The 287,648-nt window shown below is 47.1% G+C and overlaps 4 protein-coding genes across 10 annotated transcripts; 3 read left to right on the top strand and 1 right to left on the bottom strand.

The window, feature by feature from the left end:
- The first annotated feature begins 7,234 nt into the window (after nt 1-7,234).
- On the top strand, nt 7,235-26,857 carry PDIA4 (protein disulfide isomerase family A member 4). The gene is made up of 10 exons (XM_037035545.1): nt 7,235-7,322; nt 13,462-13,633; nt 15,724-15,929; nt 18,549-18,687; nt 18,972-19,177; nt 19,295-19,453; nt 21,858-22,009; nt 24,436-24,592; nt 24,838-25,071; nt 25,721-26,857. The coding sequence occupies exons 1-10, from the start codon at nt 7,235-7,237 to the stop codon at nt 26,134-26,136; spliced, it is 1,929 nt and encodes a 642-aa protein (XP_036891440.1). The 3' UTR covers nt 26,137-26,857.
- A 65,617-nt stretch (nt 26,858-92,474) lies between these two features.
- Nucleotides 92,475-97,428, top strand: LOC118979504 (transketolase-like protein 1). Its single transcript, XM_037035586.1, is given in 6 exon segments — nt 92,475-92,502; nt 94,384-94,470; nt 94,473-94,745; nt 95,202-95,244; nt 95,246-95,560; nt 96,345-97,428. Coding segments are annotated over 6 exon segments (1,830 nt in total).
- Nucleotides 97,429-139,075: 41,647 nt separating this feature from the next.
- On the top strand, nt 139,076-185,098 carry EZH2 (enhancer of zeste 2 polycomb repressive complex 2 subunit). Of its 7 annotated transcripts, none has more exons than XM_037035551.1 (20): nt 139,076-139,111; nt 143,357-143,480; nt 144,055-144,156; nt 155,967-156,083; nt 159,185-159,305; nt 160,128-160,268; nt 161,146-161,248; nt 161,737-161,900; nt 175,535-175,626; nt 176,985-177,225; nt 177,772-177,941; nt 178,336-178,430; nt 179,378-179,418; nt 179,775-179,900; nt 180,328-180,506; nt 182,484-182,579; nt 183,023-183,104; nt 183,802-183,882; nt 183,989-184,073; nt 184,774-185,098. In XM_037035551.1, exons 2-20 carry the CDS (start codon nt 143,364-143,366, stop codon nt 184,832-184,834), a joined length of 2,214 nt encoding a protein of 737 aa, XP_036891446.1. In that variant the 5' UTR covers nt 139,076-139,111; nt 143,357-143,363; the 3' UTR covers nt 184,835-185,098. The 7 variants fall into 7 exon arrangements, with proteins under 7 accessions (XP_036891446.1, XP_036891443.1, XP_036891444.1 ...); XM_037035548.1 differs by having other exon boundaries at nt 144,055-144,183; XM_037035549.1 differs by lacking the exon at nt 139,076-139,111 and adding an exon at nt 141,574-141,594 and having other exon boundaries at nt 144,055-144,183.
- Nucleotides 185,099-189,233: 4,135 nt separating this feature from the next.
- Nucleotides 189,234-272,514, bottom strand: CUL1 (cullin 1). The gene is made up of 22 exons (XM_037035525.1): nt 272,349-272,514; nt 240,005-240,305; nt 224,441-224,615; nt 222,286-222,453; nt 218,269-218,319; nt 217,967-218,057; nt 216,918-217,081; nt 212,582-212,744; nt 211,635-211,765; nt 202,906-203,013; nt 202,695-202,801; nt 201,447-201,495; nt 201,011-201,142; nt 199,426-199,543; nt 198,376-198,452; nt 198,116-198,247; nt 195,997-196,089; nt 191,604-191,651; nt 191,444-191,526; nt 190,943-191,048; nt 190,399-190,512; nt 189,234-189,726 (listed from the first exon to the last, which is right to left on the bottom strand). The coding sequence occupies exons 2-22, from the start codon at nt 240,142-240,144 to the stop codon at nt 189,646-189,648; spliced, it is 2,331 nt and encodes a 776-aa protein (XP_036891420.1). The 5' UTR covers nt 240,145-240,305; nt 272,349-272,514; the 3' UTR covers nt 189,234-189,645.
- Nucleotides 272,515-287,648: the final 15,134 nt, after the last annotated feature.

Here is a 287,648-nt window from a genome sequence, read left to right as displayed (position 1 = left end):
ATACAGTACTATGTAACATGTTTACATGCCTATGTCCCATGAGACTATACAGTGCTTACATGACTGTGTCCTGTGCTATATGCTCAGATGTTCATTTAATGAAACTATTGCCTGGCTGGTGTGGCTCAGTGGATTGAATGCTGGCCTGCAAACCAAAGGGTCGGTGGTTTGATTCCCAGTCAGGGCACATGCCTGGGTTGCTGGCCAGGTCCCAGCAGGGGACACACGAGAGGCAACCACACACTGATGTTTCTCTCCCTCTCTTTCTCCTTCCCTTCTCCTCTCTCTAAAGATAAATAAATAAAATCTTTTAAAAACCAAAAAAGAATAAATGTTTTTAAAAAGAAATGATTTATTTTAGGTCCTGTTTCTCCAGTTAGAAATGAGTATTTGCCAAGGTTCCAGTGGCTGATTTCCTTATGCATTCTCCCCACTATGCCTATAGAGCAAGGGCATGTTTATTCAGTGTCCCGCCTCTTCCTGGGTATGGCTCTACTTTGTTTGCAGCTTGTGTTAACTTTTGGAAAGAGGACCGGCAAAATGACCACAAACTCTTCCTGGTATTCTGTCACCAAAGCCTTGCTTGTTTTACATATTACAGAAAAGTGTGGCTTCTCAAGATCCGTTTCAGAACTCCTGATCTGATGTGGACAACGGTAGAAGGCTTTTAACCATTATTGGCGAGGACAGGTGCGAAGCCGTCCTGAGATGAAAGGAAACGTGTTCACGGGTCCAGGGGGTGCGCCCTTCGATTCTGTGGCCGTCATCTATTTCTGAGCACAGGAGTAGGAGAACTGATGAAGATTAGAAAGAACTTTTCAATAGCCCTGGCCTGTGAGCTCAGTGGGTTGGAGCATCATCCCGATACCCCAAGGCTCTGGGTTGAATCCCCAGTCAGGGCACGAACTGGAATCAACCAATGAATGCATGAGTGAGTGGAACAACGAGTCAATGTTTCTCTCTCCCTCTGTAAAATCAATCATTAAAAAAAGGAACATTCCGCCCTGGCTGGTGTAGCTCAGTGGATTGAGCTCCGGCCTGCGAACCAGAGGATCGCCGTTGGATTCCCAGTCAGGGCACATGCCTGGGTTGCAGGCCAGTTCCCTGCAGGCCAACTCCCAGCAGGGGACGCACGAAAGGCAACCATACATTGATGTTTCTCTCCCTCTCTCCTTCCCCTCTAAAGATAAATAAATAAATAAATAATTTTTTTTTTTTTAAAAAAAAGGAACATTCCACATGTGATGAAGAATATCTATGAGACTGGTCTGTCTAGTCATGCCATTTAAATTTGAGAGTAGTTCCTGAAATCAAAGACCACACAGATTCCCTCAGGTCTTCTTTCTGTTCGATGCTTGGCTGGCTTTTCTGAGGCAGCCATTTTCTTCACCAGCAGCATCCCCTGCCCTACCCATTCAGTGACTTTTAAAGTCATGGATATTTATTTATTATTTAATTTTTTTTCTTTAATTGGTTTTAGAGAGGGGATAGAAGGGAGAAAGAGGGACAGAAACACTGATGTGAGAGAGGAATATCAATTGATTGCTTCTTGCCCCAACCTGCAACCCAGGTGTGCTCTGACCGGGAATCAAACCAGTGACCTTCCGGTTGGTGGAACAATGCCCAGCCAACCGAGTCGCACCAGCCAGGACCACATACATCTACTGTGAAGTCTCTTTTGCAGATGAAGATGCAGCCATGATTCAGTGAGTCATTCACAAGGTGGTAACAACATGTTAAACATAGACTATAACTGTCCAGAAAATTATCTTCTTCCCCATTCTCTTGGAGTTTTTTCATGCAGGGAGAAGAGAAAACGACCTGTACTTTTACTACTTGAAAGGCCTGCCATCACTTCTTTATTCTATTTGACCTACACTGGGGGGAAACACCCTCTTCCCTGCCGCATATGAATGAAAAAAAAGGAAACGGAACCGAGAGCTAGGGGAACCTTGTCCTGTTACCGTTACTGGAGCTGCCGGAACTTGACTGACCCCTGGACTCTACCGGTGGGTGAACCAGTAAATTGCCTTATTGTTTGGGACGTGTCAGAGTTGAGTTTACTCTTGCAAAATAGAGAGTCCTAAAAGACATGGAAATTGTTAACAGGATGAGGGTTTGCACATAAATGGATCCCAAAATGGACTTGGCGGCATAGAGGAAGCAGGATGGAAGGAAGTAAGGACTGTCCTGCTCTTAGAAGTTGACAGTCTTTGTGATGTAGTGACTGTCACCTGTTGTGTCTTGGGACCCACACCATGAAGTGGTAATACTTAACACTGGGGGCTTGGTAGGTAGGAAAAAACGTTCAGGTGTTGCCGCATGCTGGCTCCAGCCCTCAGTCAGTTTCTAGAAAACAAGAGACAGCCTTGGGCCGTGAGGACCTTGATGGTTTTCAGGAATACAGGGCAGTTATTCTGGAGACTGTCCCCCAGCTGGCATGTGTTGGACGGATTCATGGTTCAGTTTAGGTTCCTGGTCTTCACGGGGACGGCCAAGAAGCGATGCTGTGCTCTCACTGCGCCCTGCTGGGTGGCACATGGCTTCAGTTTGTTCCGTTACTGACGAGGTTCACATTGATCATTTAATTAAGGTCATGTCTGCCAGACTTCCCGACTCTGAAGTTACTTTTGTCCCTCTTTGCCATTAATAAGTGTTCTGTGATTTGGTGCAGAGGTACTGTGAAGTCATGTCAAATATCTGTGAAGTCATGTCAAATATCCCTCATCAGATTTTCTATCTTTGTCTGTCAGTGTTTGTTCGGATGCCCTGAGTGTCCCAAATTTGGACAGCCGGAGCCCCTCAGATAGCATTCCGTGTTGTTCTGGCATGTTGCCCTCATCCTTGGGCAACTTCTGGGCTTTCTCTGGCCCATGTTCTTCCAGGCTTTTCTTCTGTTTTTCCTGTCCCAGTGCTGAAGTCGGTTGCTTCTCCAAGGAGCCCTGGTTCCTTTGAACAGAAAGTGGGTTAGAAGGCTGAGTGGGTCTGGGACTAGGCATGCTCACCGATATTTGGGAGTTGCTACTCCCAGGCCCTCTCCATGGGCAGAGTGAGGGCATCTCTACATATCACACACACACACACACACACACACACACGTTTACATTTCCAGTGTCTTCCACTTTAATAACTTGGGGGAAAGGGTAGATGAAACCTAACAGAAGCAGAAAAAAAGGAAATAAAGATTAGTGCAGAAATCAATTTACCTGAAAACAGATAATCAATGAAACTAAAAGCTCATGAGAAAAGGCAAAAATCATTAATATCAGCAATATGACAGGGGACCTCACTACAAATTCCAGTTATTTGAAGTACAGTGAGAGAATATTATGAACTTAATGCCAACAAATTTGACAACCTATGTGAAAGAGGCAAACTCCTACCAAAGCTCACTCAAGAAGAAATAGATAACCTGTATAGCCCTATATCTATCATAGAAATTTAATTTATTGTTCTTTCCCATAAATAAAATTTCAGTAGAGAATTCTAAACATGTAAGAAAGAAAAAAATCAGCCCTGGCTGGTGTGGCTCAGTTGGTTGGAATAGTGTCCTGTACACGGAAAGTTTGCTGATTCAACTCCTGGTTAGGGCACATACCTAGGTTGTGGGGTTCGGGTCCCAGTAGGGGTGTGTACAGCAGGCAGCTGAGGAATGTTTCTCTCTCTCTCTGTCCCTCTTCCTCCATTCTAAAAAAGTCTGTAAATATATCCTCTGGCCAGAATTTAAAAATAGGAAGAAAGAAAAAATCAACTCTACACAAACTCTTCTAGAAAATTAAAAAAGAGAGAATAGTCTTCAACTCATTCTATGAGGCCAGCATTATAGTGCTATCAAAGCCACAGAAAATATAACAAAAGAACAAAATTAAAGACCAGTATTCCTTATGCATAGATATATCAACTCTTACGAAATTCTGATCCAACAATGTATAAAAATGATTAACACATCACGACCAAGTACAGTTTGTCTCAGGAATGCAAGGTTGGTTTAATTTTGAAAATCAGTCAACATAATGGTTTGTATGAACAGACTGAAAAAGAAAACCCATATGATTCATTCTTGATTTAATAAAAAACAGCTCTCAGAAAAATAGGAATTAGAAGGGACCTTCCCCAACCTCATAAAGAGCATCTACCATAAACCTATAGCTGACATATATAATGGGAAAAATGGAATGATTTCCATCAGATTATTTCCACAGCAAGAAAATCCACTCTACTTCTCTTTAAACTTGTACTGGAGGTTTTTGCCATGAAATCAGGAAAACAAAAGAAATGACTGGCATCCATAACAAAAAAGAAGTTGCTCTGACTGGTGTGGCTCAGTGGGTTGGGCATTATCCTGCAAATTGAGGGGTCACCAGTTCAGTTCCTGGTCAGGAACTGACCAGGGTTCAATGCCTGGGTTGCAAGCCAAGTCCCCAGTTTGGGGCATGCAAGAGGCAACCAATGGATGCTTCTCTCGCACATGGATGTTTCAATCCTCTTCCTCCCTCCCTGTCTCTAAAAATAATTTTAAAAAAAAGAAGAAGTAAACTAAGCCCTGGCTGATGTAGCTCAGTGGATTGAGCACGGGCCTGCGAACCACACGATCACGGTTCGATTCCCAGTCAGGGCACATGCCTGGGTTGCAGGCCAGTTCCCAGCAGGGGATGCATGGGAGGCAACCGTACATTGATATTTCGTTCCCTTTCTCCTTCCCATTCCCCTCTAAAGATAAATAAATAAAATCTTTAAAAAAATAAGTAAACTATTTTTATTTGCAGGTGACATAATTTATGTAGATGATCTGATGGAATCTACTACAAAACTACCAGAACTCTTGTGAGCTTAGCAAGGTTTCAGGATACAGTCAATAAACAAAAACCAATCGTACTTCCATATATTTGCAATGGACAATAGGGTTTTTTAAATGTTTAAATTCACTTTAAAATAGCATAAAATAGCCCTGGCTTGTGTGGCTCCGTGGATTGGGTGCGGTGTGGCAGAAGAAGGAAGCACGTTTTCAAAGTGACCTACAAACGTAAACTAATCGGAACGGGGTATTCCCTACTCTGCCCTTCAGTAGGGTGTCAACCGTCCCGAGCTTGGATTTCCTGACCTGTAACAATACAGCAGTACCTACTATGTATTTGTCCCCCACTGGTGCCAGACATCATACTCATAAGGATAATTACAGCCCTGGCTGGGTAGTTCAGTTGGTGGAGTGTCATACCGATATGCCAATGTTTCCAGTTTCATCCCTGGTCTGGGCACATACAAGTATCAGCCAGTGAATGCATGGGTGGGTGGAACAGCAATCAGGTTTTTTTTCTCTCTCTCTCTCTAAAATCAATCAGTAAAAAATAAGAATAATTATGACTTTAAAAAAACCCTAATCATGTTAAACGGCAGCCCTGGGGACAAGCCTGGGGCTGGTTCTATGACTTAATAATCTCTCTATACTCATAACCAGTTGGAAATCTTGGAGACAGTCACAAAAATATTCTTGCTCTCCCTTCTTACCCTCAGTACCCTGGCCTCCCAGCTTGCTTGTACCCATAACCAAGCCAGATGAGATTTAGGGATAAAGAAGGAACAAAGAGCTTTACAACTAGAAAAAAAATAATGTTTTGCTATTGAATGAACTTCTATTGCTATACGTGAAATGCTTCTGAAAAGTGCATATTACTTTATTTCACAAGTAGTACTTACTGATTTCATAGAGAGGTTTCCTCCTACACCTTGCTTCAGCAAAGTGTCTTAGTGAAATTGGTTGCGCTTGTCCCACATCTGGGTAAATGGTGCTCTCGTTCCTCTCAGTTTAGCAAGGATTGATAGGAAACTACCATAAATGACAAAAAAATTCTGGTTGGACGCCATCTTTTACTGAAGTATTCTTCAAAATGATATTGAACAGTTCCATATTCTACATTCATAGCATTCTAAGAAATCACTTAATGTATACTGTGGCATTAAGTTATGCCCTGGCTTAAATGTCTTTCTGCCCTACAGAAATGAGGGGGAACCATCAGGTTCATGCAGCTCAATAAGAACATATTAAATTAAAAATTTCTAATTGCTAAAGCCTGTGAGAGCCCAGCTTTCTTTCTTCCTCACTTAGTAGTCTGCATACATAGAAAGATGCTCCTGCACTCTTAAGGGTCGTGTCCCCCGCCCCCCCCCCGCCCCATTCTTCTATAGCTCTGCAGGCATACTAATCCTAGGCATTAAAGAAATATCAAACCCTAATACATATCACAGCCTTGACATTCAAAAATCATTACCTTAAGCTAGTTTTCTAAGTTGTCAAGAGGGAAAACCTCAAAGTTATTTTTAGGCTTTTGTAAACCCCTAGGCTTGCCTATCTGGTATTTCAGTTTTGCAGAAAATAACAAGAGAAATAAATAACATGAGGCAAAGTTTAGACACGCCTCTGATGGCATATTCATAGATCAAACCAGGGAGAGAAGCTTCCCTGAATCCCAGTTCTGGATTCCCTTAACTGCATGCTCATCCCCTCTCCAAGCCCAGTTGTAACCCAGGTAAGAAATGTTTTTATTTGCTTAAGGAGAAAAAAAGAAAACTAGAAGCCCACGAGAAGAGAGGCTCGTTCTCTTCTTATCAACAGACTGGTTCGGATCCCTCTGCCAAAGCGATCCCAGCCTCTGGGAACCCCAGTGGGCCAAGCTGACAGCCCCTTTCCACCTCTCTTCTGAGGACACGTGTTCTTCCTGCCAAGCTCAGCGGCCTTCCCTGAGCCCCGCCCTGAGCCCGTTTCTAGGCCCCGCCCACCTCACCGCCGCCCAATCGCATCAAGGACCCCGCCTCTCCGGCTCTAGCCTGCCGCCTTTGTTCTCCCTCTCTCCCTCTTTCAGCCTGTGCGCTCCCGGCAAACCGAGTGGCAGCTGCTGATTGGTGGTCGCCGCACAGCGAATCAGAAGGGGGCACCTCACGTTTAGGACTCGGAGCTTTAAACGCTCCAGCCCCGCGCCGCGGGGCGCGCGGAGGAGGCTGGGGAGGAGGGCGGTGCGACTGTACTGGGACGCGTAGCGAGGAGCACGAGGTTCGGGTCCCTGATCGGGCTGGGATTGGCCGGCCCTCGCCTTCCCTCGCCCCCAGCCAATCACCTGCGAGGACTTACTGGGGGGGTTGCTTTTGGTGTCTTGCGTTTCGACCGCCAGAGCAGACCCCCCCCAGGTCCCGGTTGGCTCAGCGGTGGCTGGCGACTGGAGGCAGCACTCCTACCGCCGTGATGAGGCCCGGGAAAGCTTGCCTGCTGGTCCTGCTCCTGGCGCTGACGCAGCTGCTGGTCGTGGTGAAGGCCGGGGAGGAGGACGGAGGTGAGCGGCTGGGCGGTGGGCCAGGCCTGCGGGTTGGAGCGCGCAGCGCGGCACCTGGGGTGGGTGCGACCTGGGACCCGTGGGTTCCGCGCGGAGCTTTTCCAGAACCGATGCTGGCGCTAACTTGCTGGAGTTTAAGGGGCGGTGGCAGGTGGCCGGCATCGTATAGATTCCGGGAGAGCAGCGCGGTGAAGGGGCCGGGGCTGCGGGGCCTCTTTGCAAGCCCCCTGCCACGGAGGCTTGGACCGGACAGGGTGCAAAGTGGCTTCTGTGCAGTTGGCTCCTTCGTTCTGATTCTGCTCCGACTTTCCTGAGGTCCAGGGTACCGAGGAGAAGAGTTGGGGAATTGTTTCAAATTTCCAGGAGAACGCGCCCAGGGAGTGTGAAGGAGACGGAGCCACTGATTTTCAAACAGGATTCATAGGAGGCTGGGGACCCGCGGGCAGCAAGCATTTTACTTTTTAAAAAAAGTAGATTTGGAAATAAGTATCCCAAGGGTTCTGATTTGAGGGATAAAGGGATGGCTTGATCTGCATCTTTTAAAATTCGGAGGCACCAGTCCCTCAGGGAGCATTTATTGAGCACCTAGTATGTGCCAGTCTCTGCTCCTGGGTTCCGGGAAGCAAGAATGGGGCGTGTAGTCCCTGCTGGAGAAGCGCCCGCCCTCGCAGGAACGTAGGACTGCTACTAGTCATTGGTCCTGCTCTTTGCTTTGAAATCAGCTAGCTCAGAACAAGTGGATAAGAGGACTTTGAAAATTGGAACATACAAGGCATGAAAAGAAAGCTACTCCTAGAGAACAGGGCATCCTGCTACTGGTTTCAGCTTTCCTCCTTGCTGGTCTTTCTCCTGATAACTAGTTTTTCCTCTCTTTTTTTCCCTAGTGAGTTTGTTTCAATGTAATAACACCCCTTTTCGAATATTAGTGTGTAGGAAAGTGTGAACTTTATACTCTTTCAAACAGATTGAGTAACTTCTCTGGGGTCACTGAATCAAGAAGCTTTACCGAAATAGAAAATGAAGTAAAAGCTAGCACCTAGTGGAAAAAACGCCTGCCGAAAGGGACTAAAGTGTGGCTTTACGAATGTGACTTGGGACCTTTACCCAAATCATCTGGTGCTTATTTAAACACAGAGTCCCAAAATATACCGAAGCAGAAGTAATGGGGGGCCGGGGCGGCTAGGGGCACTTTAAACAAGTTCTTCATGGTTCAGAGATGGAATCAACTTTGGGAGGCACATTTAATTTTGAGGACCAGTGGAGATAGAGGATACTTTCTGGAATGTAGATAAAAAGTAAAAATCACTTGGACATCAAGGGCTACTGATAACCAGCACATTTATCATTTGGGTCCCAGGTCACTAAAGCAGTGGGGGCCTTGGGAGGCAGTTGCCTCTGGGCTGAGCCTGGGAACTTCAGAATTGTCCTCACCAAGGCAGGTCTCCCACAGTCCTCTGGGGTGGGCTGGCGCTTCTAGCCTTTGTCTGGACTCCCTCCCGTCCTTCCGGCCTCCCTGGCCCTTTCCTTTCAGTGCCTGCCACAGATAAGACTTACCCTGTGGATGAAGTTTGGACCGCACTTTCCTCTGCCCCGGTGTTCCAAGTTGGCAAGGCTTTTGGTTGTGCTTGTCTCTTTCCTACGTTGTAGATTCAAACGGCACAGTAGTGCCTGGGCTCTAAATGTGTGTGTGTGTGTGTGTGTGTCCCCGGGAATAGCCTCAGTTTGCAGGGCTTTCCTGTCTCAGATTAGAAGTCACCGATACTCTTTGTGCCTTTCCAGCCAACAGAGTGAAGGAAAATATTTTGATGTGGCTTTTGGGATTGATTTAGGTTCTTTAAAAGTAAGTGGAATGAAAATAGTTACCAGATTCTCTAATATATGTCCCCATCCCCCTTACCTGAGCTACTTTGGCCTCGTGCTGAGGAAGATGGCACCCTTCCAGTAGGCACTGGGAAACTATGGGTGTGTTTCTATCCAAGAACATCCAACTTTACTATGTTTTTTGTTCCCACCTTTTAAAATATATATATATTTTATTGATTATGCTGTTACAGTTATCCGGGTTTTTCCCTTTGCCCTCCTCTACCCAGCACCCCTGTTCCCTCCAGCAGTCCCCCACCTAGTTCATGTCCATGGATCTCACATGTGAGTTCTTTGGCTTTTCCATTTCCTATACTGTTCTCAACGTCACCCTGCCTATTCTGTACCTACCAATTTGTACTTAACCCCTGCACCTTCTCCCCCATTCTCTCCCTTTCCTCTCCCAACTGGTAACCATTCAAATGATCTCCAGATCTGTGATTATATTCCTGTTCTGGTTGTTTGCTTAGTTTGTTTTTTAGATTCAGTTGTTGATAGCTGTGAATTTATTGCCACTTTAATGTTTATAGTTTTCATCTTTTTCTTAAATAAGTCCCTTTAACATTTCATATAATAATGGCTTGGAGGTGATGAACTGCTTTAGCTTTACCTCATCTGGGAGCTTTATCTGCCCTTCATTCTGATTGATATCTTTGCTGGGCCGAGTAATTTAGGTTGTAAGCCTTGCTTTTCATCACTTTGAGTGCTTCTTGCCAGTCCCTTCTGGCCTGCAAAGTTTCTTTTGAGAAATCAGCTGACAGTCTTATGGGAACTCCTCTGTAGATAACTCTGCTTCTCTTGCTGCTTTTAAGATTCTCTTTATCGTTAACCTTTGGCATCTTGATTGTGATGTGTCTTGATGTGGTCCTCTTTGTGTGCATCTTGTTTGGGACTGTGGTTACTGGAGTTGCATGTCTACTCCCTTCACCAAGTTAGGGAAGTTTTCTTTTATTATTTTTTCAAATAAGTTTTCGATTTCTTACCCTATCTCTTTTTCTTCTGAGACTCCTGTGATTCGAATGTTGGAGCACTTGAAGTTGTCCCAGAGGCTCCTTACACTGTCCTCGTATGTTTGGATTCTTTCTTCTTCTTGCTGTTCCTGAAGGAAGGTTTTTTCTTCCAAATCATTGATTCAGACCTCAGTTTCCTCCCCTCCACTGCTGATTCCCTGTGAGTTTTTCTTTATTGCACTTAGTGTAACCTGCATTTCTGCCTGGGATGTTTTTATGCTCTTAAACTACCTAATGAGTTTCTTGAGCATCCTTATAACCATTGTTTTGAACTCTGCATGTTATAGATCGCTTATCTCCATTTTGTTTAGGTTTTTTTTCTGGAATTTGGACCTCTTCTTTCATTTGGGCCATATGTCTTTGTCTCCTCATTTTGGCAGCCTCCTTGTGCTGGTTACTATGTATTAGGTAGAAGTGCCTTGACCCCCTTTCTTAGCAGCGTGGTCGAATGTAAAAAAACACACCTTAAGTTGGATGGGGCAGAGCCTTCAGTAATTTCAGGGCGAGGCAGCCTGTGTGAACCAGGTCGATGCGGTCTCAGGTATGGTACTGCCGCTCTGTGGCTGTTTGGTGGGGGAGGGCTCTGAAAAGGCAGTCGCTGCTCCCTGGCCTCTAGAGTATTGTTTGGGAGGATCCCGTCAGCCTCGTGCCAGACACTTCGGTTCTTCCCCACATGCCACTGGTGCCCTTCCAGCTGCTGCCCTGATGCTGGAGCCCACAGGCTGTGAGTCGGAGTAAGTCCTAAGTCTGTACAGGCCCTTTAAGAGCAGACGCCTGAGAATCCCACAGTTTCTTCTGCAGCCTCCCCAGCCCCCACCGGTTTTTACAGTCAGAGGTTATGGGGACTTATCTCCCTGGCACTGGAACCCTGGGCTGGGTGGTCTGGTGTGGGGGTGGGATCCCTCATTCGCAAGATATCACTCCCGATTTTTATGTGAGACCAGCCCGTTCCAAGTCTGCCTCCCCTACCTGTCTAAATGAATGTGGCTTCTTAATTCTTTGGTTGTCAGGCTTCCTATAAAACTCCATTTTCTGACGATTCTGGGTAATAGTGGTTTAGTTGTAATTTTTGCTGTGGTTGTGGGAGGGGACAAGCTGTGTTTACCTATGCCTCCATCTTGACCGGGAGGCTAAGAACGTCCGACTTTAAAAGTAAAGCCCCATGAAGAGTGGTCTCCCCACGAAAATGGGGGGGCTTTCTCTGCAGGGGAGCATGGGTTTCTAGTAGGAAGGAGTATAGAGCCAGCACCTTCTCCAACGGCAGAGGAATCGGTCCTTATGAAGAAACAAGTCACTCTCACTCTGGCCCATGGTAATTCACAGACGCCCATTTCATCACGACAGCCCCCCCTTCCCCCCCACCACCACCACGAGTGCTCACGGACCACGTCAGGCCGAGCCTGTGTAAAGGAGCTTTGCTCTTCCTTTTTGTAAAATTCTCCTTATCCCAGTGTGTTGGGTGGGTTACAAAGTCCCTCTCCCTCCCCTGGCTGTGTTTTTCAGCTTATAGAGCAGACTGAGTCCCCCAGTGCTTTCTGTCCGCTCTTTCTCCATCTGCCTGCAAGTAAATTTGATTGTGCAAGTAAATCTGACTGGGCAGAGCAGCCAGGGGGAGAGTAGACATGTGTGCACTGCCCGTGAGTCCTGCCTAACTGGCCACAGCGGCCATCCAGCCCAAGTGAGTGTCCAGACCAGACCAGGGTGGACGGTGCTTCCTAGGTGCCCCAGCTGGAGCAGAGACCTCCTTATCCCCACTCCCCACTCCCCACCCCCCACCGCCTCTCACTGTCCAGCCCTCAGCTTTGCAGCCCTCAGGCAGGTCATTTGGGTAGAACTTGAGAACGAGGTTGTCTTCCCCAGCATCCTCCCTCCTTCCCATCCGGGAAGCCTTGTTCTTGGTGCTGCCTGGTGACAGTGCTGGGGCCCTGGGGCCTCTGCAGGCCTGTCCACCCAACAGGGTTCCTGCGTGGAGGAGGGGAGTGGTAGGGGCCAGGGGAAGGGATGTTGGAGAGCTGCGGCCCGAGTACAGGGTCTGGGCCAGGAGGAAAGCAGAGCGCAGGGGCGGGATCTTGTCCCAGGAAACATGGGCACCTGCTTGGTTTGCTCCTCTCACATGGGTGGGTTTCCTTTGGGGGTGTAGAGCTGTTTCTCCCTCCCCCCACAAAGGGATGTGAGCATCAGAGAAAAACAGTGAGGGGTTCAAAGGGACGTCGTTGAGGAAAGTGGCTGGAGGGGTGGGGGTTTGATTTGTTTTGGGTGACTTCTCTGCAGATTGTTCGGTTTTAATGATAATGAACAAGGCTACCCCCCACCCCCAGACCAGTTCCCTGGCCCCTCTGAGCAGCTGCAGGGCCAGCCTTGAAGTAGGTGGGGGAAGATTAGTTAGGGGTGGGGTGGGGCTGGGACTGGGCCAGTGCCAGGGGTTCCAGGGTCCCAGGAGCAGGTTTTCACCACCAACAACAACCCCCCCAGCCCCAGACTTGGTAACTGTCAGCCTCGCTTCATCTCCTGGGAAGCATCTCCAAACACAAATAATTGGCCCCTGGAAATGTTCTGGCTTCAAAGTTAATGAAATCCTCGCACAAGCTGCCCTGGCTTCAGGTGCCCTTGCTGTTGTGAGCAAAGCTGAAGGACCTAGGGAATGAGAACCACAGTCCCATGACACCTAGTGTCCATAGTTCCAAAAAATTTTTTACCTGGACATTGATCGTGGGGTGCACTTGGATTCTCTGTTCTGAGAAGAGAGGTTTGTTTGCCCCAGGCAGGAAGCACGTCAGTGAAAGCGAACCTTACCCTCGAGCTCGACCTGGTGGGAACCATGTGTGAGGTGTTCTCTGAAGTTCAGGTCAGGTCTGAGCTGAGCCTGGCTGCAGGGCGCAGCCTGGGAAGACTGCAGGGCGGCGCTGAGGGTCCCTGGGTCAGATCTCAGTGCAGAGCAGACGGGGCTAATGCTGGCTTCTCTGTGTTTGGGCAGGAGGCTTGCAGAGCAACCTAGGGTGCAACCTCTGTGGAGGGGGCGCTCCTGTGGGGCATTTAGACTTTAAATTCTAAGTCTGGTTTTCAGACATCTTTTAACCACGGCACAGCCACCCAGGACGCAGACTTAGAGCAGAAGTTCTGGGCACAAGTCTGGATGTCACCACCGTGTCTGGTGGTGGCCCCCAGGGGCCACTCAGGACTCGTGACACATTTTGAAGGGTTGAGGTTACAGGAACATTTTTGAGGAGAGTCAGCCAGTTTCCTAACCAGTCTGGGTGTTTTGCACTCAGATTCTGATAAAGAAGACGCCATTGAGGAGGAGGAAGAGGAAGAGGAAGATGAGGAGGAGGAGGATGACTTGGAAGTTAAGGAAGAAAACGGTGTCTTGGTCCTAAACGACGCGAACTTCGATAACTTTGTGGCCGACAAAGACACGGTGCTGCTGGAATTCTACGCCCCGTGGTAAGGCCCCTGCTCCCCTGCCTGAGCCCAGCAGGGCGGGCGTGGCTGGGCGCAGGGCCGTAATTAGCCCCAGGTGCAGGGCCACCAGGAGCTCAGCGCCCCGCCAGTTTGCATGGAACATCCCGTGAGCCAGCCCTTACAGAATGCGGTCCCCAGTGATTTAAAATAGGAACTTGTCCTCTGACGGTGACAGCTGGGGAAGCCGGTGGCGTTTCACAAGCTGTGGTGACACGGAAACCTGCGTTGGTGACAGGCATCCGACCCATCTCCAGGCCACCCACCTCCCTCCTGCAGCATTAGGGTGGCTGCCCTGACTCGGCCTCAGAGGCAGGCGCCCCGCCCCTTCCCTGTCTCACCCTCACTCCACAGTGCACACGTGGGTGGCCACCCGTTGCTCCTCCCACCAGCTCTCTGGTCTCACAACCCCTTCTTTCCCCTTCCCCCACCCCCCTGCTTCACTTTGGAGACATAATAGTCAAAATGTACATATGTGTCTAGTGCTTGATGTTCAAATATAGTATACAGTGTTTTAAAAGAATATTTATTATTATTTTTAGAGAGAGGGGAAGGGAGGGAGAAAGGTTGGGGGAGAAACATCTATGTGAGAGAGAATCATGGATCAGTTGCCTCTCCCACACAGCCTGACCAGGAACTGAACCCACAACCTAGGCACATGCCCTGACCGGGGATCGAACCACGACCTTTCAGTTTATGTGCAAGGGTGTTCAGCCCACGGGCCACATGCAGCCCAGGCTGGCGATCAATGCGGCCCAACACAAAATCCTAAATTTACTTAAACCCTTTTTTTTCTCTCTCTCTACCATTTTCATTACTGTTTGTGTGTTTAACGTGTGGCCCAAGACAACTCTTCTTCCAGTGTGGCCCAGAGATGCCAAAAGGTTGGATGCCCCTGGTACGAGAAAATGCCCAACATACTGTGCCACAACGGCCAGGGCAAACTTAATTTTTTTTTAAATTTATTGAGGGGGTGGGGAGAGAGAGAGGAAAGGAGACACTGATTTGTCATTCCACTTAACATAGGCGTTCATTGGTTGATTCTTGCATGTGCCCTGACTGGGGATCCAACCCACTGATGCACCTGGCCAGGACAGTTTTCAAACTTTTTAGCCTCGGGATCCCTTAACACTTAAAATTTGAGGACCCTAAATAGCTTTCATGTGGATCATGTTTATCAGTACTTAGCACACTAGAAATTAAAACTGAGGGGTTTTTCTAAAGATTTTATTTATTTTTAGACAGAGGGAGAGGGAGGGAGGAAGAGAGGGAGAGAAACACCAATGCGTGGCTGCCTCTCATGGGCCCTACCAGGGACCTGGCCCGCAACCCAGGCATGTGCCCCGACTGGGAATTGAACCGGAAACCCTTTGGTTCACAGGCTGGTGCCCAATCTACTGAGCCACCCCAACCAGGGCTAAAACTGAGAAGTTTAAAAAGTACTTGTTTTTGTGTAACAGTGACCCATTACAGGTCAAGATCAGAATGCTGACGTCGCTGTGAGTCGTGCCTCTGGAAAACTTCACTGTTCCCTTGTAGGAGAATGAGTGAAAAAGACGAAAAATGTTGTTTGGAGTTTTTAAAGGATTTTATTTATTTTTAGAGAGCAGGAAAGGGAGGGAGAGAAACATCAGTGTGTGGTTGCCTCTTGCACGCCCCCTACTGGGGACCTGGCCACAACCCAGGCATGTGCCCTGACTGGGAATCGAACCAGAGAAGACCCTTGGGTTCGCAGGCTGGCATGCAATCCATTGAGCCACACCAGCCAGGGCACAAAAGAAATGTTTCAGTAGAGTTTCACCTCAAAGGCCCTTCACATGGGGTCTCTGGACCGAACTTTGGGAAACGTATGGATGAAAAAACAAGACTCAGAGACACTGAAAGAATGTGCCCAAAGCGGAGCAGGAAGTGGGTCCCAAGCCTGTTTGACTTGCAGCCACCTGGGCCTTCCCGTCACGTCTGCCCTTAACTGCAGACAGCGCCCGTCCCGATGCCCCGTTTTTGTTCGCATGGGTGCAGTTAAGCCACCACAGGTACCGTTAACTTGCTTTTCTTTCCCCAAACCAAACTCTTAGGTGCGGACACTGCAAGCAGTTTGCTCCAGAATATGAAAAAATCGCCAGTACCTTGAAGGAGAACGACCCTCCCATTCCCGTCGCTAAGATTGATGCGACCTCGGAGTCGACGCTGGCCAGCAGGTTTGATGTGAGCGGCTACCCTACCATCAAGATCCTCAAGAAAGGGCAGGCTGTTGACTACGAGGGCTCTAGGACCCAGGAAGGTGAGTGGTGCCCAGCTGCTGGGAGGAGCCAGGGCCAGGCCTCGCTCCCCCGGGGAGGGAGTTGGGGTACTAGAAAGCACTGGGAGTGACCTCTGGGGTCAGCGGCTTCTGGGGATGCTCCTTGCTGGGGTGTTCAAGGTGACCGAGATAAAAATAACCTTGTCTTTACGTGGGAAGGATATCTTACAAGAGGTGGAGCTTCTCGTTGGTGTTCTGGAGCTGCAATTTTTATTTTATTTTATTTTTAGAGGGGAAGGGAGGGAGAAAGAGAGGGAGAGAAACATCAGTTGATTGCTTGTAACACGCCCCCAAGTGGTGACCTGGACTACAGCCCAGGCATGTGCCCCGACCGGGAATCGAACTGGCGACCTGGTAGTTCGTAGGCTGGCGTTCAACTCACTGAGCCACACCAGCCATGGCTAGAGCTGCAGTTTTTAACCAGTTTGCTGTAGCACAGTGGTGTTCCACAAGATTTTTTAAAGCATGCAATACCTGACTGTTTAGTCAGGGGCACTGACCTCTTTTCCCTTGGATTGTCAAATTAAAAAATGACAACAGCCAATACAACAATAGCTATCCAGTGAGAATGAATCAAAAGTATGCCTTTTTTTTTGATCAGGTGGGCAAAATGGGGATATTTTTTGGTGTGCTGCAGAATTTTAGTAGTTTATGTGCCATGGGACAAAAAAGGGTGAAAATTCCTTCTTCCAGAGCCACGGCTCTCAACATTCAGCCTGCGTCAGGGCCAGCAGAGCAGAGTCAGGGTGTCATGGGGACATCGCAGAGCCCTGTGTCCAGAGTCCCCCCTTCGGTAGTGTCAGGTCAGGCTCAGTAACACACATTTCTTACGAGCACCCCTGAGTGTGAGGCTTCAGACCCAAGCCCCACACTGAGACCTGTGGTGTGGGCAGCCAGCCTGGTGGCTCTCTGAAACCAGGCCTGGGGGTCCCTGCCTGCTCTGGTTAAGCATTAAGTAACTTTATTATATGAACGAAGAAATAAAATTGTGGTGCATCCTTTAGGAAGAGTGCATCTCTTCGAGTCACTTCTGAAAGGTTGCATTCCATCTCCCATTCCCGGTGTGGCGTGGCGGTAGCAGCACTGGGTAGGGCTCACTCTCACAGCCGTGCGCTAGCCCTGTGTCCTGGACAAGTGCCTTCCTCTTTTCGGGCCTGGAGTCGCATCAGGGATGAGAAGTCACTTGGACTGGGTCTCAGAGTTCCTTCAAGTGGTGCGAGTCTGTCCTGCGACCCTTCGACACTGGAGCCTGCCACTGTGGGGTGCGCAGACAGATGGCGCTGACGCCCGTTCGTTTGTACTTAGCTGTACTCTGCATTGTCTGCCTATCAGAGCGCATGTTTCGTGGGCTACTGTCCACTCTGACTGGTTATCCCGCTGCCGGGCAGGAAGGTGGCTACTGCAGCAGGTTCGTCCTTTGTCCTTCAGAGGCACTTTGTACACGTGCACACTGGTGTGTGTGTGTGTGTGTTTAAAGGATTTTATTTATTTTAGAGGGGAAAAGAGGGAGAGAAACACCAATGTGTGGTTGCCTCTCACGCACCCCCTACTGGAGACCTGGCCCACAATCCAGGCATGTGCTAAGTGGGAATTGAACCAGCGACCCTTCGGTTCACAGCCTGTGCTCAATCCACTGAGCTATGCCAGCCAGGGCTGTTAGCATATCTTAAATACCATCTGTACCCTCCTGTTTTTACTTAACCAACGTGTCTTAGTCATGTTGTTTTGCAGGGAACTGAATCTAAAAGTGGACTGACAATAGTGTGCTGTGTTGCCGGAAAGTAAACAGGCTGTGTATTTGGAGTTCTGTGCTCAGTGTTTGACTAGAGGGATGGCGCAGCTGGGAATCTTGAGAGCAGTGTTTGCCGAGGGGGCTTCCTGGGCCTGTGGCCCTGTGAGTGCGATTTAATGAGCAGGTCTCCCCGTGGTGACAGACGCAGGCTCTGAGCATGGACAGGGCAGGCGGTTCTTGCCATGGGCGCACATTCCGGTCTGAGAGCTCGTGCTGTGTGGAAGTGGTTCTCACTGGTTCCTTCGTGGGCTTCACAGCCCCCCAAAAAAACAGAAAAGGACGTATGGACAGTTTGCTGCCGCTGCTCCTGAGAACCACTGGGAAGATGCTTTGTGAGAATACGTCTGTGTCCCACTTCCATCCTTGAATTCATCTGTGGGGACCCAGGCCACATATGGGCCCTTTTTTGTTTCCAGTCCTCACCCAAGGATATGTCTAGTGACTTCTAGAGAGGAGAAGGGAGACAGCGGGGGTGGGGGAGGAGGCAGACAGACACATCGGTGGTTGCCTTCTGTATGCGCCCTGACTGGGAATCGAACCTGCAGCCTTTCAGTGTGTGGGAAGACATTCCAACTGCAAACGGGCCTCTTGGTAACGTGGCACCGATGCAGCCTCAGTGGTGTGGGAGCTGCCACTCTCTTCGTTTTCCTCGACTTGTGCATGTTTTATGATGCTATAATGCGCTAGTGCTGGATATGTACGTGTTAGGGGGCGCTGTGGTCTGGGGAGAACGGAGCCTCGTGCATCGGGCTGGTCTCGGGCTGCAGAGAGAGGTCTGCCTGTGCTCAGTCTCACTGCGTTTCTTTCAGAAATTATCGCCAAGGTCAAAGAGGTCTCCCAGCCCAACTGGACGCCTCCCCCCGAAGTCACGCTTGTGCTGACCAAAGACAACTTCGATGAGGTGGTGAACAACGCAGACATCATCCTGGTGGAGTTTTACGCCCCATGGTAAGATGGTGTGGGTCTCAGGTCGCTCAGATGTGCGTCGGTACCTGTGCTGGGCACCCTGCTGGCAGCGGGTGGGGCGGCAAAGATGGCGGAGAGCAAGGCGGGGGCTGCTGAGTGCAGGGAGACCATGTCGTGCTGGCCCTCCTGGGGGGCTCGCTCAGCGCCCTCAGCAGCAGGCATGTGGGGGTTGGCGGGGCCTCGCCGGGTTGTTCAGAAACCCTGTGTCACCGGAAGGCTGCATCTGGGTCGGGACAGGCCCCTGACAGAGTGGCTTCCCCGGGCAGGTGCGGGCACTGCAAGAAGCTGGCCCCTGAGTACGAGAAGGCCGCCAAGGAGCTGAGCAAGCGCTCTCCCCCAATCCCCCTGGCCAAGGTCGATGCCACCGCGGAAACGGACCTGGCCAAGAGGTTCGATGTCTCCGGCTACCCCACGCTGAAGATCTTCCGCAAGGGAAAGCCCTTTGAATACAACGGCCCAAGGGAGAAATACGGTAGGGCTGCTGCCTTCTAGCTGGGTGAGGCGGGCCAGCTCCTTGGCCTGGGCAGGTGGGCGGCGCGCAGAGTGCCCGCAGCCCCAGCCCCTCCTCAGGCCAGTGCTCTGCCTGCAGGGATCGTGGACTACATGATCGAGCAGTCCGGGCCGCCCTCCAAGGAGGTTCTGGCCCTGAAGCAGGTCCAGGAGTTCCTCAAAGATGGAGATGACGTCATCATCGTTGGGGTCTTCCAGGCGGAGAGTGACCCGGCCTACCAGCTGTACCAGGATGCCGGTGAGCCTGGCCTTCTGCACGGGTGGCACACCACCTGGGGTCCTGCTGCTTTTGCACTGTGGCCCCGGGCGTCAACTTCAGGGTGGCTTGATGAATTACTGCAGCGCCTGTGGGGATAGGCCTTGTGTTCGCACAGATCAGTGGCTGGAGGCTAGTTCCCTGTGGCCCTGATGGAGGACAGAGAACTAGGAGGGCACAGTTCCGTTCACCCAAGTTCATTGTTGTGCTCCCTCGCCTTCCAGGGTCCCCTTCCCAAAGCCAGCCCCTTCGCAAGGGGAGGCTCTTCACCAGTAGGTGGGGGTTGGTATCAGGCCTGAGCAGGAGTCCCGGCCCTGCCAGTTCTCAGCCCTGTGGCCGACCACAGGCAGGGCCTGATCGGCCCGCTGTTCTCCTGCCCACCAAGGTGGTCTCGTCCACCTTGAAGGTCGTCACGTTCACTGAGGAGGCACCTGGCCCAGTGTGGTAGTCCTAACAGGCACCCGTGGGGCTAGACTAGCTAGTCTGAGAGGCGACACTCCTGGGACCGGCTGTCGGTGCTGTGGGGGCCGGGCACTTGTCTGGGTGGGGCAGGCATGCTTGCCATCCTGGATGGCCCCTGGGTCATGAAAGGAAACGGTTCCTTCAGGGACAGCAGGGATCCCCTCCACCCTCACCACTTCCCTCGGATACCCCCACCCTCCCACTGCGCCCGCACCAGAAAGACCCGGTAGAGCTCTAACCACAACCTTCTACGTGCCCTGCTGGCCGCTTGGTGCAGATAGTGGGGCGCGGGCCCCTTCGTGCTTCCTTGGTCTTTCTCGATCGAGCCACCCCGTCTCCCACTCCCAACTCCTGGGGGAGCAGCTTGCAGAGGGCACCCCAGACCCACTTCCCATGTGGGTGCGAGCCCCTCCCGAGGGTGTGAGGGGTGGTCTGTGACGACCCGGGCCTGGGGCAGCGGGCTGCCAGTCTGGGCACTATGCTTCAGGTCAGGCCCGGGGCTCGGCCGGGCTGGGCTTCGGGCAGAGGTGGGAGGCACCGGGCCTGGCGCGCCGGCCTGTGTACTGCGGGCTGCATGGAAGGAGGGAGCAGCCTTGGGGACGCAGGGCGGTCTGCGGAAATGGGAGAAGTGAGTTCGTGAACATGGAGGGGCGGCTGGCAGAGGTCAGGAGGCAATTCTGTCTCCTTGTCCGTGTCTGGCTGCTAACGCCGGAGGCACCCAGAGGCTTAAACAGGGTGGGGACTTAGCCTGCGAGTGCCTTCCAGGTGGGCAGCCTCTCTTGACCCTCACAGCGGCCTATGTGGTAGATTCTCCTGTTCCTACCGAGGACGACTGAGGCTCGGGCCAGTGAATACCCAACAGTCAGCAGGTTGCAGAATTACGAATTGAACCCAGGTCTGTCTGAGTCCAAAAGCTGTGGCTTCTCCTGGCCGCCTCCCCCAATCACGTGGTGTGCTGCCCGGCTCAGGGGGCTCCAGGTGCTGTGGTGAGGACAGAGTGGAGGGCCTGAGCGGAGGGTGACCACGCAGTCACCCCAGGTGGAGGGCAGGGGCGACACATGGGCCCTGTCTGGTCTGGTGGCTTTATCGGAGCACAGCTTTATTTATTGGTGCACTCTCTCATGCACACGTGGTCCAGCTGTTTCCACATGGGAGCACACTGTCCAGTGCTTGGGGCCGTGTGGCCACAAAGCCCAGGACGTTCACTGGTCCTTTCTGGAAAAAGTTCGCCAGTCGGGGTTTATCTCAGGAGGTTGACAGGATTTAAATGCAGTGTGTACAGTAAAGGAACCACACTCGGGGCCCTCCCACCCGGGGGAGGAGAGCCCCAAGCCCTGGGAGGGTGCTGCATGGGGGAACTCGCCCTGTGCACACAGCAGGGGACACGCTCACTGTCACCTGGTGGCAGGTCGCCCGGGATCGAGCGCTTTCCAGCATTGGGGATGGCAGGTGGCCAGACACCTGACGGATGAGCTCCAAGTGCACATTCAGTTTGATAAAACATTTTTTACAGATTCTGAGATAAGAGTTTTAAGATATTAGGCTGTACGAAGTTTTTTGGTTTTGTTTTTTGAATAATTGACTTGAGAGAGCAAGGAAGGAAGAGAGAGGAGAGAGAACCCTTGATTTGTTCTACCTGTTCATTCATTGGTTGATTCTTGTATGTACCCTGACCTGGGATCGAACCTGCGACCTTGGTGTGTCAGGATGGCACTCTAACCAACTGAGGCGCTCGGCGAGGGCAGGCCTGTACCAAGTTTTAAAATCCAACATTTAAGCTCGAGGCGTTGTCCGCACAGACCTCACAGTGGTCGTCACACTGTTTTTCGGGCATTCGCTGTAGTTGACGTGGGCCAGGAGTTAAATCTGGATCATTAAGCAATTTAATAAATTGTACATTTATCATTCTGTTTGTTTTTTTCAGCTAACAACCTGAGAGAAGATTACAAATTCTACCATACTTTCAGCACTGAAATAGCAAAGTTCTTGAAAGTCTCCCCTGGCAAGTTGGTCATGATGCAGCCTGAGAAATTCCAGTCCAAATACGAGCCCAAGAGCACCGTGATGGACATCCAGGTGGGTAAGGGCGCTCGGGCCTCAATGGGCCCTCTGAAGAGCCAGACCCTGGGCGTCCGACGGGCAGGAGGACTGTGGTGGTGCCACCAAGGGGGTTTGCAGCGTGGAGGTTTCCCTCCCCAAGGCTCCAGCCCTGGGCCCAGCCCACAGGGAGGCCCCCAGTCTGGTTTCATGGGGCAGCGCTCACACACTCTCAGGCGAGGGGCCCTAGCCCCAGGAGGGCTCCACCTCTCATGCCGCTCTCAGCCTCCTGGCGCCAGCCTCCCTCAGGTGCCCCCTCTCTCCCCCCACTTTGTGGGGTTGGCCTGGGTCTGCATTGTTCCTGCCAGGCTGTGCTGCCCGTGTGAGCTGAGCCTTGTTCGCCAGCAGGCGGCCCGGCGCTGAGCGCTGCAGGGCAATGGCAGGCCTCTCTGTTTGCTGCTGAGGCTGTGCAGCGTGGCTGCTGCGTTTGGCCTTTCTTTCCCCTCCCACCCCTCTCTGGACTGAAGAGGGAGCGCCCAGCTCAGTGTTCCGAGCACTTTGGCGAGCAGATCCTCGGTGCGGAAGAGGCTGGGGTGCAGGGCAGTGACTGCCTCCCCCAGGGCCCCACAGCCAGTTGGGAGCAGCTGAGGAGCGAGGGTACGTGTGCCCCTCTCTGGGCCAGGCCGTGGCCCAAAGGGCTCCCTGGGGACCTGGAAGAAGTGGCCGGAGTCCCCTGGTATGTAGCATGTACTGCAAGGAGCCACCATGCCCCTCTAGTCTGTTGTCAGGACAGGGAGTGGGCTGACCTTGGAGGCAGCCCCAACCTACCCGACTCCCGGGCACTTCAGTGCCCTTGCTCCACTTCCAAGACTCCGTCCAGAGAGGGCTCCGTCCAGATGAGCTTGGCGTGCAGGGGGGTGGGGGGACTAGCGTGTTCCCAGGGAGGGCCTGTAGCTTCTAACAGGTTCTTGAAGACATCCTTGACCTCAGAAATGTTGGACCGTGCAGCCCACTCCGTTGTGGCCTTTTCCCTTCAGCCTGCGTTTTTAGACTTTAAATGGACTGGTGGTGTTTATATGTGACCCCAGTCCCAGACACTATAGGAGGCCACTTCGTAAAAACCCACACAGTGCAGTCACAAGCAGTGTTTGGAGAACGTGGGCGTAGACATCAGGGCGAAGGGAAGACAAGGGCAGGACAGGTAATGTGAAGCGAGGTGAGAGGTACGCCCCAGGAGCTGCGCAGGGAGCACCCGCCACCGTCCATCGGCTCGTAGACCCTGAGGCGTCTGGGTTGAGGCCCACTGCAGTTACTCTTGAGGTCACCTTCAGGTGACACCCCAAGGGCCCCAGCTGCCCCCCCTCACAGCTTTTCCCGCACTCCCCTCCCATCCTCCTGGTGCCCTGGGATTAGACCCCAGCTGCCTGGTCCCCTGCTCCATCCTCAGTGCCCTGCGGCCACCTGCCTGACTCTCTCGTTCAGGTGGGGCCCAGAGTCTGTGCAGAGTGTGGTGTGCACCTGCCACGTCAGCTGTGTGGCCTCAGGCATCCCACTAAACCGTGCTGCACCTCTGTCTTCATCTGGAACAGGAGGTGGCGGCCCCCCACACCTTGGGGTGGCTGTGAGCCTGGGGTCCGGAGGGCCTGGCTCAAGTTTTTCCTTAATGTGAGCCCTCAGGAGCCCCCCGCACTAGGGCCTTCTGCACGCCCCTCAGGGCTGTCAGCTCTCCCGACAGCCTGGGCTCAGGGTCCCCACGCGCCCAGTTGGTCCCAGGTGCTGCATGAAGATTGGAGCCGGGCTTGCCTCCCGCTGATCACCTTACCTGGCAGCCACCTGGGCGCCAGTCTGAGCCAATCCCCACACAGCTCCATCTCAGGGGATGGTGACAAATCAGGCTACTGCCCCAGCCTGGCCCCACGCTTTGCTTGAGACCACACCATGCTCTGTTCTGCAGGCTGTCAACTCAGGGGTGTGGTTTCTCCGGGCAGGAGGCCAAGCCCAGCATGACCGCTCACCAACTGCCCATTTGGGCCTCCCCACACCTCTCTGAGCTGCATTCCTGGCATCTCTGAAGCATCCTGGTGGGACTGGGGAGGGTGGAGGGTGTGAGGAGGGCGGGGTGGACCCTCCCACTTAGTTCACTGTGGTAGCAGTGGTCTTCTGGCGGCCAGGTCTTTCTCCTGCAGCTCCTGACCAACGTCACAGTGAGCCCAGGTTCCGAGGACAGGGCTTGGGGCTCCTGCAGTGGCCCGACAGTCTCCCCTGAGGTTCAGTGGAGGACGGGGGGGCCCAGAGACAGCAGGGAGTTGCTGGAGGTGCTTGAGCGGGGCTCAGGGCTTCTCACTTCCAGTGGCCCCCTGTGCCCAGTCCCGTCTTTACCGGGTGACAGCGACAGCAGCAGGTGAGCATGTTTGATGAGCCCCGTGGTTGGCAGCTGCTGCTCACCTGTCCCCGCTGTTTCGCAGGGCTCCACGGAGGGCTCGGCCATCAAGGACTTTGTGCTGAAGCACACCTTGCCCCTGGTGGGTCACCGCAAGCCCTCCAACGAGGCCAAGCGCTACTCGCGGCGCCCTCTGGTGGTCGTGTACTACAGCGTGGACTTCAGCTTCGACTACAGAGCTGGTGAGGGCCCTTACTGGTTGGTGGCCAGCTGTGTTTTCTTTATGGCTTCAGGGTCATTTTCCTTCTGTGCTCCAGGCAGGCAGGGGCTTATGCCCCTCAGCACAGGCCTCTGGGGTGGGTTGAGCTTTTGACCAAGGTCCCCTGCTTGCACAGGTGGCTTTTTCAGCCCGAACCTTGTCAGAGAGTCTTTGGGGCAGATTCTTACCCTCCACCCCGGGGACTCACGGCCCTTCGTCCCATTGCAGCCACTCAGTTCTGGCGGAGCAAAGTGCTGGAGGTGGCCAAGGACTTCCCCGAGTACGCCTTTGCCGTCGCGGATGAGGACGACTTCGCCTCGGAGGTGAAGGACCTGGGGCTCAGCGAGAGCGGCGAGGACGTCAACGCTGCCATCCTGGATGAGGGCGGACGCAAGTTCGCCATGGAGCCCGAGGAGTTCGACGCTGACGCCCTCCGCGAGTTCGTCAGGGCCTTCAAAAGAGGTGGGCCGCGAGGGGGGCTGCTGGGGGCGCCCCTCGGGTCCTGGCCGTGGCACTCTGCGCCTCTTCCTTCAGATCGCTGGTGCCAAGCCTGATTCTGGAACTTTCCCAGGGACCTCAGGGACACTGGAGATGAAATATCCCTGTCCTTCTGCTTGCCTTCTCTTTTCTTTCTTCTTTTCTTTTTCCTTGTAGTAGAAAAAAGGGCAGATGTGTCTTGGAAATGTCAAGAAGCCTTATTTTTAAAAAATTTAAAACAGGCTTCTGGTGTCTGTGGGAAGTTGTGTGTGTGTGGAGACCTGCTTTACAGCATCACATGCCTGTCTCTGTTGGCCTGGGTGAGCCCCTGGCCCGGCACCCACCATCACAGACAGACCCCCAGTTCCCTGCCTGCCGGACCGCGCTGCTGGGCGCCTCTCCCTACACGGCCCTGCTGCCTGGGCACCAGCTGTCCCTGGAGCCCCTGCACGTCCTAGTGCAGCCTCACTGCACAGGACCTGGCAGCCAGATTGGCCTGGGACCACCTGCGCCCTCTCTGGCCTTTGCAGGGGCTGGGAAAGGACGGTTGAGGAGACCGGGGAGCTGAGGGTGGGCTGTGGGGGCCAGACCGCCAGGGTCACTCACATCCCTCCCCCGCTCACTTCCCCGGCAGGAAAACTGAAGCCAGTCATCAAATCCCAGCCGGTGCCCAAGAACAACAAGGGGCCGGTCAAGGTCGTGGTGGGGAAGACCTTCGACTCCATCGTGATGGACCCCAAGAAGGACGTCCTCATCGAGTTCTACGCGCCCTGGTGCGGGCACTGCAAGCAGCTGGAGCCCGTGTACACCGCCCTGGGCAAGAAGTACAAGGGCCACAAGAGCCTGGTCATTGCCAAGATGGATGCCACCGCCAATGACATCACCAGCGATCGTTACAAAGTCGAGGGGTTCCCCACCATCTACTTCGCGCCCAGTGGGGACAAAAAGAACCCAATTAAGTTTGAGGACGGAAACAGAGACCTGGAGCACTTGAGCAAGTTCGTGGAGGAGCATGCTACAGCGCCGAGCAGGACCAGGGAAGAGCTATAGGCTCCGAGGCCCGCGGACAGCAGGAGGGACCAGACACGCGCCGTGGCCTCCAGCGGCTGCAGCCCGGTGAGCCGCCCGGCCCTGGGCAGCACAAGGGCTGTGTCTCCAGCTTCGTTTTTGTTTCAATTTTTTATACGCTGATATTTCACCTCACACTCTGATACTGAGTAGAAATGAATGATTCAATAGATGAGCCCAGATTTTTACAGAGGACACTTCTATTTTTATCATTATTTGGGGTTTGATTTTTTTTTTTTTACCTTCCACTTTCTTTAATATATTTCTTCAGAGCAGATAAGTTGAATCTGTTCCATGTGAATGCTTTTCCTTAATTTAAACTCTGAAAACCTTTTCGCTGAATCATGTCATGGCTGCCCTTTGCTGTGTCACTGTCGAGGAGTGGCAGGTTGGGGCGATGTGGTGACTTCATCGTAGCCCCGCACCCGCCCAGGCCGTCGCTGCCGCCTGCCTGACCGCCGGGCCTGGGAGCCGTCCACAGGGACGCAGCACCGGTGGGACCAGGCATCGCTGTGCCTTCTCCACGGCCCACGGGACGAGGGGCCTTCCCCTGGTCACCAGGACCCAGACCCGAGGTGCAGCCCCACCTGTTCAGCTCGACGTGGATGTGGGCGGAGGGGAGAGGACTGGGCGCAGGCGGACACTCTCGGGGTGGAGGATGAGGTAGCTGTCGTGATGGAATAAAGCAAATGTTGAAAGTTAACCTCCATGATGGTGTCTGAGGACTAGCACCCCAGTCCCTGGCCCGTGGCCTTGGTTGTGTGAAGATGGAGAGCCCCAACCTGGGTGGCCTGAGGGGGTGGAGCCAGGAGAGGCGGCTGTGGGCTTCCCAGGTGGGGGTGTAGCAGGTGCAAAGGGGCAGGCGTCAGACAGCGAGGTGAAGGAGAAACCCCAAATGGAGGGAAGAAGGGCAGTGAGGGTGGCAGCAGAGGCAGGAAGAGGTTGGGCCAGAGGTGGGGGTCCTTTTGCTGCCGGGAGTCTGGCCTGGTCCTGGACCTTTGTGGGGAAGTGACATCGGATTGAGATCTTACTTGTGAGAGTGACGGTTAACATTTTGGGGCACTTAGCAGAAGGCAGCCCTGTGTGAGGGGTTGTCTGGGGAGGGGTGTTCTTGTGTGTGTGTGTGTGTGTGTGTGTGTGAGAGAGAGACAGCCGAAGGTGGGGGCGTGTCCTAGTGCTGTGTCCGCAAGTGCAGGGCTGGGTCTCCTCCCTCACTTTAAAAAAGCCAAAAGTAGAAAACCTGGCCTGGTAGCAAGGATGGCGCCCGGCGGCCGCAAGGAGATGGCTGCGTTTTCATTAGAGGGTGGGTGGGCCCCAGTGGGTCAGGAGCGGGGTCTCTAGGACTCGAGCTGATCAAAGCTGTGGGTGGGCAGGACTCCCCGAGGGGTTTCTGACTTAATTATGCAACTTCTCCTCCATACACAGAAACGAAGGGGCTAGTACAACCAGCACCCTTGACTCATCACCCACCTCAGTTACCAAAAACTTGCTACATTATTTTTTACCTGTTCATCTCCCTTTTCTCTTCAATGACACATCTAAGATGCCTTGTCAACTTTAACTTATTGTGGAAACAACAGGGGTTCATTGGATCAGTGGAGTTGTGTTTTGTTCAAGTTGGAGAAGTGTTCCAACGTAGCTCTCCCTGGTGAGGCCTGGAGGTACCATGCATAGACACCTGGAGAGATGTGAGCGTAAGAAATGGCCCAGAACTCCCGAGACTGACGCTGGGGGGGGGGCGGGGGGGGGGCTACCAGGGTGCGGGGACTTGACGTTGATGGTTCATCACAACCTCAGTCAGAGCCAACTGCTGTGTGACTGAGCAAATCNAGGGGGGGGGGGGGGGGGGCTACGCTCGGCCGCGGGGCTCGATCAGCAGAAAGGCTGGCGGAGCACTTACTCCTGAGCCCAGGGCGGGCTTGTTGGTACCGAAAGGGTTTCGGCGCCATCGGCGTTGTTTGGGTTTCTAGCTCCAGGAGGGCGGGAGGCGGGCGCGAAGGGGGGATTTTAATATCGTCGCCTGAAATGAAAGCGCTCTTTGCAAAGAGATAGCCAGGGTTGCCGGCGCGGAGAGGTNAGGGTGCGGGGACTTGACGTTGATGGTTCATCACAACCTCAGTCAGAGCCAACTGCTGTGTGACTGAGCAAATCGCTTCTCTCCCCCGGGGGCTTATTCTCCCACCTGTACGGTAAAGACACAGCCCACTTCACTCAGGGCGTTTGGAAGGATTCTGCGTGATGATGCGGGCACGGGACTTAGCTTTGTTCCTGGCTTGTGGTCATCCCAGTGGGGAGGAGGCAGCTGAGTCCCAGGCTTGGAGTTCCCGCTAAAGAAGGTACAGCTGTCTGTCTCCTGAGTGGCTGGTCCTAATGAGTTAATGCGCGATCCCTGGTGCACGACAGAAAATCAGTGCACAGATCTGAGGCACCAACTCAAAGCTCTCCAGAAACGCCTGAAGTGCTCAGGCGTTGGAGGCCTCTCTTCTTGATGTGGGGACCTTGTCTCTGTCTCCCTGCCTGTGCTGATGGGCCAGGATGGGGCCGCCGACCTGGCCTCGCGCAGACACAGGGTGGGCTTTGAATGGAGGCTGAGGGTCTGCATAAATTCCGATTCCCGAACCCCGATTCTGGTCTCCTGAGTCAGATGCAGCAGGGGCAGAGCCTACTGTCTGTGTTCAGAAGCTCCCCAGTCTGGCCCCATCTCACCACTGGAATGGCGGCGGGAAGGCTGTGCCGGCCTCCATGACATAGCACAGCAATGGAAGGGGGAGCAGTAACAAGGGGCCGGAACAAAGGGCCAGTGAAGCAAGAAGCAGGGTTCCCATAGCGCCCGCATTTCTCAAAACCCTGTTGGCAGAACTTTTCTGAAGGGGGTTGATAAATGCTCCACTAAAATTGAGTTCTGTTTGTAATTTGCCTTGGAACTACTGAATCCCAGAGAGTGCGTACCCTGGCTGGGTGGCTCAGCTGATTGGAGCGTCACCCCATTCGCCAAAGGGTTGCAGGTTCGAATCCCGTAAGGGCACATAGCCAGGTTGCAGGTTCAATCCCTGGTTGGGGCATGTGGGAGGCAACAGATTGATGTTTCTCACTTTGATGTCTCTCTCTCCTTCCTCTAAAATCAGTTTTAAAATGTCCTCAGGTGGGGATTTAAAAAGGCAAAATCTTTTTAAGGTGCTGAAATAGGGTTCTTTTTGAAAAAGCTCTCAGATCCTATAAGGCTTCGGCATGCCAGGGACCCTGGGAAGATGGGGCTTTACTTGGTTTCCTGGCTTCTTTAACCCCCAAACCACACAGACCCACAGGGCTCCTTGGTGACCCACCCCCCCAACGCCAAGCCCTGTTAGCTCAGTGTGTTTTCTGAGGGCACCCCTGCCCTTGGCCCCTTCCCCTGACCCCAAGGAAGCACCAGTGCCTCCCCATCCCCCAAACTCCAGGCTTCTGTGTCTCCCTGTCAAGGTGGACCAGCGGGAGGGGAGGGGGGCAGGTTGTGGGCCTGGAAGTGCTCCAGAGCCCAAGGACACACCTGGCCCTGGGGCCCATCCCACGGCACCATGTCGAAAGCAGTTGCGTGGATATCTTACCCCGGTGTCTGATGCTGTTGGGTGGGTCGGAGGGATTACCCCAGAAGAGGGTATGATTGCAGCGATTCCTTGGCTTCTATTACGACGAAGCAGAGGCATTGAAAATGCCTTCTTGGGGCTTGTCTGTGGGATAAAGAACCCTCCCCTTGGAGTCTGCCTTGTGACCCACAGGACAGTGGGCGTGCGGAGCAGGGGGCTGGGGAGAGCGAAGCCACGTGGGAGCCCCCCACCCCAGGCCCAAGACCATAGCAACACAACCCATGTGGATGAGCCGGTGGAGGGCTGGAGACCTTGGGTTGACCGGCTTGAGGGCCTCCCTGACGCAGGCCCCCTTGGAGCCCACCTCACCCTGCATGGAGCACAGCTCTTGAATTCAACACGTTCCCACCTTCGATTGTGGAGATACAGTGGCGGAGAGAAGAGGACAAAGGACCACTTGTTAGAAAGACCTAGAAGGGGGCCTTTTAGAAGGTGGTGGCAGTGGCTTGGCGCGGGAATGGTGTGCGAACAGAACCCTCCCGTCGTGCTGGAGTTTCTCATGAAAAGAAAGTGGGCTCAGCTCCAGCTGGGTTGAAAGCTGATGACTCAACCTGGGGTGAGAGGGGAATCGAATCCTCCCTCTCCCCACCTGCTGCCAAAGGGTCCTCAGAAACCATAGATAATTGGGGGTTTGGAGGCTGGAGAAAGCTTCAGGGTCCAGGTTGAAAACTCCAGGGGTCAAGGAGTCAGCAGGTAAGTTAACCACATGGGGCCTGATGTAGGCAATAGGGAGGGGTGGGGAGCAGGGCACACCTGAGATTCTGCATTCCATCTGAGAGGTGACTTCTTGTCCAGGGGAATCTGGTTCTGCTGTTGCTGTTCAGATTTTTCAAGAAAATCTTTTTTTTTTTAAAGATTTTATTTATTTATTTATCTTTAAGGGTAAGGAGAGAGGGAGAGAAACATCAATGTATGGTTGCCTTTTGTGCATCCCCTGCTGGGAGTTGGCCTGCAGGGAACTGGACTACAACCCAGGCATGTGCCCTGACTGGGAATCGAACCGTGATCCTCTGGTTCGCAGGCCCGTGCTCAATCCACTGAGCTACACCAGCCAGGGCAAGAAAATCTTGATATTGTTTGATATCCCCCAACTTCTCTTAAAAAAGGTTTTATTTACTTTTAAAGAGGGAAAGAGGCAGAGGAAAAAAGGGAGAGAAACATTGATCAGCTGCCTTTCACAAATCCCAACCGGGACCCAGGCATGTGCCCTGACCAGGAATGAAACCGATGACCTTTTGGTTCATGGGACAGCGCCCAACTACTGAGCCACATCAGCCAGGGCACCCCCGATTTCTTTTAAAATCTTATTTATTGATCTTTGTATTATGTAATGATAGTTGTCCCAATTTCCCCCTTGTTGCTCTCCTCTGCCTCACCCACACCCCCTCAATCAATCCCCACCCTGTTGTCCTTGTCCATGAGTCTTTTTTACATGTTCCTTGACTTGACCCTTCCCCTTCTTTCCCCTGTTATTCCTTCCTTCCTCCCCTCTGGTCGCTGTCGGTTTGTTCCTTATTTCCATGTCTTTGGTTCTATTTTGCTCACTTGTTTTTTTTGTTCATTAGGTTTCACTTACAGGTGAGACATACGATATTTGTCTTTCACTGCCTGGCTTATTTCACTTAGCATAATGTTCTCCAGTTCCTTCCATGCTGTCGCAAGGGGTAGGAGCTCCTTCCTTCTTTCTGCTGCATAGTATTTCATCATGTAAATGTACCACAGTTTTCTGATCCACCCATTTATTGATGGGCACTTAGGTTGCTTCCAGCACTTGGCTATTGTAAATTGCACTGCTATGAACACTGGGGTGCATAGGTTCTTTTGAATTGGTGACTCAGGATTCTTAAGGTATTATCCCAGCAGTGGAATCATTGGATCAAAAGTCAGCTCCATCTTTAGTTTTTTGAGGAAATTCCATACTTTTTTCCACAGTGGCTGCACCAGTCTGCATTCCCACCAACAGTGCACTAGGGTTCCCTCTTCACAACCTTGCCAGCACTTGTTTGTTGATTTACTAATGATGTTCATTCTGACCGATGTGAAGTGGTATCACTGTGGTTTTAATTTGCATCTCTCTGATGGCTAGTGATGCTGAGCATCTTTTCATGTGTCTCTGGGCCCTCTGTGTGTTCTCCTTGGAAGAGTGTCTGTTCAGGTCCTGTGCCCATTTTTTAATTGGGTTGTTTGTCTTGATTTTTAAGAGAAAGGAAGGGAGAGAGAGAAAAAAACAAACAAAATAACAAATTGACCCCCATCAATTTGTTATTCCACTTATTTATGCATTCATCAATTGATTCCTGCTTGTGCGCTGACTGGGGGTCGTGTGCACAGTCTTTGTGTATTGGGATGGCGCTCTAACCAACTGAGCCACACAGGTCAGGGTGGAAATTGCCCAGTTTCCAAATGCCAGGTCGAGTTCAAATTGTTTTACCTATTACATGGGTCACAGGAGAGACACCTGAGGGCAGATTCAGTTAGGAACTACAGACCTGCCTGTGTGACCCAGAGGAACCAGCCAGCCAGAGGCTGCCCCAGGTGCAACAAAGGCTTAAAAACCGAGTTCCTTAGGGAATTCGGGAGATTTCAGTCTGGCCTGAGAACCTGGGCGGAGTCAGGTGGTGTGGACAGAGAGCTGGGCGCCTGACAGGGCCCATACCTTGACCACATCTGAGTACAGGGATGGCCACGTGGCCTGCAGAAGTGCCCTGTTCCAGGGGTCACCTTGACACAGTGGCCAGTGGCACTGGCTTGTCAAAATCCTCCCTGTGATTTCTCCGACGTCCTGGGCACCGACCCAGGCAGACCTGTTCCCTGGGGTCACCGTAGGGCTAATCTGGGTCATGGAAACAGCAGCAGTCCCTGGGGAGGAGGTGAGCTGGGCTTCAGCGCCCCTGAGCCTGCTGTCCCTACGGGAGCCTGGACACTTCTAATTCCCTCCTTTCCTAGGAAACCGGACCCGAGACGGAACCGGCTTGCCCCCAGTCCCAGAGCCAGCCCAGGGCACTTGCACCTACTCAGCACTCACAGGGCTGGAAGCTGCTGTCAGTTTGCTCTGTGGCAATTTCCAGGCTCTCTGTCACTGCTGAGCCAGCGCAGGGCGCAGCCTCTGCTGTCCCCTTCCCTGTCACCAGCCTGGGCTCCTGGAGCTCTGGCCTCATGGCTGCCAGGCTCTTAGCTGCCTCTTGTGGCCCCGCATGGTCACTCTGACCACAAGCTGAAGTGTCCCTACTGAAAGGTTTCCTTAGGCTCTGCCGAGGAACAAATGCCAATCAGCCACAAAGTTAGGCAGCATAGAGCTTTATTGGAGTTTGCGCACCAGGGCGAGGCAACCCAGTCCGCAGAGTGGGGCTGGGGAAGTTGTACCCAAGCAGGGAATGTGGCGGGAGGGGGGGGGGTTATTTTGGTTAGCTCTCTTCGTGGGAGCTGGGGATTGGTCCCCTCTGAACACAGCGGCAATAGATCGGTGGTGGCTTTCCTCGGGCTCAGGTTGCTATGCGGATATCCATTTTGGCAAAGCCCCCCCTTTCGGCTCTCTGGTTTGACATCAGCCATCTCTTCCGGGTTGTAGTCCGGCCGCCATTTTGTCCTGTCCCACCCATCCTGACACCTGCCGCTGGCCCTCCTTCTGGAGCCCCTGCTCTGGGTTTGAAAACCAAAGCCGTGGAGAGAGGGGGAGCCCATGGTGCTTTAAAAGGGGGCTGTTTACAGTACTCAGTGGTGGGCCTGGCTCTTCTGAACGAGAAGGAGAAAGCTTTCTCCAGTTCGGCCGAGCCGGGCCCTGGCTGGAGATGAGGGCTGCGTCCGTAAAATTCTCAAGGGGTCCCAGCCATCCAGCCTGGCCCCTTGGTCCTCCCCCCCCCGGCCCTGTGCGGCTCTGGTTTTACGGAAGACGCATATGGGGACAAAGAAGAGGCTTTCTTTCGAAAAGACGGACAAAGCTTAAGAGGGAGAGAAAACTCAGGAGCAGAGGTCACAGGAAATGGTAAGGCCATTCCGATTCCAGAAAGGTCCAAGGCGGGAAGGCTTTATAGGTTTTTCATTCTCCTGGGAAGTATTGCCTTGGATGAAACAGGTGTACAGGATCCAGAGGCACACAAGGAAGTCACCCCAAGTCACTGAAGATTCCCACCACCACACACACTGAAGTCTCCAGACAGGCAGGAAGCAGCTCGGGGCAGAGGACCCAAGGGAGGAGGTGGGGGAGGCGCATGGGCAGGCACTTTGTGTTTTGAGGGCTTGCGAAAAAAGCTGCCAAGCCACAGGCACAGATCCCCCGGGAGGGAGGGGCTCCAGGCTCTGCACCCATGATGCCACGACCAGGGAGGACCCCGTGCTCTGAGGCTGGATGGCGCCAGGGGTGACCCTTCTGTGCACCCTGAGGGTGGAGCAGGAGGCCCATTCCCACTTAAGAACCACTCCTGCCTACGCTGGGAGCTGGACAGACAGCCTGTCCAAGTGCGGGCCCGTGTTAGGGACTGAATGGGTCCCCCCATCCCACCAAATCCATGTGTTGAAGTCCTAACCCTCAATGTGATGTTTAGGTGTGGTCATGGGGGCGGGGCCCCTGCCCTGGGTTCGCGCCCTTGCATGATGAGGAAGAGACATCAGAGCTTCTCTCCGCCCACCTGCACTCACCAGGGGAAGGAACATGTGGCCCCAGGGAAGGTGGCTGACTGCAAGCCTGTCTGTGGGCCCTCACTGAGCACTGAGTCAGCCAGCACCTTGATCTTGGACTTCCAGCCTCCAGAACCATGAGAAATGAACATTGTTTAGACACCCAGCCTGTGGTACTTTGTTAAAGCAGCCACGCTGATTCAGACCACCGGTGTCACAGATCTGACTGCATCCCCTCACACCCCAAGAAGCCCCAGTGGCAGTGGGCCACTCAGACCCCCAGGGTGCTGAAGTGAGTGTGATCCCTCCCTTGGGAGTATGGAAGCCCTGGGGCATCCTTTATTTCATTTTGGGATTTTTTTGTTGTTGCTTCGTTTCATTTTCACAAGTCAAAGGCAGGAGGAAGGCTCTGGAAGGGAGTTGACTGGTTTCTGGCTAACTCCCCGGGTGGATGTTGGTGAGTCCTACGAAAAAGACTGGGCCCTAGTTTTTGGTGTTCACACAATTCCTCAGGGGTGTCATTTCCTCAGGGGTTTTTCATTTCCTTGCTTCAGTCCCCCTATTTCCCTATATTCCAGGGCAGTGCCCTGAGGAGGCTGACAGCGGCTGACACACAGGAGGGTCTGTCCCCGTTCTTTAAGGCCCAGGGAGCTAGTCAGCACCACAGGCACCCATTTACCTTGGCTCCGGCCCCGGCCCCAGCAACGCCCAGGTCTGGGCTCTGAGAAGCTAGCTCTATGCAGGAGGAAAACGGGGAGCGTGCAGTGGTGACACCAGGCTCCCTACTCTGCACACCAGGAGACAAAAATCTTGTCACACTGGCCAAAATGGGCCCCTCCACAGGTGGAGTTTCAGTGAAGGGAAGAAAAGGTGGAGAGAATGGCCTTTGGCCTGGAATGGCACACAGACGGTGGGGGGAGGGGCAGAATCCTGCCCTCACTTTGGAGGTGTTTTGGAGGAATTTGTAATGATACATCAGGGAAAACTCCCTCGTTTAAATTAATCGGTTAGAACTTTAAGGCAGAGCCAGAGGTGGGGCTGTTAAAAAACAAGGAAGCTACTTGGAGCTGGACTGATGTGTCCCTTTTTCTTGTTAATTTCAAATTGCCCCCCACCCCCACCCCAGGCACAGCCACCTCCTGAATAACCTGTTCTAGAATGTTGCCAGAGAGCGACAGACATCAAAGGTACAGAGATGGTCTGTCATTGATGAAGCTCTTACTCTCGTTTTTCCCCCTCCTGAAAATGAGAAAATGAGTTTATTCTCCTCCACCTCATTCATTCATCCAACACATTTATTGAGCACCTGCTGTGTGCCCACACCCAGAGACACCAGACAGCGATGCTGCTTTCACAGCCACGGTGTGAAAGGTCCAGAGGCAGCCCTTGTCTGGGCTGGAGAGCTGAACCCACCGAGGGGCAGCGGCCCTCCCTGTTCTGCCCCTGCTCCCCTGGTGGCCCCCCCTTACAGTAGGGGGCGCTGCACCTTCTGGCCCTGGGGACTCGCCTGCCCCGGACAGCGCCCCCGCACCCCCACGCTGTCCATTGCTATTCTTGGCAATGGGGGCGAACTTCAGGTCTTTCTGGGCTTTGCTGCTCCGACGCATTCACAGAGATCCGTGCCACTGTCTTCACTCAGTCATCTCTGCTTCTGTCTTTTGTCCCTGTGAATTCTGACGTCCTTGCGGTCCCACAGTGGTGTCTGGTTTTCATCACCGGGTTTTTAAGGAGGAGGGTGGGGTCACGGGAGGCACCTCTGCTCTACTGAAGGGGACTGACCCCGCCGGGGTGGGGGTGGGGAGCCTTGCAAGGGGTCACAGACGAAGGGGAAGCAGAAGACTTGACCGGCTCCAGCTCAGTTCTCCCGACTTCACAGAGATGTCCCCAGGGCCACCAGCGTAAACAGACAAAGGAGGGCAGCACTGATTGGGCAGCGCCCCGGGACCTGATTCTGCCGAGCCACTGCTGGAGGAGAGACTCCCTGGTGACGAGATGCTAATTGTGCAAGACCCTTCCCAGGATGCCCCGCAGCGCTGCTGATTCTTGTTGCTAAAGTAATTTAACACCAGGTATTGACAAGTAGGTGCTCCGGGGGAGATTCTTAGAGGATGCACGTAATTGATACTGTGGATGGAATCATTTATAAACTATAACTAAAAATATCACTGTAAAGGAAAAATGAACAAATTATAAGCTGTTAAATAGTTCAAGCAGCAGGGCCTTTTGTTGGCTGGTCCGAAGGTAGTGGGGTATCTCAATTGATTGTCACAATCAGTTACAGATTCAATTCCTGCTCCTGCACATTCCCCCCTTCTCGCTGCTGCACTCGACTAGTCTTTTGCAGAGCTGGGGGGGTTTTCACACTCACACACCCCTGTAGGTGTGGACTGGCAAACAGTACTGTGTTTGAATCACTGGAGTGAGAGATGGGAATATAAAACATAAAAATACAGCCCTTTACCCCCCAGGAGCTAGCTAACAGCGAGTTTGAGGAAACCTGTTACAGACCCCGCAAAAGAAATGTATATATAGACAAGGGAGAGAGACCAAGGAAAGGACATGATGTGAGGGTGAATTGGCTTACTGTAATTTTTCACCTTTTAATAGAGTGGCCTTTTCTTTAATTTCTCCTTTTTTAAAAAAGATTTTATTTATTTTTCAAAGAGAGGGAGAGAAACTTCCATGTGTGGTAGCCTCTCACACGGTCCCCACTGGGGACCCGGCAGGCATGTGCCCTGAGGGGGAATAGGGCCACCCACTTTTTTGTCCACGCCCTTTGAGCCCGCACTCAATCCACTGAGCTACACCCGCCAGGGCTAATTCCTACTTTTTAAAAGTAATTCACAAAAAAAGAAAAGTCTTTGAAGGTATGTAAGGATTTCGAATATGTTTAATATCAGTAGGATGAAAGACTAATATTTGATGCTACAACACTTAATAGACAAAATTAGGAGACATTTCAAGTTGACGGTCCTGTTAGGGTGTGAAGATAGAGGTGTGAACATTCTCAAAGAGGAAACATTTTACAGGAAGAAAAACTGGGTCCAAGAGTCTGAAACCAGAGGAGAGGGCGGAGAAGGGCAGAGTGTACAGGGGTGCCCAGGTGGGGGCCCCCAAGCTACCTGGTTCTGCCCGGTCACTTGGAACTGCGGTCAGAACACTCTCATTTGCTGGGCAGAAGGGAAACCCCCTAACGCATCAGAACCCAGGTGTGGCGCCCTGGGGCGGAAACCACAAATATGAGTCTAATGAAGGTTTGGTTTGACCTTACAGCTGCTGCAGGCAGCCCAAGGCGTGCTGGGAGCACTGCATCTCCGTAGCCCTTCCCCGAGGATCTTTGTGTGTAGTTTGTCAGCAAGGCTCCAGAAAGGCAAGGCCGTGTTAGGAGCATCACCCTCTAGGGCTTAGAGAAACCAAGGGCTCCCTATGGGTGTTTTCGGTCTGGACCTCGCCCCCCTTTCCTGTACCCTCACTGCTTCCTCGGCAATGGAGGTACACAGAGAAGGCGAACCCCCTGCGCTATAGAGGATTGTTCAAGCCAGTTGATGCTGTTATAGTCACACACCAGCAGTGGGACTCAGCAGCAGGACTCTGCAGCGTGGCAAAAGGCGATGCTGTGAGAGAGGAACAATAGCCCATGCGCATGGCCAGCGTTGTTCTTGCCTTAAGTTTGTGTGATGTTTTACAGGGAGCAAAGTATTCTCATGTCATGTGCTGGGTTGGCCAAAAAGGTCCTCCTCCACCCTGTGAGATGGCCTTAGTAGCACGTAGTTGATCTTAACTTCATTTGAGACAATTTCGTTAGATTGTATGGTGACAGCTGTCCTATTAGCATGCATTAAAAAAAACTTATCAAAATTAGTGAGTTTTTGTGTAGCCATTTTAATATTGAAGATGAAAGAAAATAGGCCACATTTTCAGCATATTATGCTTTTTTATTTCAAGAAAGGTAAAAACACAACTCAAACACAGAAAAAGATTTGTGCAGCGTATGGACATGGTGCTGTGACTGACTGAATGTTTCAGAACTGGTTCGTGAAGCTTTGTGTTAGAGATTTCATGCTGGACGATGCTCCATGGTCGGGTGGACCTGTTGAGTTGGATCAAATTAAGACACGGAGAACAATCAACATTCTGCCACGCAGGAGATAGCCGACATGCTCAATATATTCAAATCAGTAAAGTTATTGGTGAAAATGAAAAACATGTCTTTTATTTTACAGAACAAACCACACAGACTATTTGGCCAACCCAGTAGTTCACTTAATATTTTTTACCACCCAGTTAGGCTGATACAGCAGACATTGCCATTTTACACAGAAGAAACCAGGCTTCTGAGAGATCGCATGTGCAGCTCAAGGCCAGGCAGAGGTCATTCCTTGCAGGTGAGGTAGGAGCTAGAGTAGGAAATCCTGAGACGCTGTAGCTGTCACCTGTCAGTATCCTGATAGCAATTGGCAGTGTGGTTTCCTCTCCAGTGGGCAAGCAAGGAGGGTTGTGGGGAATCCCATGTGTAGAAGCTTAAGTAAAACTCTAGCAGGGCTAGCCAACATTTTGGCATCTCTGGGCCACATATCAAATACACAAACACTAACGAAAACTGATGAGCAAAACAAAAAAGGTGTTAAGTAAATTTATGATTTTGTGTTGGGCTGCATTCATAGCCATCCTGCGCCACAGGTGGACTGCAGGTGGTGGATTGGACACCCCTGCAGGGGCTGAAACCGTTTGATAGAAGAGAGCCATTCCCTGGCCAGAGATGACTCGCTCCTGTATCTTGGGATGATGAGGCCGAGAGAACCAAGGCTGAACCTACTATTCCTTTGGTTCCTGGAAGAAATGAGGATTTTCTGAGTCAGGGTGATTTTGACTTTGGAATCTGAAAGACATGTGTTCACTTTGGAATTAAATATTTTAGTGTAATTTTTCTGCACATAATTCTTAATTGGTAAAATGTAATTCTTGACACTTTCTGTATGATTAGAGTCCCTATTCATTTTTTTCTCTTCTCTCCTGATGATTAGGCCAAGGGCTGGGGGTAGGGAAGGAATTAGCTACTAGGAGCAAAGAAAGAACTGACTTGGGCCTTTTGAGATGATCCCTAATACACTGTAATGCTGTGCTTTCTCCTCTTTAAGTGGATCGGGTTTTTCCTGTCTTTTTGCCTGACCACTTTAGCTACAGGAAGCCACAGGGCCATTTCACAGTTTGGTCTCTCCCTAATTAAGTAGACTCTGTTTGTCAGGTTTTCCACTTATTTTCCTGGGTATGCTGATGGTTGGTATTGGCTCTGGTGGGTGTTCCTAGTTTTAGGCTTTCTCCTGTTTCTCAGAGGATTTAGCAGTTATGATGCCAGAAACTTTCTTTCCTTCGCTTATCTTTGTTTGTGTGGTCCATTCAATTCTTTGTTTGTAACCACCAAGAGCCTGGACCCAGTCTCCACCTGCAACACAGGGCCAGGGTGACCCTTGTTTAAGAGCTCTCTCTGCTACCCCACAATGAAAACGCCTTTTCCAAAGGAAACAATGGCAACAAAATGACAGCAATGCCTGTTGTGTCTCAGGCAGTAGAAGCATTACAAAAAAAAGATAGATAGATAGATAGATAGATAGATAGGTAGGTAGGTAGGTAGATAGATAGATAGATAATAGAGTATATGTGTGGGAGGTGATTATTTCTTTACTAAGACTTGTGTGCCTAAGATAAGGTTGCCAAATAAAATACATGATGCTTAGTCAGATCTGTCTGAATTTCAGATAGATCTTTTTTTAGTGTGAGTATATCCCAAAACATTGCATACGCCATAATTTGAAGCCAAAGAATCTTGCTTTGCAAGACCTCTGCATTTGAGAACAGAACAGGGATTTTTTTTAAACCCAAAATCTTTGTGTTTTACTAGAAAAACAAAGCTTGGTGGAACCCGGGCGTAAGCCAATAATACCATGAACCTACTGCTCAGGCTGGTGCGCGAGACATGGTCCATTCTCTAGGTCACCTAAATGGCTTCTCAAGAAACACTCCAGGGACAAGGGGACCTCCCTTTACAGCATGATCCATGCAGACTCACGAACGATGAGCCTGCTGCTCTCCACTAGGCTGCCCTGGCAGGGCGTCCTGTGCCATGCATTTTCTAGTATAAAAAACCCATCAGCAAGACCTAGAAAAATTTTTTTCTCTGTTTCCCCGAAGCAGCAAAAGGCTAGTCAAGTGAAGCAGTGGGAGTGGAGAAGGAACAAAGAAATCTGTAACTGGCTGTGATCAATTAATTGTAGGCACCACTGCACTCGGACCAGCCAGAGAAACTAGCTACACCGCTTCTTAAATAAACCTCAAAAATCTAATTCCTATTAGAATTATGGTGATTTTTCACTGCTGGAATGTTTTGAGTATGAACCTATACATCATGTACAAACCACATATTTTAAAAAATAAACCAGTAAACACAGGAACTTTGTCAAGAAAAGAGTCTTTTCCTCCTGATGCAATTAAAGGATCACCAGGCTGCTGTCCTAGAGCATTGTGGGGGATTTGCATGCAAAACAAGCTCCGGCCACATCCACCAGGATCCGAAAGGTGGGTCTTGGCGGTTCTCGAAAAGAGACGGAGTCCCACGACGTAAATCTCACAGGGGCGAGGCGTTTTCCTGGGAAGGGTGCCCGCGGAGCTGGGCCGGAGCCACCCCGGGAGGGGAGTGGGCATTCCCCCGTGCAAACACAAAGGGAAGTAAGTGGATTTTGTCCACGGAGGCCGACATAGGAACGACGGGGTTGGCAGGAAGTTTTTGAGACGAGCCGGTGGAGAAACGGCGTACAGCACCCGCGGGCGGAAGTGCCCATCGTGCCGGCGTCTCCCGAGAGCGGGCGCACGTGCCGCCCGTCCCCCGGGAGCCCAGAAAGGCGAACCGAGACCGGTGGCCCCTCGGCGTGTCTTTCGGGCCTTTTCACTCATTTTCAGGGTTGATGGCCGATACCAACTAACTTGCTCTCTGGAGCAGGTCATTTTGGACACTCCTCCGAAGGACCAAGTTATTTTCAGCAATATTCATGTAATGACCACCTTTCCTTCATTCGTCCTTTAGTTTTAAAACAAGCATCTAACAAGGTAAAAAGGAAGACATTTCCATTTGAAAAGATTTTTTTCATGTATGAAGTAAAGGTTGTACTTTCCAGACACAAATATTGCACCTTTCAGTTCTTTCCCTCTGTTCCCCTGTTTTAAATAGTGTGTGTTTTAAATTTTTAACTAAATTTAAGTTTAATTTAAAAAACAGTGTAGCCCTGGCCTGGTAGTTCAGTGGGTTAGAGCAGGTTCCTATACACAAGTTGTGGGTTCAATCCCCAGTCAAGACACCTACGAAAAGTAACCAATGAATGCATTAAATGAGTAGAACAACAAATTGTTTCTCTGTCTCGTTCTCTCCCCCTGCCTCCCAACCTTCCTCTTTCTCTAAAATCAATCCATACATTTAAAAATTTATTTAAAATATTTGTATCAACTTATTTTAAAATTAAACTTTAACTTTCATTTAAATAAATTTATTCAAAAATTCCAAGTGGTGACATACAATGGTAAAAATGAAGTAACTCAAGTTCTAATGCTTGTCTGAATAGTCACTGTCCTATGGTGATCTTTTTCTTAATAGACTTTATTTTTAGGTCAGTTATTTTTTTTAAATTTGTTGATTTTAGAGTGAGAGAGGGAGGGAGAGAAACATCTTTCTGTTGTTCCACTTAGTTATGCGTTCATTGGCTGCTTCTGGTATGTACCCTGATCAGGGATCTAACTGCAACCTTCACGTGTGGGGATGCTCTAAGTCAACCGAGTACCCAGCCAGGGCTTTAGGACAATTGTACGCTCACAGTAAAACTGAGCAGAATATGGAGATTTCCATCATGCCTACCCACTGGCTGACACATATGTATAGCCTCTCACACTATCAACATCCTGGACCAGAGTGGTACATTTGTTAACAATCCACAAATCGATACATCGTTATCACCCAAGTCCACACTTTTATATTAGGGTTCACTCTTGGTGTGGCACAGTCTGTGGGTTTGGGCAGATGTGTCATGACAAGTGTCCACTATTAGTGTATTGTACAGAATAGTTTCACCACCCTAAAAATCCTCTGTGCTCCACCTGTTTGTCCCTCCTTCTCACCTAACACAGCCCCCACTGACACTTTTACTGGCTCCATAATATTGCCTTTTCCATATACTGGGTGTCATATACTGTGGTTGGAATCATACAAAACATAGGCTTTTCTATTGTTTTTTTTCCACTTAGCGATATGCCTTTAAGTTTCTTCCATGTCTTTTTGTGGCTTGATACTCATTTCCTTTGAGCACTGAGTAATGTTCCATCGTCTGAAGGTACCACAGTTTATCCATTCACCCGCTGAGGAACGTTTGCCAAGTGTTGCCAAGCTTGGCGGTTATGAAAAGAGCTGCTATGAATAGCCATATGCAGGTTTTTCTGTGGATATGAGTTGACTCCTTTGGGTAAATACCAAGGCAGGTGATGAGGTTGGATCAAATAGTAAGAGTATGTTGAGTTTCGTAAGAAACCTCGAAACTGCCCAAAGTGGCTGCTTGAATTCCCATCACTATCAGTAATGAATGAGAGTCCCTGTTGCTCCACATCCTCCTCATTTTGCCTTGTCTGTGTTTTGGATTTAGGCCATCCTTATAGGTGTGTAGTGGCGCGTAGTGGCATCTTAATTTTTTTGGTTCACAGCCTGCGCTCAATCTACTGAGCTACACCAGCTAGGCACATCTCATTTATTTTAATTTGCAGTTCCCTAATCACGATATTGAGTATCTTTTTTTAAAAAGATTTTTAGAGAGAAGGGAGGGAGAAAGAGAGGGAGAGAAACATCAGTGTGTGGTTGCCTCTCATGTGACCCCACTGGGGACTTGGCCTGCAACCCAGGCATGTGCCCTGACTGGGAATCAAACTGGTGACCCTTTGGTTCACAGCCTGCGCTCAAGCCATTGGGCTACTAGCATTTTTTCAATATGCTTATTTGCCATATATGTATCTTCTTTGATGAAGTGTCTGTTCCTGTCTTTTGCCCTTTTTTAAATTGGATTGTATTCTTACTGAATATTAAGCATTATTTGGATAGCAGTCCTTTATCAGATGTGCTTTTTGCAAATATTTTCTCCTAGTCTGTGGCTAGTCTTCTCATTCTGTTCACAGTATTTTTTCCAGAGCGGAAGTTTTTAATGTTAATGGAGTTCATCCTGTCAGTGATTTCTTTCACAGGTCCTGCCTTTGACGTTGTATCTAAAAAGTCATCACCATCCCCAAGGTTACCTAGATTTTTCCCATGTTATCTTCTAAGAGCTTTATATTTTTAAAATTATTTTTAAGGATTTTATTTATTTATAGAGAGAGGTAGGGAGGGAGAAAGAGGAGAGAAACATCAATGTGTAGTTGCCTCTTGCATGCCTCCTTCTGAGGACCTGGCCTGCACCCCAGGCCTGTGCCCTGACTGGGAATCCAGTTGGCAACCCTTTGGTTTGCAGACTGGTGCTCAATCCACTGAGCCATATCCGCCAGGGCTAAGAGTGTTATAGTTTTGCATTTTACATTTAAGTCTAGGATCCATTTTGGGCTAATTCCCATGAAGGTCATAAAGTCTCTGTCTAGATTTATTTATTTATTTTTTGCATATGGCTGTCCAGTTGTCTCAGTGTCATTTGTTGAAAAGGCTGTTTCTCTGTTATAATGCTCCTTTGTCAAAAGTCAGCTGACTGTGTTTATGTGAGTCTGTCTCTGGGCTCTCTGTTCTGTTTTACTGATCTATTTGTCCATTTTTCATCAATCCCACACTGTCTTGATTATTGTAGCCTTACAGTAAGTCTTGAAGTCAGGAATGGTCAGTCCTGTATTGTTTATTAAGATTTTTTATTCATCTTCAGAGAGGGGAAGGGAGGGAGAAAGAGAGGGAGAGAAACATCAATGTGTGGTTGCCTTTCGCATGACCCCCCAAGTGGAAGGATCTGGTCTGCAACCCAGGCATGTGCCCTGACTGGGCATCGAATCAGCAACTCTTTGGATAACAGGCCAAGTTCAGTCCACTGAACCACACCAGTCAGGCCCTCTTCATATAAATTTTAGAGTTAGTTTGTTTCCATACACAAAATAATGTACTACAGTTTTGATTGGGATTGTGCTGAATCTATAGATCTAGTTATAAAGAACTGATATCTTGTCAATATTGAGTCTAATAACTTTCCATTTCTTTAGTTTTTTTATTTCTTTTATCAGACGTTTATAGTTTTATAGATCTTATACATATTTTGTTATATTTATACCTAGGTATTTCATTTTGGGGAGTGCTAATATAAATGATACTATGTTTTTAATTTCAAATTCCACTTATTCATGGCCGGCATATAGGAAAGTGATTGACTGTGGTATGAACTTTGTATCCTGCAACCTTGCTATCATTGTACACTAGCTCCAGAATTTTTTTTGTCGATTGTTTAAGATTTTCTACATAGATGAGCATATCATTGGTGAACAAAGACAGTTTTATTTCTTCCTTCCCAATCTGTATGCTTTATTTCCTTTTCTTGTCTTACTGCATTAGCAAGGACTTCTAGTGTGATGGTGAAAAGGAGTGATAAGAGTGGGACATCCTTCGATTCCTGATCTGAGCAGAAAAGTTTTCAGTTTCTCACGATTAGGAAACTCTAGGTTTCTTGTAGATGTTCTTTATCAAATTGACGATGTGCCCCTATATTTTTCATTTGCTCAGAGTTTTTATCATGCATAGGTGTTGGATTTTGTTAGATACTTTTTCTGTTTCTATTGATACGATCATATGATTTCTCTTCTTCAGCCTGTTGATGCGGGTGAATTACGTTAATTCATTGTGAAATGTTGAATCAGCCTCATGTACCCAGGATAAATCCTATTTGGTCATGGTGTAGGATTCTATTGATAAATTGTTTGGCTCAGTTTGTTACTATTTTGTTGAGAAATTCTGTATCTATGTTCATGAGAGAGATTGGTCTGTGGTCTCCTTCTCCTGTGATGCCTTTGTCTGGTTTTGGTATTAGGGTAACACTGCCCTCGTAGAATGAATGACTTAAGAAGTATTCCCTTTGCTTCTATCTTCTGGAAGAAATCGTGGAGAATTTGTATGACTTCTTCCTTAAACGTTTGGTAAACTTCACCAGTGAACCCATCTGTGCCAGGTGTTTTCTGTTTGGGGAGGTTATTAATTATTGATTAAATTTCTTTAATGCATATAGGCCTGTTCAGATTGTGTATTTCTTCTTGTATGAGTTTTGGCCCTTCCCAGGTTCCCTGTACTGTGGCATGGCTCAGGATCACATGCCTCCTTAGGGCGGGATAAGATTCAACTGTATGGATACACCACGTTCCATTTAGGTGTTCGGCAATTGGTGAACATTGGAGTTTGACTATTATGACTAACGCTGTTATAAACACCCATGTGCAAGTTTCCAATACAAATGTAAGTGGTTCTCCAGTGAGGCAGGTCTTGATACGCTTTTTATAACTGTGGGTAAGTGGATTGCAGGAGATAAAAGATTCTCCATGCCTGTGCTTCAGAATAAGAGAAGGATAGCCCACTGGGAGGGGTAGGTGGAAACCTCGTGTGTATCCATTGTGATTTAAAGCAAAGTGAAGGGGCAAAAGAATTGAACGGTGGTAAGTGGCCAGATTGCCCTCCCCAGGTGTTGGCAGTAGAGCCAAGTGGATTAGATACAGGATATGTAATGCATTAAATATTGATATCCTGTGAGCTCTTTGTGTACAAAAGAAAGGGAGAGAGAAATGAGAAGAGCGTTTAGAAAAGCCCTGTCACCTCCAAAGCTCAGGGGAGACCCAGAGCCACGCAGTCCCGCCCCTGGAGCCTCTGTGCCGCAGACTCAGGAGGGCGCTCTGAGCTGCTGCTGAGTGGTGTGGGGTCCGCAGGGGGCCTTCCGAATGCACATCTGGTCACTGTGGCCCCAGCCAGGGGAGGGAGAGCTGTCTCCAGCCCTAGCACCTTGTTCTGTCCTCCATCCATCCCCTGAATCCCACCATTCACCGCCATCCTGCAGCTCCCAGAGGGGCCCCTGGCTTAGCCCATGATGAGAAACAACCTGACTCTAGACCAAGGCCTGGAAAGTTTTGTGTATTATAGTCAGTAAACTTTTTGAAATGTTTATTCACTCAGTTGTTCATTTATCCCCACAGCACTCACCGAGTTATCAGTGGAGTGGGGGTTTGGGTGCAAGGCTTGGGGATGCGTGGATGACAGAACTTGGGGGACATTTGCTCTCTAGTGAGCCAGAAAAGTGGGTGGGTGATGAGACTGTGACGCATTAGCCCTGGCGGGTGTGGCTCAGTGGACTGAGCACCAGACCGAGAACCGAAGGGTTGTGGGCTTGATCCCCAGGCAGGGTTGCAAGCCAGGTCCCCAGTGGCGGCCTCAGAGAGGCAGCCAATCAATGTTTCTCTTCATTTTCTCCCTCCCTTCCCTCTCTAAAATAAATAATATGAAATCTTAAAAAAGAATATGACATCTGTGGTGGCTCAGTGGATTGAGCACCATGCTGGACTGCAAACCGCAAATCAAAGGGTCACCAGTTCAATTCCCAGTCAGGGCATGTGCCTGGGTTGCAGGCCAGGTCCCCAGCTGGGTGCACACAGAGGCAACTCCCTCCCTTCCTATTTCTCTAAGTAAATAGATGCATGCTTTTGCTGTGCTGGTCTCTGGAACACTTGTCCTACACACGCACACACTCGTGCCTTGGGGAGCAGAGGTCGTGATCTCAGGCAACTGAGAAAACGATATTCAGATATAAGAGGCAAAGGGGTTTGAAGAGCAATGGGCAATCGGCCTTAATTATGAAGGCATGTGCTTTGATTCTTGATTTCCTATAACAGTTGAAATCGTGATGCAATTTGGAGTAGGGATCATCTACAGTGCTATTTCTGGGACTCGGACTGTTTCCAATGTGGGGTCAGGGGAAGGAAACGTATATATATTATGTATTATTTACTCCCTAATCAGGAGTTTTTGAGAATGATCTCATCCTTGTACAATTTGCTTTGCTTTGCTATTTGCTTTGCTTTGCTCTGATGGCCAGTCTCATTCTCAAGGAAAGAAAGGCTGTTCTCGCTGTATTATTATTTTAAAGAGATATTTTACTTATTTATTTTCAGAGAGGAGAAGGAAGGGAGAGAAACATCAATGTGTGGTTTCCTCTGGCGCACCCCACACTGGGGACCTAGCCAGAAACCCAGGCGTGTGCCCTGACTAGGCATCAAACCAGCGACACCTTGGTTCACAGGCTGGCGCTCAGTCCATTGAGCCACAGCAGCCAGGGCGAGCTTTATTATTATTTTTATTATCATTACTATTTTAAATGAAAGCAACTAAAGTAGAACAGGGTCGAGGAAAGGCTGGTGGACTTTGCCTGGTAGCTCTGCACCTTAGCCCTCATCCCTGAACTGCTCTAAAAAAGCGCTTTGTTAGACCTGAGAGGCTGAGAGATGCTTATGAAGAGAGAAATGACAAATATTTGCAGCTTAATATTAGATAACCATGTCCGCAAGGAGACCTTTGATGCCTGGAGAGACTGTACCAGATCCCCTGAAACCTGCTCCTCCCCTCTTGAGTAAACAGTCTGCCGGGACAGCCCCATCTCAGCCAGTTACTACCCTGAGGGCGTGCCCGGATCCTGCAAGCCATGGGAAACTGGCATTCGGGCTCAGCACAGATGAAATAATCAAATCTACCACAGCCCATTTCTGGTAAAACAAAGAAAACAAATACTGTGTAGTTGTTATTAAATTAGAAAAAGGATGGTACTATTCCTAGTTGTTGTAAGTGCATTCACTAAAAATTTCTTCTCCCACAAAAATAACTATTTTGCGAATTTACCTTTGTAATTGGATACGAAGGTCAATAGTGAAAAAAGCCAGTCAAATTGAGTAGTGGGGGGTTGTTTTCCAACTTTAGTGACACTAACTTTAGTTGAGTTCTGATAACCCACTACCATCGGACCAGCCAGAAAAGTGGCCTTCTCTTTCACTATATAAATTCCTCAAATTGCTACTCTAAGTAACTTAGGATGAGTTATTTCAGTAATTAAAAATTTTTCATTTAATGTTATATAAACCACATTGTATAATGCTGTAAAAAGCAACACATTTTCTGATACTTTTCCTTGGATTTTTAGAGAGTCAACACAAACTGATATTCAAAATAAGTGTAGATGCATGATGGGAAATAGAAACAAATTAGCAGATGGAAGTCTCTTGTCATCCACAAATACAGTGAGACGTTCAGGGATCACAGAAAAACAAAACAACGAACGTCCTTGGGCCAAATGTTTAGCAATAAAAATATGAGACATTTAATGTCAACAAAATGAGCTTTGATTTTTTCTTTTAAATCGTCTTCCTGTCTGTGATTTCCAAAATGCCTTCCTGATTCAAAGCAGCAGGTGGCAGCAACGCGCAGAAGATTCGGGTTCCACCTACTTTGGTCAGAGAGCTTTGGCCAGAGAGCTTCTTAGCCAAGGATACATTAAATGTTCATTCACATTTCTTATTATCTATGTTTTCCTCTTTTCCTAACAATTCCTAATAGTTATAATCAGTCAAATAGTTATGAAAAATTTAACATGACCATATCCTTTACCTTTCAGATTGCTGCTTTGTGGAAGTTCCCATAAAATGTTAAAAGCAGTCTTTTATGAACGGTTTTGTTGTGAGAGGTGGAAACCCATTCAGTGATCAGCTGTAAGCACCCTCACCAGGTTCCAGGTGAAACCTCACATTAGCCAGAAGAAAAGGGATGAGGAGAATTCAAAAATGACCAATAAATAGTTCTGATCTTTGCCCATCAAATCTTAATGTTTCCATTTTAAAACATCCATGTTTTAAAATACAAAACATTAAACTGAACTGAAGTTTTCAGGGACAGATGGAAAGGTGTGTTCCATTCATTTATTTAAAGAAAATGCTGTGTAAATAACCATTGAAGTGAGACTTGGGTTTCATAAAACCCACGTGGTGAGTTTCAGATAGCTGACAGGGAGAATACACGGGACTTCAGGTAGGAGCTTCCCAGGTGCCCGCATCCAGGAGACCACAGAGGAGCGGTGCTGAGCCCTGGAAGGTCCGCAAGCAGGTGGGAGAGCCGAGGTCACAGCTGGCCTGCTTCGTAGTTGGGAAGCTGGGCCATTGGGCCATAGGGGTGGAAACATTTCATGTGCCAACCTGTGCTGTTCTTCAGAATGGGCTGGAAACCCATCCATAGCCCCATTGCCTTCAGGGACGATTAAATTCCCTGATTTCTCTGGTCCTGTCTTCCACAGGCACCTGTCTGCCTGCTGTCCCCACCCTTGCCCAGGATCTGTGCTCTCCAGTGAGACTTAAGTGTAGTGATGGCTTTCTGCTGTTTTCTCTCCGGTCCCCTCTGATGGCAGCCTGCCCACGGGCAGGGCAGGGAAGGAAACACTCATTTTGGAGGAATCGAACAAAAAAATCCATCTGAGCATTTATCCGACATGATCTCTCCCATTACGTCTCTGAGCCTGGAGTATTGACACCTGCCTCTTCTAAAAGGCCCGGGAGAACATTGCCCTGGAAATCACGGCAGCAGCACAGCGTCACCTTTGGGCGAAGGGCACAAAGGAATGTGGAAACACGGTGATGGTGGAGCTGTGAGGTGAGCGTGCCAGGCAGGGCTCTTCCTTCTAAAAAGATACCCATGTGAGGCCTTTCGGGGAGGTGAAAACGAGGCCCTGAAACTATTAGGTTGTGGCAATGGCTGCGAAACTCCGACAGGTAACTACGGTTACCGAATTCGGTGGCACAGGAGTTGCACCTCCACAGCGTTCTTTATAAAGTTTTACTTGTGTTCTTACACGATTTTAGCAATGAGTGAAAAGCTAGACATTTAAAAAAGAAACTGGACAGCAATGAGGCACTTTATTGTTTTAGTCATTGTCCCAGTATGTGTTGCAGCCCTGCCAGGTTCTGTCAGGAGGATCAGGAATGCCCAGTGTTACTGTAGGAGTTTAACTGGATGTCACAGTCATGGAATTGGGGAGCTGTGTTCATGGCCAGACGGGCCAAGGCTCCTGGCTTGGATCCCGAGCAGGCTGGTTCAGGTGAGTAATTGCTCAGATCTGTGTCAGCGAGAAAGGAAGCACGGGGTGGGGTGGGGTAGGGAGTGACGGGGGAGCACCAGTCTCAGGACAGGGAGGAGGTGCCACGTGCCTGGCTGCTGGGAAGGGCGCAAAGCTGCATCTGGGATTGGGGACAAAAGGCAGGTCACCTGAGCCATCGGGGCTTTGGCTGGACCAGGGAAACAGGAAGAGGCATCTTGTTTGGCCACCCGAGTCACCCCGGAGGTAACAATGACACACAGCTGATAGATACGCCAGGGTTTTGTTTTGAAGTGATACATCTTAAACCCCCAGCCCGACGCCCCCCTCCCTCTTCATTCCACATCCCACTGGCATGCGGCCAACCCTCCAGCCTCCCCAGGTGAACCACAGCTGACCGGATTCCTGACAAGCCTCTCTTCTCGTTCCTCTCTCCCAGCAAGCCTGCCTCCCTTATTTCCCTCTTCCCCTCAGTGGGGCAGGGAGTTTTCCTCCTCTGAACTCCTTACAGTGTCTTCGGTGTGTCATCATTAAGGAGGGGTATAAGTTCACACCCCCTGGCCCTCCTTCTGGTGCCTCTTTGCCTGGGTTGGGAGTTGGCGTAGAAGCTTCGTGACCACAGGGGCTTGGCTCTGTGTCACTTTCCTCTCCGACGAGGGCTTCTCAAAATCTTTTAAGGATTGTTACAACGTTCGGGACTCTGGTGAGAGTGGCACATGTATGTCTACAGAACTGTACACATTCTCAGATGTGCAGACATTCTGAGCAAAATGTGGGCGTGTTCATAAACCCTGCCCCTGAGGGCTACAGATGGCTCCCGGCACAAACAGGACAAGGGTGTCGCTTCCTCCACCCTTTCTCCACTCTGTTCTCTGTCTCCCAGTCCCACCTGGCGGAGACCCCTTCCACCAGATGCACTCAACAATCAGAAACGTTTTGGGTATATTTTTTACACATCCACTTAGCAGAGGATGCACGCAGATTTAAGACAGAGACTCTTGAAGACTGGGTGGTACAAGGAGAAACTCTTACATGTCAAGGTCATTGGGAAAACAGCAAAAATGCTGTGCTCACACCTGTGGGTGAACTCGGTGGGAATAAGGGCAAAGGAAACGGAGAGTCACAGTCACGGTCACGGGTGTGACACTTTGGGCCAGGACCTAGGCTGTCTGCCTGGCTGCGAGGTTGATAAGAAGTCTCATTCCCTGGCTGCCACGACTCAGGTGCATGGCATCACAGCAGCCGAACATACAAGTCCCCACGGGGTGTGAATGACCCCAGATACACACCGAAATGAACCAGAGAAGGGACCTGAAGCAAGAGCGCATCGCGGGCCTTCTGCGAGGCTGAACTGCGCTTTGTCGGAGCCTTGCTTTCCAGCTTGAAGAGGCAAGAAGTCGGCATGGACCCCTTGCCCGGCGGTCCTGCCAAGCCAGTTGGCCGCCTCCTGGGGCTCCCTGGGCTCGGAGGGCGCCCCTGTGGGTCCCAGGCGAGGATCCCGAAGGATCCCCGCGGCCCGCGCCCCTCCGGCCCCCGCAAGATCGAGGTCTCGGCGTCGCCAAGTTTCTCAACAGGCTCCACCTGGAACCTGCCTCGCAGCCGTGGCGCCGGGCGGGCCGAGCAGGGGCGGCGGAGCCCGGAGCCACAAACCGCGGGGAACAGCCGGCCTCTGTGCCGGGCTCGTGGTCGACTCCGCAGAGCCGTCCCGCGACAGGTGAGCCAGCCGCGCGGCCCGCGTCCGGGCTAGGCGCGCTCTCCGGGTGCCAGTTCGGACAGGTTGGCCCCAGCAGGAACCTTCCCATCTTCCCCAACCGCGTTCCCTCCTCCTCCTCCTCCTCTGGACGAGTCCCTCAGTTTCCGTCCAAACCTGTTGCCGGGTCCCGGCGACACAGCCCTGGGTGGCGCGTCCCCTCGGCCAGGCGCCCGGTGTGTGCACGCCCCCCGCCCCTGCCACTCCTGGCCGCGCGCAAGCATTTTGCCTCCTGGGGTCTCACTCTCCTCTTTCGGACGATGGGAACGAGAGTAATTGCAGGTCCCCAGCGGTTGGAAGCGGGACCGTGGGAGGGACCCGCCGGGGGCCTCCTTGGCCCCCGTGACCACCCCGCCTTCTCAGCTTCCTCCTCGAAGCATCGACGCCGGCTCAGAAATGGCCTTGCTCGCGGCTGTCAGTGGGTCCCTGTCACGAAGCGCCTCCGTGGAAGTTTTCCTGCCCATGTCCCCGTAGCATCTAAGTAGGAACCGCGTCCCCAGTGGGCTCCCCAAGGCGGCCACCAGGCGGAGTCCCAGGCCCAGAGCGCGCGGAGGGAAACGCGGTTGGCGGCTGAGATGCTGCACAGGTCGGGGTCGGGGACGGAGGGGCAGGTGAGGCGGCCGCGCCCGGTGCCTGCGGCCTGGGCCCTCAAGTTCCTCCCCGGCTCCGGGAATCGGCGGAGTCCAATGATCCTGCTTCTGCCGAAACAGTGCTCACCTGTGCAGAGCAGCGCACGCCTCGTCTCTGAAATAAAGAGCAGGTGACGATCATCATCGTTATTGTAGTTAAATGGCGTTAATTGCGCTCTTGCTGGGTTGGACTGTGCTAAGTATAATTGGTTTCTTCTCCTTTAAAGGAGTACTATTGTTATACCCACTTTTTTCTTTCTTTCTTTTTTAAATTGAGATACAATTGACGTAACGTTATGTGAGTTTCAGGTGTGCAGCACATAATGATTTGATATGTGTAGCAGCATGATAACCGCAAGTCTAGTTAACATCTGCCACCTCATTTAGTTGCATTTTTTTTCTTATGATGGGAACTTTTACGATCTATTCATAGCAGCTTTTGGGGACACCTGAAGTGTGTCCGCCAGGAGGAAGGCACCATGCTGTACATGACACCCCCACAACTAACTTCTTTTGTAACTGAAAGCCTGTTCCTTTCCGCGGCCTTCACCTGTTCTGACCACCCTCCCACCCCCAATCTGTTCTCTACATCTAACGTGCTCCCGTTTTGTCTTACATTCCACATGTAAGTGAGGTCGTCTAGCATTTGTCATTCTCTGTCTGACTTATTTCACTCAGCATTAGCATAATGCCGTCAAGGCCTATCCGTGTTGTTGCAATGACAAGATTTCCTTGTTTTTTTTTTAATGGCTAAATAATATTCTAATATGTATATATCTCACACTTCATCCATCCATCCATCAGTGAACATTTAGATGGGGTCTTGGCCACGAATCTCTTTCTGAGTTCATGCTTTCATTTTCTTTCGGTAAATACCCAGAAATGGAATTGCTGGATTAGATAGTAGTTCTATTTTTAAAACGTTTTCCACTGTGGCTGTACCAGTTTACATGCTCACCAACACTTGTTATTTCTTGTGTTTTTGATAATAGCTCTTCTAACAGGTGTGAGGAGATATCTCACTGGGGTTTTGATTTGCATTTTCCTGACGATGAGTGACATTGAGCATCTTTTCACGTTGGCCTGTGGGCCATCTGTGTGTCTTCTCTGGAAAAGCATCTATTCAGATTCTCTGCCCATTGTATTAATTGATTTTTTTTTTGCTACTAAGTTGTATGAGTTCTTTATACATTTCGGATACTGACCCCTCCTTGGATACATGTTTGAAAGTGTTTTCCCCTATGCAGTAGGCTGCCTTTTCATTTCGCAGATGGTTTCCTTGGCTGTGCGGAAGCTTTTTAGTTTGATGCGGTCCCATGTGTTTAGTTTTGCTTTTGTTGCCTTTGCTTTGGTGTCAAATTAAAAAAAAATAATCGCCAAGGCCAATTTCAAGGAGCTTACCACCTATGCTTTGTTATACCCATTCTAATAACGAGAGAACTGAGCCTCAAAATACCGATGTGTGCGTGATCGCGCAGCCAGCAAGTGGCAGAAGTGGAATTTGAGGAGGCGTGTCTCGGCTCAGGTTGCACACTGCCGTAGTCTGGGTGGCTCTGGCAACGAACAGCGATTTCTTACGGTTCTAAAGGCTGGAAGTCCAAGATCAGGGTGCTGGCAAGTGTGGTTCCTGGTAAGGCCTCCCTCCGTGGTTTGCAGGCTGTCTCTTTTTGCTGCACCCTTACATGCAAGGTTGGGGGTGGGAGGAGGGAGAGAGAGAGAGAGAGAGATCACCTCTCTTGTCTCTTCTTAGAAGGGAACTGACCCCATCATGAGGGCTCTGCTCTCATGACATAATTACCCACAAAGGCCCCACCTCCAAAACCATCCTGTTGAGGATTCAGGCTTCGGTGCATAAATTTTGGAGGACGTTAACATTCAATCCAAAGCAAGGGGGCAACAGCCTTCTGGTTTTAGCATATCAGCCGTCCCCAGGCACTCAGGACTTTCCTCCATAGGTAGGTGACTTTGAGACCAAGACACCTGCAGTGAAGTCGCTGGATCCTGACAGCACCCGTGGGGTGGAAAGCAGTCTTCATTCAGTCTGGACTGTCCACGGAGACTCCACCGTGCGCAGGAAGCTACTGGCCTGAGACTTGTAGCTTCCTGCTGGGTCCTCCTGCTTTGTCACCCCCCAGAGGAGGCAAAGGGAAATGACAGGTTATTTCAAGGAAGGGGCCACTGAAGCTGAGACACTGCTAGATTTCCAGTCCTCTCTTCCCTGTGGTACAGCAACTCTGTGTGGCCTTGGAGACCACTGTCCCCTGCTGTAGGGGTCCCTCTACCAACCTCCCTGCTGTGAGCACATCCCGCTGAGTCTGAGGCCAGCACCGAACAGTGGCCTGCATTTGCCATCTGTGGTCGTCAGCCAAACCCTGCAGATGTTCTTTACTTAGAAATGTATTTTTTCACCATTAAGACATAAGATATATTGGCCCTGGTTGGGTAGCTGGATTGGTTAGAGCATCCTCTTCACATGCCAAGGTTATGGGTTCAATTCCCCCATCAGGACACAAACAAGAGTCAACCAATGAAGGCATCAATAAGTGGAACAACAAATTGAAGTCTCTCTCTCTCTCCTCCTTCCTCCCTCTCTCTAAAATCAATAAATAAAATTTTTTAAAAATATACATACTACTATAATTTTATGTAAGTTTTTTTTTCCTGTCGTCATTTTTACAAACTGAATAACCTACCCTGGAAATCAGATTGTGCTTGTAATTTTCTTTAAAATGCAGTAGACGCTCTTTATTTAAGCCGCGAATAGTCTCTTTCCTTCCTTGGAAATTCTGCAGACTGAATGTGTGTTTCTACACATCCTCCAACATTCTGGGAAGATGGGCACTGGGCTCGGCATCAGACAACCAGAGCTGGGTCCTGGTTGGGTCCTTTCTCCCCGCTGTGCATCTTCCGGTGAGCCGCCCAACCTGTGCAGTCTGGGGTTCCTCACTTGTGAGCTGCATTACGGGGACTTTACCTCGTACTTCAGAGTTACTTTGTGCTTTAGAGAGACACAGTGGCAGGTGAGTCTCATTATTTAGTCAGCAACAGAGGTCGTTTCTCTGGTGTGCCTTGTATTTCTTGCTACAGTGCTGATCAACAGCAGAGGCAAGGAAATATTTGTTGACAGTCTACTTGTTCAAACAAGAGTGTTTATATCTCCATGTAAAGGGTGGAAAAAGGAGAACTCAAGGGTTAGCTCATGGACACATGGAATCCTTTTTGAATTCAAGTTCTTCAGGATTGAAAGCTGTGCACTTGAATCAAAAAAGTCCCTGTGTGCAGTTATGCATGTTGCTAAATAATACAGAAGTGTATGTAAATCAAGTCACCATTTTTAAATAATAGGGTCCCATAATTACTCATCTGGGAGCTCAGCAAAGGGGTCAAGTTCATGACCGATCCTCAGTCATGCCGAGTTCCGTGGATGTTCCTAGCCGTTTGGAATCTTTGAAACATTGGCATTTCAAGCTGCTTTTGGCAGTTTGAAGATTGCCCATTGAGCATCTTCTGGCACTTGAATGACTTCTGAAGCCAACCTAGATCCTGCCGCAGCTGGTTCTGTGGATCCCTGGGCATGGAAACAGTTCACTGATGAAAAAGTTTTCTTAAAATTAAGCGATGCCTACGGACAAGGCATGGTTAGGCTCATGAAATGGACCCAGTTGCATTCTTGCCACTAAGGAGGGGACACTAACTACCTGGGGACACTAACCACGTTTGTAAATTATTATGAGACAACAATATGCTAAATGGCAACATACAGGGAAGGTGAAAACAAGGGTCTGAGGACTGGCAGGAGGACTGACCTTTCCTTTGGTTACAGCCAGACCAGATGCACTCTCTGCTAGGCAACAGCAGAAGACAAAAGGGAAGAGTTATTGGTGAAGGAAACTTCTGCTGTAGCTCCATACTTCTTTTTTACTTCTTTTTTTCTTAAGGTTTTATTTTCTTTATTTTTAGGGAGGAGAAGGGAGGGGGAAAGAGAGGGAGAAAAACATCATATGTGGTTGCCTCTCACATGCCCCCTACAGGGAACCTGGCCTGCAACCCAGGCATGTGCCCTGACTGGGAATCGAACTGGTGACCTTTGGTTCACAGGCTGGCCTTCAACTCATTGAGCCACACCAGCCAGGGCTCCATGCTTCTTTTGAGGTCTGAGATGGGAGGACACCATAAAGCTATCTTCTCAGAAGCCAGGCTCCAACCCTGGCATGAGCTTTGCTAGTACTGGAGTTAGACCTATGAGCCCTGGGTTAGCCAAATGCATGGACAGTTCTGCTCAAAGTCTGATATGTTACTAAGTTTTTTAAAAAGTCATTCACGGAGTTCTACACGAAGACCAAACTCTTTCCTTGCTTGTTTGGGCTTGTACCTTCCTAAATTCGACCATCAGCTGCTTTGATGTCTTTCCCCTTCTGTTACAGAAGAACGTAGGCAGGAACATCAATTCAATATGTCATCTATTTTGTAAACCCATCAGATTGAAATATTCTTTAAGTAGAGGTGAAAGTGCATTACAATGAACAAGAAACTACCTGTGCTTTGTTGTGGTCTTGAGCCTGTCACTGTGTGAGATACCATTGAAAACAAAGTGAACACACAAGGAGCAAGAGAGCGTGTAGCAAAGAGCAAAGCCCAGGCCTGCCAGGGTTAGATCCTGGCCCTGCCACTTCCTCTGAATTTCCCTGCAAGTGTTTTCTGCCTTGGTTGCCTCATCCATGGAACAGAGATGCTGGCACCACACAGAAGGGTCATGTGTTAGTCAGATACGAAATGAACCCAGCACAGCTCCTTCATGGAGCGACCCATGCGTCAAACAGCCAATGTGAGGACTCTCTCCCTTTCCAAACCATCACCTTGGGAGAATTATCCCAATGGCAGCAGCATTGCCGTTGGCCAAAGTAGATCCGAAACCAAGTGAAATCTGTCTTCAGAAGCCATGGCGTGTTCTTTTGCAGAATTTCTAGTTGCAGCGAATCTTCCTTTTGGGAAAGCCGGTTTGCTTCTAAAATAGCCCTAGATCCGTAAAAGTCAAGGATGGTGAATGGGATAAGATCAAGCTGGGAAGTACATTCTCGGCAAAAATGCAGTGTGGTTAAAGTAATTTGGTCCTTCTCCTTTTGTGGCTCCTGCTCTGACTCTGAAGAAGACTTTCAAAACAGAAGGAGGGTTCCAAATACGCATCAGCAGTGATGGCCCTTTTCGGTAAAGTGCATGTATTAGGTATCTATTGCTGCATAATAAATTAACCTAAGACAGAGCAATGTAAGACAATGAGCATTTTCTCTCAGCATCTTTCATGGGTCAGGAATTGGGTCATAGTTAGTTGGGTATTCAGGGTCTCTCACAGGGCTGCAATGAAGGTGTTGGCCAGGGCTGCGGTCACCCCTAGGTTCCTCTGGGGAAAGACCCACTTCCAAGTTCACTCATATGGCTGTTGGCTCATTCACATGGTCTCAGGCCTGACTGGTCACAGATTCTTGTCTCTGTATTATAGGGCTGTTCTCTACAGCAGCTGGTTTCCCCAAAGGAAAAGAGAGAGAGAGAGAGAAACCCTGGTAGATCTACATCCTTTTTCCAACCTAATCTTGAAAGTGACACCCCATTACTTTTTGTTGTTGTTGTTGTTTGTTTTTAATAGTTGTCTATCTATCTGTATATACAGGGTCCTAACACTTGTCTGAGGGTAGTTGGTAAGGTAATAATATGAGTGTGATAATTTAGAGTTTTAATGTGAACATTTCACCTAAAATGTCATATGGTGTGGTTGACTGTGATACTCATATGCTACAGAATTACACGCTTATGATTTTGTAATAAAATATTTTTGTAATAAAAACAAGGTGTTATTTGTGCAAGACCCTGTATGATTATAAGCAAAAAACACCAATTCTCTTCTATATAGAATATATACGAGGTCATTGATGTTGTTTGTTCAATTTCCAAAACCAAAGTAACATAGTTACATAACAGCCAATCGTGGAAGGAGAAAAAAACATAAACAGAAAGAGATAAAATGCACAATAGACGCTTCCTTACTTTTGCCTTATTCCTTTCCTTACAATGAATCAGTAAGTTCAGGCCTCAGTCAAGGACACAGATACCAGAATGCAGGATCATTGCATAATTCCTTGCATAACTTTTGTAGAAAAATTACGACAATAAGAACATGATCTTAATCATTGTCATCTTGGGCCTGGGTCATGGGTTGAAATTACAGAAGCAAAAGCTTAGTTTGAGTCCCTTTCCTTCCCGGTGTGCCTGACTTCTGATAGATTTTACTTCTTTATTTATTTATCATTATTTTTTAATTCTCACCTAAGGACATGCTTGTTGATTAGAGAGAAGGGAAGGAAGAGAGAGAGAAGGAGAGAGACATCGATTGGTTGCCTCTCTCACATGCCCTACTGGGACTGAACCCGCATCCCAGGCATGTGCCCGGACCAGGAATCCAATGCATGACCCTGGGTTTACAGAAGGATGTTTCAACCATCTGAACCACACCAGCCAGGGTGTGATAGATTTTATAGTCACCTGAAATGAATTATTGAAATGCCTATCAAGTTTATAATGTTGAACAAGCTTCTGGTATTCTAGATCTTCTAGAATTCCTAGTGCCTAGAATTGGGGGGCTTTGTATATTAATGCTTTTACATCCTAGATTTAAGTATTACGTTCAACAAACCAATGGGTACAAAGCACTCATTTTCAACGAGCCTGTGATAGGACCTCTCCAGTTAAGCTTGCTCATTACCATCAAATGATGCCCTTTTCATCTACCAAAATTTAGTAAACAGAGCCTTTCCTCCAAGTATTTTTTATTTTATTTTTTGAGCACTTTCACAATAGAGGACACACATTTCTCAACAAAGCAGTCAAGTTTGTTTGCTAATGAAGAAGCCAATGTGTTGGAACCCATCGATTGGCTCTTAGTTGATTGACTCTAAACCATCGCAGCAATTGAACTATAGAGGTGACAGCTGCTGGCTGACCCCTGCAGGTAGGAAATACGGACGAGCGTGGGGTCAGGAAGTTTTGCCACAGAGCAGGAGACTGAGACACACTTCCTTCACTACCTGGTTTTACATTGGATACTGATCCTGGTCTGTGAACCTGTGCACTTTGTATATGTGAAACAAATAAACAAGCTAATGCAAAAAAAAAAAAAAGGCATTATCTGCTCATTCACAGACAACTAAAAAAATAATTGTTAAATTTATAGCAATGAATTTTGTATATCTTCTGAAATTTTCTTTACATGTCCTCCTCTGGAATCCCACTCCCTAGAGTTATGTAAACAATTAATTATTTGGTGTATATCCTCCAGATTTTTTTCTATCTGCAAACACATACATGCATTTATATACACACGCACAGGTATATAAGAGCATAATATATGTATCTATAAAAGGAGCTTCTTCTGTTGGTTTTCCCCTCCTTCCTTCTGCCTTATAGTGAAAAAGTACATATTGTTTAATTATGAAATAGCAATCTTATAAGATTTCTAAAAACGAAATACATTCTTTAATTGGTTTGAGTCTAATAATTCTTTCTGTATGAGTTTTCTCTCCAGGCACTTTGATGATTTTTACCAGGAAAAAAATAATCAACTAGGGTATTCTGAGTGTCTTTTCCTTTCAGATTATAAGCTAAAGAGGTACTTTCGTATGCATTTAGGAAAAGTTAACCGACTGGGAAGGCTGCCTCTGATTAGGGCAAAAACACGCAGTCAGTCAAGTGTGGTGGTGGGGGGAGACAATGTTAATCAGCTTAACAATAACCCACAACCTTCGGACCAACTGAGGGAAAGGTCTAGTCTCTACGTATTTATAGTTCAAGCTAAACTTCTCTTTACAGTTAGGGTGGTTTACCTCACCTGACTGAAATGTCACAACCATTCAAAATATCATGTATACACCTTCCTGATTGAACACAACATAAAAACCTCTCTCATTAAAGCAATATTTGTAAGGATCATGTTAATCGCTAACTGTTTTGCATATCATTTTGACAAATGCATTGTGGGTAGCACCTAGCTAAGTATGAAAGTAAACTGGCCGCGGGACTGGCAGCCACGAGGGCTCCGAGAGTGGCGGGGTCGACGGGGTGAAGTGCCGGGGGCCCACACCAAGCTGGACCGGGGGCTAAAGGACCAAGGAAACCAAGTCACGGTGCTTGACTCCCGCCCCAAAGAGGGCGCTCGGGGCCACGGGTTCTGGTCTGTTTCGGGTCAGTTTCGGGAGCACGTGGCGGAGCCCGCGGCGGCCAGGCCTGGGAGGGCAAGGCCGCCCTCCCGCCGGTCCCCCTCCGGCCGTGGGCAGGTACCACGCTTGGGCTTTGTTTCATCCGAGGGAGCCCTTTCCTCAGAAATCCCCACCGTCCACACCCACGGCTCTGCTGCTTAGGGTTGAGACCGAGCCAGCGGGGAGTCAAACAGGTGGCTCCAGCAAGACTTCCTCTTTCCCTCGGTGGCTGCAGGAAAACCCTCGGGTGCTCAGAAGGAAGGCTGCAGACGTTTAACTCGCCCGCAGGGTACTCGTGTTCTTTGAACCCACGGCAGGCGGCCGGGTATTTCTGTGCAAGAACTCCAACATGCAGACCATTGGTGACCTTTAGAAACTGTAAATATTTATTATGAAAGTTTAAGGACAAACCGAGAGTTTATGCGTACTTCGGTATTTTCACATGAAAAACCATTGCCAGGAAAACATGAAGTTATTTCTCTTAAGGGACAGGCTTTATTGGCTGAGAGCGTGGGGCTGAACCTCGGGTTTTATGTGTCAGGTCGGAATGACGGCCCCAAAACTAAAATATGAATTAGATATAATAAATAAACCTTTCGGAATATTGGAATGAGCTACGTTTTTTCTAAGGATAGTTTTGCTTTTTGTTGTTGCTGTTATTTTAATTAAAAATTTCCTCTTGGGGAAACTGATAAATTTCCTACACCTGCTCAAACAAAAGCTCCTATTCAATATATTTTTATGGTTTTCCTAGTAACTTACTGTTCTTTCTTCCTGTAAGGACAAAACCAGGAAAAATGCCCAAGCTGACTTCCTACTTAGCTATTGTGATCAGTGAGAAAAAGTTGAGAAATTGGGAACATTGAGGCTGGCTTGAGAATTTCAGAAAAATGGAAAAAACCCTCAAATTTAATAAAAGATACTTAATAATTGTCCTAGAGAAAATGGTGTGTACAAAAAACTTAGAGATTTCTAAAGTCCAAGCTAGTCGACTCAGATTTAACAAACCTATAATCTAAGAAGGGCAATATAGTAAGAAAGATATTAGGAAAAGTAGATAATTGCCCTAGTGACAGCCTTGTAAATTTTGGAATTTTTGTCTTTGACTAAAGTGGGAATATTTATAATAGCAATCATTGTAGTTTGTACAATAATTTACACTTTTCTTTATATTATCTCATTTATATCACATTGCTCATATCTTTATCTTTAGAAGTTAGAATACATCAGCTTTTCCCCCCACTTGTAATGTTTATTGGACTTGAAAGAAACCAGGATATACCACCCAAAATATTAAAATTATTTTGAGCTGAAGGACCTTAAGCATCACCAGATGAACAACAACAACAAAAAATGTTTTCTAAAGCCCCAAAGATGCTTCTGGGAGTTCCCCTGGTCTGGCCCAAAGCAGCAAGTTCTGGGAAATCAGTCTGCCATATATTCCCTGCTTGGGTGGGTCTACTCATAAATGCCCTCTCTGGGGAAATTTTATGGCTCTGAAGAAGACAGGAAAGGCCGCTCAGACCTGTAGTGACAACATTATCACACGCTTTCCTACCGCTGTTGTTCTGAAGGGCCATTTGTCTTTCCTAAAAAAAACCCATTTGTTCCTCCCACCCTGGCCTTTTCTCTCCCTTCCCTTTCCCTGCCACGTTAGGTGTAGCGGCTTGGTGTTCCGACTGCCCCCTGTGAACACTCCAGCATGAATGAGCTCTACATTCACACCGAAGCTCCGCTGCTTTCCTTACCGCTCGGTCTTTTGTTCGCTTAATTCATAGGCCCCCCAGACACTGAACAGGAGAAGGTAGAGGAAAAGATTTTTTTCCCTCCCCTGCTGACCTAAGGGAAAATGACACGAACTATCAGAACAAGCACTGATGACGGAGGTCACCTGGGCAGGGAGGCGTTTAGCCCTACATCTTTATAGAAATAGTCTCAGTCCTAGGTCTGTGGGGCCCAAGGTAAGTTGCTCCCTGAAGTGTTTATCAGGATTTACTGCCCTGCCCAGGACTGTGCTAAGAGCTTTGCTGGTGTTATCTCATTTCACCCTCAAACCCGCCCCCCATCAGGTAGATACAGATATATAGATATCAGAGAAAGTAAACAACTTCCCCCAGAGCCACATCCTGTAAAAGGTGGAGCCGGTTACCTAAAGGGCTGACTAACTGGGTCATTCTTTTCACCTCTCTGAGCCTCAGAATCTGCAGTGAGAGGAGAGGCTTGGGCTGGATCCGCTTTCCCCCTGAGGATTCCGAGAAGCCAGGTCTGGTGGGCTACGTGAGAAAAGAATCTTGTGGACAGTTTCATTTGGGAAATTCTGAGTTACGTACAGTATAAATGGGGTGGGGGTTGATTTTATATTACCTTGCCTATTATTATTTATTCAGATGGATTTACAGAATGCCTTCTAAACTACACTTCCCGAGAGGCAGAGGCCCCAAGGCAAGACACAGCCTCTGTCCATCAGAGTTCGTTCTGTGTGGAGAGTAGGCATTGAGCAAGGCAAGCCAGTGCCTAGGGAGTCGTGGTGGGGAATAAGGACTATGCAGCAGGGCTCACTCTCAAAGATACCTGAGGGGTGGTGGGTGGTTGGAGCTGCTCAGGCTGTGGGAAGCGTAGCTGAGGCGAGAGCATGGAACTTCACAAAACTGGTCCAAGTCCAGGCTGATGCCAGATGGCAATGGACCTTCCATGTCTTGTTGAGGGGCAGGGTTTGAACTATATTTCAAGGTAGACAAGAAGCTAGTGCAGAGATCTTTCTGGCTCCTCAGTAGAGAACAGGTGGATGGAGGCAGAGCTGTTAGGAGGCCTGTAGTGTTTTTGAAGAGAGATACTGGCAATGCTGAGTGACAGCAGTGAAGATGGGGCAAAAGGGGACAGATTTGAGAAAAAAGTTGGAGAGGTAATTGCAGGAGGTGAGGGAAAGAGAGGAGTCAGTCCAAAAGAAGCCCCAGGTCCCTGGCTTGCACCAGTGGGCGGATGGACAGTGTGGTTCCTGTGTCGGGAATGCAGAGCGAGGGGTACAGCCCTGGAGAAGGTTTACGAGGCGGCGGTGGCAGGGATGTGTTAAAACCGATGAGCTCCATTTGGAGCTGCTGTTGCGAGCCCCTGAAATGAATAGTGTGCAGCCTTTGACCCCTCGCCTGTTTCTTCTTGGCAGAACATGTCTCGGGGCTAGGGTTCCATGGAACCCCCGCTGGTCATTGCTGCTCTCAGAGGTCCCTTCCAGCTCAGATGTCTATGCCGTACGGTAACTAGGAAGTAGACAGCATTGCGTGATGTTTAAGTGGACTTTTAAATTCAAGGGGAAGAAAGACATGTAGAAAGTGCACTGTTGATGCACACCCAGTGTCCGCTGCCTGGAACAACAGGGCGTATTAGCACAGAGGCCTCCCCTCTGGTCTTGTTGTTAAGTGTGTAAGTCTGACCCTGGGCGGTCACAGGGAGGACGGAGTGGTGGGCCGCGGGGCTGAGACACCACTTCCACCTGGTCTCTGGGATGGCCTCCTCCCCAGAGCTCAGAGTGGTAGACCTCAGCTCACCCATCGCTCTGCACACCCTGGGCCTTTTTTCTTAGAGAAAGTAGTGATCAATAAATCTAGGGAAGGACCTTCATCCAGAGTTGGCCTCGCCTGTCAAGTGCCTTCCGGTGAGGATCTCAGGGGCGGTGAATAGTTCCAGGGTGAATGAGCACTCAAACACCCACCTCTGCTTCCTGCGGGGGTGGAGGAGGCGAGGGGGGGAGAGGTGGGGGGGATGCCAGGTTAGCACCTCCCAGCAAGCAGCCTTCCCTGGCGGTTTGGTGTCATACCCTGAATGAACAAGTGAATGGATGGATGGATGGATTTATTTCCCAGACTGAAGCGTTCTTCTCTGTCTCTTTCCGTGGTTGGCTCTCCCGTGTGCTAACCTGAATTTCACGTTCTTGCCCTTGGAGAAGCTATTCCCTACCCCCAGAGGAGACCGGGCCTGCTCTCTTCCTCTTCCTAACGCTGCTGGGAGCAGCCACCAGGGGTCCCCAGGCCTGTGAGAGAACCCAGTGAGACAGCCTGACAACGTGGCCACGTGGGAGCTGGACTTCCTGGGTGCGAGTCTGTTTCACGTACTCCTTACCCGCTCTGTGACTGTGGGGAAGTGACTGAACTTCTCTGTGCCCCCATTCCTTAATCAGCTGAGCGACGATCGTCGATGGTTATCGCGGTACCCACATCACAGTCACGCTGTGGAGATGAGAGGAGAGCACAGCATGTAAAGTGCTTAGGGCAGGAGGACCTCAAAAACCACAGGCTGGGTGAATGAACGCTGAGCGCATCTGTGTGGCTGTTCTAATTGAGGGGTGGTGGAAGGTTCTATGGGGCTGAATGGCTGGGGAGAGAGGGGAAAAGCAAACATGGCCAGGATTGGGGGGTTGGTAGCCATGAAGGTGATGCTGGGACTTCTAGTGTTCATACATTTCATTTCTGTGTGGGGCCTGACCTGCCTTGACCATGTTTTTGTTTTTGTTTTTGTTTTAAAAAAGCTTTGCATTTGCCCAAGGTGAAATTAGCCTGGCCTTGGTGATAAAAAGACATTGTTTTAATATAAAGGTCACAAATCGTCTCTTCTTTCTGCTGGCTTCTATCATGGTTATGTGAGTGGGGTCAACTGAGTTGACTGCATTTGGCTTCGGTGGCTTCTCAGGGGACCTGGTGACAAAGTGAGGGGCCCAGGGGATCCCCACGAGATTCCTACAGAGGTGCACAGTCAGGTGAGTCATCATGGACCCCGGCCCTGGAAAGTTCTTTCCCAATTCCCTTTTTGAATTTAAATGTTTGTGGACTTGTTCCCCTTCTACATGAAAATATTTTTACGACTTGGGGAGGTGGAAGCGGAAAGGAATTTTGGAACAAATACATTTGGTCATTTATTTTCTGGCGTGGTTCAGATGTGGTTTTGAGGACAGTGGAGATCTGTCAGATCTGGGCTCTGCCAGCTCTCAAGATCACTTCCAGCCCTGTCATTCTATGATCTAATAGAATTTATAACGTTATGTATTCCAGTAGTGACTTGCAAAGATTGCTTTGAAGGGATTACAGACGGTTGTGTAAGTATATACTTTTAGAAGAACATAATGCAATTTGCTTTCTAGCCCAAAGCCCTAAAAATAATTAGGTAGGAGTTCAGACAAGTGTTAAAAGGCAGTTGCTTCTGGTGAATCCAAACGGTTTTGAAAAATCAATTTCATTTATCATCAGAGGAGGGCTTGCATTTTAGATTTCTTATGGTCTGTTGAATAGTAAAAGCACAGCGATCGTGCCAGTGTTAAAAAAAGCAAGCAGCGAGGGAAATCAGTGCAACATTTCCAACTCAAATTGCGAAGAACAGAGTGCGGGGAAGGCATTCCAGGGTTCAGGAATGAGGAAGGTGGCCGAGACCGGGAGTGCTTGCCTTTGGGAGTTCTTGCTCGGTCAGACGTGCGACTGCAATGTGTGTGCTCCATCTGACCACGTCCGCAAGCCCCTTGTGCCTTGGAACTGCCTGGCGCATCTGGTTTCCTTTAATGGGGTCTAAGGGAGACTTTCTCACTGAAGCGAGGTCGGCTGCAGTTCAGCTTGGCCTGCAAGGAGAGAGGGTGGGCCTGTCAGAGGGGAGGAGAGGAGTACTCAGGACCTCAAATGGAGGGGGGCCCTGCACTGTGGTTGGAGAGCTGTCCCATGGGCAAGAGGGGGCCATGGAGGGGGGCGCTTAGCTTCAATAGCTTATTCTAATAAGAAGAGTGTGCCTTTAACGCAGAAGAATTAGGACAACAGAAAAGCATGAAGAGGAAGATAGAGGTCCCCCCAATCTCTTCTTTCAGAGCCATTGCGGGCTTTCCCCACTTTTCTTTTTTTCTGTTGTTGTTGAGGAGATAGCGAAGCGTATTTTTTTTTTAAAGATTTTATTTATCTATTTATTTAGATTTAGAGGGGAAGGAGAGAGGGAGAGAAACATCAATGTATGGTTGCCTTTTTGTGCATCCCCTGCTGGGAGTTGGCCTGCAGGGAACCAGCCTGCAACCCAGGCATGTGCCCTGACTGGGAATCAAACCGCGATCCTCTGGTTTGCAGGCCCACGCTCAATCAACTGAGCTACACCAGCCAGGGCTAGCGAAGCGCTATTTTTCAGGGACGTGACCATGATAGTGGCAGTTTAGGGTTTAGGCTATACCGAGGGGAGAAGACCCAAGGCATTATTTAGACTCTGTAGGAAGAGAACTCATGAGTCACTGGGCAAAAGGGTGGCGGTAGCAGTGACAGAAAGGAGAAGGGGAGAGGTTTGAGTCCATCTGAAATGAAGAACCAGCAAGTTTGGATGAACTGAACTGTGGGGGGTGAGGCCTGAGATGGAAGGGCTGAAGGTGACATAGAGTTCCACTGGATAAATGTCACCAAGTCATTCATTCATTCATTCATTCCACTAAGGGGTGGGGGCACACGGACAAAAAGGTAAAATAAGCAACTGTGAGACATAACACATGAGCGGGTAGTGTGTCGTTGGGGGGAAAATTAAGCAAGGAGGCAGCAAGAGAGTGTGGCAGGTGCAGTTTGAAACAGGGTGGTCAGTGAACATCTCACAGAAGGGATTTCACTTTTTGGATTTTATTTATTGTTAGTGTTATTTTTAGAGGGGAAAGGAGGGAGAAAGAAAGGGAGAAAACATCGACGGGAGAGAGAAACATTAATCAGTTTGATCACTTGCTTCTCGTCTGCACCCCAACCGGGGACCAAACCTACAGCTCAGGCACGTGCCCCGGGAATTGAACTGATGACTTTCTGTTTCCTAGGATGTCGCCCAGCAAACTGAGCCACACTGGTCAGGGCACAGGTGAGATTTTAAAAAATAATAATTTGAGAGAGAGAGACAAGAAGGGTAGGGAGAGAGAGAGAATCAATTTGTTTTCTTACTTATTGATATATTCATTGGTTGATCTTTGTATGTGCTCCGATCAGGGGTCGGACCGTCAACATTGACTGTCAGACCAGTTTAGCTCTGACTTCAGGCCAGCTCTGAAATTCAGAAGAGATTCTAACACTTAAAGTCAGAGGTTCTTATGCCTCTTTTGTGGCATCAAGGATGCCCTTGAGACCGTGGGAGACCATCGAGGATTTCCTTTCCCGTAAAACTGGAGTCCAGATTCTCCTCGTATACAGGACCAGGGGCTCACTGATGGAGGCCCATGGGGAGCTGGCCCATTTTGGAAGGCACGGCCACATTTTTTTTTTTTCATGAGAGCTGCATGGTGCCTCAAGACTTCACCTTGGGAAACTGCCCGGCCCACCTCAGGTCACGTGGCACGACAAACAGGATCTGGGCCTGGTTGTCAGCCAGGGCACCAGGTTGCCAGAGAGCTTGGAGCAGGGAAGGCCCAGCCAGGAGTTGGCAGGTGCCATGCAGAGGAAAGGCCGCGGAGCTCCCTTGCGGGCTATGGGGAAGGAAAAGAAGGTCAAAGCCATCACACATCCAGGAAGGGCACTGGCGTTGGGCTGTGTGCAGAGAGCAAAGGAAAGAGGGGTTTGCAGACAGGCAAGAGGCCCGTGGCGACCAAAAGTGAGGAGGGAACTGTTTTAGTGACTCATTCAGTTGGTAGCTTAGCATCCTCCCGAAGTTCATGTTCACTCTGGAAACTTTGACCTCTAATTGCTGAATGTGTAAACATGAGAGCAGTGATACATGAACAGCATTCGTGAGCATTTTGGACTTTCGTGGCAAATGTGGGCTTGAATTTGCTGTTGGTTTGGGGGGTACCGCTTATCTTTTTCTCTACAATTTCCATTTTTTTTTGTCACAGGGCCTGTATTACATTTCCTGTAATTGGGTAATGGAAGTGACCTAAACTTAAATACAAGCTACTCTAAAATGGTACTTACAAATCGCTCCTGTTGAACCCGCAACCTGAACCCTACAAGTGCAGACTTTGAGCACTATGTGAAGATTTTGCATTGTGAAAGTTTTCACGTTGTGTGTGCAGGCCGTGGGTAAGAGGAAAAGGAAGGCCTGTGGAAATTTGGGGTTAGGAAGGGAGTGACCTTTATTTTTTTAAAATACTTTCCGAGTGCTTACATGGCAATATTACACATGTGGAAATATTATCAGTGATTACCTCTGAGCAGGAGGGTGGAGAGGGGTGAGTGCAGGGGGTGTTCACGTGTTTTCCTAAGTACCTAGGAAAGTATTGTTTGACTTTTTAAAAAGGTTTTATTTATTTTTAAGGAGGGGGAAGGAAAGGAGAGAAATGTCAATGTGTGGTTGCCTCTAGACCACCCCCTACTGGAGACCTGGCCCACAACCAGGCATGTGCCATGACTGGGAATTGAACTGGCGACCCTTTGGTTCACAGGCCGGCACTCAACCCATTCAGCCACACCAGGCAGGGCTGTTCAGTCTTTTAAATGTAGAATATATTCACAAATTCCTTGTGGGATTTAAAAGAATTAAAGAAAGGCAAGACACGAAGGCCAACGTAGCTGGCTGATCTAGAGGACCCCTAGGTCTTCTAGAAAATGGAAAGGTCAGTTCTGAGGAACGCGGCAGATATCTTAAAGTGGTCTGGGGTTATCTTAAACGAAACATATCCTCCTCTGGTCTTCTGGTTGAGGAGTAAGGTAAGGGCTGCTTTCATAGTTTCTTCCTGAACTTGTAACTCAGGCTGCCGGCATGCGGCCCATTTATTGATGATCTGAGAATGCACAGGAGTTTGTCCTGAGCAGAAACACGGAAGGCCAAGTGACACAGTGAATCCCCACCTCCCTCCCCCAAACTTGTTTCATAACAGAACTAACAGACACAAAACATAACCGGAGCTTTATGGGCTTTTTTCCTTCCAAGTCACCCCATCAGTGCTCTTCACAGTCCTGTGATACCGGCCTCACAGCTCATTTTATTCAGTGACAAAGTCTCAGCAAGACAAAGGGACAAGTCCAGTGTCTCCCGGCTTCCACATGTGGGTCAGTCTCCAGGGGCTTCTGTACCAGCGCACTGTGACCTGGGGGCTTCCGACAACACAGTGTGAGCACCTTAAAGATCCAGAGGCTGGAAGTCCCCAGTCAAGGAGTCGTCAGGGTCCCGTTCTTGCTACGACTCTGGGGGGGAGCCTGCCTGGCCGCTCCCAGTGTCTGGCGTTGCTCGAACCCTTGGCCCGTTGGCCCATGGGCCTGACATCAAAAGTAGAGTGTGGGTGAATTATACAGATGATCTCTATAATGAATTTCTGGGAGGAGAGGGGAGAGGGCATAAAAGTGGTTGTGGGAAAAGGTAAGAACTAGTAGGAAAGGTCCAGTTTACGTGCTACGGTTAATACTTGTTTTGAAACTTGCTCCAAAGGTGTGTCATGGCAGGTTCAGCACTTCCGATGGTTCGAGACCTATTTGTGCACCTATGACTGTCTTTTCTAGTAGACGGTGCGTCCCCATGGTGTCTCTGGTCGCCTGGCGATAACAGGGAAAGTTCTGGAGGTCTTTGAGCTGCCGCCGCAGTGAGAGGCAAAGTGCTGTTTGCTGGGTCCAATTCGCCAGATTAGTCACCGGACGACAGCTCATACTGAGGCCTGAGCATGGGATTCTGCAGGCTTAGGGAACTAATCCACTCTCTATGTACTTACTTACCTCTTTACCTAATAAATTGGTGCGGTGCAAGTAAATTCTAGAAGTGGAAGGAAAGCCAAACCTATAGAAAACTGCTTCATAGGTACCAGCTAACTATGCGGGTGCCGGGGGGGGGTGGTGGTGGTTTGAGGGCGCAGCGGAACTTAACCAAACCCGAAAGCTCTAGAAACAGCATCCTCTCGAGTGGTACAGGGAGGGGAGGCCGTGAGAGGCGGCTGCTGTCGGCGTTTCTGCAGGAGCTTCCGTTCGGCTCCCTTTACAGTGTGGTTGTGTGGGCATTTCTGGGGTCAGACTTAGTGGGTGGGTAGGCCTTTGGTGCACAAGAGGGAATGGAGAAAACATGGCCCCTATTATTATTATCGTGACTATGTTAATTCAACAGTGAAAATGTATCAGGCACTTGCCAAATGTTGGGCACTCTGAAGCACGCCTTTTCACCCTATGTGATTTGTGATGCTTGCTCTTTTAATTATGATTTTCTTACATTCAGAGGCAGTGCTTTTTTTGGTTTCCTGTTTCGTTTTCGATTTTGCAGAAGGCCTGATTTTTTGAACGGAAAGATTCATTTAGCAGAAATTTGCTCTAAGAAAACGGAAAGAAATTCTGGGTCAGGCGAGTGATGTCTACACAGAGCAGGAGATGTTAATATGAACTTAGGCAGCAACAACGTTGCTTCACATCCAGCACGTGAGCTTAAATCACCAAACAGCAACATGTTTTGAAGTATAGTTTTTCTTAAAGAGACAGACCACCTCCTAAGAAATCTCTGCCAGGGCAGAGACCCCATTTTACCCGTTTCTGTGTCCCCCACGGCACCCAGCCTGGAGCCCAGACTCTAACACAAGCTCAAAAGATTTTCTGTGAAGGAATGTTCGATTTGAGTATCTGAACCCGAAAGTGCCATTTCTTCACCTGTGATGGTCAATCATGTTTTTGGTGTGTTTCTTCGTTTGTTTGTTTTTTAAATGACATTTTCCCTGCTCTCGGTGACGATTAACGCTGAGTTCAGACTTCAGGGTTTGAGGGAAGAAATCCGAACAATAGCTAGATAAGACAAAGCCTGTTACAGAACCCTCTTAGGCAGGCTCCTGTGTCTATCAGTGTGGTTTACAATTACATGTTCGGGGCATTGCATACCCGAAGAATATTGATTGCATTTCACGTAATGCGATTTACAGTTGAGAGGGTTATGTCCGCCCAGGGAAGTATTTGTTTTGTTCAATAACATCAGACAGAAAACATAGATTTTTATAAATACTGCATGAGAACAATGCTTTTGGGTGAGCTTCAAGGAGAGAAAGCCATATGGCTACACATCAGTGGGTGTTTACATTTCTAAAACCTGAAAAGATAGCTACATGTGGAGACATTCTTGGCTTTGCAAACAGATTCCTCTGAATTGTTCTTGTTTTCACATAGAAACCTTTGTCTGGCATTTTGTAGGTAGCCTCGAAGAATAATAGTAACAGCATAGAATAGACAGCACGATCCCACTTGTTTAAAAACACGTATTTGGACACATTTGTAGGTACACACACCCATATGTGAAACTCTGGAGGACTGTGTCTCTTCACAGTGGTTTTGAAGAGGAGCAGGACAGAGCGAGGTATCTTAAAATTTAGTTACATATTTCAGTGATATTTGAATCCTTATAAAACACGTTCAGAGAAAGATTAATCAGAGAAAGATTAACACACAGAGCTGGAGCTGATAACAGAGACAATACAAATAGTGTTGCAAAGAGCTTGAAAGTAATCTAGCTGCCTGTGCTGCGCGTTGAAAAATAAATTAAAACATTAAAAGGCTGCCTTGAGGTCCACAGACTACTACAAGACGGGCCAAGAACTGAGAAGATTGGGGGTATCTGGCTGTATTCTTCCCCCGAACAGGGAGGGCGACTCACACCATAGAGGGTGAAAGGGAAGCTCTGTTTTGGTTTTATTTCCCCACTGCCTTGCAGACTGATACTTTAATAAAATCAATAAAAACGAATTACTGGGAAAATGAAATTAACAGGCAACGAAGACTTCAGGGCCCCATATTGTTATTATGAGATCGAACAGACATCAAATTCCTCTGTCGAATTGCTTTTAAACGGTGTTTCTCAACAGGGGTGGGGAGCTGTGACTTGGCCCCCCAGGGAACACTCGGCCGTATCTGGGAACACTCTTGTCTCTCACAACCAGGAGGGTGGCATTGACTGGCATTTCCTGGGTTCAAGCCAGGGACGCTGCCCCGTGTCCTACGGTGCCCCCCCCCACTCAGGAACTGCCTGGCTTGAGCTATCATTGGTGCTGATGTGGAAAAACCCCGCCTTAAAGTTTTCAAGTGGCCGGTCTCAGTGTCGTATTTATCGCTCGGCAGACGCAGTCTGAGAAGACGGCTCTAACAGACCTACTTGCTTTGAACTCTGACCCAGTGAGGTTGCCAAACAGATCACAACCAGAGCTCTCTAATCCTTGAAATCTGGGAGGCTTCCGAGTATACAGCATGCGAGAAGCAGCACAGGAAAATGGAGCAGAGAGGTGGGATCAAATGACACACGTGAAATTACCCTCTGCAGATGGTGAGACGGGGTCCTCACGCTCACCCTGCCACACCTACCCGTGTGAGCCTGGGAAAGTGAGCTGCTGTTCTCCGGGCCCCGTCTTCCCATCTGTGAGATGAGGAGGCCGCCCTGTTCACAAGGCTACTACCATGGGGACCCAAACAATACTATGCCCGTACACTAGTTCTCTCTCGAACTCCTCCGTTGAAGGACTCTGCCCCAGGTCACTGAGAACGCAGAGTTTTGTCTCAATTCTTTTAACTTCTTCGCTGCAGCTTAACATGACACACCTGGCCTCTTCTCCTCCTCCTCCTCCTTGCGGAAGAGTGGGGCTCACCAGACACTCTCAGCTGCCAGACCCGTGAATGAGTGCAGGGCGGGGCCTGCCTCTCCCCAGAAGATTGAGTGAAACTGCTTTGTAAAATGAAGAGTGCCATGCAAATGTGACAGCCACTCACTGGTTTGGCCAGTATTTATTGGGCCCTTCCCAGATGTGCTCCCTTACTATCAAGCAGTGGGAGAGGAAACTAGGAGGAAAAAGAAGGCGGGGGGGAGTCCTCAGAAAACTTATTCCCAGGGAGCAGTGTGCATTTTGTGAGACCAAAAGCTGTTTGCAAGGCAGAACCTTGCAACTTCCGAGGCAGCCACAGTGCAGGCAGCTCAGCTCTGGCTGGAACTTTGGGAAGGATCTCACCCAAGAAATTCCAGCTGCACCTTAAAAAGTAATTGTCTGGCCCTGGCCAGTGTGGCTCATTTGGTTAGAACATCATCATCTACACCAAAGGGTTGGGGGTCCGACTCCCTGTCAGGGCACATGCCTGGGGTTGCGGGTTCGATTCTGTGTTGGGAAGCATGTGAGAGGCAACCAATCCATTGTTTCTCTCTCCCTTCCTCTCTCTCTCAAATCAGTAAACATATTTGTCTGAAAGAGTAATTGTCCAGTTGGCTCTTGTCTTCCTGCCCTAACCTGGAGCTGGGCCACACACCTGGCCCCTGGCACCGCTGACCTGGCTCAGGGAAGCGGAACACCTACCCCCACCCACCCCTGTTCTGGGAGCCGGGAGGGCAGAAGGGGGGCTGTGGGCCCTGGGTCCTGGGGCTGGAGCCCCATCAGATCTCTGCTTCCAGCCCTCTCTTTCTCGAGAACACCTTCCTGTCTTGCACAACTGCCAGGCGTGAGTCATGCTCTGGGTTTCGCAGAAGCCGTGAGGACCTGTCCCAGGCTGCTCTCACGTCGTGTTCTGAGTCAGCACAGGTGCTGTACAGGACAGTGTCAGCGCTGCTCCTGGCTGCAGCTGGGGAGCCATGGGGCGCAGCCTCACCGCGCCGTCCAGGGGCTGGAAGTGCCCACGCCGGAGACAGGGGTGGATGGGGGAAGGTGCGAATGAGTAAAGAATCGGTTAACTCCCCACAGCTGCCTGGGAGGAAAAATCTGTTCTGTGCCCCATCCACGTTATTTCGCCTGCCTCTTCCCACCCGCACCGCCCTCAGCATCTCCGCTGCTGTCATGGGAGGGGCTGGAGGAAGGTGGGTCACCGACCCCGTTCTGCACCCGAGGCGCCAGCAGACAAGGGGTGCCCTCGGAGAGTTAAGACGTTATTTCTCCTCCATAGACTCACACAGCCTGGATGGGGACACGCACTGGAAACTAACAATGGCTGCATGTGAGCACACTGAAGGGGACTTTGGGAACAGAGAGGGAGAAACCACTGAGCGCCCACCGGCGAAGAAACGGTCCTTTATGCCTCCCTGTGAGCTCCTGGAACAGACTCGCCACGTTCAAAGCCAGCAGAGGTTGATACCACACCCTGACAACTTCGAAACATTTTCTCACGGTAGGATGTTTGGCCAAACACACAGTCTTGAACTGTCTTCTCGTGGCACATTATGAAAGTATCTTTTCACGCAGCACGTGCTTTGTGTTCTGGTCTACTTAGATCTTGTAAGATGTGTCTTTCATGTCCAAAAGCAAGTCATTGACACAAATGCGCCTGCGGATCCCTAAGGCTGTCTACTCTGGTACCAGGAACACTTGGACATGACCTTCAGTCCATGCTAACACATACCCACACTTTTCAGGTTTTTTCCTATTTTCAAAGAAATGATACATGAGTGTGCTCATATACTCACCTTTTTTTCCATGTCGGTCTTGTATAGTTATTTCTTTTCTATTAAATCAGGTACGGGGTACACTTTCTAAGGCTGAGCTCTTTGCACGGGAGCCCCATGACTCAACTTTGTCCTGATGAGGTATTCTAGGGGCTTTTTAAAAGTTGGGAGACATCATTAAGATTAGTAAAAACAGGATCATCAGAGTCATGCAAACCGAAAGTAGAAAAAAGAAACACCGTAGCCTCTGAGGGTACCATGAAACTTTCTATTCACTGGCTTCATAATTCATGAGCATCAAAGTCAAGGAAATTGTGGCGGCCCAGTGCTGCAGCCACGGTGTCGGAGGCTCAGAAATGCAGTCACTCAGCTGAATCAAATGTCGTGGGTTTTTTTAAAATTCAAAATGGGTAAAGTATAGATTTATGGCTTTAGCATCAGAGTCAGTTTAATGACTAGGAAGAGCCTTTGAGAACATTTGTGCCAAATCGTCACTTCACAGATGAATAGTGTCCGCGGGCAGCTACCGAGTGACTGGCGGCTCCTTTCACCGCCCAGGGCTCAGCTTCCTGATGTGTGAGGTGAGAGGCTCGGCTGTATGAGCTCTTGGTCCCCTTCCACCAGCATATTGCAGCATCCTGATAGATGGCGGTTGGATGAATGGCACTAGCGCCCAGAGAGGCTGGTTAACCTGCCTGCAATCACACAGCTGGTCAGAGACAGGCACAAGTCTTCCAGCTCCCACACATTACTCCTCAGATACAATAGGCTTAGAATAAAGACAGTGAATTTTGTACAAAAGTGCCTAGAGAGGAATGAACAAAATACCATAAGAAGAGAAAACAAAACAAAACAACTCTGTACTAAAACCTAGTCAAACTTCTGTTTATTTCAGTTACCTGCATATCCACTTTTTCAATAAAGATTTTATTTATTATTTTTAGAGAGAGGGAAGGAGGAGAAAGAAACATTGATGGGAGAGAGAAACGTTAATCACTTACCTCTTGCACAAGCCCCGACTGGGACCGAACCCGCAACCCAGGCACGTACCCCGTCTGGGAATCGAACCCACGCCCCTTTGCTTGCAGAATGATGTCCAACCAACGGAGCCACACCGGTCAGGGCATGCACATCCACTTGTAAACCACACACTGCCTTCCCTCAGACACCCAGATTATGGGCCAGCTGTGCACCAAGGGGTATTAGCGGTGTTCTGGTTTCTCTTGCTGCAGAACAAACTTCTCCAAAATAAAGGGGCTTATAAGAATTTATTGACACCTCTTATAATGGGTTAAATTGAGTAAACCGCCCCCTCAAAAACACACACACATGTCCTAACCACCAATACCTCTGAATAAAACTGCCCCTCGAAAACAGGGTCTTCACAGATGCTCTCAAGTTAAGATGCGGTCACCAGGCTGGGCCTGAACCCAATACAACTGGCGTCCTTCTAAGAAGAGGGAAGTTCAGACACAGAGACACCCGGAGGGAAGACAGCTGCGTGACGGCATGGAGAAGGAGGCAGAGACTGGAGCGACGCTCCCGTGAAGCCAAGGTGGGCCTGGAGCTACCGTTGCTGGAAGAGATAAGGAAGGACCCTTCCATAGAAGTTCCAGAGGCAGTGCAGCCCTGCGAACACCTTGATTTCAGACTTGTGGGCTCAAGAGCTGTGAGACAACGTCGTTTTGAGCCACACCGTCTAGTCGTGGGGGTCCTGGGGTAAGACAGCCCCAGGAATGAGCACAGTGCTCACGTCTCTGGTTTGACTGGACTCAGTGGGTCCTTCTCTGTCAGGCTCTCTCACATGACAGCTGGGACCAGAGTCACTGGAAGGCTCGACAGATGTCCCAGGTGGCACAGTCACAGGGCCACCATTGACACACTGTCCTTGGCCAGGGGCTGAGCTGGGACTGTGGACCCGAGCGCATACTTGTGGCTTCTCCGTGTGATTGGATTTCTGACAGAATGGCAGTGTCCTGAGAACAGCTACTCTGAAGAGACGAGAGATGGAAACTGCTCAGCCAGCAAGACCTTGGCCAGACATTGGGGCGGCCTCTGTTCATACCCTCCAAGGGGTGTGACGCACTTTAAAGCCCAGTATTAGTGAGTGAGGGGCAGTTCTTTGAGACGTTCTGAGCTGTCGCCCCACACTGGTGATTCTGATGAGCCAGACTGAGCTGCACAAAGTATTTCTCAGGGTAGCAACACCTACCTTGGGACCCAGAAGAGCTAATGAGGCCCCCAAGGGCTCCAAGTGACGAAGGGAGTGTCTCTGACCCGGTGTCCCCCAGAGCCCTTCTCAGCCCTGGGTTACAGCTCAGGAGGCCCGGAGGCATTTCCTCCCTCCTTGCGTTTGAATCACTTACTGTAACTGTTACACTGTGTTCAGTGACTCCCGGGCTGATGAGGACACCTGGTCCCTGAAGGCCTCACAATTCTTTATTCAAAGAGCTTCCTTCAGCGCCTCCTGGGGGCCCGCGTGTGCTGGCTGCTGAGACAAGGAAATAAGTAGGAACTTTTACAAACTCAGCAGGAAGAAAGTGCCTGCAGCCTAGCGGAGAGGGAGTCCAGAAGTCTCCTTCTTGCTCTTCCTTTTCCCTCTTCGCACGTGGGAGGGGTAGGATTCCAGGTCTTGAAGCCATCCTGGCTGTGGGTGTCTCTAAACAACATTTTCTTTTCCTATGGGGTGCCTGGCCCGGGACACTGTCTGGGCCCGAGTACCGCCCTCCTCCCCAGCAGTATCCTGGGACAAATGCTTTCTAGTTATGAGACAGGACAGTAAGAAGCTAGGAAAACTGCTTGGCAGGTGGAGTGGGGAAACTGAGAGAGCTGAACACAGTGGTGGAGCAGTTTGCAGTCAGAGACAGAAGGTCACCTCCCTGCAGACGACATCTGGGCCCCAGCCGGGTGTCAGCTCTAGGCTTGGAAAAGCGGCAAAGCCAGGCTGGGCACTCCAGAACCAACCGCAGTGTCCAGAGACTGCTTGCGTGGCGCCGACCAATCAGTGGACACCTTGATCCTGAAAGCACGCCTGCAGAAGTGATAATGTTCCACTGAAACCCTCCCCTGAGGCCTGTCCTAAGAGTCCCTCCTGCAAGAGAGAAAAAGAAAGACAAAGGACCCAGCGCATGGGCTCTCCCTCTGGGGCGCAGCCCGAGCCGTTTCCCTTCCCTTCCTTTTACCCCACTTCTTTCCCCACAGGCTCCTGTCTTCTGACCTCTAAGGCGGCTGGCCGCTGTCCCAGGCTGACCCCCTGCGCCTGTCCCCAAAGCCCCCTTTCTTTGACTGCTAAGGCAGCCCAGGCGAGGCTCCCCTGTTGCTTATTCTATGCTAAGCCCTTCCTTGTCCCGCTGCCCTCGGCTTTAGCAAACGTATCCTGCCCCGGCTGGTGCGGCGCAGTGGGCGGGGTGCCATCCCGCAGAGCAGAAGGTCTGGTTCTACTTCCATTCAGGGCAGGTTCAGTGCCAGGCTGGCGCGCACAAGAGGCAACCCGTCGCTGTGTCCCTCCCTCCCTCCCTTCCCCTTTCTCTAAAAGTAAATGAATAAAATCTATGGACTATATTTTTCACCTTTTTTTCTGTCTAGAGTTTTTCAGGATTAGAAAGTTACAAACGTTAATTTAACACATACTATTTAGCATTTCAGGGATGGAGAAGGATGAGGCGGCAGTGGTGTGGCTGGAGGTGGGTAGGGAGCAGGGAGACTCAGTAGCGTTACCTGATCCTGTACAAATTGCCTCCACTTCTCCGGTATTTTAAGAAACCATCTTTTTGCCTTTTTAGATGCAAAGGGGTATAACTGCGTCAATTAGAACAGAAAGTGTAAAGATTCTCTCTTTGTTGTTATAGTGATTGTGAAATACGTTTAAATCTCACCCCAGAAGGAATTGATTTGACCAACGCAGATGTAAGGTCAGAAGTAATAGGACTCCAATCCCTGGGCCATCTGTGCTCTCTCTTATCAAATGCTTCTGAGGACACGGGGCACAGCATTGTGGTTAAGATACCTGGAGGGGGCGGCGTGAGTGGGATGGAGGCAAGACACTAGAGGTCGTGTGTTTGCCTTGCTTGCAGAAACCTGATAAAGAAAGCTCGAGTCGCCCACTGTAGGGCTTGGGCTGTGGGACCTGACCCCAGGAGCCCCTTACAGATGCGGGAACGAGCACTGAGGCACGGATGGGGATGGACCATGTGGTCCTGATTGGTATCAGGGAACTGGAGGCTTATGGGTAATCCCCTGCCTGGAAGGAGACAGCATACTTCATTAGTTAAGGTCTTATTAGAGCCCAGCAGAAAGACAGTCAGGGAAGGGCTGTATATTTAGGTATTAAATAAGTGCCTTCTGTAGGTGAGGCCCAATGCCAAGGATGGAAAAGGTCAGAGTGAGTTAAGTAGGGTCTGAGCCACCAGGTGGCTGACGGGCCAAGGACTGCTGACCAAGGAGTTCCCACAGGACTCAGTTTCCACGCCTGTAGAGAAAAACCTCCCTCTCTCATATTCGCGTGGTGAGGATGAAAGGGAATGATGCGCCTAAAGTGAGCATCAGGCTCTGGGTAGCTGCCTGGCCCCCACCCCCTCCTGGCTGATGCAAGAGCCCGAGTCACCAGGGTTACTGTGAATCCTGCCCACTCGGGGCTGTCCCCTGGGCAGCTCCATGGACCCAGCTGGAGTCCTTGTGCTGCTGTCTTGACCCAGGTGTCCTGCGGGCACAGAACTCGCCCTTGCAGTTCACCCCACCCCCACGCGCGGGTTGCTCACTGCAGGGCCAGAGTTTATTTGGTTAGAAAAGCCACCTCCTTTTAAAATGGGAATATATTGGGGCTGCAACAGTGATTTCAATTTGTGGCATTCGCCACAGTCATGCTATCAAGCAGAGTTCAGGTTTGTTAACTTTATGTGCATTGGAGTCTTTGAAATTGTTAGTTCAGATGTACGGAAATAAATTTTCATAAAGTGAACTGCAAGCCCTGTTATATGGGACATCTTGAACAGCAGAGTAAAATAGCTTTTAAATGACTGGTCCAGCAGGTTTCTGCTATAAAATGGTGCAGAAAGAGGGAAGAAGAAAGCATAGATGGAAAAGAAAGGGAGGAGGGAGGGAGGGTGGGTGAGAAGGAAGGAAGGAAGGAAGGAAAGGAGACAGAAGGAGAAAGAAGGAAGGAAGGAAAAAGGAGAGGAAAGGACATAAAAGTGCATCTGACGGTGCTGTACTTGTTGAGGGAGGAATTCCATCCTCCTGTCCCTGGAACCAAGAACCGTAGGACGGCCGCCCTGTAAAGACTGGAGTCATCTCTCTCCAGCTGCTAGGGCTCTGGCCGGCTAACTGGGCACCGGGGAGGTGTGCGCTGCGGCTGGGCTAGAAGGAAGGGTGAGGGGCCCGTGCAAGGCTGCAATCTCCGGCAGCCTGCAGCACGCATCTGCTTTCCATCACCGCCGATGACGGGAGGAAATAGGATCCCAGACGCTCCTTGGATGAACCACGGGTCCACGGGGAAGGGGGTGGGGGCTGAGGGCTCAGCTCAGGGGTTCACTCCACCCTCTGTCCACCGAAAATCAGGTTCAGTGGGCTCTCTGCCTTGATCCCTGCATCTACCTTGGGAGAGGTTTCAGAGCTGCTCGCACACTGATTCCTGAGAGCGCCAACGAGAGACTCCTGTGGAGACCCAGGGCAGGAGCCGGGAGAATGCCTGCTGTTGGAGGGGAAACGTGAGAAGTTGAACCAGACTGAGATTTTTCGACAAGCATCGAGTTGCACAAGTCAGCTGTATTGGCCTGATGAAGAAGGAAAGAAAATCAAAAAGCAAAGTCTTCTAATGTCCTCAGGAAAAAGAAAAAAATTATTTACATTTTCTGTTCTGTTATTCTCTTTATAGCTCCCTGCCTCCCCCCCCCCCCACCTAACAGTGAACTTGGAATCACCATTCTGTTATTACCAGAGGTGACTACACAGTAAGGCTGCTGGTCCCACAAGCCATGCACAGAAGTCGATGTCCCGATTTTAGATTAAAGCAGAGGAAAGCAGGATGCATGTTTCTCAGATTATTGTTGTGTGTACCTGAAACTGCTACAGTACTGTGTGCTAACAGCTCGGTTTAAAAGACCATATTCTGTTTTCGCAGGGTGTCCGATGTGATTTGGGACATCATGGGCAATGTCTGATTGTACTTTTTGAAACATGGAGTCAGGATTCGACTTCAAAATAACTTTTGCTCTTCTACCCTCTGATGGAAGGAAGGAGGCTTCATTTGGGGTGGTGAACGCACAATCCAGTATACAGATGATGTGTTATTGAATCGTATGCCTGAAACTTACATAATTTCATTAACCAATGTCACCCCAATCAATTCAATAAAAATAAATAAAAGTCATCACGTATTATGTAATTACTTAATGACATTATCCACTCCACCTCCCCATGACCCAAATGAGATTATCAGCAGATTGTCTCAGATTGTCTCAGATTGTTATCGGTGGGAGCTGCACCAGTGCAGGTGACTGAGGGCAATATTCTGCAAATAGGAACAACGTTTTCACTTTTAGTCATTTTGTTTTCAACGTAATGAACCACTTTAGACGCTGTCAGGGCGGTGACTGCCAGGTTCAGTTGCCGAGAGGAGCGATGCCACCAAACTCGGAATAGCAGCCATGAGACCTGCAACACGGCCCCACTGGAACCGCAGCGCACTCCCCGCATGCTGCGCACTGTGGGGACCGTGTTGAAAGACTGAGTTGACTTTGGGTGGATTTCTTGACTTAGTCGCCCACGGATTGGTTTCAGGGGCTCTGGGCACTCCGTGACATGCCCTGATTGAAAACTGGAGAGCAGGGCAGAACCTGTTAGTTACTCAGATGCTCAGAGGCGTTCAGCTTGTCCCACAAAAACGAACACAACAACAACGAAGGAAACCAAAGGCAAAACCACAATCCCACGTCTTCTGCGTTCCTGCCTCCCTCAGATGGCGAAGACAGCGAAGCACAGCTACGGCGATGTGCAGACGTGGGTGCCCAGACTCATTTCTTCCCTTCCTTCGGCAGACGGAGCCCTGACTTTGCTTAAGGAGACAGTGGGCCTGGCTTGATGGAGTGACTCGGGATATTTCAAAACTAATCATGACCATCAGATCCTCTTTTATTAGCTTGCAAACGTCCCAGCCTCCCTTTCACTAACTTTTCTTTTATAGTCGTGGGCTATTTCTTGCCAATGAGATGTAAGAGGAAGTCTGCAGGGAAGCTTCTGGAGGGGTTTTGCTTTCTTTCTCTGTTAGAAGGTAGTGGCTGACTCTACCCCTTCCCTTTGCTTTCTGCTTTGAACTTGCATGTGATAGTTGGCACTGCAGTAGCCATCTTGTGACCTTGAGGTGACATGCATTGTGAGTGATAGGCCAATATGCAAAATGGAGAGGCAAAAGGAATCTGGGTCCTTAATGACAGTGGTAACCTGGCAGGCCAATTCTGCTATGGACTGTGTCTGAGTTGCTCATCGAGTAAGCAATAAACATTCCTCTGGCTTAAGTTACAGTTAGGAGAGGGTTTCTGCTACTTGCAGCCAAGTGCACTTCACTAGATACAGTAAATAATCTTTTGCAGCTTAAAGTCAAGTTGGTTGATTCTGTTGGTTCAAATGCACCACTAGTAGCTAGGTGATGTTTTCACTGGGCGACACGAACCCTATTATTATTACAGCCTCCTAAATGTGTATTCAGGAAATGTATGGGAAAAATCAGGAGAAAAAGAGAGATTCTCTGAACTTAAATAATTCTCTTCCTGATATAAGGGATAGTAGATGTTACCTTATTTTTGGTAGTAATCCTGAAATCAATGAACAAAAGTCATTAAAGAAGCAGAGACTGTCCCTCTGCTTCCCACTGAAGTAGAGGTCAAGGTCAAGTTTCCATGCTTCTCTTTCCCAGATGTTTCTGTCTTCATAAATTTGTGTGCTGTTTCATCTTATGGCCTCTGTACTAACATAAAAGACAAATCCACTAATTAAGGATTAAATTTTTTGTTTTATTTCTTTATATTCTGTAAAGCACCATTTTGACCTATAAGTCACTGGGAAAATTTGAGGAAGGAAAAAGCCACTGAATTATTAGCCTGTCTCCGGTAAATTTAGTCACATGTATTTCTGTGCTATTTATACAGATTTATATACTATGTTACAAATCTCTCTCATTCTGTTTGTGTATTATCCACATACACTGAAGGGTTGGGAGTTTATCAGTCAGCTTATGCTATGTAACAAACCCTCCAAAACTCAGTGGTTTAAACAGCACCAATGTCTTCACCAGTGTCTGTGGCTGGTTGGTCTAGCTGACACTTGGCTGGGTTTGGCTCCAAGCTGAATGTTGGATCCAGATCTGTGTCACATTTTTTTGGACCAGCAGGCTGACTGGGACATGTTTTTCTCATGGCAATGACAGAAGGGCAGGATGCAACAGGGCAAGTCCAAGTGCACATGTCAGGCCTTTGCTTACATCATCTCCACTAATGTGCCATTGACCAAACTTGAGTCATAGGGCTAAGCCCAGTATCCATGGAGCAGAAATGGACTTCGCTGCTGGCTGGGAGGCACTGCAAAGCCACAAGGCTAAGGTCATAGGAAAAGGAGGGGGGAAGGGTTGAAAGCAATGATGCTGTGAAAGGGAAGTGAGTTGGTAACAAAGGACCTGCTTCTGACATTGTTCTGACACAGTTCTTAGAACCCGACAGAACTAAGATTTAAGGGAAAGATGCCTGGGGCTCCTGCTGTGAAAGATGAAATTTCTCTTCCCGAACATGTTCAGGCTAGAAGAATCGACTCAACAAAGCTTTTAAGTAGCTCGTCGTCCACCTCTCTCCGACGTATGTGCCATTCTAGAGCACGCCTGGCGTCTCTGGGAATAAGGACAATTATTCCGTCGTTGTCTCTCTGTGCACAGGATTCATCGTGTGCTAATGGCTGGTATCTTTGAACAGCAATAGCGAATATAATAGCCATGCTCTTCACGGGCTTTCTTTGGCTTTAATCTTCCCAGCCACCGCGTGAAGGAGGAATTGTTTATTATTTCTGTTTCACAGATGACGAACTTAAGCCCTGGGAGGCACAGCTAACAGGACCGGGATTTGAACCTAATTAGGTCATCGAGCCCTCTCGTGCTTGCCTCCCACTGCCCCCGTGAAGACACTGCCATCGCGGCCACCAAACTGACGCTGGGTGACATATATACGTGCTGTAAAATAAGACCATGCATGCCTCTGTAAGACGTGTGTGTGTGTTTTGTAATAGAGAAAACTGCTCATCTAAATTGCATTTGAGCACCACTACATCCTGAGGATTTGGGTTGTTAGCAGAAGGATGCATTTTACAAAACAAATGTGAATTTTTGCAATACTCACTGGGCCTCATTGGTCTCTCCAACCAGTGTGGCCCCGGGCCAGCCACGCCCACAGTGGACCAGCAGCTTGAAACCTTGTTCCCGTTCCTCCCTGGCAGGTCCCCTCACTCCCTGTCACAGCTGGCGAGTGTGCAGGGAGCTCTTCACGACCCAGTGCCTCACAAGAACCTTTCCTTTATTTCCCTCCTCACTTCTCTAATGCGCTCTGCATCCTTGACTGGAACTGGCTGTTGACTGGGCCCGTGGAGCCCTATTTGGAGAAGCCTCCCAGAATGCAAACCCCCAAGGACCCTCTTTCTGGATCTGGCTTGAACCCTTCAGCATCCCACCTCCTCGTCTGCATGCACGTTGATCGGAACAAAATGAACCTCTGGACTTTGAAATGCTTTCAATGGCCGTGCTTTGAGAACTTGTCCTTTTCATGGTTTAAGCTATACAAATAATTCCTCTGAAAAGACTATTCTTAGGAAAAAGACTTTGGGCACGAACTGGAGATAGTGCACCTCACCCCTGAAGCCCGAGGACTTCCCTGGGAACCAGGGGTCAACAGTTATTCCGCAACTAACATGTGTGTTTTGCTTCTTCAACAAGAGTGTCCTATTTGGGGTGGCGTGCTTTAGGGATGGCTGATGGAAGTGTGAGGGTGATCAGGCCCCCAGAAGGGGTGTGATTCAAACTATTTTTGTAAGTGAGACGGCCCACACTCTGACCAGAGAGAAAAGACAGTGGTTGTGAACAGCCAGGTGCTGGTGCTGGTGTCCCTCGACCCTGGTCCCTGGCTCCAGCGTTCCGGCTCTGGCTCCTGACTCCTGTTAGGTGCTTTTGTGAATACAGCCTGCTGTCCTAGGGAAAACATTCATCACCCTTTAGGACATTCAGTTTCTTAAGGCAATTTCAAAAGGAGGGTTGCAAACACTAATTCAAATGAACATATGCACCCCTATGTTCATTGCAGCGTTATTTACAGTCACCAAGATTTGGAAGCAGCCCAGGTGCCCATCAATAGATGAGTGGATAAGAAAGCTGTGGTTAGTTTGCACAGTGGAGTACTGTTACGCTAAGGGAAATAAGCCAGTCAGAGAAAGACAAGTACTATGTGATTTCCCTCATACGTGGAATCTAATGAACAAAATGAACTAACAAAATAGGAACAGACTCAAATATACATAGAACAGACTGACAGCTGTCGGAGGGGAGGGGGTTGGAGGGCTGGGTGATAAAGGTGATGGGATGAAGCAAAAGGAAAAAAAAACCTCATAGCCACAGACGACAGCATGGTGCTCACCAGAGGGAAGGGGTGGGGGAGGGAGGAGAGGGTACAGGGGGGTAAACGATGGTGGAGGAGACTTGACTTTGGGTGGCGAACATGCCATACAATATGCAGGTGATGTGTCATAGAGTTACACACCTAAAACCTATATAATTTTATTAATTAATGTAACTCCAATCAATTCAATTTAAACAAGGAAATAAAAAGATTGAGCAATGGCTAGAATATGTCACTCCTTCTTAAAGTCCACTCCTGATTGAGATCATAGAAATTCTGGCTTACACATTCACAGATGAGTATTGTTCTCTTGTCATGCTTCCTGGTAATTGATGTACTTAGCAGTGGCTTCCATGAAGTGACTGTCATTTTGATGAAGTGTCAGTCCGGTGACAGATGCCTGACATTCGGAGAACCTTGCACCTGGAGAGAACGGGAGATCTTTATTAGATTAGAGCAGTAGGTATGGAATTATCGCGTTCTAGAGGAGAAAGAGTTGGATTTGGAAAGAGAAGTCTGTTGTGCCTTTTCGGGGGGCTTCTGCAGACAGCGTGGCCTCTCACAGCTGAGCCCGATAAAGACCCAGGGAATGGGCGGCCGGCTTCGGAGTTTGGGAATTGAGCCGGCGATGCCACCGCAGAGACGCCCCCTCTTTGTGGCAACTCGTTGTAACCGACTTCACATACAAAAGGAAATGTAAAAATGCTGTTCATTCCAAAATGCCCAGCAGCAGAGGACCAGTTGAATAATTGCAGCATATCTGTAATTTAGAACATCAATCAGGCCCTGAAAGCTGTGTTTTTAGGGAAGAAATACTATATATTTCTCCGTCCATACATAGAAAACCCTGCATGGAAACCACAAATGTCCAACTCAAATCGCTGTGCTGCTCCTGGAGACAGGGGGAGGGGGAGGAGGAGGGGAGTGGAGACGTGAGTGTGAAAATGGAGTTTGCTACACGCGTGATGTTTGTTCTTCAGCTGGGTGGTGGGTCCATGTGTGTTCAGTATGTGAGTTTCTATGCTTTTTGTATGTTTGAATTATTTAATAATTTAAAAAAACAAGTTCTCAAATTCTAAGCACATGACGTGTTCTTGATAAAATATTAAATAAAAATCAATCAGGCTATAAAATAGATATACAGTATATCAATTTTGCCTTAAAATAATAGATATACAAATATGTGTGTCTATATGTATAACACACACATATATAAATAGAATAAAGTAAAAGAGGCTATCTCTGGTGACTTTTATTTTCTTAATTATTTTGTTTTATGTTATCTGAATGTTTTATAATAATAAATCTCTTATAATCTAAGAAGTGGTCTTATAAACTATGGTCTCTAACAATTAATGAGAAGTGCGTGGTGCACACTCACTTTTTTAAACTCCCCACTTGAGGACACATTATGGACTTTGGAGAGAGCGGAAGAGGGACAGAGAGAGAGAGAAACACCAATCAGTTGCCCCTTGCACGTGCCCCCCGAGGGGATGGGACCCGCCACCCAGGCAGGTGCCCTGACCTTTTGGTACGGGACGATGCCCCGACCAGCTGAGCCACCTGGCCGGGCCATGATCACTTTTTAAAACGCCACAGGTGCTGCGGCCCCCGAGTTGTCACCACTTTGGGTGCATCCTTCCAGTCCCTTTCTGTGCACTTTTCTTTGCATGCATCTGCATTTGAGCACGTAGCTCACTTATATTTACATAAATGTAAATGTGACCCATTGTGACCCATTCTATTTAATGATGTACTTTTTTCATTTTATACTGCATCATGGGAGATTTGAAAATATCACGATATGTAGATTTACCTCATATATAGATATTTTAAAGATTATACTTAGTAACTTTGGAGAGAGGGGACAGGAGGGAGAAAGAGAGGGAGAGAAAAATTGATGGGAGAAAGAAACCTCGGTCTGTTGCCTCTTGCACATGCCCCAACCAGGGATTGAACCTGCAACCCAGGCATGTGCCCTGACTGCGAATGGAACTGGTGACCTTTCACTTTGTGGGACAAGACCCAACCAACTGAGACACACCAGCCAGGGTGGATTATTCTTTTAATATTATCCTATGATGCCCTGGCCAGTGTGGTTCACTTGGTTGGAGTGTTGCCCCATAAACCAAAAGGTCACAGGTTCAGTTCCTGGTCCGGGCATATGCCTAGGTTGTGGGTTTGGTCCCTGATCTGGGCCTGTTCCACAGGGGTGGGGGCGGCAGCTGGTCAGTGTTCCTTTCACATGAGGATAAAAAAAAATCCTGGCTACTGTGGCTCAGTGGATTCAAATACTTGCCTTCAAACCAAAGGATTGTGGGTTCGATTCCCAGTCAGGGCACATGCCTGGGTTGTGGGCCAGGTCTGCAATAGGAGGCGCACCAGAGGCAACCACACACTGACTGATGTTTCTCTCCCTCTTTTTCTCTCTCCTTTCCCGTCTCTTTAAAAATAAATAAATTTCTAAAAATCTTTAAAAGGATTATCCTAGGATAATCTTTGTATGAAAGTACTATATCCAAAAAGTAGCTTACAAGGTCCATTTTTAGTGCCCTGTTCTAAGCTCAGTGATGTTTTTGGCAAGAGTTTCCCAGGTGAGATGCGTGACAACATTGCAGAATCAATCGTCTCTATCGTTGCTATATTGCCCTCCCTTTAAAGTGGCTGCTTTTGAAAAACATATGGTTCCCAGCTGAAGTTTTACTACTGCTGCTGCTTTTCTTCCCAAAAGATTATACACCAGTTTGATCAGTTTCATCAGTGAGAAAATATTTTCTCCTCAAGTTAGGAATGAATTTCTGCAGTTGGAAACGTTTCTTATATTAGAAATATGGAATCAGCCCTGGCTGGTGTAGCTCAGTGGATTGAGCGCGGGCCTGCGCGAACCAGAGGATCGCGGTTTGATTCCCAGTCAGGGCACATGCCTGGGTTGCAGGCTGGTTCCTTGCAGGCTAACTACCAGCAGGGGACGCACAAAAGGCAACCATACATTGATGTTTCTCTCCCTCTCTCCTTCCCCTCTAAAGATAAATAAATAAAATCTTTAAAAAAAAAGAAATATGGAATCAGAAGATGCTCTTCATTTAATGGTAGGAAGTGGCTTTCATTCACTAAAGCACGAAGAATCACAAAGCAATGTGTCGATAGTGGCAAAAGAAGAGGAATTGCCTTACTTGTCCGTTCAGCCTGGTGTCCTGGGCCAGCCAAGGTCACAGTGTTAGCTCTGAGTGTGCCCTGCCCCTGGCCCACAGGTGTGCAAGGACACAGGTGGATGGAGAACTGTGAAGCTCTAACCCACTGAGGACATACAAGGTCTGTCCGGAAAAATGGTCTGTTCCAGTCATTGTTAATATAGCAAGAACAGTTTGTACNTAAATAAAATCTTTAAAAAAAATATGGAATCAGAAGATGCTCTTCATTTAATGGTAGGAAGTGGCTTTCATTCACTAAAGCACGAAGAATCACAAAGCAACGTGTCGATAGTGGCAAAAGAAGAGGAATTGCCTTACTTGTCCATTCAGCCTGGTGTCCTGGGCCAGCCAAGGTCACAGTGTTAGCTCTGAGTGTGCCCTGCCCCTGGCCCACAGGTGTGCAAGGACACAGGTGGATGGAGAACTGTGAAGCTCTAACCCACTGAGGACATACAAGGTCATCCGGAAAAATGGTCTGTTCCAGTCATTGTTAATATAGCAAGAACAGTTTGTACAACATCAATGTAGCCTGGCAGCCAAGGAGAGCCGACTGGAATGCACATGTGTGAACAATGACAAATTTCACTGTACTGGTCAGTGGGGACAGTAGATGTCTTTGAGCGAGCATGTGCACTGTGTGGCTGTCGCGTTCAAAGACTGAGGGAGCACAGCAACGAATGTGCCTCAGACTTTGTGTTAAGTTTGAACGTTCCTCTGCAGAAACTATTGAGGTGATTCAGAAAGCCGCAGCTACGGGCAACTGCTGACTGGCAGCTTCATGGCAACAACATGCCTGCTCACGCATCACGTCTTGTGCAGAGTGTTTTGCCGAAACATCAAATCACCCAGGGGACTCAGTCTTCCTACAGCCCAGATTTGGTGCCCTGTGACTTCTGGTTTTTCCCAAGACTAAAATCACCTTTGAAGGGGGAGAGATTTCAGACCCTTCAAATCGAGGAGATTCAGGAAAATACAATGGGGCAGCTGATGGCGATTGGGAGAACTGTGTGAGGTCCCAAGGGGCCTACTTTGAAGGGGACTGAGGGGTCATTGTCCTGTGTGCAATGTTTCTTGTATCTTCTTCAATAAATGTCTCTGTTTTTCATATTACATGGCTGGATACTCTTGGACAGACCTCGTAGAAGAGTCTGAGGAGGGGCACCATCCTGGATGAGGAACAGAGGGAAAAAATCCGGCTCAGGAGAAATCTATTCTCCAGAGAGTCCTAACCCCAAAGCTCCCCCACCCCATCCAGTAACTCACGCATTCCTCCCTCAGAGGAATGCACGGAGAGCACCCCATCCAGTAACTCACGCATTCCTCCGCACGGAGCCTGGTCCTGGCTTCAGGGTCCTGCTGACGTGCACTGATTTTGAGGTCCAAGGCAGTGCTGACACGGAGAGGCCCAGCGAAGTGGCCATCCCCTCTGTCCTTCCTTTCCTTGCTTCCTTGCTTGCCTGACAATCTTAGGTCCCTCCCCTTCCTGCCTCATCTATGGTCCTGGTCTTGTCTGAGCAGGGCATGGACCAAAGCCCGCGTTAAGTGAATGTCATTTGAGTGAGTAAATGAATGGCCCTGTATGGCTCAGGCTTTAAGATACTGTGCAAACATTTTAAACTCCTTCAGGTTTCTCTAGTTATACTGTATTTTTAGGTGATGAGTTCTTTAAGCTTGTCACTTACTAAATAAAACAATTTTGTTTTGAAGATGAATAATAGACATTTACTTACTGCATATGTGTGCACATACACACAGGTCAATATATGCCAATATGTGTTTACTCTTTATGTTTAGATTTTATTTCTTTACTTCTTAGAGAGAGGGGAGGGAGGGAGAAAGAGAAGGGGAGAAAGATGATTGTGTGAGAGATATATCAGTTGGTTGCCTCTCACACTCCCTCAGCTGGGGACCTGGCCCCCAACCTAGGCATGTGCCCTGACTGGGAATCGAACCTGCAAGCTTTTGGTTTGCAGGCCCCTGAGCCACACCAGCCGGAGTGAAACAATTCTTAATTATTTTTAATACATATTGTAGAGAATGTAAGCCATGCTTTTAAAACTGAAACATCTTAGGATTCAGTGGGAAAACCTGGATTCACTTGACCCAGATCATACGTGTTTTCAGAGAATCTGAACATTGGACTCACTTCTCAATGTTGGTGCTTTCAGCCTAGAGAGTACTGACTTGTCCGTCTTCAGCAGCATCTCTGTCCGCCCTTTTCCCTCCCTGAGCCCCACCTCTTATCCTTTTAGGAGCAGGGATCCAAAAAAACTTGTAGCATTTCCTTTTGTAGACCCATCAGAGTTTTTTGCTTTAAACATGGTACCAGAACAATAATGCTTTGTGGCCATTTGGGGCCTTTACATTTTATTTTCAAGCAACTGGCTTCCTGGGTGCCTTTCCTTAGGCTTTGACTGGTGGCTCAGGGGTCTTCATTTTTCACGTACAGAGGATTTCTTTTATCCCTGAATGAGTTGTCTCGATCTTTCCTGCAGGTAGGGTCTTTTAGTGGGGGGACTGTCTAAACCAGTTTTGTTATCTTTGTTCCCCTGTGTGAGTTCCCCTTCCTTCTTTTTAAAAATAACTTTGAGATAAAACCTATATGCCGTAAAGTTCACCCTTTTACACTGTACAATTCAGGGGTTTTTAGTATAGTTACAGAGTTGTACAATCATCCCCATAGCCTACTTTTAGAACATTTCCATCACCCCCAAAAGACCTTGAAAATTTATCAGTCACTCCTCCTTCCTCCCAGTCTCTCCTCCCCTCTAGCCAGACAGTGGCTAATCTGCTTTCTGTCTCTACAGGTTCGCACATTCTAGACATTCTTATAAATGGCACCACGCGATAGATAGCCTTTTGTGGCCAGGTTCTTTCCTTACCATAATGTTTTTGAGCTTCATCCATGTTGCAGCAGGTGTCAGCACTGCATTCCTATTTGTTGCCAAATAAGAATCTATTGTGTGGTTATATCGGACTTTGCTTACCCATTCACCAGTGGATGGACATTTGGCTTGCTTTCACTTTTTGGCCCTTATGAATGGTGCTGCTGTCGGGGGAGACCCTTCCCTCTGCCCTCAAGGTTCTTTCAACCCGTCCAATAGTCAAATTGACGTGAGAAAGATTAACAAGAGAAAATAACCAAATGTACGTCCATAACGTATGCGAATCCGGCAGACACGCGAAAGTCAGAGGCCCCACAAACATGATGGATTCGGAGACAGAAAGGGAAGGTGGGTAGCCGTGGCCTTCTCAGCTGGGGCTGGGTCAGGAGCCTCAGGGCGGCGTCTGAGGGTTCTGCAGGGAGAGCCCCCTTAGTGATTAGGAGTCTGCCCTGCCCTGTAGCTAGGTCAAAAGAGGTTATCCCTGATAATCTCGTATTATGGGCAAGACCCCCCAAATTCAAATTCTTCTAGGTAGTTAAAGGAGGGGCAGAAATTTTTCTTGAGCCTTTAGCTCAAAGCAATCCTCATACCTGGGGGCATGTCTCCTGGTGGCTCTTTCTGAATCCCCACATTGTCATGAATGTTCACGTACAGGTGTTTGCCTGGGTATGTATTTTATTGTCATTTCTCTTGGGCGTATTCCTGGGAGTGCAATGGCCGATTCACATGGTAACTCCCCCAGCTTAACCCTCTGCAGAACTGCCGGACTGTTATTGCTCACAGGCTGTGCCGTTTCACCCTTCACCCGCAGTGCGTGCGGTTCCGATCTGCCTGTCTTCTTGAGCACAGCCATCCCAGTGGAGGGGAGTACGATCTCAATGTGGTTCTGATTTGCGTTTCCGTAACAACTAATGATGTTTTGCATCTTTTCGTGTGCTTTTTAGCTATTCATATACCTGCTCTGGAGAATGTCTATTCAAATCCTTCACCCATTTGTAAGGAGAGGTATGCCTTTTTACTGTTGAGCTGTTAGAGTTCTGTATATATCCCAGATACACCTCTCCCTTCTAAATAAACTACTTTTTTTTGTGGCTTTTGAGACATTGCATTCTGGTTTTCCTCCTTCTTCACTGTTTACTCTAAATCTTTGCTGTTTTTTCTCACTTTCCTGATCCTTTCTAAAAATGACTGACTATTAAAGCAAATATACACAGAGAAATTGCTTAAATAAGTGTTTTTTTCCCCCTGGGAAAGGAGAAGGGAGGGAGAAAGGGAGAGACACATGGATCAGCTGCCTCTCACACACCCTCAACTGGTGACCTGGCCTGCAACCCAGGCATGTGCCCTGGTCAGGAATCAAACCCATGTCCTTTCGGTTCACAAGCCGGCACTCAACCCACTGAGCCACACTATCTGGGTCCTCAATAAGTTCCGCACAGTGAATGAACCTGTTCACCCGGAACCCAGAGCTAGGACTACAACATGATCAGCTCCAGCACCTCAGCAAGGGCCCTCCTGCTGGCTCTGGTCACTGCCCTCACCCCGAGAGCCGACTTCTAACATCATCGAAAAGTATGCTTGTTAAGGAACTTTAAATAAACAAAGTAATGTGACACCTATCTCTTTTTCCTTTCACTGAAAGCCGTATGTATCCGATTCTTTCCTGTTGTATCTACTTGTTGATCATTCATTTGCACTGTTGTAAGATATTCTGTTAGATACATTTACCACAATTTATTCATTCTACTGGAGATGGGAATTTGGATTGTTTCCAGTTTGTGGCTATTAAGAATCGTGCTTTTTTAAAAAAAGATTTTGCTTATTTATTTTTAGAGAGAGAGGAAGGGAAGGAGAAAGAGAGGGAAACATCAATGTGTGGTTGCCTCTATCGTGTGCCCCCCACTGGGGACCTGGCCCAAGACCCAGGCATGTGCCCTGACAGGGAATCAAATCGGCTACCCTTTGGTTCACAGGCCAGCGCTTAGTCCACTGAGCCGCATCAGCCAGGGCAGGAATCTTGCTCTTATGGACATTCTTGCACATGTCTTTTGGTAAATTATCACCTACCTACCTATACACATACCTGCTAGATATATAGCTATGAACAGAATTGCTAAGTTATAGAGTATTGTTATTTGTTCAAGTTATCAATCTTCCAAACTGGTTCCACCAGTGTATACTTCTGTTCACAGTGTGTAGCATTGTTGGTTGCGGCCATTTTCCCTTCAGACAGTGGACGGGTTGCAGCTGTGGCTGACCTCGAGGCAAGCGTTGTTGTGGCCGATGAAGCCAAGACTGACGCGGATACTCTGCAGGTGCTAGGGCGCCTGCCCATCACTTGCACATCCACTGCTTCAGGGCCACGTGTGCCTTGAGCCCCAGCCACCCGGTGTCACGCAGCAGCGCTGCCAAGACCACGTCAGTGCTGTTCTTTCACGTCATGAGGTGCAGACAGGAGGATCCAGAGAACCCGCAGAACGACTGGCTCACCCTCTGTGAGCAACTGGCATTTGTTGATACGGCAATCGGGTGGCTTGGACAAGGACTGCGGGCATGTGGGATGCTATACACCAGCAAGGACTTTGACAAGGCCAGCCGAAAGGACAAAGATGGTGTCATTTGCCGAGCAGGCCCATGACCTTGTTGAACATGACTGTCATTTTACTCTTTTGAGTCTATGTCCCTGGACTAGAAATTAGTGGAAAGCAGGAACAGAAGTGATTAACCACTGCACTCCGCCTCCAGCAGCCACGGGCAAAAGATTAACACCAGAGCAAACTGCAACTCGTGGGAAGCCAGTGAAAACCTCCTGTGTTGCAAAAGTTGCAATACCTCTAACAGCCCAGGGGCCACACCACAGCAACCGTCCCACCCTTTTGTGGTTCAGTTACAATCAATAAAAACTCAAAGCCCCCACATTTCACTTGGCGGTGGATCGCACCACACCAAGCCCCTTTCCCCCCTTGGAAAATGAGTAAAAATTTGCTCTCTGCCTTTTCTTCTCTTTGTGAATTCCCTCACAGTCCATGTCACTGACCACCCTAACACCAGCTACCAGGCGTTCTGCCTCTTAAGAGGTGGTGAATCTTGGGGGGCTCCATCTGGGGGCATTGGCCGTCAGTTCCCACTACAGTCTGGATAATCTCATAGCCATCTTTGATGTGAACAACCTGGGCTACAGTGGCGTCTTGCCCACCGAGAACTGCATGGACACCTATCGGAAGCCCTGTGAAGCCTTTGGGTAGAATGCTTACGTGATGGATGGCCACAGCATTGAGATGCTGCAGGAGGTATTCTGGCAAGCCACTCAAGTGAATAACAAGCCCATTATTGTAATTGCCAAGACCTTCAAGGGCCGGGACATTGCAAGCACTGAGGATGCAGACAGTCATCATGGAAAGCTGCTGCAGCCCGCTCTGCCTGGTTCTAGGAATTGTATCTCGACCCCTTGTGGCCAAGGGCGAGGGACGACCTTTGGAATGTGAGCTGCAGGAGACAAAGCCTGTCTCTGGTAGCAAACACTGCCTCAGTCTCCTCTCCCTGTCCCCCAAACTTGGTCGGAAGTCAATGATGGATAAGACCCCTCACAGCGGGGGGCAACCTAGGCCAGACTTGATCCCTTGGGAGGCCTTCATGGAAGGACTCGGGGGACTCTCACCCCCCTGGCTTTGATATAGCCCGAGTCCCCATGTACCCTGGGGGAAGCGCTTCCTGGCTTTAATCCCCTTAAGCCTGAATACCTGTTGGGGAGGGGTGCAGCTCCTGGCCTTGCTAGAGCGTGTCCTGGGGAACAATCTGGCATCACCAAGACTTCCTGGTAAACCTGTGAAATCTGCTCTGCCAAGAGTGCTTTCATTCATATGTTAAGGGTTCGAGCAGGAAACCCTAAAACTCTGTTCCTGACTGACTGACTTATAGTAGTAAGCCCTCAGATTTCTTTGAAATGTTATCTACTGTTTGATCCTTGCCGCCCTGTATTTCTGTGTATTACAACCCAATAAAAGCCCCTGGAGGAGGGAGCTCAACGCCTTTTTCTCCTGAGAAACTGGCCACTGCTCAAGGCCCTTTTCCTCTGGGAAACTGGCCACTTCTCCTCCCCAAGCAGACCACATCATGTCTCAGTCAGGATTACTTTCATCCGTGGCACACGGGGGAACTTGTGAGGAAAGTCGCCCCCACAGAAAGCCAAGGCCAACAGAAAGAGCAGCTGCAATTATCAGACTAACTGAGGGCCAGATGGAGAGCAACAGGCATCTCAAACCAAAACCCCATGTTGGAAACTCGCCTCAAATCAACATCACAGACGTAGAGACGACCTCTCCACCCACTCGCAAAGTCAGTGACAGGGTAAATGCTCGAAAAGCAGGTGGTTTGGCTCTGGCCAAGCTGGGCCATGCAAATCACAGAGGCCTTGTGCTGGACCAAGGACTTGGCGGCACCAAGAACTCCGCCTTCTCTGAGATGTTCAAGAAAAAGCACCCTGAGTGCTTCAGCAAGTGTTTTCTTGCCAAGCAAAGCACAGTGAATGTGGTGCTGGGATGCACCACCAGCGGTTGGACCATTGCTTGTGTTAGCACCTTCGCTGCCTTTCTGACCCGAGCCCTTGATCGGATCCGGATTGGAGCCATCTTTCAGAGCAAACTTATTGGGTCCCACTGCAGGGTTTCTGTTGACGAAGATGGCCCCTCCCAGATGGCCCTGGAGGATGTGGCCATGTTCAGAGCCGTGCCCAGCTGCACCATTCTCTATGCAAGTGACGCAGTCTCCACAGAGCGTGCTGTGTCCCTGGCAGCCCATCCCATGCGGATGCGCTGCATTCGGACCAACCGACCAGAAACCAACGTTATTTACACCCCACAAGAAAGTTGTGAGATGGGACCAGCCAAGGTCCTTCACCACAGCGTCAATGGCAAGGTCACAGTTATTGGAGCTGGAGTTACTCTGCATGAAGTCTTGGCAGCTGCTGATGCTCTTTCCAAACCAGATATTTCTATCCACGTCATCGACCTGCTTACCGCTAAGTCCCTGGATGCGGCCACCATCCTCTCCGATGCAAAATGCACAGGTGGCTGAGTTATCACAGTGGAGGATCACTGCCCAGAAGGTGACATCGGGGGAGCTGTCGGGGCAGCTGTTTCCATGGAGCCCGACGTCCTGGATCATTGGCTGGCAGTGCAGGGAGCGCCTCGGAGTGGGAGGTCGAGCGAAGTGGTGGGTGTGTTTGGAATTAGTTCTAAATACACAGTGGCTATGACGTGTATTTTAACAAACTAAAATACCTGTTGCTTCACACTTAAACAGCCAGCCTCTGCATTTATGCTTGTCAACAAACCGTCATTCAAATCTATACTGCTCTTTGTTCTTCTTAAAGGCAAAGCCTGTTCCTGTTACGCTGTAACTACACTTACAAGTGCAACTCTCATCTTTAAGTAATTAAAGTGGGTTATAAGATTTTTAAGTGAGCTCTGCCTGGTGTGGTTCAGTGGGTTGAGCACTGGCCTGCAAATCAAAGAGTTGCTGGTTTGATTCCTGGTCAGGGCACATGCCTGGGTTGCAGGCCAGGTCCCCCGTTGGAGGCACAAGAGAGAACCAATTGATGTTTCTTCCCTCTCTTCCTCTCTCTCTAAAAAAAAAATTAAAATCTTAAAACAAAGATTTTAAGTGACACAATAGCTAATAAAACAATCACCTAATATCAAGTTTTATGATGAGACGGTATACCTCTGGGCTGGGGTTTAACATAGGGTAGCAGTTTCTACTCGTGTGCATTTTCCCCGCAGGTAAAGGAAATGTGAGCTGGAGACTGCAGCTGCCCGGGGCGTGCAGCACCGTAGCGCCACGCTGCACCTGGCTGTCCCAGGTGGGCAGTTTACATGCTGCCGTCCTACCTGCAGCTTCCTGGGCACTGGGGGACTACAGATGCCCGGGAACTTCAGCCCCCCTCCGGCAGTGCATGAGCAGCAGTGAAAACTCTTAGAATGTCCTCTGCTGCTGGTAGTGACTAGCCAGTGAAGAGAGGACACAACTAGTCTCAGTCCCTACACTCAGTCCCCTCACTCTTTTGTGAGGTCTGGGAATGTCTCATTTGCCCAGCGACCAGACCAACTGTCAGCTTGATTATATTTATCAGTAGATTTGTCAGTAGATTATATTTATCTACTAAGGATACTAGTTAAAGTTAACAAGCATTTAAAAATGTTGCCCTGGCTGGTGTGGCTCAGTGGATTGAGAGCTGGCCTGCAAACCAAAGCATTGCTGGTTTGATTCCCAGTCGGGGCACATGCCTGGGTTGTGGGCCAGGTCTCCAGTAGGGGGCGTGTGAGAGGCAACCACACCTTGATGTTTCTCTCCCTCTCTTTCTCCCTCCCTCCCCCTCTCTCTAAAAATAAATAAATAAAATCTTTAAAAAAATTAAAATGTGTATTACATTATGGTTTTATTTGATAGCTAGTGAAATTGAGCACCTTTTAATGTTTATTGGATATATATATATATTCAATCTTTTGGGGTGCCAGTTTAAGGTTTTTTGTCTTTGTTTTTTTGCCATTTCCTAGTATTTTGCCGTCTTTTAAAATTCCTTTGCAAGAGTTCTTTCTATAATCGAGTGGAAAGTCTTTGGTCAGATATGGGTATTGTAGATTTCTTCTATTCTGGGCCTGTGTCCTGTGTTTTCAGTATCTTAACGGTGTCTTGTGATAAATAAAAGTTCTCAATTTTAATTTATTCTTCTATAGTGAGCACTTGTGTCCTGTTTTGCCCACTTTGAGATCATAAAGCTGTTTCTCTGTGTTGTTTTTTTTTTTCATATTTAAATAAGTGATCCAGCTGGTGTGAGGTTGGAGACCAAGATTTCCTTCCTCCATAAGGTATCCTGAACCAATGAGCGAGAGACAGTCCTCCCTCCACTGTGGGGCCAGGTCCCCTCTGTTGTAACTCAGGTAACTGTGTGGGCGTGGCCTGTTTGTGGTCTCCGCGTATTTGCCCATCTTTGTTTCTCTCTCACTGACTCGTCACAGGTTTAAAGAGCTAGGTTTTCATGTCTGGTAGTGAAGTCTCTCAGCTTCATTCTTCTTCTTCAAGTTTGTCTTGGCCCTTCTTGGCCTTTCGTACTTTACGTACATTTCAGACTTGTCCGTGTAAGAAACGTTTGAACTTGTGGAGAATTTCTGTGAGCGTGTTTGAGCCAAACTGACGACAATTGCCAGGGAGCAAGAATCTGCCCAGACTGAGGAAATGCTCTGGAAACAGCAGTTTTGCACTCTATTTTATGTGTCACAGTCAAAAGAGAGGACATAAGGGGGTTACGTGAAATCCACTGGTGAGACATGGGAGGCAGGAGAAAGCAAAGTGGGGGGAAACTTTGGACTTAAATAAAAAGGTAAGATGGTAGACAGTCTTCTGTGGCACAGGTGGGTACAAGGTGTTTAACAATGGACAGTTAGCATGGTAACAGTAACGATGAGAGGGCTTGTGGAGAAAGGGAAGGTCGCTGGAGATTCCAAAGGTCTGTTCTCATAGGATCAAACAGACAATAGCTGGGCTCAATCAAGGCAAAAGTCGACTTTTGTCGGGGAAGATTCCGGCCTAGGACAAGGACTGCCCCCGGGGAGCTGCTGTTAGTTAGTTAAGATTTCATTTCAGATGTTCTTTTGCAGTGAGTTACTTGAGGTCTCAGAGTTTGTAAGGCTGTCACGCAGGCCTCCTCTGAGCTTGTCAGGTTTCGTAGGTGGCCCCTTTTCACGCAATCACCTTGTCAATTTTCACATACCTGCACACACACACTCGCGTCCGTCAACCCTGCTGGGATTGTGACTGGCATTGTGCTGACTCCATCTTCTAATCTAAATGGTGAAGATATTTCTTCTCTTTACTTAGACCTTTTGTAGTTTCCCTCAATACTGTTTTATAATATTTGGCACATAGGTCTTACACATTTTTCATCGAATTTCTTCCTTATATATATATGATATTTTTCTAAACATAAATGAGCTCACTTTAAAACTCTAATTTTGTCTTTGTTTATTGTTGGTATATATAATTGATTTCTGTAAACTAGCCTTAAATCCAGTGACCTTGCCAGCTTCACTTGTGAATTCTAGTACTTTGGTGGGAGATGGGTTGGTAGGATCTATGAATATAACCATGGGATCAGTTTCATTTTCTTCCTTTTCAATTCTCCCTAAAACCATGTTCTCTAGTTCACAATCTATTTAGTCATTGATCCTCTCTCTTGTCATAATTATGGAAAGTTTCATCAGTCCTCAGCTTCCCCAAATCCTTGGTAGTCCTTTATAGGACAAGGGTCACCTCCATAAAATGATATTCTGCCCAGTAATCATGTATAGCCACATTTTGGCCAAGCATTCCTCAGCTCATGCTTGACTCTCTTTAAAACTCCCAGTTATAGCTCAGTGGATTGAGCTCGGGCCTGCGAACCACACGATCGCGGTTCGATTCCCAGTCAGGGCACATGCCTGGGTTGCAGACCAGTTCCCAGCAGGGGACTCACGAGAGGCAACCATACATTGATATTTCCTTCTCTCCTTCCCTTCTTTTCTAAAGATAAATAAATAAAATTAAAAAAAAAACAACTCCCAGTTAATTTGTAGCCTAATTGTTTAAATCTGTTTTAGTCTATATACTTGACTTTATCAAATTTCTCTTTTAAAAGTCTTAGCGTGAATTGGTAGTAGTGTCTTGATTGATTCCGCTGAATCGTGTTTGGGAAAGTACAGTGTGTCTAGAATTCAGGGTGGCAGAAGGGTGAGACAGAAAACTGATGTGACAGCTTGTTTCATCCAGAATTTCAGAAGTGACATCCCTTTACTCTTGCGGCCACATTCTGCTGGTTAGAAGCAAATCACCTGGTCCAGGGCACACTTGAGGTGTCTGGGAGAGGATTACACAGAGGTGGGAACAGCGAGGGGCGGTGATAATTGGGAACATTGTTTGAGGTTGCCCACCCACATTTCCGTCTGGCTTTCTACAGTGTGACTATTTGAACCTTATTCTAAAAAGAACCAGGCTAATCTGAATCCTGAATGTTTATGTGACGTGACATAGGTAACACACAAATTTGGTCCATGAGCTCAAACTTTTTACCTGGATTTTATAAGCCTAGTGGCTCTTCAAGTTTCCTCTAAAAATCTTTTAGATTTTTCACTTTGGCTCTGTATTCCGTGTGCCTCAAACCAAAACCATCAGCTTTGTATCTCTGCTGGCCCTGAGAAATTCTTGGCCCTGAGAAATTCTTTTCAGAGCGAGAAGGGGGAGTTGATAGCAATATAACGATCTAAGCATTTTTTTTTTTTTTTTTAAGATTTTACTTATTTATCTTTAGAGAGGAAGGGAAGGAGAGAAGGAGAGAAATATCAATGTATGGTTGCCTCTCGTGAGTCCCCTGCTGGGAACTGGCCTGCAACCCAGGCATGTGCCCTGACTGGGAATCGAACCACGATCGTATGGTTCATGGGCCTGCGCTCAATCCACTGAGCTACACCAGCCAGGGCAGTCTAAGCAAGCATTCTTTTCGCCCTAACCAAATGCACACTCATTCGGACACTGCCATTCTCAGGCGGGTGATTTCCGATGGGTGTCTGCGCAATCAGACGTAAACCTCTGTCAGATCTTCCCCTGTGCCCGAATGCCTGTCCAAACACTCTGCCTCTGTCCCAGTCACACTCCCAGCAAGGCCACACCCTGTCTCCTTTCACCTGTTCACCGTGAGTCCCTCCCGTCGAACATACTCAAGGATCTCCCTTTGGCAATATATTCTTCTTCCTGACCCATCAGTTTCCCCATCTCCATCGGATGGGCCTGTCCTCAGTGGACCAAAGGGTGGGTGTGCTATGTCTCTTAAAGCTCTTAAAATCTTTCTCTTGATCCCACTTACCCTTCCAGCTGTATTTTCTCTCCCTTCCTTTTTAGCAAACCGGTGACAGAGTTGTCTGTAACAGTTGCTCTGTCCAATTGTCTCCTCTTTGTCACCCCTACTTCACTATGGAATCCACTCCAGCCGGGCCACCGAAACTGTTTCAGCGAAGTCACGGGTGACGTTCAAATTGCTGAACTGCTCTTTATTAAACTGGTGTGTAAATCTTTACCTCCAGCTGTTTGGGGAGTTACTCTGGGTAATCACTCCTGTAGCTGTAATAAACTTTTATCAATGAATCTGCAGGAGCCAATAATGATAATGAGGGCCTAAATTGGTAGAGGACAAGTTGTGTTTTTTTAAAAAAGATTTTATTTATTTAGTTTTAGAGAGAGGGGAAAAGGAGGGAGAAAGAGAGGGAGAGAAACATCAGTGTGTGATTGCCTCTCACACGTCCCCTATAGGAGACCTTGCCTGCAACCCCGGTCTGTGCCATGACTGGAAATCAAACAAACTAATGACCCTTTGGTTCGCAGGCCAGCGCTCAATCTGCTGAGCCACCTCAGCCAGAGCTAGAAGATAAATTTTTCTTCCAGCAATAGCTTACCACCTTAACATCTCCATTTGATTGAAAACAGGCATCTCAAATTTACTGTGTCCCAAACTCATCTCTGATCCCCAAACTTCCATCCCCACGGCCCCTGCGGCCTCCAGCTCCGTTCTGACTCACTTACTCACCCACCAGCTTGTTTTCAACTTCTTTTTTGCATCTGACGTCCAGTCTTTCCACAAATCTTGTTCCCCATACCTCCACATAGATCCGTATTGTGAAGATTTCCCTCCCCCAGCTCCCTGACTGCCAAGTTTGGTTCCCCACCACCCTCATTTCCTGCCTGGATGGTGGCAATTGTAGCTGTCTTCTGATTAGGCCTCTTCTCCACTTCTGCTGCGCTCAACACAGCAGCGAGAATGATCTTGTCTGAACTATCAGATCCCTTGAAATCCTCTCCCTTAAAGTCCTAACAGTGGCCCCCAAAGGCCCCTCATCTCTTGGCCTCATCTCTCCCCCCTACCCTGGCTGTTTCCAGAACACCCAGGCAGGCTCCCACGCCAGGCCCAGACACTTGCTGTTCCCTGTGCTTAGAACATTCTTGTGGCCTCCTTCAAGTTTTTCTTCAAGTGGCACTATCTCAGGGAGGCCTTCCCTGACAAAGTGATTTTAAAATGACAGCTCTTCCCTCCTTCCATGCTATGGTTTTTTCCCCCATTTTATTTATCACTATCTCATATGCAATATAATTTGTTCATTGTTTGTTTCTCTCTGCTAAAAAACTCAGCTCCACCAACGCAGGGATTTTTCTTTTGCTCACATTGTATTCCTAGCTCCTAGATCGGTCACTTAGTAATTGCTCCATAAATACTGGTTGAATGCGAGAATAAATGAATGAGCAAGTATGGGGGCAATTTTGCCCACAAAGTCCCCCTGACCTCCACGGATGAAAGTGGAACAACCAAGACATGATCTGCTTAGGGAGGAAAGGTAGCCGATCTCTCCAAGGAGAAGGGCCAAGTTCCTCTTTCTCAAGGGGCTTTTCCTGGGTTCATTTGCACAAGAATACAGGTAAGGATTGAAGGATACATAGCATTCAAAGAACTATGAGGGCTTATTCCCAGTCAGCGTCAGATAGCTAAAGAGCCATAAAAGTCTGAGGAACAAACTTCTTCCTTGGACCCTTATCATTTAAATGAGAGCATTCTAAACAAAGCAGGTTTCACAAGATTTTACAAATTCTTTCTTAGGCCTGATCACATGGGAAATCCACCCTTTCTGTATAGGGTGGGTTCCCCATCATAGGTTTTGAAGCTTAAGTGGATTAGAGCCAGGAAAGGATTCTCCCAGATGGAACTAGGGACTCAGGCTATGTCAGTATAGCCAGGGGTGGGGGTGGGGTGAGGGTCCATCACTCCCTCTTTGTTGCAGCCCCCCCAAGTCCTCCCATGATGGCTTCCCAAGTGATATCGGGTCTGGTTTAGGTTGCCCCTCCTCTGAGGGGTGGTACACATCATAGAGTAACTGATCAAGCCTTGGGGGCAGGGGACGAGCTTTGTCTCCTTTGTGGCTCGAATTCCAAAGGTCACTCACTCATCCTTAGCCATGCAGGCAGTTACAACTCCTGAAACCAGGCAGAGCGATTCCCAACATGTGAGAAGTAAGTCCATTTCAGGGGGTTGAAAGAGAAGGTCTGGGGTGCTGATAGCCTGAACTTTGCACTTAAGTTTCTCCTGCTATCCTTGGAAAACCCGGGGGGCATATTTCGGAGTGTGAACAGTGGGAGACCCTGGGCCTAGGGGCCTAAGACTGTGAATAAAGTGGAGCCGCATCCTGACATCTGAGTTGAACTGCGTTTTTGGTTTTGTCCCTTCTCTGTACTAGTGAATCTCTGTCTGCGACAGAGGACAGAATGGCCCACCGTTCTCAGTGTCATCACTCTGACCTGAGCATCTTTACACAGAAATGGAAAAGCCTGGTGACTCTCTTCATGCTCACATGCACCTTTGTGTTCAGCCTGGCTTTCTGCTTCATCTAGGCCCCCTTGGTGACTAGCATGCAGGTGCTGGAGCTCCTCGGGCAGGCGCGCAACCCATGCGTGCGCACACTCACACTCACTGGCTCACACACATTGTCTTGCCCTCCCTGCCTGGAAGTCTTCAAAGGAGTTTTCTTAGTATGGAAAACGAAATAAAATGGACTCTTGAACAACAAATGTTTCAACTATGTGGGGCCATTTATATGTGTGTGTGTGTATTTCTTTCTTTCTTTGTATTTATTTATTTATGTAATCCTCACCCAAGGATATGTCTGTTGAATTTTTAGGGAGTGGAAGAGAGAAAGAGAGAGACAGACAGACAGACAGAGAGAGAGAGAGAGAGAGAGAGAAATATCAGTTGCCTCCATCCAGGGCTCACTCCAACCAGTTAACAACCGAAGCCTAGGTGTGTGCCCTGACTGGAAATCCAACAACCACCTGTTGTTGTCCAGGACGAGTTCCAACCAACTGACCCACCTGGTCAGGGTGTTTTTTTTTCAATAAATATATTGAATACTATTTTGGAGATTTGCAACAATTAGAAAATACTCGAATGAACTTTATGATTCCCTTAGTAACTACTTTCTAGATTATTTTGTTGAAGGAACACAGTATATAATACATATAATATACATGCATCTTCCCATATAACACACATATAACATAACACATATAAAATATGTGTTAATCGACTATGTTATCAGTAAGGCTTCTAGTCAACAGTAGGCTACTAGTGGTTAAGTTTTTGGGGAATCAAAATTTTTATGTTGTTGACATAAGAAATATTCTAACCTGCACCAAACTTTATGAGTTCATTTGAACCAAACTGACGACACTTTCCAGGAAGTGAAATCTCAACAAGTCAGGAACATGCTCTAGNGTGTGTGTTTCTTTCTTTGTATTTATTTATGTAATCCTCACCCAAGGATATGTCTGTTGAATTTTTAGGGAGTGGAAGAGAGAAAGAGAGAGAGAGAGAGAGAGAGAAATATCAGTTGCCTCCATCCAGGGCTCACTCCAACCAGTTAACAACCCAGAGCCTAGGTGTGTGCCCTGACTGGAAATCCAACAACCACCTGTTGTTGTCCAGGACGAGTTCCAACCAACTGAGCCACCTGGTCAGGGTTTTTTTTTTTCAATAAATATATTGAATACTATTTTGGAGATTTGCAACAATTAGAAAATACTCGAATGAACTTTATGATTCCCTTAGTAACTACTTTCTAGATTATTTTGTTGAAGGAACACAGTATATAATACATATAATATACATGCATCTTCCCATATAACACACATATAACATAACACATATAAAATATGTGTTAATCGACTATGTTATCAGTAAGGCTTCTAGTCAACAGTAGGCTACTAGTGGTTAAGTTTTTGGGGAATCAAAATTTTTATGTTGTTGACATAAGAAATATTCTAACCTGCACCAAACTTTATGAGTTCATTTGAACCAAACTGACGACACTTTCCAGGAAGTGAAATCTCAACAAGTCAGGAACATGCTCTAGAAAATGGCAGTTTTACCACACATTTATTCATTTATTTATTTAAATATATTTTATTGATTATGCCATTACAGTTGTCCCATTTCCCCTCCTTCATTCCCCTCTGCCCTGTACACCCCTCCCCCTTCCTCCCCGTTAGTTTATGTCCATGTGTCACAAGTTCTTTAGATTCTATATTCCCCATACTATTCTTGCCCTCCCCCACCCCGTCTGTTTTCTACCTACCGTCTATGCTACTTGTTACCACTTATTTTATATGTCAGAATCAAAGGGTAAGACATAAGGGGGTTCCATGAAATCCACTGATGGTCGATTAGGGAGGCAGGAGAAAGCATAGTGGGGAAATCTCTGAGATGGATACAAAGCAAAAATGGATAGACACATTCTTCTTTTACTCTGGTGGGTACGAGATAGTTAACAGTTACCATTTATAGCCCTCGGAGATGGTATGTGGCAGAGCAAGATAACTGTGAGGGGTTCTGCGGTCTCCTGGTCTAGTGGGAGATTGTGCCCTGGTGGGTCTGGAAAAAGGGATTTACTCTGACATTTCAAGGTGTATTATACTCTGACATTCCAAAGGTACGTTGTCATGGATAAGACAATGGGCTCAGACAAAGTAAAGATTCACCTTTGTCAAGGATGATACCAGCCTAGGGCTACCCGTCATGGCTTGCTTTTTGTTAGCAAGTTTTCATTTCAAACCATGCTACCTCATTACTGTAAGTCTCTGGGTTTGTAAGGCCTGCTATGCAGGCCTTCCCTGAGTTGGTGAGGGTTAGTTAGCCTGTGGCCTCTTTTCCGTCCACAACATGGATTTCAAATGTGTGTGCGTGTGTGTGAGTGTTGGTGCCCCTAACTCCCATAGTGTTGAAGGGTCAACTATATTTCTCCCTCCCAACTTTCCTTTGTCAATATACAAAATAGAGCTCCAAGACACTGTATGTCCTCCATGTACAATAAAGTCCTTTTCCAATTATTTTTACATTGTCCTTTTTTCCTGCCATCACTGCAACCTAAAACAGCTTGCTTAACTATTGCAATGTCACCCCCACATTAGAACAATTTTGTGATCTGGCATCCCCACGTCCTGCTGCAGCTCGGCCTTCATGTTATAGTAAGCATGTACATTATACATATTATATTTAATGTATTATCCTTAGTAGAGCCTTACTTAGCTCTCTACTCTTTTACCCTTTCCCAGCTGGAACTCTCAGCGTTAGTGATATTCAGTGCAAACAACCAGTCTTCGAAGATGTTCGTTCCCATCTCAAGTGCCCCCCCTGCCCACTCAACCTACATCTCACGCTTTCTTTCTTCGAGGTCCAGATAAAATTTCCTTTTCCGAGAATTTTTTTTGGGAACATCTTGATCCTACGTCCTTCCTTGATTCTGAGTGCCTTAGCAATTCATAATGTTTCACACTCTGCTGGATTTATTTAGGTATTGCTTTCTGATAATTCCTGCTAATTTCCTTGATTTTTCTTTTAAAAGATGTCCATGTTGTTTTAATATTTAATATAAAGAATAGATAAGATCAGCAATCTGAGAAGCAATTTACGGATAAGCAGTTGACTTTGGAGGTTTAAATGAAGTGTTAACTACTGGTGTAGGTGGAAACCTTTCACTGTGGCTTATGAAGGTATTGGTAATTGTTGTCACATTATTTTATGGTCATGTCTCAGATGCATAATCTACTTTTGCATTTGTATCATTTATTCATAACTGTGCTTTTATTTGGGCACATGATCGTGTTTTAGTCAATGTTTTGGCTTTCCTCCACATACATTTCCGATGTTGAATTTGTTGTAGTATGTGTGTGGAATGGAATGGCGATTTTGGACAGGTGGGAAAATTATGGGCTACATCAAATGAATTGCAGTTTATTAAAAACTCAGTCATTTAAAATGTAATTAAAATATAAAAAACGGGATTTCTATAGGCTTTTAACGCAACAGTTCGTTAACCAGGTTTTCCCCAGCCTGAACTCTCAATGTGGGATTCTAGGATTCATGGGTGAGTGGTTCTTTTGCCCTATAGCTGCATCCTATTAAATATAAAGCCAGAATAACCGTAACCTCCATGCCAGATGAGATAAAAAGGGAGATTGCATCCTACGAGGAATAGTCTTAATTCTTCTACGTTGAGACAAGTTTACCCCAATGTCAGTTCTAAGTAATTGAAAACTTGCAACATTTTAACACTTTCCATGGGCGTTACCATGAGGCCAGTGAATCACACTTATTCTGGATAAATGATTTTTAACGTGGACACGTGCTTGGAATTACAAACAGTGGAAGGATCTCAACAAGGCGCTTTGAGTGAGGAATTTGAACTCATTGTAACGTCGCCCTTGCCCAGGTTTCTAAGGCGATGGGCACCGCGCGCTCGAACAGCGGGCCAGGAGGATCGCGAACCGGCCAAAGGGGCAGCAGCCGACAAAAGTACCGGGTAGTGCGCACGGCTCGGGTAGGGGGGCATCGAGCCCGCCTGAGCGCGGGATGGTCGCAGCTCCTCGCTAAAGACGCGGGGGGAACCCCAGACAGCCTCCCTCCTGCCGGCCCGGGCCTCTTCTCCGCGCGCGGGGAAAACAGCGCGGCAGTTGAAACCGTTACCACACTAGAGTTTTGAACTGGTTCAAACTTGGCGTTCGGCCCCGCCCCGCCCCCCTCCGGCCCCGGAACTCCGAGGCGGCGGTTCCCGCCAAGCGCGGCGAGTGCGCCGTCCCGCCATCAGACCGGTTCCCGCCACCCGTCCCTGTCTGCCTCCTGCCCACGGACCGCACTTAGGGGTCCACGCGCTCCTTGTGCCCTTCCTGAAAGGCGCCGAGCCTTCACTGAAAGAACAAAGAGCCTGCGCGGCGCTTCCACTCCGCGGCCGATCAGCCCCGTCCCCCGGCTCCGACACTCGCGCACGCGCACGCGCGCCACCGGCCCAGCCCGGCTTAGTCCCGCGGGCGCCTCTGGTGGGGCTGGCTCGGCGCCACGGCGCCCGGCGGGCTCTGTGATTGGACGGGAGCCCGTTCGCGTCCCGCCAATCGGGGCGGCGCTTGGTTGGACGGGGGGGCCAAATAAAAGCGATGGCGATTGGGCTGTCGGGTTTGGCGCTCGGTCCGGGAGCGTCCGACACCCACTGGGACGCAGAAGGCGGTGGAGCCCCGGCGGCGGCGGCGGCGGCGGCGGCGGCAGTGGCAGTAGTGGCAGCGCGCGGGAGCGGTGCGCGGGAGCGGCGCGGTCTGGGGCTCAGGTAACGCGCCGCTGTTGGGGGACCCGCCGGCCGGCATGGCTCTGGAGCCCCGTGCGAGGCGGCGGCGGCGCCGGGACCTTCCCGTCGTTTCTGTGCCCGTCCGGGTGTCGCCCTCAGCGGGCTCTCCCCGTGCGCCGCTTTTGCAGGCGGGGTGAGGGGACGCCCCTCGGAAGGGAGCCGTGAGTCAGGGCTGGCCCGCGCCGCCCCGCGGGCGGGCAGTGTCGGACTCCGTAGACCCGGGGCGGGGGCAGGAGCGGGCGCCGCCGCGGGGGGCGTGCGGAGGGGTCTTCTCGCATGCCCGCCCCTCCGGAGGCGCGGGGCCGAGCCGGGGTGCTGGGGTGTCCGGGGCGGGCTGGCTGCCGGAGCCGAAGTCTCCTTTGTGTGGAGCGCCGGGTGGGACGGGACACACACAAGTTGGTGGGACCTCGCCGCCGAGTGAGCACTCAGACAAAGGACGGACTGTGTCTCAGGGGAGCTCGGCGCGAGGAAGGGGCAGTGACACTGGGGCCTGACAGCGGGCGGGAGAGGGGCGTGCGGGCGCGGGTGGGCGGGCTTGACCCCACGCCCCCTCCCTTCGGGCGCGCGGGTCGGCGGGGCCGCGGTGCCCGGGACGGCCATCGGGGACCCGACTCCCATTGCCGCACCTGTGACATTTCCCCCAGAGCAAATTGAAAACCCCGTGGCGGTGCCGGACTGCCTTCGCTTTCCCGTCTGGCTTTCTGTTAAGTTTGAGGGGAGGGTCGAGCTGTTCTCCCCCTTCTTGGTTTTGTTCGTTTGGTGGGCTTTCCGTCTAGTTCCCGCGTTGTGGTGCACCCCCCTTGTCCAACCACAGACAAGTCTGTGCCACGGGGTCACTTTTCGAAAACGGGAGGAATCGGGAAGCACGATATTTTGGGAAAACTTGGTGAACTCACGGCTAGTGAGTTACCACTTTCTAAGGAATCATGATCTTAAAAAAAATTACTAGCTGTTTTAGCCAAGTTGATATATCTGAGAATCGCGACAGGTGCTAACGAAATCAACTGTCATTTAGCGAGTATTCCTCCCCCAATTCCTCTGGTTGAATGAGGATGAGTTGGTAGTTAATAGTTGATCAAAATGCTTATGGCAAATGTGTGTTTAGATGGTATGGTTTTATTAATTGGTCTTGTTTTCCCATGAACAATAGCATGGGTGAGTCAGAAAAGATTGGATGCAGAAATGTTTGTTGCCTAAGAAATTGAATGTGTGCTGTCCGCAGTTAAGCTAAACTTCCTTTGTTTGTGATACAGGGTCTGTAAAATTTAAATTCGTTTGGACAAAAAAATCTGTCATTGATGCTTAAAAATATTTTATTACAACGTTAACTTTCTAGGTTTTGAAGGTCTCGAGTTTAATTTCATAAAACAATTGAAAAAATCTATAGTAAACACTAAAGCTGATACAGTTAAATGTAACCTGTATTTCGAAGGGTTTTGGAGTTTATTTTCTGATTCTCTTCATGAGCATTAGTAACTGTTTCATATAGTAACTGTTTCAACTGAATAAATTGTGGAACAAATAACTAGATTATTGATAATTTTATTTGCAAGAAAATGAAACTATTTAAGATATATTTTATTTCCTTTTCATAGTCTCTAAAGTTAGGAATAGATGGGTTCTAGTCTAGGATATAAGGAATCCTGTTCTCTTTTTGGAAGTGTATTAGGGAACATAATATTTAAAGTCCCAGAAACACTTAGGAAAATGCATTTTAAATTCTGATTTTTTTTGATAAAAGTGAATATATTCAAAGAAAAGGAATTTAGAACCCATAGGCACTCTTCTGATTTGCATTGTTCTGTCTGATGATTTACTGTACACCTAATACCTTATGGTTTCATAAAAATGGAGACAAAGAAATGCAGTGTGAAAATCTTCATTATGTATATTTTACAGAGTTGGAAGCAATTGAACAGACATTACAGGTGCTACCGTCAATGCTGGGATTGTTCAGTAATGTTTGCATTTAGATTACTTGCCGATAATTATATATTAAAAAGTCCTGCAGATAATTTTGCCCATTGTTATGAAATGAGCTAGATATACAGATTTTGGCAGAAATTTGACTCTTTCAGGCCAAGAAATTAAAATTTTTCCCTTCTTGTGTATTCTGTATTTGATAATTACTGTCTTTTATACTTGCCATGAGCGAAAGTCTTTTTGTGGAATTGGTTTAAAAATTGCTTTAAACATTATTTCTAATTAAATTGAGAATGTTATTTAGGCAGTTAAACTAGCCATGATTTTAAAAAAACACAAGAACTCACTTGTGATTTAGTGTAGTTAGGCAAAAAAAAGTTCTAATGCTGTTATAGCAGCTCTGCTTTGTATGCGTATATAAGGCATTATCTTTGTGTTGATCACTTAAAAATTTTAGGGAACTTTCCCCAGGAATGTGAATTGATTCCTCGATTGGCCTAAATAAACAGTGATTAAGAAAGTTGATTTGCTTCTTAAAACCAAGAAGAAGGAAAACTTCTCCAAGGAGCTAACACAATCTGGGGTCAAATGATTTATGGATTTGCCTTGAAGTCCGTCAGTACAAATGATGAAAATGGTGTCTTTCAATTATGAAGGGTTCTGTATGGTTGGGTAAAATCTCTAGTTTGGATGAGAGCGTGAGTGGAGAGGAACAGCTCATTCAATTTAGAGGAAGGTTCAGGGTCAGATGATACCTTTACCTTGTAGAGGCCTTTCCTGAATTTTCAGGCACTCTTGTATTCCACAGGGCTTTGTTCATACTTGTATTATAGCATGTATCAAATTGGGCTGTGATCACATGTTTATGTGGCCGGCTTCTTCACTACGCTCTTAAGTGCCTTACGGCAGAGGCTCTGTCCTATTTATCTCTATATACCTGGTAGTTTCTAGAGAATAGGAGCTTAATAGTTGAATAAATGAAGAAAATAAGAAATGTAGAGAAATAATTTGACAAAGAAACTCACAAAGAAAAGAGGGTATATTAGTATTTGTGTTGTGAGGAACTTAGAAGGTGTGTTTTCTCCCTTTTGGAGAGGCAGTAATTACAAAGAAAAATGTGTCAAGATGAACAAGTTCCAAGGTTTCTGATAGTTAGTATTGATCTGTGATTGAAAAGTGGATATTTTTAGGTGTGACTGTTGGTATTCACATTTGGTATTTTGGGCAGCTAGAGAAAAGCTTGAGTCATCTGGATACCTAGCATATAGTTTCTGCTTAATTTGACAATTAAGTATAAGGAGGGGAAAATGGTTGAGAATAGTAAATCTTTTAATTGCAAGGTGTCTAGTTGTAATGAATGAGTTCTTTATTGGAGTAATTAATTTGAGATAGGTTTTGAAGCTAAAATGGAAGGAAATAGTGCCAGTCAGTGTAAATATGGATCATTTATTGTAATACTCATCATCATTTCTTTTAAAACGATATGATAAATGTAGAATAGCAAATCCAATAATCTTTCAGAAGGCACAGCTAATAAGTTTCTGACATTGTTGCACTGTTCCATATTTTGCCACTGTTCCATACTTGGTGCAAAAAATACGACAAAAATGAAGTGAAAGGAAGATAATAAAGTGCCTATATTTGCCAGATGCCTTATTCATTTGTTTGATTTTTATTGTGGAAGCACCACATCAGATGCTTTGTTTATTTATTTACCCCCCAATGTTTTATTTATTTATTTTTAGAGAGAGGGGAAGGGAAGGAGAGAAACATCAATGAGTGGTTGCCTCTCATGTGGCTGCCACTGGGGACCTGGCCTGCAACCCAGGCATGTGCCCTGATTGGGAATCGAACTGGCGACCCTTTGGTTCAGAGCACACGCTCAGTCCACTGAGCTACACCAGCCAGGGCCCAGATGCTTTATTTTTAATTCTTGCAAAAAGTACCCTGTATCCATCAACAGATGGAAGGTATACACATACCATGGAATATAATTTAGCCATTAAAGAATGCAATTTTAATACATGCTACAACAAGGATGAACTTTGAAAACATTGTAAGTGAAATAAGCCAGACACAAAAGGAAAAAAAATTGTAGAATAGGCCAATTCATAGAGACAGTGGAACAGAGGTTACCAGGGACTAAGGCAAGGGGGGATGGGAAGTTAGTGTTCATTTGGGGTACAGAGTTTCTGTTTGGGATGATGAAAAAGTTTTGGACAAGTATGATGGTTGGCAACATTTTGAATGTGTTTAATGTTACTGAATTGTAGACTTAGAAATGGTTAAAATGGGAAATGTTATGTCATGTATATTTTACAATTAAAAACGTTTAACAACTCACTCTGAAAACTTGAACAGATAAGAAAATTGCTGTCTTGAGGCTAAGAGTTTACTCAGGATTACCCAGCTAGGAATTAGCACTCAGGATCCATACTTAAATTCTGTTTGTCTTCGTATTATCTACTCCACGTTATCTACTGGTCTCCTGGATGATTAAAGTCATGTGGGTCCCAAGATGATTCAAGGCATGTTGGTTTGTTTGAATCAGTGAGAAAAGTTATATGTAAGAGTACATAACTAGTTTTTGGGGAGGTGCAAGCTGGTGCAAAAGATGATTGTGGATCTCTTCCTTAGCCTGTAGTGGTGTGCACTCTGAGTTGGTGGGGAGGACAGTATTTTTTCTTTATTTTACTCTTCCTTAGCCTGTAGTGGTGTGCACTCTGAGTTGGTGGGGAGGACAGTATTTTTTCTTTATTTTAATATCCTTACCCAAGGACGTGCTTGTTGATTTTTAGAGAAAGAAATGGGAAGGAGAAAGAGAGAGAGGGAGAGAAACATCGATGTGAGAGAGGAACGATAGGTTGCCTCTCATAGCCCCGAATTGTAGGTGCCCTGAACTGGGATCAAACCTGCAACATAGGCATGTACCCTGCCCAGGGATCGAACCCATGACCTTTTGGTTTACAGGATGACGCTCCAACCTGCTGAGCCACACCAACCTGGGTGGGAGGACAGTGTTTTAAGAATGTGGTCTTTGGAGTTGCCTTGCTTGAGTTCCAGTTCCTGAGCTGCCAGGTTGCAGCCTAGGTAAGTTGTCCTTGATGTCTAAGTTTCCCTGTCCATAAATTAATCATAGTGACAGACAGTATTCAATCCAAAAAGGTTGTTGAGAGGATTAAATGAATGACTATGTGTGAAAGCTTTAGCACTACACTTGGGAGAAGGTGTTTGATAAATTGTTTTTAGTTATTGTGCCAGTATTGTTTATGAGTTGGTGTGTATTCTCATTAATGGAACTAAACACTCCTCAAGTTTAAATATGTGCTTAGGGCCAGTAAATCAAGAAAGCGGTGTTACAAATGCTTTATCTATTTGTTTATTAAGAAATGTCTCGGTTAAATACAAGTTTTATGTGTTCAGTTTAGGCATTTATAAAGTGAGAGCCTTTTGATTCCTATAATCCCATTCCCTACCCGTAACAATTTGGTGTATATTTCCCCTCAACTTCCCAGTGTATTCATATGAATATATACTTACACATATATTTTACAAAAATTGGATTAAGTTATTTAGTTCTAAAACAACATTTTTTTAAAGGTCAATAGAGAGAGCTCTATTTCATTATAAATAGCTGATATTTTCTGAGGGCTTGCTATGTGCTTGGCATTATTTTAAGTGCATTCATTATTTTATATAGATACTGTAAATAATAGGAGATTGAGAGATTGGGGAACAGCTAATGGTAGACTAAGGCTTTGACTTTGGGCACTTCGGTTTCAAAGCCCTGATCTTAACTTCCACCACCCCCCTTCCTGGTGGGGGTGCGGTAAGGTCCACTAGCTGCCAGTGATTTTAGCATTTCTTAAGAGTTGTAAAACAACAACAAAACACCCCAAAAATAATATACAAGGAGACTGGATGTGGTCTACCACACCATCCTAAACTATCGTTCATATGGCCCTTTATAGAAAAAATTTGCTGCTTCCTGCTCTAAGCTATCAGGCTGTGTTGTGAGCAGAATATGTAGTATTTCAGTTTTTATGAATGTGTCACCCCCTTTGATGGACGTGGTGTGCTCTCTTCAAAAGAGAAGTGAACACATATCTGAACATTTGTGTGACAACTCTCTACTGGGGATGCACATTTCAAGTTTTAATAGATGTCAGATTGCTTTCTAGAAGGATATTCATTTTTTAATTAAAAAACAGCTTTATTGAAGTGTAATTTTTACTTACAAGTTGGCACAAATAATGCCCCTTTCTATTACAAAGTCATAAGCATGTAATTCTGTAACATAACAATATCATGCTCAAGCACACCATATAACATAGATAAAATGTTCAAATTAAAACTATAAATTATCACACCCATATTATTACTGTACCGACCATATTCAAGTAGGTGTTACTTCTGCCAGACCCTGTACAATAAAATATGCACATTTGCAGGATACAGTTGGAAGTTTTTGACAAACGTATATACCTGTATGATCATCACTTCAGTCAGGATAGACATTGCTATAATCTGAAAGTTCTTTTATGCTCCTTCACAAATCCTTCCCTCTCAAATTCCCGTTAGATTTTTCCTGTTCAAGAATTTCATATAAATGGAATTATACAGCGTATCCTCTTTTATGATTAGCTTCTTTCATCCATTGTGTTTTGAGATTTATGTATGTTGCTTGTGTTAATACGTTTTAAAAAACATTCTGAGTAGTATTCCATTGTATGGGTACACTGTTTTTATTCATTTACCTGTTGATGGACACCTGAGCTGTTTGTAGTTTGGGACTGTTATCACTAAAGCTGCTGTGATCATTTCTATAGGTCTTTTGTGGACCTTCTTTTAATTTCTCTTGAGTAAACCACCTTGTAGTTGGTTGGCTGGATTGTGTGGTAGATAACACTTCGTAAAAACTGCCAAACTTTCCCCAAGTGATTGTACCATTTTGCTTGGCGAGTTACAATTTCAGTTGTAGTTGTAGCAGGACTTGGCAACTCCATGCCCCCATTGGCACTTGGTATTGACGGTCTTTGAAATTTTGGCCATCTAATGAGTGGTAAGTATCCCACTCTGGTTTTGATTTGTATGTACTGGGTGATTAGTGATGTTGAACATCTTATTTATTGATTTTAGAGAGAGACGGATAGACAGACATATACTTGTTGTTCCACTTACTTGCGTGTTCATGGTTGATTCTTGTATGAGTCCTGACTGGAGATTGAGCCCTGCAACCTTGGTGAATGGGGAGGGGATGCAATGCTTGAACCAGCTGAGCTGCCTGGCTAGGAGATGTTGAACATCTTTGAAGGAGCGTATTGCCCATTTGCTTACTCTTTCTGGTCAAGCTTTTTGCCCATTTTAAAATTTGGGTTTGTCTCATTGAGTTGTAAGAGGCCTGTACATATTCTGGGTATACATTACCCATCAGCTTTATTGCAAGTGTTTTCTCTTTAATTTTCTACATTGATTTTGTATATTTTTGATAATATATAGATGAAGTTGAAGAATGTTAATACTGGAAGCATAATTGTTTAAAATCGGTTAAATTATGTGAAAACAAATTTGTTCTTAATCCATAAGTCATCTAGTTGTTAGTATAATGTTGTTTTTGCAGAACCATGGAAATGAAAGTGATATTATTTGTATAGATAATAGGTGTGTGGCATGAGGAATTTCTTAAGTTAAGCTAACTAGTCTTGAAAGTGATAATATTTGCTAATTTTTTTGCATTTTCAATTTTGGATAATTCAGAGCTTTTCATTTATTAGTGAGTAAAGTTTTTCTTTTTTTTTATTCATAGGATAAATGAGAATGTTTGAAGTAAAATAAAAGTAACCTTGACTGTAGAATCTGGTGTGATGATAAAATTGCTAAACTTGGTCTCCCAGTTTTGACAGTTAAGTAAAATTTTTATTATGTAAAACAGGTGACTTTTCAGAATATATATACTTGGTTTCTGCATACTATTTTATTTCGACAAAATATCAGTTCTTTGCTCATTATCTAATTTACCTCTGTAATAATTTTCATTTTTGTTGTTTTCGTTGCACAAGTAACACATGACCCCTCCTTCTCCCTGTTTAATAAAGGGGGTAAAAGTGCAAGCCTTTAGGCATCTGTGTGGTGCCATGCACCACTCCAGGTGATGGATCATGTCATTGCCCAGCTCCGTCCTCCCATGGCTGTGGGTTCAGGTGAACTCTTGAAGCTTTCCTATTGGGCAGTCTAGAGAGCAGTCCAGATGCCCTTCACTAAGCTTATCTCTGCAGTTTTCTTACACCTTTGCCCTGTACTGACTAGTCTCTGAGAAGTTCCACATGGCCTGTCTGTGCCCTGTCCCCTTTCTGAAATATCTTCCCTGCCATTTTAGCATTTCAAGATGCTCTTTAGCCCGTTTGGTTCAAAACACCCCTCACCCTCTCCAGCCAAACCAGAAAGCTTATCTCCTGCTTAGAAAGAAATACAACACATCCCCTTGGTTTTTCTCTCTCTCTCTCCCCCTCCCCTTCATTTTAAGCCCAGTTTTACTCATCTGTATGGTAGAGGTTAGAAAAGGATTTTGCACGTAGTAGACAGAAGAGCATTTTTCTGAGGTTGATTTAGGACCAGAGCCCTAGAAACTGGGGAGAGCTCTTCTTAAGCAGTAACTCAGTAAATGGTTATTGAAATAGCACCACCACCCCTAAAGCAGAACTTCTGAGATTTTATCAAGTGAGTTTTGCAAAGCTCTGCTATGTGTTACCCACAGTGAACTTTGCTACTTGCTGTCAGGTACTATTCCAGAATGTTAATTTATGTCTTTAATATAATGATTAAAGTCAAAGAGCTTGGACTCTGATGTTGGAAAACAAGCAGAAAAGAATGATTCTTCAAACTTATTTAAGGATGATCTTTATCCCTTGGTTGTATTCAAATGAGCTTAATTCATATATAGTATTATCAAGTTGTCTCTAGTAAATTTTTAAGAAGTGTAAGAAAGACAAACACTCATGGCTGTTGATTTTAGTGCCTTGGTTTTTGATACTAAAGACCATCTGAGCGGTGCTTTGTAAGGCAAACACAAACGTTTAAGAAAATTGTTTGATCTTCTTTAAACAGTAGAAAATATCAATAATTTCATATCAATCAATATCATACCAAGCAGCTTCGGTATGTTTTTGATACCATAGCCTATAGTGAAATGTCAATGTATTTGTAGGTACATTACTACCTCCCATATGCCTACAACTAATAGGACTATCCACTATTTATTAAGAATCTGCCTTGTGCCCAGTAAATATGCAGCTTCAGAACCAGACATTTAACTTTTGAAATTTGTTGAAAATCACTCATTCTAATCATTTAAAAGCAAATACCATATATTACTTGATAAATGAGAAAAGTCTTAACTGTCCTTTGAATATTTTATTTTATTATTTTTTTCCTTTGAGTATTTTAAAAGATTCTATTAAGATGAACTTTATAATTTTTTAAAATCCTCATCTAAGGACGTGTTTATTGATTTTAGAGAGGAAGGGAGAGAAAGAGAGAGAGAAACATCAATGTGAGAGAGAAACATCGATCAGTTACCTCCCAAGTGTTCCCTGACTGGGGATTGAACTTGCAACCTAGGTATGTGCCATGATTGGGGGATTAGTCCCGTGACTTTTTTGGTGTAAGGGATGATACTCCAACCAACTAAGCCACCTGGCGAGGCTGAACTTTATAATTTCTTAACAGTATGTATATTGATCTATCATTAGGTGGCAAAAAACTGTAGTGTGAGTATTCCTATAAAATTTTGATTTAAAATGTTTTCTTATTCAAATTATTTAATAGTGAAAGCAGAATTTGCAAAATTAGTTAAACCTTAACGGGTACTAGGAGATATATTGCCAGGCAAATTATTCATGGCTCAGAAAAGTTTGGGAAATACCCTTATCAGGACTTTTAAGTGGCAGAAATATTGCGTCAGCAGGCCCAGAGAAAGGAAACAAGTCGTCCCACTGTCCCCTGGAAGTAGTAGTGCCCTTGGAGAATATTTGTCACACAGAGCTCAAGCTACACTACAAAGACATTTTTAAAGGGTGACTTTCCAGTAGCACCTGGATGCTGTGCAGACAACATAGGCTGTAGGGTAGGCTCTGCCATTAGGCTAGTTCCACATCCTTGGCAAGTAGATTTGTGGATCTCATCTTCATTGTGCTCAAAGAGGATATCTCCATTTTGCAGATAGAGAAGTAGGAGCGTGGTGAGTGTAAGTAACTTGTCCAGGTTCACAGCCTGTAGGATCAAGGTCTTTTAGGGAATAGGCTTTTGCTACCATGGGTCTTTCTTAGCTCAAATACTGGATGGTGAGATGCTTGGTTTGTTACCCATTTAGAACTATTTCCCTGGAGAGTTTGAAAAATATTGGACTTGAGTTCACATTACTATCACAGGTAATTGTGAGTCTCCCTAGCTGATATTTAATTGACCAATAAAAAACATGTAATGCCGATTATAAGCTTATTTTTTCTCTCTTTTGTTTCCGCATTATAGGCATAATAGCCCCTTAAAGGTTTTTAGGACTATGATGAATATGACTAAACTAGCTTTGTAAACAATCAAATTGGGTTACTGTAATTTATAATAAATATATATTTGGGCTTCATCTTGTTTCTGGCACAGAGCTTTTAAAATCCTTGGAATTTACAAAGCAGTAGGAGCCAGCGATAAAGGTGTCTTTCAATATTCATAAGAAACCCTTTTCTACCACACCCGAGTTCTGTTAGAGATGACTTCTGGAACTTAAGGATGGGGCTGGCTTTTAGGAACTGAACAGATTAGAAGGATGGACCTTTCAGACCCCCTTCTCCCGCCTCTGTGGGGGGAAGCAGGAGTGGATGGTGAGCTCAGTCATGGATGGCCAGTGATTTAATCAACCACGCCTATGCAGTGAAACCTCCCAAAGAGATAGGGTTCTGGGATTAGTGTAGTGTGAATCCACTTTTGATTCTGTCATCAGAATAGAGAATTGGGTCTTATTTGGGGTTTTGAATATAAGGTGAGTGTATAAGGCAGCAATAGCATGTCAGCAGAATTACCCATGAAAAGTTCCTAGAAAGATGCTGTATTATAAATACTTTGTTTTACAGTCCCAAACCAGCCCATCTTTCTCTAGTACTGTTAGCAGTGGTGTTGGACCTTGGTTCTTGAGTTCAGCTAAGAAAGTATTCAGAGCCAGCAATTCTTGGCTCAAAGAGCTGCCCTTGAGTTTTGGCAAGTACTCTTTGGCTGGGAGGGGCTAACTACTTCTTTCCTTAGGATGACTTATCGGAGCTCGTCCTGCCAACTCCTGTTGGACTCCTGTCATTGTATCGGAGTCTCTTAGGCTATTCTCTGGCCCCTTGTTCCTCTTCTAAGGGGGCCTAAACTGCATGTCTAATGACACGCTAGAGGAGGAAAGGTCACCCTGGGGGTGAGGTCCTAGCTTATTAAGTTGTTTTCTCTAGTTTTGCCCATTGCCAGGCACCTGGGACTTTCCACCCTGGTGACATTCTGTACCTGGTGATGTTCTGTACCTGGCCTCACTTTCCTGCTCTGCATGTGTCTGCCTACTTCCTACTCTTATCATTTTCTCCTCAAGGATGCTTGACTCTGAATTCTCTTAAGGAAGGGGGCGTTGGATCTCTTCTGTAGCTACTTCCTGCTGAAGAGGGACGAGTTTTCCTTCAGAACCAAGTGAGAGGGATGGTGAGTTCTAAATGGGTAACAAACCAAGCATCTCACCATCCAGTATTTGAGCTAAAAAAGACCCAAGGTAACAAAAGCCTGTTCCCTAAAAGACCTTGATCCTACAGGCTGTGTGAACCTGGACAAGTTACTTACACACTCACCTTGCTCTCTGTCAGAGGGACGTGAGGCCCGGGTGTGGAGGGAGGTTGCAATGGTGTCTGGAGTCGCCAAGGGCGCAGTATTCCCAGAGTTTGAGTAAGGCTTGCAAGCTGCTGATTTGGCAGTCTGTTCAGAGAGGAGTTTGAGGTCTCCCGTTGACTCTCAGGACTAGTCTGGATGTTGAGTGGGTGTTGGGTCTTCTGGTACGGTAGGGTTTGACTCTGGTGTGGTGTATCCAGCTTGCAGTCCCGGGGACCTTGATGGCTGTAGGAGTGGAAAACGGTACAGGGAAGGGCCTTTCCAACCTGGAGTTAGCTGGTCATGAGGGGTCTATCCTCCCAGGTATTTATGAATACTTGAGATCCCAGTGGGAAGGCCGTCCCGTCCCTCCTGGGTCATCGGCCCCAGGGGGTGGGAGTCTTGTTACCACATTCCTGGATGGACCTTTGAACCTGTTTGAGGGAGGTAATCTATTCATTTATGTAAGGGATTCAGAATCTAATAGGAGATCTGAATATTGGAAAGGTTGCCCATATATTGGATTGACTGAAAGTTTGTTTTTTTTCTATAAAATGGTACTGATAGCACTTAGTTGTCTTTAACTTCATTCTAAACAATTTTGTTAGACTGTATTGTGACGTATGCATTTTAAAAAATTATCAAAGTAGGTGAATTTGTGCAGCCATTTTAATACTCAAGATGGAAGAAGATACACACCATTTTTGGTGTATTATACTTTTTTATTTCAAGAAAATCTTTTAGAAAAATAGCCTGTAGGGCTGAGTATTGTTTCTAAGGATTGGGACAAGACACCTATTTTTCTGTAACAAATACGTGGAGGGATGGGACCTTGGTGAGTTCTAGTTTTATTTATCTATGTAAGGCCTCTAGGTCGGTTCCTTCTTTTAGAGCCTGTGGAAGGGGTCTTGCTAATAGTCTGTATTCTTGTGCCCACAACCTGTAATATTCGGTTAGGCCTAAAAAACGCCTGTAGCTGTCATCTGGGACTGGGTGATAACCCTTCAGTTGTCTGTAGCCAGTAACGGGAGAGGCTTTGTTCTCCAGAAGTGAGAATTTTATCCAAGTAAGTAGTCTCCTGGGAGAGTAATTGACTTCGTATCAAGATACTTTGTAGCCCCGGGAGGCTGAAATTTAGGGTTTCTTGGGCATGCCCTTGGGCCTTTTCCTGTGGAGGAGTTGAGTGGATGGTCTGCATCCTGGAGTATGTGGGGTTAGGTTCTGGAGGTTGCCGCTGAGGGTCTGAGTGAGAGGGGACTGTCCCAGAACCCCTGGGGACGAGGAGGCCAGGTCAGTTTTGTGTCTCCTTCCACTCTGGGGTACTGTGTTTCAGAGGCAGAGAGACGTTGGGAATCTGGGTGTAATGGAGTACAGAAGGATGCATCTTCTAGATATAGAACGAGAAACCGGGTACTTTTGGGTGTGATTTGTCAGGATGGTATATAGGTTAGGGATGATTTTTGTGGTGTGGGATTACAGCCTCATTTATTATTTGGAGATCCGGGACTATCCTATAGTCACTATTTGATTTTCTTAGGACCCAAATAGTATTACAGGGGGGATTGCAGGGTCTGAGGAGACCATGTTGGCGGAGCCTGTTCATGATGGCCTTGGGGGCCTTTTCTTTTTTTAAAAGATTTTTATTATTTATTTATCTTTAGAGAGGAAGGGAAGGAGAGAAGGAGAGAAATATCAATGTATGGTTGCCTGCTGGGAATTGGCTTGCAACCCAGGCATGTGCCCTGACTGGGAATCGAACCGCGTTCGTGTGGTTCACAGGCCCGGGCTCAATCCACTGAGCTACACCAGCCAGGGCTTCTGGGCCTTTTCTTAATTCTGGTCTCTTAGGGTATATTGCCTTTTTTCTTGGGTAGTTGTTGGGGTCCTTTAAGTAGACCTGGACCAGGCTCGGAGTCTTAGCTCATCTGGGTATTTTATATGCCCAAACTTAAGGGTTTACCTGAGAATTTAATTTTAACTAGTTTTTTTTTCCTTAGAAATTTGAGGGTCCTGGTGGGAACAGAAGACTATAAAATTTGGTAAAGACTTCTGTTCTCTCTGGAAAGTCAATTGGGCTCCTAGTTTTTCTAAAAGATCTCGGCCAGGTAGAGGGCTGGGGCATTCAGGGGTAACTAACTAAATTGGTAGGAAAATAGGAGGCCCTCCCAGTGGCAGCAGATTGGCAGAATGAGCTGTCTGTTGGTCTGCTTACCATCTGTGCCTACTACCAGGAGAGAGGCCACAAGGAGAGGGATCCAGAGAAGGTTGTTAGAATGAGAATGTGGCTCTGGTATAAACGGTCGTGTCTGCGACTTCCAAGGTTGTCCTGGGCTCCATCCTGTGATGAGGATGTTTCGTCTGCGAGCTGAATGATCAAAGCTCCTTCAGTCTAGGGCCGTAAGTGGGGATGGTCCAACCCAGGATCCCTGTGATTCCTGGGGCAGTCCCTTCTCTAGCGCCCATAGTCAAGGCAGAGTGGACAGGGGCTGGGAGGCTTACCCCACTGGGGATACTCCTTCCAATGCCCATTTTTCTGCAGATTTGGCAGTTTCTGGGGAGGCGGGGAGGTCTCCTTCCAGGACTACCAGGACCTGCTCTACCTGAGTAGCTGGATTGGAGTATGGCTAATAACTGAGCCTGTCTCTGAACTTTACATCTCTCCTTCAAGAGGAGCCTCTTCTCCTTCTCTAGATCCGGTTATAGAAGTGAGATGATGCCCAGCTCAGTTGGTTGGGCATCATCCTGAAAAGTGAAAGGTCTCGGGTTCGATTCCCGGTCAAAGCACATGCCTAGGTTGTGGGCCTGATCCTTAAGTCTGGCTGCGTGTGCGAGAGGCAACCATTGCTGTTTCTCTTACACATCAATATTTCTCTCCCTCTCTACCCCCCTTTGGATGAGGCTGCCTTAATAAGGAGGTCTGGGGTAGGAATATAGGTCCTGTAGAAAGCTTTTTAAATTTTCTCTAGGTATCGGGGGTGGCCTGGTTAAAAATAGGTCTCGTAAGACTACTTGGCCTGCCTCTGGCTCAGGATCTAAGTTGGTATGTTCAGTGATGGCTTCCCTTAATCTCTAGGAAGGTGTTGGGAATCTCCTGTGGACCCTGGCTTATAGTTGCTATCTTTGTATAATTCACTGGTTTTGATCCACTCTGTTTCACCCCCCCCCCCCCCCGCCCACACACACAGAAGGCATACTGAACAATGGTCCTGGTTGGTTCCGGGCTCCTTGTGGGCATTATAGTCCTATTGGGGATCGATGGCTGGTACAACAGTCGTCCCTATAGGGTATTGGGGGTCTGTCATATGTAAGCCATTCCCAACTTGAATGGCAACCTCTGCAATCTTGTCTCTCCCTTAGTTAAAGATTGATTAAGGATTGTAGAGGCAGCCCTCCAGGTTAGGTCAAAGCTTTGGATTAACCTCTGGAATTTTTCAGTGTATCTCTCTTGGTCTTCTGAGAATCTCCCTAGGTTCTGTTGAATCTGTTGTAAATCTTTCATGGAGAAAGAGACGTGTGCTCTAATAGGGATTCCTGTTGGTGTCTACACTTCTTGTAAAGGGCAGGTTAAAGCAGATATGAGAGGTCCCAGGTGTGGGGAAGGGGGAACTGGAGCCTGACTGGTGGTTCCCTCTTCTTCCTCTGGGGCCAAGGGAAGCAAGGAGAAGGAGAAGCCTCTTCCTGGGGAGGTAAGGGCTTTAGGAGCTGTGAGTAAAAGTATGGCGATGACAGAGGGGTCCGGTTTACAAGTAGTACGCAGGCAGTGTAGCATCGTCCCTGAGGATCATGAAGGCTCGGGTACTTGCAACTTCCGTCCAGTTTCTTTGGGAATGACAAAATAGGTCTCCCTGTAAGGTAATATTAAAATTAATGGTGCCGTGAACTGGTCAAATCTTCCTATCACTCAGTTTATACTGGGGCCAGGCCATGTTACAAAAGGATTAGCCTCTTTTTCTTGAGGGACTCAGGGTCAGATTTCTCCCGTTTGGTGAGTATGTACCCCAAAGGGTCCCTCGAGGTGTGATGGACTGGTTTCCCTCTACAGAGACAGATATGTGATAAGCTGAGGGTTAGAGGTGTCCCTGCAAGTTTCTGAGCTGTTTTGGACTATTCTGAAGTATAGTAGGGTGGGTACCCTGCACACTGGCACCCATGAGCTACCCAGGGTGTAGAGAACTTAACCTGTGCTCTGAGGGCAGCCTCACCAGTGGTCACAAGTGGTAGCTATAGGAACTCTGACGTTTGACTGCACTCAAGACAGGTGGCTTCACACTGATAATGAGTGTGGTCCATACCTCAGGTGAGGTGTTCCTCCCTTGATGCTCTCCATCCTGGCTGGCCTACTGTCCCCTTTGTCTTTTTTGTACAAGGAGTGCCTAGTAGCTCTGTCATCTCAAGTGAAAAACTCGTCCTGTAACTCTGGTCTTCAGTAGTCAAGCTAGTGGCTTGTTGCCTTGCCTTTCATGGTGTATTCCCAGCACCTCTGGTCCCGAGAGGGCAGTCACCCCTAGGAGAAGAGATAGGGTCCCTGGCCAGTTCTTCCTGAGGCTCTCATGGAACTCCGTAATGTAAAGATGATTAGAGGAGTGTAGGAGTTGTTGAGGGTAGCCCCTTCCCTGGTCTCAGGGGTCCTAAGGGAGTATGCAGAAAGGGTGTTTTAAAAGACAGGGGAGGGGCCAGCCCTGAGAGGGATCAGGGAAGATCCCTGCTGAGCTATGTATATTAGCCGGGCCGGCCAGTTGGAGGCAGCAGCCTGGCAGTGGGTGTGAGTCCTCTCAGCCTACTCTAGCAAGATCACAAATTGCTGGGTATCCCTGCACACAACAGGGTGTAGGGTAAGTTTGCCCCATGTCAAAGTGGGAACTGGTTATATAGGGAAATTGGTGGAAGACCAGTTGGTCCAAGGAAAGAAACATGTAGGAGATGGATGAAGTGCTGAAGAAGCCAACAAGAGAGGGTGTCCTGAAGGTGCGGTAGACCAGAAGAAGCAGGGCTTGTAAGCGAGAATCATGCTAGTGCTTGCCACGGCATTGAGGGTCAAGCAGGCCATCGGCTAGTGTTGGTCTCAGGAGACCCAGTAGTAAAGACATGGACCTTGGGAGATGCCGTGAGGGCTCGAAGTGCTAAGAGGTGAGGCACATACAGTAGGACCCTGGGAACAGATAGGACAGGGAGGATCCAAGAGCTCCTGTTGTCGGAGGAAACCTGGAGGTGCACGAAGAGAACATGGTGGGTATGTACCTTAGATGAGCCCAGAGGACGAGAGTCTGGGATGTGTGCGAAAGAAGGATCGATAAAGACGTGGGAAGAGGGATGGAGCTAGGGAGCAGGCCTTAGTTTTTGGCCTTGCAGGCAGGGTGTCTCACTTTGAGGTCTGGGGTCTGAACAGATTTCTAGGGATGTTGTAGTGGGTTGAGTGTGCTGCTTGCGGGTTGAGCTCCTTGGGGCTGTCACCTCCTGAGTAGCTTCAGCCCTCTTACATGCCTCAGTTTTTCTCTCTGGCTAGGTAACCAGCCTCTGTGTGTGAGTCCCCAGAGTCAATTATCTGATTACAGTTGTGTTGGAATTCCCAGGAGCTCCTGCTCCTGGTGAGGGATGCCCTCTGACACCTCCACATAGGTTCTCAGTCATGTAAGAATACCTGGAGTTTGAGCTGAAGGGAGGAAGTGCCCCTGACTTTCGGAGCGCAGCGAATTTCAGGTTCTCATATGTCTGGCAAAAGGTTTTGTTCAGACTCAGAAAGCAACTAACGAACAGCTGCTGTTCATGGCTTCCCTGGTTGTAGGTCCCGAGGAAGGAGACAGCTCACAAAGAGGCGGGAGTGAGCCATGCTTGAGGTGTGGACTCAGAAGGAAGTTACAGAAGCAAAGGGAGAGTCCGTACAGACAGGCCGAGGGGCTACCCTGGGATGAGCTGCCACAGCCCTCTGCTGCTCTGTCTGGAACAAGTCTCAGGGGGACCCCTAGAGTCTCGGGAAAAGTCAGGGAGGTTATATGCCTGAAGAAGGAAGAGCAGACATGCTTTAGAAGAAGACTACTCACCCAGGAAGACAACAGAGACAGCCGAGTTACAGCACCAGAAGTTAGCAGTGAGGCAAGAGCAACCCAGGATGTTGGCAAGGACTCCTTGTAGCTGGGAGGGGCTCACTACTGCTTGAAGTTGACCTGTCAGAGTATGTGCTGTCCATGTTGGCCTCCTGTCATTGCCTGGGAGTTGTATGGGGCTATTCTTTGACCCCTTGTTTGACCTCTGTGGAGGTCTAAACCTCATGACTAATGACATGCTAGGGGAGGAAAGGTCATCCTGGGGGCAAGTCCTAGCCTATATAATGTTATTTTCTCTAGTTTTGCCCATTGCCAGGCACCTGGGACTTTCCAGTCTGGTGACATTTTGTACCTGGCCTATCTTTCCTGCTCTGCTCATGTCTGCCTACCTGCCTGCTCTATCAGTACGAGGGCAGACTGTTCAACTGCTGAGTTGAACAGAGTTGTTGGTTTGCGCTGGGGCCAAGGATGTATGAAAAATGCTTATCTTTTAGCATTAGAATTGCTCAGAGTTGCTAAATACAGTGAAAGACACGCAGAGCAGGTTGTATGAACTGTCGCCTAGCTCGTGCCCGCATACACGCATATACTGATTGGCTGGAGTAGTGGGCAGATGCCTTGTTTTTACTTGAACAGAAACTTGCTTAAAAGTTTTTTCAATGTGTGTTGTTAAATTTGTGTTAGATGTTGGCTTACTTGAGGTCTAAGATTCAAAATAGACTTCCTAGGAGGAAGAATGTCTGTCATTAGACGTGCCTACCTTTTCATTACGGCTGCTTGTGTCAAGTGGAGCACTAAGGAAAGGGTATGCATCTCATGGCTCATCCTTGAATTGTAGTGGGTTATAGGACATAGTTTTAGTTTCTTCTGGTTCATAATTGTTCTGTTTCTCTTCCAGCAGTGTCGGTAAACTGAGTACATTTGTAACAAAATGAGAGGGTTTAACTTATTAAATGGATTAGTATAATTTTCAAAGAAGACCTTAACCTCTAGATGTCAGTTTAGTTAACCTGTTTTATACATTTTTTCAAGCAGCTTCTTTAAAACATTTGTGATCAATCACTTCTCCAGTTGGTATAAATTACATGGCATTTATTTTCTTGAACTTGTTTTTGTAAAACTGATATAACTTTGCAATAAACACAGGAGTGCTGGTGGGTGAACTCGAGAGTTTAGTTTACTCTTCTGGAAGGAGGAGAGAGATCTTATTTTTGTGGAAAATACCTTAATGCAATCTACTCACTGTTGCTGTGACAGTCGAATTAATGTCTATCATTCAGCTAAGATTGCCACATTTTTGTAATGTTCCTGTGCCTTTTAACACTATTGGGCTTTTTTAGCACTACTTAAGCCAGGGCTAAAATATGATCTTTTTTTCCCCCTTTTTACTAGTCACAGCCACATCTCTTTCCTAAATACTCCATGAAAACAAATACTGTTCATAATACTTTCTCCTCTGTAGTCACATGTATAAGTGACCCACTAAAGTTTAGTCACTTAAGTCGCCTGTTGTATCTTTCACAGTTGTGTCTCTCAGAGGATTTAGCATTTTTTGAATGCTCCATAAATTCTTACTGACTGGTTGATAATACCTCTATTCCTGGCTTTCCAAGTCCTTCCAACTAAAGTTCCAGAAGTTTCTTCTAGCATTTTGCAAGTCATTTGAGAATGTTTGGGTTCAGCACTTTTGAGCTTGTGCATTTTTTGTCCTTTTCCTTCTTTTTAAATAAAAACAGGCATTCTGTGAAGCAAAGGGTCCCTGGAACAAGACTGCAGTTTAGCTTTCCTTCATGGGGACAGGGTGAATTGTAAGTCTGCGGGGAGCTGGTTGGTAGGATGGGGCGGGTTTGGGCAGCAGAGAGTCAGGAGTGGCTGTGAGTGTTGGGGAGGTCCAACAGTCAGTGGCAAAGGGTGGATGGTTGGGTGGAACAAGCAGGATGCATAAGCCAGGTTTTGTTAGACATTAGTCTCTTAGTTTGGCACACATGTATGGCAGACTATCATTTGGATTCTGTAGCTTGACAGTTATAGCGAAATATCCCTCATTAAATATTCTTCACATAGACTTTTGTTTCCTTTTTAATTTTTTTTAGTTGCAAGATTGGTGTTTTCTAGGCTTTCATTCTTATGTCTTAAAAATATGTAATTTTAAGCCCTGGCTGGTGTAGCTCAGTGGATTGAGCGCGGGCCTGCGAACCACATGATCGCGGTTCGATTCCCAGTCAGGGCACATGCCTGGGTTGCAGGCCAGTTGCCAGTTCCCAGTTCCTGGTTCCCGGCAGGGGACGCATGAAAAGCAACCATACATTGATATTTCTCTCTCTCTCTCTCTCCTTCCCTTCCCCTCTAAGATAAATAAATAAAATCTTTAAAAAAAAAAATGTAATTTTACTATATTGCCTGTTCTAGGCTCTCCGTATTGTTTTGATTTTTGATTCATATGGTTCTGGATAAACTTATGGCAGTTGGACTTAAAGGGTGGTCTGTGGACCTCAGGGGGTCTGTGATATCAGAACTAATTTTGTGATAATACTAAGATGTTATTTGCCTTAATTTTTTTTTACTGTGTTGATATATACACAAATAAGAAAGGAATGGTGTGTAAAACCAGTTGGCACCTTAGCACTTGGAGTAAAAAAAGACATTTTTACTGGAGTTTTTTCTTGATAAAGTGATAAAAATTGTTATTTTTATTAACACAATCCTGAGTGCACACATTTGTAACATTCTGTGCAACAAGCTAGAAATATACATAAGGCACTTCTAGTTCATACTCCAAAGTATGACGGTTCTCTAGCAAAAGCACTTAGGGGATTAAGCGGCAAGTTACACTGCCTGCTTTTTCCTCGGAGAACACCATTTTTACTTAAAAAGGGCGGGCAGACAAACTATGATTATTCAGGCTTGGGTATTTGGAAAACATTTTCCGACAACGTGAACCTGTCACTGCAAGGGAAACAAGTGACCTTTGTCTTGCTGATAACATTTAAGCTTTTAAGCAAAACTTAGAATTTTTGGAAAACTTGTATCTGTCGCTGTGAGCTGGACAGCTTCCCAATAAATACTTAAAGACTTATGAGGAGATCAGTGGGTTTAGTAAATACAGTGTTTTGAAATATATCTGCTTCTGGAAAATCTGTATGATTCAGTGGGCCAGTATTTTTCAAATGAGGAATGGTATAGAATCATGCATGGGTTGAAGATCCATTTAAAGGTCAATGAACTTGAATGTAGCAGAGTAGGAAAAGTGTACTTGATACAGTTTCAGATGCAGCTCATCTTTGAAGAAACTACCATTGTTTATAGAAAAATAGTTGTCTTGGAAAAGCACCAATGAGATTCAGTTGCGAAGTAAACTAGCCACTTTTTCATAGAACAGTTTTGGTGTATATAAGCAATATCAAAGCATGAGGTAAATCCACACTTCCCCCAAAAGGCTGTCAAATATTCTCCCCATTTTTGCTAAATATCTGTTTGAGAATAGGTTTTCTTCATATTCTTTAACCAAAACAACATATTGGAGCAGATTGAATGCTAAAGCAGATAGGAGAATCCAGCTGTCTTCTATTAAGACAGATATTGAAGAAATTGTCAAAAACGTTGAACAATGTCACTCACTGATATTTTTAAGAAGGAAAATAATTTAAAAAATCTTATTTTTTTAACATAATTGGCTCATGTTTTTTGTTGTTTGTTTGTTTTCAGAACTACTTTATTTTTTAATATATTTTATTGATTATACCATTACAGTTGTTCTATTCCCCCCCTTCATTCCCCTCCACCCTGCACACCCCTCCCCCCCTTCCCCCCCTTTAGTTTATGTCCACGTGTCTCAAGTTCTTTAGATTCTATACTTCCTACTATTCTTGCCTTCCCCCCTATCTATTTTTTTACCTACCGTCTATGCTACTTATTTTCTGTACCTTCTCCCCACTTCTCCTCCTCCCACTCCCCTGTTGCTAACCCTTCATGTGCTCTTCATTTCTATGGTTCCACTCCTGATCTAGCTGTCCTCTTGGTTGCTTTTGTTTTAGGTGTGGTTGTTAGTAACTATGAGTTTGCTGTCCTTTCACTGTTCATATCTTTCATCTTCTTTTTCTTAGATAAGTCCTTTAACATTTCATATAATAAGGGCTTGGTGATGATGAACTCCTTGAATTTGATCTTATTGAGGACTTTATCTGCCCTTCCATTCTAAATGAAAACTTTGCTGGATAGAGCAGTCTTGGATGTTGGTCTTTGGATTTCATGACTTGGAATACTTCTTTCCAGCCCCTTCTTGCCTGTAAGGTCTCTTTTGAGAAATCAGCTGACAGTCTGATGGGCACTCCTTTGTAGGTGACTGTCCCCTTATCTCTTGCTGCTTGTAGGATTCTCTCCTTCATTTTAATCTTGGGCAATGTAATTACGATGTGCCTTGGTGTATTCCTTCTTGGGTCCAACTTCTTTGGGACTCTCTGAGCTTCCTGGATTTCCTGGAAGTCTATTGCCTTTGCCAGACTGGGGAAGTTCTCCTTTATTATTTGTTCAAATAAGTTTTCCATTTGTTGCTCTTCCTCTTCTCCTTCTGGTACCCCTATAATTCGGATGTTGGAATGTTTAAAGATGTCCTGGAGGTTCCTAAGCCTCTCCTCATTTTTTAAAATTCTTGTTTCTTCATACTTTTCTGTTTGGTCATTTTTTTCTTCCTCCTGGTCCACTCCCTTGATCTGAGTCCCAGTTTCCTTTCCATCACTATTTGTTTCCCATGCATTTCCCTTCGTTTCAATTAGTTTAGCCTTCATGTATTCCTCTAATTTGTGGCTAAAATCAACCAGTTCTGTGAGCATCCTGATCACAGTGTCTTGAATTGTGCATCTGAGAGGTTCGCTATTTCCTGGTCATTTAGAGTTATCGGTTCTGGGGCTTTGAGTTCTTGAGCCATATTTTGGACTGTTCATGCCTGTTACATATGAGGAGCAGAGCCCTAGGTGTTCACTAGGGCCCGGCCACTCAGTGGCTGGACTGTGACGATGTATGTGGGGGCGGGGCCAAAGGAAAGCAATGGCGGGCCCCCTCTGCAGCCTCCTGCTGCCACCGCGGGTCATGCGGTCTGTCCCACTGCGTGCGAATGTGCGACCGTGGTCAGCCGGCCGCTGGGTTCACCCGCTGGGGCCTGCTCGGTCTGTCTCACTGTTCACTCCTTTGCTGGTTTATCTGTGTGTGAATGTGTGACCACAGCTAGCCCGCCGCCCCGAGCCCTCACTGGGTCAGCCTGTTGTGGAGCTGCCTGGGCGCCTGGGGTGGGAGGATCTTTCTTGCCTGTCCCTGCTCTGCTGCTGGCTCCACCGCTCTTACTGTCCCGGTTGAACGGTTCGTTGTTGTTGGACTTCCATATAGTTCAATTTTCTGTTCTTTGGCTGCGTCTTTGTTCTCCAACCTTTGTTGTATTCAAACTTGGTTGTGGGAGAAGGCAGTGTTTCCACCTACGCCTCCATCTTGGTGGAAGTCTGGCTGGTGTTATTTTTAAATGAGTTAATGTTTTAAGAATTTTTCAGCTTTTAATTTCTAATATGCCAGGTGTCAATAGATGGAGCCCATGTAAACTAAAGGAGTCCTGAGACCAAAATGGTCAAGAATGGTGGATGGTGTTTGAACACCTGTTCCGTTTGTCTATGCTGGTCACTGTAGATGAGTAACATCATTTGTTTCAAACTTCTCGTCATCAAAAAAAGTTTTTTTTGTCTCTTGTATGAGTATATCTGGCTTAATTTTTTTTTTTAATTTTAGAGAGAGGGGAAGGGGTAGGGAAAGAGACAGAGAGAGGAATAGAAACTTCAATCTATCACTCCACCCATTCATGAATTCATTGATTGATTCCAGCATGTGCCCTGACCAGGATCAAACCCACAACCTTGGTGCATCTAGATGAGGCCCCAACCAACTGAGCTATCTGGCCGGGGCCATCTCGCATTTTAATTTTAGGTTATCCTTGCCATCCCTTTTCTCCATTCACACTGCCATCAACCCAGTCAGAACACTTATCACTTTATTCCTGAATTATTTGAGTACTTCAGTTTTTTATAACATGGGTTTTTCAACTTGAGTGTTGAATGGAAGTTCAGGGTTGACTTGACTGTGTTTTTTTAAATATGTTCCCTAAAAATGTACAGGTATAAACTCCTTATGGTAAAACCAAAGCAGTGTTACAAATTATACACAATCAAATCAGCAACATATATTTAATGATGCTATTTTGTGAAAACTGAGTAGTTGATATTAGAGCTTACAGAACTGCATGGCAGCCTCAGGACCAGTTTTGTTATATTTCTTTAATTTGGTTCAACAGTACTAACAGAGAATGGCTATTACCATAAATATATTTTATAAAATCACGTTAACTTTTAGTCTTTATTTGTTCAGGATAATCAGACGTCGTAGTATTGGGTTGGCCAAAAAAGTTCATTTAGTTTTTTCCGCACGATGGCTGTAGTTGTGCTTAGTTGTCTTTAACTTCATTCAAAACAATTTTGTTAGGGTGTATTGTGACAGCTGTCATACCAGCATGCATTAAAAAATATCAAAATTGTTGAATTTTTGTGCAGCCATTTTAATATTGAAAATGGAAGAAAATAAGTGACATTTTTGGTGTATTGTGCTTTGTTATTTCAAAAAGGTAAAAATGCAACTGAAATGCAATAGATTTGTGCAGTGTGTGGAGAAGGTGCTGTGACTGACTGAAAGTGTCAGAAGTGGTTTGCAGAGTTCCTTGGCACTGCTGACGTTTTGGTCAAATAATTCTTTGCTGTGGGGCTGTCTTATGCATTGGAAAATGTTTAGCTGCACCCCTGGCCTCTACCCACTATCAGCCAATAGTGGGAGATAGCCAACATACTCAAAATATCCAAATCAATAAAGTTATTGGTGAAAGTGAAAAATGTGTCTTTTATTTTACAGAAAAAACCATATACTTTTTGGCCAACCCAGTAGTTACCCTGAACAGTTGACACCTAGCAAACCTTGAGTGCGAGGTTTTTTTTTTTTAAGATTTTATTTATTTATCTTTAGAGGGGAAGGGAAGGAGAGTGGGAGAGAAATATCAATGTATGGTTGCCTCTCATGTGTTCCCTGATGGGAACTGGCCTGCAACCCAGGCATGTACCCTGACTGGGAATCGAACTGCGTGCGATCCTTTGATTCGCAGGCCTGCGCTCAATCCACTGAGCTACCCCAGCCAGGGCTGAATGCGAGTTTTAATGGCAGTTGAATATTCTGTAAAGTGCTGAGCACTGGAGCCTTGTGGAGTTATTGAAGTCTGTGTCAGATAGATAATTAATCCAATTATTTTTGCAATCTTTACTAGAAGATTTTTATTGCATACTTCACTTTGGGATTTGCTGTTAATAAATTGTTGCTGGTTGATGGGAATGAAGTGCCTGGTGGCAGGATCTCCGTGCCCATTCTCCCACTGGCTTTGTGGGGCGCACTGGGTGCTGAGTGCCCTGGCACAGCTTCCTGTTTGCCAGCCTTCCCGCACCTGCCTTGCCTTACTTACCTGTCTTTCCCTAGCACTCAGCACCATCCTGCATACAAAACATTTTTTATTTTGATTGTTTTCTTTCAAGCAGATTGTAAGTTCTACGAGGTCACAGATTTTTGGTGGTTATATTTATTGCTAAGTCTTCATTTTCTATCGTAGAGCCTACCATGTATTATATGTTCAGCAAATATTGATTGGATGACTGACTGGAGATTAACACCTCTCTACTCAGATGCCACTTGAGATGCTCTTTCCTGTGCTGAGTGCTTGCCCCTGTTTCCCAGCTGGGGTGTGTCTCACCGCCTGTTTTCCACTCATTCTAATTATCTGCACAGTTTTCCCTTCTATTTAACAGTCTATAAAGCATTTTAACTTTTTCAAATATATTTGTGTTCTGTTCATTGTTATAAAAGGTGGTTGTCATTTAGAAAAGGATGTCTTTATGTAATGGTTGTTGTGTAACTTGATTCTCTTTTAAAAAGTATTTCTGAATGATTGTAGTTTTCTGTAATCATGATACACTTGTCAAAATTAAGAAACCAATGTTAATATGTTACTGTTAACTAAACTTGAGATTTCATTTGGATTTTACTATTTTTTTTTCTGTTCTGTTCTAAGATCCAGTCCAAGACACCACATCACATTTCATTTTTTCCTTAGTCTCTTCCTGTCTGTGACATTTTCTGTCTTTCCTTGTGGCAAACTTGATAGTTTTGAGCAGTACTGGTCAGATGTTTTGTAGAAATGCCCTTCAGTTTGGGCTGGGCTGGTGGTTTTAGTGCGATTAGACTGAGGTTATGGCTTATGAGGTTTGTCGGGGCCACATGACAGTGACAGGCCTTATCACTGACACTTTAACCTTGACTACTTGGCGAGTGGTGTCCGCTGGGTTTCTCCGCTGTGGCACTATGTACTGTTCTCCTCCCGACTCCGCTTTGGGAGCAGCTCACTGAGCCTAGTCCACCCTTTTGGGGAAGGGAGTAGAGTGCTGCCTGTAAGATTCGGGAGTGTCCACACACACTGCTGTTGGGGTTCACGGTGAGGAAGAGTTGTCACTTCTTTATTTACTTAGTTACTTAATCACGTATTACGTCACAGACTCACAGATACTTAATTTTATTAATTCGGTTTTAATATGATACCATTGTGATTTATTTTGCTGTTCAGATTATTCAAGCTTTGGCTGTGGGGAGTTGTTCCCTCAGTATGTGGTCCTTGAGTGTGATACGTTCCTGGCCCTTCCTCTTTTGAGTAGTTCCTTACTTTCTGCTACAGGCTTTTGTTTTTGCTCTGTCCCAGCCCTAGAACCAGCCATTTCTTTACTGCTCTGCTTCCTTGTACTGGAGAATGGTACTGAGAACAAAAGATACGGGTGCTGAGTGTGCTCCTGTAGCGTCCCTGCTTCTAGGCCCTCTGTGAACGGAGCTTGGAAGTAAACATATGTCTGCTAAGCCATGTGTATGTGTGTGTTTATATTTCTGAACCTGTGTTTACATGTCTTAGAGTAAGTGAGTTTGATACAGGTATCTCTGACTCTAGTCCATCTCCATCCCTTGCTTTTTTGTAATTGGAACCCCTGTGAGAAATTTAACAGCTGGAGAACAGTGTTTATGCACAGTTCTTTTTTATCTTTTTAAAAATTTATTTATTTATTTACTTTTAGAGCGAGGGGATGGGAGTGAGAAAGAGGGAGAGAAACATGTGAGATACCTCAGGTGCTTGCCTCTCTCATGTCCCCAACTGTGCAACCCAGGTATGTGCCCTGACGGAATTGAACCAGTGACCTTTCAATTCGCAGGCTGGTGCTCATTCCACTGAGCCACACCAGCCAGGGCTCTTTCTTATTTTTAGCTTTCCTCGATCCAGTCAAAATGCAGATTTTTGAAGTTGCCTGAGGGAGGCTCCTTTCCCACCCTGTTCCAGGTCCATTGACATCCGTCTTTGTATTTGTGTACAGTCTGCAGTTTTAAAAAAATGACTTTTTACACTGAATTGTTTCTAACTTAACTTTTTTATGTGAATGTTGTAATTCCTATCATGTTCTTCTGCTGTTTGTGTAGTTCATAGCCAATATTATGATACTGTCCTGTGCATCTTACATAAATTTGCTTCTTATAACACCTCCGTGAGGTAGATACTCTTGTGTTAATCTCTTTTTCATGAGGGGAGAGGCACAAAGATGTTTAGTAACTTGGCCAAGTTCACGAACAGCTGGTATGTGGGAGACCTGGGGTCTGAACCCAGAAAGGCTGGGTTTGGAGTCTCTCTGTGCTCCTGTCTTTTGTTTAAGACTGGGTATGGTTTAGAATTTAATAGGACTTAGAATTTACTGTTGACTTGCCAGTTTATTGTTGAACTGAGTTTGGAATGGGGCGTGCTGTTTCCCACGTTCTCTGTCCCGTGTTACTAACAGCCGCTACGGACCATGGTGGTTCTCTTCCCTGGCCGAGCGAGAACGTTGCCCGGCCCGGGAATCCTCGTGGCACTCGCAGGCCCCATGAACTGAGGTCTGCGGTCTTCTTGAGTCCTGAGTACAGGGAGCTGCGCAGTGGCTTCTGCATTTGCCTCTCACAGTCCTCACTCACTCACAGTCTTCCTTTTGGGGGGTGTAGGTGTTGTGTGTTTTCTTTTGCACGGAAGATCTACTTCTCCCAAGTAATTAATTTTTATCTCTCGCCAAAAGTTACATCTGTATGTCTGTCTAGGTTCTCTTTATATTGTGCTCTTTATCTTTACCTACAAAATCTATTTACTGTTAATTTACTTTAGAGTTTATTAAAGCAATGGATTTTTACTTAAAAAAATAAATGAAATTGTTAAACGAGACTAACAGATGTTCTCAGACAATTTTAAACATAAAAGCACTATTGAAGACTGGTGACTTTTCAAAATAGGCAATTTTAAGACAGTCTTGTTGTGAAGTAAAAAGACATTTTAGTCAGAAAAGAACAGCAAGCATATTGCAATTGTATACTTAAATTTTGTTGGGTTTGAGTTTGACCTTACTTAATGTGGTATTCAGTTAAGAGTCAGAGTGAATGCTGTTAATTTATTTGGGAAGGATAAGGAGTACATGTAATTTATTGCTTAGTTTTCTTCTGATAAGTAGGAACAGGACTCAGCAAGACTAAAGAGATGGCTAATGCCTTGGTTTGGCAAATCCTTTAGGAATGAAGAACCTTTAAAGGAAGGCATCAAGGGCCCTGAAAAATGCCCAGAAAATTAAAAAAAAACCAACAATGCAAAAACCCCTCAGCTTTGGCAATTTACTAAGGAGGGGCAGGAATGTTGTCTTAGGTGAAGGTCTTCACAAGTGGGCCAGGGGTGGACCTGGCAGAGAAGGTCGCTGATCCTTGGGGCTGTGTGGCCCTGTCACTCGAGAGGTAGCAAGGTGTGTCTTGGCCACATCACCGGGGTTATAGACACTTGGAGGGTGGAGGAAGCTCTTTACCTGTTGGGGAGCAGAGCTGCCCCCTTGTGTAACTGCTGCTTCTCATGATGCCATTGATGACGAGAACCCACTTTCTGTCATTTCAGGCTTTATTGTACATTTAAGCTCAGTACTAAGACTATATCTCAGACCCCTTCAGTATTTCAAGTGGCAGAGCACCTCATCCAAACTGGTTTCAGCAAAAACGGTGGAATTACTTGGCTCACCTGACTGACTAGTTCTGGAGTTGGTTTAGCAAAGCATGCCTGCTTTAGGAATGAGACATGGGATGAGAGTCCATTTCTTGGGTGTTTTCTTTCTCTGTTGTTGACTCTGTCTTTGCTGGCTCTGCCTCTGTGGTTGCAAGGTGGCTTCCAGCCATCCTCAGGGCAACATGTTTCCAGGTTTACATCCAAGTGGAAAAGTGAGCATTCTTGCCTTCATGTTCCAGAGACCCTTCTGAGATTCTCACTGTGTCTGGACCACTTCTGGTCGTGTGTACAGCATGGTACTGGCGACTCTGCAGGGAGCAGTGGGCCTTGGCCAGGCCGGGATCCCAAGCTTCCTCCCATGGCAGTGGTGGTCCTCAGAGGGGGTGGTGGGAAGTCCCCAGAGGGTGTCAGAACTACCCGTGTCTGCTCTCGTGGGGCAGAGCTAGGTTACAGGGGTGTGGGGTTTGGGGTATTTGAGTTGGTTTGATAAATAACAGACTCTAGACTGTATAAGTTTGCTTTTTCTTTCTTTTTCTTCTTATTTTTTTTAAAGAGCCACTGAGCCACACCAGTTAGGGCTTTTTTTTTTTTAACTTAGAGTTTTTTGTTGATTCCAGAGAGAAAAGAAGAGAGAGAGAGAGAGAAACATTGATGTGAGAGAAAGATTGGTTGGTTGCCTCCTACACACGCCCCAACTGGGGATTGAATCTGCAACCTAGGTATGTATGTGCCTTGACTGGGAATTGAATCCACCGCTTTTCAGTGCATGGGGGGATGCTCCAACCAGCTAAGCCACATGGGCTGGGCTATGTAATTTTTCTTAATTTTATTTATTTTGTAATTCCACAAGGCTTTACTTCATTATCTGAAGGTTTTGATGGTCACCTGCTATTTGGTTTGCCTTTTGAAATAAACTGTAACTGTTGTTTTGGTTTCACTGTACGGAATCTTGTTTCAGTGACTCGGGCTGTACCATAATCTGTTTTGAATAAAAGAAGGTGTTTTCATGTCCTAGATAAAAACCATACTAGTGCTATTTATTTTACTTATGAAGCAAAACACATCACGTGATTGAGAAATTTGAAAATTGGGTATATTCACAAATTCCCTTCCACTTAGTGGTTAGTCATTTTACTAAAGGTTTCTTTTTGCTAATACATGCATATTCAGAGCGATATCTCAATACTTGGCTGTGGTGTGATGGAAAATTGAATCAGAAACCCAACTGGAATCTGAGGGGAGCCTACGTCTGAAGGCTGACGACCTAACAGGTGTGCAGCTGGGCAGGTCTGCATGCCACCAGCTTTGAGGGAGGTGGCGTTGTCCCTGTTGTTTGAATGGGGTGGTTGTGAGACACTATGGGCTGTCTTAGAAAGAAATTCAAGAAGCCCCAGATTTGTATTCAGGACTCTTGATTGGCAGGCCAGCGGGACCGTGGGGTTCTGTTGCCCCTGAGACTCATCTCTTCAGAGGCTTGGTAACGGGGCACAGCCGACCGTTTTCCACGCTCAGGCATGGTAGCCACCCTTCCTTATCACACCCTTGACACCGGTGGACTTTATGAGCTCCTTATGACTGGTGCACACTGACAAACCTCTGTGTTTGTTTGCTTTAAAATCTACTCTCTGCCGAGTACACGGCCAGGCCCTGGGATTTCATAAATGAGTAAAAATGGATTTGCTACAGAATAATCACGTGGGGGTGAAGTAGAGTGAAGAACATGAAAATGTGATTTTACTATTATAAAGGCTACCATAGTGGGAGAAAGTTTGTTCTAAGTACAACAGTCTTTTCAGTGGAGCCTCATGTTTTATTCTTCACAAATCTGCCTGGTCCTTCCGTAGTTCCAAAGAACAACAGTCTGGGCACTTCTAGAGTTATTTCTTAGATCGTATTTTTGATCATTTCCCCTAAGTGACTTACTCTGATTTTCTTCATTTCCTCTCAGTTGTGCGCTTACAGGCCCATACTTGAGACTACAGCCTCTGCTCATGCATTTTGTGTGGAAGAGCTTTGAGAAACCTGTGAAGGTGGAAACTTATCCATATTTACCCTCTTTCCAGAGAGGTTCGTTCCAGATTCACTTTTGAAATGTTCTGTTGCTGATCTCACAGCTTGTTTAGTGTAGTTAAACTGGTTGGTCAGAGACTGTTGTTGAGACACACTGCGGCGTGACCGAGGTGGGGACAGAGTGAGTCATCAGACGCTAGATGAGGGGGGCTCGATGAGGGGGGCTCTGGGGCAGAAGCACTGAGTGCTGTGCTTAGTGAGGCCGCTTCTCCAGGATGGGGCTCACGTGCCCATTGGAAAGAACTGTGGCGGCACCCGCGTTGGACATCCGTGAGAACTACATGCGGTGCTGTAGGTTTTATCGGGGGTTGCCTCCAAGGACCAAGAATTTGTCAAGGCAGCAGATCGATGTGAAATAGTTTATGAGCTAATGAAGCAACAGATAATCACTCTTTATTGGATTCCTTTTCTTTCTACTTTCTAGGCCTTTGAAGTGTTAAATGTCTAAAATAATGTGCATAGTATTACTTGAGCTCCTCTGTTAACTAGTATTATTGAATGCAAACAATTGCCACAACATTATTTTTAAAGGAAGCTCCAATTTCTTCTTCTTCTTTTAAAGATTTATTTATTTTTCTGATAGAGGGGAAGGGAGGGAGAAAGGGAGAGAAACATCAATGTGTGGTTGCCTCTCACAACCCCTCTCTGGGGCACAAACCCAGGATTGTGCCCCGACTGGGAACAGAACCAGTGACCTCTTGCCTCACAGGCCAGCACTCTGTTCACTGAGCCACACCAGCTGGGGCAATTTCTTCTTTATATTTTGGTCTCTTTTGCCCTCTTCTCCATCTTTACAGCCTTCTTTCTCCCTCCTGACTTCCTGCTTTCCCTCAGAGACGCTCCTGTAGTTGCCCTCTCAGTTCTAAGGACTGCTGCCTTCGTTCCACTTCAGCAACCCCCAGGCAAGGCCACATTCTTAACGGTTCACGGGAAAACTCCTGTCTCTGTGACCTCATTTAACTGTTTTTATCTCAGATTCTGAAATCTCTTTATTCTTCTCATTTGTTCAGCCCTTGGAGTTTGTGGTCTGCAGGCCGCGCTGCTGCCTGGACAGCCCCAACCCACCTCCAGGTGTGTCGCTTATACCTCAGCGTTAACATTCTTTCTTGGGCTTTGAGCTCCATCTCAGCTGGTATGGCTGCGTTGTCGCCATTCCTGCAGTCTAGTCCGTCCAGTATTGCCCCTCATATAAACCCTGTATTGGAATTTTTTTTTTGGCTTTTTTAGGTAGAATATCAGCTCCAAAAGGGCAAGTTCTATGTTTCATTCATCTTCGAGTATTCATGGCTTGGGCCGTAATCATCGCTTATCACATGCTTTCTTAGCCCCTCTTTTAGCTCTGAATAATCTACCATTTGCATTCTTTGTCACTGTTTGGTAGTTGAGGATTCTTATTGACAGTTACCCTGACCTTTGGGTTCTTTCTCTCAATCTGGTCTTCTTAGGCAGTTTTCTTTGTGCGTGAGGGTTTTGTGTAAGCAGGTAGGCAAGTGAAACCTTACTCAATTATTCAAGCCAGAAAGTCATCTTCTCCCACATTTAAATCATCACCAGGTTTTCTCCTGAGTAATTCTTTAATTCCTTTTCTCTCCGTCACCAGTGTGGTGGTGGTAGAGCTGACGTCCACTCTTGTCTGGAGACTGTATTACAGCCCAGTCTACCCTGGACTCACTTTGTGCTTCTGTTTCTCCACCTCCCCTCCTGCTTTGCAGTCACCTGGCCCTTCCAAGGTGGAAACCTCCCCTCCCGTTATTTAGAACACTCAGTGGCTTTCCACTGTTCTTAGAGGAATTAAAGCAAAACTCCGGAATGTGGCACCTCTGCACTGTCTGCCAGAGAAATGTTCCAATCTTTTGAAGATACAGGTATGGTTTAATAGTTTGAGAAGAAAATGTTCCAGAAGAGAACACTTACTTAGACTCAAAGTGGGGACTCAAATGTGAAGGAGACATCTGGTGGACTGTAGGTTGTCCCCACCACGGAGCAGGCTGGTTCCCAGAGCCTGAGACTGGAGGTGAGGCAGCGGGCCTGACTTTGCGTTTGCCGCATTCCTTTACTTTCTGCTGGCAGAGGGCCCCTCGTGAACAAATGTAGCTCAAGAGGCAAAAATCCACACTTTTATCACAGTGTTTAAGGTGAGAATCATGGTTCAAACTGTTTAGGGGGAATACTTTAATTTTTGCATTTATTATGTATTATACTGTTTCTACTTTTAGTGCTGTATGTAAATTTTACTTTTTTGGATTTGTCATTTTTAAGTATATTACTGAGTTTAGCCAGTGATGTAATGATGAAAACTTAGGGTCATTCTACATTTTTGCGCTCCAGTTTGGATGTCATAGATTAAAAGCTAGCTTGTTTAAATGGTGTACTTAATTCCTGTAATGGGATCATGTTTCTATAAGATGGCTGGTCTCTAGGAGTGGGGGACCTTGGTAAATGTATCTTTTATTTTTTATTTAATTTTTTAAAAGATTTTATTTATTTATCTTAGAGGGAAAGGGAAGGAGAGAGAGAGAGAGAGAAATATCAATGTATGGTTGCCTCTCGTGCGTCCCCTGCCAGGAACCGGGAACTGGCCTGCAACCCAGGCATGTGCCCTGACTGGGATTCGAACCGAGATCGTGTGGTTCGAAGGCCCGAGCTCAATCCACTGAGCTACGCCAGCCAGGGCGGTAAATATATCTTTTAAAAGTTGTGATAAATAAAACTATATAGTACTTCGAATGAAATGTTTTAACCATACAGATCAAATGAGCACCCTTCTGCAAATGCCTACAATACAATTATGAATTATTTCTTTTGTTTCTTGTTAGTTTGGTGGGGATTAAAACACAACTGACCGTGTTCAGCTGGTTAGATTAGTGATTTTGATGTGAAACCATTGCTTTTAGAATAATCATGGGCCAGACTGGGAAGAAGTCCGAAAAGGGGCCAGTTTGTTGGCGGAAGCGTGTGAAATCCGAGTACATGCGGCTGCGGCAGCTCAAGAGGTTCCGGCGAGCTGATGAAGTGAAGGTATCACTTTCCTTGTCTTTTGTGAAAATGCATGTACAATTGAAGATAGCGTTTTTCTCCCTAAAGATAAGTTTTAATTTGAAATGGTACATTTTCAGCCAAGGCTGTGTTTACCTTGTGATCAATGAAGACTGGGAAGCTCAGGTTCTTATCTGTCTTAACATAAAAATTGTACCGTGCGCAGTAGTGATAAGGGAAAGATTTTTCAGCCTCCTTGGGATTCACTGCCGTTTTGTGTATTCCTTTGCATTGCATGTGTGGGCTCTGGGCCCACGTGTACAGGGGTGTGCGTGGTTTTATGTTTCTAGAGTCATTGTAATTTTTAAAAAATATGAAGTCAGCAAAGGATGGAAATAATTCCCTATTCCCCTCCCATTTGCAATAAAATAATAGGTGTGGTGTTTTTGTATTATTTAAATGTGGAAAACCACAGTTTATTTAAAAATCTTTATGCATTAGAGGGAATGTTCCTGATATTAAAAAAAAAATCACGATATTTTTAACCCACAGTGGAGATACTACAAATGTTCTAAAAACAAACACTTTTCCCCCTCCTCCTTCATTTTTTTTAAAGAGTATGTTTAGTTCCAATCGTCAGAAAATTGTGGAAAGAACGGAAATCTTAAACCAAGAATGGAAGCAGCGAAGGATACAGCCCGTGCACATCCTGACTTCTGTGAGCTCATTGCGCGGGACCAGGGAGGTTGGTTAACTCACGTGCTGCGGCCCTTCTCAGTGCTCTCTGCTGTTGCTTGTTGAGAGAAAGCCACCGACTTCTGGATGTCCATCTTTTTACTGCCATTTCTCTCCCTGTGTAACTGTTAATGTCCGCCCTAGGTAACGCCGGTACCTGTAAGGGAGCTCTAGTGTCTGACCTAGTTGCCACTGTTAGTAGGCAGATGGCTAGACTTTTAAGGCCTGTTGGTGAAAAGTATCTTAAATTACTCTTCAATGTCCTCATCAGATCACTATTTAGATCAAGGCTTTCTCACTCACTTGTCTTCCCCCCTCCCATTAATATCAATTAGCCATGATGTAAGAAATCTCTCCTTTGTGTTCAAATTCATAGACAGTTTTCCACATTTTGTTTACATTCTAATGTTCTTTTAATAAGGAATTAAAAAAATTGTTACCCGAGGGCATATGTATTGATCTTAGAGAGAGAGAAACATCTATCAGTTACCTCCCATACATGCCCTGACTGGGGATCGAATCTACAACCTTTCGGTGTATAGGATGATGCTCCAACCAGCTGAGCCATTCAACCAGGGCTTCTATAAGAATTTTTAAATTCAGTATTGAGGATTTGGAATGTCCTTTTCTATGGCATTTCCAAGTGAATGAGATGTTAATTCCTCCCAAAAAAATCTTACAGGAAGGTGATAAGTCTGTGGTAGATTATTTGATTCAATAACACGGGAAAACAGGTGGCAACAAGATGAAAGATACTGTGGACCCGTAAACAGTGTGGGACCATGTTAAAGCATTTCTATTTAAGTGCCTGCTTTATATAGGAAGATGGCATAGGGTATGTTACGCTATCCGAATGGGCTTAAGCAGAAAGAGGAAAAAAGTGATGTGGAATTTAGATTACCTCGTGTAGTAGATAATGGTTGACCTGAGCATCTATGTAAACTAGCAATTTTCAACTGGTGTGCCACAAGAAGTTTTAAAAACATGCAATACCCTCCCTGGCTGGTGGCTTAGTGGGTTGAGCACTGGCCAGTGAACCGAGGGTCACTAGTTCGATTCCCAGTCAGGGCACAGGTCTGGGTTGCAGGCCAGGTCTCTGGTTAGGGGTGTGCGAGAGGCAGCCTATTGATGTTTCTCTCCCTCTTTCTCCTTCCCTACCCCCTCTCTAAACAATAAATAAAATCTTTAAAAAAATGCAGTACCTAACTATTTAGTCAGGGGCATTGACCTCTTTTCCCTTAGATTGTTAAATAAGAAAATGATTACAGCCAACAAAACAGTAGCTGGTCCAGTATGAATGAATCAAAATTATACCTATTATTTTTGTCCAATTCACACAAAATATATTTTTTCGTGTTCTGCAGAATTTTAGTAATTAGTTTATGTGTGTAATGACATGGAAAAGTTGAAAATTGCTGACCTGAACTATGAAATTTGTTCTAAAATACATTTTAATGAGTAGCCATTTTTAATATAACATGGTGATAATCAAGCACTACTTCGCTCCAGTCGGAGACCTGTGACTGACATGCTGGCTTCAGAGACTTGTCAGCACTGTCACAGTAGCCCAGGTGCTACAGACACGGTTGTGGTAATGACATCGTGAGAGTGGGTGGTCTCACTGGTGATGCCTGACTTGGGATGTTCTTAGCCATTCATGCATTTTGTCAGGTGACTACTTTTTAAAGCTCTGACCAGCACTTGTATGAATACATGTGCCATCCCACGAACAGGTCTGTGCCATTTGGGACAGGTCAGGCCTGTGTGTCAGAGGTAAAGACTGTTTATTGATGTACTAGGGGTGAAAGGGTTTTTTCCTGTGCCAGTCAAAATGGTCTTGAAAGGGTTAAGCAAGTGGCTTCTAGTAGTTCTTTTGAAAGTTTTGTCTGGTGACCTTTTGAAAATTTTGAGGTGAAAGACAAAAAATCCTCATTTTCCCTCCCTGTAGGAATAAATCTTAGAAATTTGGGGAAATAAAGTAGAAACACCTGGAATACTTATTTTTGGCATCCATTACAAATCTCAAAATGCTGTCACAAGCCCACCTTACACTGATAGTAAAAGTTAGCAGCTACACCTCTGGCGCTGCAGGCGCCGTGCACATGCTGCAGGTTCACTTGGTCTCCACCTGGGCTGTGCTGCGCCTTCCCCGGAGGAGGAAGCTGAGCCTCAGGAGAGAGTTCAGCCAGTTTTGCTTGCTCTGATGATCTGATGTGGGCCCAGAAGAGTACACTTTGCTCAGATACATTAAAAAAATAATGAAGTTCGTTATTTATGTACAACTTCAGTTGCTCATAATGTAATTTTTGGTATTTAAGAATACAGTAGTCAGGTGAATATTTACCAGTTGAAAGTTTCTTTTGGTTTTGTCAAATGGAGATAAACATCATTGCATGTAAAGCTATCTAACTTTTTATTGTGAATTTATGTGAGAAATTGTGAGAAGAAATTAGCATTTGAATAAAACTGTTTTCTAAACTTAGTACCCCCTGCAGGTTTAGAAACACCATTCTCACAAAATAGGAGGGGGAAGGAGGGAAGTAGCCTCAGGAATTCAGCTTGTGTCCATGGAACTCAGGCCTGGTTGGGCACGCTGGTTCTGAGCTGCTCTCCACAACCAGTCTGCTCCAAGGGGTTCTTCCTTTACCCCCACCCTCACCTCCTTTCAGGCCATTACCCCTGACTTTCGGGAACTGAAGGTTTATACAGTTTGTGACAAGCTTTTTGCTGTTGTCACAATAAATAATAGAATCTTAGGACTGGAAAGGAATTTAATGATCTCTGTCTAATTGCCTTACTTTTCAGATAAGAATACATCCATTTTTTTCCTTCCGTTTGAACCTTTTCAGTCTATATTGACTTCCTTTATAGGCTCTAAAAGTCAGAGTGTGAGGTAGGTTAGAAGCAGGAGGATCAATGAGAGCCTGTTCGGCAGACTTTCCCAGGAGCAGGCTTGGTGGGGTTTGGGACTCCCGTGTGGGCCTGAACGCCTCGCTGGGGGCTGTCAGCACTTGGAAATGCTGCTGTGACACTGCTCATTTCCGTTCGCTGGTCCTTTATGCATCCTGTCTCCAGTTTAAATCCTTGTAGCATGACGATGACTCAGTGACAGTTTTCTGTCTTTCACGCGTCTTCTGCTTTCTTCTCTTCTGTACTTGTACATACACTTCGTTTTCAAGTGGCTGATTTTATCTCGGTTATTTTAGTAAAGAATGTCTGACAAGTTTACTTTCTGGTCTAATGAAGTGACTGCTGTAGATGCTGACTTCAGATTAAGTAGCTCTTGCAGTTGAACCTGGAGACAACATCTGTAATACATTGTTTTCTTAATGTGTTTTTAAGGCACTTTGGTACCTGTTGTTCGGTGAGGTTACAGAACCTTAAGCAGCGTTACCTGCAGAATATGTGTCTGTTTTTGTGCATTTAAAAAATATTCTGACTTACTGGAGTCAGTGACTGTAATATATGTTTTACATTTATTTGTTTATTTTTTGTTCTTCGGTTGATCTTAAGGGGCTTAAAAATGTCATTAAGTGAAACGTACAAGCTGAGGGACATGTGACTTATTGCCATAATATGTGGGCGTTCACAATGTTTGTCTTCACATGGGTAGTAGTCATCGCTTCAGTCAGTGTGTAGTGTGTCTGTTTTTCCAGTTTTAATGAAGAAACTGGTTTAAGAATTACTCTTGTAGTTCTTACTAGTGCATTTCTTTTTGAACATTTATTTATTTCTTGCTTAAAAAACACAAAGCACTTGCCCCTTCATTGATTCTTCATATCAAGCTTTTATTACCTCTCCCTATTACGACTGAAAGAGGCTTGCTCCAACGATGTCTGTCTGCTGGGCAAGTGGTGTGATTGGCTTTGTAATTTAAACATGCCCCGCTAATGTGCATTTGTAGATTCCCAGGAGAACAACATGTAACTGCAGGAATTCTGAGTCTTGTGTGCTACAAGAGTGAGAATTTTTCATGTGTGTTGGAACATGGGGCTTCTTGAGAATGCTTGACAGACAAGCAGCGTCAGGAAGGCCTCCTAGTCCTCCTGTTCAGGAAGAAGTCAATGTCTTGGGCTTCTCAGTAGGTGCACTTGCTCTTCCTAGCGATGTCTGAAACGATTTTAAGTTCATCACCTATCATTTGACATTTGTATATTTTTTTGGAGAGACTTGTATCAAAATAACATAGAATTTGTAAGTTCTTTAATATGCTTGCAGTTTGGACTTATTTTTGTTAAAGAAGAATGACATTGTTTTGTTTACATGTAAACAGTTGACATTATTCACTTGCTAATACATTTTCCTAAATTAGCTGCAAATAAATTTAATTACTGGTTACAAAGAAAAATATGTTAGTATATACAATGTATAATTTTAGTGTTCTTTTACTTAAACATACTCCTGACTTTCAATACACTGACAGGCATTCTTTCCCTTGTAAATTGCAGGATCACAGTACCAATAGGTCTAGAGTCTCCTGAGTCCTTTGAGTAGATCGGGAGGGAGTGAGGTTGCTTTTGTCATGTCTTAAAAATAAACTGATATCTCTCTCTCCCAAGCATCTGTTTTGACTCTCAGTCTGAATGTACCCATTCTTTCTTGGTTCTTGATGCAACTGATTTTTAAGTTCCTCTCTGCTGCTGTTTCCCTCTCTCACCCATCTGTTGGTATTTTCTTGGAGAATTTGGTCTTACATCAACTCTGCTGGTCCTTCCACCTGTGTAGCTTTTCAAATCACTGCAGCCTTCGCTTCCTTTCTGGCTTTCTTTTGGCTGAGATAGATGGAGCATTTCTTAAATGACTGTAAAAGAAGTGTTTCTTCTCGTTTGAAAGGAAACTAATCCAGTAAAAGCATTTAATGCACTTCCAAAGGGTCATTTAACAAAAAAGAAAGGTCACTTTTAATGTTTTGAGTTTATATTTTAAAGATTTTATTTATTTTATTTTTAGATGAGGGAAGGGAGGAGGAGAGGGAGAGAAACTTCAATGTGTGGTTGCCTCTTATGTGCCCCCTACTGAGGACCTGGCCCGCAACCCAGGCATGTGCCCTGACTGGGAATCGAACTGGCGGCCTTTTGGTTTGTAGGGCGACTCCCTATCCACTGAGCCATACCAGTTAGGGCATTTTTTAAATTGCTTTTAGAGGGAGAAGAAGGGGGAGAGAGAAACATCAATGCAAGGAGAAGCATCATTTGGTTGATCTTCGCATTCACCCTGACCAGGGTTTGGGGATCAAACCTACAACCTAGGTATGTGTCCTGACTTGGAATTGAACCGACCATTTTTTGGTTATGGGGTGAAGCTCCAACCAACTGAGCCACACCGGCCAGGACAAGTTGCATTTAATTTATTGTTTTTATTCTGGAATGCCGTGTATATAGTTTGTGTTTAAAAATTATTGTCAAAATTTTGACAGATATTTTAAAAAGACACAGAACAAGCCAAAACCAAAAGAAATGGTTGTCTAGTCTGCAGTGTGAAAAAATGCTTATTGCTATGAATAAGAAAATTTTATTAGACCTACAACTTTGACACAATTTATTTAGCTTGATAATATAGATTGTTTAAATTCACTGCTTAGGATTCTGTTTTTTTCTTATTAGATTTTATAAAAGAATATCATTTGTACCATTTTGGGAGGTTTGGGTAGATTTCACGAGCTGCCTTGGCAACTGATGTGGCATTTTTATACCAGCTAATGTGAGTGTCTGTTGGGTCAGTGAAATTCCTATTTTTCATCGTTCCAATTAAAAGGGCATTGCAAAGGGGTAACTTGATGAATTCAGATAAAGAAACACATAAAACAATCCAATCCCCACGAGTTTTATTCTGTGAGAGTTCTATGTCTGTGACGTGTTGATAATAATGATAATATATATTCTGTTTTGAAAAGCTACTCCCAGGTAAAACAGGCCTGCCATTTGGGGCCGTCACTTCCCAGCCCTGTCCTTAGGCTCCCGACCAGCGCACAGCGCCGGGCACTGTGGGAAAACCGTGACTGGCTGCCCTGCTGTTAACTGTTAGACATTTCGGTTTTTGTGTTTCACTTTAGTAATTAGTGTTGCGGTGAATATTCTTCATATGCATCTTTGCATCTCTCAAGAACTTTCGTAGGAAAAGTTGAGTGTATGATGTTTAAAAACTTGGTAGGGATTACCACTACGTTGCTGCCTGCAGGCTTCACCTTTCCGCTCTGGCCAGCTGTTTACGGGTTGTCTGCTTATATTCCCAGCATCAGATGTTATCATCCTTTTAATCTTTGCCCGTGTGATGGGTAAGAAATTACTACAGTTTGCCTTTATTAAATTATTCAGTGAGATTGAGTATCTGTTGTTCATATTTCTTTTACGAAGCGGCCTATTATGGTCTTGGATCTTTTAAAATTAGTTTGGATTTTTTTCTTAAGATTTTAAAGGACTTCTTGTACATTACATATACTAGTGTTTGATCATGTTTTGCAGATTTCCCCTTCCCATTTTGAGGTTATCTCTGGTATACTTTGGTTATGCAGAAGTTTAAAAGTTTATGTAGTTCAATTAGAATCTCTTCTTTTGATTTCTGTGATTCTTAAAGGCTTAGAAATTCTTTCTGCACTCCAGGGTTGTAAGTTATTTGTCCATCTTTATGGTTAGGACTGTTTTCATTTTTATATTTTACTATCATTTAACAAATCAGAGATTTCCTTTGGCATAGTAAGTGGGTGTTTGACTTTTAAATTTTTCGATTTAGCTTTACAGTTGTGTTAACACTTTTTACTAAATAACCATTGAGTGATGGCATAGCATTTGTAAATCTTTTTTGCAAAGATCAACTGGATTGGTGGTCACCTGAGCAGTTTACCACCTGAGCAAGGACTTGGTGCTTCTCCTCAGGGACTCTGGCTGGGTGCCAGTCTTGCTGCTCTTTAACTGGGGCCTCTGCTGCTCTGTAGCCTAAGCCTAACCCTGATCCTAACTCTGACCCTGACCCTAACCCCATGTCCATGCATAGAAGCAAGACTTCACAGTGATTGTGTTGCCATAGCTTATGGAAACCAAGGACTTGTATAATACTCTTTGCTTGGTTTCTTTTTGTTTGTTTTTCTGTGACAGAAATGGTCTTATTTTCCACTCACAGGACTGTTCTTGAATTAGGTACTTGAGTTTGCATGTAATGGATGAACATGGCTCTGTTACCTGCTAATGTCCTTTGTTGAGTGTTTTTGTACTTTTACCAACTTAGGTTCTGTGTCTGATCCTTCAGTATTTTAGCAAAACTGCAGATTATGAGGAGGTGATTTACCCTAACAGCCCCTTCAGACCCAGACTACGTGGGGTTCTAACAGTTGATGTATCTACTAGGTCTGTGGCTTTGGGAGGTCTTTCATCCAAGAGCAGAGGTCTGAAGCTAGGATGCAGGGAAGAGCTCTAAGTGTCTCAGTGTCTGAGTCTGAGATGTTATGTTGTATGTTCAATGCTGCATATGGGCCCCTGTTGCCCCCAGAAGTATAAGAACTGATGCTTACAGGATGACGTCTTTCTATCATGCTTGTGTAAACTTGGCGGGAAGAGCCTTGTGTTGCAGGGTAAAGGTTGTGTCCCCAGTCCAGATGGCTCTGCAGTGTAAATGTTTAACAACAAAATAGAAATAATGTACAATTAGAGTGAACCACTCCTTCATTCCTTAGCTCCATCACCCTTGATTAGCTGCTTGTAGTAAATGCATCTGTGTCAATCAGGACTTTTTTCTTTGCATTTTTACTTCTGACACTTGCCTGATGCAGCCACTGGTCTCTGTTTGAATCACCTCCTAAGCATCCTACTAACCTGGCAATGAATCACTTACTATTGAGCTTCTCTTAACTTGATCCAGGCTTGATGCAAATAGTTTTTCTTCGGCACTTTCTTCACATAAGAGCAGTCCGAAATCAAGTTCCATACACTCTCATTTCACAGAAGGGCGAGTGAATTTAAAACTTGGCTGTGTTGTCTTTACTCTGATCTCGAAGAGCATGGGTAGTTTCAGAAACGATGGCCAGCTTTTCTCCAGAGTTGGTGGGCGGCTGATGCTTCCTCCGGACCCATTCTTTCCCACACCTTAGACGGGAGGCCGTTCCTTCTTGTTTCACTTGGAAAAGCTAAAGGGTATTAGACGATGCCAGCAGTGCACTGTGTCTCTGGAGTGAATCAAACGGACCAACCAGTACCCAAGAGTACTTTAATTTGGTTAACTGACTCTGTTTTCCCTCCTCCTGCACCAAGTCGGACTTAACCCTTCTGACGTTGAGAGTGTTCAGAGCCTGGAGAGCCATGGCTGCTGTCCTTTGGGATGTGCCACAGTAAGACGGGGAGTTACCTGCCTCGTAGGGTAGTGGTGCGTCGTAAAGAAGTTAACTCGGGTAAAGTCTTAGCACAGTGCCTGGCACATAGTAGGGTGTGTTAATGTCTTTCCCTTCCCTGCAGGCCATTCACCTGCTCTTCCCTCTACGATTTTCCATAACACAGTTTTAACTTGGAACCAGCCTTCTGCCAAGAGTCTCAGTTTGGTTGTGTACTCCTACAACTCCTATTTTTGGCTTGGCTTCCCTCTCCAGCTCCCAGTGGTCCAGCCACACAGTCGCCTATTGTACCAGCTGGTTGATGTAAGTCTATCCATCCTCAGAGGAACCTGGTTACTTATCAGTGAGTTGTGTTTCTCTGAAAATGTAGCATCCTTGATACTTAATGTAGTTTTTTCTTTACCACTGGTAATGAATCCTATACGGTAACTTCCTTGTGATGCTCAAGTTGAAGCTAGAATTAGAGTATTTATTTGTTGATGTAGGTGGTCTCCTAGTGAGCTCCTGAGTGCAGGACACGTGCCTCTGATTAGGTAAAATGCTGTGGAGACCCACAAGGTCAAAATCCTTTTCAGTGTGCTCTGTGTGATAGGAGGCTTAATTATGTAAACTGTCAAGGATGATACATTTTCAAAGAAAAAAAGTTACTGGTAAGTAACTGGGATTTTTAAATAATTTTCCTATAAGTCAATAAATAAGAATTCCCAGATTTGTTTTTACCAACAAATGCCTTTGCATTTGAGTATTATTTCATAAGTGAGAGAAGTATGGTTATTAGTTAAGGTTGATAGCTAAAGAGTGGGATAGGTTTCTGGAGATACTACATGGATAATGAAGTGATGTAGACCTCAGTTTCCTAATTAGATGCTCTCTCAGCTTTAAAGAGAGATTCAAATAATAAGTTCTCCATTAGGGAGAATCAGCAAATGTAGTCTGTGTGTTCCAGAAACATTTTTTGAGTGCTTACTCTTTTTTGAGACACTGTGCTGAGTATCACCGTGAGACAGAGAGGCAAAGCCACACTCTGCCTCTGCCGCTTCTGCCCTCCGAGAGCTCGGTGACTCTTGTCCGACTGTGCTGACGTGATGGCCCGTGGGAGGCGGCAGGTGTGGGTGGAGGTAGGACTGAGTGTTTAGCCTTTGCCGTCCTATTTCTGTGCTTCTGTCAGTTCTTTTGTTCATGAGAAGACGCAGGTGGCTTCATTCAGTAGACCCAGAGCATTTTCTCCGTGGCTGGAGCAACCAGATGAAGCGAAGCCAGCATTCCTCCTGCTTAATAGCTGAGTAGAATATCTGGCTGTCTAACCTTAGCTCTGATCTTGGATTTAATATTAAAGCAGGCAAATCAGCCAACAGTTGGAGAGGCCACCCACTCCCCTGCATACACTGACCCCACCCCAAGCTTAACAGGGGGGCTGATCTTCAGAATTAATGCCAGAGAATGATTACCCCTGCCAAATTTAAAATGAAAGTAAAAAACTAATAGTTTTGGAAGAAATGAAAATTACTCTGTACTTAAAATTGCTGGACAGTGTATAATACTTGCCCCAAAGTTACTGGGTTAAGTATTCCTATTTAGGAAGGAGGGAAGCCTCAGCAGTGCCAGGACTAAGAGGAGGGCTTGGGAGAGGAGGTGCGTGTGGTGCCCACTGCACGTCTGTAACGATCTCCGTTCCGGAGTCAGACTTAGGCCCCCACCCTGGCCTGGTCGTTTACTACCTTTCTGACTAGGCTAGTGATTCCCCTTCTCTGAACCTCCGTCTCCTTCTCATTCGTGAGGTTGTGAAGCTAAAGACTGAGATGAGTGGTTAAGATAATGTCTATAAAGCACTTAGCACAGTGCCTGCAACATAGTACGTGCTCAATAAATGTTAACCCTGTTACTATTGGGTTGTTGGATGGATGGATGAAGAATTGTATCAGAGACTAACGAGGGGACTGGGAAAGATTGCGGGTTCTGGAGTATGGAGCTTTCTAGTATTATTATCTTTATCTTTGCCCCTTTGGAAAGCAAATTAATGGATGAATCACTGTCACAGTTCTTCCTAACTACTCTGTCTTTAACCTTCCCTTCCACTGAGGAAGGGACTGTGTTTGTGCTGCAGTGACTGTGACTGTTGCCAGATGACCCCCTGGCCTGGCGAAATGCCGAGGGCCAGGTGTGGCCTCTGTGCCAACAGTGTCCACTGGGATGTCACCAAATCTAGTCCTGCTATTTTTAAGACCTCTTAAATACAAATTAAGTGATTAATAATTATGTGCATATAGCATTATTATTTCCTTTATTTTACCACTTCATTCTACTCTGTTTTGCTCTATTTTCATTGATTATAGATTATGAATGTATGTCCAGGGTATTCTTGGGAAGGCTCTGGAGGCCTGATAACTGGGTAAAGGTACTTACTGTTTAACAAAAGGTGGATCCCTAGACGGGATGGAGACTGGTGTGGTTATTTGGGCACAGATTTTTACCGTATTTCATAGAATCAAAGATGCAAACTAACATATTAACATCTGAAGCCATCATGCATTTTAGAATCTCTGCGATAAGAAAGCATTATGTTACAGCTTAACTGTAACACAGCAGCCGTGACACAGAAGATAAAGGCATGTCTCGAAATTGGCGCCATCGTGGATTGGATGAAATACGGTCCTCGGCGGGAGTGCAGGCACCACACCCTGTAGGAGTGTGCTGTCACGGCAGTGTGTGCGGGGCTCTGGAGTCAGACTTCCTGGGTGTAAATTCTAGCCCTATCGGTGTGACTTTGAGCCAGTTACTTACCCTTTCTTCACCTTTGTTTTCTCACCTGTAAAATGGGGGCAAAGGGTGGTCCCCATCTTTCAGGGCTGTAATGAGGACTGAATATGATCAGACACGGTGTGTGTAAAACGGTGCTAACATATGCACAGGGCTTGATGACATTAACTTACTATCACTAGTTTAGAGAGAGTGTGCTTTGCCCAGTTGATTCGAGTCCATTCTGCAGTGATTGAGGCTCGGCTCTGTTACCCTTTAATGTTTGTGTATCACCTGATAACTCGGCACACGACACCTGGGCTTTTTAAAAGGGAAGATAAAGATAAAGCTTAACCTAGCAAGTTTCCCTGCTCTTACTAAGTTAGATGTAAGTGGCACATTTGGTATCTACGTTATTAATCCATGTGGTTGAGGTGTGGAAGAAATTTTGAGCAGTTAATCTGAGGCTGATGTAAATATAGTTGTTGATTGGTAAGTATGGGAAGGGGTGGAGGACTTTAAAAATCTGAAGCATTTTTTTCATCTTAAGTAAAAGAGAATGAGAGAATTATTTTTGGATTTTATGAACTCTACTGCCTTAGGTAAAGACAGTAATTTTTAAATTTAAAAATTTCCATTTTAAAATTATGGAAGTAGGCAGCATCTTTTAAATGAATGATGTGATTGCTATAGCTTCAGGTTGTCTGTTCTCACCGGTCATTTTACTTTTTCTGTTCCAGTGTTCGGTAAGCAGTGATCTGGACTTTCCGACACAAGTCATCCCACTGAAGACTCTGAATGCGGTTGCCTCAGTGCCCATAATGTATTCTTGGTCTCCCCTCCAGCAGAATTTCATGGTGTGTAAATGACGGGGCTTCTACTCTTTGATAATCTTTGTTCTAAATAAATGGCAAGATAATGAGAGTAAAAAAAGCTATCGAAATGATCAGAGTAGTGTTTTTAAGCCGATTTTTATATATATCTATTTTAAGTATTTGTAGTGTTGCTCTTTTCCTAGTCCTCTCTAGTTTTAAAATGTTCTTCAAAGGAAAAGCATTAAGCAAAAACCACACCTGGGATTAATAGATGTAAACATATTTAACAGACAAATTAGTTTTTAGCCTTGAAGAGGTCAGTCTGGCTTTGAGGTTTTGTTAATTGAGAACCTATTTAGAACAATTTTAGGCAGCATATTAGTAAGTGATAATGTGCACTATGGAATAGTCTTAGGGCTTATACAACACAAGCATTGCCACAGGTAGCCCTAGCCCGATAGCTTTCGTAATGAGATGCTAGTATATAGTTCTGGATAGAAGCAGGATGGAGGATGGAACAGAAGAGAAATTTGAGTGTGCATTCTTGACTTGTATTGTTCAATAAAAATGTGGTTTTATTACTTGATATATAAAATAGTGTTATTTTCCCCCAAGCTTTCATATGATTGTTTTTTTTTCCCCAGCAGGAGAAAAAAAAATAAAGTTACAAGATTCTTTTAATATTTTCACAGTGTTAAAACTAAAATTGAGCTCTATGCTATGTAAGTAAATCTAAAATGCAAATGGGTTAAATAAGATTTTTCTCATTTAAAGATACAAGAATTGAAGATTTCCTTACATATAACAAACTTCACAGAACAGATACTCTAGGGGAACAAGCATAAAAATATAGTTCTGTTACTTGATATATAACACAGGGTAATAATGTTGATCAACATCCTTGGTGAGCTTGTAGAGAATTACTTATGTTTTATTGTCTTAATAACTTTCTTTTGTGGTTGCATACATTTGTATGTTTAAGGCTTTATTCAGAAACATTTAGCTTTTTAAAAAATATCTATTTTTAGAGAGAGGGTAAGGGAGGGAGAAACAGAGGTGGAGAAACATCAATCACTTGCCTTTCGCCCACACAGCAGGAGACCTGGCCTACAACCCAGGCTAGTGCCCTGACCGGGACTTGAACCTGCAACATGGGATGATGTCCAGCCAACTGAGCCACACCAGTCAGAGCCAAAAACATTTAGTTTGAGACTCATATTGCAAGAGCTTAAGGGAAATTTCATATTTTCGCAGACTGAAATTCTGAAAGAGTGTTGTGTTTAAACTTGCCAGGATATGCTACTTGTGAGCCATCTGTGGGTTTTACTGGACACTGACCGAGCACATTAGGCAGGACTGTCTTCATTGTGCTAGGGTGTGTTTTGGGGACAGGATTATATGGATATGATTGGGAAGACAAAGTAGCCATTATCACTTAACTTTTTCTTGCATCCAGAAAAATTAACTTGCTTAGCCTAGTTTCAACGGGATTAGTACAAGTGAGATGTAATGAAAACTGGACTCCAGTTGTACACAAGCTTGAATCTGAATAGATCAGTCCATTAAAATTTAAATTTTCATTTATACACTATGTAATCCCTGCCTCCCCCCCCCCCCGCCCCAAATTTTCCTTTTCTTTGTCTCCAGTGTGAGCTCTGCAGTTGTCCTCAATTTGTTATCTAGGGGTTATTGGGAAATACTCGCTTTCTTCACGTTTCCTAACCACCATAGTACTCAACGGTCCCTGTTGGTCACCGTCCCAGCCTAAGGCACTTCCCATGAGGATATGTTTTTATTGATTTTAGAGAGACAGGAAGGGAGGAAGAAATACTGACGTGAGAAAGAAGCATTGAAGGGTTTCCCCCCTTATGTCCCTGACCAGGGTTAAACCCGAACCCAAGGAGGTGTGTGCCCTGGCAGAACCGAACATGCGGCCTTTCGGTGTACAGCTCCGTGGTCTAACCAACTGAGCCACCTGGCTGGGCCAAGACACCTCACACTTCAAGTAGGCACCCTGACCTCCTGGTTCAGGAATTAGCTGGTCCTTTTTGTTAATCAGAATTACCATTCTAAAATTCTGTTTTTAACCAGTACAGTACCCTATTCAAAGGCCTAAGACTTAGAGCTGTCCTCACTGTACGTTCGTGTTCTTAAAGGTGGACTTTAGAGCCCTCTGGTCCTGATGTGTCATTACTGCCTTTCTGCCCTCTGTTGAAAGCAGATTGTCAGCTTGCTTTCTGTCCCTTGTATTCTGAAGTACCCCGCTGTCTCTGGGTTTTTCGTTGACTCTTCCCAGCTAAGCTAGCACCTCATTCTTCCCTCTTGTCTTCCAAATCTTGATATGAACTCATCTGTCATTTTCCTTAGCATTATCAATTTTGATATGCATTATATTCATTCATCTCAGTATTGAAATATTTTTTGTTTTTCTAGGATGTTCTTATGTAAATGAGTAAATCCTTTTGCAGTAAACTCCAGTGGACCATCAATACTCTGTTGTATAACCCTAGACTTTTTATTAGATTGAATGCCAGTAACTAGATCAAGTGAAATTTAGAAACTCTTATGTGAGTGTTTTTTATAGTTCATTTGGAGGAACTGTAAAAGACACTATCATTGGGAATAAGAGCGTGTAGATAAAATAATGGAAGGTTTTAATGATTGATAGCATGTTAGATTGGGTAAGCTCTGTAGTTTTCCTTAAATTTGTTTCAGTTATACTTACTGGAGAATGGGGTTTTTTTTTAAAACCCTCACCTGAGGATATGCTTATTGATTTTAGAGAGGGGGGGAAGAGGAAGTGAAAAACGGAGAGAAGTATTGATGCAAAAAACATTGATCTATTGCCTCTCCTACGTGCCCAACCTGGGGACTGAACCTGCAACCTAGGCTTGTGCCCTGACAGGGAATCAAACTCATAACGCTTTGGTTTGAAGGGTAACATTCAACTGAGTCACAACTTGTCACAAGGCAAGAGAGGTGTTTTATTTTTATAAAGTTTCCTGTTTATTATTTTAGGTCTGGAGATCTGAGTAAAGATACCAGATTATGAAAAAAGTTGTCACAATTTTCATTTATCATGTGGTTTATTTAAATTTTGATAGGATAAGGGTGTTTTTTAAACATGAATTTTTAACTTTTAGGTGGAAGATGAAACTGTTTTACACAATATTCCTTATATGGGGGATGAAGTTTTAGACCAGGATGGGACTTTCATTGAAGAACTAATAAAAAATTATGATGGAAAAGTACATGGGGATAGAGGTGAGCCATGAATTTATTCTCTTGGAAAAGGGGGCTGAAGAGTTGCAAGATAATATGATTTTTTTAAAGCATAGATATGGAAAGATTTTTTTTTTAGTGTATAAATTAAGTTTTGAGCTGGGCTGGCCTGGCTCACAAGCCTAAAATTTTCATAGTTTTCCCTATTTATAAATTGAAGGACCGTGTTTGCCATGTGAAATTTATGCATAGTGGGTTATGACATAAATTAATTGTCAGTTCCATAAATTAAATATAATTGTTTGAGTATATCTACATTTTAGGATTCTTTAACAGTAAAAGTAGGAAGAACTAGAGCTCTGCCTGTGGGGCGTGGGATCCTGAAGGCCCCCCACTCTCATGTACCTTCCCCCCCAGACTCCCACAGTACCTGGGTTCCAGGGTCGGAATCCTGGCTCTGGTGTCCTGGGTCCAGGAGAGCCTGCCAAGTAGTGCTGGCAGGAGGGCGGTGTGTGTAATGTCACCAGCCACTGTCATCATTAGTGGAAAGCAAGGTCTGCCAGGAACACTGATTCAAAAAAGGCCAAGGCCACACTTAGTTTCTAGTGAATGAGGTTACAGCAGAGGCACTGGAAATGTTTGGGGGAGAGATGAGAAAGAGAAAATGACAGGTGTGGAAGGCAAATCTGTTCCTGACTTTGCCTTTGGCCAGTCCTGGGAAGGGTCTTTTCCCCTCATTTTAACAGTGACGTTGCAGTGCTGTTTGGTGGGCTCTGGCTATTTCAGATTAGAAAATCATACACACACTTTTGTGGTTACCACTTTCCCTCTTATGTTTATGATATCTGACTTGGTGAATTTCAGAATGTGGGTTTATAAATGATGAAATCTTTGTGGAATTGGTGAATGCTCTTGGTCAGTACAATGATGAGGATGACGACGACGATGGAGATGAGCCTGATGAGAGAGAAGAAAAACAGAAAGATCTGGAGGAGAACCGAGATGGTATGTCTGAGGTTTGTGTGTGGCCATTACAACTGTTTAAGAAAAAACAGTCGAGTACAAGTGGGTCTTAACTTCTTTTTGGGGGAGGGGGTTAAAATCACATCAGTAGCAGTATAATCAAAATTAGAGTGTTATTCGCTACTGTTCACTTTGCACTTGAGCATCTTTATTTCCTTTGCCTAGCAAAAGAGTATACTGTGTTTTAGGTTTTCACAGGGCTGTCGTAGTCATCATTAGATGACACACTGGTCATTTCTGTGTGTGTCATGTGCTCCTCACTTGTGTGTGCCAGCTCAGTCCTCAGAAGGCTCCACAGGGTAGATCTGTGTCATCGCTGAGGAGAAGGTTACACTCTTGTGAAGGGACAGCCCAGCACACTGTGATGGTGACCAGCTCTGATGGCTCCAGGGCCCAGGCTTTTCACTCCCACACCCAAGACCAGGGTCTCCAGGCAGAGCTGAGCGTTAGTTGGTAGAGACTTAGCCAGGCTCATTAAGACAATATAGAAGGGTTTGGGAGGAAACTGCAGTTTCAAAGAAGCATAAATCTTTTATAACAGGCACCTTAGTGATCATGTAGTTCTATGCATTGATTTCCAGATGTGGACATAGATCCAGGTGGGTCAGTGACAAGCCAAGATCACAGAACCAGTTAGCAGCATAGCTGGGGTTCGAGCCCATGTTCTTCTGTCTCCCAGTCTGCTTTAAGCTTTTGTTTGTCTGACCTCCTATTATGCCATAGGTACATGTAAATTATGTCAGAAGTGAAACATAAAGTTGATAATTTTTTAGATGAGCTGTGTTATATACAGTGCTGTGGAGAAAAAGACTGAAAACCTGTTTACTTTCATTCTCTTCTTTTGTATTTCCCTCTGTAGATAAAGAAAGCCGCCCACCTCGGAAATTTCCTTCTGACAAAATTTTTGAAGCCATTTCCTCAATGTTTCCAGATAAGGGCACAGCAGAAGAACTAAAGGAAAAGTAAGATGTGTTCTTTCGAGTCCATCTCAGCTCATCTGGGGTGCCACTCACCATGTGGTTTATTGGAGATGGTACTGATGTCACTGAGGGTCCACTCACTTCATTTGTCACACGTTTGCCAAGGTGCTTGGAGCGATACCCAAGCCGGCGGCCCTCTGGCTTCCAAACCTTTGCTGTCAATAGAGCAAACGCACACACAGCGGGTGACATTTGTCCATGCAGAGGAGAGTTTCTCCGGACACTTGGAGAAATCTTAGTGCAGCTGGTGGTTAACTTTAATATAAGAACATTTCCCACGATACATCTTGTGAGTTTGATTCTTGATGTGTCATGTGTAGTATTTAATTGGCTCTTCAAAAGATGGTTGTGGACTTTTCTTTTACGCTTCAGGCAAGATTAAAAAAAACCACATGGAATCTGTTGAGAAACTGTATTTTTAAAATGTTAACTTTAGTTCTCCATTGACTTGTGCTCTTGGCCCCCGTCAGGTATAAAGAACTCACTGAGCAGCAGCTCCCAGGGGCACTCCCCCCGGAGTGCACCCCAAACATAGACGGACCAAATGCCAAATCTGTTCAGAGGGAGCAGAGTCTGCACTCCTTCCACACGCTCTTCTGCAGGCGGTGTTTCAAGTACGACTGCTTCCTCCATCGTAAGTGCAGTTGTTGTGCGTTTCTGTTTCCTGTCTCATCGTGGACTCATGTCTCAGAGCAGCTTGGAACTTGTAGTCATTCGTCACTCCGAGAACTTACAATTTGTTGCTTCAGTCAAGACTGAAAAACGTTGGCATCAGTGTCTCGTTGTTTTTATTATTGTTTAAATCTTTACCCAAGTATGTATTTATTGACGTCAGAACGGGAGAGGGGAGAGAAGCATCCGAGTGAGAGAAAAGCATCGATCGGTTGCCTCCTGTGCGCGCCCTGACGGGATTCATGCTCCAACCAGCCGAGCCACCTGGCCAGGGCCGTGTCCAGTTATTTTTTGATTTGTTGCTTGAGGGTTGCTCCAGAGTCTTTGGCACACTATGATTGGAGCTGCGGCCTCTCACTGCGGTGGGGCACCGCGGGTCAGTGGTTTCCCGGAAGTGCTGGCCACGCAGGTGTTTCACAGTAAAACTGACTGTGGACCAGCTGATAGGCCAGGGCGGCAGCTCAGTGTTGATGGGCAGGTTTTGTTGGGGAAATTGGCTAACAAGATGGTGACATACACTGTTACCTGTTTAATGCTAAATGCTCTTTTCTTTTTGGTCCTTAAAAGAAAACCCTCATTTGAATACAGGGAAAGTATAAAATGTTCCTAATGAAACTGAAGTCTGGCACATAACAATAGGACTTAATTTTTCTGGCATGCTCAGGAATGAGGTTTCTTGGTATGGAGCTTCTTTAAGAACAGTTTCACAAGTACCAACTCCATTTGAGGAGCATATTTTGGAAGTATGTTTGATACCGCCCAGTTTACTAAGCCTAGTTACCTAATATTGCTTAGCTTTTTCCATGTTACATGTAGTGTGATGTTGGTGGCAGGGTAACAGCTTGGGGCTTGGGACCTGTGTAAAGTTGTCTCCCCTGCACTGAATGGTCTCCTGTTGCTTTGTTGTTTTCAGTTCCCAGTCCCACTTCTCACAGAACTTTTCCCTCATTCTCCTGTCGTGTATCTTAATGTGAGTTAGCCTGCCCAAGCAGCTAGTTCTTGCCTCATGTTGAGTTTTGCTGTCTGCTTAGATCTGCTGGAGCTTGGGATTTATTGTGTGATGTGTAATCTTGGTCTGGAAATAAAAATTTCTGGATGGAGTATTTATTTATTTATTTTGAGAGAGAGGAGCAGGGAGGGAAATACTGATCACACGCCCCTAACCCAGAACCTGGCCTGCACCCCAGGCCTGTGCCCTGACTGGGAATCGAACCAGTGACCATTAGCTTTGCGGACAGTGCCCAGCCCACTGAGCCTTGCCAGTCAGGGCTGTGTGTGTGAAGTATTGGTGGTTAAATTAGAGACACCGAAAATGGGCTTTTAGAATTATTGTGTTTCCTGTCTGGTGAAAATGGGTGACTTGGCAGTGTTGATAATCGTGGTGTCGGGTGTTTGTCCAAGCGTGTCTTACCTGGTCGTGGCAGTGTGGTCTTCACACAGCCCTTGAAATAGTCGTTTTGAATTGCACTTAATTGCCTTTTACACATGGTCATTTTATAAAATTTGTCCAATTCTTATTAAGAATGTTGTATCCCTGGCCAGGCAGTTCAGTTGGTTAGAGTTATATCCTGATACGCCAAGGTGGTGAGTTTGATCTTGGTCAGAGCACATACAAGAATCGGCCAGTGAACGCATCAGTAAGTGGCACAGTGCATCGGTGTTTCTCTCTTTAACATCAGCAACAACAAGCACACACACATTAAACGAGAGAGTATTGTAAACTGTATTCATGTATCAACATAGCGAGTGCAACGGTCCCTTCAGTTTGTTGGTTGTAGATGTAGCATTTCATGTCCCTTTCTGCTGTCCAAGGAAGAAGCATGATGCCACTTTTAAATGTTATGGGTTATTTTATTGGGCTGTTCAGATTTGAGTGATTTGGATGAACCTTGAGCCTGTTGATTATCTCATTGAAGCTGGGGAGAAGAAGAGAGACCTATTTCAGGCTCAGGGTGTTGGCTTCTGTGGGACCCCAGGGCTGCCCACCGGAGGTGCTGAGCAGCAGGGATCCAGCCGTGGCCGTGGTGCCTCCTGTCACAGAGCCAGTGTCCTTTAGCACGCAGCCGCCACATGTTCCGTAGCTGTGCCTGACACAGTACTTCACACTGTGTGTTTTCCTTGGGTAAAACACACCATTAAGTAAATTACTACACTTACAATACGTACAGCATTTTGTGCTTCCATTTTTTTTTGGTCTGCATGATAAAAATATATATTGTCTTGGCCAAAAAAATCCATGTGATTTTTTTTCTGTAAAATAAAAGACATATTTTTCATTTTCACCAATAACTTTATTTGGATCTTTTGAGTATGTCAGCTGTCTCCTACATGATATAACATTGATTGTTCTTAATTAATGTCTCGATTTAATTGCTGTCAACTTGAGCTGGTCTACCTGACTGGAGATCGCCCAGCAAGAAATCGCCTGCACGAAACTTTGCAAACCACTTTTGACACATTCGATCAGTCATAGCACCCTCTCCATACATGGACAAATCTTTTTTTGAGCTTCAGTTGTATTTTTACCTTTCTTTTTTTTTTTTTAAGATTTTTATTTACTTATGTAGAGATGGGGGAAGGGAGCAAGAAAGAGAGGGAGAGAAACATCAATGTGTGGTTGCCTTTCTCATGCCCCCCACTGGGGATCTGGCCTGCAACCCAGGCCTGTGCCCTGACTGGGAATCGAACTGGCGACCCTTTGGTTCATAGCCTGAGCTCAATCCACTGAGCTATAGCAGCCAGGGCTTTTTAAAAAATATATTTTATTCTTTTTTAGACAGAAGGGAAGGGAGGGCGAAAGAGAGGGAGGGAAACATTAATGTGTGGTTGCTTTCTTTTCATGCAGCCTCTATTGGGAGTCTAGCCTGAAACCCAGGCATGTGCCCTGACTGGGAATCGAACTGGTGACCCTTTGGTTCACAGCCCGGTGCTCAATCCACTGAGCCACACCAGCCGGGGTGTATTTTTACCTTTCTTGAAATAATAAAGCATAATGCTGGAAATGTTGCATATTTTCCCATCTTCAATATTAAAATGAATATACAACAATGCATGTTGGTATGACAGCTGTCACCATATAATCTAACAAAATAGTTTCAAATGAAGTTAAAGACAACTAAGCAATACTAGAGCCATTTTATGGAAAAAACTGAACAAACGTTTTGGCCAACCCAGTATATATGCTTTACAAGATGTTATGAGGATTAAGTTTATTACTGTCTGTAAAATACTTAAAATAGTACCTCGCTTGTGTTTAGGTATTGTTATTTTAAAAATAGGTCATCATTCACATTACTTATACTTCAAGATTGTATTAAAAGGTGTCCAGTGGGGTCTCCTTACCTCTCCTGTGTCTTTCAGTGGTTTCTTCTGGCAAATACAAATGTATTTTTTTTCTCGACTGCCCTATTCCAGTGGTGCCATGTTATTCAGGCCTTTTTCTTCCTTTTTAAAAAAGATTTTTATTTATTTTTAGAGGGGAAGGGAAAGAGAGAGGGAGAGAAATATCAATGTGTGGTTGCCTCTCATGCATCCCCTGCAGGGAATTGTCCTGCAACCCAGTCATGTGCCCTGACTGGGAATTGAACCGCCATCCTTTGCTTCCCAGGCCTGCATTTAATCCGCTGAGCTACACCAAAAAGGCCAGGGCAGGGCCTTTTTCTTTTCTGACTAAATGCTGTGGATGTTACTTCTGTCTGGACAGCTGCAAAGTCTTCTGCAGCAGGAGGCGCCAGGACCGCTCACCCTATCCTCTGCAGGCCGGCATTGCTTCCGAGCCTCCTTCTGTGCCTGTGTATGCCTGTGCATCAGTTGAAGAGTAAAGAGTTGTGGGTTTGATTCTCGGTCAGGGTACACACCCAGGTTGTGGGTTCAGTCCCTGGTTGGGGTGTACATGAAGAGGCAACCATTGATGTTTCTCCCTGTCAGTCTCAGTCTCTCTCTCCCTCCCTCTCTCTCTCTCTCTCTCTTTCTCTCTCTCAAAGCAATGAGAAAAATGTCCCTGCGTGAGGATATATAGTAAGTAAATACAAGCAGAGTAAGCATGCTCATTCCCCAGAGACCTGCTAATAGAATGTGTTGAAAAGCTAATTGACTTTTATTGATGGGTGAAAAGGTTTTGTGTGTGTGTGTGTGTGTGTGGTTTAATTTCTATTTTTCTTGCCATATTTTTGAGATTTGTATTTTTTTCTTAGCATGATTTTTATCCTTTAGCTTGTTGGTCTTTTTTGAAACCTGGGAGCTCTTTATATAGTCAGGAAATTAGGTTTTTTGTTTTCTTTTGAGAGGAATTGAAATTTTCTTCCTAGCTGTTTTGTAAAATTCCCATAAGCAGTGTTTATAAAAATTTTAGGGGTAGTTGAATTTATCAGCTTGCTTTCCCTACTCCAAGATTATAAATGGTTTCCTATTTTTTTGGTCAGGCATGTTTTAGGCTTTGTTTTTCCCATCTAATTCTTTGATCCATTTGGAATTCTGATGGAATCCAGTGACCCTCCCACCTTTAAGTGACCTGGTGGCCTCATACTCAGGGACCAGCAGGTTCCTCTCTCACTTGCTGTGAGAGCCTGCCCTCATTGCCCTTGGGTCCTGGGGTCTGCTTTTGGTCTTTGTGTTCTGTTTCTTCAGCCTGTCTGTCCAGAAGGCATTATTCAGAGATCTCCTACTAGTATTGTTTATTGTTTTAATACAAATTTTAGAGTCAGTTTGTCTGACTGAAAAAGTCCAGGTGGTGTGTTTATTGGAATCTCATTAAATTTATGAATTAAGGGGAGATTAACATTTAAAAATAAAGATTAAGTTTGTGTCCTTAACGACCTCAGATTTTCTTCATGTAGCTCGTGTATTGATTGGGTTATCCAAAAAGTTCTGTAGTTATTAAGGGTGTGTCACCTTCTTTCCCAACTTGGTAACTTTAATTTCTTTTTCTTGCCTTACTGTGTAGGCTTGTATCTCCATGACATTGTTAAGTAATAATGGTGCTTAGTAGATAAGTTTTCTATCATTTTGGAAAATTACTTTTTTCCAGGTATTGAAATTTATCAGTATAAAGTTGATTTGCATTTTCTGATTCTTTTATTATTCTTTTATTATGTATTTTCTGTTTTTTGTCTTAAGATTAAGTGGTTTATGAATTTTATTTTCAAAAACCTGTTTTACATATTTCCCCCTCAGATTCAACTACTGTATTAGTCTATTTTTTTAATATATTTTATTATGTTATTACAGTTGTCCCATTTTCCCCGTTCATTCCCCTCCACCCTGCACACCCTCTCCCTCCCACATTCCCCCCCTTTAGCTAAAGTTCTTTAGCTTTTACATTCTCCATACTATTCTTGCCCTCCCCCTATTTTCTGCCTGCCATCTATGCTACTTATTCTCTGTATCTTTCCCCCACCTCCTCCTCCCTCTCCCCTGTTGCTAACCCTCCACATGATCTCCGTTTCTGTGATTCTGTTCCTGTTCTAGTTGTGTGCTTAGTTTGTTTTTGTTTTCACATTCAGTTAATAGCTGTGAGTTTTCATTTTACTGTTTCTTTTTCTTAGATAAGTCCCTTTAACACTTCATAGAAGAAGGGCTTGGTGATGATGAACTCCTTCAACTTGACCTTATCTGAAAAGCACTTTATCTGCCCTTCCATTTTAAATGCAAACTTTGCTGGATAGAGCAGTCTTGGATGTAGGTCTTTGGATTTTGTGACTTGGAATACTTCTTTCCAGCCCCTTCTTGCCTGTAAGGTCTCTTTTGAGAAATCTGCTGACAGTCTGATGGGAACTCCTTTGTAGGTGACTGTCTCCTTATCTCTTGTTGCTTCCAGGATTCTCTCCTTCATTTTCATCTTGGCTAATGTAATTATGATGTGCCTTAGTGTATTCCTCTTTGGGTCTAACTTGTTTGGGACTCTCTGAGCTTCCTGGATTTCCTGGAAGTCTATTGCCTTTGCCAGACTGGGGAAGTTCTCCTTTATTATTTGTTCAAATAAGTTTTCCATTTGTTGCTCTTCCTCTTCTCCTTCTGGTACCCCTATAATTCGGATGTTGGAATGTTTAAAGATGTCCTGGAGGTTCCTAAGCCTCTCCTCATTTTTTAAAATTCTTGTTTCTTCATCCTTTTCAGTTTGGTTGTTTCTTTTTTCTGGTCCACTCCATTGATTTGAGACCCAGTTTCCTTCCCATCTCTATTGGGTTCCTATGCATTTCCCTTCATTTCACTTAGTTTAGCCTTCATTAGCCTTTGTTCCTCTAATTTGTGAGTAAAATCAACCAGTTCTGTGAGCATCCTAATCACCAGTGTTTTGAACTGTTCAGCTAATAGGTTGGCTATCTCTTTGTTGCTTAGATGTCTTGGCTCTGGGGCTTTGAGCTGTTTTCCTGCTTGAGCCATAATGTTTTGGTCTGTTTGTGCCTGTTATGTTTGAGGGGCGGAGCCCTAGGTGTTCACCAGGGCCGGGCAACCCAGTTGCTGGGTTGTGATGCTGTATGTGGAGGCGGGGTCAGAGGGGAAAAATGGCGCTTTGCTCTGCTCTCTGTTGCACCTCAGTCTCTTCCCCCACTTTCTCCCAAGCAAACTGGGCCTTTCTGATGCTGATTCCCGTGTGGGTGGGCTTGTATGCATACTAGGACCCTGTGGGTCTCTCCAGTGAGGGTGGGAGTCTCTCCCTGCGCCTCAACCCCCACAAGTGTTTTCAATTGGTGCTTTGAGACTTTATTTTCTGGTACTAGGACCCTGGGTTGTGCGATCTGTCTCTCTCCCCAGTCATCTGCGGGAATGTGGGACCTCTGCCCGGTCAGCCAGCCACCTTGTGCACCGTGCCTGTTTCTCAGTATCTGCCTCGCTGGGTCTGCCTGTTGCCACCCCATGCCCAGGGTCTGCCAGCTGCTGCCTGGGTGCCCAGGGTCTACCCGGTGTCACTGCTTCCTGTGCTGGGACACCTCTCCCCTCTTTCCTCGGCCGACTGACTGTGCCCCGCCTACCGGTCTGGATGAATGTGTCTGTTTTAACTCCTTGGTTGTCGGACTTCCGTACAGTTCAATTTTCTTTCAGTTTTGGTTGTTACTTTGTTTCTGAGTTTTGTTGTCCTTATTTTGGTTGTTGGAGGAGGCACAGTGTGTCTACCTATGCCTCCATATTGGCCGTAAGTCCTAGTTTTACTATTCTTCATTTTTAAAATATATTTTATTCATTATGCCATTACAGTTTTCCCATTTTTTCTCCCCTTTATTCCCCTATGCCCTGCACCTTCCCGCTCCCATGAGAATTCCCCTACTGTAGTTCATGTCCATGGGTCGTACATGTAAGTTATTCCCTCTACCTTTTCTTCCTTTCTTCCCCTCCCGTGCTGATAACCTTCCGTGTGATCTCTATTTCTGTGATTCAGCTTCTGTTCTGGTTGTTTGCTAATTTTTTGTGTTTTTAGGTTTAGTTGTTGATAGTTGTGAGTTTGTTGTAATTTTACTGTTCATGATTTTGATCTTCCTGATTTTAGATAAGTCCTTTTAACACATCACATAATAATGGCTTGGTGATGATGAACTCCTTTAACTGACCTTATTTGGGAAGCACTTTATCTGCCTTTCCATTCTAAACGATAGCTTTTCTAGATAAAGTAATCTAGGTTGTAAGTCCTTGCGTTTCCTGATTTTGAATACTTTCTTCCAGCCCCTTCTTGCCTGCAAGGTTTCTTTTGAGAAATAAGCTGATAGTCTTATGGGAACGCCTTTGTAGGTAACAGTCTCCTTTTCTCTTGCTGCTTTTAAGATTCTGTCCTTATCTTTATTCTTGGATAATTTAATTCTGATGTGCCTTGGTTTGTGCTTCCTTGGGTCTAACTTGTTTAGGACTCTCTGAGCTTCCTGGACTTCCTGGAAGTTACTTCCTTTGCCACATTGGGGAAGTTCCTCTCATTTTAAAAAAAATTCTTATTTCTTTATTCTGTTCTAGTTGAATGTTTCGTTCTTCCTTCTGGTCCACTCCATTGATTTGAGTCCCAGTTTCCTTCCCTTCACTGTTGGTTCCCTGTATATTTTTCTTTATTTCACTTTGCATAGCCCTCACTTTTCCCTCTATTTTGCGACCACACTTAGCCAATTCTGTGAACATCCTGATTACCAGTGTTTTGAACTGTGCATCTGACAGGTTGGCTATCTCTTCATCGCTTAGTTGTATTTTTTCTGAAACTTTGATCTGTTCTTTCTTTTGGGCCTTTTTTTTTTTTTTTTTTTGTCTTGGCTTGTCTGTTATGTAGTGAGGGGAGGAGCCTTAGGTATTCACCAGGGCGGGGTAACCCATGTCACTGTGTTGTGACTGTGTGTGTTGGGGAGGTGTCCGAGCGGGAACAGTGCCTCTTGCTCTACTCTCTGCTGAATTTTAGTTACTTTCCCCGCTTCCCACAAGCACATTGGGCCCTTCTGGTGCAGATTCCTCGGTGGGTTGACCTGTGTATGTTCAGGACCCTGTGGGTCTCTCCAAGGGACTCTCCTGTGAGGCTAGCTTTCTCCTGCTGCCGCCTCAACCCCCACAGGTGTTTTCAGTCAGAGGTTTTGGGGCTTTATTTCCCCTGCGCTGGAACCCTGGGTTTCGAGGTCTGTCTCACTTCCCAGTTGTTCCTCCCAGTTTATCCGTACGTGAATGCAGGACCACCTGGTCTGCCAGCCACTGCCTTGCCATGAGTCCTCTCCACTCAGCTGCTTGTCTCTGCCCCTCCTACCGGTCTGGGTGAATGTTTCTTCTTTATCTCCTTGGTTGTTCGACTTCTCTACTGCTCGGTTTCCCTGCAATTCTCGTTTTTGTTGTCATCCTCCTTTTGGTTCTGTAAGGAGGAACAGTGTGTCTACCTATTCCTCCATCTTGGCCGGAAGCTCTCTTTTTCTGTTGATGAGTCTGATTATGCTTACATTCTTTTATGAAAACATTTTGTTTTCATTCTGTCCTTTTTTGGATGTATGTTTAACACTGAATTGTCTAGAGCCCTGCTTCAACTTTCCTCTTCGGTTCTAATACTTGGTATTATTACTGTATGTTTTGAGTAGTTATAAGAAATACTTTATATTTTCTCCTTAACTCATTAGGGAGAATTTTTAAAACTTTTGGTTACAGAGAGCTTTTTGGATGTTAGCTGTCTTTCTATTTCTGTGTGGAAGCCTCCCTGATGTCGGGCCTCACTTGTTCCTGAGTCGTTGGGGGCGTCCACCACTTCATCTGGGGAAGGACTTACAGGTTCCGTGTCTCTGGCTGCGTCTTCTCTGTTAGTGGGACTTGTGTACTTTAGTGAAGGGTGAATGGTTTGGTCAGCGAACTAATTCCACTTTATATTCCAGGTAACTTTTAGGCCACAATACATTTTGTAAATTGGAAACGGATAGTTCCGCAAACTTGGAATCATAGTAATTTCTTTACAAAAGCTCCAGCCTAGCTCTGGTGTGACTCAGTTGGAGCACTGTCCAGGTAGCCCGGAGGTGGAGGATTCAATTCCCAGTGAGAGTACACACCTAGGTTGTAGGTTCTACCCCCAGTCTGGGGGCGGATAATCCCAGTGTATATGAGGCCACCAGTCGATGCTTCTCTCTCGCATCAATGTTTATCTCTCTTATCCTCTCTCTCTAAAAGCAATGAAAAAGTGTCCTCAGATGAGGATTAAAAAATGAGTAAAAACGTAAAAACAACAACAAAAACCCCATTGTTCTAGCCTGAAATTTACCATCTCGTAGAGCTTTGGGAACACAGTTCTGATTGGGAAGGGGACTACAAGTGGGTTTGTCTGCATATGTGGGTGTGGGACTGAAGTAGAACTTGGATTATTTGATCAGTGGCTGTCTGACAGCCTACAGAAGAATCCATTTTATGCATAGAACCCCATTGTATCAGTTTTTCCTTTTTGAAATTATGTGAAAGTCTGTTTGAATGTTTTTTTTGAATGTGTATTAATGTTGATTGAAGAGATTTTAACATTTTAAAAGGTTAGGATTTCAAGGAAGCTATTCCAAGTTTTTAGCTAGTGGCTGACTTTGTTTAGTGTTTCAGTGCTGTAATGGTTAAGGAAATTAAGTTCGTATTTGTTGTATAATTATCAGAGTGACTAAACCTCCCTAGACCTCAGTTTTCCTCATCTGTGAAATGGAGACAAGGACATAATAATACCTGGGGACTTGGTGGGGGTTGAAGGAGATGATGCCTGAGGCTGCTCGGTCAGTGTGTGTGCGCTTTGAGCACAGACTCGCTGTCGGCGGCTGCCACTTCTTCCCTTGCTCAGACGTCAGCACTGCTATTTTCTGAGGTGCCTTTCAGTGGAAGTCTGATTATACACAGAAGAATTTACATGACTTCACTGTCAGGCTAGTCAGTAAGAAGTCATTCTTAATACTGAGTCCTACTCCGGAGAGACAAGAGTAGTGCTCTGAGCGGTGGTCCGTGTGTAAAGCCGACCCTTCGTCCTGTGTGAGCATTGGTCACTAGAGCAGGAGCCGACGGAGTGAGTGTGTAAGAGGAGTGAGGCGTGGTCCCAGAGCTGCGGAGCCCTTCTCTTGGTCCCTGAGGCGAGGGGGCCAAGTGAGGGTCTGATCACCCCTGCTGCCAGACATGTGGCCCCAGGAATATTTCTTTGTTCCTGTTCCTACTCTGTAAACCCCTGGAAACGGGTGATCGCTGATGCTTGTTCCAGTCCTGCTCCTCGGATTCACCGGTTGTGTGTGTGAGGCATCGTGGAGTGTGGTGAGACACTGCAGGGTTCCAAGGGGCTACTCAGTCTGTTCAAGTCAGTTTTTAGTGTTGCCAGTTTAGTCTCAAGTACAGGTCTACAGACTAGCTGGAATTGTATATGATCCTTTTTACATCTGCTTGAAAACCTTTAGATAGATTTTTCATCAAGGTTTTATTGGGTGCTTTTGACATTAAAAGAAACAAAACCTTCAATATTCATACTCTGTCCTTATAAAATTTAAAGGTATTTTGGCTTAATTGTTCTGATAATGGAATTTTATATAACCCCTTTTCCTGTATATTTAGCTCAAAATATATATATATGTATTTTTTTTGTAAATATTTTATTTATTTATCTTTAGAGGGGAAGGGAAGGAATGAGGAAGGAAACATCAATGTATGGTTGCTTCTGGTACATCCCCTGCAGGGAACTGTCCCCTGCCAGAAACTGGCCTGCAACCCAAGCATGTGCCCTGACTGGGAATCGAACCGTGATCATCTGGTTCGCAGGCCCGCGTTCAATCCACTGAGCTACACCAGCCAGGGCTTCAAAATATATTTTAATAAAATCCTCACTGGAGGATGTTTTGATTTGAGAGAGAGAAAGTGGCGGGTGGAGGAGAGAATTGAACTCGGCCGTTTTTGGTATATGGAATGATGCTCCAACCGAGTCACCCAGCCAGGGTTTAAAAACTGTTTTTCAGGTATAAAGAGGAGAGTCTCAAAATTCTGAAATGCATTTTTGTTGAATCATACACAATTCAAGGACCTAGTGAGACCCGTTCAGTCAGCATCTTGTTACAGGAAAATACAAGTCAGATAAAGTAGCTTAGAAGTGTTTGGAACTGAAAATTCCCCTTTCAGCCCACTGATCCACTGCCCAGGCACGAGAGCACAGCAGTGAGAGCTTGAGAGCACCGGTGAGTACCAGCGTCCAGTGGGCAAAGGCAAATCAGAACTACACAAGATGGAAACTACTTTAATTTGGATGAAAATAAATGACATACTCATGAAACAAGTCATTTAAAAAATGTTTAGCAAAGGCTGTACTCTGCCGTGGCTGGTGTAGCTCAGCGGATTGAGCTCGGGCCTGTGACCCAAAGGATCGAGGTTCGATTCCCAGTCGGCACATGCCTAGGTTGCAGGCCAGTTCCCAGCGGGGGATGCACAAGAAGCATGAGATGCAACCATACATTGATATTTCTCTCCCTCTCTGCTTCCCTTCCCCTCTAAAGATAGATAAATAAAATCTTAGAAAAGAAAAGAAAGAAAGGCTGAAATCTCCATGGAACTTAAAAGGGACATAAAGGCAGACTGATAAGGGGAGAAAAAAAGACAGCCAAGTTATGTTTTTAAAGTAGAAGTTCAAGGCTCAAATTATTTTCAAGTATATGAGTTTGTCCCCAGAGCACAGCCTGATACCATATGGCTGCCTGAGCCATGGGTCCCATTCTGAACAGGTGAGGACCCTGTAACACCAGACTGAGCATGTGGACGGCTAAGCCACATCAGCAGCAGCCTACAACGCAGGGCCGTCATTAGCCTGAGTTAGTGCCCGTAGTGAGTACCACGTGTTTGGGGGAACCTGTTTCCAGTTTGGTGCCGCCTCTAGCACGTGCTGTGTGTACAGATCACTGTTCTCCCCCTGAGGCTGTGGCAGGTAAAGGCACACAAACGGCTCAGGTGAGGGCAGTGGCTGCTGCTGGTCCTGAGCTCGAACTGGGAAACAGTGTACAGTCTCCAACAGAAGACAAGAACAAGTTCAGGCGAGTAAGGGAAAATTAACATACTCCTGGCTGGTGTAGCTCAGTGGATTGAGCGCGGGCCTGCGAACCTCACGATTGCGGTTCGATTCCCAGTCAGGGCACATGCCTGGGATGCAGCCCAGTTCCCAGTTTCCGGCAGGGGACGCACGAGAGGCAACCAAACATTGATATTTCTCTCCCTCTCTCGTTCCCTTCCCCTCTAAGATAAATAAAATCTTTAAAAAATTATTAAAAAAAGAAAATTAACATACTTATATTCAGAGGTACTTCAATAAATTAAAATACCAGTTTCATGACTAGATTCCCTCAGCAGAATTTCAAACAAGTTTATCCTTCAGAAAACTGATAAAGAATTCCCTCTTCTAGAAATGTGTAGACTATTTTATATTTCTAGAAATCTAACTTTTCAAATTGGCTTCTTAATACTTGAAGTTATTGAAAATATTTCAAGCTTGCCCTGGCCAGGTGGCTCAGCTGTTGGACCATCGTCCCGCATACCAAAACCGTTGTGGGTTCGACTCCGTCAGGGCACATACCTAGGTTTCGGGTTCCATCTCTGGTCAGGGTGCAAATGGGAGGCAACCAGTTGATGTTTCTCTCTCTGTCTTTCCCTTTCTCTCTAAAATCAATAAACATATCTTCGGGTGAGGATTTTGAAAAAATTAGTTTTTAGTAAGTGGTATTGTTTTTCTCCCCACTTGACAGATCGTTGACCTTTAGAAATAAAAAAAATTGTGGATGTCAGAATTCTTTTGGTAAAAGTAGGAAATCTGGTTTCATTGTAGAGGATGTCTCAGTTGTCTCTATGGCGATATTAATGACTCAAATGAATGTTTGCGGTCAGCATTTAGCGCTTACATGTGTCAGTTGTACTTGCGAGGAGAAAAGTAAGAAACCACTCGTCATTCCAGAGCGCAGTGTTTGCGCCCTGGCTCTGCCGGGGGAAGGAGGGCAGGTGCTGGTGGGAGTTGCTGGGGCCGCGCAGTGAGAGTTCACTGGGAGCTGGAAGGGGAGTTCTGGGATGTGGACCACAGAGTAGCAAGACTGGAATGTATTCATTACCTTTTTCCACTGGAACTGAGGAAAATAAAGAAGTAAATACTGTGGGAAAATATCCAAATATTACTATATTTTGCAGCTTTCCATGCCACACCCAACACTTACAAGCGGAAGAACACAGAAACAGCTCTGGACAACAAGCCTTGTGGGCCCCAGTGTTACCAGCACCTGGTAAGCTTGAGTGCCGCGCGGGCTGGAGGGCCCTGGAGGAGGACTCTGAACTTGGTGAGACGCGTGCAGTCAGCCTAAGCACTGTGGCTCCCGCGCGTCTCCTGGCCACACGGGAGGCAGAGGGTCTTACCCGAGTCATATCTCTGATGCACTGCACACGCACACTTGAGTCCTTTGCTGGTCTTGATTAGTCTTCGTGTATCTGTGCTAATCTCTTCAGCAACAGTTCAAGGTTTTTAGGATCAAGGACTCTTACGTTACACCTCCCTCGAAGTTCAGGAGCGTGTGCAGCACAGGTAGCCACTCACCTTCCAGACCCTCGGCCGTTCTGAGCCTTTCTCAGAGCCAGAGCCTTTCTGTCAGCTTCGGGCCCCTGTGGTTTATGCCGTGCTTTAGGGCCCACAGGTAGAGAGACAGTAAAGAAAGGTTTAGGAAAATAAGAGGTAGAAAAGTAGAAAAGTTGTTTTTTTTTTATGGGTACTATCTTATTTTTTACCATTTCCCCTTTTTGAACCAAGCCACCCCTACCTAGGAACTAAGTGGGTATATATTGCCTGTTGGATTTTGGACAGAAGATTCATTGAATGGCACCTACAGAAGGTATCCTATTTTTAAGCAATTTGGTTTTTGTAGAATAAAGTATAAAACTGTTGGCTGCTCTCAGACTTCTCCCTTCACTAAACAGGGACTCTCGAGCCCTGTTGTGTAATTTTATGTGGCTCATCTGAAATGTTCCTCTGGTTCTTTGTGATCCGTGCTCTTACCGGTTTCTCCTGCCCCTGAGACTGGATGCTGCCCTTCGTGGTGCAGAATGTACACCCACAGCCTTGTTCTGCAAGTTCCTGCTGTGTCTTCCTGGGGCTGTGTGTCCCTCACAGGAGCTGCACTGGGTCTTCTCGTAGTAGGGCAGGAAGTGGCCACGTCGGCATGCTTGTGTGCTTTGTGTTCTCGTGCACTTGAACGCGACCGTAGCGGCATGCGCTTAGAAACCCCGGACAGGAAAGTTTGACTCCAGATGCGCATTATATGATTCTCATAAAAATTCACTTTTAAAGAGACTATGTTACATAAAGGTTATTTTGTATTTTGACTAACTAATCAATTAGTGTATTTCACAAATACACTGATCTCACACCACTCTAGCAACATACATGGTACCCAAGCCTGCCTTTCTGAAATTTCCAAACTGTCAGAGGAGAGGTAAAGAAAACAAGTGTGTGTAGATACGCAACCAATTAATTGTAGAAAGTGGGTATCATGTTGAATTTCTTGACTAACTTGCTTATGCAGGTTTTTTTTTCTTCTTTATGAGAACGAGTTCTAGAACTTGACCTTGACGTCTCCATGTTTCACTCTAGGAGGGAGCAAAGGAGTTTGCTGCCGCCCTCACCGCCGAGCGCATCAAGACGCCGCCCAAGCGCCCAGGCGGCCGTAGACGAGGGCGGCTTCCCAACAACAGCAGCAGGCCCAGCACCCCCACCATCAACGTGCTGGAGTCCAAGGACACGGACAGTGACCGGGAAGCGGGGGCCGAGACTGGCGGCGAGAACAACGATAAGGAGGAGGAAGAGAAGAAAGACGAGACCTCCAGCTCCTCTGGTGAGGCCTGCTCACTCGGTGCCGCCATCGGGGAGTCCGCTCTGTGCAGGTGGAGGGGTGGCGTAGGGGCACTTGCCCTGGGTGCCCGGTTCTCAGCAAGGCGGGCAGTGCACACGCTGGGTGTGCCGAGGAGGACCGGGCTGAGTGCTCGCAGCTCTCTCCTGCCCTGCGCCCGCCGTGGTGTTGCCGTCTGGGTGGCTGAGGTTCGGCACTGGTGCTGCCATTTCTGGCCAGTGTGCCATCTTCCCCATTGTTCTTGGTCAGGGCACCATGAGGTGCAGGCCACTCGGGTCAGTGTCCTTCCTGTCCTGACTACAGTTTAAGTGCCTGTCTGCCCTGTGGCTTGACCACGAACACCAGGAGGGCTGCCCGTTTGCCTTCCTTGTGGAAGGAGCCCAGGCTTACCGGTTCCACGTGACAGCTTGGTGACACTTTGTAGCCCCAGCTTGTTGTCACCGCGACTCATTTCCGCCTTTTGCTCGCGCGCACTTGACCTGCTCTCTGGGTGCCCCTTCCTTGCTGATGCCTGCTGACCTGGGCTTGCAGAAGCGAACTCTCGGTGTCAGACTCCAGTGAAGATGAAGCCGAACAGCGAGCCCCCAGAGAATGTGGAGTGGAGCGGGGCCGAGGCCTCCATGTTCCGTGTGCTCATCGGCACCTACTACGACAACTTCTGCGCCATCGCCAGGTTGATCGGGACCAAAACGTGCAGACAGGTGAGCGGGTCTGAAGAGCTTCAGAGATGGGGAACACAGGTAACCCTTGTCCACATGTAAGGACCTCGCTCAGTTGCTGTTACCTTCTCTTTGTCTCCTGGGAAGGAGTTGTGTTTGTTTACTGAGGGTGAACTGATTTCAACCGTTAGCTGTTTCAGGCTAGGTGACAATGGACTGAAAAAACCAGTAAATCTAGATTGAGCCTTGGGACTCTTGACCATATTTACCATAATGTCATCGAAGCTGCTTGAGGGTCGGGACAGTGTCTGCTCTGTTGTCCCCAGCACCCAAGCAGCATCATGGCAGAGACAGGTGTTTCTGGTGGGGACCAGTGTAAGGCTGTAAGTCTGCTCACCTTGCTGGGCCTCACAGCTGTGACTGTGCCTCTCGTCAGGTGTATGAATTTCGGGTCAAAGAGTCCAGTATCATAGCTCCAGTTCCCGCCGAGGATGTTGACACTCCTCCTAGGAAGAAGAAGAGGAAACACCGGTAAGTCCGCCTGCGGCCATTCCGAGATGCCGCCAGGACGCTGTGGGCTGGGCATGACCAAGGGTGGTCGCTAGCCTCCTCCACCTTGTCTGTCAATAAAACAGAGGTGGAGTTTCCACGGGCAGTGCGGTTATGCGTTTCCGTCAGGACGCAGCAGCGTCAGCAGACCTGGTTTAAGAGCCAGAAGAAGTAAGCTCACTCTGCTGTGTTTAGTTGAGAGAGACCTAGTAGGTTCTGTGGGCGAGGCTACACAGATGGTTAATTTGTTCTGAGAGGTCTTCCCGAGTACGAATCTTGGAGTGGTGACACGAGCTCTGAGCTGGTTTTTATTTGAGGAGCCACCATCTTCCGGGCGTGTGGTGTCGCACTGGTCATGTGGCAGACCTCCTCAGGCTGCGGGGTCTGTCCCCTTTCCCGAAACCTGTGGCCGTGCATGGTGAGGCGACCTGAGTGTAGGTGCAGAAGGAACAGACAGTGGCTGGACTGGCAGCTTTAATCCCCACCCCCTGGCTTTTCAGAGAAGCAGGGTCAGGGAGCTTTGTAGCTGTCTTCCCACAGGCGTTGGGCTTTACTAGGGCCTTCCGAGTTTCTGGTTGGAGTAGCTGACCATGGACCCCGTGCGTTGACCGAAGACGAGCCAGTGTCACCCGTCTCAGCATGATCCTAGCAGGCAGACTGGCCTGCACGGGAAGGCCTGGCCACCCCAGTCCTGACGGTGTGCTTGCGAAAGGCTTCTCAGCGCACAGCGGGGCTTGGCGTCGGTCACGCAGCTTCTCAGTCACTGCAACCTGGCACACGCAAGCTGGGGACCGTGTGACCCTTCTCTCAGTCACTCGAGGGAAGGCACTGCCCTGTTGCTGGTGCGGACGGACCATTTCAGGAGCTCCCGTGTGCCGGCCGCGCTCCCTTGCTTCCTGGAGAAGACCGGTTGCTTCTTTGTCTTGCAGGTTGTGGGCTGCTCACTGCAGGAAGATACAGCTGAAGAAAGGTGGGTGCCTTTCCACCGCACCCTAGGAACCTGAGATGTCTGTCGTGTTTCAGAGTAGTGGCTGGGTTAGAGTTGAGGGTACTTGGATGCATGGAGAGTGTTGAGTATATTGCCAGCCAGTCCTCCGGTGGTTAAAGGAGCAGCATTCTGGGGACCTGAGAGATGGGGACAGTGCCCCAGCTTTCCCAGCCCTCGGCAGGGGGTGGGAGGTGCCTCAGGCCATCGTCGTGTGGACAGGAGTGGGCATCGGGCAGGGAAACCTGCTGCACTCTGGGTTGGGGGAGGAGTGTGTCCCCGCTCGTGCGCCCGCTCCCCTCCCACTGCCAACTGACCTGCACGCTGTTGTCTTGATGCAGACGGCTCCTCTAACCACGTTTACAACTACCAACCCTGTGACCATCCACGGCAGCCTTGCGACAGTTCGTGCCCTTGCGTGATAGCACAGAATTTTTGTGAAAAGTTTTGTCAGTGTAGTTCAGAGTGTAAGTATCTGTTGCTGTAATGCAATTGCATGAGAACTGAAATAGAGAGTGAAGTCGACACGGCACCTCCTGGTTTTCCTTGGGGAGGTCCAGAGTGGGGCGCCCGGATCCCCGAGCGTCCGTGCCCTGCTGATGTGTGTCATGCCGACAGGTTAGGCAAAACGGGACCAGAGGAGCTGTTTTTCTTAGGTGGTTTAAGTTAGATCATAGTAACACTGGCCCAGAATGTAAGGGGAATCTAGGACCAGCGACCCAGGTAGTCTGGGCATCGGGAACCGTCCGAGCTGGGGGGTTTGGTGCTCAGCACAGAGGAGCTGGTCATCAGGGTGGTGATTCTTTCTACTGAATGAAACCGCACGTGAAGTTCAGGTACGAGGGACAGGGAGGCTGCTGTCCCATGACAGAACGCCGGGAATGGTCTCTGCAGGTCAGAACCGCTTCCCCGGCTGCCGCTGCAAAGCTCAGTGCAACACCAAGCAGTGCCCCTGCTACCTGGCCGTGCGAGAGTGTGACCCCGACCTGTGTCTCACCTGTGGGGCTGCTGATCACTGGGACAGCAAGAACGTGTCCTGCAAGAACTGCAGCATCCAGCGGGGCTCCAAGAAGGTAGGGCCGGGGGGCGTGGCTGGGCCCGGCCAGTGGGCGCACTCCACTACTTGGGGCCAAAGAGCCACCACCCAGGGAAAGGTGCCACCACCAGGCAGCGGGGCAGCCTGTCCTCTGTAGTGTGGGAGGGGCCAGGACCAGCTTCCCATGTTCGGAGAGGTGCTGTTACTGGGTTCACATTTGGAGTAAGAGGTGCTTTTTTCCCTAGTTGTCTAGTAGATAGATGACTTGAAGATTTTATTTATGCATTTCACACAAAGGGGAGGGGGAGGAAGAAAGAGAAATGTCAGTGTGTGGCTGCCTCCCATGTGCCCCACCACCGGTGATCTGACCTGGCGAGCAGCCCAGGCACGTGCTTTGACTGGGAAGCAAACTTGGTTCACAGGCCAGCACCCAATCCGCTGAGCCACACCAGCCAACACTGAATTTCTTCTCACGTTTAGTTAATGGAACTAGTCATCTCTTTACTCTCCTTAATGCAAGTAAATGGTGTTCCTATCAGATAACAGAGATGCTGTGCTATGGTAGCCAAGTTTCCCACAGTAGCTTTTGCAGGCTTTGTTCCTTCAATAACCTTGGAAACATCAAAGCCGGGAACCACGTAACTGGGGGCTGCAGGCTGGTGATTTTTAATTGTAGCGACCACTGAGCAGAGGACACTGCCCACGTGCACTGGTGTCTTACTTTTTTAGGGTAGATAGTGCATTTCTTCAATTAATCATTTTTATAACAGCAGCTGGTATTTATTACGGTTAATGGGCACTGGGGTCAAGTGCCGTGTGGTAACTCATCAGTCCTCATAGCTCCCAGAGGCAGCATCCCCATCAGCCCCGGGTTCTAGGTAGGGGAACCCAGAGGACCTGCGGTTTCCTCCACCTTGGGGCCCGGCCGCCTGTGACGAGGGGAGAGCACACACTGTGCAGTCAGAAGCCCTGCCCCTTCCACCAGGAGTTCTGGTTCTGGCAGGGGCTTGATGTTTGGCTCTGATGTTTCCAAGTGTTTGGACAGCTTTTCTCGGGGTAGTTAACATCCATCGAGGCCCTTCCATCACAGTGGCACCACAGTTTCGCACGGCATCCCCACGATGAGCCCTAAAATCCCGTCATTCCTCCCCCACCTCCCCACTTACCTTTTTGCCGTCAGCTCTGCCTAGAAAGGGGCAGTGCTCGTCACACTGGCACGCCTTTGCACTCAGAAAACAGCTGTAGACACTGTCTTACCAACTCCGTTTCATTTGCCTTACAGTGTTCTTTAGCTGATGTAGTTTCTGATCAGGGAGTTGAGTCGGGGCTGGATGAGAGTAAGAACAGATTGGGAGCGTGGGTGATCAGGGGAGTTTCTAAAGGACGTAAGGAAGTTTGGGGGGACTGCGCTCACTCCTGGTGCACGCCAGCTGGAACTGGCCGTGTTCGTCATCTTGGCACCTGCTGAGAATGCAATGCTGGGCTGGCGAGATGACACCACCTCCTGGCAGTTCTCCGGGCTGTCTCTGAGGAGCTGCGGTACAGGGATAGCTAAGCTCGGCTTCCACGGGAATAACGCAGCCAGGGGCCCGAATGAGAAGTGGAGGAGGAGGTGTGGAGACAGGCAGATTTGGCGTCCTTGTGTGAAGTTCACACTGGAAGTAAATCATTAAGGGGGTCAAAGGCTGAAGAAAGGGCAGGAAGTGCAAGGGCAGCCCTCGAAGGTGCCCTGTTGGACAGCCATCAGAGGGCCTGGTGCCACCATGGTTAGTTTTGGGGGGAGGTAAAGCTCATATTCCATTCATTCACAAAACCAAAAGTGAGGTCTTGCAGTTTGTCAGCTCCTTGGACAAAAGGGGGGACATTGACCCCTCAGTTCAGGCCCTGATGTCAAGGCACTTGGTGGCTTCCTGTTGGCTGACTTGAAGGGGTCTGAGGATTCACACTGGCCTTGCGGTCTCCCGTGTTGGCAGGCCGCTAGGCTCCGATTCAGCAGCTGTGCTCCCTTCTCTAGCATCTCTTATTGGCGCCATCCGACGTGGCAGGCTGGGGCATTTTCATCAAAGACCCTGTCCAGAAAAACGAATTCATCTCGGAGTACTGTGGGGAGGTAAGGCCAGAGCTGGCAGTGCTCTGGTGTGCAGCCACTCTGTCGTGGGTCACCCTGAGCATGCCCAGAGGGACTGTTTCAGGCCTGGTCACATGTAGCGTTCTCTGGGGACAAGGAGGGAGGGGAAGGTCTGCTAGGGAGGAGTCTGTCCTACTTAACCCACAGCCTCATTCAAAGACCCAGCAGTGACTGTTGTATCTTAGGCTGTTCAGTTGCAGAGTCACAGAAAAGGCACGGTTTGAATTGCCCGTTCCATAGAAAAGGGGTTCGTTAATCACTTTCTCCAAGCCTCTTTCCTTTGGTGGGGAAGTACTTCTGAGTCGCAGTCCTTGAACTGAAGTCTGTTGTCCTCTGACAGACGGCATATAGACTGGGTCCAGGACGGGCCAGCTCTGCTGAGCAGCCCGGTTTGCTCACCTAACGTGGCGTCGTCTTGTCCTCAGATAATTTCTCAAGATGAAGCTGACAGAAGAGGGAAAGTGTATGACAAGTACATGTGCAGCTTTCTCTTCAACCTGAATAACGGTATGTTTGAGGTCAGGCCTGCGTGGCCCTGGGGGCCCGCGTCCACACTCGGGCTGGCCGCTCTCCCTCCCCGGCAGAGGGGGACACGTGGGCTGCTGCTGTCACTTGTGGGGAGGAACCCCCTTGTGGCAGAGCGGGTCTGGAGCCATCTGGGTGCACTTCCTTCAGTGCCTGCCTCTGACCCCGGGGGTGTTTCGGAGTCTCCCCCACACCCCGGGCGCCCCTGGAGGGCTGGGAGCAGGGGCTGAAGGACGCGGTGCTGCTTCCCAAGTAGGTGCAGAATCTGCAATGAAGAGCAGGTGCCTTGTGCCCGAGGTGTTTCAGTGACCCTTGGCTGAAATGAGGATAGTGTTTTCTGTTACCAGGTTCTGTAAACAGAATAAAGATTAATTTTAGTTACAAAAATGCTTATTTTTATGTTGCAAAGAATTTAAGTCAGATTCCATTTTTTACTATATTTGGCTCACTAATACATCTTTACAGTTAGGTAACAGTATTTGAGAGGTAGTTATCATGAATTAGCACAGTTTTACCTGGAACAGCATTTTCTTACAAATAGCATTTCATGCTGAGTGATGTTGGCTGCATGATTTACTTACTTTTGAAGGCCAACTCCAAGCACCTCCAGAATCGTAGGAACCTGTTTATTGATCTAAAACTGCAATTGTTCACTGCACTGTGCTCATCTTTTCTTTAGATTTTGTGGTGGACGCAACCCGCAAGGGTAACAAAATCCGTTTTGCAAATCATTCAGTCAATCCAAATTGCTATGCAAAAGGTAGGTGCTTCTGGACTCAGGATTCCTGTAGTCACACAGTAAATCTGTCCCAGGGTGCTGGTCCCTGAGTCCCCTGCCTTGCTGACCCCAATGTGTCTCCTTGCAGTGATGATGGTGAACGGTGACCACAGGATAGGGATCTTTGCGAAGAGAGCCATCCAGACTGGAGAAGAGCTGTTTTTTGATTACAGGTCAGTAACAGGGCAGCTCTGGTGTAAACCCAAGGGCTTTTCCTCCTGGACTTGGGACAGAGGCTGTCTTTCTGCCCTTCACTGGGCCTTGTGTTGTTGGCGGGACTCATTTTGGGTCATTCTTTGCCTTGGCAGGAGTCGGAGGATATAGTTCCCATTATATAAGCACCAGTTCCTTTAAAAACAGAAAAAGCATGCAGGAAGCCCCATTTTTCACCTCGCTGCAGGGGCTGGGTGTGGCCACACAGCAGGTCGTGAGGGTGTGCTAGGCTTGTCTGTGATGTTTCAGTGCAGGCAGACTTGAGGCACTTACTGGCCGATGTTCTCCCCAGTGGTGACACTCTGGGTCTCCATGGCAGCTCAAGAAAGCTAAGGACACAGGGCCCTTGGTGTGTTACAGCGTTAAGCACCAGAGGGTCAGACTGACAAGCTGCCTACCAGTTACTTAAAGGCAGTCAGATGCCAGTCTGGGTAAATCCCGTGGCTGAGCATACATCCCATTTAGAAGCTCCATGCCATTTATGAACTGGGGCCCGCATGTTATCGCTTTGAAAGCATGATGTAAAGCAGGTGTGTGAGTGCCAGGGACACACTGGGCAGTGGCCCTTCTGCCACCACTGGATGTGTGTGCCTTTCTCTGGAGTGAGTGGCTGGGCTCACCTGGACTGGCTGCGGCCATGCCTGTCTCTTGCCCTTTCAGATACAGCCAGGCCGACGCGCTGAAGTACGTGGGCATCGAACGAGAGATGGAGATCCCTTGACGTCTGCTACCTCCCCTCCCTCCGGAACAGCTGCCTTTAGCTTCAGGACCCTTGAGTACTGTGGGCAATTGTAGAAAAAGAAAATGCAGTTTGAAATTCTGAATTTGCAAAGTACTGTAAGAATAATTTATAGTAATGAGTTTAAAAATCAACTTTTTATTGCCTTCTCACCAGCTGCAAAGTGTTTTTTTTGTACCAGTGAATTTTTGCGATGATGCAGTGTGGTACATTTTTCAACTTTGAATAAAGAATACTTGAAGTTCTACCTGTGCTTGTTGGCGTCTGTCATGGAGCCTCGGCTGATTTTAGAAAAGGTCTGAGGAGAGAGCGAGCTCTCACACTGAACGCCTTGGGTTTTGATTTGCTTAGTCACAACGCTGTATGTTGAACATGGGGGGTGGTGGCAAAAGTAGGTTTATAGTCATGAGTCACCAGTTTCATAAAACAATTTATTCTTGTATTATTTGTACCTAAACTTTAAAACCCACTTTTGCCTACCCCTGTATACATGTAAGTGTGCAACACACACCTGTGATGCTGTGTATTTCATCGAGTTACACTTAATACTGACTGTTACTAAGCAAGTAACTGCGTGCATCCAGAGACCAGGGATGGGGCGTGAGGTCAGCCGAGTGGCCTGGACAGTTACCCAGGAGCCTCCATCTGCAGCCGGACGACAGCCTCGGGGCGCTCCGAGCACCTGCCTGGCTTTGAGTTGTGGACACTCGCCTAAAGAAACACAGCTGTGTGCGGGGGTAGGGGGGTGTCCCTACCCACCCACAGGAGGTGGTGTCCACAAGCAAGCCAGTTTTCTAGCTTCCTGAAGAGGGTTTGGAAAAAAACCTCCCTGAAGTGTCACAGGAGCCCCTCGGCCACCAAGATGGCATCACAGTGCCTCCCAAGACACGCTGACTGGTGCTGTTTAAGGCTTTGGTTCCAGCTGTGCAGGCTGGGGTCAGTGTCATGTGAGTCTTCACAAAAAGCTGCCCCGGAAGCATGGCAGCAGGCACACGTGCATCACACGCTAGCATCACACGTCTACCACACTCAGTTTTACACCACCCACCCGGCTCCTGCCTGGGGACAGTGCTCTGCTGGCTGTTGTTGGCCGAGTTGCATGGCCACGTTCCACCCTGGGTGCCCAGGACCCCCGAGATGAGCCCGGCCCAGGGGCCTCTGTGACACTGGCTCTTTCAGGCCTCTGCCCTCCAGCCATTGCCAGCCGCCCCCAGGTGCGCACAGCTGGAAGGTGGCACCTGGCACCTGTCCAGGAGGTTCTGCTCACTGCACACACGCCTCTTCCTGACACACTCGCTACAGGAGCATGCAAACACCATCTACTCTGTCCTCTGGGAACCTGGGTGTCTTCACAACAGCTGGTCACTTCAGACTTTCCTTTGTGGGGGGGGCTTAGAGTAAGATGTAAAGTATTCAAATACCCAATTAACAAACGTAAAATATCTCAGACCCCAAAAAGCTACGTTTAACAGCAGTGTGCTTCCCCCGCCTTCCCCCCCCCACCACCACCATTACCACCCACCAGGGGTTTTCAACCGTTTTCATCTCATGGCACAAACCCATTATAATTCTGTGGCTTGCCAGAAAATATACTTTAATTTTGATTCACTCTCACCTGACAGCTCTTGCCGTGTTGGCTGTTGTCATATTTCAGGTTGACAGCCCAGGGGAACAGCGGTCAGTGCCCCAACGGAAGACTCAGACACTGCACTTTTCAAAGTCCTGCGGCACCACTGGGAACGCGCTGCCGTGTGCAGTCGGGCCACCTGCCCAGCTGGCCCCTCGGGTCTCCCCTCATACAGCCTCATAGAGCCCTGACCCCAGCACCTCTGCACCATGAAAGGACACGGCTCCACTTGTCCCCATTCTCTTCAATCAGTGTTTTGTAATTTGTATTTTCAAGTATCAATTATAATCATCTACCCAGAAACTGCCACTTATTTTTTCAGGACTGTCAGTGCCTTCAGCCTCCCGTGTGCCCACTCAGTGGCTCGAAGCCCGGCCGCCGCCCCGGCCCCACAGAGTCGGGCCGTAGCACACAGATGTGTAGACAGGAGTGCAAAAGAGGGACCACGGGGAGCACGGGCCTCTGTGGGAAGGAGCTGGCAGGCCCTTGGCCCCTGCCGCAGGCGGCCCCACGGGGCTCCAGTCACCACGGACAGGCAGTCGTGTACGAACACTCCCCATCTGCACAACGAGGCGTGAAAATAAGTCCACTCACCTCTACGATGAAGTCACCACCTGCTTGGCCACGGGGCGACCGGGAAGCGATGTAGGCAGGGGTGTCCCCTCCAGCCAGCGCTCGGCGGAGCGGCTGCGAGACGAGGAGACGGAGTCTTCAGAGTGGCTCAACTCCAGCAGCTCCGCAGTGGGTCTCCACCTGCGTGTGGTGAAACCCCGAGTTCTTTCTGGAAGTCAGATGCCCGAGTTCAGCAGCGGTGCTGGTCATATTGGAGTGACCTGACCCGTCAGTGAAAGCGCTTCCATCTCAGGTGCTGCTTGTTCCCGTGTCAGCTGTCCACCCTCACTGGTTACTGGGCCAGTGTCTCGCTGTCCTCACCATGTCCCCACAGAGGCGAGGGCTGGGCCTGCAGTCCCACATGTGACCAGAAAGGCCTCTGACCCCAGCTGTCGGCCAACATTCATTTGGGAAAGGTCCTTCTCTCCTGGTCTGCCCCCTGGGTGAGGGGAAGTGTGCCCACAGGGCTGGTCACGGGTCCCACCTGGGCCGGCCTTCTGTGGGCACGGTGCTTGGAAGGAGCTCAGAGCAGCCTCCTCAGGAGACTCCGTGGCGGCGTCTCTCCCCACCTCTCAGCAGGCAGGCACGCAGGGCTGTCGACCCTCTGGCTTGCATGTGGAGGCTCCTGACCATCCTTGTTAGGTGAGGACCTAGTTTGGGGAGTAAAGTGAAAGAGCCATGAGTTGTGTGTCCCCCCCCCCCNAAAAGACGTGGGTTGTCGCCCCCCCCCCCCCCCCCCCGGTTACACTGTACAGCTGTTTGAAGGGAGGGGCAGGCACAGGGCCGGAATCTGTGGATGTGGGGGACTGCCTGGTCACCCACCCCGGTCCTTGGTCTCCTGTTCCAAACACCCTTGCTTGGCCAAGGGGCTGGCCTGGTCCTAGAGGGACTCAAGGGCAGGCACAAGATCTCACTGAATGGACTTCCCACTCCCACGCCTGGGCTCAACCCAAGTTCTGGTCCTGGCTCCCAGTTGTACCTGTCCCAGAGGCCAGTACGGGAGCTGCAGAGAGGTGTGCTGGGGCCTTGCTCCCTAGTCAAAGGGCCCTGGGCCCTCAGGATGGTGGGGGGCGGGGAAGTGTCCCTGGGTGGTCACCCTTTCTTCTGGGAATCATTTGAGAAAGGTATTTATAAATAAGTGTGGAAACCATTACCTAAGTGCTTAGCTTTATTACTCTTACTTTTTCTATCCTGTAACTTTTCTTAAACCTTTAAAAAAAAACCCTGTTATGTGCCAGATCGCTACAAGAAACTCCTAAGAACTTGATGTTTGTGTATTCCTTTGGCTGTGCCACCTTCTACATTTGGAACTTCGAGGTTTAGGAGGAAAATGAAGCTACAGGAGCCAAGAGCTGAGCCTGCCTGGGAGGTCTTGCTCTTGGCTCCCTGTGTCCTCTGTCTTCTGGCCAGAGAGCGAGTGACGTGCGGTGTCCACCATGGGGCTGACTGCAGACCAAGAACAGAGGAGGAGTTAGGGGGACAAGCAGGCTGGAACCCAGGCCTGCACGCTGGGAACAGTTATTTTGGGGGGCACCCGGCCCAGAACATGCCAACTCACCAGCAGGTGCCTGAGCGCGAAAGGTGGTCCTGTCGCAGGGGCTCCTCGGTCAGGGATGGGGGGACTTGTGCCGCTGGCTGGGATCCTGGGAGTTCCCCAGGAGCAGCCCAAGTCCATCTGGAACGGTGGCTTCTTGTGGTTCAACTGGTTAGAACTGAAACGGAGGAGCCACGGGCCCAACAGCACCTTCCAGCCTCAGCAGCAGAGGGCAGGCCGCAGCCGGCCACTGCGCCCCTCCCACTCGCTGGGGCCAAATGCCTTCTCCCCAGTTTCCCCACCTGCGAGAAGGGGGCCTGTCTCCCAGGTCAGGTGGTCAGAGGGGTAACAGTTCATGTGGAATCAATGCATCACTGAGTCTCACATGCCACATTCAAGTCACCAGAGGAAGGCACAGAAATGACCACCCTTTTCTGGGGGAAAAAATTACAAAGGGGCTTAAAATTTTAAGATCTTAAAAAGAATTCAATCTAAAGAATGCAGCCTGTTGGGCTACAGAAGACACTGGGAATGTAAATTTGCACAACTGTTCCATCTTATATTTACAGAGAGAAACGAGTAAAACTGAAAACAAAACCAAGTGCAACTTGTACAGAAATCCTTTAATTTTCTTTATTTCCACACATTAAAAAATGAAACACACTATACAAATGGTTTTCCGAGCAGATTACACGCGGGTCCGTCCAGACTCCTCTCCGGGCGCTGCCGCCGCCGAGGCGCTGCGGGCCGGCAGCGGCGCGCACGCGGCCAGGGGGTTGATTGAAATGCAGTAGCATGCAGCCCTCAGCACGGGAGGTGCGTCCCCTCTGTTCCTAACTTGGGTTAAATGGCATCGGTGTCCTTATTTACAGACTGGAAATGTGTCGATCCTGAGCGGTTCTGATGTACAGCTGGCCGGCCGAGGGGGGTCTCGGTCTCGGTCGGAAAGGAGGGCCCGTGGGGCGGCAGCTGCTGGGGACGCGGTCGTCCGCGCGGCACAGTCAGCCCCTCCGCGGAGGGCTAGGCCAGGTAGCTGTAGGTATCCTTTTCCCCGTCCACGCGCTCCAAGTATTCTTTCTCGATCAGAATGTCAATGCATTTCTGCGCACCATTTTAAAAAGGAAGAGGCAGTGGAGAGAACATTTATCATCCCGGCAGAGCCTGGCACCCTCACCATGGACCCCCACCTTGGAGATCCGGCGGGAGCGAGGTCCCCCCCGTGGATCTGTCGGCCTGTGGCTGAGGCCGTCTCCCTGCGTGGGGCCGCCCAGTGCCCTCCACAGGGGCAGGGAACGGGCATGAGACACCCCGGCTCTGAGAGTGACCCCGGTGCCACTGGGAATCGCTTGCCGGGGGCATCTCTGAGCTGGCTGTTGTCTGCGCAGTGGCCCCAGAAGGGGAAGCCACCTTGCTTCTGTTTCAAACCACTCCAGCCTGAGAGGAGCTGAATGGCGGTCGCCGGGAGTCCCCACATGGCAACTGACACGAGGTCAGGACAGTGGGAATTCCGGTTTGGAGAGTCTGCACTGACGTGGCCGCCTCACTCTGCAGGGGTGTCGGGGGCCCCAGCGTGTGCACGGGGAAGAAACCAGCTAGCTGAGCACTCACGATTCTGCACTCCTCTCCAGACATCCGCGGAAATTTAAAAATAAAGTCAGTTTTCTCTTGTAGCTACTGCCCATCAGTAAGCAGGCCCCTCTTTGGGAAAGACCCGTCCCCGGTTCCACCTTTTCTAAAACAGTCCACCCAGCACCTGTCATGTGAGCCCTGTACCTTGATGACCGGGACCCTCGGCTTGAACCGCGAGGACAGCTGCGTGAGCACCTCTCCCAGCAGCTGCTGGTGCTTCAGGACCTTCCGCATCTTCATGATCCTCACAATGGCTGCCTGCGGGGCGGGGCAGAGCGAGCAACTTACCCCTGACGGCCACCGAGCAGCCAGGCCGCCACGGCTCGGCTCCGTGCGTGGGGTGGCGGCCACATCCTCCCAGGCAGCCCACTGCAGGTGGGCGGGCAGCAAGTCCTTACCCACCCACTTATGCTCGGTCTTTGGGGCAATTCTAACAACCCAACCACGGAGCACTTCGAGAAAAGGAGAGAAGGACAGTCTTCCAGCCGCAGAAGCCGCCCAACCCCGACGTCAGTCAAACAGGCTCCTGCCCTCGCATCCGATCTCACCCCGCTGACACTGACGTGCTCCCCCAGCTGTTTTACAGGCCGGCCCAGAGCCACCCGCCCCCTGCAGCTGGCCTGGGCCGCAGCCGGACTTGCCTCTGTGGGGAGGGACACTCCCCTGGGGTGAGACACATGCCAGTCACCTGAATCAGCAGCTTTCGGTCCTCCTCGATGTTTTTGTGTGTGGTTTCTTGTTCTTGCTTCTGCTCGGTTTTCATGGGCACGTTGATGTTAACCCTTAACTTCTTACTGTCAATGAAGTCAAAGAGACGGGCACTGTCGCGTGGCAAGGCAGGCGGGGAGGACGGAGGGCGGGGGCAGCCCCACCCTGAACTCGGTGAACTGGCTCACGGAGCCGCGAGGGACTGTGCCCCGGGCCCGGGCCCCTGCTTGCCCGCACGCCGGCCCTCCACTGGCTCCCTCAAACCGTGTCAGGAGAAACGAATCACGACACTTGGACACAGAGGTCTGAACTTCGGAACAAATTGTTTAAGGAGACTTATTTGCCCAAAGAAAAAACCAAAACCCAAGACAGTTAAATGGAGAAACACCTACAACTGTCCCATGAGCCCCGAGGCCCACACCCTGGGCAGCAGTGCGCCTGGCCCCAGGCTGGGGGCCACCCGGCCAACTGGCTTCCTTACTTTTTATAACCAAGGTACAACTTTATTAAGGTGTCCGGCTTCAGTTCCACCTCATCAACGTTTGCATTCTCGTCCTCCAGGACCTGCGAGGAAACCGCTGTTACTACATAATCTCAGAAAAAGGCCTTTGGTAACTTCACACAAAAAAGGCGCAACATACCAGTAGCTTTGATTTCAATAAAATCTGTAAGACTTGTGCCAAAATATCCTGCAATTAGAGAGAAAAGGCTAAGTCAAAAAAAGAAAACGCAGTTTTCTCCACAATATAAACGATAGGCAATCTCATAATTCACTTCTCCCCAGAAAAACGTCACCCAGACCGACAACTCAGAGGAAAGAGACGGTGCTTTTGGAGGTTCCCTAATCCCACTGTGTCCCCCCAGCACCTTCATCTGAAAGCGACACCCTCTCTTTCAGCCTCAGTCGCCCAACAGCGACAGCTGAGGACTCTGGTGCACGTAAGGATCGGAGACCCTGCTCGGCTGGCTCCCTGCACAGCGACGGGTCCACTCGGATGCCGGACAGCCCCTCCGGCACACGGGTCCCTGGAGGAGATGCGAGGAAGTCCCGGCAGTGCCAGGAAGAACGCTCTGTCCACGGACTCGAGGGGGCTCGGGCGGTGACCACTGTCCACCTGCCTTTGGTGACTGCTCAGTATGCTGCGCGGCCCTGGGGCCGCCCCCTCCCCTCCAACAGTGGGCAGTTGGTCCCTGCACTCTCCCTTGGGCCTCACGGCTTCATGCTCCCAGGAAGGGAGAGAGCACTGCCTGCCGACCCGCACGGGACCCGGACTCCTCCACACCTAGCGCCTCACCCATGGATGGACGGACAGACGGACGGACTGCAAGGGCCTGCCCTTGTGTTTGGGGCACCATCCGGTTGAGGGTACAGGGTTGAAGCTGTCGAAGTGACCCGCCCTGAAGCCCAAGCAGCATCAGAACACGGCCGGCCAAGTCCAGAGCAGGTGCGACAGGGTCCACATCCCGAGCCAGATTGGACCGAGCAGCCGGTGTCCACTGTGCGTGGGGAGAGACCAGTGCGTCCCCACCAGGGACGTTCAGTGTTCCACCACTGAACGCTGGATGAGATGCCGGTGTGGGCTGTCAGCTCGGACAGTGGGCGTCCCCGGAGCCTGGGGTGGCCGTGCCTCCGCCGCGCCTCAGCACGCTCTCGGATGGGAGGAGGGGACGGAGAAAAGACTTCCGTACAAAGGAGCAAACTCGTTTTGTCACTGGAATTTCAAGACGTCTCCTGGGCCATGCTGGAGGCCTGACCCGCACTGTGTGAGACAGTGTTACCCACACTGGAGAGCAGGCCAGCACATCCCCAGAAAACGGCCACCCTGTACACTTTGGCAATACAGAGTCTGAAAATCTCAGCAAACCAAAAGCAGCAAAATACAAAAAAAAGGCACTGCGTGCTATGGCCACAGGAGGCGTACCCCAAGGGGCAACGGGGCCCGCACGAGGGACCGATCAGAGCCACCGCAAGGGAGCGGGACTCGCCCTGCAGGCCAGTGCTCTCCAGGGGAAGACGCAGAGCGGACTCGGAACTGGAGGGGCCTCTGCTGTCTGATGACACCTACCCTGAGCCGGCAGGCGAGAGGACAGAGCGAAGGACGTCCGAACAGAAAAAGGAAGAGTCCAGCTCTATTTGCAGGTGACGTGTATTTGCATACTAAAAAAAAGCCCTAAGGAGTCCATAAAAAGCCTCGCGCTGCCGAGTGGGTGAGGCCAGCACAGGGCACAAGGCCAGCCGGTGACACTTGGCTGTGCTGCTGTCCACCTGCCGCGGACAGGACGCCCACCGATAAGTGCCCAAAGTGGTGAGGAATAAACTCAGCCACAGGGGTGTCAGGAGCAGCACGCTGAGAACCACTGCTGGCGGCTGAGAGGACTGACGACGGCCAGCCTGGACACGGGGTAGCACCGCCCCGAGGCACCAGACGTGCTAACTGGGATTCACGTGGAAACGGAAGGGCCCGGGAACAGCTAACACGAGCCTGAGAACAAAGCTGGAGGCCTCGATTTCAAAACTCACCATGAAACAACAGTGACGGAGACCATGCGTCACTGGCATGGAGATGACACCAGACAGATGGGTGGAAACAATCGGGAATCCAGAAAACTCCGCACGTGTAAGGACAGCTGGTTCTGATGACGCTGTCTGCACCAGCTGTCACCAGGCCGCACCGCCATACCCTAGTTAATCCTTAGACTCCTACTGACGTTGTCTCCTTTTCTCTCCTTTAAAGATTTTATTTTTTCTTAGAGAGGGAGGGAGGGAGAGAGGGAGGGAAACCTCCGCCCCTACAACACACCCGAACTGGGGACTGAGCCCAAGACCCAGATGCACGCCCGGGCCGGTTTGCAGGACGACACCAGCCGAGCCACGTGGGTCGGGGCTCGGCTTCTCTTCCCTTGCTCTGCACACACCCCTGCCAAGCAAGACCAGGCTGCACCTGTCAGGAAAGGGCGGACACAGCCCGCCGGCACACACCAGGCGAGAAGCCTCAGGACCACAGCTAAGAAACTGGTCCGCAGGGAAAAGATCCAGGATGGTGCCCAACGCCCCTCCCCGGGGACCCATGGACACGGCTTCCTTCATTACACGCCGATGGTCACACCGGGGGCAGAAACATGGGGTGTACGGCCAGGCACGCTCCCCGGAATTCTGAGCACACCCGCCTCTTCTCGGATATCCCCACCCAGACCCCCGCCCATCCTTCACCAGCCCTTCACAACCCGCCCAACTCCCGCAAAGCGGAGTGGTGTCCCTGAACGCAAGCTCGCCCTCCTCGAGCCCAGAGCCAAGTTTCCGCTCGATTTCCAGAACACGGGCTCGTTCCACCAACGTGACACACAGCAGGAGGACCTCATTTTGGAGTCCTGGACCCATATGGGTTGGTGACACAATCAAGAGGGAAGGGACAATCTTTGACCTTGGATTAGACATGACACCAAAAGCACAAGCAACAAAAGAAAATACAAAGTGGACTCCATACACATTAAAGCTGCACGTGGGAAGGAGTGGAACAGACGGCCCACGGAACGGGAGGAAAGCTCTGTGAGTCGGGTGTGCCGCGAGGGCCCGGCTGCAGAACGCACACTCACCGATGCCTCCCCATGCAACAGCAGGGGAACCACCGGTTCGGAGGTGGACTAGAGGTCTGGACAGGCACGTCTCCAAAGGAGATGCGCAGAGGGCCACGGGAGGATATTCACCATCGCCCACATCAGAGAAACGCCAACTGACTCGGCAATGAGCCACCCGCCCTGCCCGTCTGGCAGGGGTGGGAGAGCAGGGAGCAGGGAATGCTGGCCAGGGCGCGGGGCAGGTGGGGCCTGCTGGCGAGGGGACGAGCGGGCGGCTACTGGGGAGCAGTCTGGCAGGCCCCTGGAAAGGCGAATGTGAGTTATTCTGCCCCAGCCACCCCCAACCTAGGCATATACCCCAGGGTCTGAAAACACGTCCTCACGAAAGCCTGGGTGTGAGTGTTCACTGCCTTGTTTGTAACGACCAAAAGGCAGAAACGACCCGCCGTCCATCCACAAGTGAGTGGATAAGCATGATGTGGCCCACCCACACCCTGGAATATACTTCAGCCACGAAAAAGAAGAAAATGGGGATCTGTGCCCCAACACGAATGAACGTGCTGGGTGAAAAAAGGCGGGAGACGCAGAAAGCCACACGAGACAGACTCCATGTGTGGGAGGCACACCCCGAGACGGGGAGAGAGCCGTGGACCTCTGGGGCTGGGGTGGGGCTGGGTCTCCTCCTGGGGTGACGACAATGTTTCCGACAGTGGTGGTGGTTGTACACCTTTGTGAAAAACTCAACTGTAGACTTTAAAATATACACAGTTTTATGTGAAACATGTATCAACAAAAATATGTATCTTCCTTAACAGGAAGAGTAATGTTAAGTGAAGATTTAAGAGTAGCAGCAAGAGCAGTTTTGCAGGGGAGGGGTGAAGACTGGGCCACGCAAGCCGGAAGAGCACGCGGCCCACACCAGGCCGAGAGCGCCGTCCACAAGGGGCTCTATGCAAAGTGGCCCCACAGGGCACCGAGACCCCAACTCTACCCTGGGCAGGTCGCGGTGGGCGGTCGCACTCCGGCCCACAGCCCTGGGGAGAGGCCGTCCGACAGCCCTGCCCGCTGTTCTCGCACGGCTGCAATGCCGGAGCGAGGATGTCCCTGGAAGAGGATGCGCGCCCTCCAGAGCGCACTGGGCCCTGCTGACGACCCTGCAACCCGGTCTCTGCCTGGCTTTCCCCAACCCTGCTCTTCCTTAACGCCCAATGTGGAGGAGGAGGATGCAAAACCAGTGTCCTCCCAAGCATTTGACATCTGGCTCCCTAACATATTTTCAGTCAGTTCGACTCAAAGTGTTATAAAAACACAAAAACAGATTTAAATTTTAAAAAAACGTATACTAAAAGCCCAGAAGAGCAAGTTCCCAGGCAAACATCTACTCCAAACCAAAGGCTCCCAGGCCTCCCCAGCCCCACCCCCCACATCTGGGAGACCAAGGGGTGGAGGGGCAGGTACCATTTTGATCTGCGTGCTGTCCGTCAGCTGCTGCACCGCGTAGGCGTCCTCCGTGTTGTACTGCAGCAGGATCGCCATCTGGAACGTCGACGCCTGCGTGGCCCCACGCGAGAGAGAAGCAGATGTAAACACAGAGGAGACACCCAAAAACACGGCGCCGCGTCTGAGACACTGAGGACGCGGTGTATGACTCCACTACCGGCCACACGTTCCTGAAAGACGACGCTTCCCACCTCTCCAAACACTAAAATGATTCTGAATTCTCTCCTAGAGAAGATTTTGTCCATGTAAATACACACGTGTCAACACTCATTCATACACACACCCCCCATCTGGTTCATTATGGAAACACTAAGCTTCCATCTTCATATTTGTTTTTGCAAAAAGGCCAAAGAGAAGTATCTGTCGGTACACCACTGCCACAGAGCCACCTGAATATCGCATTATTATTGATTCTTTTTTCCTTAAGTACTGCCTGTGTAAAGTCTGATACAGTTTAAAGCAAACCCTGACGCTAAGGTGTATCTTTCTGGAAATTGTGTACCAGGCTCTGCAGCCTAAAGCATTACAGTGAACAGCCGTCCGCAGAGCTGTGCCCCCCTGAAATCCCTTCACCCTTCTCTCCCGTGATCCTCAGCAACAATAAAGGTCCATGAGCAGAAAGCCTTGGTCACGGGCCCCGCAGGCCTGGGTCAGTGCCTCGGATGGACAGTGGTGCTTGACAAGCCGAGAAGTGGTGCACAGGAGGGAGCAGGGCTCCACGCTCTCTCCTGGACAGGTGGGCACGGTCCCCCTCACCTCTCTAATCAGCACCCCAGATCAAAACAACCTCAAAGAAATGTCCCCTAGTTCGCTGGCAGTTTCACCCATGCATACAATCTGCCAAAACAGTTTGCATACTTAAGTCCTGGCTGGTGTGGCTCAGTGGACGGACTGCCAGCCTTTGAACCAAACTGCTGCCGGTTCGATTCCCAGTCAGGGCACAGGCCTGGGTTGCAGGCCAGGTCCCCAGTTGGGGGCACATGAGAGGCAACCACACATTGATGTTTCTCTGCCTCCATTTCTCTCTCCTTTCCCCTCTCTAAAAATAAATAAAATCTTTAAACAAAACAAAACCAATGTCATTAACAAAATTCTTCTCCCCCCATTAACAAAACTCTTAAAAAAACCCTGCATACTTACAATGGGTACCTTTTATTGCATGTAAATTATCTCAACACCATTATATAAAATTGCTTAAGACACAAAAAAAAACCCAACAAAGAAATAAAAAAATTTGTATCTTAAATAACAATACAAGGCTGGGAAGAGTAGGCTCCTGTCACGCCCTCAAACCCTCCCTGGGCCACTGGGCACGGCCAGCACACCCTCGCTTGTGTAGCTCCTACATTCAAGCTGATAAAGACCTCCGGGCCTGGTGTAACCAATATGACACATTCTAACTGTTTTATCAGAGTAGACTTATCGGAACTTTGCTGAGCAGAGTGTGAGTGTGTGGAACGCACTCCGAAGTTTCTTAGTTAAAACTGGCCCACGACTATCTTTACAAGCTCACCAGCGGATCGTCCTCAGAGAGAGAACAGAGCTACTGGCGTGAGGTGCGCCCTGCACGGGCGTTCACGCGGAAGGAACCTCTGAGACAGAGGCCCTTGACTGAAGGTCACCATCACTCGGCACGCGGCAGTGTCGCCACACCAACGGTTACCACGGACCTGAGACCGCTCGTCTCGGGGACAGAACGGCTGTCACAATTAAGCAAAGGAGCTCCAGCTGCGGCTGGAACGGCCCGGCAGGACTGGACCACACACTTACTATTAACACATCACTCCATCTTCACACCAGCTCCCAGAGCAGAAGCAGGGCCAACACCCTCCCGTTGGGAAGGGAAAACCGCCGAGGCTCGGTGTCAGCACTGAGGGACCTGCCCCTTGGCCGGGGGACAGCCAGGACTCAGCTCCTCCGACTCCTGGGACCGTGCTGCTTTGCTAACCTCTGCTCCACTTTCTCAGAAGCTTAGCTCTGGGGTTCTGTTGCGTGAATTACTGAATTCTGATTTCTGCAATTTGTCTTATCTTCACTGAGACTTAGAAAATACTCCAAAATGACAGGGTGACCTCACCTGCAAAGTGTATCTGTTCTTGAAGCAGTTGGTGACCAGCTCGCCCTTGGACAGCTGGTACAACCATGTGAGCTTCCTGCCGCTGTGGCGGCTGGCGTAGAAAGCGGTGAACCGCTGGTAGCTGCGCTCCAGCTGGAGGAGAGAGCAGCGCCGTGTGAACACAGGCCTGGCGGGCGGCCGCCCAGCACGCAGGCCTCCGCAGACCACCCGCCCCTGCCGCCCCCCTGCAGCACGTGGGCAGACAGCCAAGGGGCGCGCACCTCCGAGGGCAAGGCGAAGGTGCAGGACTGCTGGAAGGGCCACGAGCCGGAACTCAGAACCTGGATGCTGAAGTCCACTGGGCGGGAGCAAACGAGAAGGCACTGCGTTAGTCCAGGACCCGGAAGTGCTCCTTCCCAAGGCACACTCAAGACAAGGCCTGCTTCAATAGAAAACTGAGACTCCAACTTCAATTAAGTGACTTTATCAACTTAAACTAGTGAAAGGTGGGAGAGCCAGACATTCTTCTCCTCCAAAGAGTGAGTTTTCCGTCTCTCTTCTAACTCGGAACGAGGAATCCCCAGGCCCGCTCTTTTCTCTTGCTTCAGCTTCGCACCACAACTGGCGTCGCTGCAGTCAGGCCCGGAGGGGGGACGGCGCATGGAGGGAGCAGGCCCCACGGGCACACGACCGCCAGCACCACCGCCGGCTGAGCACAGGGCCACCGCACAGCGGGCAGGCCGACAACGGGGCAGCTCCCTTCCTTTCATTTAGAATGACACGGGGACTCTCACCACGTCTCGGCACAGCCAGTCACCCTGTGGCTGCCGCAGTCCTCGCGTGGGAGCCCAGCCCCCAGCACCAACCTGAAGCCACATGCTCTGCATTAGCCTGACCCTGCTTATCTGGACGGCTGTCAGTTTCTTATGCTTTAAGAAAAAATAACTTAGAGCTGACCCAAACAGGTTAAATGGAACTCTGCATGCAGGCCTGAGTTGGCAGATGCCCACTGAGGGGTGGCCCCGCCAGCCAATGGAAGAGATCGGGCTCAGGACCTGGATGCAGCCCCCAGCTCTGCTGCCTGAGCTTCCTGCCCGCTGAGCGCAGCACAGGCCCCGGGAGAGGCTGGCAAGCTCCGTGGCTGTGTCTCTAATGTCACACAGGACTCGGGGAGTACAGGGCACCCAGGGGCGACGTCTTGTTTGCCGTCCTTGAGTTCTGGATGAAGAACCCACCACCCTTCCTATCTACCACCCCTCCTGCTTACTACGCAGGGCACAGGCTTCTCTCAGAAGGGGCCCGGGGAGGGCTGGCAAGCGCGTGGTACTCACGGTCCAGCGGCTCTGAGTTCGTCAGGTGCTTCTTGAACTGCTCGTTCAAATCTTTGCTCACGCCGATGTCCTGAAACATCCGCTGAAGTTTAGAGGTATACTCAAACCCACAGGCTTGCTGAAACGAACCAGGCAACAGCTCTGTTAGCTCCCCCAGGAATGTGAGCGCATGTGCGCAGGGACCCGCGAGAAGTCGCTGTGTGCAGCATGTGCCCCACCGCTAACCACAACTGAAGCTGGCGCCATTCAACCACAGCTTACGGCGCAAACACACCCGGGGAAAATGAACACACCGCCCAGTAACAGACTGAACACTGAAGTCCTCATGCACACAGTGACTATCACTTGAGCACCTAAGAGCAGGATTTGGGACACCAGGTAGAACGCAAAGATGACACGATTTGTCTGTCTTTTAACCACTGCTGCCGGATGAGCTGGGCGCCCCAAACCCCTAGTTGAAGCCCTCATGCAGCGCAGTGGTGCCCACGGGCAGGGCCACGGGGAGGGCGTCAGTTTAAATGTGGCCACGTGATGAACCTCCATGACGGGGACAGCCACTCGAAGACGACACCAGAGAGTCCACTCTCTCTGCCACATGAGGGCATGAAAGATGGGGGCTATCATGGAGAGCCCTCACCAGAAACCACCTAGGTCGGCGCCTTGATCTTGAACTTCGCAGCCTCCATCCAGCACTGTGAGAAATAAATTCCTGTTACTCAAGCTGCCTAGTCTATGGTATTTTGTTATGGGTCCTCAGCCAAGCGAGACACCCACGTAACTATAATTTCAGGTCAAAGCACAATAGTTCCAAGTCGTAATATAACAGCACTCAACCAGCCAGCAAGCCTGGGAACAAACACTGGGTAAGTACAGAGATGGCCAAGTAAATAAAGAATGTCTTCCTTGGTGGGTGTGGCTCAGCAGACTGAGTGCCTGCCTGTGAACACAAAGGTCGCTGGTTCGATTCCCAGTCAGGGCACACACCTGGGTCGTGGTCCAGGTTCCCAGGTGGGGGTGTGGGAGAGGGGCAGTTGATCGATGCTTCTCTCCCTCCCTTACCCTCTCTCTAAAAATAAATAGTAAGATTTTTTTTAAAAGTCCTTAAAAAAACAAAACCGAACAAAAAAACCACCTTCTCAACAGCAAAGCAATGGACTCCTTCTGTCCCCCCCGCAGACACAGGGCCACAGGCAGTGACCCAAAGCACAACACAACCAAACACCCCGCTGCCCAAGGCCACCGATGCGGGAGGGTGGCCAGGGCTACATCAGGCAGCTCTGCCGGGTGAGGACAGAGCTGAGCACAGGTGTGAGGAGCCAGGGGACAGTGCTCGGACGCGGCACAGCGACTGGGCTGGTGTGTTATAGCCCAGGGTGGGGAGGTCTGGGGGAGGAGGGCACGGACTTGTCACAGGGTCCTGGCAGGCTCCCAGCAGCGGGGCAGCAGGGCCCACCTGGACAGGGTCCTCGTCACACGCTGACACGGCTTTGCCCGACTTTTAGATCATCGTATTTCTGGGGAAACTAGGAACTTCTTTTCGTAATGACCTAAAACCAGGATTTTTTCAGGAAAAGAATAAACCTACCTTTAATTTGGAGATCATGCTTGCTTCAGCGTCATCGCTCGCACTGTTCTGATGCACAAGTCTTTTGGCCAGCATCTTCGCGTAGAACTTCTGGAACACGTCCTTGTCCTCTATGTACTTGAAGACCACCATCTAGCAAAGCCGCCGAGAAAGCCCTCTGAGTGCGCCCACAGCCCGAGGTGGCCGGGGCCAGCCCGCGTGTGCCGATTCGTCTGCCTGGCGCCACGGCAGCAAACTCGGCCCCACCGTCTTTAAATATGGCCAGAGCCCGAGAACACTTCAATGACAGCAGTTTGGTCTGGACTTGCCACAGACTCGAAATAAAATGAGCGATTCTACCACTGTTCGCATTTCAGATGCCTTTTACGTAAATAAGGTTAAAACAACCTGTTGGGAGACGGACCGCGGAAAGCGGGTGTGATCATCAGGCACCTACCACTTGATTGAGCGTATCTTCCAGCTCTGCTTCTTCTGGGTTCTTGGAACTGGAATTTCAGAAAGAGGCAGGGTGTCAAACCAATCAGCACACGTTGCACTAGGCAAACGGTCACACCAGAGCGTGGGGTGGAGCACTGCCACGCCCATTCTCCGTCAGCCGGGTGTGTAAGGGGGATGACTGTCCCCACCAAAGCCACTCGGTCCCTCACAGTCAGCCTAACATGGAAGAAGGGACTGGGAAACCACCTTCAGAATAACCCACGATGAAAATCAGCAGGAGATACTAAAAAGTTCAAAAACATGTTCTGAGCCCAGTTTTAATTTAAAATATAAGTAAGTGATACTTTCTAACTGCCTCTACAACGTGCTTTCACCTTGAAAAACCGAACAGGTGTAGTTTCAGTGGCTCAGTAATAAGACACATGTAATTGGTGGCACGGGCCGGGTGGCCAGTGGGTTGGAGTGTCATCCGTGCACCAAGTGTTTGTAGGTTTGGTGCCTAGTTGTACCATGTGCAAGAGACAACTGGTCGATGTCCCCCACCCCACCCAAATCAATAAAAAAATATCCTTGGGTGAGGACTTAGAGCAAAGGATATTTATTAATACCAAAACCAGCAAAATTGGGGGTGTGAAAAACTACGGCAACAGCGCGTGTTGCTGCGACGACTAGCACAGCGGAGACGCCCTGAGCGGCCCTTCGCCGAGGATAAGCGCAGCAGACACACAGCCCGAGAAGCCCGCGGGAGACTCTCCAGCCATTAATACACACACATCGATGCCACGGGCCGGGTGAACAATGAGGTGGCTAACACGTGAGTGACACGGACAGCTATACAGCGAACTCCCTGGAAGAGGGGAGTGCCCAGCGGCCCGGGCGCAGCAGCAGCAGCAGCGCTGGGAGAGGCCCCCGCTCCGGAGACAGCCGGGGCCGCAGAGCAGGCCCTCCGCGGGAAGGAGGGCGCTCGGCCCACAGAGGCGGCCCCTGTCTGCCGCCGCCCGCCAGAGCCGCCCGCCCAATGGGCTTTTTTACCCAACAGAACAGGCCGAGCTGGCAGGTCTAACACACGTGTGACACATGGCACGCCGTGTCTTTCAGGAGGTCAAAGAGGATTATTAGCTCTGAAGTATTTTTATAGAGGAACAAAATTACACTTGCGTGTGTCAACCGTAATACCAATTTAAATTCCTCGATGAAAGCTGAGGCTTTAAGTAGGTTTATGAAGGAAGACTCGAAGTCACCGTACCTCTTCTTCAACAAGGAGTCGCAGTACCGAGCCAGCAGCTCGGGGGACTTGCTGGACGACTGAGCCATCTTGGTGACCGCGTTGTTGTTGATGAAGCGCCCACAAGCCTGCGTCACACGTGGCCCAGTTAGGGGGCGAGCTGCTGCACGCCGCCCTCCCCCCACTGCCATGCCCCGCCCCCCAAGGAAAGCCCCCGCGCCCACAGGCCCACCTTGTCCAGTGCGGCCACGAAGCCCGCGTCGTTGTTGAACGCTGACATGACCAGGGCGTTGTACTTTTTGTGGACGTCCAGCACCGTCTGGACATACATTTTGGGGTCCTTCCGCAGGGGAGACACAAACAGAGGTGGTTACTGGGAGTGAACTGCGTGTCACCGTGCTGCCACAGAGGTGCCGTCTCAGATGCCACCAAGTAGGACTAAGAAGAGCTGTGGTCCCATCATCAAAGCACGCACGGTATTTTGTTCACAGGCACAATACTACATATTCCCCACACCTGAAATTAAATACCAATTTCAAGTTTGTATGAGAAACAGTGACAGTTTCTACAGGAATGGCTCTGCTTTGCTAATTTTTGTTAAAAATTCATATTCTGGATTCCAGTCACCAGTAACCTAGCAGTCAGCGGGCAGGCAGTGCTGAGGATGCTGTCGTGGGCCGAGGAGGCAGGAACTGGGGCGGGCCAGACCTGTGGAGGGGCTGACTTGCCCGCCCTCCGTGGGCAGATAAAGGGAACCGAGAGGGGAAAGGCCAGGGCCCGGGAGAGAGGCAGGCAGCTGGGAAATCTCTGGACCAAGGGCCATCATGACGGGAAGGGAAGGGAACGGAAATGTCGGACACAGGGGAGGCTTCTGGCGTGATGCACGAGGAGACAGCATGCAGCGGGCAAAGGAGACAGACCTGGCGATGATGGCAACAGAGCGGCCGATGCTGAGCCGTGCCAAGCCCACACCGGGCCGGTCACAAGCTCGTCTCCCTGCACCCCCACAGATAAAGAAACTAAGTCATGGGGAAGCATCTGGTCAAGAGGTTAAGCGGCTGCAGAGCTGGGGGCAGCAGCCAGGGAGCCCGGCTCCCAGGTTCAGCATCGTCTCTGGAGCTCGGGCCGGGGGAGCCTGTGGGACGAGTCAGAGGCCCCGGCCTCACCCTGAGCCCCAGCAGAGCTGAGGCTGTGACACAGCACAAGGAGGAGGAAGTCCCGTCACCACACAAAACACGAGAACTGAGGCACAGGGAGCTTAAATTAAATGGTTTGCAAATGTTCCCAATTTCTTGGCAGATAGTAATCCTCAGTGTTCAAGAAGAGAAACCGAAATTCCCCAAGTCTTAAATATTGTGCATTTTTGTAACTCTTTATTTAGTTGTTTTTTTAGTAACATTAAGTAACCATTAAAAGTAAATCCCTTTTCCGTGATAGTTACAATAAATTTCAGAGCTTTTCTGTTATAACAAAAATGGAAGGTTTACCGTTACTATGAACAATTTATTGTGACAAGGTAATTCTGACGTGTGAAGCGGCCTCTACCCGATACAGACGTTTAATAAGAGAACACATTAAAAGGGAACTTAATACACAATCATTGCAAAATAAAAACCACTTAAGACACTGGGAGCTGACACCAGGTGTGTCTCTCAGGTGAGCATGACCCGTCCCACTCACAGAGCACACCCCAAAGCGCCTCCCCGCGGGCGAGCGTCACACTGCACACGCGCTTGTTTCTTCACCAGTGGAAACGGTGTCTGCCCAACTTCACTTGGTTTTGCATTGCAACTGATAATGCTTTTGCCAATTCAGATTTTAGATAGCTATCTGGTCTCACATCAAATTTCATCACAACAGTCACACGTTCTCCTTTTCACGTTTTTCTGTAAAAGTACTGACACTGACCTTTAGCCTCCGGCAAAACCCCTAGCACTAGAGAATGCCAGCAAAAGCCGTCGGGCACATTTGAGTAAAACGACACTCAAGGTCAACACACCACAAAAAAACTGCAGGTCAAAACCACCAATTTAAAGACTCGTTTTGCTTCCAAAACTTACTACTTCTTAGAACACCACTCCCACGGCCTCCCAGATTCACATGAACTATCTTACGAACATCAACATATTAATACTTATTTTATTTGCACGAATGACTCACTCTAGCAGCACGGGGCCATACACACACACACTGTGTCACCTACAAGGAGGACGGGTGGAGATGACCCTCGCCCCCCCACGGTGCGCCCCAGTGCCCTGCCCCTGCTCTGGCCATCATCAGTGGACTCCTCGGAACCAGGAATTTCTGTGTTGACTGTGTCCTGGCAGGAGAATTACAACGCTTTCCCCTATTTTCTTGATAAATTTTTCTCAGATTTAGGATGTGTAAAAATAAAAGTATCTCAAAAAATGCCAGGAAAGAATTCACCATGGAAAGACAAATCTTCCCCAAGAGCATAGAAGTCTTAAGACTCCGTTTTCAAGATTCTCGTTCTGACAGGAGAAGACCCAGCCAGGAGTCCAGTTGGTGAGAAGTCGGGGTTGGAATGGCACCCACGAAGGAAACTTTTGGCCTCTGAGATAGAGAACAAAGGTGCCAGGGAGCCCGACAAGGGCAGATGGAGATGGGCACACAGTGGGTCAGCACAGAGGAGAGAGTTTAAAGAAAGGGGCAGCCAGGAGTGCCCAGGAGAGAGGACTCCAAAGGTGTGAGATGAGCAACCACGAGACGGTGGTTCCGAGGGCATCGGGCACGGCTGTAATGGGAAAGGGGTGAGGAGTGGAGGGGAGAGATCAGCTGGATCAAATGCATTTTCAAGAAAATGAAGACGCGTGAATCTTCGATGGGTGAGAAACGAAGGCAGCAGTGACTGGTTTGCTTACCACTGCCCGTCCCCCAGTCTGACACGGAGCACCCTGCCTGCGAAACAGTCGTGCAGGGCCGCCCGGGGGACCCACCCAACCCTCAGGCTCTCAGCTGTCCTTCCCAGCCAGTGCCTGCCGGACCAGCTCCCACACCTGCCCTAGTGAGCGAGTCTCCCTGCCCCAGCCCTCTTCTGGATCGCTCTCTCTCCATCTCTCTGTTTTCTCGTTTCCAGTTCTTTCCTTCTGGAATTTTGGTAAGCATATCCGAGCCAAACTGACAACACATGCCAGGGCGCGATGTCCAATGCTCTGCGTCCACGTCTCTCCTCTCAACATTTTTTTAGGGAAAAACCCAAATATATCGGAAATCACAGAGAATAGTGAAATACACCCCATACTCACCACCCAGCTTCAACAAGCGACTGAACACAAAGCCTGCCCACTGCACAGCCTGTCTCCTCTGACTCCCTCCCTTCTCCACCCCACGCCCAACCCCGGCCAGCCCTGTATCGCTCTCCATCTGGACCGCGGCACTGACCTAAATGGTACACTCACAGTCCCCTTCATCCTCGAAACCCATGTCCTACGCAGCAGTTTCTTTTAAATAAAGCAGGAGGCAACCCTGGCTGGGCAGCTCAGCTGGTTAGAGCGTCCTCTGATACAGCAAGGTTGTGGGTTTGATCTCCAGTCAGGGCACAGATAAGTATCGAGTAATGAAGGCATAAATAAGTGGAACAACCAATCAATGTTTCTCTCTAAAAATCAATTAAAAATGAATAAAACAGATATCTGATGTCATCAGTTTCATGCTTATTACAACCCTCCCCGGCTTCCTCTGGGCTCAGGAGTCAGGCAGTGGCTCCCACGGTTTCAGTTTTGCCTCGGGCCACTTCCCTCACCCGTGTCACCCTGGACCTCCTGGTTCTTGGGGCCGGTGGTGGTTACACCACGGAGACTCTGCTGTCGAGGAGCCTTGTGAACGCCGATCCTCCATCGGTCTCGAGCATTCTCAGGGGAGCTCTCTGAGCGCCCTGGCACACGCACGGCCCAAACCCCACTGGAGCGCCAATCGCTGAATCGTGGCCAATGGCAGCCTCTCTTGCCAAGACTGCCCAGATGCTGCCTACTGCTCCCCCCAAGTGCCTAGGGCAGCGGTGCCCACCAAGCCTGTTACGTGGCCAACTCAGAAATGCAATCATTATGGTGTTATTACCTTTTATTCCACCAATTCCCACTGCGAACGATGCCTCCCAGAACTTAGCTTCTCTCTGATGCTATTTTAGACAGTGAGGGGTGCACCGCATATGAAGAGGTCTGAGGGCATGGGCCCCTTGGGAGCCGGTGGGTGCATGACCTGACTTCTGAGGACCACCTGGGACCCTCAGTAACATCCTAGTACTGCCTGCCACCAGAGGTACACTGGGTACAGCAGGCTGGAGGGGACACGCTCACCTGTCCAAACCAGCACAGACCCACCCGGTCACTCCACAGGAGCCTGCTGGCACCCAGAGCTACCCGAATCGCCACGCCTCTCGTCCAGCCAGGCTGACAGCCCGTCGGAGAGCGCCCCAGGCAGGGCACACGGGCCGCATGGGGGCGCCAACAGTCTCACCTCCAGGTTGCTTTTCTCTGAGGAGGAGGGGAGGGACAGGAGAGAAATGAAGTCGCACTGACTGACTAACACACCTCTAAATTCTCCGGCAGCAGCACAAGCCTTTTCCCATCAGCACTGGCACGTGGTCTCACTGGGCACCAAACGCAGAGAGGCGCAGTCTCGGCCCGTAATTAATGAGTCTTTAACGTGAGCATCTCACCTGCAGATTCTGATCAAGGTCAGCAAGTTCCCGACCTCAGGGACAGACCGTGGGCCCGATGCCTGCCCCACCCCGTCACACCCTGGCTGCTTGTGCCCCTCGCCATGGCTCCGAGCTCCTTGGCCCAGCCCTGACAGTGTGAAGGCCCGACGCTGACTGGGCAGCAGAGTGATCAGAGGAGAAATATTAAATTCTCAAAGTGAAACTACCGTGACTTTCCAGGGAAAGCAATGGCTTCTCCGAGAGGAAGACGGGTGTGGCTGAAGCAACGGTACCCCGAAGGTCAGCGTGCAGGAGCCCATCTCAACAGGGAAGGTGGTGAGAGTCGAGGTCAGAGGCTGTCTCTCTGGTCTTGAACCAGGCTCGGGCCACTGCAGGACTTAGAAACACGTGGCAAAGATGGACCCAAAATAGTTTGACATGGGGTGTAAGGCCAGATTTGGACAGGGAGCCATCGCCAGGGCTGGTCTGCTTGTGAAAGGATTAGAGCCTTCCTGACAAATGAAAGAAAGAGGGGTTCACCCTTCATGCAAACAGGAAACAACGCATCTTTGCAAAGTCTGGTTATCCCAGGCCAAAACAGACACCTGAGTACTCTTTCTGTTGGAGAAAATGACCGTCCTTCACACCCCACGGCAAGGAGGACACGAGCTCACGAACTCAGCTCCGTGCTTTCCGCCCCGGTCCACGCGGCCAGCGTTTGCTCGCGCACCGTGCGACCAGTCAGTCTGACTCTCCTCCAAGACGGCTTCTTCCGCCCACAGCAACTTCTTAACGCTGCCTCTCCCTTTTCTACACTCTGGTAATCTCCTTTGTTCTGTTTTTAAAAAGTGTTTTATCGTAAAAAATTATCAACCACACAAAATGAAAAATAGTAAAATCAACTCCCTACAGCCTAGGGTGTTCTCATCCCCCCTCTCCACATGGGCTATGATTTTATGGACGTGCACCCCATCTCCCGCCAGCAGGGCCAAGTTCGACACCAACGTGAGGTTCCTGGGCTCATTTCCTCACAGCGAGGGTCACCCCTGCCCCCGTTTCCATCCACAGACGGTTCAAGTCAGGACTGGGCCATTGCACTCCAGCAGGGAAAGGGACCCTTGGATGGACAAACCGGCCAGAGCACTGAGTCCTGCTGCTGCTCTGCTCATCCTGACAGAAGTTCGCCCACTGTCAGGCATTTATAATCACCTCCGACTCGGCTTCCCAATCCAAACCCCAATGATCCCCAATGCTGGTAAGGCCCCAGGCTCACCCCTCAGCCCCCTGCTGAGGGCTGTGCTCCGAGCTCTCCCATGGCACTCGACTGAGCACTGCCCAGGGCGGGTGCTCCCTTCTGCAGGCACCAGCTGCACATGTGCCCTCACAACTCAGCCCTCCATCTCTGCAGCCCAGCGCCGCCCCTCAGACCAGAGGCCTGCTGGACAGCCAAGTACCCACAAGTCCACTGACTGTAGCTGCCTTCCAGTCCAGCCCCAGCCAGCCTGGGACACTGAGTCAAGAAGCGGTGTCAAAGGGGACCTTGCTTAGCTGCTCCCATGTCCGCCCTGAAGACAGGGTGATGGAGCACCTTCCTGTAACCTGACTTAGTTTATTCACGAAGCTCTTTGTAGGGAATGACAATAGCACCCAAGTGCCAGGGAACTGCGTGGTAATGAAAAACTCGGCGTGGAGTCAGGTGTATCTCTCACACTCATTTTCCAAGCTTAAAAACTGTGCTCTCAAAGTAAGTAAATCCCTTCTAAGATTATGTATAATTGTGTGTGTGTGTGTGTGTGTTTACTTAATTCCAATAAATCCCTGCTGCTTTTTTTTTTTTTTTTTAGCATCCGTGGGCTTTGGAAAACGACCATGGCTCAGGCTACAACATACCTCCTGCATTTGACTGCAGATGTGATGAAAATTAATGCCTACAGGTTAGCAGCTATATTGGTTCGTTCTTACATGGTTTAAGCACCTACTGTGAACAGGCTAAGCACAGACACACATGCCAAGACCCTGCAGGTTGCAGGGCTTCCCCTGGTGGTGAACATAGGCACAGCCATGGCCCAGACCCGGGGACTGGGCTGCCATGCACTCAAGCAGATGGCCCTGCCACTTAGGAGTCCACTGAGACTTTCTGAAAGAGAGTAAGACAGAAATTTGGGAAAAAACTTCTTTTGGAAAAAATAAAAGTACTTGCTTTCATAAAGAAAAAAAATTTTACAAAGAAAAAACCAGTCTCATGAGTTTGGCAGAAAAAGTTCTCATGGAAATAATAATTCTAATTAGTAACATTAAAGAAATGCCTGATTTGAAAGTTAAGGCAAACTCAGTGCACGTTTACTAAGTTTTTATGTAATTATTCTTCATGGGAAAATCTTTATTTTGGTTTTTAAGTTCAGGATCCTGAGTTGCTGACATTTAAATAATAAAAGTATTATTTAAAGGCTTAGTTTTTAGTAAAATGTAACTGCCGGTAAATATAGTTTCACTGTGCTGCTGCCCGCTAACGGTTCAGTTTTCACAAACAGAAAAGCAGTTTGGCCAGAAGCCGGACGTCTGCCCTAACTGGCCACGAAGAAGTAAAGACAAGCCGCACGGACCGAGTCGGGCAGGCTGCGGACTTCGCCCAAATGAGACACCACGGTGGCACTTGAGAATCACAGAACAATTCTCTCTCCAGTTTAGGCCCCTACTTTGGTTTGAAAAAGACAGACATTAGAAGTAATACTCCCTCATTCTATGAAAACAAAAAAGGCAATTGAGTGTCTATTTTTAATCTAACCATATTCACTTGGAACACGAGTGCCCTGAGGCCAACCTCATGCCTCTAACATGTAACAGTTTACATGCAAAAGCAAAACCGGCCTTGCTTTTCTGAATTCCTCTGATCCTCATCTCATGAAACGACAGGATGAACCCCTAACTGACTTCGAGGAAAGTTAAATCTTTTCATGCTTGGCTCTCTGCTCAAATGGCCAACCTTTGATTTAATGGCCATGAAAACACCTTACATTATGCAAACAGCATCTTCACCAAGCCAGCCCCTTCCAAATCACATGTGTGTGGGTGCGTGCGTCTACCAAGCCCTTTAAAAAGGGACATTTAGTTTGGAAACAAGAGATGTTGTCAGGATACAAGCACGCTACAAACGTTTTACTCACAGAAACTCTACCCTCACTATTGTTAGTCCACTTCTTTTCACACTGACAGGAGAAGCAGCTTGCTGAAGGTCCCCATCAGTGCCAGGGGCGGGGGCTGGGGTCTGACCCCAGACAGGCTGCGCTGGGGCCAGCACTCGCCGGCTCCTCTGTCGCACCACCGTATGTCCACGGCTGTGACATCCTCCTTAGGCTTACACTAAAACCTGGTATTCTTCCCACAAACCCACTGCTGCACCAGCTCCCTTCCACCTTGTAGGTATAAAATTATTTCATAAACGTAAAGGAAGGCATTTACATTCACCCCTCTGGTAATTCACAGAGGTGGCAACGAGCGAGGCAGCAAGCGCCAGGGCTGAAAGGGGAAAAGGAGTCTCCCACAGGCAGACAGCAGGGGCAGAGGGCTTTCTAAAAACACAGTAAAGGAGAGAGCGTGGTCAGAAATAACAGAACACAGTGAAGGCAGGGAGACAAGGAGTTCTCCGAGGCAGACATCAGCACTAACTGCGTCCCAGAAGATTTCCTTCTCCGGTAGTTGTCCCCCACAGCCAGAATTAAAGTTCACAACAGGGACAAGACTGAAGACAACGTACCTGTCTCAGAAACGGGTGATACTTCCTGTGTAACATCGTTACGTGACGCACAGGTGACCTGGCAGGAATGCCCTACACACCCCTGGGGCGGAGCAAGTGGGTGAGAAATGCTACACATTTCAGGGCCTCGCCAGGGCCAGCAGCCCTGCGACCCTCACCTGGAAGGCAGTTCTCCGTTAACGTCCCTAAAAGGCCCACCTGGGGTCTGGCAGGGCCAGGGCAAGGCTCCAAGGAGGCTCTGGCCTATTCTCCCTGAGGTGGACTCTTCTAAGTGGGCAAAATGTAATAGAGGATACATAGGAATAAATGTATAAAGAAATGACACCCTTACTGCCTATGAAGTGCCAAAGGAGAGTTTTGGGAGGTGTTTGCTACCCAGTGCTGGGCACTGTCTTTAAAAAGCCACACAAGGTTCTCTCCGGGGGCGGGGTGGGGTGGGTTTTAGGAACTACACGGCAAACGGAAGTCACACCTGAGTCCGGGCACAGAGACACAGAACGTGTGCCTGCAGCCCGGCCCGGCCGCAGCGCTGCGGAACAGCACTCACATTTAACGCAGCCTCCCCGCACTTTTCGATCGCTGCAAGGCCCTGATTGTGAATGTGCGTCTCCAGAAGCTTTTTCAGCTCTCCCAGGCCGTCCTGGATTCGAGACACAAGGTTATACATGCGACCCAAATCTGAAAGAAAAAGGCAGCACCTTTACGCACTGAGTAAAACTCTGCACACCCACCCCACAAGTGTGTGTTTAGCCCGAGAGGGACAATACCCTGAAATAAAATAGTCATGTTTCTAGGCTTAATTGCAATATTTTGCATTTAGCATAGAGTATGTAGCGGGCACTAACAAAAATTATGTATTACTAAAGTTTTACTTTTCCTCTCACTGTGAGGACCCACTAGCACAGCAGAGAAAAAAAATCTTATCAGGAAATACCTACTGCTTCCTAAGCATCGGGATTAAATCTATGCCTGGCATGTAACAGGTGCTCACAAATATATTTGAAAAGATTAGTTTAAGGAGATACAAATATCCATCTCAACTATACAAGCCAATGAATCATAAAAGAGCCACAAGTTATTGTATGTATGGCATATGTTAATTTATGAGCGCCAAGGAAGAAAAATCCCAAATCCATGTTTTTATTGATCTCCTAATACACCCCAGTAAAACATGGAGGGATAAGAGAAATACAAAAGAAATGCTTTTTATCTCGAAGAATTTTCAAAAGAAAAATGTTCAAAAAACAAAACCAGGAGCACTACCTTAATGTTAAAGTCACACAACAAGTTGTACTTCAAACTAAACTGAAAAGATGCTCCTCCCCAAAGCCACCTCCCCCAGGGTCTGTGATCAATCCACAACAAGGTGCATGCACACGAATATCTCAAAAACTGACTCGTGTTCATAATGCCGTTAACTCTGAGTCAAGAATTTCACCTTCAGAACCACAGATGGCAATAAACCCCCGCAGGTCCGGAGGCAGAGCGGCTCACCTTCGTTTTTGTCGGCATCCAGCAAGTTCTGGAACTCCGTGTGGAAGATCTCCAGGTGCTTCTCGATGAGCACCTGCTCGCACTTGCGCGCCAGCTCGTCCTGGGTGCTCTCGTGCAGATAGACCTGCACCCGCCGCTGCTCCTCCAGCAGGCGCGCCTCTGCCTGGGGGGACGGGACTCACTTGAGAAGAACTGTGACTCAAAGAACGGCAAACTAAACTCACAGACCCGCTCTGACAAAACACGATTTGAGAAAAAAGGAGAGAGGGATTCTTTGATCTGAGGGTGAACGCCAGCTGTGTTTAAGGGGTCCTTGGTGTGTTTCCTTTTCTCTGCACCACAAACTTCCCACTAACCTCCTTTCTAAACGACTGGACGAAGTCGCAACGCCCAGTGTCCTTCCTCCCGACACGCAGCATGTCACCTGCAGCGTGTCACCTGCGGGGAGCCCTCTACCTGACACTCTCACAGCCTTGGGCCCGTCCTGCGTGCGCAGCGCCAAGGACCACTGCTGCGGCTGGCAGCTATTTGGGCTAGAACTCATTCCCGAAATGTCCGCGTGAAAGTGATTACTGGTGATCAGATTTTTAAAAAAATTAAATAAAAGACCATTATGGCCAATTTCTTGCCAATCATTACATATGCACCTCTGAAATGTAATGGATTACTTGTGCATCTCAATTTTACATCACACCAGAGACAGGTGTGGTGTCAAGTATCACTGAGTGACCACTAAATTACTAAAGCAAAAGATGTTTTAGTGATAATCTGAAATTAGTCACATGATTTGAAAGAAGAGACAGAAATGATATGCTCATTATAAAAATGCCAATAGTCTCCAAAACAATTTTTAAATTTGGTGTAATTTTGGAGAAATCTGGAAAAATTCAACTGGAAGAATATCCAAGAGCCAAGAAAACATAAAATAAAAAAAAAAACAATTAGAACTGGCAACTGTCAACAATTAGTAACAGAGGGACAACTGTTTAAACTACAGAAGTTAGATTAAAACCTAAATAGTTACTGGTGAACAATAAACTTGAAAAATAGCTGTAGTAGTTATCAAAAGGTCAATATCCTTAACATATTACTGATCTCTGAAAAATCAGCAAGTATAGCCACATTACAAACATGGAAAAGGAAAAGAAACAATTTACAGCTCTGGCTGGTGTGGCTCAGTGGACTGAGTGCCGGCCTACAAGCCAAAGCGTTGCTGGTTCGATTCCCAGTCAGGGGACATGCCTGGGTTGTGGGCCAGGTCCCCAGTACAGGATGCGTGAGAGGCAACCACACATTGATGTTTGTCTCCCTCTCTTTCTCCTTCCCTTCCCTTCTCTCTAAAAATAAGTAAAATCTTAAAAAAGCTTGCAAAAGCCCCACAGCGTTATTCCAGTTTGGTTTAGTATACATACTTAGTAATAGTGCCACAACCTTATTTTACTTATATTTCCCAGAAAGTCTACGGTTATTGCACATTTTTCCCCAGTTACAAAGTTATTTTAAAACGTAGTAAGAGATTTTTATGTGCTTTAACTCAGAGGTCCAAGGTGAAGGGCCTGCTGCTTCGCCATCTAATGCTGCATTAAGCACAACACACCTCAGGAGATAAAGCAGATGAAACACAGGGTGTGCAAACCCAAAGGGCCACTTTTTCTAAGTTAAATCATTTCCTGCATGAACATAATCATCTTCGGCAGTAAAAACTCATCTCTCTTAAAAACTCCTTCTCCTGCAACAAACTTGACCGCTTCCCAGACAAGGCCGATTCACACTGGGGCACGTGCTCGCCGCTGGGTGGTCTGCACACAGAGGCCGCATGCTGCAGACTCTTCCTGAAGCTGCCGGGAGGGGAGGGAGCTGTAACTGGTACCCTGAAGGCCAGAGAGGCCTCGGTAATCACTGGTTTCACTCACAGGGAAAGAAAGCTGGGCCCCAGGTGTTGTACTAGTAGGTTTCTGGAAGGATGGCCATTTACATCCTTGGTTGTTTTTAGGTCAAGCTCTTGACTGTCACTGGACTTGGCAGTAAGTGCATGAAAATACCAAGATGAAGTTCAAAACGACTAAAAATTAAGCAATTAAAGACTGTCCCTATTAATGCTACTAGAATCAGTTCATGATAAAAACAAATGGAAAAAAAACAGACAAAAAAGGTAAGCAAATTAATGAAAGCATGTTATTTTTCAAACGTTTTAAATGCCATTAGAAACCTAGGAGTCACACAGATTTTCAGTAGCTCGGACTAGTCTCCAGGACCTGAGACGGTGAGATGAGTCACAACACTGCTGGGGCCCAGGCCTAGTGCCGTTCGCTCACTTGAGAAGTGTTTCCACTCGAAGATTCCTGACAACGCAGAAAAGGGAGCAGAGACCCCCAGAGAATCTGGGCACTAGTACCAGTTGCTGCGAAAGCAGAATACATCTTTTTGATCTCAGTGTTGTTCATGAGTCTGTACTCTATGTTCCACTAGAACATTGGAATATAAATACACTTTCCCCTTAGGTTACTGAATAAACCATGCCCCCCCGCCCCCATCATCCTGCGGTTCTGCACACCCTCAGACACACTGGAGGTTCTGAACAATGTGCAGTGTAATACCCAGCACATCATGCTTGCTCTTTGCCAAGTGTAACACGTACATTTATAATAGCTCATCACTCCCATTTTGCAGATGAAGCATCTGAGGAACAGGTTAAGACCAAGCCCCTAGTAAATGGAAAAGTGGATTTAAAGCTAGACTCAGCCAGTTTTGCGTGTAGGCAAGAGCAGAACTGTTTCGTTGCTGCTGGTTCCGTGCCTGATTCTGCAAACAGCCGCCCTGCTCTGGAGTGCTTGTGGAGCTCTGGCCTAACAAGCTGAGCTCACTGCACCGGGGACTCCTCTGCTCCTCAGGGCGGGCCACTGACAGGGCCACGGCCCACGGCCATGTCCATGGGAAGAACAGGCTCGCTCACTACAGTGATGTGTACCTTGGCCAGTCGATAAAGGCCTCACTTTTAAAACATGCCCCATTTAAAAAGACTCAACATAAATGACAGAGTTCAACAAATGTCCTATTTATGAAATGACAGGCAATGCTAAGATTCAAAACAGATGGTTTCAAAAGTCTGTCTGTCAGGCAGCTGTTTGAAAGTCTGAATGAGCTGGTTAGGTTCCAGGTCAGCATACAAAAGCTAGCTTAAGCATAAACATACACAAAGAACTGTTACTCTTCCACACTTCTGAAGAGTTTCATTTTTGGTAGGTTTTGAGACACCAAAAATTTGTGCGTCAAGGACTTCCAGCTTCTAAGGCCCGCTGATCATCACTATCTCCTACCGGGCAATGGACGCAGAAGGGCCGCACTAGTGGGCGGGACCTGCCGTGGTGAGAGGGAGCTGCTGCTCTGAGGAAGCGACTTACTAACGTTCTAGCTCAGTGTGTGGGAAGAGAGTCTGCAGCCTGGCTGAACGGAGCACCAGGGGGGAAGCACACGCCAGGCCCGTCAGCCCTAGACTCCCTGGAAATCTTGTACATCTCCGGTGCGCCAAAACCTGCCTGGAGGAAAGTAAAGTTGTACTGGAACACAGCCAATCCCACCTGGGCAGGTATTGCCGTGGCTGTGTGGGCACCACAGTGCAGAGCTGAACAGCTGCACGGGACCACAAGATGGACAGTCTACACCATTTACTGCCTGGCCCTCCGTAGACAGTTTGCTGACTCCTGACCCGGGTCATCCCTCAGAGCAAAAATCTAGGATGGCTGGAGCCCCAAAGAAAGAGGACAAAGAGCAGCCGTCCTGGAACCTCACCGCGACACTACCCGGTAGGAGACGGCTCCACGGCTCCACGACCCAGACCTGCCGAACCTTCCGCATGAGGACTGGGCTCCTCCGGCATCAGGATGGCCTCTCCTCTAACACACACTGAAGGCTGAGCCACAGAGTTTTAGGGGATAGTTTGGAAGCAAAAAAGTGAAGCTTAAGTCTGCAGATCTGAGACTACTTGTTAAAAACGTATTTTCTCTTGACATGGTGAGACTGCGGCTTGCACACGATGTCGAGATACATTCTAGGAGGGACAGTGCAAACCGCACAAGTCATACAACTACTGTGGCTGTACCCTCAGAACAGGGGTGACAGCACGGAGTTGTGATGATCAGACTCTTCTACGAAAGCCCCGTCAAAACAGGAGTGTCTGCGTGCACTACAGACACACACAGCAACACTGCCTAGGAATTCCTACTCCTACACTACTAGGAATTCCTACTCCTACTCCAACACTGCCTATTCCTACTCCTTTGACAGGAATAACTCTTAACAGAAGTCCACATAGATAGAGTGCTGTATTTAAGCTTACCTTTTTCATATACTCAGTGACCGGGTTCTGCTGCAAGAATTCAGTACTCTCTCTGGTATAAAACCTCTCCGTGTCAGCCAAAAACTGCGACTCAAAGGATTCTTTATACACTGTTAACGTAGGGCCCTTTGCAAATGCATCATCTTCATTCAGCCCCAACTCCACTAGAAAGAAATATGAACTATATTTCAATTACCCTATTTTTATTACATTTTACAGAATATATTTAGGTGTAGCATCAAGTTTAAGTTGTGTTTAAACAGTAAACATGGCCCTGGCCAGGTAGCTCAGTTGGTTAGAACATCGTCCTGACAGGCCAAGGTTGTAGGGGTTCAATCCCCACTCAGGGCACATACAAGAAACAACCAATGAATGCACAAGTAAGTGGAACAACAAATCAATGTTTTTCTCTCTCTCTAAAATAAAAAAGTAAATGTAAAAATGGCAGGACATAAAGTCTTATTTATCAGTATCAAAGCACATTGTTTCTATAAAAACAAAACAAAACAAGACACACAAAAGCAAGTAATTCTGACTCATGGCCAGGCATGCTTCAAAGTTATCATGAAGTTTATTTAGAAAACTTATATTTCCTGAAAGTGTGAAAATAAGAAAAATGACAAATCTCAAACTTTTAAAAATACAAAGCTACTTTTTTCAAGCTCTGTAGTACTTTATTGGATTCTCAATCTCAATTTCTCAAGCTCATACAAATTTCTACTTATAATTCAGCTCTATCCATGACACTGCCGTATTGTTTACCCAGCAATTCAGCACAAGACCAGAAGAGAAAATGATTCAAGTGTCTATCCCATCAAAACTTCCATAAAGGTTCAATTACAAGGATCCAACAATTTTATGATCAGTAATATCAAAAAGAATCACAATGACTTAAAAGAGAATTATGAGCACCTTGTAACACTAACGGTATTCTTGGAAAAAAAAAAAAAAAACCAACCTAAAATGTTTTCGAAGTGAATCTGTCGGAGTACTGTTATAATTGACCTGTGATATAAAAACTGTAAATCAACTGAAGGAAAAGTCTTTACCGTAAGACTGTACAACCCCACTGATGAGTCTTGTGTTGATGGTTTCGCCGTTTCTTTCCTTTTCGATCAGTTTTAAAACAGCATTGGTTACCTGTAGAAAGGACACAGGAAAAAGACATGCAGATGACAGGCTACAGTATGTATCATGTGACTGTACATCTCTTAAGCATTTACATCCATTAAACACCGCGAGATGAGAGGTCCTCCTGAGATGTTCCCGAGGAGAGGGGAAGACAATGGCTAGGAAGCGAGACCTGCCGGGATTTTAGGAGAAAGCCACCCGCACTCACACAAGCAGGTACCTGTTTGTTCAAGGGCCTGAACAGACAATCTCTCCAAGTCACCAATGCGAGCTGGAGAAAAAGAAAAAGGGAAAGTATAAAATGTCTGTACTTTTTACTGTTTTTCTAATACTGAAGCCACAGGAAATAGCTTGAATCCCTGATTATATTGATCAGTATTTCCAGATGGTAACTTCATAAAAATCTACCAACCCAATGAAATAACAGCCACTCCCAAGTTAACATCTTCAAGAGGTATCAAAGTATGGATGCTTATCAGCTCACATTTCATAAGGAACATAAAAATTTGAACTTAAGGAGAATGCATATATCAGTTTAAAGGGCACAGTGGATGCAATCTATATAATCATTCCCTGGGTCAAACTTAATTTTTGACCTGAGATACTTAATGAAGATAATTTTTTAAAGTTTAAAAAACTTACACAGAAGCTATATCAGAAAGTGCCTATAAAGACTCTCTCCAAAACAGAAATAACTCACACATGACTTTTAATCTGTTTGTTGAGGCATTATTTAGTCAAAATAATATTCAAATTTATATCAATTTAATGTTTAAATACAAATGGATGAGAAATTCATTTACACACAAATGGGATCAGTCTTATTTCCCCCAAATGCAACCATAGATAAAACTGGGTTTATATAAGATACATCTCTCTGAATTATATAAAAATTTAATTTAGGCCCTGGCTGGAGTAGGTCAGTGGATTGAACGCAGGCCTGCGAACCACATGATCGCAGTTCGATTCCCAGTCAGGGCACATGCCTGGGTTGCAGGCCAGTTCCCAGTGGGGGACACATGAGAGGCAACCACACATTGATATTTCTCTCTCTCCCCTTCCCCTCTAAAGATAAATTAAAAAATCTTAAAATAAAATTTATATAGTGAATTTTCACTGAGTGTATTTCCACATACACACACACAAAGCCTGAAAAACACACACCCTTGTGTTTCTCTTCAGAGCAGGAACAATGCAGTGGCTGTGAACTTTCAGGAAAGACACACCACATAACTAACTTCTTCCAAACATACCCTTTCTAATTCAGACAGCTCTAGACAGTCCTAATGTGACTCTGGACAATTTGTCGCTTTGGAGAGAGAGAGGAAGAAGAGCCAGGCAAGAGCAGACAGCAGGACCAGAGGTAAATCACAGCAGCACAGTGCGGCCCAGGCCCAGGGGAAAAGTGTGCAGGATCACTAGCGTGTCAGTTGTGAAGTTAATTTATGTCTGCTGGTTGACTTGAAAGGAGCCAACCCCTCTTCTTACAGAACAACTTTTTATAATTAAAAAAGGAAAAAGAATTGTCAGGAAAAAGTAAAACTTTTTATTTCATAAGAAAGCATCATCTTCTGGAGATTCTGGAAAACATAATGAGGTTATTGTATGAAAACCATTCACCGTGTCTACTGAGACTTGAACTTTAAGTGAATTAAACAGGCTCCTTGGAAGAACATGAGGTCTGTCCAGAAACAGTCCAGCTGTTAGCCATTGTTCACACAGTGAGAATGGTTTATGTGATATCAATGTAACCCGGCAGCAGGGGGCATGGGCTGGAATGCACATGTGTGAACAATGATGACTTCACTGTACTAGTCAGTGGGGGAGGTAGACACTGTTGAGAAAGCATGTGTACTGTGTGGCCATCACATTCAAAATGGCTAGGCGAGTGGAGCAATGAATCTGCATTCAATTTTGCGTTAAGCTTGAGCATTCCTCCACGGAAGCTATCTGGATGATTCAGAAGGCTGAAGCTAGAGGCAACTGGTGATTGGCAGCTTCGTCATGACCACAATCCTGCTCCATGCATCATGTCTCATGTACAATTTTTTGGTGAAAAACCACATCACCCAGGTGATTCAGCCCCCTTACAGACCAAATTTGGTGCCCTGTGACTTCTGGTTTCTCCCCAAACTAAAATCACCTTTGAAAAGGAAGAGATTTTAGACCATTGATGAAATTCGGGAAAATACGACGGGGCAGCTGATGGAGACTGGGAGAACTGTGTGAGGTCCTGCGGTGCCTACTTTGCAGGGGTGTGAGGCGTCACTGTCCTATGTATGTTTCTTGCATCTTCTTCAATAACTGTCTCTATTTCTCATATAACATACCTGGATACTTTCTGGACAGGATATACTGTCTCTATCTAGCCTTTACTAAAAATTTATGGTGGTGTATTGTATTTCCAAACAGTAACTATAGCATTTAAGAATGTAGAAAGGGTGAATTTTAAATGCAATTTTTTAAAAACTCAGTTCAGCCCTGGCTGGTGTAGCTCAGTGGATTGAGTGCGGGCCTGTGAAGCAAAGGGTCGCCGGTTCGATTCCCAGTCAGGGCACATGCCTGGGTTGCAGGCCAGGTTCCCAGTGGGGGACCCATGAGAGGCAACCACATATTGATGTTTCTCTCCCACTCTTTCTCCTTCCTGTCCCCTCTCTCTAAAAATAAATAAATATTTAAAAAAAATAAAATAAAAATGCAGTTCAGTCTTGAGAAACATACTCTGTAAAGTGTATTTGCACGTCTTTACACTTTCTTTACTGCTACTGAACATAGTTGAGAAGAACTGAAGAGAAAGAATGGTTTTCAGCACTCAGTGACGCTATTAGAGGCCGTATGGGGTGCTGCAGGTCAGCAGGCTTCCAAGAGGAAACTGACCCAAATCACGCCGACTTCTACACTGACAAGAATGCACTTGTAAGTGGAAAAGAAAGGGGAAGCCCAAAAAGCTCAATCAGAACAATGAGCCTAGTGAGTTTTGCTAAAGCCACGTAACTGTAGAACAAAGCATCATCATCACCATGAAGCAGTAGCAGCTTGGTCCAGAAACTGAGCTACACACATAAACAAAAGTGGGTCGTCGTGATCCTGTGTTACATTAAGTTTTTCTTACAATTCAATTGGTCTACAGCAAGGCTACGTTGCTACCATACGACATTCCTGGACACAGAGCTATCTCACTCCCCAGAACTGGACATTTTCGTATGACTGGTTCGAAGGGTCCCGTCTGCGTATCTGACAGCCTGTCACCAGCAGGAAGGCAGGGCTGCTCCAAGTCCTCCTGCCAACGCTGCTCCCAGCGGACTGTGCATCAGAGGGTTTGCTGAAGCAGACCGCTGGGCCCCACCGGCAGGTTCTCATGAAGTCCAGGCTGAGGCCCAGTCATCAGCACCCTAACAAGTTCCCAGGTGGCGCGAGGCTGCAGGTTTGGGGACCACACCTTGAAAACTAGTGGGCCTAGAAAAAACTTCCTTGACTGAAGAAACGTAATAATACAAATACAAAATAATTTGTATTTGAAGGTGATTTACCAACTCAAAGTCTGTTCTCACGCAGTATTAAAAGAAACCCCCCCACTTTAAACTGTGTCTGTTATTCCGTGCACCCCGTTACCCTGTAAGGGGGGTGGTGCATGGTCCTCTTGGTGAGACAGCTTCCAGAGCCTGGAGGAAGGTCAGGAAAGGGCCACACGGGCCTGGCTCTGCCGGGACAGCCGTAGGAAAACCTGACCACACTGTGATGCAACCACACTCCTGTTTGTTTCAATCTAAGTAACAAGCAGTGAAATGTCAACTAAGCTAGCCTGGATCACAGGATATGACCCTTTTTAAAAGGCAAAAACCTCACCGATAGCACAGCCACCAACATTTCTGCACACACAGCGTGCATTGCCTCAGTTTAACACTAAAGAACTATTCTAGTGTTCACTTTACAAAGGGCTTGCAGTGTGACACGGGGCAATCCGGGCAAAACCTGATGGCTGGTCAAGTGACCGAAGAAGGGACTTCAGTCACCAACACAGGAGCGTGCAGGTGTACTTCAGAACTCCCGTTTACTCACCCTTGTCCCTTCTTGCCACAAACTAAGGGTCATTTATTGGTAAATTAAAACAAGGGAAATTAGCCTGTTATTCTGAAATAGCTTGACATTTGCCTAGAGCCCCTCACTGAAAAGATGATGGGCTCTAAAAAAAATGTGCTCAGAAAACACATTTGAAAGGTGTTCTAAGAAATCTTACAGAATAGATCTCATATATTCCTTTTCGTCCTTCGTCACACTCGCGGCGAACCCAGTGTCTATTGAGGTAGGCACAAATTCCATTCAGAACTTTGCTGGAAAATCGGTAGTCTTCCCATTGCTGAGTGTAGAACTTCAGCACACTCTCATCCATCAAGTCTTCTCCATCCTGAAAATAAGGCAACCCCAGCTTTAAAGATGGTTAATTTGTCACACGGTGGAAGTCTACTAAACACATCTACTGCAAGACCACACACTGATGGGTATGGCTTCAGATGTCCTTTGAATTACTCTGTGTGTGAAAACATGCTCATCAACATAGATTCTCATACAAATACAGCTTGTGAGGACTGGACTGAAGAGAGAATTTTAATAATTCTTTCGCCTCAACCTGGCACTTTTTTCCTGGTGTTAAATATGCATATACACTCATAAAAAGAACCCTGAACTTTTACAATGAGGGTGATTCCTTTTTGTTAACAAATCAAAATTCAGCTCAAAAATCATCCTCTTGCTATTTTCTCTGTTAAAAAGTTAATTAACATGTCCTGTTAACAATTTAGACCATAGGCCAATACCATTTATTTTTTTAATTTACCTTCATTAGATTTACTTAAAAATGATAAAAGTATAAAAGCTTTTTGTGCTAATGTGTTACATTTTTATAAAAATAACTATAATGATAGACTAGTTCTCCTTTAACAAAACTTCAAGAGGAAAATGTGCATTAATGAAGATTATTTTTACTGAGATGTCTGCAACTTAAACCACAGATTTGTATTTGAAGGAAACTAACTTGAAAATTTTTCCTTAGGTGCTAATGACATCTACAAATGTAGCCTTTAACGGCTGAGCATGAAACTGCAGAATCACTGAAATGCCCCGTCCAGGAGACAGGGGAGGTGGAGGCAGAGGGAGGGGCTCCCCCATGAATGGGAACAGGAACGGGGGAACGGGGGAACGGGAAGGAAGGGCCTAGCCAGCCAGGATGGCTCTCAGGCTCCAGGCTCTCAGGCTCCAGGCTCTCAGGCTGGGGGTGGGGCTTGTGTGAAACAGCTCACACTGTGTCATCCACAGCGACCCGACAGCCACATGGAGATCTGATCATGTGACACCACCAGACTGTTGTTCATTCACATTTAAATAAGAAATAAAATGCCTCAACTATTCTGAATCACAGTATATGATCTTTCGTAAAAGGCAAAAATCTCACTGATACCACAGCAACCAAAACTTTGCCAACACAATATATGTTCCTCATTTTGTATTAAAAATTCCAGTGTCTACTTTACAAAGTGTTGTGAATAAAAACAAGGACACAGTGGCTTCAGCAAGACGTCAGAAACAGTGTGGGGAACATGAAAGGGTTCTATTTAAGTCACAACCTGCAGTCAATTAACTGCAGTTTATTGGAATCTTTACATGTTTCCAATGACCTTGTAAGATATATTTAGAAAAACAATTTTGCAGTGTGCTAAAATTTTTGCCTATTGTCTTGTGTAAATCAAAAATATTAAAAAACATATCCATAGAGTGCCAGTCCCCGGGTAGAGAGCAGAGACGTCGTCACTCACTCCAGGCAACATGTGCAGCACCAGAGGCAGCGGCCCTGTGGCTGGATGGAAGGCATCACACTGCCTTTGCAACAGAGGACGGGACCAGGGAAGAGAAAGGCAGGTGAAGGGAACACCCCACCGCCGCCGAGCAAGAGAGGCTCGGAGCAGGGGGAACCCACACTGGCAGGAAACAGGCGTTCTGGTGAAACCCATCTGGGGCAAGGACACAACTGCATCGTAGTTCTGAGAAACACTACACGGTCGTGTGTAAAGTCAAGATTCACACTGGAAAAATGGGATGACCAAGGGCGGGAAAGCCTTCCTATCGCTTGTAGATTTTGATTTGGAACAGCACATTGGGTTGCAAGCACAACATGGGCACATGAGCGCGTAATGATCTGCCTACATTGAAGGCTCTCCGGTGTCCAACCCCATGGCACACGGAGGCACTGCTGTTATGGCACGAGGGCAGCGAAGACGCCCGGCTGCCCGCAGGCGGACCGTGGTGATAAAGCGACGAAAACGACAGTGCGAGACTCAGCACTGAGGCTGCCTATTTTTACTGTTAGAAAGGGTCATTGTATATGTAAAATGTCTTACCTTAAGAAGATTTGTCAAGTAATTCTTCAAAAATTCTTTAAGTCGTTTGTATAATTCCAAGCCAACAAACTGAGCTCCCCCAGGCGTCTGCCCCTTTTTCGATTTAGAAGGAGGGACGCCAGCCCCTCGCGCTTGGTTTGACTGGTGAACACTTGTGCAGTAGTTATAAACGTGACTTGAAGGAAATTAAGGAAGGCAACATGCATCCTTGATGTGAACAATGATCAATACAAATGTATTTTCTTACACACTATTTCAGCATCGACACCTATCCAATGTATCGACAAAAGCCTGTTGACCACTAGAGTAGAGAAGAGATCACATTATTCACATCCCAATAAAGCTACAAGTGCACCAGCCCCATTCACAAGCTTGTCTGCTGTCACAGACAGCAGCTGGCCCGGGGGACAAGGAAAGGTTCAGGGGGAAGGTCATTGAGAAGACGCTGGAACTTCCAGACTATCTACTGACACTTTGTTGAGGAAGTGGTCCCAAGTATACGAGAAGGCAACAAAGGTTCAAGGTGGCAATGATCTTCTTCAGTAAAAACAGAAAGCTAATAACCGCAGTCTATTACAACGTTTAGCTGTATTTCCAGAAGCATATAATTATTGAAATAACCTTTACTTTACAGTATATGTAAGTAGATTTAAACAAAGCTACACCTTAAGGATGAAGGACGCAAAGCTTAAGAAGTGGCAGGCAAGAGACCAAGTCCACTTATTCCTACAGAAAAGTCAGAGACGTTCAACATGGTTAACCATGAGGGCAGTACACAGGTACTATTGAGAACTACGGAGATGTGTGAAAACAAAAGAAAACAAAACCCCGCAGAATATCCCAAGAAACAGCCAAAGTCTAAACTAGCTACCTTTGGGAAGGGAGCAGCAAAGAGGATAGGGAATGAGGATGGATGAGATGGAGAACCACTGATGGGTTACAACCTTTCAAGCTATTGCAGTGTATCGGCATGTATTTTACTTGCTGATACTGATTCAGACAGAAAAAAATATAAATAAAACAATATTCTGATATATTGTAAGAATTTAGTACATAAAAATATTTCAAACTAGTGGGTAAAAAAGGATTATTCAATAAATGGCAATGGTAAGAAGAGATTTCAAAAAAATAATCTATATTCCAAAATATATTAGAAATAGATTAAGAAAATACACAAATTGAAACCATAAAACAAAGAAAATACACAAGAATATTTTCCAGATCTCAGTTTGGAAAAGGTCTTTCTAAGCAAAGTCATAAACAACCTGAAACTTTGAAAATATGTTAGTAAAAGATATCTTAAATTAACTATTGCTATCTTTAACAAATTAAGGTAATTTAAAACATGCAAAAATTAATCTCTATAGAAACATGGGCACGGTATTCCAACAGAAAATCCAAAAGCTAAAAGAAATATGTATTAGTGGCTACCCTCCCCCTCAAATTCCTCAACCTTAGCAGTAATCAAAGAACTATGCCTTAAAACAATGAATCATTTTAGTAAATGTTTCAAATGCAGAGAGAATCACAGATTACAATACACAATGAACTCATTAGCTCATGATCCAATTTGGAAAAATCTCACTATTTCCCAGCCTTTCCCATTTCGTCCAACCCCCTCACCCCCGCCCATTCAGGAAAGCGACCGGCACAGACTGTAGGGGAGAGTAACTGCGGTCACTACCACTCCTCCCCAGCCCACTCCTCCCGCCACTGCACCAAGGGGCAGAGGCTCCCAGGAGTTGGTCTCTGTCACTCTCGTGGATGTTTTCCTATTTTATGACTTCATGTGTTTCCAAACATGACACAGACCGTAACAGGTACATCTGCTGACGCCATTTGTTTCGGTCAGGATGTGACGGCTACAGCCCTACGCAAGGTACTACACAGTACAGATTCACAACACTTTGTCCCTCCTCTTGTTGACAGTCTCTGCTAACAGTCATTTGGCGGGCTCCAATTTTTGGCACAACCCTACTTTAGGTCTGGTTTCCACACCGAGGCTTCTCTTCCCTCTGGGTACAACTGTATGTGAGGGTGAGCAATGAGTGGGTCACACGCTGTGCACTGCACGGTCTGTTCTTTCCCACCACAAGTACCAGTGCGCGTTACTTAGAAGTCTGCAAGTACACTGCCCCACTGTTTAGCCTTCTCGTTAAAAACATTAAGAAGCCTTAAACATATTTTATGATTGATTTTGCCACAGGCTAGTCTATTAGTCTTTTTAAAGAACTGGTTTGGGATTTATGAATTTTCAAGTGTATCTTTAGTTCATTTCTGTTCTTACTTCTTTCTTTACAATTGTTGTCTTTCTGTGAATCCTTGTCTTGGTTGCCTAGCTCTGTTAATCTCTCTGCTTCTTTGCTCTTTTAAATGTCGGCTTGAAAACTACAGGCTTCCTGCCCCAGACCACTTTGGCTGCACCACCGAGCTCTGATATTTAATTCCTTTATTCAGTTAAATTTTCTTTTTTCCACTATTAGTTCTCTTACTTCAGTTATTTAAATTTTTTAAAAGATTTCCAAAGGGTGTTCCCTCCTACCTTAGAAAACTTTTGATTTCATTTTAAAGAATTAATTTAAAGAATGTTACCTTTTTGGTAGTTTCTTTAAAATGCGATGAGACTTAGAGCTGTGTGGGTTCTCTTTGTGTGTGCTTAAGGGGAACATCCACTTCCTGACTGTCTGGACCTGTTGCAGCAAGATGGTCAGTTCTGCTTTCCAAATCTTTTATCTTGAGGGTTATTTTTGTCTGTTTATTAATCACGGAAAATTTTTTATTGAAATCTCCCTAACTAAGGACTTGTAAATTGTTCTTACAACGCTCTACAATATCTGTCATATCTTTTGAGGCCCTATTAGTAAGTATACAAATGTGAAATTGCATTCCTGGTGAATATAATTGGAAGTGACATTCCTCCATTGGAGGGAAGTAACAACAGTGCCCCTAAATCCCACATATTTGATGTCAAAATAGTTACTCCTACCTTTTGGTCAGACTTTCCCTCTAATACCTACATTCTACCTCCTTATTTCCACCTTTCGTGTCTCAATGTTTTTGTGTGACACACCATCACAGGAAAATTCAGTTAAGAAAACCAGGTCCGATAATCTCTGATGCCAACTCTGGGTTTATGGTCACACTTTCTTACACCGCTGTCTGCACCGCCTCTGCTACCTGCCTGGGCACAAGGCTTTGTCTCCTCTTCTGTGTGGCCACCATTTCCCAGCCCACCCCTTGCCCAAATCCTCAAAAGCTGCCACAGAGGCGCATAATTTTTACACCTAGCAGCCAGCTCTAGTTTGCATCCGGGGAATTTTTTTGGCTATCTAGTTCAGCCTGACCTCTGTCTCTTGGCAGTATGTTAATGTGCAGTTGCTAAATTAACAAGTCTTAAAAAAACCAAACAAACCTAGAGGCAGCTGAAATGCAGGAGAGAGGGAGCCCCTACCCACTGGAGGGTCAGAGTGAACACTGCTGCAGTGTTTCTAGCACAAAACTGAAAACTATGTGAAAGCCTTACATTCTATCCTTTTTGATGTAGTAATTACACCCATAAGCGTTCATCACAGAGAAATGATCACAAGTATGTATTTACCTAGCAAACTATCCAAGCACTGCACAGTTCTGAAGGCCGAAGTTCAAGGCCAGGGTGCCGTCAGGGTGGGTTTCTGGCGAGAACTCTCTTCCAGGTGCGCAGACAGCAGCCTTCTCCCTGCGTCTCAGAGAGAGCGCTCTCTGGTGTCCCTCCCTCTTCTGATAAAGACGCCAATCCTGCAGCACTAGGGCCCATCTTAGGACCTCACTTAATCGTACCTACCCTCCACAAAGGCCCCATCTCCAAACACTATAAAACCGGGGTTAGAGCTTCAACACATAAATTTTGCGGGTACAGAATTCAATCCATAACACCACATATTATGAATGTATTCATACAAAATCCTCAGAACAGACAAATCTATAGACAGAAAGTATATTAGTAGGACATGGAGAAGTAAGGCTATGGTAATGAAAGTGTACATAAAAAATGCTCTAAAATTGAATGTAGTGATAAGTTGAACAGGTCTGTGAATACACTAAAAACCAGTGAAATGAATACACTTTCAATGAACAATTCCACGGTATGTCAGTTATATCTCAATAAAACTCAAAGAACTCAATGCAACCCCAATCCTAATTGCAGCATTCAGGGTAGAAAATGACAAACTAAAAATAAAGTTTACAGAAATGCAAAGGACTTAGAATAATCAAAATAATCTTTGGGGGCGGGGGAGGAGAGGGGCAAAGTTGGAACACCTATACTACCTGACTTTAAGAATTTTCATAATGCTACAGGAATTAAGAAATGACAAAAAATAACACCAACCAACATGCTATAGAATGCGATACACAATATCCCACGAAACATAAATCAAATTAGTAATACAGCATTCCTTCCTTCAGGATGGGTATATAGATCAATGAAACAATTCTAGAAATAGAAACACACTTAAAACCGTCATCTATTTAACAAAGGCGCACAGCCACCCGTTGGGGAGAAGCCTCTCTCACAGAGGGCACTGGAGTTAACCGGCCAGCCCCCCTCACAACACACGCAAAATGAACTCAAGATGGATGACAGACCTGAGTGCAAACACCCAAATTATACAGCGTTGGCAGGATAATGCAGTCCCTTCGTGATCCGGGCAAAGGTTCCTTATAGGCCACATAACTATGAAAGAAAACTAAACAAAGTGGGTTTCCTCAAAATGAAAAATATCGGCTCACTCAAAGACACCAGTAAGAAAACAACAAGTGTCAGACTGGAAGAAAAGATTAGCCAGACACATCCCACAAAACACCAACATCCCAGACAAACCCCCACAACTCAGTAATATAAAGTGTAGTAATCCAAAAACGGGAAGAAAACAGCAAGACTAGAATACCGTACAGAAAGAGGACACAGAAGTAATTAGCTAGCATGTGAAAAGGGAGCCGTGTCACTAATCGTCACAGACGCGCAGGTTAAAGCTGTGAGACAGACCAACACGAACCCACGAGAATGGCTAAAACCTCCGGGACAGACACACCAAGTGCTGGCGAAGCTGCCACCCCACGCAAACTTTCCCAAACACTGCTTGTAGGAGCACCAAGCGGCACGGCCACTCTGAAACAGTCTGCGGCTTTCTTACAAGCCACTGGGTTGGCCAGAAAGTTCATTTGTTTGTTTCTGGAAGATGGCTCCAGTAGTGCTTAGTGGTCTTTAACGTCATTCCAAACAATCTTGTTCGACTGTATTGTGACAGCTGTCATATCAGCGTGCATTAAAAAAAAAGTTATCGGAATTGGTGAATTTTTGTGTAGACATTTTAATATTGAAGACGGAAGAAAACACGCAGCATTTTTGGCATATTATGCTTTATTATTTCAAGAAAGGTAAAAACACAACTGAAATGCAAAATGAAAACTTTGTGCAGTGTATGGAGAAGGTGCTGTGACTGACCGAACATGTCAGAAGTGGTTTGTGAATTTTGTGCTGGAAATTTCTCACTGGATGATGCTCCACGGTCGGGTGGACTAGTTGAAGCTGACGGCGATCAAACTGAGAGCAATCAACATTATACCACATGAGAGAGAGCTGACGCTGCTCAAAATACCAAAATCAATAAAGTTACTGGCGGATATGAAAAATGTCTTTTACTTTACAGATAATACTAAACAGACTTTTTTGGCCAACCCAGTATCCCCATACACACAAACAGCATCCAGCAATCCCACTGCTATGTACTTACCCAAGAGATACGAAAACATTACACCCATGGAAAGAACTGGACTTGATGTCTACAGCGGCTTTACCCATTACATCCCAAGTCTCTCTCATTAAAGAATGAATTAAAATACTGCTGTATTCCCACAACATGACATCACCCAGTAATGACAACGGAAACCTAGTGACACTTGCTGCAGCGTGGGCAAATCTCAGAAGCGTCCTGAATTAAAGCAGCCTCACACGAGGGGTCCGCACGCCACACTTCCCTTTATGGGTATCAATGTTTCTCTCCCTCTTTCCGCATCCCTTCCCCTCTCTCTACAATCAATAAACATGCATTCAGGTGAGGATTAAAAAAATGCATAAAAGCCAGTTGAAAATCTGATGTCCTCAGCCAAAGATAATCATAAGTATTTTATTATCTAAAACTAAAAACAAAAACATAAAGCCTTAGGGCTGGGCCTTGGGTTAAACTACTCAACAAAAAGCCCGTGCACAACTTTGGTCCTCTCTGTCGGTCCCCTCTGTCAGACTTACTGTAACAGTGCCCTGGCCCCAGAGTGCTGCTAGGCCACACGGCCAGACAGGTGTCACCCCTGGCTCCTCTGCCTCAACTTGCTCCTGAAGACAGCCTGGGGCTCCTGCCCCCTGCCTGCTCCTGTGGGAACTTCGGCCGGGCTTCCCGCGTCCGCTGTGGACCTTCGGGGCAGCGCTACTCCAGGAACTCGCCTGCCCTCTTTACCCCAACCCGCTGGTTCTGCGGTCTCTCCCAATTCGTTCTGCACAGAAATTTCATTATTTTGTTCCGGGTGTCGCTCTTTCTCTTCATTAGCTTGGACACTGCAGTATCTCCTGTTATATTCTCCATAGTATTATAAGTGTTAAGAATCTCGTTTTTCTTTAGAATTACTACCTAACAGTCAGATATTGGGCCTCTGGGTTACTTCTTGATCCTTATACCTTTTACCTTTTTATTTTCCTTTCAAGTCTCCTTGCCATCTGACCACTTTTCTTTTTGGCATGTGAGTTGCCATTTCAGATGTGAGTTTTCTTACAGTCCAGTTCCTAGTTTACAGCGATGTAAGAGGCTTCTCATATCTGACCATGGTAATCTTTAAAGCGCTCTTGTGTTCCCTGTGTGACTGCAGTCTTCCTTTTCCCTTTCGGTCTGTTTGTTTCTTCTGTCCTTTCACATACTTCCTAATCCTTAGTGATAAGGCGCTAAAGGACCAACTGGAAATGCCACTGGCCTGGTGGGGCTGGTGGCCCCAGCTCTGGGTCTCACGCACCCAGGAGCTAGCCATTCCCTGCCGTGCCCTCCCACCCATGTTGGTAAGTGGCTGTACTTCTCAGGGCCCCCTGTTTCCCCCAGAACCACGCTGTCTCCAGCACCAGCACCGTACTGGATACAGAACCGGAGCCCCAGCACCCTAACTGCTCACCTTCTACCACGGGTTCTGCTGATCGCTCCTGTTCATGCTGACCTCTGCCTGACCCCCTGTCCCTCCATTCTAAGATGGTCCCACTCAAAGTGTTCTAAATACCAGCACCAGTTCCACCTGGGACACGGGCTCTTTCTTGGCTGTTGTGTGTTCTGTACTTGGGGGCAGATTCTGAACCCCCCCCTTCCCTCCAGGCACTGCCCAATGCCGCAGGCCCAGGGGCCATGGGCCAGCATCCTCTTCCCAGTGCCTTCTAAGCTGAGGCCTCCTATGCCCTGGTACTCAGTACCCTGCCTCCATTAGCTTCTCATCTTCCAAAAAATAATTGTTGCATTCTTATCTATAATGTCTGTTCTCCCATGCTCTGTCTTCATTGACGTAAACATTATTTACTCTCATTCTGGTAATGTCGCAAATGGGAAAGTCAAAACACAGTTCAGCAGACACCAGTAATTTGCTCCTTTTATGTTCAATTTCCATGGCCACCACCATAGCTCACCTTGCACGTCACACATGAATTATTCTCTCCCTGCTTCTGATCTCTGATCTCGGGATTTAATTCCACCCGGTTTCCACGTTACCATTTGTTTATATCAAGTCATTCATTCTCAAGTCATATACCCATCCCAATGGACCTACAACTAAACAAACAAACAAACAAGAAAAAAAAAACCCATCTCACCTGATTTTCAAGATCTACCAGAACCCAGCACCATCCTTTATCCAAGCTGGCTGAACCATCCACCAGAGCTGCCAAAGGTGTCCTTGCAGAACGTCACTTCCCATTCTCACGGTAACCCTCCCCCTCTGGCAAGACTTTCCACCTTCCCCCCTCCTTGTCCACCGTCATCCCTTGAGGTCCAGCAAACCCTGCGGGTTCACGAAACTTTCCAGCCTTGGCAGCACCAAAACCTCCCCCCCCCCCCCAGCATCTCCTCTGCGATGCCAGCTGTCACACCATCCATCAGGCACTGCTGATGACAAAGGGAGGCCATCAACATCCCCCACTGCAGACACGCCACCTCACATGTACACACCCCCTCCACGTCACTGAGCAGGCCTGTGAGTTATAGCTTATAACAACACCTGAAACATACAGAAAAATAAAACTGTAAGCAAGTAGAAGTATCTACAGAACAAGGAAGTAAAACAGCATACAAAATTTCAATATCCAGGTCAGAATCCTAAAATTTACTGGAAAAAAACAAACCAAACCAAAACAAACCCCGACCTAACTATGAATTATTAGAAATAGACATATCACGCATTTGGAGCACCATCTGCCAAAAGCAGTTTTGGTTTCAGCATTTCTAATGGCATGTAGGTAACAGAACCAGCTGTTAGGCAACTCCTATTTCTGACTAAAGTCCAAACATTATCAAAGCAATCATGGAAAATCAAACTTTCCCATGGTCTCCAGTGGAGACGCTTGTTTCCGGACCACACAGTCGCAGGTGGTTCGATACAGGCGCAAAGTGACGGGATGCCAGGAGACCGCTTCTGTTTCCTGGCCAAGACGTTTCAGGCCAAGTTTGCTTCCAGGGAGCCCCACGTACAAAAAAAACCAAGAACCCTACAGATACGTTTCCTTTCAACTAGGAAACTTTGTGTTGAAGATTAGTTTAAATTACACACAAGCACTTGTCTGCTCTGTGGAAGTGTGGATAGACCCATGGGCGGAGGCGCCCCAGCGGGTGGGTACCGGGCTACCTGGGTGGCCAGGATGTAAGACACGGAGGGCAGGACCCTTCCCCTGTGTGCCTATGTGCATTTCTCGTATTTTACAAGATTACTTATCTAGAAACCAAAGACTGCAAGTTAGAAAGCCCCCAGATGCATCTACTCTCGAGCCCACGCAGTGTTGCTGCACAACAGTTGTAGCCCCCACACTGCACAGCTGCGTCCAGCGGTGGAAGAGTCCAGCCTCGGCCTGCACCTCGTGTGAGATGCCGGCCCGGGGAACCCACGCCTGCTGAGAAGAGGAAGCAGACCCGTTTACGTACAAACAGGGGTGTCCTTCTGAGGGCGCAGCGACTACCTGTCACACAAGAATGGCACCGAAGGCAGCAGCACGGCCCACCGCCTCCACTTCCCAGTTTTCACACCTTGGCTTCAAACCGACCACACCACGTGGGGAAATGCCCCTGGAAAAGAAAAAAGTGGACTCCAGGGAGCTGCCAAACAGAAAATGCCACGGCTGTCGAACACACTGCTGGGAAGGGGAGCCGGTTCGAGGCCAAAGGACACCGCAGTGGGCGCACGCCTGAACTCCGGCTTCAGGTTTCTGGGGCGGGAAGCTCCGTCTGTACGACTGGGGGCTCCTTCTGCCCCTCACAGCCACACTACCACCCACCATTCCAACACGCGCACCAGTGCATGTAAGTCATTTACTTTCTACGATGAGTGTTGAAGCAAAATAAATACGATCAATAATTAGGAGAAACCTGGCTGGTGTAGCTCAGTGGATTGAGTGTGGGCCCGTGAACCAAAAGATCGCGGTCCGATTCCCAGTCAGGGAACATGCCTGGGTTGCAGGCCAGTTCCCAGTTCCCCACAGGGGACACACAAGAGGCAACCATACATTGATATTTCTCTCCCTCTCTCCTTCCCTTCCCCTCTAAAGATAAATAAATTTTAAAAAATCTTAAAAAAAATTAGGAGAAAAATTTCAGATCCAAAAATATTTTTAAAACAAAAACAAGACAGATTAAGAGGAAAAATTTAAGCCCTGGCTTGTATGGCTCAGTGTTTGAGTGCCAGATTGCAAACTGAAAGGTCACCGGTTCGATTCTCGGTGCACACGCGCGGGTTGTGGGCCAGGTCCCCAGGTGGGAATGTGCGAGAGGCAGTTAACTGATGTTTCTCTCATGCACGTTGATGTTTTTCTCCCTCTTTCGCCCTCTCTTCCCCTGTCTAAAAAATAAGTAAAATCTTAAAAAAAAATTTTTAAGAGGGAAAGTTAAATATAGAAGAAGAAATAAGGAAATGAAAAACCACTAAGAGGTAAAATAAACTAAAAATATAAAAAGCAGCAAGAGACACTTCATTCAGCAGACAATGGGTTAGCTGTTTTATACTAAGGTACCCAGAACCTGGCAAACCCACATATTTGACCTTTCAAACTGGAGGCTCTTTTTGGAAGGGGTCCTGGAAGCTGTCTTTGGAAGCAGACATTTGGTCCTCTCGAGGGTCCACCCAGGTTCCCTGAAGGCAGATGGGGACAGTGTGGGGAGTGGCAGTTTGTGGTGAAGAGCCGGGTCTGCTTCTGCCTCGGAGACAGGCCAAACACTTCGTCCTCCTGGAACCGTTCAATCACTTGCCAAGGCACACCTTCTGCAGGGCTAAGGGCCAAGTCGGTATGGAAGGGTCCCATCGAATGCACCGAGATCTCAGGCAAATACACACACGCTGACTCGTATTTCCACGGACATTTCCTGAACGCCTTCCCTACCTTCCCTGCCCGGGGGCCGGGGCCAGGCAGGCCTTCCTGCTCTGGGAGTGGTCACGGCCTCACTCTGATGACACAGAGAGGCCCTGGAGACGCTGCAGAGGTCCAGCTGACCACCGCATGGGGCCTCCTCTGATGGGGTGAGGGGAACCAATTGGGGACTTTCAGTTACTACCAAACTTAAAATCCATTTTCACTTTCTGAAAGTTAACCCAATTCAGAAAGCAAAACTAAACAGAACAGAACCATTTTCTACTGTTACTTCTCACAGAACCAGGGCTTAAAAGACTGGAAATTCCAACAATAAACTTATATTAAGATCATTTGCAAAGATCTGCACTAAAAGTTAAACTAAAAATACTTCCCATTGTTACTTGTCACTGTGTGGACCTCCTGCACAAACCAGCCAGAGCAGCGGGCCCACCCCCACCCACTACAGTAGTCTGCAAAGTCAGGAGAGAACTAAGTCTGCTCCAGGCTGTGGTTAGGCAGCATTCTGAACGGTAATACCCTGACCAAGCAAATCAGATCACACCCAGCGGCAGGTTCCAAAAATAAGAACTGCTGGCAATCGCTTGGAACTGACTGTAAGATCTGTTTACAAATACTCACAGTGCTTTGAGTATATACATCATGAATTTTTTTAAAAAGCTGAACATACCATATTCATACTGATAAAAAACAAAAACTCAATTCCAGAGGCAACTATGCAATATAATTATAAATTCTGTGGGATTTCTCAAGGATGGATACAATTTCTCAATCCCAACAACTACTTAGTTCAGCTCAACAGTAAAAGGCAGACACAACTTACATTTGCATAAGGAAAATAAACTGCATTTTAAAATGTCCGCTATATATTGGAAATCTGGAAAGCACAGGTCATTAAAAAATCACCCTTAATTAAGCCCAATACCTGCAAATCACCTCTTTCAAAGTGGTGCTAGATAAATTTTTTTCAGAAGTAGAGAAGGTGTGCCCCTTTATGTCCTGCTCTCTCTCTCACTGCAAACATTATTATGTACCAACGATTATTTAATAAACTTTAATGACTATTTATGGCCATCAAATACCAAATCCTTAAGGATTTAGGTTGCTTTCCACCGTTTCCTATTACTAAAGTATTCTGAATGGTTCTGCATGCACAATTTGAATACAGCTATTTCCTTAGGACAGAATTAAAAGTTGAAAAACAAAACAAAATAAAAAACACCAGACCAGAGTATGTTTTTACGTCTTTACACTTCTAAATCTCTCTCCAGGAAGCCTGAGTCAGTACCACTCCCAGGTGACTGCAGAGCGCCTGCCCCCTCCGCGCTTGCCAACACTGGCTATAATCATTTCTTTTCAACCGTATGCGTTCAAGTTTTTTCAGATTCTTCACTTCCTTAATAATTATGAGGTTGAACATTTCCCTGTATGCCTACTGAAAACTTAAGAGTCCCTCCCAGGGACCGTGAACCATGCCACCAAAGTCAGGGCACTGGTTGAATGGGAACCCTGAAGATGCCACTGTGGTAAATTACTAGGGAAGTCCAATGTGATTCTTACTCTACTGGCCGGAGAAAAAGATTTTGAAAAGACAGACTAAGAAAACAGAATAAACTAATTCAACTCACAGCACGGCAAGGAGAAAAGCAGAACCTCAAAGCTTACGAGAACTTACGCAGATAGGAAAAAAGAGAAAGACACCAACACAGAAGTCTACACTGATTCCAAGGGAAGCTAAAATTATGACTTGAGCTGTATAATGACAGCAGGAAAAAAGAAAAAAAGATAAATACTTTGACCTGGAAATGTGGGCAGGCAGACCTGGGCCCCTGCAAAACCAGACAGCCCGGATTCTGGACTGCACAAGAACGGGTGCTACGGCCAGGCCACAGGGACCCCGCCTTGCACTGCATTCCCTCGAATTTCATTTCCTATTTCAAGGTCAAAAGTAAGGAAACTGACTGTTATCTACCCATGTGCACAGGAATACTCCCACTATTTTACTGCAAAAAGAAAACCCCTCGTTGCACGTGCCTACATAAATGCACGCAGGACACAGCAGAACACTGGGACTGCACAGTAGTGCCCCCCACACAGGAGGAGGCTGGGAGCAAGGGCTCAGGGCTCAGCCTGCGGGAGAAAATGAAGCCTCAGTGAAGGGGCCAGAAACAAGGCTAAGTGAACAAGATCCCTCCCACTGCAGAAGCTCTGGGACCTCCTTTCCTTTCTCCAAATCTCCCTCTCTTTCCTTTGCCATTTTGAGTTGGAAAATCAGGAAAACCGTTCATGCTGCGTTAAGTCACTCGTCCAGTACAGCACTGGTTCCCAAGCGCTCCAAAACACCGCTGCACAGCCAGAGGCAGGCTGCTTTCTCCAGGACCCCCGTCAGTCAGGGCTCTCCAGGATAAACAGAAGGGAACAACCCACCTGTCAGCCGTCAGCTGGACTTAGGGGGAGAGAAGGGTTCTTCCCTTGTCCTCGCCCACATTCCTGCTCCAGCCTTTCCCAACAGGCCCCTGCACCCACCCTGAGGAGCCACGCCTCACTCTGACCAGTGACCGCAGATCAGTGACACGTCCTTCTCCCCAGAACCTAGAGTGCCTCTGAACCTGAAACACGACCTCACAGCCCCAACTGTCTGATGTCCCTGTAAACGAGCCTGTAGGAGATTCTTCAAAGGGCGGGACAGTCACTTGGTCCCGAGGGAGACTGAATATACACCTGTAGGAACTAAACTTCTTAAAAAGCTGTTATGCAAACTAAGGCTGGGCTAAAACTGCAGGAATAGCAATACAGTTTCAAGAAGAACTACGTATGTTTAAACGACTTAGATAGCAGTGAAGGTGTGCCCTAGAAAAATGTGTCAGATGACTCAAAGTTCTACTTTTGACAATAACATTGAAGGCACATGGAAAATGCAGGTGAAGGCTCTGGCCAGGTATTCAGTTGGTTTGGGAATAATCCTGATATGCCAAGGTTGTGGGTTCGAAATCCAGTCAGGGCATATATAAGATTGAACCAATGAATGCACAAATGAGTGGAACAACAAACTGATGTTTCTATGTTTCTCTCTCCCCATCCCCAAATTCCACTCCTCTCTAAAATCAATCACCATCCCCATCATTTAAGGGCCATAGAGTGGATAAGGGCAGTCTCTAGATTCAGGCTACTAAGTTCAGGCATGGTCATTTTTTAGTACCTGTTGTAACAATTAGCAAGTTGCTTGAGCTTTTGGAGACCAGGTTTCCAATACCAAGAGAGAAGGGTCACTGCCACCAACACTCCTGGGCAATGTAAGCTTCCAGTACGTTGTAGGTGGTACCTCGCATAATGCCTGATGCACAGGACTCAGACTGTGCCTGTGATTCCAAAAATAACACCTAAAGATCAAAAGTCAGATTCTCCACTCTTAATTAATGTATGAAGCTGTTATTGTCTCAGACCACATTAGAAGGCAAAGAATAACACTCAAGAGTAGCATTCCTAAAGTAATTAAAATTGCACGTATCAGAACATCTACAAATTCTTAATTATTCGTAGAATAAAAGTATTCAGTAATTGCTGCAAGCATACAAAGTTTCAACTTTCAACAGGAAACGCAGGCCCCACAGAAACACACACACACCATTCCTGACAGCCGCACTGTCCCGCACAGCCCAGCGTGGACACGACCAGACGCCACCACTGGCCAACGGACAGACGCGCGGCATATGCAACAGCTCAGCCAGGAGGACAAAGAGCACCAATACCTGCTGCAAAAAGGATGAGCCTGGAACCGTTATCCTGAGAGAAGCCAGTCACAAAAGGCCACACACAGTGTGATTCCATGTCCATAAAATGTCCAGAACAGACAAATTTCGAGACAGAAGGTAGGCCAGGGGTTGCCAGAGCCTGGGGAGGAGAGAGTGGAGACTGACTGCTAACAGGCACAGGCCTGCTGAGGGGTGACACAACAGCTCTAAGATTAGACAACGGTCAGGCTGCACCGTGCACTTTAAAAGAGAGAATTTTGTAGTGTGTAGATGATGGTCAATAACGCTGTTACTTTTCTAAAAAGCATTCTATGGTATAAGTGGGTATACACATTATGAGTATATATTCACACGTACGATAAATTTTAAATTTAGAGAAAAATGTACAGTTTCTTATCTATTTACATTAATGTTAATTTTTAAAAGATTCTAAAACATTAGCACAGTTGAGGGCATACTGAACTATCACATAACCAAGTCTGACAATCACTGATACTCACTGATTAAAACTTAAATACCCACTGAACTAGCAACTCGAAACTCCTGCAACCAGCAAATCCGCAGCAACCTGCTCTCGAGCAGGTTAGCTTCGACCTCACTTCTGCACACTCTCCTCAGCCTCCGGGGAACACAACAGGCACCGCGCAGTGAATGAGGGGCAGAGTGAAACTTCTGCTAACCCTCCAGGTGGGGGTTGGCCAGAGAGCGGATGTCAGCTCCATGCACCAGGCATTTCTGATGCGGCCCCTCCACTCTGCCCCATGGGCCCTGGAAACCTACACCCCCTGCCCTAACCAGCGCTCTCCAACGGCACTTGCTGCCACGAGAGAGGTCGTCTGTTATCTACAGAGCATTTGAAATACGGCTACTGCAACACAGCAACTAACATTTCACTTAACTAATTTTAATGATTTCAAATGTAGGCAGCCACAGGGGGTTTGGGGCCACTGTACTGAGCAGCACAACTTCAGACCACCGACTAGCCAGTTTCACCTCTGTTCAAAAAACTTAGAAGGAGGAAATGAGTTAATTTCTAAAGCTAAAAATGAACTCGGGATTTTATCACAAGTTGAACTGGAAAGAGAAAACATGAGGCCAAATTTCTAACTATCCACAGATCATACTAGTGAGCAGACTTCTAAGCGAAGTCTTATCCTGTGTTCAGCCTCCGCGGTAGGATACGTGTAGAGCTCCATGTATCTGGACTTGGCCATGCTCTGCCTGGTGTACACCTGCTGGATGCCAGCACGGAGGTCGTCCCAGATCTGGTCGAGGCCGATCTGCTTCAGTCCGTGGGGGTTCTGACTCCTGTTCGATGACATTGTGCGCAGTGTTCTGACAGTGTCCAAGGCAGCGATCCTCACTCAGGGCGCAGCTAATTCTCCATTAGACGAAAATACACAGTCTCATTCCAAATTTACTCACAGCAGCTCGGAAAGTATGTCCTTTAACTGTAGACAATGAAATCTCATCGCAGGCAAACCTGAAGAAGAAATAAAGTGAATGAATCAATTCTTTCTCAACACCCTGGGGTGGGGAATAGGGTACCTGTCACACACTGATAGAAAGATTCTATCTGCAGGCGTCAGCACCGCACTGATCCAAAGACTCATTACCTTTGTATGTGGAAACACTCCTACTGTATATGTCTATAGAAATATGATTCTTTACACATGTAGTTAAAATCTCGAGGGTGATTAGTGCCCATGGGAAAAGCGGTAAAAGTTGCACAGGGACAACTAACATATTGCCTTTCTTTTGTCTTCTAAAAGTATCAAAACTTCAAGGATATTACTTAATTTAGGTGACAATCAGAAAGGCAAACTGAAAGGAAAAAGAAATCCCCAGAATGAAAAACAAATAGCTCATAAATAGGAAAAACCATTCACTCTCATTAGTCATCAGTGAATTCTTATAATTTTTCACTTAGCAGTTGGCAAAATGCAAATACAGGTGAAGCTGAAGGTAAGAGGCAATGTTCCTTCTCTTTTTAAATGGGAGTGTGTTAAGACCTAGCAAAATCTGAAATGTGCTCTGAATGCAGGGAGAGCTGGGCGTGAAGCTCAGCCCCAACCTACCAGGTATGTGTGGTCTTGGGTAACTTACTTCTCTCCCTTCTCCAAACCTCAATTTCCCAGTCTGCAAAGTGGGGCAAATCACTTTCCTAAATAGTTGTGAAGTTTAATTAAAACTAGTGTATGCAAAATATTTAACACATAGTAAATGCCTAACAAATGGTAACTGCTATTATTTCTAAGTGTCTGAAGCAACTGCAAAATACAATGCATAATGCTCCAGGATCTTGCATCCATACGTAGATAAAGGGCCTTAGCTATGCAATATCGTACTGAGTCAGCACGTGTCCATGTGCCATACTACAGACATACTTTAAGGATCGCCTATGTACATCACATCGCAATAGGTAGGTTTTTAAGTAAGTATTTCTAGTGTGACATTAAAAAGCACTGAGTTATTGTGCTGGTGCCAGAAATAATGTTGTTGGGAGGTAAACGGTATCTAGAACAGCAAGAACAGGTTGTTGACCTGACAGGGTAGGCGTGAGTCACCCCAGCATGTGCTGCCGTAGCCTCGGGGGCCTTACGACTCTTTGTAAACTTAGGCACAGCAGGTCATGTTTAGGGATTAAGTCTGAAGTACCGAAACCTAAATCATCTCTAGTATTTACCATCAAAGCTATTGGACTTAACATTTTATGAAAACAAAATGTCAGTCCAGACCCTCAGAGTATTTTACGGCATACATGCAAATAGGTATTTTCAAACGTGGAAGAGAAAAACGTCCAACGAGACTTCCCTCAAGTTTTAAGGAAACTAGTAATTCAGCAAACGTTTCCTTAAATATAACTTCAGTCTGAGCTTCCGTTCATACCTACCTTGGGAACATCACTCCAACACCCACCAGACAGCAGTCTGGTTGTTTCGTGTGGGTGGTACCGCCTGATGGCATCCCCTGTGCAAACCCACATCCTCTTCTCTGGCACTTACTTAATTTTCTCCTAAGGGGAAATCACCACTTAAATTCTCCAGCTCGGATTTCTTCTCTGAACTCCAGGCCTGCCTACACCCAGGTGCCTTGGTCACATCTCCTGATGTCTCGAGCCCAAGAGGTGTACACTGAGCTCCGGATCTGCCCCTAAACTCCACTCTCCACCAGTGGTGCACATCCTACTGAGTGTCAAAGCCACCTACCCACAAATCAGAAACCTACCACTTCCCCATCCACTCCTCGCATGGCAGCCGAGTCTAAGAGTACAGGTTCGGTTAGATCGTCATCCTGAGCGCAGCGGTGGGGGCGGCAGAAAGGGGGGCAAGGTCATGTGAAGCAGAGAAGTCCCTACTATCAGATCAGATCCCTGCTGTCCCTTCACGTGCCTCGTACCAAACTCTCCCTCGGGCCCAGCCTCACCGACTTACCCCCTTTCTCAGACATGCCAGTCTCCTCCCCACTCCCGAGAGTCTTTGCCTTTGCTGTGGTTTCTGCCCATAAAGTTCCTCTCCTTTTTCATCAAGTTGTTTTCCAGTCACACCCCCAGCCAGGCCAGACCCGGGAGGGAGCTCCCTGACAAGGTCTGGGCTTGCCCATTTCACAGGGCGGCCCCTTCGCAGCTCACAGGCAAGGCTGGAATCCCACACCCCAGGGGGAACTCGCTGCCCTGGGGAGAGGGGTCCCGGCACAGAGGCCATCTCTCCCACTCACCACGGAACTTGAGAGCCTAGTCCAGAGCCTGGCACACGGCTCAATCAATGGTTTGCATAAATAAATGAAAAAATAAATTAAGTAACTGAAAGCTATGTTTTTAAAGGATTTAGAAATAAGGATATACCAGTGCCATCGAGCATCTGAACTTGCCCCAAATCTCCTTTCAGAATCACTACAAAATTTCATCGTGTTTCTTCTAATCCTTTTCTTTCACATACTAGATTTTAAACGAAAAAGTTTTTCTTGCTCTTTCAATTGTTTTATGTGATCCCAGTCACTGTGAATTTATACATAGTTTAAACAGAGCTTAAACAGACTTCTGAGAGTTACAGGAATTTAGTGACCATCACAATTTACTTGACGAATACTCAGTAGGGAGCTACGTGCACCAGGCACTGTCCTGGTCCCTGGCCATGCACTGCTAAATAGTAAACAGACCTGAGCTCCCTTCAGGACACCAATGCTATGGGAAAAGCATATTTCTAGGAAACTAACCTGTAAGGCTTTGGCATGTAACATACTTGCAAATGGTTAACTTTACGTACCATGCATTTGTACACCAAAAGCACTTGCTCCTAAGAGCCAATTACAGTCATAGATGATTAGAGGTTACCCTTAAAGATGGTTCTGGACCTTTCCTTTGTGGATGACGACACTGACTCCCAGAAGCAGTCCAGCAAGTTGAGAGCCCGCTGGAAAGAGGCAGGGCCACTGCTGGTGCCCTGGGCTCTCCAGCCAGTACCCCAACACTCTGGTCTGAGTTTAGGTTCTTTCATTTGTTAGGGGTCAGTAAACAGGGAAACCACTAAAAGAGTCATAGGAATAAAATCCTGATTCACTGCTAATCCATTTATTAATCTTAGAAACTCCAGTTAGAAAAGCTGATAGTTTGAAACAGCTAACAAATCAGTCCTAACTGTATCAATATTAAATCTAGTCAAACAGTTTGAAATTTAAGAAAGCTGAATTTTTTAAAAAGCCTGACATTTAAAAAATCTAAGGACACTGCAAATATTAGAACAGCCTAAAGGATTATTAAAAGTTAAGACACCACTTGTCCCACCAACACTCCTTCACACCCAAAGAAACAGTCAATATGGGTTTTTTCTACAGCCCTCTGCGTCTGAGCCCAACATCAGCGCCCGGTGATCTCTGCAGGGTTTCTTCCTGGGACTACACTACACTTCTGACTCAGTGGCGAGTCTTCATCAAAACTCGCCAATACTCTTAAGAGGTCAAATCCAACTTTGTCGTGTTAAAACGTCAAGTTTTTACTCCACACGTTTTGTGTCTATCCCACACCTGGAGATATGCTACCAGAACCAGTCTATATGCAGATCCCACTCAGCTGGTCTATCCCACGCATGGAGATACGGTACCACAGCACACGTCAGTCTATATGCAGATCCCACTCAGTTTTTAAGGCTTGCATGAAAAAAGTTTTTATTAAAGTTACTGGCACTGTTAATAGGACCACGTAGTTTCAAGTGTACATCTCTATGATACAAGATCTGTACATTGCCCTGTGCCCACCAGCCCAGTTGAACCACCTTCCGTCACTGTATGTTAATCGGGCCCTACCCACCCCTCACCCCTCCCTCAGGAAACCACCACACCACTGCCTGTGTCCCCGAGTTCACCCACAAATGAGTGAAATCATATGGCTCTTAGCTTTTGAAAGGTCACAACTGACGAGATACTCAATGGTGAAAACTGAAAACTTCTCCTCTTGAGCTTTAATGAGCTTCGTTGTTTTCTTTCCGTCTACTCATTCCCTCTTTCTCGTTGTCCCAGCCTAGCATCCAAACTTCGCTCACAGTTGATCTGAGGGTTTCAAAAATTCATGTACTTATCTTTAAACTGAGAAGTTTAAAGATAAACATTAATCGCCAATATTGCAGCAAAGAAATCTAAAACCAAGTCTACAAATAAACGTTGAAAATAAGCACAATAGGAAAATGTCTTACGCGGTGGACGGTCGGTCACATACTAACAGCGACTGTGAGCTGTTGTCCCGGCTGGGCTCTCTGGAGAGATGGTGGGACAGAGTCTGGGTAGGAGGGAGGTGCTTCTCAGGGATGAAGCCAGTGAGGTGAAGGGCAGAAACAGGACTGGGTAGAGGAGGTGAACTGTGACCAGCCCTCCAAACCCTCTGCAGAGCCAGGCCTTTGGCTCTGAGGTGGCCCAGGCAGAGTGACTGCTGGCCGCTTTGTGGACCACATAGCCCAGGCTGGCACCTCTGTGCCTAACCAGGGTGTCCAAATGGACCCAAGATGTTCTGGGAATAGAGTTTTCCACCTTAAGGTGTGTTTGTGAGTATTTAACCTGCTTATGCGTCTTTTTTGATGAATTAAAAGTAATTGTAAAACTGATTGGAGCAGCCCTGGTTGGTGTAGCTCAGTGGATTGAGTGTAGGCCTATGAACCAAAGGGCTGTCGGTTCCATCCCCAGTCAGCACACACGCCTGAATTGCAGGCCAGGTACCCAGTAGGGGGCGTGTAAGAGGCAACCACACAACTGATGTTTCTCCTTCCCTTCCCCTCTTTCTAAAAATAAATAAATAAAATCTTTTTTAAAAACTGCTTGGAGCAATAAGATATAATATAGGTGCCCATAAAAGATTGGCTTATCAGTCAATGTTGAATTTTCAGAAATATGCCACTTTATAAGCTATAAACTCCCCATTTCATAACCGGGCCATCAAAATCTATCAAGAATCTTAAAAAGACTTTAAGAAAAGTCAGAAAGGTCCGAGTGCTTTCAGTTAAGAGTGAAAATCCTTTCCTAACAGTACATCATGTCTCACAGCCAAAAGACTTACAATGGCCAAAAGCCAACAGATATTAAAACTAAACAAAATATATGAGATCTGTTCGGAAAAAGTGCAGCCCCTGCTAATATAAGGAGAACAGTTTGTGCGACTCCAAGCAGGTGTCCCGGCAGCTGAGGAGAGTGGCCATCATTCGTGCGCACATGAACGTTGATGATGTCACTCTACAGGGGGGGCGGAAGACACCACTGAGTGAGCATGTGCACCATGTGGCCACCACATTCACAACGACCAAGCAGAGCGATGAATCTGCATCTGATTTCGAATTAAGCTTAAGCATTCCTCCGCAGAAACTATCTGGATGATTCAGAAGGCCTCAGCCATGGGCAACCGGTGACTGGCAGCTTCACCACGGCAATGCACCCGACAGGCATCGCATCTGGCACAGAGTTCTGTGGTGAAACATCAAATCAGCCCAGTGACTCAGTCCCACTACAGCCACATGTGGCGCCCTGTGACTTCTGGCTTTTCCTAAATAAAATCACCTTTGAAAGGGGAGAAATTTCAGACTGTCAATGAGATTCAGGAAAATATGATGGGTCAGCTGATGGCGAGTGGGAGAACTGTGTGAGGTCCCAAGGTGCCTATTTGAAGGGGACTGAGGTGTCACTGTCCTGTATATAATATTTCTTGAATCTTCTTCAATAAATATCTGTTTTTCACATGACATGGCTGGGTTCCTTCTGGACAGCAGGAAATCAGGCAGTTTTCAAAAGCACACTGGCATATACACAGGAGGACCAAAAAGACCCCCTGAATTTATTGATAAAAAATTGTTTAAACTTCAGTCACCTTCAAAGTACTCTCCATTTGATGCAATACACCTACCAAGATTTTCTTCCCACGGTTCAAAACAGTTTTGAACTTGCCAACGTTCACGTCTTCAGGTGCTACTGCCGTTTTTTGCTTCACCTCTTCCACATCGGCAAAAAGTCCGTTTTGAGGACTTATTTCATGCCGGGGGCTGGGGGGGGAAGTCATTTGGGGTGATACTGGGTAAATTGGGGTGGGGCATGGGGGTCATACTGCTTTTACTAAAAAACTGCTGAGCACCCTGCCCTGTGGGCAGGTGCACTGGTAAATCACCCATCATGGAATCGGCAAATGTGTTGAAAGAACCTTCAAGAAAAACCTCACTGAAGCCAAACACAGCTTCTCACAACAAAGCCAGCTGGTGCACTGATACAGATGGGTTCCTTGCACACTTACCTGGCAGAGAAGCCTGCACTACAAGGGGTCCGCCCTCGTAGACCCTTAGCATTACAGCGGTTACCGACTGTGGTCAGGGGCACCCAGAAGGAACACTGCACTTGTCGGACACAGAACCTGCAGATTTCTACTTGGAGTACACACAACTAAGGCACAAAGTGCAACACACCAAGGGCAGCACCAGCCGGAGGTCATGAAGCCTGAATGACCACGTGCACGCACACCTCCCCCAATATCCTTCACCTTCATCTCCCCCCCGGGAAGGTAAGACAATGGAAAGCACACAAGAGCCCCTGTAAGCAGGCCCGATGGAGAAAGGGGGCTGTGTGCTTAAGGACTTGTCCTGCTGAAAAGTCTCGTTTCAGGGGATGTCAAAGCCAACATGATCGACATTAAACAAACTCCAATAATGCAAACTGCGCACTAATCAAACAACCTTTTCTCAAGATTAAGAGTGTACAAAATTCCTTCATAGAGTAGAATGTAAACTAGCGATGACAAATTCTGAAAAATACATTCTCTCCGGTATCGGTGAGTCGCTTCATTAGCAATGAAAGGGCTGCTTGAGAAGAGCACACCGTCCAACGGGACACGGAGGCCGTTCGGGGAGTGCTGGCTGGCTCCAGTGAGACTAACCATTGTGTTTGTACGAGACTTAATAAGAGGCCTGAACAAGCAAACGTGTCTTATGAACTGCCGTCAGAAAAACAGTATAAAGTATCTCCCCAAGCTGATTTGGCCATAGAGTATTTTTTCCTGAACATGACTGGTTTTTCAAGAAATCCCTGTTTCAAGGAACAGCATAGTTAAAGAGAAATCTGCGCTGATCCCTACTGATTCCGAACTCTTGGGATCACCTTTTTTAGTAACAAGATATACCTCCCTTCATGGTGAAATACATCTCACTGTTTTTGCGAACTGTGTAACAGTCTTTAGTCCCCAGCTAAAGAGCTTCTAGGTGTTTACTTTTTACTGACACTAACTTTAGTTCAGTTCCGATAATCCACTACCATTGGACCAGCCTGGTGTTTACTTTTTAACAGTTACAGGAAACACTGCAACAAGCAGCCTCTGAAGCCGTTCTCTCCTGCTGAAGTGAGTAGGTATGATAAATGTCTGCACGGAGCTGTGAGAGGCACAGACTACGGGACCACCTACTGGGACAGCACACACTGGAGGAGGGACAGATTGGTGGCAGGTGGTTTACTTCTGCACAGGGTGAGTCTGTGGTGCTTATAATCATCTCTGATAGGCAATACCTGAACCTGGAACCAGAGGAATCAGAAAAATTACAGAAAGAGGAGTCTTTCTGAGGAACACTTCGAAACTGACTAGATGATGGGGAACCACAGCTGCACTTGCCAAGTAAAAGCCCCAGACAGTAAGAGGCTCCCCGCCCGCCCCTCTCCCTCCTGGAGGCCTGAGGGAGGCCTGAGGAAGGCCTAAGGAAGACAAGGCCACGGCTGGCCAGACCCAACAGCAGTCACTGCCATCACTTCTGCATGTGCTTGGGGAAATCCCTTAATTACTCAGAGGTCAGGATTAAATGAGGCAGCACCGTGTTTCATAAATGCTAGATATTATTTTCATCATCAAGATGACTTCTGAAATGATGCTTCGGGCTTTAGTTTCATGTACGTCACTGGTGTCCTCAGCAAGGACAGTTTCACTGCGGTTTTAAGGGTAGAAATGAAACTGAAACAGGTTGGAAGGGAACAAAACGCAAACTATCTTTAAGAACCTTGGCCATGAAGAGGGAAGAAAGCTGGAAGGGAACGTAATGTACAATGAGGATGCCCTCATTCTCTCCCATGAAAAAGAGCGAGGGATTAAGGGCAGGGAGCTGTGGCTGGAAGTGGGGTTGATGCCTCTGGATCAGAGGGGAGCTCTGGGAGTGAGAGGTCAGGCCCTGGGAGCGCTGCCCACGTCGAAGCTGGAACACCCCAGATAATGGGGGCTGGAAGTAGAAAGGAAGACCTTGAGCTGGGTGCCAGAGTGTCCACTGAATTTCTGAAATCTCGTGGTGAGCAGACGACAGGGAGGGGCATGAGCAGAGCCTCTGACAAGTCTGCAATTCCCACACAAAGAACAACAGAAGGGATATAAATTCTTACGACTTAATTTTTTTCCCCATCCACCACCTTCAATGCAAGGTAGACATAGACCACTGCAACTAAGAGTCATCCTTCAAAAGTCAAGACATACTTTCACCCTTACCCGCTGTAAGGGAATAAGTCAACAGAGGAAGCACCATGAAAAAAAATCACAGAATCTTCTTATCATAGTAACTCCTGCAAACTCCAGTTTCATAATACTATAAGCACAAACATAAGGTGTAAGATCAGGGGGAAGTGTAGGAAAAACAGATAAACCATAAATTCTTAAGACTTTAATGAACATAACTACATTTCTACTCCAGGGGAGGAACCTATAAATGTTAATCAGAGAAGCCTTGGCTGGTGTGGCTCAGTTGGTTGGAGCGTTGTTCTATAAACTTAAAGGTTGCAGGTTTGATCCCGGGTCAGGGCACATACAAGAATCAACCAATGACTAAGTAAGTGGAAGAACAAATTGAGGTTTCTCTTCCTACTGCTCTCTAAAAATCAACAAACACATCCTCAGGCGAGGATTAAATAAATAGATAGATAGATAGATAGATAAAATCAAGTGTAGCTTTTCTAGTGTAGTGACATTTTAAATCTGGTTAAAATGCCAATGATCCTGGGTATTACTCACAAGCCACTGCTGGTTTTTGTCAGACTGACTGAAATGTGCACACCGCCAGCAAGACAAACGGTCAGATGCACAGAAACTCGGTGCATGCACACCAGGAAATATGCAGACATGTGCTTCTGCGGCACCGTTTGTGAGAACGACAACAAAACCCCAAACGTGGAAACCACCTGCACGGCCACCAACGGAACTCACAAATAAACTGGAGGAGAGTCACGCAGCAGACCACATGCCAACTGGGTCAACTTCACATCCACACTACAACATGGATGAACTGTAAAAGAGCACTGAGAAAAGTGACAGAAAAGCCACACAGTGTGATACCATTTTTATACAGAAGACTTAAAAGAACAAAGAGTACTTCTACAAGGGGCGAGAAGGCTAGCAATGCCCCTGACAAGACGGAAAGACATGGTCATGACCCTGCATTACAGGTCTGGTGAAGGCACTGGCCACCACAGTTCTGCTGTGCTTTTGTTTAAAACAGCAAAAACCAAACACCATACTCACCAGGTACATGGTATTCCTGTGGGTGAAATGACAGGACGGGGAGTCTCTCCTCCGGGTCACCAACAAAAGCCTCCTCACTCACCGGTCCGCAGCCTCAACCTCCACACTGCTGCCAGGTGCGTGTCCAACATGCACACAGCTACTCACTCTGTTCAGTGAGCGGACTCCACGACCACCCTCTGCAGGCCCCCTATGCACGCACACCTGTGCCCACCCCCAGACGGTGTTCGTCACGTGGAACCGTTGGCTCCACGACAGTTTACCAACTCTGTGAGGGAAGGACCTGACATTTACTAGAGGCTACAATGCTAGACTCTGTGCCGGTGGGAGCTGTAATATTGCCTCTCACTGCACCCTCATGATACCACACGCTCTGCATGGTACTGTCTACTTCTTACAAACGAGGAAACTCAGGCTCACAGACGTTAAATAATTTGCCCAAAGATACTCTGCTAGTAAGTGGAAAGGATTCAGACCCAAGCATGTGACGCCAAAGCCACTTTCTTTCCATGGCCTTTCTGCCCCTCAAGCTGTTTCCACAGAAGGTGAAGGGGAGCTCCTCTTTGGACGAGACTGCGTAACGACACGTCTGGAGGGCTGCAAACCAACAGGTCGGGGAGCGCCAGCAAGTTCATGAACTGAACACTATACTTACACCCCCAAAACTACTTAGGGCTTTCTACTTCATCTAAATAATCGTTAATTAGCATTTGAATGTCAATTATTTTTAGAATTCTCACTCGAGGACATGTTCATTGATTTTGGGGCGGGGGGGGGGGGGGGGGGNCCCCCCCCCCCCCCCCCCCCCCCCCCCCCCCCCCCCCCCAGGTGTGGAGAGAAACATCAAATGGCTGCCTCCAGCACGTGCCCTGACCAGGGCTGAATGCAAATTATTTTTAAGTCTCACTTGTTTAATCAAGAAGGAATCTGAACTTAAAGATTTTCTAAGTGTAGACCACTTATTTGTGCATTCAATAATTAGGGTTCTAGTGTATATCTTCTAGGAAGGGCATTTACTACTTTAGATAAGCCTACGTGACTTCATTAAGAAATTAAAGGTTTGCAAAATGTATACTTACTTATGAAATGTAAATATATCATCCCATCTCTACAAAGAAGAGCATAAGTACAATTAAGTTCAAATAATTACAGATTGCAAGTTTTAAAGATCCCAATTAATATCTTAACAAATGGCTTTCTAGAGACAAGAGCTAAGTTTATACTCAAAGTCATTCAAAATCTTTAAATCCATGGCTATAAAGAGAAGCAACAGAGACACACACCCAAATTGGAAATGGATTCTGTTGTTTCTCAAACAACCAGGGAGCCAAACTCCAAAGACCTAAATGTGTAAGAATTGTTCAAATAATAACATTGTTTATGTCTTTATTCAAAGTTGGTCATTAGACTTCAGGCCAAGATGAAGGTGTAGGTAGAAGCACTTCACTTCCTCACACAACGAAAAAGAAGGACAACCACTAATCTAAAAATAAAAAATAACCAGAACTGCCAGAAAATCAAGCAGTATGGAAGCCCAACAACCAAGGAGTTAAAGACACATTCATTGAGACTGACAGGAGTGGCAGAGACCAGAAGCCTAGGCGACGAGGTCATGCGACAAGGCAGCGGCTGACTGAGCGGGCGGTCCCACACTTGTGCCAAGATAAACCAGAAGGAACAACTGGGCAGCGAGATACGCCATGCAACCCAGGGTCCCAACAACAGGTAATAAAGCCTCAAAATCTCTGGCTGTAAAAAATCTGTAGGGCCTGCAGCGGGGGGTGAAACTCCCAGTCTCACAAGAGTTTGTTGGAGAGACCCACACAAACCCCCCCACCTGGGAATCAGCATCAGAAGGGCCCCATTTGCCTATGGACAGTGGGTAAAGTGACTGAAAGCCCACTGAGAGCTGGGCAAGCATCACTGTTCCCTCTTGGACCCCCTCCCCCACAGACAACACCACAATGCGCAGCTCTGGCATATTGCTAAGGCTCTGCCCACAACATAACAGGTGTGCAGATACAAAGAAATATGACCCAAATGAAAGAACAGATCAAAACTCCAAAAACAGAACTAAGTGAAGAAGAAATAGCCAACCTATCAGATGCACAGTTCAAAATACTGGTAATCAGGATGCTCACAGAATTGGTTGAGTATTGTCGCAAAATAGAGGAAAAAGTGAAGGCTATGAAAACTGAAATAAAGGAAAGTATACAGGGAACCAACAGTGAAGGGAAAGAAACTGGGAATCAAATCAATGATTTGGAGAAGGAAGAAAGAAACATTCAACTGAAACAGAATGCAGAAACAAGAATTCAAAAAAGTGAGTAGAGGCTTAGGAACCTCCAGGACAACTTTAAACGTTCCAACATCCGAATTATAGGGGTGCCAGAAGGAGAAGAGGAAGAGCAAGAAATCGAAAACTTATCTGAACAAATAATGAAGGAAAACATCCCCAATCTGGCAAAGGAAATAGACTTTCAGGAAGTCCAGGAAGCTCAGAGAGTCCCAAAGAAGTTGGACCCAAGGAAAAACATACCAAGATACATCATAATTACATCACCCAAGATTAAAGAGAAGAGAATCTTAAAAGCAGCAAGAGAAAAGGAGACAGTTACCTACAAAGGAGTTCCCATAAGACTATCAGCTGATTTCTCAAAAGAAACTTCGCAAGCAAGAAGGGGCTGGAAAGAAGTCTTCGAAATCATGAAAAGCAAAGACCTACAATCTAGATTGCTCTATCCAGAAAAGCCATCATTTAGAATGGAAGGGCAGATAAAGTGCTTCTCAGATACGGTCAAGTTAAAGGAGTTCATTATTATCAAAACCTTATTATATGAAATGTTAAAGGAATTTATTTAAGAAAAAGATGATGATCAAAACTATGAACAGTGAAATGACAACAAACTTACAACTATCAACAACTGAGCCTAAAAAAAAAAAAATCCTCCTTCCCTTCCCCTCTTTAAAAATAAATAAATAAAATCTCTGCCCTGGCTGGTGTGCTTCAGTGGACTGAGTGCTGGCCTGCAAACCAAAGGGTCACTGGTTTGAATCCCAGCCAGGGTGCATGCCTGAGTTGCAGGCCAGGTCCCCAGTGGGGGACCACACATTGATATTTCTCTCCATCTTTCTCCCTCCCTCCTTCTCTCTCTAAAAACTAAAAAAATAAAATAATAAAACAAACCCAATAACAAACTAAGCAAACAACTAGAACAGGAATGGGATCACAGAAATGGAGATCCTTTGCAGGGTTATCAGAGGGGAGGGGATGGGGGGAAAGGGAGGAAAAAGGTACAGGAAATAAGAGCATAATTGGTGAGTAAAAAAGGATGGGGGAGGTTAAGAATAATAAAGGAAAGAGACGCTGAAGACCTTATATATATGACCCATGGACATGAACTAAGGCGGGGGGTATGGATTTTAGAGGGAGGAGGGGTACAGGGCGGAGGGGAATAAAGGGGAGAAAAAAAATGGGACAACTGCAATGGCATAATCAATAAAATGTTAAAACAGTCACTAAACATTTGGGGCATTAAAAGATAAGATTAGTTAACATAAATTTAACACGTGACCCACCAATTGCACCCACTGGGTCTCTGGCAACCCAAACAAGACATATGTCCACCCAAAGACCTGTACTCGTATGTCCACAGTGCCTTATTTATATTAGCCAAAGAGAGGAACGACCCAAACACCCATCAGTGCGTGAACAGGTCAGCAGCATGTCACACAGTCCCATGAAGAGCACCATGCAGCCGTGGAAAATGAAGTACTGACACATGCAACAGCATGACCACGCTCCAAAGCACCACACCAGTGAAAGCCAGATGCAAGGACCACACGTGACACGACTCCACTTATTACATGGCATCGACAGAACAGGCAAACCACGGAGATGAAGAATGAGTGCTTCGCTGGGGAGGGGGCGAGGCCTGACTACACACAGGCGCAGGGGTCTTCTGGGCCGACGGTAACGTTTTGAAACGGTACTGTGGAGATGGCTGCCCAACTCTGAATCTACTGAAAATCCTGAATTACACATTTAAAACCAGTAAATTTTATGGTATGTAAATTACACACCAATAAAGCTGTTAAGAAAAGAACAGCTTTAAAGCACGCCATCTCTAAACATTCAGGGGTCAAATTCAGTTCATTCACAGAAAGATGTGCATCTCTACAAAATGCCCGGGTTCTGCATGTGTAGAGGCCTCAGCACGCAAGGGAGCAACGTGGAGTGCTCTATGGGGAAGGGGGAAGGGGGAGGAGGCGGTAAGGACTGCTGTTGAAGATGTTCCTGATGGGGGGCGGTTCTCACATTCTCCGGCACCATACATAAACGGGTGACAGTGTGAGTTAGAAGACTCGGCTGAAGCAACCAGCGCTGCCAGGTGGCACACACGGTTTACTGCCGTACTGAGGCATAGACAAAGGCTGCGACACAAGTTCAGAGGGTCTGCGCGCTCCACGGAACCGGGAAGACAGAGGGCCCTACAGGCACTGAAATCAACCGGGAGGCTGTTAGGGTTGAGACATGGCTCAACTTAGACACGCAGCTTAAAACCACACCCAGAAGGGATAATGGTGAGCCAAAGGGACACGCTGGCCCAGGTGAAGAACAAACAAGTTAAGGATGACAAGGGCTGTCTCTCAGACTTGTATTTTCAAACTTCCAAAAGTTTTTCTCTAGGTTCCAGAATTTCACAGAGCACACTAGCAATTCAAAACAAGGTAACGGTTGCTGGTGGGAGTGCTCGGTGACACAGGTAGTAGCTGGGCTGACCTAAGGACAATACTAACCCATTTACCCTTTGACCCACAATCTCACACCTAGGAGTCTCTCCCCCAAATAAACTGGCCCAAACCACAAATAATAAGCTCGAATTGAATCATTGCAAAGACGGAAAACCAACCCAAAATCCGCTGAGAGGGGACAGAGGACTAAAGTATGCGTGTCCATAAAATGAAGCATTGTGCAGTTATAAAAAAGAATAAAGTTGAGCTCCACTTACTGATAACAGTACGGCGATTTCTTGGTGAACGCATAACTGAAAAAAAGCAAGGTTTCTTTTGTGTGGGGAGGTGGGGCAGGACAGGTACCTCCAAGCACATAGGTAGAGCTACACGTTTTCTTTTCAAAGAGAACCAAGTGGGAAGATAAACCAGAAATGAAAAAGGGCTACCTACGAGGGAGGGCAGACACAGGGCGGAGGAACTGGAGTCAAGTGAGACTCCCGTGGGGGGCGCAAGGATGGGAACCTGGAGACTGTGAATGCAGATGGGAGAAAATGACATCTTACGTTTCACCAACCTCACTGCAATGACAGTCCCTCCAGTCACAAATGGAGGCCACAGCACAGGTGACTTAGCAGCACCCAGCGCGGCCCACATGAAATTGCAGGCCCCTGCGTTACTCCATAACAGCTGTTACCGGCATTGCTTATGCTCAGCGATACGTTGAGAGTACAGTCGGTACAAAACCGAGTCTAGACCTTAAGGAGGTATCATACGTCAAATGTGTTAGTGTGTAATTCTCAGAGGTGGACACGTTTGCTACACTTCAGTTGACAACTTTTATGGTTTTAAAAAAGCCCAAAAAGTTACACTGTAAAAGCTATAAAAACATCTGTGAGCCATACCTGACAAATAGGATCTCAACCGATTGACTGCACCTCTGTTTTAGGTAATGCCTGGCAACGCTGTAATTGTAAATAAATACCAACTCACAAGCAAAATTTCAGGGGCAGTTCTGAGTTAAATGATGATCATCCCGAGATTCCTACATTGGACTACATGAAATCTTTGTATCAATAAATTGAATACTCTAAAAAAATTCTCCTGCCGGCAAAACCCCAGGGTAAAGAAAGTTAAAGAGGAACAACCCAAAAGAGAAAGGTGATGTTATTAAGAGAGTTTCTCTTTAATAGTAAGTTATGTGAAGAAGCCTAAATCTAAAGGAGGATGAAAAGCTTAACCTCAGATGTTAAATGTGAAATAATTTTTAAAAAAATTAACACCAGCCCTGCCTGGTGCAGCTCAGTGGATTGAGCGTGGGCCTGTGAACCAGACGATCGTGGTTCGATTCCCAGTCAGGGCACATTCCTGGGTTGCAGGCCAGTTCCCCACAGGGGCCAGTTCCCAGCAGGGGATGCACAAGAAGCAACCATACATTGATGTTTCTCTTCCTCTCTCCTTCCCTTCCCCTCTAAAGATAAATAAATAAATAAATAAAATTAACACCAAAATGAAATGTCTAAGTAGGCAGTTTAGAAATGTAGCCCAAAGGAAAATCACACCTGAGGAAATAAATTTAATAATGTGCAAAAAGGCAAAAATTGTTGGCATTAATGCAAATAAAATCCTTAAAGCATACAGGAAGAATTCAATAGACTTGCCGACTCAAGTTTGGGTCCCCATTTCCCTTCTGTCCCTGAGGGGAGGTGCAGAGCGGGAGGCAGAGAGGGAGCTAGAGAGACTACAGAAAGACAGCACACGGGAAGCAGCCTGGGAGGCCAGAAAACGGAAGCCAGAGAAGGGTAGTTTTATGAAACTTCTAGTCTTTGGCAGAGTCCAAGGTCTGCAATAAATCAAAAAAGAAGGTCTAGCCCTGGTTGGTGTGGGTCAGTGGACTCAGTGCTGGCCTACAAACCGAAAGGTTACTCGGGGCACATGCTGGGTTGTGGGCCAGGCCCCAGTAGGGGGTGCACAAGAGGCACTGATCAGTGCATCTCTCACACACCGATGTTCTCCCTCTCTTTCTCCCCGCCGCGAAAGCAAATAATAAATAAATAAAATAATTAATGAAATGATTCAGTGCTCACCATCCATTAAAAAAAAAGAATTAAAAAAAGGAAAGAAGGTCTACTACGAAAAAGTCACTGATGGCACTGAGTGCCAGGAGACAGTGGCCTTTGAGAACGCAGCTCCCACAGAGCAGATGCCAAGTCACAAAGCTGTGGAAACAGCCCCCTCAGAACAAGGAGAGAAGATGCCGGACTTGTCACGATGAAAACCACCGAAACCAGCCTGTCCTGGTACTGTGTCACAGAAGGAGTCCAGACTGCCAGGATAACTATCCTGGCTAGGACAGTAAGTGGTGACTTACTGTCCCCATTTTCTGTTACGAAGCTGGGGTGAGACTTGAATTTTCCTTTTAAACTCTAAAGCTGGCATAGAAGCATAACTATCACAGTCTTGTAATTAAAGCATGACAACTACCATGCTTCAACCTCCAAAACAACCCTCACCTAAAACTAACGCACCACTGATAACCACCTGCAGCAGCAGTGTGTAACAAAACTCGGTGCGTGTCTCACAACTGACTGGCATGACCCTGAATCCAGAGTCCGACATAAAGTTGACTGTGCTCTGCCTGTGTCCATGCTTCCCACTGCCCTTGGACAGAGGGACCTCATCACCACGACCCCCAACTCAGATCACCCCAGAGTTAGAAAATGCTACGCCCGCCACCCAGAGAAGAGACCTCCGCCACTGTGCACCGCAAGTCAATCCACTCAATCCACTCGGCTCCGCTCCTGATGCTGGTTCTCACTGTGCTAACTCGTTTTAAATGAAAGACCTGAATACCGGCTTCTCAGAGTTGTCAAGACTCAAATGAGACATCATACGTAAAAATGCCTGGTACATGGTAGGGCTTCTCCAACTGATAGCTCTTTCTTCCTCTAAAAAAATAATGGGGTAGTAGGAGATGACCTTTGAAGACCCATCTAATTCACCTAATTTTAGTCAGAAAATGATTAAAACCCAGTAAAAGAACAACTTTAGTATGTTGAACATTAGTCAAGCAATATTCACAAAACTTTCCTCAAAAATAGAAGGGGAGCGAAACCGTTCCCCTCCTAGAAGACAACAGCACAGAGACCCCGGACGGATGGCCGCGAGGACGGAGGGCCCTCTGCAGAGAAAACCCAGCGGCAGGTCAGAGGAATCACGGAGAAGCTGAACTGCATTAAAATGAAAAACTTCTGTTCTGTGAAAGACAACGTGAAAAGAATGAGAAGACAAGCTACACAGTAGGAGAAAGTATTTGCACAAGACACATCTGATAAAGGACTGTTAGCCAAAATATATAAAGAACTCTTAAAACTCAGTAAGAAAACAAACCACTCAATTAAAAAAATGAGCCAAAGACCTTACCAAAAAAGACACTGGGACAGCAAGTGAGCAGGGAAATGCAACCTAGAGACCCCACTCTGCACACCGAGGCGAAAGGCCGGACTCTGAAACCGTCATCGCCACATGCTGGCGAGGACGGGACACAGGGACTCGCACTGACGGCTGCGGGCACGTGAAATGGGGCGGCCCCTTTGGAACCGACAGGTCACGGTTTCTCACAAAACTAAACACACTCTAACTGCATGACCCTGCAACCATTTAGAAAAAAATTCTATTTTAAATTTCGGTTAAACACACACACACACACACACATAATGATCATGCATACAATCCAGCAATGACACCCCTTGGTATTTATCCAAATGAACTGAAAATTTATGTCCACACAAAAATGTGCACATGGTGTTGACAGCAGCTCTAGTCATAACTGCTGAAACTTGGAGGAGGCCGAAATGTCCCTCAGCAGGTGAGTGGATTTACTGTGGCCCCTGAGTGGCACGGTACTCAGCACTAAGAATAAATGAGGCACCAAGTCATGAAAAGACATGGAGGAAACTTCAGTGCATTTTACCAAGTGAAAGAAGCCAATCTGAATGGCCACACACTGTATGGTGCCAACTACATGACATCTGGAAAAGGCAAAATGACGCAAATCTAAGAAGATCAATGGTCTGGGAACAGGGCAGATAAACAGACACAGAGATGCTGACGACGGGGGAGGCTGTGTATGTGAGGGTGCAGGGGGCCTGGGGAAATCTCTGTACCTTTCTCTTGATTTTGCTGTGAACCTACAATTTAAAAATCAAGTCTTTAAAAAATCAAAACAAACAAAAAAAAATTAGAGGCTTACTTTTGATTTTCATATTTTGCTCATGAAGTACACTTATATCTTATAATATAGAAAACACAAGTATACAAAAAACTAGCATTTAATAGCAAATGGTATATTTGCTTATTTTTCTTAATTCAAAATTAGGTTATTTTGTTACTTATTGCTATCTGAATAATCCATATTTTAACAAGTGGATTTTGAATTTATCACTTTTTCTATTAAAAATGGAAACAGATCGATAATGAAAGGTTCTCAGTACACAGAGCATCTGGCTCTGTGACTTCCGGGGGGAAGAGAAGCGCTACTCTGACTTGTGGGCTCTGCTCTGTGGCCGGGGCAGGGGCTCGGTTCACAATTGAACCCTCAGCACCAAACGATGCCTCGGCACACTTCAGGGGCTCCNCAAGTGGATTTTGAATTTATCACTTTTTCTATTAAAAATGGAAACAGATCGATAATGAAAGGTTCTCAGTACACAGAGCATCTGGCTCTGGGACTTCCGGGGGGAAGAGAAGCGCTACTCTGACTTGTGGGCTCTGCTCTGTGGCCGGGGCAGGGGCTCGGTTCACAATTGAACCCTCAGCACCAAACGATGCCTCGGCACACTTCAGGGGCTCCAGAAATATTGGTGAATGTACTGTTCCAGATATTCGGGGACAAATCTACATCTCTGATGATACTTTAAAAAGCAAACAAAAAACCCGCACACACAGAACCATATGCTGATGGTTCCTAGCTCATCAGCATATAGGAACATGCTGAACACAGCTAATAACATGTCATTTTATTTCTACCAGCATAGTAACAGTGCTGAGAAAAATGGGGGAGAACAACACCTTTACATCATGAATGAAATTTAAGAGAAATACAATTATTCAAACAAGCTAAAAAACTGTAAAGCTTATGGCTTCAAAAAATTAAGAAAGAAAGCCAGAAACCACCATTCTGGGGTAGGTTAAGAGTAAATGTATTTAAAGCTTCACGGTTTAATTCTCTGCATGTGTCTTCCACTTTCTAAAAGCCAGCAGAGCTTTGAAATTAGCAGGCCCTTAAACTCACACTGAATAAATTAATACAGCTGCCTTCCACTGGAGATCAGTCTTTGTCCTAATCATATAATGCAGAGACATGTTGACCCAACTCACTCCCTCACACACATGCACCTTTGTAATTATGACAAATTTCAGCTGTCATTAAATGGGAATGTTCTATGAACATCTTAGTATTAGGAAATTGTTTTTGTTCCCTTAGATTTGGTACTTGAACAATTAATAGAAGAGGGCCATTTTAATTCCTAAAATCCATATACAAGCACTCAGAATCTTAAATATTGTTCAATTCAAAACTGACTCTTCATTCACAGTTGGCATATAAATCCTTTCCGCTTTAATTACCATGTGACTTCCAAGGAGGGTACCATGGGCATCACTGTACGTACTGCTTTAGAAAACCCGACAACTTGCAGAGGACCACGGCCACTTAACGTTTCACGATGCACTACATAGCTCGTCCTCATAAACTGCTTGTAACTGCTGCGGACCCAGTGTCAGGGCTGTTTCAGCGTGACGCCTTAGCGATCACCTCCGCTCAACGATCTATCTAGCCTGGTGCCTGTGCGTATCATATCACCGAACATTCTCATTCACGTTAAAGCGAGGCAGTGGTATTAGGTTTGGTTCCAATTACCTACACTATGTTCTTCAAACCGAGAACTGTGATCCATTAACGTGTGAGCCGTGACAGTGACTTAGTAAATGGCAATGCAACTTTTCAAATGCTGGAATAGAAAGAAAAGAGCTCTCAGAATATAAGAAAATGGCTCTTCAGTCATCTCTAATTTCACCCGTGTCTGTGAACATGGGGTCATCCTACAAAATGCATCTCTTACTGCACAAACAACTCAAGAAGCACGGAGCCACATCACAGTGACACGACCATTTCATCTTTAATTTTTAAAAAGATTTCATTTATTTATTTTTAGAGAAAGGGGAAGGGAGAGAGGGAAAGCAACATCAATGTGTTGTTGCCTCTCACATGGCCCCTACTGGGGGCCTGGCCTGCAACCCAGGCAGGTGCCCTGACTGGGAATCGAACCTGTGACCCTTTGGTTCACAGGCCCATGCTCAACCCACTGAGCCACACTAGCCAGGGCTGACACGATCATTTCAAATGTATGGGGATGTTTGTGGAACTTCAAAATTCTGGCTCCTCAACTCACAGGCTTCCTTCCCTTCTGTCCCTATGATTAACTGCAATGGGGATAATAACAGTACATATCTTATGAGGCTATTGTGAGGACCAAATTAGGTAAATAAAATGTTTAGAAGAGTACCTGGCACACAGCAAGCACTTGCTACATTCACATCACCACTTTTACAAGGCCTTTTAGATGTCCTTGAAATTTCTAGCATGGTACTTAATAAACTTCAGGGGGAAAATGGCAAAACAAACCTGCTTTTTAAAGTCAGAATGAAGTAAGTTCACGTTGCCTGCACACCTCACAAAACGCTGACAATGACAACAGCAGGGCACTTGCTGAGACAGAAGTTCAGATTTTCTCTGAAAGCTCATGCTTTCCTAAAATTCACCCGAGTCTCATTCTACCACCAAGTACGGTTGCCATAACAGAATGCCTTAAAACGCCGGCCTGAAAGGTTTCCCCGCAGACTCTTCTAGTTAACGAGGGTGGGGAGCCCACGTCTGGAAAACCCAGGACAGAAGAGCTTTCGCTGCGTACAGGCACCCAGAACATGGCTTCGGTTTTGTGGTCACAGCACTCTTGCAGATTCACAAAGGGCAAGTTGCTTTCCCCTCCTGGAACGACAGGATGGCGGTGACACAGGAAACGTCCTTAGGCCAGCAGGGGTGGAAATCCAGACTTTACCTTCAGCTGGAAAGGCGCAGTCCCTCGCCACGGGCAGGTGGCAAGTCTGGCCTCCCCTGGTCAGGGAGAGGCAGGAGGACTGCTCCAGGAAGGGCGGCGTTATCCTGCTGCACGTGCTGGGCCTGTCGCTTGAACAAGCTTCCACTCCCAGTTCCCACAATTCTGTTCACATCGTCTCCAAATTTCCTGCATGTGTGCTCAATTCTGGCCCGTCGCTGGTGAGTGCAGTGGTAGCTGCCAATTAGGCAGACTTGGAAAGCTACCACATCTCCATGGGAACAAGAAGGTACCCACCGAATCCAGGTTTTCGAGCCTTTCATTACTTTTCTTCCAACTAACACATATAAATTAACCCTCCATTCAATAATTCTGATCAGCAACTTACCCTATCTAAGTGACCTCTGAAAGACACTTCCCGTCTCACAACAATCTGGTTTACAAAGGATACTGCCCTTCCCTCGCCATGCTTCTCTTATTTGGAACTTTCACATTTTGATTTATTTTGAATACAATTTACCAATACACTCTCCCTATGCCCTCTTTCAGGTGGATGGACAGTGGTCCTACTACCCAGGGTCCCGGTGAGCTTGCTGCCTTACACCTGCTGCCCCCGGGCCACCCGCCAGTGACCTGCACCCCATCGGTGCTCATGCTCAGCGCTGCACTCGGTGACAAGCGCCCTGTGGCAAGTGTCCTGACCAGCTATTGTAACATCAAGTACTTGCAAACACAGTATTTTCAGACATTATAAATATCGGGGAGAAGGTGTGGGGAGGTACAGGATACACGGTATGTGTTTAAACCTGGGTTGGGTCCATCAAGTGTAAGTAGATTCAGTTTCTCAGTCACGGGGGTCACGTTCTCCTCTCAGGAAAACGTGCCATTTGATAATTACTATCAGTGAGAGATTTTTTTTTTTGGAGGCAGGAGGGGAGTTTCTAAAAACCATCTCCCCCTCTCTCACTCAAAACAATCTGGTCATACCTGTGACACAGGGGAAAATCTGATGAAGCCCGCACAGCACCTTCACCTGCAGCGACAATTCCACCCCTGACTCAAGCTTTAGCAATTTGTTTTTTTACTGAACGACTCCTACTCAAGACGCATTAAAAGTTGTGCACTTTCTCAGGCAAGGCTTTCAAGCCTATGCTCCAAACTGCTTATTTTTGAAAACTATCCAACCACGTTCCCACTGAAAATGTGGTTAATATTTTTTAAAACAACAGCAGGACCACGGAATCCAGATTTTCCCTATCGTTTTGTATCAGTAAGTCACATATAAAAAAGGCCACTTCAGAGGACTTGGGCTTCTGAACACGATTAATTTCCTAAAATAAAATTTAACCTCAAAACTTGGCAAATAAATCTATTTCTGCAAAGTAGAAATGCAATGAACTATACAAAGAAACACAGCATAGGACTATTTTTTTTTTTCAGATCACACACAGTAAGTAGGCACTTACACTCAGTCTAGACAAGACTGCGGACAAACAAATGCACCCTCTGCATTTTGGGGGGAAAATCTTTTTAATATAAATACTGCAGTTTTTGATTCCCTCCTGTCAAGGGAGTCATCAGAATGTGTTATGAAATCGTGTTTCATTACAACTATTAAGAAAGTCTACTATCCTAGTCACACACACATTCTTTCTTTCCCTCTCTCCCCCTCCCCCCCCTCTCTCTCCAGGCTATACAGCTACCATAAAGAGCAATGGACACTTGTCTTAACGCCACATCCACACTTTCTAAAGGAAACATTAGTGTAACATATGGTTTGTTGGTTACAGTTTGTGAATTCTTTAATCACAGACAGTCTCCACATATCAGCCTATCAAATGCAAATTTCTACATCTACCACTTATTGTAAGTGCAATCTCAAAGTTAACAGAGCTCCCCCAAATTGGTTTGCTTCACTGAAATTTCCTTCGATTATATTCCCAGCGTGAAGAACCGGGACAGGACGAAGGGCCAAGACGGACACGCAGCCGAGTAAGGGAGCCACGCAGCAGGCCAGGGCCACGTGAGAGTGACTTGCAGTGCTCTGGGAGCCTGAGGGGATGAGGTGGGGCTGTGAGGCGAAGGACCAACAAGCCCTGGGAGCAGAGCCCACTAAGGCAAATCATGGCGACTTGAGTTCCCGCTGGGGACACACACCGTTGTCACGGGGGCCAGAACAAACCCTGAGCACAGGGGACATGAGGATACAAGGGCCAGATGAGTAAGTGAAAAAATACACAACAACAAAAAGCTACCACAGAGAATCAAGTCAAAGAGATATCTCCCGAGTGTCCGTTAACAGCAGAAAAGAGAACCGAAGTGCAGTGTTCTCCACAGAAGCTAATGCAAGAGTTCACTCAAGAAAAAGGAAGGGTAACCTGGCCCAGAAGTTTGGAAAATGTGGCATATTACACCCGCCTCATGAGGTGGCCAAAATGCTGTAGAAAAGAGACCTGGTTCCATTCCCCAAACAAATCTCGCCTCACACGTCAGGTGAAGTGTTCACTCTGGAAACCACTGGGCTAGAAACGCAGGAGAAAAAGGCATCAGGACAGAAAGAAAGAGCACCTATAAGAGGAGAAGGAAAGTCTGAGTTCCAGTGGACTGAAAGTTTTTCAAACTCAGACAGTCTAGACATTTAAAGGGAAAAACTGAAATGGTATCTCTGCAGTTAATGTGATTAAGCAGTCTCTTCCAGGTTTAAAAAGGACACTTACAGGTGACACCACCACGAAAATGCGAGTGACACGAGCCGATTTTGCTGTTGCTGCTCTGGAGGCCTGGGTTAGTGCCGATCCGTGTGTGTGCCTTGAATTTGTTTTAGATCCTTCTTGAAATGGCATTTACAATTTAGATCTGAACAAAGAATAAAGTGAAGTGTTTTTTTTAGAAACTACACCTGTACTCTACCACTCAGGATTCACACTCCCAAAGAACACCAGTGTTTTAAGATGCTAATCAGTATCCCACTGAAGACAGGGGAAAATGAGCAGAGACTCACTATGTATATCTCCAACGCAAGCCTCCCAACCGCGCACACTCTGTGACTGTAAAATCAGTGTGTGCTTTACTGCAGGAACAGGGTTTCCTTCCCTCAAAGGCTATCGTTAAATCAAGAGTAACCTTATACACACACATACACACACACACACACACACACACACACACACGGGCGTACATACACATGAATGTACACACACATACTCTAAGAGACGTATCTCCCTATGAGAGCAGGGGACACACACATATACAGCAACACACTGAACTGAGCTGGCTCCCCAACCTAGCATTTCCTAAACTTGTTTACAGGCCCCCGCCCCCCATGCCTTACTCATCACAGAACATCGAAGGGCCGACAACACTCTACAACACTCTACGTAGATAAACACAGAAATGCAGAAAATGCGGAGAATTCGGAGAATTCGGAGAATGTGGAGAACGCAGTGACGAGGCAAGTGCCTTAGCTGAGCTCCGGTCTTAGTCAAGGGACTCGGTCTTAGTCAAGGGACTCGGAACAGGCCTCCCAGGAGGTGCCACTCAGGCATGCAGGCTACTCTGGGCTGAAGGCAACGGAGGTCCTGCTGGCTCACAGGACACCTGTACCTCTCCTTCAACAGTGAAGTTTGGGGCCTTGCCCACAGTGAGAGTTATCACCAGAAATACCTTTTTATGCCTTACCAATAAGACAGGGCCAACTTCTACATAATTACTCAACAGCTGCTCTTATCCTGCAAATGACCCTCCGCCCCTCTGAAGCCCAGGCCGTGCCTACCTCGTCCTCTGCTCAGAATGCCAGATACAGCTCATGTTAACTTTCTGCCTCTGAACCTCTCACGCACGGGGGTCTCCGAATCTGTCAGGCATGTGGGTTCCCATACAGAGGCATGAAATTAAATTTGGTTATTTTTCTTGTTAGTCTCATGTTGATTTTTTTAAAAAATTTAAATTGATTTTAGAAAGAAAGGGGTATAGAGGGAGGAAAAGACAGGGGGGACAGAAAGAAACACTGATTTATTGTTCCACTTATTCAAGCATTCATTGGTTGATCCTTGTATGTGCCGATGGGAGATTGATCCCTCAACTCTGGTTCACCAGGGCGACACTCTAATCAACTGACCCTTCCCAGCCAGGGCTCATGTTGACTTCATTAGGGTAGAAGTAAAATATCTTCCTCCCCTACATTATAAAAATAATAGTGACCAAAAGAAACAAAAAAAAACCAGTACAATGTCCAAAGAGATTACAGACACAATACAGCTTCACCAGTTAAGCCTCCACTAAACCAAACCAAACCTACCCCCGCAGAGGGCAGTCACCCATGAGACATTCACTAAGGCACCAGCTAACTCCAGGCAAAACTGCTCAACAGGCGTAGTGTGTCTTCCCCACTCCTAAGCCTTCCCTTTTGTCACACAGAAGACCCTCTTGATTTTGGGAGTTTCCCTCTGATGACTGATTTGCAAGACAACCCTGTGCCTGTGTCCACAGTGAGGCATTTGCAAGAAGCAAGCTAGGGGAGCAGTTCCAAAGTCCCCAAAGTCACTGTCAGGTGCTAACCCTGGTCCGTGACACACACTGAACGCGGAATGAACGGTGCTACCGCATGTGGGTAGAACCTGTAAGTAAATCTTGTGAAGATGGGAGAAATCAGCGGAAACCACTCTCATGTTTTCTTCTCTACCCTCCCCCCAAACCAAAGGCCTCCTCCACCCCCAAGAGGAGTGAGGGGCTCGAGGCGGGAAAGAGCTGGGCCTGGAGCTCTGCTCCTGGGGTTCCACTTGGGATGGACACGTCTGTGAGCCAGCCGGGAACTCCACCCAGGATCTCAGACCTCTCCCGTGAGTCTGAACATAGCAGGCCTTGGTCACCCCACAGGCAGTGGGGTGAGCGCCCTGGCCTTGCTCCCAGGTCCCAACTTCTGCTGTTTTCCAGGCACACTTAGCTATTTTGGTCAGTATATACTTAACTACTTTCTACACAGTAAAGGCATTTCTCCCCCTGGCATTTGGTGACACATTTCTGTGCACCTGTTCTCTCATAATTCCAACAGTGTCACTAATTTGTGTCATTTAGAATACACTGCTTAAATCAATAGGGATCTTTCCATTTTCCAAGCTACAGCACAAACTGCACCAAAAGATCTTATTTTTTCTAATTTTTAAGGCAAATTTATGTTCTTAAGCACACCGGCTTAAACATTTAATTTAAAAATACATCTACTAAGAGTTGTAAATAGCAAAAAAGGAAAATTCACAATACCACTAAGAAAACTTCCACACAAAGACAATTCATTAGTACATAATCCAGTATTATAATTGAATAAAATGCCCAAAGTACGTGCGTTTCATGAGATTAAGACAGTTTCCGAAGGGCAAGAAACATGAAGGCGCCGGAAGTAGTTGAAGGACTGAGACATGCGGGAAAGAATGGGACGATTAGATCCACAAAGGAGAAACTGACTCAGGAAATACAGCATGCTGAAGTCAGATGTTCACCCCTGGGGGGCGGGGGCGACACCTGGAAAGGGACCTGCAAGTAAAGAGGACACCAGTGATCCCAGCATTAAACGAAGTGAAAACATCTCATTCCCAGGAGACCCACAGCTTCTACTGCCTTGGGGGGGGGGGGGGGGCAGAAACTAATCCACTGTATTATAAATACAAGTGCACTGTAAAAAACTGGAAGAAAAAAGAATAAACTAAAAATAATCCATGATTCCATTGCTCACAGAATAATCACTATTAACGTTTTGGTTTATCATCTTTTTAAAATGCAATTACTCACACCAAAAAAAATGTTTTATGCATATGTGTTGTTGTATAGCATGTTTTTGTCATTTAATATTCACTGAATAATCATTACCCAGTATTTAAACAATGATGAAATCATCATCCTTACTAGCAAAAAAAGGGGAAAATGAATGCTCAGTAAGAGGGTATTAGTTAAACAGTGTACCCATGATAAAATATTAATCTACTTCTCATTTTTTATGTTTTCTTAGACTAAACCCTTAGAAGTAGATTGGCTATTCCAAAGTGCCTACATATGTTATAAGCCTTTGTTACATATTTCTCAGAAAAACCATACAAAATTAGGCTCTTTCCAGTAATGTGTAAGTAAGGCTCATTTCTCCGCACCCTCACCAGAAGGGGCTAATTTTTTAATGAACGGCAAAATTAAAAAAAAAACACACACAACAAAAAACCCCCCAGTATCTTATTGATTTGCATTTCTAGGAGGACTGCTAGTGGAGCTGATTTTTTTTTTCATGTTTCCTTAGCAAGAAAAGCAAAGAATAGCAAGAAAAGTGAATCTGCTTGTGAGTTACAATATTTCTCTCAGTTTGCCACTGCCTTTGAATTCCATTTATGGCATTTTAACATACAGAAATTCAGTGATCTTAAAGCAAGCAAACAAATCACTTCTTTCCCAGTTCCTGCTTCTGGTGTGATGCTTCAAGAGGCTTTCTCCATCCTGAGATCACTTGCATTATTTTTCAGGTCTTAATTTTTTTTGCAATATATTTTAAAAGCACAAAGTTCTCCTCCCTGAAATTAAAATGTGTTCACCAATGCATACACACTTTATGTATGCACATTCCACACAATGCTTTCCAAAACAAGTTCTGAGACAGGCCTTTTAAAAAACACTCAACTGGTTTTACCAACTTCCCGCCCAACTAAACCCCAGGCCCTGAGTCTCAGAATGTTCATTTTTAGCCCGTCAGTGCCCAGTTACTCTCCTTCAGTGTCTAGCAGTCAACGAAGACCAAGCAGCAGCTCTTCTCGGTAGCCAGCCAAGCTCTGCATGAGGAACTCTGCCCTGATCATCAACGACCAGACACCAATCCGTGGAGCGTTTGCATTTTGACCTCTTCTCCTCTGCCACCTTCATGGGCCCCCCAGACTGAGGGGGCTCTGGCTGGAGGCTGGCATCTGGAGTCCCTGTGTCCTGCAGCTCAGGCCTCACGCCCACTGGGCCTGACCCAACCCACTCACAGCCTGCTTCTCCACCTGTGAGCTGTAAGAGGGGGCCCAGTAAGAGGGCCCGTGGGCTTGGGAAAGGGTTAAAGTGGCAGGGTGTTCATGGAAAAAGCAGGAGTTAGGTTAGGTGAGTGTGGATGTGAGCAGTGTGTTAAGACACCAGGGACAGATGGGCACCTCACAGTCCCTGACCTAAAGGAGGGCTGTGTCCTGGGAGAAACCACGTAGTCCAGTCAAAGGGTTAAGTGCTGGGACAGTGACACAGGCAAGACTCATGGGACCCCAGGGAACCTCCTAGCGTGGGTGGGGCTGGGCCAGGGGTGGGCGCTGAGATGAGCCTTTTTAGAGGAAGAGTCCTTCAGTGACAGGAAGGAGACAGGCACTCCAGACAGAAGGGGTTGTGAGTGAAAGCAGAGCAGAGGGCAGCACGGGACAGCCTGGACCAGTGTAGTGAGTGGCAGCCTGGAGGGCCCACTCGGGAGGGCATTCTGCTCACTCTGGCCAAGTTTCTTTCCCCAAGGAAAAAATTTAAGTAATTGTCAAAGAGTAACTGAGAGCTGGGCTTCCCAACTCTCAAACATGAGGAAGAGTATGCTTTACAGGACAACGTTCCAAATGCTGCCACTGTTAAAAGCCACGACATGGCCACGGAATCCACATGTCGAAGCCCACAACGAAATCTTAAACAGTGCCCACTAACACACCATCTCCTTTTATAAAGGCTGAAATGAACACCCAGCAAAATTAAGCTCAAACTAGACCCCACATCTTCTCCTCAAAGCAAAACATTCTATGCCTAAACAAAAATAACACACAGCTTTTTCAGAAGCCAGAAAAAGATATGTGTTCATAAAAACTTAAACACAACATTAAGTGTTAAAAGTGTTAAATTATCTTGTTTATAGTGTGCATTAAATGTGTACGTTATAAATAGGGTGCTTCAGTCCTTGGTAAGAGAGTAAACTTAGATTTTATTTAAATTTGACTTATTCATTTAGTGTTCATTTCTCAGTTTTGAAAAGCAAACAGAAAACACTCCTTACTGAGCAATTACCAGCTATCAAAAAAAGCAAGGTAAGTTTCAGCTTGATCCTTAAAAATGGCACGCCCTCTTCTCCAGACACATGCCAGAGCCCTCCTACACCGCCAGATCGCCTGAGCCACAGAGGCGTGGGGACCTGTGGAGGCCGGACAGCAGAGAATGAATACAAACATCAATGTTCCCAGGTGTGCCGGACCCTAATTCTTTTGTGTGCAGAATGGCAGGAACAGCCCCTCAGCTTAAAGCTCATCCACTTGAACTTTCTTTCTGCGCTGAAAGAAAGGCACACCCTGCCACTGGGCACACTGGGAGTGGACTTCTAACACAAGGCCCTCAGGACCACGAAGGGTGGCCTCTGGAAGAGCTGTCACCACCGTGGGGTTTGTCTCACCTCTCCGACAGCAAAGAGCCTCGACCACCCAAGGATTTCATCTTAGAGGCAAGGCTGTCATACTTAACTGCTGAAAAGATTCCAATCTTGTTTCAAAAAACAACAAACAAAATCTACATCTTAAAGCTAGTTTTGAAGGGCAAAGAAAATTAAAAGTTTCACAACTTGTTTTCTTGGCACTTTCCTGCATTGCCTCAGCTAAAGAAAACATGGGCTTTTGTCTGTTGGGGCCCTGCATTAGATACGGGGGGCATAACAACAGTCACGGTAAAGCTTGCATCCTTACACGGTGTGGGGGCAGCAACTGTTCTCTGCAGTGGTCAAACACCAGGTCAGAATTATTCCAGAAGATGTATCCTTTCAAGAAACACCTGAAGGACCCATGACCAAGTTCTTTGCTATGTTGGGGGTGCAAAAATAAATAAGGACTATCCCCTCCCTTTGAGGAACTCAAAGTGCAGGAGAAAGGGGGCTGCACTGACAAACTTAATTACTGCTGGAAGATCATCAATGAGAGGCAAGGAGTCTGGGGCTGTCAGAGCCAAGAAAACTGCAGAATCAGCCCAGGCATCGTCTGTCCCTCCTTCTCTTGATGACACATTAGGAAGGGGGTGGGGCGCACTTTGCAAGGGACCTGAGTTTGTAGCAGGTGATTTCATAAATTGGTGAAAAGTCCCCACAGGATATTTTTCTCCCCTCTTTGGCAAAATAGTCTTATAAGGTGACACCAGTGAGGAAAAATAAACCAGTTTAACATTTTTAGAAAATAATTCGACCACACCTCCCAACTTAATGAGCACTCTCCTGCAACCTCCAAAAATGGGCATAATAGAGTTAGAGCGAGCCAGTCTGTGTTTGCAGCTTTGAAACTTGAAATGAAAAGCAAACTACGTCTGATCACCATGAGAAGCTACAAGCCTAACTTTCGAGTACAATATTTTTCTAATATCCAAGAACCTTTTAAACACACACAAAATATTCCCCTATTCGATTTTTTTTCCCTTAAGCAAAGTCACCCTAACCCTACAACGCTCCAGGATTTCAGAATATCAGCTAGTCAAGGCGGCCCCAAAATGGAGTGTTAAACTTAAAACTACACACATCTGCGGAGTGTTAAGGCATGTTTAGGTCCCAGAAGCTCCGGACTTAAAGTCAAAGTGACTTGATTCCCCTTCTGCCACCCCGGTAAGTCCTTTTCAGAAACTGCGTGACCATTCATCCCACTCCTAACTTGAGCTGTTTTAATACCACCACGGGAAGGGCTACCACACAGAACAAATAAATACCCGACTAAGTTGATGCGATTCCGTATTTGCACACTTATCACTAACCTCAACTACGAACTAAAAGCGACAGCAGCCCTCCAATCGGAAGAGAGAATCCTATTTTTGGCAGAGGGCTCGCTTCAGAGAGAAAACCCTGACTTGCGGGATTCGTTTCCAGAAAGGCTCCTAAAGCCTCTCCCTCTCTAAACCACCACCTCGTCCGGGGCACGGCGTCCAGCGGGCCGAGAGGGGCCCCAGGGCCGCGCGCGGTTGCCTGCGGGGTCAGCGCGCGCTCCCGCGGGGCCCGGGGCGCGCCGACGCCGCGGCGCAGGCCCGGCCGGACTCGCGGGAGCCCGGGGCTCCGGCCGGTCCGGACGCTGCACTCGCATCCCTGCCGCCTCCCCGGCCCGCTCCCCCGAGGGAACCCCGCTAAAGGGCGACTGTTACCCAATAATAGCGACCTGCACCGTCTCAAAAACGCCGGCGGGGACCTGGGAGCAGGGCGGCCGGCTGGTTCCGCGGGCCCCGTGCTAACTGGAAAGCACGAGTAGGGGAGGAGCGGCCCCGAGGGGCGGGGTGGGGGGGGAAGGGCACGAGGCCGCGCGCCCCGTGGGGGTCGCCGCACGAGGGGCGAGAGGCGAGGCGCGCACGGCCGAACTGCCTCAGCTCCGCGGCCCCAGCCCGGCGCCCACAAGGCCGCCGCCTCCGGCGCGATGAATCGGGCTTTTTCTCGGTGCGCGGTCCAGGCCCGGCCGCCCCGAACCCGAGCCCGCGTCCGCGGTGACTTAGGGCCGGCCCCGCTCGCTCCGCGCCCGCCCGCGGCGCCCTCCGCCCACAGGTCCCCGTCCCTGCCGCCATTCCGCCCGACCGCGGCTCGGCGGCTCAGGCCTCGCCGGCGCCTGCGCTCGGCCGCCGCGGGCCGCGTCACTGCGACACCGAGGCTCCGGGCCGGGCCTGAGCCGCCTCCCCTCGGCCCCGGCGCAGCCACACTCACCCGCATTTCCCCGCGGCCGGAATGGCTCCTGCGACGTCTCCTCCCGGTCGCTGGGCCTGGGCCCCGGTTAAATCCCCGTCCCGCCAAGGTCTAGCTGCGTCCCTCAGCCGCCGGGGCCGCCCCGCCTGGAGCTGCGTGCGACACGGCCCCCGCCTCCTCCTCCTCCTCCTCCCTGCCCGCCCGCCCGCCGCCGGCCGGCCCTCCTCCCGTCTTCGTCGCCGCCGCCGCCGCCTGCACCACGTAACCTCCGCCCTCTCGCCTTTGCTCCGCCGCTCCCCGCCCTCCCGGCCTCACCGGCTGCGGCTCCCGCGGGGGAGAGGCGCGTGGGGGAGGGTCGGAACGCCCCTCCGGCAGCGTCGGGGGCGGGGGCGCCGGGAAACCGCCGCGGCCATCCCCTCATCGGCCGGAGCACTGGGGTGGGGGGCCCGGAAATCTCCCGCCGCCGCCGCCGCCCATGCCCTGGGGTACCCCGCCGCTTGCCCGGCTGATTTCTACCTGAAGTCCGGGCCCTGAACCCCACGCCGTCCCGGGCCAGGCGCTCCGGATCCTCCTCCAGGTTTTACAGCGTCCCTCGCCTTCGGGCCGCCTCCCAAAAGCCGGCTTCCCGCCACTTCGGACCCCACGAGGAGGGGGGTCACCTTTTTAGGTGGAAGGCGCCAGCCTCTGGAAAAAGTGCCCCCAAACAGTTAAGGAGAGGGTCTTACACCTCCTCCTGCCCCACTCCGGCGCGCACACCCCATATCCAGCCTGAACCCACAAGGAACATTAAGTACACCCAACCAATCACCATGCCTCCCAGACCGGGACAAGCCACCATGCAGTGTCCCCGGCTGGCTGATAGGATAGTCAGAAGTGGGCGAGAACCCTGAAAATCAGGCTCAGACCTCGCAGAAGCGAGCGGTCCACTCCCGAGCCCCTGTACGCCTGCAGGCCTTAGCAGTCAGCACTTGCAATCCTGAGCTTACCTGAACCTCTTGCTGTCTTCTCAAAATCGGTTCTAAAGTAAAACTATACTAGGCTTCCCGCCTCCAACTTTAATCAACATAAAAATTTTTATTGTATTTTTCCCATTACCATTTAAACCTCTTATACCCTCTCCCACGTCCACCTCCCCCCCCCCCGCTTATTTTATTTTTTGCAAATATTGACATCGAATCACTTTACCATTAATCAAGGGCAGAATTTAAGGACTTGTGTATTTGGGTGGTTATGAGGTGCAACTAAAACACTATTGTTTTCAGGTGTAGGCTGAAGCAGTTAATTGCATTCATTTGAAATTGACTTACGTTGGGGTACTGGAAATACTCTAACTACACATTTTGGGCAGCGCAAATAGCCCCCTGGCTAGCTATGGTGACAGTGTCCGGAGAAATCACGGATTTGGAGGGGCTCCTGCTTTAATACCATGGTTCATTCACAGCCTACCAGAGAACCAGCTGATTTCACGGAAAAGCAAGAAAGGATTTCAAATGATCCTTCCTATGTGGGCAAATGACATGAAGAATGTCACTTCCTGTTTTGCTCCCAACTCAAAACCGTACAGAGGTTTTCTAGTACCACCTTGGGGTAGAAGTCCTAGGTCCTGAGCAGAAGGCCACCCCCAGAGTCCCTACTGTTTCCTGGGCCACATGGATTTCTCCTAGAAGACTTCTCCCACTGGTATATGTGGACCCTCAGGTTAAAATGTGGTCTTTTGCCTAAACTTGTTAAGTATCTTTACAAGTATTGCATTTCTGTGTACTTGTCATCAAAGTATGTAATCTCACTCTGTGCAGGGGGTTAAAGTTCTTGGTTCATACCCTACATGGTCTAAGTAACCCAGCCAAAAGAAAATTTAGATGCCTTTCACAATTTTTTTGTGGACACGTGGTAAGATTAAAAATAAAAATGGAAGGCGTGTCCCTGTGGTCGGTGGCTTTTTCTATATCCTCGTTTCTTCCCCTTGTGGAGCCCATGCTTTCTTCAGAGAACTTACCTCCGTCTTCTCTGCCTTCTCTAGGCTCATCACTCAGGGAGGTCTCCTCGTCTGTGACTTCCCACAGTTCTCACAGGACGCCAGTGGGACCACTTTGCCTTTACTGTTTGTTCCCTCCACGCTCTGTTTTGTGTGTGTGCGTGTGTGTGTGTGTGTGTGTGCGCGCGCGCTTACTGGAAGTACAGACCACCTGTGCCATGGTCTGCTCCTCTCACTGCCTCAGTTTCTGCTTCTTCCCTTCCTCCAGTCCTTTGCTCTCCACACATTTATTTGCTCCTCCGCCTTTCTCAGCGTCTAGCCTACTCCGTGGATTTTTACGGCCACTTCACAACCAGGTTGCTTCTACAGCACTGCCACCCTGAGTGGACAACTTTGCCTCCCACCCGACAGATCAAGGCCCTTGACTCTCCAACAGTCTTTCTCCATCTCTGCCCCCAATCTCAGCAAAATTGACGTCCCCCTTCCGGCTGGTCCAAAGTTTGGAGGGGTAATTAACTTGTTAGGTGTTAGAATTGAAGTTCAAAATAGTCTCCAAACTATACTGTCGGGCCCAAACCAAAGACAGAGAATATAACTATACACCCTGACTAGTGTAGCTTTGTTGTTTGGGCGCCACTCCCAAAAGTAAATGAATGGTCGCTGGTTCAATTCCTGGTAAGGGCACATGTTTGGGTCGGGGGCGTGTGAGAGGCAACCAGTTGATGTTTCTCTTTCACATTGATGTTTCTCTCTTCATCTCTCGATCAAAATAAATAAATAAACATCTTTATATATCGATATAGATATAAATATAGATAACTTTACAAGTCCAAAATAATATGGTGAAGTTCAAAGAGCCAAGCTTTAGATTTAGGCAGATGGTAGTTTATAGTCTTACTCAAATTACTATCTTTTGCTCTAGTCAACTGTTAAATCAGGATAAAAAGATGTGCCTCATAAGTGAAGGGTAGTTCCTTTATAATTGCAGCACAATTTCTGAAACGCTCACTGTTAGTTCCATTTCTTTCCTGTCTTTATAAAGTGGAGGTCCACAGCTTCCCCTACTACTGGGGATCCCATTCACATTTTCTAAGTCATGCAGACCTGAGAACTCAATATCCTGATCCACTGACCTTGCACCCCAGAGCTTGCCTCCCCTCCGCCCCCCCAACCCCACCCCAGGGAAATCTTCCGCTTGTTTTGGTTAGTCTGTGCAGGCAGATAATAACCCCTCACGTCCATTTCCCCAGGAGAAAACCTAAGGCTCAGAGATGTTAGACAGTTTACTCCAAATCACTCAGCTTGGTCAGTGATGTAACATGACTCCCAAATCGACATATATCCACTACTTTACTGTAATGTCTTCCCACATCTATATTGTTTCTTTCTTTAACCTTCTTATTGGTTTTCCTGGTTCTGACGTCTATCCTTCAAGCCTGTGCAGTGACTGAATACCGATGGTACTTTCCAAACTGAGACCTTCAACATGGTCCTTTCTTTGTCCTTTCAAACTTTTCAGTGGCTCCCCATTGTTTACCAGTTCAGTCCAAACTCTGACCTGGCGCTTAGGGTTCACCATCATCTTGTCCTAAGTCACTCGTCCAAATTTATTTCCAGGCGCTTCCCCAAAACAACTCTCAGCTTCATCCAGGCTTGATGGGCCTATGATTCGCCCACAGATACTGGCCTGGGGTCGCCATTTACAAATGCTAGTTGCCATTGGCTCCCTTAACAGGAATAGTTCCCCCCCTCCCCCCACCTCCACCTTTCCTGCTTTTGCAAATCAAACTTCTTTTTCTGAGACCCGCTCACAACTCCCCTCCCCCAGCCTCCTTTGTACATTCCACCAGGCTTTTGTGATCTCTCCCTGCCAGCTTTGTGTGCCTTTAAACCTGGGGATCTGGGTGGCAGGTTAGACACAATTTCCTAAGCTTCACCGGGCCCTTCAGCATGGTGCCTGAAGAACACTGAAGAATGTTCAGACATGTTTGTTTACAAATCAGTGAAAGGGTCGTGTGTCACTTGACGAGGCATGTGAGCTATGATTTCTAAGACATCCATACGGAACTCGCCACCCGGTGCAAAGCAGATGCATTTAACGTGGCAGCTCCCCAACCTGTCTTTGCTTCAGGGTCGACTGGGGACTTGAATACTGATTCCTGGGCCCATTTCCGTTCAACTGAGTCAAAACTGGGTGGGAAGAGGCAGGGAGGAAATTCGAACCTGCCGGAGTTTATAGCCTGGCTTTCTTACTTATTACCTAGGAAACTGAGAGCAAGTTACTTAACTTCTTTGTGTCTCAGTTGCATCTATAAAATGAGGATGATGATCGTATCACATATAATGTTGTAAATTCAATACTCAGTAAATACAACCTATGAAGAGGAGGAGGAGGATTATTTAATTACCCAGGGCCAGTCTGGTGACCTGAGTTTGGGAACCACCGACCTAATGAACTACTTCCTCCACGAAAGTTTCCAATGTCATGACCTTAAAACTTCTGGCATTGACATTATGACGTATTACAATAAAGTCTCGTTTGTTGGGAAATAGTGTGTGTTAAGGAAGGGGTTTTCAGCAAAAAGATTACGTTTGTTTATCAACTCCAAATCATGAAACACACGTTATGTGTGATTTTTTTTTTGAACGACCAGTTCCCCTTGGAAAAGTAACGACACATGTGCTCTAACTCTACAGTCATTCCACCGGCTTAGTATTCACAGGAGGCAGGGAAGAGATAAAATAATAGCATGATTTCTTCCACTTAGGACAATGAGTCATCAATCTTTTTGAAGAAGTAGGTTTTTACATCCTCTATTTTAGTTCAGGAGAAGAAAAATATCTTCGTATCTCATCTGGGTCCATGAAATTTAAAACAACATTTTAATGATGTTAAATGTAATTCTATAGAAAAATAGGAAGCAGAAATTTACTTCCCGAAGTCACAGACTAAATATATCTGAATGGGGAAGACGGACGGGATATCCCCACCTTCTGAACTCTTGACTCATAAATGGCCTATACAAGCCGATACACAAAGGTCTTGTTTTTACTGGCTGGATTCCACTAAAGAGTCCTCGTATTTTCTCTTAAAAAACCCCAATAGCTCTGGGAGGATAAGAGAGCCTAAGAGTCATTCGCACACCAACTTGAGCTCAACCAGGTTGCCTGCTTTCTAACACAAATCAGGAGCATTTGAAGAACGGCAAGTTTGGGAGAAACGCTGAGTGCCCCCTGAACAGGCTGAAGTCCTCGGGTCAGAGGTTCTTTAGGAGTAGATAGGGCAGCAAAAGAAGGGAATGGGGAAAGGAGATAAAGTATTTAAAAACCTAATCAGGCCAGTTTTAGATGTTGTGTATTGAGAAGTCGTAGGTGTCTTATTTTGGGAGCCTGTAAATCAGAAAAGATTGCTGTAAGATAGTCCCGAATTAATATTTATTTATTATTTTTTATTATCCTCACCCAAGGACATTTTTTTCATTGCCTTTTTAGACAGAGAGGAAAAAACACACAGGGGAGAGAGAAGCATTGATTGGTTGCCTCCCATAAGTGCCCAGACCGGGAATCGAACCTGCAACCTTTTGGTAAGGGTACATACAACATTCCAACCAAGTGAGCCACAGCAGACAAAGCCTGAATTAAGCTTTTGAGGTCTGGCCTGGGGGACCTGAACACCATTGTAAAATTCTAGTAGCCTGGACCACATGAGCTTGCAACTCATTTTCAAGTGATTCAACCTGGTCTGTGTGAGAAAATTATTCGGAGTTCCAGGAAACTGTCCTAAAATCCCCTTTCCAGGGAAGTTGCTCCGACCTTCTCCACCTCACCCAGCCCATGCCTGGAGGTGGATCAGGTGCCCCTGTTTTATACTGTGTACTTACTCTTTTTTTAAAAAAGATTTTATTTATTTATTTTCGAGAGAGAGGGAAGGGAGGGAGAGAAGAAGAGAACATCGACGTGTGAGAGAAACATTCCTCCGTTGGTTCTCCATCAGTGTCTTGACCAGGGATTGAACCTGCAACCCAAGCAGGTGCCCCAACTGGGAATCCTCTGCTTTGCCAGAGGAGGACCCCCCAACCAAGGAAGCCACACCAGTCAGCGCTGTTTATTTACTCTCCAGTAAGTTTAAATCCTTGAGGGGCGCAGCAGTGCGCAGATGCTGTGTTTAACAGCCTCAGCAGGAACGTTGCTTCGGAATGCAGCCCCAGCCCTGCCACTGTTTCCACGGGCGTGAACTACTCCCCCCCCCCATGCCGGGTTGCTCTGGTTTGGTTCAGTTTCCCACTGGGAGTCACTGTGCTGTTCTCTGCTTTGTGCACGGAAGCACATCTCCATCTCTTGACTGGGCGGAACTCAGTTTCATCTTGAGCACAAACACCTTCCATTTTAAGAAGAGCCGGGTGCTCCCTCTGGTTGCGGGGACCCCGTTTACAGCCCAGACACCTTTGTCGCTGTAGCAGTCCTGTTCCCTGCAACCTCCCCAGGTGCTGAGATGGCGGAAGGAGGAAAGCCACCATGTACTGACTCTTGTCAGAGAGCTTGTCAATACTGCTTTCCAATTTCCCCTTCCCTCACAGGCTGCATGCTCCTTTCATCACGGTTTCCACGGTATTCATCACAGTGCTTGGCACACTGCACGCAGAAGGAATGGTAGGGACCCAACTCACACATTAGTTGGGGTTGTTTGTCCCGTGAAGCCCAGTCACGCTACTTCCCTGCTCGCAGGCCTTTAATAATCCCCTGTCTCCCACCCGAAGAATGACGAATACTTCGTTCCTAATGCTGAAATACCCTCTACACCTTGGCTTCCACAGGTCCGTCCATACTTGTCTCCCTCTGGTTTCTTCTATGGTAAGTTCTCGCTCACCATTGTCCATAGGTTTTTGGAAACTGCAATTTTACCATAGGGTGATCAACAAGCAATAAGTTCCTGTGGCATATTTCTGGTCACAAAAACATCATCAGCTTCTAAATAAAGACTCCGAACATTTCTAATATTAAATGCTGAAATAAACATGAATTATACACATATTTAAGAAAGATTACTAAAACCGTGATAGTTATTTTTCCACCCCTCTTATTCCAGTTCAAGGTCAAGTGTGGCTGGAGTCCATCCTGCAAGCTCAGGGTACAGGGAGGACTCAACCCTGGACAGGGTGCCCTTGCATCACAGGGTCATTCACACACCCACACTCCCAAAATGGGGACAATGGAGACATGCCAGTCACCTACACAATCTCTGGAATGTGGGAGGAACCCGGAGAAAACTCACGCAGACAGGGGGAGAGGTGCAAACTCCACACGCAGTGGTCCCAACTGAGAATTCACTTTTTTCCTCATCAACGTTATAATCCAGTGACCCTGCACGAAACGATGTACTGCAAGGACCTGCTTTATACACCCAGCTAAACGCCGACTGACGCCTGTGAACGCCTTACAGGGCTCCGTGCCTTTCCTCATCCAGCCATGCCTTTCCTATCGATTGCTCTCCCCCAGCCACTGCTTACCCGATACCATCCATCCCTCGTGGTCCACCCTGAACTCAGTGTCTCTAGTGAAACCTCTCCTGCTGCTCTGATGGGAGTCCTGCCCCAGCCCTCACCCCAGGTAAGCTCCTTGAGGACATGCTTAAACAGTTTGTATCCCGACAGGACCGTGTTAGTCAAAGTTCTCCGGAGAAAAAAAGAACCAGATATCTAGCTCTAGAGCTCAGTTTAGATCTAGATACAAGTATGTTTTTGGACAGACCGAGATTTTACAGAATTGGCCGGCAAGTCCAAAATCTGCAGGGTGGGCCACCAGGCGGGAGTGCCAGGGAAGAGCTGACGCTGCAGGTCAAGTCCACAGGCCATCTGTTGGCTGAAGTGCCCTCGCTTGGGGAAGGTCAGTCATAAGTCTAGTCACGTCTTCAACTGATTGGATGAGGCCCACCCACATTAGAGAGGGCAATCTGATTTAAGTGTTAGTAGCGTTCAAAAAACACTCTTATAGACACATCCAGACTAATGGTTGACCAAATACCAGGGCAGTGTGGCCCAACCGAGTTGACACATAAAATTAACCTTTGCCATCACTGAGAAGGATACCCTGGTCATAGCAAGCGGTACTTTACTTCTCTCACTTATTTTTTAACTCTATTTTTGTTGTGGTACTTCTTTTGAAAGTAGCTTACACTCACTGCCTCAAGTTTCTGACCACCTAGGGACTCCTCAGCCTGTTCCTACCGACCTCTCAAGTTCAACAGTCGCTCTTCTGCATCTGGCCTCTGCCTGCCTTCCCCGCCGCCCCGAAACTAGTCACCCTTTGACTCCAAACTCGCGTGCTCTCCCGGCTCTTCCAGCCTGTCTGATAAAACTTTGTCTTCATCTCGCTCTCTTCCACCCACCAATTAAGTGTGGATCCCCAAAGGCTGTATTCTCGGCAGTCTTTTCTTGCTCCATCCTATTTTTGTGCAATCTTGTCATTTCTATGGCTTCAATAGCCAATGATAACAAATCACCACCTCTAAGTCGACCGAGGGAATCAGGGGAGTTTCGTGGTACCTGACATTTACACAGCTTGGGGTGAGGACGTTCTTTAAGGACATTTCTGTACGAGGATGGCTACCAGTGACTTAACAATGTAGGGAAACCACAGATGTATCTTATTAGTCCCACACTGTATAGTATTCCTAACTCAGCTCCCCCGAAACTCCAGTGCCACTGGATCTCAGAGGAAGGTGAGCAAGAGGAAGTTGGGCGGAGAGAGGTAACAGTTATTGTCTTTAATAATCGCAGCTACAGCAGTCTACTTCAGAAATTTTTGCAAATACTTATGATGACATGACTATATAGGCAGAGCCACCCCCTCCCCACCCCACCCCCACCCAACCCCCTGTCAGGAGCTTGGAAGGGCTCCTGCAAACGGGAGGAGCTCTGAAGCTAAAACTTCATGACCCTCCAGAGTATCCACTTCTAACCTGGCTGGGTGGCTCAGGTGGTCGGTGGGTTGTCCCATACACCAAAAGTTTGCAGGTTCGATTCCTGGTCAGGGTACATACCTGGGTTGTGGGTTTGATCCATGGTTGGGGAGTACAGGAGGCAACTGGTTGATGTTTCTCTCTCACACTGATGTTTCTCTCTTCCGCCCCCTCACTTCCACTCTCTCTAAAATCAATTAACGTATCCTTGCGTGAGGATTGAAAAAGAATAGCGTCTACCTCCTCGACCTCTCCCACACTCCAGACCTGATTTTCTACCAGTTTGCAGATCCCTCTACTTGAACGTCCTTCATATTTCAAATCATTTGGCCTCAAACAAAGCCCACTGTTCTTTCTCCTCCCACTGACCCATCCTGTGTCCTGTCCTTTGTTTTCCGTCTCTGATATTGGTAGCACTGTCCACCCTGTCGTTCTGGTTGGACACCTTAGCTAGTTTTTATTCTCTCCTCCACATCCATCTGTTCATTAAGTCCTGTCAAATGCAGGCCTGGGTTAGCTTTCGCTTGGGCTGCTGCAACGGCCTCTTGGCTGGTCTCCCTGCCTCTGGTTTCTCCTCCAGCTCACCCTCACACAGCCATAGAAGTCCCCTTTTAAACACAATAATCAGCCCTGGCCGGTGTGGCCCAGTGGATTGAGCACTGACCTGTGAACCATAAGGGTCGCCGGTTTGATTCCCCATCAGGGCACATGCCTGGGCTGCAGGCCGGGTTCCTGGTTGAGAGGCAACCACACATTGATGTTTCTTCCCCTCTTTCTACCTTCTTTCCCCTCTCTCTAAAAATAAAATACAATCTTTAAAAATAAAAAATAAAACACAATAACCACTTCCTCAACAAGCAAAGTAGCATGGGCTCTGGACCTAGAGGACCTGGGGTTAAATCTTGGCTCCACCAAACTAAACCTCGTTATTTCATTGGCCTATGCCTCAGTCTCTTCATCTGTGAAATGGGAATAGAACACACTTCACAGGATGGCTTGAAGAGAGAAGTTAGAACGCTTCATGATGTGGGGCACCTGACACAGAGTAAGCACCTGACACATTACTGTCATCATTGTACTAGCTCTGCTGGGAAAACCCTCCTGGGATCCGCATTCCATAAGCAGACACTTAAGGATAATCTTCACAGTACGACCTCCGTCTCCCTTCCCAGTTCCCATTCCCAGACCTTACACTGCAGTCACATTGGACAGCCAGGCAGCTCTCCCTGGAAGTTTGGGGACTCCTGGTCATATCCTTTGCCGGGAATGTCCTCTCCCCTTTTTCTTTCCGTGAAGGAATCTGCATCATTTACCGGGGTCCCGGTCCCATTCGTCTTCTCTATGAAGTCTCTTCAGCTCTTTTCTCCCCTTGCTCCGTCCTGATGTTTTTGTATCACCTTGGCCAAAGCCCTCTGAAAAATCCCCCCTCACCTGGAACCCTCTCTCCTGATTGCCAAAAATGGGGTGTACATTTCTGAACCACTCTTATTGTATGTAACGGAACATGCATGAAGTAACTCCATTATTCCAAGATTTTATTGGCATAAACTGGAGAGAACATTCTAGAACATTCTAGAACAAAATGTCCTAGAATGACTGATGAAGTGTGTTTTCCAGGTCATACTGAGTTTGTGCCAGGAAAAACTTTATAGCCCATTTGTTTACATGATGTAGTGGAAAGAATAGCAATAGTATTTAGACAATGTGAACAGAGAATTTGAGAAATTTCAATGACCTTTGAGCTTGGTTTTTTGATCTATCAGGTCAGTTGCTTTTTGACTCAATATTCACTTTGGGGATTAAAAAAAAAGAAAAATACACTAAAGTGGCCTACCGCCTGGAGTTCTCAATGAGTAGATAATAACCAAAAAAGGTATTATACTACCATTTTATGGGGAGAATTACATTATGCTCCTCCCATTAACTTTTTTCCTGTGGAATGGCAAATGAGGAGACCTCTTTTGAATTTGCATAATTTTCCTGACCGGTTTTAAGAGCATGTGTTTAACTCAGACTTGGAACCTGGGCGGGGAGCTCCTGGTGGCCTCTGCAGGTGGAGAACAGTCAGAGACTGAACTCTCGTTGGGCAGTGAGGACCACACTTCATTTTTGCTGATAATGTCCCAGAAACTAGGTCATTGTCAATCGCCGCTACTTCATCTCAGCAGTGACAAGGCCACGGGCAGGTTTTTGGCTTCCCTGTGGACGCCATCAGTGTTCAAGTACACTTTTGTGAGCTTCGGTGGTTAATCACGGGGGGAAATACCAGGACGGGAACAGTGATTACTGATACCCCCTGAATAATCTGCTAGGGGAGCAAGACGTACAAGACAGGTAGGAAATCAGCAACCAACTGTCCAAAATAAACACTGAATCTTTCCTCTCATTGGGAAGCCAGTTCCTATTTCCCATATATCAGCCCACGATGTTTTACTTTTATTTCTCCCCACCTTCTTCCTTCCAAAAACTCTTTCTACTACAAGATTAGAGCTAGGTAACTATATAGCAATCAGGTTCCCTAGCTGTTGGAAAATTTAATTGACCCAATTGCCTTCAAGTTAGGAAATGCTACCCGAATAGTGCAAATAGACTTAAATTCTGAACGTTCTAGCAAGGCCACCTGGAAGAAAGGGGAAATGGAATAAAATTTACTTTGTACCCCAAATGCTTACATTTTCCTGACAGAATTAGCTGAGTAGATTTCAAGAGTGGACGGTAACCTCTAACAGTCAAAATAAAGGGCTTCTTTTTTAATCCTAGGGTATCCGCAGTTTTGAGAAATCGAGTAAAGAGTTTACCACTTGCTAACTGACCCACTCTCCCCCAGCCCCTGACATGCTACACTGTCGTTCGGACACAGGGGACGTAGGTATGGCTCTTACCTCACACAGAGCAGGGCCGATCCCACCGGAAGCGCTCCAGGTGAGCTTTTTTCCAGATCCACCCTCCGCCTGAGAAAGACTGAGGGAAGAAGCCAGGAAGACACTCCCATGGGAAAAGAGCAGACAAGTCCCTCACTCAGCCTGTGCCTGAGACAGAGGGCAGAGGGGCAAAGCCAGAGGAGAGAAAGCACAGCCCTCCCTCCTGGCCCCCACCCCAGGCAGGGCTACCTGGAGCAGAGAGGCACCTTGGCGTGATGGATGGCCCCTGGCCAAATAATCCCATTCTTCTGGGTGCCCAGATGCCACACCTGCCAGGGTCCCCTGTGCCTCTTACTGTCCTTAACGTTTTCTGACTATGAACTATTTGGGAGCCAGGTTGTGTCCCCACTGCACTCAGTTGCACAATTTGTCCCCAGACCCCCTTTCTGGGTTCACTTCCTCTCCTCTCCACCCATCCCCGGAAATCTGCCCTGGGCCATTCACTCACTGTATAAACATTCTTGCACTTGCCTGCGTTGGAACTTTCCCTCACTCTGCCTTGGATACTCTTCTTCCTCCTGGGACCAGATGTTGCAATCCTACTTATCTGTCAAATCCCGGTTCAGTCATCGCCTCTCCGACTCCCCAGATCCCTTGGCTTACCGCGCTCTTCTTTGTGTTCTCAGAGTATTTTGCTTGGACCTTGACCATAGCCTTGATTCTTGTTGCTTGTGTTTCTGCTGCCCTAGACTCTAGCCTGCTTGCCTTTTTATCCTCTTAATCCGGTCTTTTTCAGAACAAAGGCTTTCGCTTTTATTTTTAGGAAAAACGTATTTATTTATTTTTTAGAGAGAGGGGAAGTGGGGGGGGGAGAGAGAGGGAGGGAAACCTCTGTGTGTGAGAGAAATGTCCATCAGTTGCCTCTTACGCACGAGCCTTGACCAGGAATCAAACCAGGGCCCATTCGCTTTGCGGGAGGACGTCCCACCAACTGAGCCACACTGGTCAGGGTGCGAAGGCTGATGTTTTAATGATGTTCAGTGTATCATTTTCAGTGCAAGTGTGTGCATCCTCCTCTTATGCATCACGCCTTTGGTGTCAAGTCTAAGAACCCTCACCTAGCTCTAGGTCCTGAAGATTTTCTCCTATGATTTTTCTAAACGTTTTATAGATTTATGTTTTACATTTAACTCTGGGATCCACTTTGAGTTAATTCTTGTATGCAGGATGAGGTTTAGGTTGAGGTTTTGTTCTTTTTTTTTTTTTTGCCTGAGTGTATCTAGCCGCGTCAGCACCATTTGTTGAAAAGGCGATCCTCCCTCTGTTGAGTTGTGTTGCAACTTTGTCAAAAATCAGTTGAGCTATTTGTGTGCTCACGCTTCTGGGTTCTCTGTTCCATGCCACGGATCGGTGTGTGCAGATTCAAGCTACCCTGGGGCCCAGATACACGCCTTTGGTCTCCTGCCTCAAAAGTAATAACATCTAATTCAGCACTTGGCACATAGTAGATGGCCAGTAAGTTTTCGTTGAGAGAAGAAAGAGTCAATAATAAGTGCTTGATGTATGTGAGTTTAATCATCGCTGAATTAATTCTTAAAATGGGAGACTCAGACTTCTGTGCCCCTGGCTGCAGCCTGTCCTCACACCCCCGGCACAGTAACCAAAGCCCCTGCCCACTCCCGCCCTGCCCCATGCCACCTGCACACACTTGCCCGTGGCCTGGCGGGTCACACACTCAGCAGCAGCTCCCCCCTCTTTCTATGAGCCCTCCAGTCCCTGGCATGGGCACACAACTTGTACCCCAAGGCCTTCTGCCCCTCCCTGCTGGCTCCCCAACTCTCACTCCATGCCCACACCCCAGCTGCCGGCCACCTGAGTCCCCCTCTCCCTGCCACCGCTGGCCCCGGCCACTCTCTAGCCAGGCATCGGCCTGGCCAAACCACTGAACCGTTCTGCTCTCCGGGAGGTGAAGCGGCCACATTTCTCCAGTGAGATCCTCACAAGTGCATCCTCTCACAGGTGCTCTCCCTCACCCGCCCAGAGTTTCCTTCTGCCGAGGAACCTCCCTTTTATCCTCTTTAATAACTGTTTATGTTCAGCTCCCCCCAACAACCTTCAGTGTGGCTTCTGCCTCCTGAGTAGACCCAGACTGCCACGCGTGCTGGACCCCCAGCCCTGCCTCTCAGGATCCCTGTGATGGGAGCTCAGTCGGCCTGTTACCGCGGGAAGATCCAGGACTTTGGAATGAAAAGCCCGGGCTGCGACTACTTACGGACTGACATGGGCTCTCTTGCCTCGTCACTCTCTTAGCTGTGCCTTAAGAGGAGAAAGATGGCAATGATGACAGGCCACAACTCTGATGTGCTGACCGAATGGGATAATGCACGTGATGTGTTTTGTGCGGGATGTTCCAAATGAATAGGAGTCATTTTCACGTTAGCTGAAGGTAGCTATGGAATGAAAGCCCCTGGACCCCTGCTGAGTAGATTTCAAACACAGCAGCAGCGGCCGTTTTGACCGAAGCTCTGCCACTGAGGCAGAGCCTGCACCCAACACACCCTGCCAGGTACATTCCCAATGACAGGTAAACTGAGGCTTCCCAACCTTCTTCTAAAGACGAGGAAAAGGAAGTTAAATACAATGCAAATATTGTATAAGGAAAACCGCTTTGTTCAATTACGTGATTAGGATTTCTTGCTATTTAGAAAGAGGAAACACCGTATTTTGCTATGTATAATGTGCACTCATGTTTTTGGCCCAAACTCTCAAAAAAATTTGATTTTTATTTATTTATTTATATTTATATATATTTATATATACGATGATCATATTCCAGGGTATTATTTTGCATACAGATATCATTATTGCCTTTCTAGAGTCATACTTCTAATGCATAAGCATAAATAAAAGAATTACAAATATTTATGTAGATTCAGAATTAGTACTACCTATGTATAATGTGCATTCTTACTTTTCCCTCAAAAACAGGTGCATTATACACAGTAAAATACAGTAGTTAAGGGTACACACATCTGAAAGAAAAGGGCCAAGGTGAGTGTTTTTAACCAAAACATCTGAGAATGATTCTTGTAAGAAAAGCATGGTGTCAAATCAGATCTTGGCAAGCAATTTTTAGAATCTGGTGGTTGAAGTAGATGTCAAAGAAGAATGTGAAAAAAAACAACTTGTGTCAGAAAGTATTTCTCAAGAATTTCTGAGTTTCTGATGCAACTTTAGCCTGGGTTTAAAGTTCTCAACACTTATATTTTACATACACACTCAACAGGCAGGAAGTTCAATATGCTAATAAATAATGTAAAAAGAAAACTCCAAATTGCACCTGTATTTAGGATATTCAGTATGTTAGAATGCTTTTTTTAAATTAAAGTATTTTTTTCAATTTATATTTTTGATTTTAGAGAGAGGGGAAGGGAAGAGAAAGAGAGGGGGAGCAACTTAGATGAGAGAAAGAAATGCCAATCAGTTGCCTTCCGCAGGTGCCCCGTAGCGGGACCAAAACTGTGACC

This window comes from Sturnira hondurensis, unplaced genomic scaffold (genome assembly GCF_014824575.4).
Source record: "Sturnira hondurensis isolate 20B ecotype Veracruz unplaced genomic scaffold, ASM1482457v3 Scaffold0022464, whole genome shotgun sequence".
Classification (NCBI taxonomy): domain Eukaryota; kingdom Metazoa; phylum Chordata; class Mammalia; order Chiroptera; family Phyllostomidae; genus Sturnira; species Sturnira hondurensis.
Note: the sequence above shows the minus strand (reverse complement) of the source record. Positions and strands in the feature narration are given on the sequence as shown.

Bases quoted from the DNA above. Each gene is read 5' to 3' on its own strand.
- PDIA4 (XM_037035545.1), top strand. From the start codon at position 7,235: ATGAGGCCCGGGAAAGCTTGCCTGCTGGTCCTGCTCCTGGCGCTGACG. The intron at 19,178-19,294 runs GTAGGGCTGCTG...CTCTGCCTGCAG, and splicing joins CGGCCCAAGGGAGAAATACG to GGATCGTGGACTACATGATC. The intron at 22,010-24,435 runs GTGGGTAAGGGC...GCTGTTTCGCAG, and splicing joins GCACCGTGATGGACATCCAG to GGCTCCACGGAGGGCTCGGC.
- CUL1 (XM_037035525.1), bottom strand. From the start codon at position 240,144: ATGTCATCGAACAGGAGTCAGAACCCCCACGGACTGAAGCAGATCGGC. The intron at 218,058-218,268 runs GTACCTGCTTGT...TCCTTTCTACAG, and splicing joins TCAGGCCCTTGAACAAACAG to GTAACCAATGCTGTTTTAAA. The intron at 201,143-201,446 runs GTAGGTGCCTGA...CGGCTTTGCTAG, and splicing joins AAGATACGCTCAATCAAGTG to ATGGTGGTCTTCAAGTACAT.
- EZH2 (XM_037035546.1), top strand. From the start codon at position 144,114: ATGGAAGCAGCGAAGGATACAGCCCGTGCACATCCTGACTTCTGTGAG. The intron at 179,901-180,327 runs GTAAGTATCTGT...TGGTCTCTGCAG, and splicing joins TTGTCAGTGTAGTTCAGAGT to GTCAGAACCGCTTCCCCGGC. The intron at 182,580-183,022 runs GTAAGGCCAGAG...TCTTGTCCTCAG, and splicing joins TCTCGGAGTACTGTGGGGAG to ATAATTTCTCAAGATGAAGC.